This window comes from Vigna umbellata, chromosome 4, assembly GCF_029865625.1.
Source record: "Vigna umbellata cultivar VRB3 chromosome 4, Vumbellata_1.0, whole genome shotgun sequence".
NCBI lineage: Eukaryota > Viridiplantae > Streptophyta > Magnoliopsida > Fabales > Fabaceae > Vigna > Vigna umbellata.
Window position 1 is genome coordinate 30,610,780 of NC_142168.1, and position 288,358 is coordinate 30,899,137.

Genomic DNA, 288,358 nt, shown 5'->3' on the forward strand with positions numbered 1-288,358 from the left:
GTACAAAAGATGTATTTCAATATATGTTTGATTGTCTAAATATGGATTACTTATTATTTTGTGTAGGTTTGATTATGTAAATGTGGGGTAGACCAATACAAATTGCATTGGACTTTGTCAAGTACTTATTGATGAATATACTGACAGATATATCCTTCAATAATTATCGACGATCAACATTTGTCAGTAATTATTACTGACAACAAAGTTACTGACGGATTTATGACTGACTGTAAACTATCAAAAATTATCCATTACCAATGGATATTGATTATTCTCAACGGATTATTTCTGTTAGTCATTTTGATTTTTTTTGTAGTGTCATGATAAAACAACGTTAGCATACATCACAATTTAAAACTATGTTGTCACACTAAACATTAGATATAATTTATGTATAACATCCATGGTTGAAATTCAAAGTGCTAATAACAATGCTATTCAAATATTTTTATCTTAAAGTTTTCAATGATTCAATGAGAAACAAACCTGTAGTGACTAGAATTGATTGCATGAACAAGGTGAAAGTGATTATGAGGAGAATACAAAAAAGATAGAGACATTGAAAAAAGAGTGATCCTAGCCATCCCAATTTATGTGGGTGCATTGTTGAAACCCATACCCAATTATATACACATTTTGCTTCAGTCACCAAATCAAAATTTCACTTATATTGGAGCTTTCAATGAAATTTTCCAGAGAAATGGATTAGAGATAATCTCACGTCGATTAGAGATAAGGCCAATTCATAGTTTATAAGTGGGTGCAAACCTCATCTTACAAGTCGGTTTTGTGGGATTGAGTTAGGTTTAAAGTCTACTACTAACAGTCAATAATGATAATGAACGGAGCAAGTTTTCGAAGAAAAAATGAACAGAAAACAAAACTTGCTTTTATTGTTCTTAACTTTTGCGCCATATTATGATATAAATTATTTATCAAATTTTTTAACAATCTAAAATTAATCACTTGTAAATTTTTTTCCTTATCTAATCACTCGTAAGTTTTTTTTCTTATCTAATCACTTGTAAAATTCCAATTATATTTTACTTAATAGAGCTTGAATCCAAATTTACTTACAAAACAATAATATGTTAATTTGACGGCTTGTAATTGAAGAATTGTATAAATGAGGAGCCTAAAAAACCTATTATAAAAAGAAACTTCGTGGTAATGTTACATATGACAAAAACATGTTACTTGAAAGTGAAAGAAAGAAAAGACCATGCAAATGGATCAGAAATTTTCAAACTACTTTATAACCTCTTTTCAACATAAGTTTTTTTCTCAGAACATGACTTATGATTGATAAAAGAAAACTTAACCTTTAATGCATACATGTCCTAAGAGAAAATAAATTTTTGCTACTTTAAAAATTTGTATGTCAGAATGTTTCTATGATTCTCGCGTGTTGAATAGACTCAAGGAAAATAAACAATATGTATTTAATAAAGACATTTATATAAATTGATTAGAAACTTGATGTTAATTGATATTAAATCCTTTAGATAAGATAAGTTTTATTGTAAGAAAATTTACTGGGATTTTATTTATCAAGTCATTAATTTTTTTCATATGTAGTCGTCATCATAGAATAATATTCAATCTATATAAAAGAACGACAAATTATTGTTTGTTTCTCAGTTTCCAAGATATTAAAGAATAACTAATAAATACTACATGTAGTGGAATAACTAAGACTCTTGAAAATAGTTAGTTATATTTGAGAAAAAAAGAAATTTTTAAAACACAAAAAAATATGTATTATACTATAATAAAATAGGTATAAAGTTACAGTAAAATACGTATGATATTACAGTAAAATATATATGATGTTACAGTAAAACTTATATAATTTCATGATTTTTCATAAATTAAGTGAATAATAAAAAAATATATAAAGAAATACGCTAAAGATGTTTTTCTCTTTTATTTAAAAATTTTAAATTCCAAACCTTAAAATCATTTTAGTATAACATTATCAAAGTTAGTTTTAATAGCACATTACTCCATAAACGATAAAAATGTTGAAGGTCAATTATTAAGTGTGAACGCTAATTCCAGCATTTATTATTAGTGTTTGATTGGACCACTTCCATGGATTAGTACCGGCACCTTTGAAGGATCTAAATAAAAAGATATATATTATTAATTTTTGAAAAAAATAAATACAATTTTAAAAGCGAAATTCAGGAGCAGTTCCAAGTTTTTTGATTAAATCATACTTAACTCATTTATTTTAGATGTTTAAATATATTAGTGATAATGATTATGTTATTTTTATGTATATAATATTTATTTGTATAAAGGTTAAATCATCTCTAATATTTCTTTTATATTATATTATATATATGTTTGGATTTGCTTTTTAATTGGTACATTAAGTATATCAAGTTTTAGTTTAAAAAAAAAATTTACTAAAAAATATACTTTAAATCTAAAGATATTTTAATAATTTTAAAATTTAATTTAAAATAAAAAATAAAAAATAATTATTTATCGTGCGACTTTATTAATAGTGATTACCTTTTATTTTATTTTTATTTAAAAAATAATTATCTTTTAAAAAATATATAATAAAATATAATAATTATTAATACACGTAACAACAATCATTATCTTTTATTTTATTTTTTTTAAATTTAATTTTAAAATTATTAAAATATCTTTAGATTTAAAGTATGTTTTTTTAATAAAAATTATTTTTAACTAAAACTTGGTATCCAAAACACCTTTCATTCATTCTCTCTTTTCACATTTAGAGCTTTTTTTTTTCTTCTTCCAAACTTATATGACAAAGAAAAAAGTTAATGTCAATATCTACATTTTTTAATTATTTAATATTTAAAACTTCTTTCTCCTTTTACAATTTTCAATATCAATATTTATAATTTATAATTTTTATTTAATATTTTATATACAGTGAAAATTAGATTCTCCTATCGGAACTAAGAATTTAAAATTTTAAAGAAAATTAATTGATTTATTCTATGAAGAAAAAACAATAAAAAATTCAAAGTTTTATCTTTCTTTTTTTTATATTTTAAAATATCCTATCAAGACTCTTTTATATGTAATTGTTATATTATGGTGAAAACCATAAGGTGTGTTTTAATTTTAGTTTCTATTTTAAACTTTGTCAATGACGTCGTTTTTTTCAGATTTAGTAGTCCATTCCCAAACTTCAATTAATTTAAAAAATAAATAATTAAAAATTGACTATAATTTACTCTCTTTTTTTGTCAATAAAAATAATTACAGACTAACACATTGTACTTAAATTCTATAGTTTTATGATTACTTTGGTACTATGTTTTCAAAATTATTAAAACTTACATACTCAGAGATTAGATAACCACTTATAATTTTAGTGAAAGAATTAGGGATGACGAACCTATCTATTTTTTGTAGACCATTTTTTCAATAAAAGGGAATTTTGAAAAAAAAATCCAAATTAATAAAATTTTGCGGTGGCTCCAAGACCATCAACTTTTTCTTCCTTGTGTTATTTACCACCAAAATTTTAAAGATAAATCTAAATAATTTCTGATGTTTTTCTTACTTGCATACACTCCCCGTTAAATGCAGGAAAGTTAAACTAATTTAACCTTATTTAACGAAACCATTTCCAGAATACCTTTCATTTAATCAATATTTTAATTTTGGTGACTCTTTTAATTTTTGATGGTATCATCTAAAGTTTTAATTATTTTTTCTCTATTTTGATGGTATAATCTAAAAGACCTTCCAAATAATTGAGAATATTGTATTTTCAAAACCTACTTTTCATTCTTGACATTTTTTAGTTTTTATTTTGTAAATTTTATAATCAAATTAAGTAATATTAACTATTTCCAAATTAATTATACTTTTATTTGAATGAAGAGGAATTACAACAACATATTATTACGAAAGACATCCAAAAATATACACATACATGCATGCTTGGAATCAAATTTTGACATAATATAAAACAAAGCAGTGAAAGAAATGATAGAAAGAAGTAGATGAAGGAGCATAGATGATTAATAATGGAAGATCTTATGCCATGGAAGGTGAAGGCATACCTGGTCTAACATGTCTTGGTGGAGGTGAAAATAAAACATGTCTCGGTGTTGCTAAACTACGTGGAGGAGGTGGGCTTGGTTGAACACAACTTTCTCATCAAATCTACAAATTAAAACAACTTTTCATCATCTCAATATATTTCAACCAAATTTCATTACTACACTTACAAATCCTTTTATATTACACTATGCATTTATAACTATTATGCTAAATGAGGATGGGTGATCAAATAATAATATATAATTAATAGAATACTTTTATTACTTAATTTCTACTTTCATAAGTGTAAAGGAAAAAACTAATTCCCACCATCAAAATGTTTTTTAATTGACAAAAAAAATTAATATAAAATAATAATCAAATAGGATGCCTAAATTTAAATGATAACAGTAATATATTTATGATGTTTTTAAAAATTTTGTATATTTTTCAATATACATACACCACCTATTTTATTATTTTCAAAATAATCATATCAAAGATATCAAATACATATCGTATCGGTACATCATAAATGTCAATACACATATATTTCAACTAAATTTAATTATTACGCTTACACATCCTTTTATATTTCACTATGTATTTATATTTATTATGATAAGTGATGGTAGGCTTGGAAGGTTCAAATTCTTCTCTATGAAATTGAAATTATAATGTATAAATGAGTTAAGTATTGTTTTATTGATTTTATGAAACTGTGTTATATTTAAATTTCACTTCTAAAAATGTAAAAAGGAAAACTAATCTCCATGATAAAAATTGTTTTTTCTATCAACAAATATAATTCATATAAAATGATCACACAGGGTGCTATTGAATTCATATATAATAAGATATTTACATTATATTAGTTTAATGTATCAAAGGTATTTTTCGTAAAGTTTTGATGATTCGATGAGAGAGACAAACCTGCAGTGACTGGAATTGGTTGCATGAACAAGGTGAAAGTGAATATGAGGAGAATACAAAAAGAAAGAGACATAGAAAAAAGAGTGGTCCTAGCCATCCCAGTTTATGTGGGTTCATTGTTGAAACCCAAACCCAGTTAATATATATACACATTCTGCCTCAGTTACCAAAGCAAAATTTTGCTTCTATTGAGTTTACAATGAAATTTCCCATAGAAAAATGACGTCAATAATGATAATAATATGATAATAATGACAATAATGACAACACATCAACATAGTATTAGAAAAGTAAAACATACAAATGATACAAACATGTTGGTGATTGTTGTTTACAATTTTGCAAGATTTTATGTAAGAGCTTTAAATTAAAAATTTGAAAATGAAATGCAGAAAACTTGAAGAGATAACTACAGTTATATATGATCAACAATGTATTTATAAACAAAACCGTAGTGTGACATACTTGAATGTATTTATAAAAACTTCCTTATAACGTGATATGTATAAGGAAAGGGATTTGTTCATGTTTTTTTTTTTTTTGGTTTTAATACAATCTCATGTGATTTTAAGGAGATATTATGGACTTTGAATTTATTTTTTTTTCCTTTTTTTACATAGGTTGAGACAATCTAATTTCCTTATTAATTAAATTTTTTATGACCGATAAAAAAAGGAGCAAGTTTTGGTAGAAAAAATGAACAGAAAAAATAACTTGTTTTTGTTCTTATGATATGAATTATTTATCAAATTTTTTTAAGAATCTAAAATTAATTACTTGTAATTTTTTTTTGTTATCTAGTCACTTGTAAAATTCAAATTAGAGCTTGAATCCAAAATTACTTACAAAAAACGAATATATTAATTTGACAGCTTTTAATTGAAAAATTGTCTAAAAATGACGAAACTGAAAAAAACTATTATAGAAGGAAACTTTCTAGTAATGTTACGTACGACAAAAACGTGTTATTTGAAAGTGTGAAAGAAAGAAAAGACCTTGCCAATGGTTTAGACATTTTCAAGCCACGTTCTAACCTTAAATTAAACTCTTTTCAACATAGGTTTTTCAGCAACATGCTAGTAAAATCTATGCACAATGTTGTTGATTTTATTGCTGGTTTTAAACGTGTGTACTTAGATTTTGTTGATTTATCTAAATTTTTTCCTTTTCTTTTTCTTTTTCTATTGTAATATATACATATACATTTGGATTTTATCTTTGCATTGTGGATTTTTTGTTTTTATGTATGTGTAAAAAGAATTAACACTAAAAAAAATATAAGATTTTATTAGAAATTATTTTTTATATTATCAACGATTTTAACTCTTTGATAAATATATTTTTTGTAGTTACAAAAATTGTTAAAAAAATAGCATTGGTAAATAATTATGGATGATTTTTTTTATCAAAATATATATTCCTGATTCCTGATTAAAAAAAAAAAACCTCTTATGCATGACTGTTTTTGGAGAAGATAAATTTTTGCTATTAAGAATTTGTAAGTGAGAATGTTATTATGAATCTCACGTGCTGAATAGAATTGAGAAAAAGTAAACAATATATATTAAACTATTAACCCACTTTATTTAATAACACAACAAAAAGTTTTAATCCAAGATTAACTCCTCTCCCAACGCACCTCAAAATATAATACTCTTATAATCTGAATGTGATGCTGTTGAAAGCTAGAAATAATTTCAAATTCAAAGTCAAAAGTTGTTAGAATTTTCTATAAATTTATTACAATTATTTTTAATATTCTGTTTTGCTAAATATGTGTTACTATTATAATTTATTTTATGATAATTAAATTTATTAATAATGTGATTACTTGTCTACGAGTTTTGGAAACTCAATTCATTAACATGAAAATAATATAAATTTAATTTAACCACTAAATTTATAAGGGTAGACATCTACAATTAATAAAATATGTTTCACTGTTACTCATTATCAGATATGTTCTACGATTTTCATTAATATTCAGTACATCAGTGAGTATTTTTCAATACTTGAAACTCAAATTAATTATTTATTTTAATCTTCCAAAAGTGCTTTCCATTTTAGTATAAAAATATTAGTTTCATCTACTTAAATATATATGCTTATTTTTATTAGCTTCTATTTTTTATTTTGAATAAACGGTTGTTTTATTCCTAAAATTGTATATCAAAATCATATTATATCTAAAATTAAACTAATTCTTTATCTTTTACTTTAGTCCATAAATATATGTAACTATTATCATTGATCACTATAGTCATTAATTTAAATATACTAATTAATAAACTAAATATTAATTGTATCTAAAATAATTATTATTATATAAAAAATTATAGTTAGTGTGTAAATTAAATTTTAAATAAATTTCTAACATTAACTACTAAAATTTTAACAATAAAAAAATTAGTATCTAAATTAAGCATTAACATTATACACTAACAAATTTGGACACTTCCAAAAAAACCTTTCATTTAATCAAAATTTTATTTTTGTGGCCTTACTTAATTCCTGATGTAACCCACTTTTTTAATAAAATTCAAAATATATATAGAATAAATATATAGTGTCTTTCCTCCTTTGAATCTAACTTGCACATACATGTTTGGAATGAAACTTTGACATAATAATGTTATTTATATGATACATGTGAAAGAAATGATGAGAAAGAAAGTAGATGAAGAAGCATAAATGATTAATAATTAAAGATCATCCCATGTAAATTGGAGGTGGAGGTGGAGGTGAAGGTTTCAAAATAGGTGGTTTCACAATAGGTGGTTTGAATTGGACTGCCTGCGAAGGTGGAGGAGGTGCCTTTGGTTGAACACCCAACTTTCTCATCTTCAAATCTATAAATTTAAACAATTTCTCATCATCAACCAAATTTAATTACTACATTTAAATTATTTTATTTCACAATATACATTTCTAAAGATGGTAATTGTTTATAATTCCTGATCAGCAATAAACAGAATATTTTTTAATACAAGGATTTTTAAATTTATTATTTTAATACAAGGATTTTTTTAGTCTGCACGACCAAATGGTAGTTACAAATATAACATTCAATATTCCATAACCATAATTTCAAACCATGTTTCTACACTAAACATTACATATGCACTTTTTAATTTATTAAACGTATATGTGGTTGAAATTCAAAGTGATAATTGTTGGAAGTCCCACATCAACTAGCGATAAGGCCAAATTATAATATATAAGTGAGGTGTAAATCTCACTTTATAAGCCGGTTTTGTAGGATTGAGTTAGGCTTAAACCAACTTCTAACATGGTATGAAACCCATGGTTAGAATCTATTCTAACGAGTTCTAAGTGGACATTCTATTATTCTATTTCACCCGCTATCAAGCCGTTATCGGACCATCTTATAAACTACTTTTGTAAGGTTGAGTTAGGCTTAAACCCACTTCTAACAATAATCATTATATATTTCCTTCTGGAAAAAAAAAATGAGAGACATACCTGCTCTTAGTGGAGTTGATTGCACGAAGAAAGTGAAGGTGATTATGAGGAGAATACATAGAGATAAAGACAGAGAAGAAAGAGTGGTCCTGGCCATCCCCAGTTTGTCTGTGTTCAAAGCTGAAACCCAAACCCAATTTATATATACAACGTCTCCTTCACAGTCACCAAACCTAAATTTTGCTTTTCTTTCAACTTTTTCAACCAAATTTCCCATAGAAAACTTGGTCAATAATGATAATAAAGGGAACGCGTTTTGGTAGCAAAAATCAACAGAAAAAATAACTAGTTTTTGTTTTTAATTTTTGCATCATTATATTACAAACATGAACTATTTATCATATTTTTTTCAACAATCTAAAACTAATCACTAGTATTATTATTTTTTTCTATTATCTAATCACTTGTAAAATTCCAATTATATTTTACTTAATAGAGCTTGAATCCAAATTTACTTAAAAAAATTGAATATGTTAATTTGGCCGCTTCTAAGTGAAGAATGGTCTAAAATGACGAACCAGAAAAAGCTATTATAAAAGGAAACTTCGTGGTAATATTACATATATAGCCAGCTGTCTTTAGAGAAGAGAAATTTTTGCTGCTTTAAGAATGTGTAAGTCAGCATGTTAATATGACTCTCAAGTGTTGAATATAAGAAAAGTAAACAGTTTATATTATAAAAGCACATTTATACAAGTTGATTCCAAACTCGACACTAATTGGGATATATTAAATCCCTTAAATATTCATATTTCTTTTAGATCACTCAATATAAGCTTTAAAAAAAATTCATACGATTAATCGATCTAAGATTAAATTGGTATTGATTTTTTTTTTGTTAAAATATAATCCCCAAATTTTATAAGTTGTGTTTTATTGCGTTTTCTACCATTTATATTCGTTTGTTTGATTACGAGTACTTTTTAATTTTATAAGCTTAATTGTATTCCTTTCCTTAGATTTTTCAATCTTATTTTCTAATTCTTTTTGACAATTTTAATTCTTTAATTTTTAATTATTTATAATATTGGTTTATTTTATTTGTGACTTCTTTTACTAGACTGAAGACGATAAAAATTGCAAAATTGGGGATGGTAACTTTTTTAAAAGGTTTAACCTTTTTAGTTGTTTATATTTATGTGAGTTTTTTTCAATTTGATTCCAGTTTTTTTTTAAAAATTTGAATCAATTTGTTTTTGTTGAGGTTGAAGGTTGAAGTGTCAATTTTTTTAAACGTGGCATTCTCATACCTTTGTACGTGGAATATATTATTAAAAAGAAAATTCTGAAAATTGAAACCCAAGTTAGGGTTCATCGTCTTCCTCAGACATCGAGATTGAGATAATTGAGCTATTGTACGGTTTGAAGACTTCAAAGAACCACGAGTCTTCTTCGGAAAAGCGTGAAGCAGGTGTCAATCACCGCAACGCCACCGTATGTTGGTGGGTTTCAATTTATGGAAGTTTTCTCTTTTACTCTTCCTTTTTCTTGTATTTTTACCTTATCTTTCATTAGCATTTTATCGGAGAAAAAGAAAATGGAAGATGACTGGGGCTTGAATGAGTTTTCGCGTTTGGGATCGGGGTTGAAATTGGGTTTCCTGATTGTTGCGATTTTGGGTGTTCTCTTAAATCTTTTCTACAGTTTTGGGTCTCACGAATTGGGGGTTAGGGTTTGTAATTTGTTCTTGCAAATTGGGGTTTTTGATTTTGTTTAGGAATTCTTTTCTAGGTGTTCTATTCTTGTTTTCTCAAATTGCGTTTTGGGATCAGAGTTATGCTTCTTGTGTTCTTGATCTCGTAAGTTTCATTTGAGTTGATGATCGAGATTTTGGGATTATGGCTTTCAGGTTCTGTTTTGGAATTGGGTTCCTGTTTTGAGATAACAACAATTATTCCAGATGTTAAAGCACGATTTGGAGAAGCCAAGCGATGGCTCAAGACCGATTGGAATGTTAAGCACTAGGAAGAAAGAAGTTTGAGATGGATCGAGACCGGTGTTGCCAGGGGGAACAACGACATCAATTGGGGCAACCAAACCACCAGGGGGAAATGCTACGACTTGCAGTGTTGGGTGGTGTTTGAATGACGGTGAGGGAGGTTGATGAAGATGTTCGCGAATTGGTGGAGAAATCGAACTCGTGACGACGGCACAAGGTGGTCTAGGGTGACGACGAGGTTACGGCAAGGCGGCAGGGTGGCTGACGGTGGCCTAGGGTTGCCCATGGTGCTGACGGCGGCACAAACACATTCCTCTCAGCATGCCACGTTTACAAAAGTTGACACGTCAACCTCCAATTTCAACAAAAACTTAACCCCGTTAAGCCAAATTAATGGCAGGAACTCAATTGATTCAAATTAACACTTTTTAGGACTCAATTGGAGATTTTAAAAATACGGGGATCAAACTGAGAAAAATCCACATAAATAGGGCAACTAAAGGGGTTTAACTTTTTTAAAATCAAAGTTAAATAAAGTTCTAGATAAATAAACATTGAAGGTCAAAATTGCATAAAAAGAATTTCATGAGCCAAGGGTAATTAAAACATAATAGACTAGAGTGAAAAATTAGAGACTAAAATTGCAAATTTTATAAAATTTAGAGAGTAATCTTAGAATTAAGCCAATTTTATAGAACGAAATCGTACGTCAGATCTTTGAAAATTCCACATATTTTATTGATGAATTTTAGTAATCAGTTAAATTTTATTCAAATCTATAAAATAATGAATGAAATTCATTATGAAGGAGTAAAAGTTTGTGATTTTTCATAAATTAAGATAATAATAAAAAATTATATAAAGAAATACGCTAAAAATGTTTTTCTCTTTTATCTATAGGTTCGTTAAAGAAATTGACTAAACATTTTTAATAGAATCTCTTTTTTTAATCACATTTTTTTACTTAACAAATTTTAAATTCCAAACCTTAAAATCAGTTTTAGTATAACATTGTCAAAGCTAGTTTTAACTGCACAAAAAACATAAAAACAAAGGTAAGTGTGAACCCGAATTCCATCATTGGTTGTCTGTCTTTGAAATTCCTGTAATACTACCAATCATGGTGACAAAGGTGTCAATGCCAGCCTAATGACTGCATTATTGATTCTATATTTCTAAGAAGTCTTGTTCAAAGACACAACGAAAACATTGTTTCAGTAATGGTGATATTTCAATCGAATATATTCACAAAAATTAGTTTAAATACGATGGAAACTTCTTAAAAATTGGAAGGTTTTAATAGTAGTTTAGCAGGTGTCAATAGCAATACCTTTTTAAACTTCTTTATTGTCCTTTTAAAATAATAAATTATGCGGAATTCTAGATAAAATGATATATTTGTTTTCTTTTTTTTTTTAGAAAATTGAATAGAATTAATCCATTTTTTATTCAGTTGGATTTGTTTTGAATTTTAATACAAAACAATCGAAACTAAAAAAAAATTAAATACTTCGAAATTTATTTTTCTCGTAATTTACTTTTACCTTATCATACACTCTTGCTTTGTAAGAAACCTTGAAATATATGTCTTCTTAGATTAAAAATTGTGCATCTTTCGATACTTGCTTAGCAATAAGCAATAGAAGAAATAGGAACTATAAACGATTCTCTCTCTTTTATCTATTTTCATACTTTAATTTTAATTAATTAATTAATTACTTTTTAAAACGACAATTTTCTTTCATTTTACGTCAATAAATATATTTTTTACTCACTTTCTTATTTTTTTCACACATCTTTTTTTATTTTTCTTGCAACCGCGAATATAAAATAAAAGAAACCGAATACAAATATATTTCTGACCATCTTATACCATAAAAAATATTTTTCTTAATCTCTATTTTTAATCTGTTTTAGTTTGTATATAATGTTCAAACATTATTAAGTACACACGTATATATATAAAGCATTTCCAAGTATATGGAGGAAGCATGTATATTGTGTGGGCTTTTTCTTGGACAACCAATATGGCCTTACTATAGGGGATTTCTTACTGCACCCTATGTTTTTCTTCTTCCACCTCCTAATATTTCATAATACCCATTTGTCCTTGACTAGGATAAAAACCTAAATCAATTTTCCTTTTGAGAAGCCTCCTTGCACCTCCTTCCCATCTTCTCCCCTGCAACTCTATACTGCACAAAAACAATATTCCTAAAGTATATAAAGTATATAAAGCATTGAATCTAAATATTCCTAAAGTGACAATCTTTACATTTGAACGGTTTTCATAAAAGTAAATATATGTTTCATTCCTTATCATATAAATATTATAGTAGACATAAGACATTGATGTCCATAAAAACAGAATAGATGTCTTCTGATTTTATACTATACTTTTCACATATAAACAATTCACCGTATCATCATAAGCTTTGTTCAAGTGTTACTTTCAAGTTTGTGTTGGAATAAACTTAAATTTTAGGGATTCATTAAAATCTTATTTTATTAATTTTGAGTTTAGTAATATTTGATTTGATTTTGATAGAGATAAAATAGATATAGATAGTTTTGATTTTCCTATTATTTAGGATAGTATTATTTTATTTTATTAATATAAGATAGAGATAGATTAGGTAGATTTTATTTTAAGTTAGTTGATATTCTATTGTTAGTTTTTATTATTTGTACTTGATCCAAGTCTTATTTGTACTATTTAAAGGTTGCCAAGGTTCAATGAAAAATAACTCGAATGAATGGAAGAGTATTATTATTTATGTGGGTCACGTTTTTTTCCAACAGTTCGCTAGTATATAATGTGTTGTCCCATTTGGATTGTTTTGATCTTTAACTCGGACGCTCCATTCCTGTCACTTTTCTTCATTCCTATTCAACTTATTTCCATGCATATTTCATCTTTCACTCAGTAGAACATGTCACCATTGAAGACAAAAAAGCTTCATGTCCAGTCATCAAATTATAAGTTTGTTTTCTCTATTGTTGATCCTAACAACATTTCAAATTCCACGTAACATTTCAAGTGCATATAACAAAGGTAAAATTCTTCAATTCTAATTATCACAAGTTGATTTCTATAACCCACAAGCCCGTATTTTTTTCATAAGTTAACTTAAAATTTAAGACGACGTTATGTTATATTATGTTACCTTGTCTTAGTTCACGTCCTCTCCACATTTTGTTCAAGCCGAAAACAAGGTCACTTTTATTTTTATTATCCACACCACTTTGAAAAATATGTATTTAGTTTTGTATGGATGGGGATTGTAATTGTTTATGCATATAATTGAATATATAGGTGGGTAAATGAAATTTTATTTATATATATTTTCTTTTATTTTAAAGTAAGGATAGTGGGGTGGAAAATTTCCAATCATATTTTATTTCAAAGAGCTTGAATCCAAATTCACTTGAAGAAAAAAAAAATATGTTAATTTGACCACTCCTGTTTGAAGAATTGTGTAAATGGCGAATCTGAAAAAGCTATTATAAAACGAAAGTTCGAAGTAATGTTATTATAAAAGCTATCATCAGAAACCTGTTATTTGAAGGTATGAACGAAAGAAAAGACCATGCAAAATGGATTAGATATTTTGAAGCAAGTTATCTTTTCTGTTCATTTTTCTACCAAAACGTGTTCCCTTTATTATCTTTAATGACCTAGTTTTCTATAGGAAATTTCACTGAAAGCTCAAAAAGGTGGAAAATTTAGGGTTGGTGACTGTGAAACAGAAGTTGTATATTAATGGGGTTTGGGTTTCAGCATAGAACACATACAAACTGGGATGGCCAGGATCACTCTTTCTTCTATGTCTTTATCTTTTTTCATTCTTCTCATAATCACCTTCACTTTCTTCATGCAACCAATTCCAGTCACTGCAGGTTTGTCTCTCTCATTCAATCATCCAAAACTTTACAAAAAATATTCGAATAATAAATATAGACAATTCTTATAATATAGATAAAAATAAATATTAAGTCGATATTATAACATTAAATTAAATTTTAAGTTTATGTTTTAATAGTATAATATCATATTGAATGTGTAAAAGTATGTTTTCTAAAAATTGTGATGATATGAATTTGCAGCTAGGGGTCCCATGGCGAGTCCACCTCCTACACCCGATCATGGCGGGCCAATACACCCGGAAATAATTCCTGGAACATAGGAATTCCTGAAACATTACAACAAATCATAAGGGCTTCAAGTTTTCTTTTCTTCTCATTTTCTTTTACTGTATTAGGTTTTATGTTATAAATAACAATGTGTATGATCAAGAAAAGATTTATACTGGGTGGATGGACAATTATAGATTATAAGGAAATTAAAATCTTTTTATTATTGATTTTATTTTTACTGGAATTTAGCAATCAATTACCAAAAGTATGGTTAGAAATTGGATAATTATTCAAAATAATTTTGTGCATTCCATCTTTCAATATTTGAAAGAATTAAATATGAGTATGTATTTACTTTTTACCTTAATAAAAAATAAAAAATATATTAAAAGATTAGATATTATAATGATTATTGAAATACATAGCTATTATTTGAAAATAATTATAAAATAATTTTTTATTTACTATTATAATATTTTAATTACAATGTAATTGATGATAAATATTATTTACTGTAGACAGATTTTTATAAATAAAAGAATTATAATATGAGATCTTACAAAATAATTTAAGAGCAGTAATTTTTTTTTAAAAAAAATATTATAATATTTTTATAATATAAAGAAACTCTAATAAAAAATTAGAAAAACTCTATTCCATCCATATTTTAATAGGTTCTTACTTGATTGAGAGACATAATAAAGAATATGATCAATAAGGTTTATTAAACCACTTCAAAGCAATACAAACTTATATTTACTAGAGCAATATTTACATATAATTATATTATTATTATATACTTGAAGTTAGTATTATTTCAATGATAATATAGGTTTATGATTTATGTAAATCTTATAAATATAACTAGTATGACTTAAAGAAGACACACTTAATATTCATCCAATATATCTCTTACTCACATTGATAAATCCTATATTGATTTCAGTGTTAGCAGGGAATATCATATCTCCTTTCTGATCAATAAAGAATTTCATTCCAATCTATAAGAACTTTGAAGTTAGTGTTAACGTCTTGTCATTTATTCATAGATTATGTTTAAGATCTTCTTAAAAAAATTTGACATTCCAAAAGGGTAATAACACAATTTATAATTAATGCATATTAATTATACTTATTCGACCTTTGGATTAAATTTCTAATAAATGATAACGAAAACTAAAAGTGGTAGGTGTTCTTCCATATATAAGGCAACACACCACTATTATAGTAATAATAATGGAAGACATTCTCGCCTAAAGATAGAAAAGCAATAAGGTGCTTAGGCTTTTATATATGCACCCACAAATGTATATATGTATTTATTATTATTATATTGAGTTACCGAACGAATAACTTACTGACTTTAGCATCGAAAAACCTTTGACAGGTACACCTTCAAACGGTGGAATGAGAAAAAAGACCTAATAGGACAACTAGACGGCGCTTAAGGAGAAATTGTAAAGGTGTTTGAAATAACTCGACTTCAGATTCGAAACAACATTAATTCTCCACAAAAACTTCACGACCAAATCTACACTTAACCACTAGAGAAAGCAATTGTCACCCAAATAAAATCCCATGATCACCCATCAGAATCTAGTTTAAAGACGATGGAAATTTCTGAAAAGTTGGAGGGTTTTAATAGTAGTTTTGCAGGTGTAAACAGCAACGCTTCTCTAAACTTAGGTTAAAGGTAACAACCCAATAATGCCTATGCTGACAAAAACAAAAACCTGAGAACTAGTGACAGACAATTTGGAGAAGTTGCGGATTATCTCTTTTTCATTCGTTTACTTTTCGTCCTTCTAGGTTTATTTTAAACATGCAAAGAAAAATGAAACAGTAAATAAACAAAAAAGACAAGAGTTTACCAAATTAGTCTTATCATCATTAACTTTAACATTATTAGGGACAGAATTAAAATTAATAATATTATTACTATGTTAAAAAGATTAAAACGAAACTTATCTGGATTTATTTTTTCTTAGACCACGGTTATTACGAACAGAAAGAAATAACGTTTACTCATAAATATATGTTTGGAATCAAATGTGCTGCACTTTTTGCACTCAAATCCCAATATATATTTATTTATGGAACAAGAATAACATGAAAATTTTCTAGGTCATGGTAGCCCTAATTTATCTTGCAGGCCCTAGTGCTGGGTTTGGATATGGTGGCGGAGGTGGCGATGGCATTACACCCAGTTTCCTCATATTCAGATCTGCAAATTAAAACAACAAGATGATGTCAACGGTTCAAAACGTTTATCCAGAATGATCAAAACCCTACATTTTGATGATACGCAAATTCTTCAAAAAAATGATCAGCATATACGTAGGGGAAGAGATCGTGATGATATTCTTGTATGAATTTTCATGATTCATGACGTAGACTAACCTGAACCAACACTCAACTGCATAAACAAAGCAAAGGCTATCGTTAACAGAAGCAAACGTGCAAAGATTGATGAGAGACTGAAGATGTTAGCCATCTCTCACAACGTTGAAACTTGATATTATTCCACTGTTGCTTCAGATTCAGAAATTCAGAGAAATTTATAGAAAATTCTAATTTTTTTCTTTGATTTCATTCTATAAAAATTGATTTGGAAAATGTAACAGGGGATGACTCCAAAACTTTTGTCAAATGAAGACCAGGATTGATGAAGAAAAGGAAAATCAGAGCTCTTAATATTAGTTTCAGAAGTCAATAAATAAATGAGAAAAATAGCGTAGTCGTGACGTTAAAATGTATGAATTAGTAAGCATGAGGCCGTAATTAGTTTCTATTGATTTTTCCATAAAGATACAAATCTTCTTTGACAACGGTGTGATGAATTCACCGTTTAAAGGGTCCAACTATGTTAATTCCAGTTTAATTCAATTTTAAAAATCTCCTCTGCGGAAAGGCATCAACAATGCATCTTCAAATTCTTTAGGTTTTAATTTGTAAAATAGTTTAATAAATTGGACTTTTTTCTTCTTCTTTTCTTAGTTTAGTTATATGATCACCATAATTTATTAATTTTTTTAAAAAATTAAAACATTTGTCATGATTTTGCTATCAATGTTTTTTTTTTATAATTGAAGATTTATATTAAATAAAGTTTTTGGGATGTTTCATCTTTTACACAAGAAAAAAAGAAAAGAAAAAAAGAAGTAAAGTGTTTCGAACGTAGAGTTGAGGATCATCACAAAATAGTCCTTTACACTTTTCTTCAAATCAATTTATGTTATCTTGAAGACAATTAGTCAAATTCTTTCTAGATTCTCAATGTCCAGCCTCCAAACTGTAAGTGTGTACTTTTTAAATTCACCTCGACACTCAAGTCAGTACTTTAACTCAGATCAAAAATCACAGTAAAATCTTAAATTCACAATAAATATAATGATTTATCTTTTTACCTTTGACTTATATTTATAAGTTTTGTGGTGGGTTTATGATTAGTAAACTTGTAATCACGATCCAACATCTAATAAGTATGACTAAATAAACTTGATTAGAGGTTATACTTAAGATTGTTTAGAACTATGAATGATTCGATTTCTCTTGGTCGATCGTCCACTTAGACTGTACGTTTATACGGTAAATGAAGCATTGAATTTAAATATCCCTAAAGTCACAGTCTTTACATCTGACCGGTTATCATAAAAGTAAATATATGTTTCATTTATTATCATATAAATATTATAGTAGACAAAAGACAATGATGTCCAGAAAAAAACAGAATAGGTGTCTTCTGATTTCATCCTATACACACATAAACAATTCACGGTATCATCATAAGCTTTGTTCAAGTGTTACTTTAAAGTTCGCTAGTATATAATGTGTTGTTCCATTTGGATTGTTTTGATCTTTAACTCAGACGCTCCATTCCTGTCACTTTTCTTCATCCCTATTCAACTTATTTCCATGCATATTTCATCTTTCACTCAGTAGAACATGCCACCACCACCATTGAGGACAAAAAAGCTTCATGTCCAGTCATCAAATTATAAGTTTGTTTTCTCTATTGTTGATCCTAACAACATTTCAAACTCTACGTAATATATTTGCACAAGTTTCTAATAGTACATGTGGAAAAACATCCTTTTTCTCTTAATTGTTATTCGTCAAATTATATCTACAACAGATAGTTCTAAACTAAAATGTTTGAAAAAGGTTAGAAAGCATCTTTTGAACCATGATTGTCTTGGATCATATATCAATTATTTTGACCTAAAAGAGTCACATGTTGTTATGAAAAAGCTAACTAGATAACACATAAAACTTTTACATAGATCTATCTCATTATTCTCTTATTGATCCAAACAAAGTTATACCACTCTCTTTCTCTCCTTTTTGTATAGCTAGCTAAAAATATACTTTAAATACATAGATGGGCAAAAACACCTACCCAAATAAGAGAATTTATCTTTTGAGGTTTTATTGGTAATCGAATCCCATGTCTTAAGTTGTGTTAAGGTAAATATCTTTTCAGCATCCAACTTTCCTTTCCTAAAAAATATATTATTATTATTATGAGTTCATATGTTCCATATTACAATCCACATATAACAAGTCGCATAGTGACCTGATTCGCCATGCGAATCATCAAACAGAGAGCAACCCTCTTAATCCATTCGCACAGCGCACCCATTCGTTGTGCGAATGCCTTGGCAGAGAGCATCTCGCCAAGGTGACTCGCTATGCGAATCCATTCGCACAACGAGTCTGCATAATCTGTAGAACGAAATTCTGTAGAATTATGCAACTCAATCACAACTTACCAATTCTAAGCATTTTTCTCAACTTCTAATACCCCTAGATTGTTGTATAAACTTAATTAGACTTGACTAAGTGATTTTAAACCTTCCTAACATCAATCTAAGTTTATTATGAACCAAATTCTATTCCAAAACTACAAATCTCTCAACCTAGAGATCCAAATCCAATTCTACCACTTTTCACAGTTTCTTGAACCACTTAGGGACTCAAATAAGTCCCAAATGACTTGTCTAAGTTATCCCAATTGACCAATACCACTTCTAACCCCTAAGTCACAATTTCACTACTTCACTTCCTCAAAATTGACCCCAAATACTACCTAATGCACTTAACTTACTATAATAACCATTTTAAAAGATTTCACTCATATAACATACACAATTACAGTTTAGTTCATATCCAACATCAGTTCACAAACATCATTCCACAATTTCACAACTTACAATTCAGTACATATTAATTTCAACTACAAACAATTTAAAATATGACTCAAACAGTAAAGTACATAGAATCCAACATACACATTCTAGACCACTAATTTTAAAGAAAACAACTAACTTCCTTTACCTTGAACAAGATTTTGGACAGCTCTATCGAAACCCCGATCACTTACTTGCACCGTAAGGAATTTTTAGAAACACCTACAAATCACCAATTTGTGATAGAAAATAGCTCTTAGAACCTAAATTAAGCTGAAAAATGAAGAAGGAAAATGCGAGACACATGCAACAACACTACTTGCATGATCAAGAATCAAGAACAAGAGGATAAAGAGGACACACAACTTACCAGTGAGAATCACGAAATTGATCAGTCAAGATCGAAGTCTTTAACGCCAGGATCGCCTAGGCACCTCCTGATCGTCGAACAGATAACACAGAAGTGAGAGATGGTAGAGAGAAGTCAGAGAACTCTGAGGAATAATGTTCTAGAGAGATGAAGTATTCTTAGAATAATGAGACGTGTTTATAAAAATTCTATTTATATTATAAGATTATTTTAAAGTAAAATAATCTCTCATTATTTTAATACACCTATCTGCTCTAGTACTCTATTTTCTAGGTCCTTACAAATATTTTTTTTTATAATTTTTCAAAATTATTTTTTAACTTCATCTATTTATTAATATTTGTAGAATTAACAAATATTTTGATTGTCATAAATTGTTATTAATGTGTAATATTTTATAATTATTTTATTTTTATCTAATTGTTTTTGAAATTTATATCTTTATAATTTTTTTTAAATATTTGATATTGAAAAAAAAAAAACGAGAACATTATTTTTTATATTAAATATATGATAATATTATGTTTTATTTGTTATGTGTTATATTATAAAAATTAATTAAAAGATATGGAAACAATTATATGAACCGGGATACTTATTATCCGATGAAGATCAGAATAGATCTTATAATAAAATTAAATAATATTAAGTATTTACAAATTAAATAATTATACTTTTATTTGAATGAGGAAGAAGTACAATTTATCAACTGCAGGAAATGTATACACTAAATGATGAGAAAGAAAGTAGATGAAGGAGCATAGATGATTAATAATGGAAGATCTTATGCCATGGAAACTGGAGGTGGAGGTGAAGGAATAACTGGTTTAACATGTGTTGGTGGAGCTGAACTGGGTGGAGGAGGTGGGCTTGGTTGAACACCCAACTTTCTCATCTTCAAATCTACAAATTAAAACAACTTTTCATCATCTCAATATATTTCTCATCTCAATATAGTTCTCAGTTTTTATTAAAAAGAGTTAACACGATTTTTTTTTAAATGAATATTGATACGGTTTAGAGAATGATAATATAATAATATAAATGACACGTGATATTACAGTGTAAATTATATGATTTAATGATAGAGATAAACCTGCTTTAACTGGAATTGGTTGGATGAAGAAAGTGAAGGTGATTATGAGGAGAATACAGAAAGACAAAGACATAAAAGAAATAGTGGTTCTAGCCATCCTCAGTTTATGTGTGTTCAATGCAGAAACCTAAACTCAATTAATATATAGCTTCTGTTTCATAGTTACCAAACCAAAATTTTGCTTCTCTTTGAGCTTTCAATGAAATTTCCTACGGAAAAGTTGGTCAATATATAATGATAATAAAGGGAACACGTTTTGGTAAGAAAAATCAACAGAAAAAATAACTAGCTTTTAATTTTTGCATAATCATATTACAATATGAATTATTTATAAAACTGTCTTAAGAATTTAAAATTAATCACTTGTAATAATTTTTTCTCATCTAGTTTATATATATTTTTTATCACATACAAAATTCCAGTTACATTTTAGTTAAAAGAACTTGAATCCAAATTTATTAAAAAAAAAAATTGAAGATTTGTATAAATGAGGAACCTGGAAAAGCTACTATACAAGGAAACTTCGTGGTAATGTTGCATGTGACAAAAAACTATAATAGGTTATTTGAAATTGTGAACCAAAGAAAAGACCGTGCAAATGGGTTAGACGTTTTGAAACTACCTTCTAACCTTAACCTCGTATGCATAGTTGTATTTTGGAAAAGATAAAAATGTAAAGAAATACGTTAAAAAATGTTTTTCTTTTTATCTATAGTTTTTTTTTTGTTGAAAAAATTGACTGAATAACTTTAATAGATTCTGTTTTTTAATCATATTTTTATTTACAAATTTTTAAATTCCAAACCTTAAAATCGATTTAGTATAACAATAACAAATTTATTTTAATGGCACATTACTTTAAGCCATAAAAATGATTGAAGGTCATGTATTAAGTATGAACCCTAATTCTAGCGTGGATTGTTTGTGTTTGACTGGAATGCGTTGATGGATTAGTCTTGGCACCTTTGAAGGAACTAAAATAAAAAAGATAATAGTAACTTTTGAAAAAAAAATACAATTATTAGAAGGAGAATTCAAGAGGTTTTCCAATTTGATTAGAAGGGAAATTAGATTTTTGGTACTAGCAACGTATTATATAAATATTTTTATAATTAAAATTTATTATAAATAAATATTTTAAAGATATAAATTATATTTGTAATAAAAAAATGTAGGGTTAAATATGTTTTTAGTCCCTAAACTATTGGCCGTTTCTGGTTTTCGTCCCTCTTTCAAAGTAAGGTACGATTTGGTCCTCATTCTTTAGAAAAACGTTCGTTTTAGTCCTCAAAATTTTGTTTTTAGTCATCGTTTTAGTCCTCAAAACGTTCGTTTTTTCGACTAAAACGAACGTTTTTTAAAGATTGAGGACCAAATTGTACCTTACTTTGGAAGAGGGACGAAAACCAGAAACGGTCAATAGTTTAGGGACTAAAAACATATTTAACCCAAAAATGTAACGTATAAGTTATATTTTAATTTTATAATGAATAGTCTATACATCATTGAAGGCTATTTTATTTATTGACCATTTTTTTAAAAATATTGAAATTAAAGTAAAAATATAGATTTATAGATGTTTTTAATTCAAGTATATTGAGACAGCATAGTTAAAATCTATATTGTTTGTTTTAAACTTTACAATTTTGTCATGGTTTTATTTTTTAAAAAAGTGTTTTATAGAGTTGAAGGAAAAATATATATTTAAATTGTTATTAGTCTCGATTTCTAAGTAATGTATAATTATTAGATGTAACGGAACAAATTTTATTGTCAATGTCTGAGGTGAATGAAGGTTGATCCGTCAATGGTATGATAAAGAAATAAGGATTCGACTTAAAACTATTTTTTCATTCATTTTTTTAATAAAGGTTTGCCTTTTGAATCTCGATTAGTCTCCAATAGTAATAAATGTTTCAGACTCAAAGTTAATTGAGATAACATTTTTATAGTCAATCATCACATTTAAAATTAAAGAAAAAAATATATTCAAATTACTATTTATCTCAACTCTAAAATTATGTGAGACTTTGAATGTAAAAAACAATAGAAATAATATCATAATAAAATTTCATAAAAATATTTTTATGAAGGAAACATTATAAAAAATACTATCATTAAAAGTAGAGTTACATATAGAAAAAGAGAAAAGATGAAACTATTTTCAGATCAACTTAAAAAAGTTACTTTCTATCTTTATTTGTAGTTTTCTTTTAATTTAAGTATCTAATTAGAAACTAATATTTGGTCATTAAATAAATCAAAAGCAGGGTGAAAAATCCTAATAAGAATCCTAGAACTAAATATTTAAATGTTAAATTAAGAACAAATAAATTGATATTTTCAAAATATTTTCTATATCTTCATTTAAGTTCTTAATTTTAATTAATAATATGTTTTCAAATTTATAAAAAAAATCATAGCTAATTATGAGATTATCAATAGATAGCGCTTATTTAAGATAACGTTTTTTTAAATAAGCGTTATCTATAACTATTTAATATTATTTTTTAATTAATAATTTGAAATATATGAATAGATAGTGTTTCTTTAAAAAAACGCTATCTATGAAAACTAAATAGATAACGTTTTTTTAATTAAATTATCTATGGAGACAAATAGATAACGCTATGTATTATGATTAAAAAATTCCCCCCCCCCCTACTAGGACTACTCCTGCAATTTGACTCATCACTGCTTAGCGCTTCTCCTCTGTTTCATTTGCGCTGCTCCTCTCATTCATTAGTGCGTTAGGGATCTTCTCCTCCATTTCATCAGTGTGTTAGGGCTCCTTCTCCTCCGTTCATCAGTGCGTTAGGGCTCCTTCTCCTCCGTTTAATCAGTGCGTTAGGGCTCCTTCGACGGTTCTCCGTCAATTTGACGTGTACGTCTTTGTTCGCTCCTTCATTGCACTCTCATTTTCAACAGTGGCGCTTTGGACTGCGACATTAAGGTTTGACAAATTTTAGTTCCTTCTATTTGAATTATAGAACCCATAATCTCGTCCCAATTAGACTTATAAACTCATAATCTAACACATATTTGATAATTTGGAATTTGATGTCCTTACATACATCGACGTATTTGGTACAACAAAATGTTATAAAATCTGAGTTTCTTCATGAAGAGTTCTTCTATGTTATCTTAATTTGATATTTGGCACACCTCATATTACATAAGAGCATTATGCACCATGACTTGCATCAATATAAATTGGTCATTTTGTTCATCATTTGTCTTCACACGCGTCCAAGTTAAACCATTATCTAAATTATCTTTTGGTATTCATTCATATGATCTTTCCAAATCAAATAATTAAATTTGAAACTATGTTTGTAGAGGTAAACCTTCACAACTTGTTCCTCCAAAATTATTGTAGGATTTCACTACATCAAACTTCCTTGTCATTATGATAATGGTATTTTCCCAAACTTTGGTTATAAACACTTTAACTCCTAATGTAAAAGACAACTTCAAATCACCTCTTCCTTCCTTTGTGCCTATCATACATCATCCAAGATTTAATGGAAATTCATTCATGTTCTGTGTATATACCAATTAAAAAAAAATTAGAAAAGAATTAACACACGACGCTATATCAGGACACTTGCCTTGTGCAAATGCTTCCATAAACAAATCTAAAATAATTTAGGACCTTTTCTCTCCGTCTTTCTACCATATTATCATTATCTAGAGTCTTCTATTAAGCTTTCAAAAAATAAAAAATTTCAAAATAGCTACATTGTTTTAAAGTTCTTATTTGAAGTTTTAATTTTAAAGTTGTTCTTAAATTACAACAAAATCTATATCTACAGACCAACATAGTGAAAGAAACTAGATTAAGGTAGAAAGTTTGTTGAAATTAATATTTGTACAACATAATTTTAAACTTAAATAGATGACATGTTTAAGAATGATACTGTTGGAGTGATGCCCTGACTTGATGAAAAGAATGAGTCTAATGTTAATGGCATTTGAGTGAAGGTAATTGATTACTGATATTAGTGTACTGAGGTGAAAGGTTGTTTAAGAACGATACTGTCTTCCATTTAAATTTTCTACCACAATAATGAAATGCCCTACACTCTCAATAATAGGAATGGATGAGTGTCATGATCCAAAATTATTGGAAAGAAAAGGCACAGATAAAGATAATGATTGGTTGTGAATAAAGTTGAAAAAAAATGGTGCTGGTGGACGAGCCACTTAGCTAAAATATTATTGTGTTGGGATTTAAAATAACTAATAATGGTCCTACACACCGTCCAACGTTCCAAAAAAGTCGCCCAAAGCTACTCAATCGTCGAGCTCCATGGGAGAAATTATTAAACTTGCATCCAATGGTTTAATACATGATCTCAGCAGATTACATTTGGTGTCCAATATTAAGAAATGAGCTTTAAGTCTAACTCAATCCCATAAACCGGTTTGTAAGATGAGGTTTGCACCCCACTTATATATTATAAATTGACCTTATGACAACGGGTGGAAACATAAATGCCCACATAAAACTCGTTAGGATAGACTTTAACCATGATTCTAATATCATATTAGAAATGGACTTTAAGCCTAACTCAACCCTGACTTGAGATTTGCATCCTATTTATATATTATAAATTGATCTTATTTATCGTCGATCTGGGACTTCCAACATCCAACATCATTTCAGCGACGCTGATTCTAACTGTTCCTAAGTGTTCAACGGTCTATACATAGAGTTCAATGTTTTGGATCATTGAGAGAACTCAATGTGTAGTAAGCGTCCCAAGCTCCCAAAGTGATATCGTTCTCACAAGAGTTCTCTGACTTAACTTTTCTAAGTGTTTGATGGTACCGGTGTTATGAAGATTAACAAGTGTGCCTGGAAAATTTGTTTAAATAAACCATTTTTACCTTCTTTGTTAATACAAATTTAGTATACTAAACCAATATAGAAAATATTTCTTTATCAGCCAATTCCTCAAACAAAATTGAAAATTTTCATCCATTCCAAAACTGATCATAAAACAATGCATAACAAAGCACAATTTCACTCAAGTCAAACCAAATTTCTCATTCCGAATTCAACAATTTCAACAGATTATGGTATGCTTAAATTGAAAAAAAAAATAATTCTTATTTATATTATACTTTTTAATCGAACGAGGAGGAATTACAACATATTGTTATCAAAGGTAGGAAAAATATACACTAAATAGTGTGTTTCCTCTTTTGAATGTTTGGAATCAAAATTTTGACATAACAATGATATTTATATTATACATTAAACTCGATAATGTATAAAATAAAGCAGTGAAAGAAATGATAGAAAGAAAGTAGAGAAGGAACGTTAATAATGGAAGATCTTATGGTGGAGGTGAAGGAAAAGCTGGTCGAACATATATTGTTGGGCCTGAAGTGGGTGGAGGAGGTGGGCTTGGTTGAACACCCAACTTTCTCATCTTCAAATCTACAAATTAAAACAACTTTTCATCATCTCAATATATTTCAACCAGATTTAATTAATACATTTAGAAATCCTTTTATATTACACTATTCATTTATAGTTTTGGATGATTGAATGAGAGAAACAAACCTGCAGTGACTGGAATTGGTTGCATGAAGAAAGTGAAGGTGATTATGAGAATAATGAAAAAAGATAGAGACATAGAAGAAATAATGATCCTGGCCATCCCAGTTTGTGAGTGTTCAATGCTGAAACCCAAACCCCATTAATATATAACTTCTGCTTCACAGTCACCAACCCTAAATTTGTCATCTTTTTGAGCTTTCAGTGAAATTTCCAATAGAAAACTAGGTCAATAAAGATAATAAAGGGAGCACGTTTTGGTAGCACAAATGAACTTAAAAAATAACTTGCTTTTGTTTTTAACTTTTGCATCATAATATTATAATATGAACTATTTATCAACATTTTTTTAAGAATCTAATAAAATTAATCTCTTGTAAATTTAGAGACTCTAAAATTGCAACTTTTATAAAATGGAGACAGAACTTAGAAATAAGCCAATTTTGTATGACGAAATCGTACTTCAGATTTTTTAAAAATTTGACATATTTTGTTAATAAATTTCAATTATTAGTTAAAATTTATTCAAATCTATAAAATAATGAATGAAATTCATTATGAAAGTGTAAAACTTACACAATTTTATGATTTTTTCATAAATTAAGAGAATTCAAAAATTATATAAAGAAATACGCTCAAAATGGTTTTCAATTTTATCTATAGGTTTGTTCATAACTAGCTTTAGTATAAAAAAAATTGATTAAATATTTTTAGTAGAATTTCTTTTTTAATCACATTTTTTATTTACATATTTTAAATTTCAAACCTTAAAGTAAAACTCATTTGTGTTTGGAAAACAGAATATGCAATCTCAGAAAAGAAAAAAAGAAAATTCATTCAAATAGTCTCTTTCTCTTTCACCTTTTCATCCCTTCTCTTTTCAATATCTCACCCAAATATTAATTATCTTCTCTTCAAACAGGGGTTGACATTAGAGTCATCTGGAGAACTCTATAAGACTAACAGTTTGAAATTCCAAATAGAATAAATCCCCTCCTCCCCCATTTATAGAAATCTAATATACATTTTTGTGGCCTTGAATAAATTAAGATTCTTGTTACTTCAGCTTCTCTACAATAGTGTTGGATTTTAAGTTTTTCATAACATAATGTGTTATACTTTAATCATGACATCTTAAAACGAAGGTGTTACAACTCTCTTATGTTGCATTTATAATATTGAAATTTTGAATTTAATACGAACTTATAATAAAAATTGTTCAGTGAGAGATTTCACTAATAAAGTTTAGACTGATCGATAAGATATGATAGCTTCTTACATGTGGTGTGAATGAGTAGGAATTACAAATATATTATTTGGTGTGTTTTTACATTGAATTGGATCTTGAAACCCAACCTTGGTGAAATCTTTAGCATATATTTCATTAAATTAATTTAATTATTTTCTACCATTTTAGAATTATTTTATAATCAATAAAATTTCTAAGACATTGAGGATTTTATTAATAAATTTTAGACTTATCACTAAAACATTAGAGCTTGTTATATGTGGTATGAATGTTAGAGTAGAAGTTATATGTGGTATGAATGTTAGAGTAGAAATTAAAAATATATTATTCAGTTTTTTTTGTATTGAATAGGATCTCAAAACCCAATTTTGGTGAAGTATTTACTATATACTTCATTAAATCAATTTAATTGTTTTCTACAATTTTAGAATTTTTATAATCAATACTTTATGAGGTCACTTAGCCTTAATTAGTGAAAAAACATAATTTTTCTGAACAATACAAAGCTATGTGGGAAATAATATCTAGACTTATTTATATTATTACTTATATAATTTGATATACTTGTCAGTTTTGTAAGAACTATTATTTTTTACTTTCATTTTTGCTACCAACAACTACGATTTTTGTTATTATGTTTTATAAGCTTTTTAGGCATCTAATTGAAAAGGAAGGGACTACATTTTGGATCTATCAGAAATAAACAATACTAAAATCTTTTGCTCACTTCATTAGAAATTGTTTCGATTTGTGGGATCGAGATTCACAATTCTCTAAACTTGGTTTGTCCTATTCTTCACAAAGGTCATTATTTCTTCTACACTCTGATCAGTCGCGCTGCATAAGAGATTCTGATGTTAAAGTTAATACACAATAAATATATGAATCACCTACCTCATTATTTCAAACATGTATTTATAGTTTTCGAAATAAACTTCATATTAACGCAAGTCTAATTTAAGTCCAACAACTAATAATCTTGTTTTACTCTAAGTTGGAGATTAGTGGTACTTTTGTATCTCTTGGACCACAATTATGATCATAAGATCATATAATACAAAAATTATGCTCTATGGGAAGGATTAATTTAGGACTGAGACTTATGGGATAAATCTATTTTTATATGTTGCTTATAAATATTAGATCTATTTAATATGTAAATAAGTTTGTTTGTATTGTTTTGAGTAGGAGTAGAGTTGTATGTAGAATTTATGTATAAATATGTTTTTTGTATTATTTAGGTCAACATAAGTAATTAGATGCTTCACTTTTTAGTTTTTATCAGGAGTGATTTTATTTGTGTGACCTTTTTTTAAAAAAGAATTTAATATTTAAATGTTTTATATTCACAACTATGTAACTATTTGATATTTTTTACACCCATTTGAGGTATCTAGTGTCTTATTTATTTATTTATATATTAGTTATTATTGATAAAAAAAATTCTTACATGTAAATATGTTGTACGTTTAATGAAGATGTTGAATAAGAAGAGTTCATAATGAAGCTTGATTAAAATGGAAAAATTTGTTTCTCATCGGTTTGAAAAGATGCTTTTGTAATTGTTTCCACCACAGATCAAACATATATAGCAGGCAATTTTTTTAGTGTTGTATTACGAAGCTAGACACCATCACTCTTTTTTTTTTTAATCTTAATTGAAGTTATAATTAAAGTAATTCTTTTTATTATAAGCAACATGATTATATTAATAAAATGAAATCCATCTTACATTTACGCACCAAGCATTTGTGGTCCAAGAGATACAAAAGCAATAAGATATTTAGGGTACACTCCAATGCAGATTATCCCCCACAAAGAAGATAATAAATATATTAAACGTACATTAAATACTTTAACGCGTTTTGCATACAATATATAGGCCTAGTACAAAACCTAATACCGTAAACCTATATATAAGCGAAATGAGAACCAAAGCTTGATTAGTGATGAATCAACCACCGTATCTTAACATAATTTTCTTACTTAGTTTTCTGTGGGTTACAAAAATACTGGGTTACACAAATATCAATAACATCTGAATAACCTATATAAGGGATCGACACCACTTTTTACTCAAAACCTTAAGACAATGAGTTAATAGGTCTTTCACTTTTATATACTGCTCTACTTTCTCATTTCTATTCAATGTGTAATTTAGACTCATACTTAGATTCCCAACATTAAACAATATGAAAATTTAAATGGCTGGAAGAGGATGACGACGAGGATGCCGTGCAAAGAAAGAAAAAGTAATTGCTAGCTGAACAAGGAAAGATGCAAAATTAGAAGAAACTCTCATTCCAGACACATTCCAGTGTATTATTTTGAAGGCTAGATCCAAATTTGTATACCAGCCCTGTTCGTAATCACGCAATTTATATTCATATTAATTATAGTTATTCGAGCTTTCGGTGAAATTTTCAATAGATGATAATGACAACTACTAATGATGAAGTGGTAGGTGTTCTTCAGTATATAAGGCAACATAGGATTATTATAGTGATGATAATGGAATACGTTGTCGCCTAAAGATAGAAAACTGATAAGGTATTTAGACTTTTATATATGCACCACAAATGTATATTTCCATTGATTAAGCACTAACATAAAAAAGGTATGGGAAGAATAAAAAGAAAAAACTTCTAGGCACCCCTACATTCTACCTAAAATATCACTTATTGTTCAAATCTGTCACTACAAATTGACTTCAATAAAATATAGTAACAGTCAAAATATAATATTAGTAGAGTTGGGTAATTTGGCTCTATCACTATTATTCAAAAGGTTACTTTTTTTGAAAGGTATACAAATATATTTAAATTTAACTTAAATTATATAAAACCTATATGTCTCTTTGATGTTCACTACAAGATTAAAGACGACTTAACCAATTCGAATCGTGATTTTAACATTTTTAATAAATAAAAATATTTATGTTAATATCATAATATAGTTTATTTATTAAAATGATGTAGATTTTTAAAATACTACAAGTTTGGTTAGGACATATGAGGGAATATTTTTTTTGTGTTTTTCTTTTTATGAAAGTGGTGTAAGGAAACACGTTCGTAATTTGTACTTCGAGCCATAAATCTGTTTGGCTTTGGTAAAAATGTATACCCTGCAAGGTTATTGTTTTATGGTAGCTACGATCATATCCCTTGTAAGAAAACTCTCTTTCAACCATAGCGTGTATAGTATTCATAGAGCGCCATCCTTCTACACAAAAATTGTGTTCCCAAACACAACTTAATAAAATAACGAAAAAAAGATAATTATTCAACGGATTTGAAGTCAATTTAAATTATAAACTAATTTAGAATCAATAATAATAAATAATTAAAATCTTAATAACTAATGTTAGAGATTAATTTTGATTCTAATTTACATATCAATTATAAATTTTTACGTCTAATAAATATTGTTTTATATATAAATAATTTTTAATTTATAAAACTATTTCTAATTCAGTTAATATATTAATTATTTTTAGTCTTTAAAATGAATTATTATTTAATGATTTTCCTTTAACTAAGCATTTAAAAAGATTGTAACACCAAGATGCAGATTATCATATATATTAAAGGGTGCAACTACACAAACCAAACAGTTAAAAACTATGGTCAACAACGTACATATACCAGAAAACAATACAAAAGCAACAAAAGGTGCCTGAAACCTGGCTTATTGCAAAACACAGATAATCCCCACATACTAAACACCAGAAGAAGAAGAAGAATGACAGAACCCTCTGACCAAATACTGAGTTTGGTTTCACTAACAATAACAAGATATTCGCAGAAAATGAAATTTAAATGGTTGGAGGAGGAAAACGAGGAGGTCGAGTACGCCATGATGGATTACGCGCTGGTGAAGGAGGTGGACTTGGCATCACACCCAATTTTCTCACTTTCACATCTGCAAATCAAGATCACACCACGTTAATTATAAACTTTTCAAGATACCTAATATGCTTCTAACTGCAACAAAATGTACTTTTACTTTATCATCATCTACCAAACATTAATGACAGTACTGATAATGATCTTACAATTCTAAACACATGTTATTGATATGTGTTTGCGTATTTGAAAGAGGTAGGTACACAAACCTGCACTAACTGGAGTAAGCTGTGCAAAGAAAGAAAATGCCATTGCTAAGAGAACAAGGAAAGATACAAAATTAGAAGAAACTCTGATCCCAGCCATATTCCAGTGTACTTTGAAGGCTGAAACCAGATTTGTGTGATGCTTTGTTCGTAATCTCAGGCACTTTATAATGGGTTGAGCTTTCGGTGAAACTTCCAATATATGATATGAATGAGGAAGTGGTAGGTGTTCTTCACTATATTATGCAACATAATATTAATAATAATAATGGAAGAGATGCCACCACTTGTTTCTTAAGCTATAAAAAGCAATAAGGTATTTAGGCAATAACACAAAAAAGGACTTCTAGCCACCCCTATACGTATTACCTAAGACCAAATTTCATACTAAAAATTGATTGAGAAAATGTAACAGGGGATGACTCCAAGAATTTTGTCAAGTGAAGACCAGGATTGATGAAGAAAAAGAAAACCAGAGCTCTTAATATTACTTTTAGAAGTCAATAATCACCATAATTTATTAATTTAAAAAAAAATTAAAATATTTTGTCAAGATTTTGCTATCAATAACATTTTTTTTATAACAAAGAATTATATTAAATGAAGTTTTAGGGGTGTTTCAATTTGTATACAAGAAAAAAATAAAGAAAAAGAAAAGTGAAGCATTGAATCTAAACATCTCTAGAGTCACAATCTTTACATCTGACCACTTTCCACAAAAGTAAATATATATGTTTTATTCATTATCATAATTAAAATATTCTAGTAAACATAAGACAATGGTCTTCCTAAAGAAAGGTAGCTTCTGATTTCATCCTTTACTTTTCATATATAAATAATTCACTATAATGTGTTACTCTCAAGTTGCTAGTGTATAATGTGTTACCTTAGGTTGTTTTGATATTTAACTCAGACGATCCATTCCTGTTACTTTTCTTCATCCTGTTACCTTTCTTCCTCCCTATTCAATTTGTTTCCCTTGCATATTTCATCTTTCGTTCAGTAGAACATGCCACTAATGAGGACAAAAGCTCCATATCCAGTTGTCAAATTATAAGTTTGTTTCCTCTATTGTTGATTTTAGCATCATTTCAAACTCTGTATAGTATATGTGCACAAGTTTCTAATAAAACATATGAAAAACATCATTTCTCTATGAATTGTTATCAATCAAATTATATCCATAAAAGATAGTTCTAAACTGAAATGTTTGAAAAAGGTTAGGAAGCTTCTTTTGAACCATGTGTTTTGGATCACAAATTCATCTATTTGACCAAAAAGAGTTTCATGTTGTTCTGAAAAGGCTAATTAGATAACACTCATATAAAACTTTTACATAGAACTATCTCATACCTTAAGGCTTGTTGTTTTGAGTGGATTTGAAGATAATTTTTTTTGTCGTTTATTTGAGTAAATTTGGAAGTAAAATGAGAATGAATTTGGAAATAAATTTTTTTAATTTGTCACATCAATACAATTCTAATCATACTGATGTTTATATATGTAATGTTGTTCAATGTTATGATATTTTTCTCTTAAGTTGATTTCAGTATGCTCTCAGGGAGTAATTTAGAATTGAGACTCATGGTGTAAATATATTGTTATATGTTTCTTATAGATAATCTACCCAATATGTAAATAAGTTTGTTTGTATTGTTTTGAGTAGAAATAGATTTCAATGTAGAGTTTATGTATAAATATGTGTTTTTTTTTTGTATTATTTGGGACAATATAAGTCATTAACTGCTTCACTTTTTAGTTTTTGACGAGAGTGATTTTATTTATGTGACCTATTTATTTAATTTTTTTTTTGAGAAAAGAATATTTAATATTTAAATGTTTCATATTCATATCCTTCATGTATCTACTGATATTTTTTGTACACAGATTTAAGGTATCCTGATGTCTTATATAGTTATTTATATATTAGTTATTATTGATAAAAATGATTCTTACATGCAAAATATGTCGTAGGTTTAACGAAGATGCTGAATCGGTATGAAGAGTTCACAATAAAGCTTGATTACAATGGACATGTTTCTCATGGGTTTGAAAAGTTTCTTTTATAATTGTTTCCACCCTAGATCAAACATATTATATATAGCAGGCAAATATTTTAGTGTTCTATTACGAAATTAGACACCATCACTTTTTTTTTTATCTTAATTGAAGTTATAATTGTGATGATATGAATTTGCATATTTGAAAATGAAAAAATTGGGTGACATAGCAAGTCCACCTGCAAACCTCATTTTACAATCCGGTTTTGTGGGATTGAGTTAGGCTTAAAGTCCACTTCTAATATGGTATCAGAGCCATGGTTAAAGCCTATCCTAGCGAGTTCTATGTGGACATTCTATTCTTCTATTCCACCCACTATTGGGCCATTATCGGACCATCCATTTCTACCATTATGCATGAGATGTCTATACTTCAACGTGAAGGGGTGTGTTGGTAGTTGTTAGAAGTGGACTTTAAATCTAATTCAATCCAACAAAACCGACTTATAGGGTGAGGTTTGAACTCACTTATAAACTATGAATTGTCACTCGTCTTCATGGGTTATGTCTTCTCACTTCCTTTCTTCTCCTAATTAACTATTTTGTTTTCATTGAGAAAAACCTAAACTATCTTTGATACTAGTTATTACTATTGCATCTGTATGTTTCAGGATTAGTGTTGTTAGAAAGTCAATATCTTCACATATGCATGTACAACTCTAACAAGATCTTCATATGAAACTTCTTCTGTCAGAGCCTATAATATCAATATATTTTCTTTCCTTCTTGCTTTCCTTCTTTTTTGCATTCTTATTTTTTTGTTTTCTTGTTTATTTTTTCTTTTCTTGCTTTCTTTATTTTTTGTTTCATTGCTTTTTCCTTTCTTTCTTCCATTCTTGCGTTCTTTTTTTATTATACTCTCTTGCTTATTTTCTTTCATTCTTCTTTTGTTTCTTGTCCATAACAGCATCCCTTCCTGCTTTAATGATTTTTCATTTTCTATATTAGCTGATTCTTAACTCCTCTCTTAGTTTTTTTATTTCTTTATTTTCTTTCTTTCTTGCTTTTTTTCTTTCATTTTCTATCTTCTTTTGATTTCTTTTGTTCTTTACGGTTTCTTCTTATAAACCCTAAACCCCAAATCTTAAACTTCAAATCCTAAATCTCAAACCCCGAACCCCGAACCCCGAACTCTAAACCCTAACCCTAATTCCTTAACCCTTAACCATAAACCCTTAACCTTAAACCCTAAACCTTAAACCATACACCCTAAACCTTACACCTTCAACCATACACCCTAAACCCTAAATCCTTAACCCTTAACCCTTAACCCTAAACCCTTAATCTTAAATTCTAAACCCTAAATCCTAAACCCTAAACCACAAACCCTAAACCATAACCCTTAAACTCTAAACCCTAGGCCATAAACATAAACCCTACCCCATACATCCTAAACCCTTAACCCTAAACCATAAACCCTAACTCTTAAACCATAAATCCTAAACCCTAAACATATTATATATAGCAGACAATTTTTTGTGTTGTATTATGAAGCTAGACACCATCACTCTCTTTTTTTTTATCTTAATTGAAGTTATAATTAGTGTAATTCTTTTTATTATAAGGAACGTGATTATATTAATAAAATGAAATCCATCTTACATTTACGCACCAAGCATTTGTGGTCCAAGAGATACAAAAGCAATAAGATATTTAGGGTTTATCCACTCCAATATGAAGATTATCCCAAAAAGAAGATAATAAATATATTAAACGTACATTAAATACTTTAACGCGTTTTGCATTCAATATATATGCCTAGTACAAAACCTAATACTGTAAACCTATATATAAGCGAAATGAGAACCAAAGCTTGATTGATTCATCACGTTTTATAGTGATGAATAATCAAACAATATGAAAATTTAAATGGCTGGAGGAGATGATGATGACGATGCCGTGCAAAGAAAGAAAAAGTAATTGCTAGCTGAACAAGGAAAGATGCAAAATTAGAAGAAACTCTCATTCCAGACACATTCCAGTGTATTATTTTGAAGGCTAGATCCAAATTTGTATACCAGCTCTGTTCGTAATCACGCAATTTATAATGCATATTAATTATAGTTATTCGAGCTTTCGGTGAAATTTCCAATAGATGATAACGAAAACTACTAATGATGAAGTGGTTGGTGTTCTTCAGTATATAAGGCAACATAGGATTATTATAGTAATGATAATGGAATACGTTGTCGCCTAAATATAGAAAACTGATAAGGTATTTAGACTTTTATATATGCACCACAAATGTATATTTCCATTGATTAACCACTAACATAAAAGGTATGGGAAGAATAAAAAGAAAAAACTTCTTACATTCTACCTAAAATATCACTTATTGTTCAAATCTGTCACTACAAATTGACTTCAGAAAAATATAGAAACAGTCAAAATATAGTATTATTAGAGTTGGGTAATTTGGCGTTATCACTGTTATTCGTAAGGTTAATTTTTTTTAAAGGTAAAAAGTATAATTTTTTTCGATTAAATTTAACTTTTAAATTATATAAAACGTATATGTCTCTTTGATGTTCACTACAAGATTAAATACGACTTAACCAATTCGAATCGTGATTTTCGCATTTTTAATATATAAAAATATTTATGTTAATATCATATTATAGCAGTGTGTATTGTATTCATAGAGCTTGCATCCTTCTAAACAAAAATTGTGTTCCCAAACACAACTTCATAAAACAACGTAAAAAAAAGTTATTCAACGGATTTGAAGTGAATTTAAATTATAAACTAATTTAGAATCAATAATAATAAATAGTTAAAATCTTAATAACTGATGTTAGAAATTAATTTTTATTTTAATTTACATATCAATTAATTATTTTTATTTATAATAAATATTTTTTTATATATAAATAATTTTTAATTTATAAAACTATTGCTAATTCAGTTAATATATTAATTATTTTTAGTCTTTAAAATGAATTACTGTTTAATGATTTTCCTTTAACTAAGCATTTAAAAAGATTGTAACACCAATATGCAGATTATCATAATGTTATGGCCAAAAGTTGGATTTAATGACTCCAAAAATGAAGATGGGTTTTACTCGGTTTTTCGTCCAATTTTACATCTTTTGAATGATTTCGTTACGCTTCTCATTCTTCTATCTCTGAGTATTTCATATTATATTTTGATGCATATTTTGTTCTCCAAGCAGTCTCCCAAATAAATATGTTGGTGGTGTGATATATAGAGAAACCCTAATATCTTTTTCCCAACAAAGAAGATAATTATATATTAAAGGGGTGCAAGTACACAAACCAAACAGTAAAAAACTATGGTGAACAACGTAGATTAAGCAGAAAACAATAGAAAAGCAACAAAAGGTGCCTGAAACCTGGCTTATTACAAAACACGGACTAAACACCCAGAAGAAGAAGCATGTCAGAACCCTCTGACCAAATACTGAGTTTGGTTTCACTAACAATAACAATATATAAGCAGAAAATGAAAATTTAAATGGTTGGAGGAGCAAAAGATGGAATACTCGCAGGTGGAGGAGGTGATTTTGGCATCACACCCAATTTTCTCACTTTCGGATCTGCAAATCAGGATCACACCACGTTAATTATAAACTTTTCAAGATACCTAATATGCTTCTAACAGCAACAAAATGTACTTTTACTTTACGTGGTAAAAACTTTCATGCACTCATCGTCTACCAAACATTAATGACAGTGATAGTGATCTTACAATTCTAAACACATATTATTGATATGTGTTTGCATATTTGAAAGAGGTAGGTATACAAACCTGCACTAACTGGAGTAAGCTGTGCAAAGAAAGAAAATGCGGTTGCTAAGAGAACAAGGAAAGATACAAAATGAGAAGAAACAGTGATCCGAGCCATATTCCAATGTATTTTGAAGACTGAAACCAGATTTGTGTGATGCTTTGTTCGTAATCAGGCACTTTATAATGGGTTGAGCTTTCGGTGAATCTTCCAATACATGATATGAATGAGGAAGTGGTAGGTGTTCTTCACTATATTATGCAAGAGATGCCACCACTTGTGCCGTAAAGCTATAAAAAGCAATAAGGTATTTAGGCAATAACACAAAAAAGGAAATCTAGAGCCACCCTTATACATTGTACCTAAGACCAAATTTAAACCAATAACTTGGTAGTCTCGGAAACCCTCATATAACAACACGAATGACCGAGTAAATAACATAAAGGGAATATGCTATGGAGGAGACGTGGATTGCTTTCATGTGGAATTTATGGAATTAGAGAAATAATATCTTCTTTAGGAATGTCAAATTTGATTTAAAAGAAATTTTTAGTATGAGTGATCCAAATAAGAGTGTGTGAGCATCTTAATTGTTATTGTCAAATTATATCTACAAAAGATAGTTTTAAATTAAAATGTTTGAAAAAGGTTAAAAAGAAATCTTTTGAACCATGATTAGATCAAAGATTCATCTATATTTGACCAAAAAGAGTCACATGCTGTTATGAAAAGCCTAACTAGATAACACCCATATAAAACTTTTACATAGAACTATCTCATTGCTCTCTTATTGATGATTCAATCCAAATAAAGTTACACCACTCTATTTTTTCCCTTTTGGATAGCTAGCTAGATATATACTTTAAATACATAGATGAGCAAAAACATCAATCCGAATAAGAGAATTTAGCTTTTGAGTTTTTATTGGTAATTCAATCCCATGTCTTAAGTGTTGCTAAGGTAAATATCTTTTCAGCATCTTTCTTTTCTAAAAAATATATTATTCCTATGAGTTCATATGTACCATTGATTACAATCCACATACATTTCCTCACACTCCTTAATGTTGGAATTGATGTAATTCATTAAATTCTTATGCAATCCTACTTATGCTTATATATGTAATGTTGTTTAATGTTATGATATTTTTCTTCGTAATGCTAAATTGATTTGATAATTTCTTATTTGATTCTTGATTTTTAACTGAAAACATTTTCTAAATTTGTTTTGGATCAAAATAATCCAATATCTCTAAACAATAGCTTTAAAATTGTTAGTTGAACCAAACTCAAGGAAAAAAATTATATTTTGATATATAGTTTGAGAAATCATTTGTTTAAATATAACCTCAAATTTCATGATGTAGGGAGTTAATTTAGATTACCTTTTGAGATATAATATACGTTGCATAATATAAATCATATAAAGAATATTCAGATAATATATTAACGAGATAGGTCGTTAATTTCTTTATTAGTACGTAAAAAAAAATAGATATTTCATCATAATTTAAAAAGAGATATTTGAAATTTGTAAACTTGAATATATTTTTTTATAATTTCTTAAAAAAAATTTAATTCTATCCACTTTTTCTCATTAACTTTTGTAAAATTAGTAAATATTTTGGTTGTCATGAAATTATATTGGTGTATAATATTTTATAATTATTTCATTTTTTATCTTCATTATTATTTGATACTTTGATTTAAATATATACATTTATAATTTCCTTTTAAATATTTGATATTTAAATAATGAAATATATATTTTTATTATTATTAAATATTTAATAATGTTATTTTTTATATTTGTTATTTTTTTATAAAAATAATTAATTGATACTGAAGTAAAATATGAAAGATACACCTATTATTTAAAGGATAAATCTTATAATAACACTAAGTAATATCAAATATTTCCAATTTAAAAATTATACATTTAATTGAACGAGGAGGAATTATATTTTGACATAATAATTATACATTAAACTCGATAGTTTAAAATGAAGCAGTGAAAGAAATAATAGAAAGAAAGTAGAGAAGGAGCATAGATGATTAATAATTGAAGATCTTATGGCGGAGTGAAGGAAAAGCTGGTTGAACAATTATTGTTGAACACCCAACTTTCTAAGAAAATTTGCTTATTTCTAAGTTTTGTTTTTAAATTTTATAATTAAGCTTATAAAATTAAAAACCACTCGTAAGTTATGTTTTATTTCGTTTTGTACCATTTATATTCATTTGTTTAATTACGAGTGGTTTTTAATTTTACAATCTTAATTATAAAATTTAGAAACACAACTTAGAAATAAGCCAATTTTATATAACGAAATCGTACTTCGGATTTTTTAAAATTCCACATATTTTGCTAATAAATTTTAATTCTTAGTTAAACTTTATTCAAATCTATAAAATAATGAATGAAATTCATTATGAAGGAGTAAAACTTACACAAATTTTAAGATTTTTCATAAATTAAGAGAATAATAAAAAATTATATAAAGAAATACGCTAAAAATGGTTTCATCTTTTATCTATAGGTTTGTTAATAACTAGCTTTTGTTAAAAAAATGACTAAATATTTTTAATAGAATATTTTTAATCACTTTTTTTATTTACAAATTGTAAATTAATATAATTGACTAAATGCATTAATTTTACATATTATATATATATATATATATATATATATATATATATATATATTTTAATTTTGTTTCAGTTACAAAGAACATTCTATTTTCTGACAAAAGTGAAACAAGAACACATCACATCTTGAGAAAACCTTGGAGCAATCAATCAAACATTTAAAGGATCTCAAAATCTACAAGGTTTCAAAAAAGGAAGAAGAGTCAAGAGGGCTGCTGCGTTTTCATTTGTTAGATATGCACATGTTCTTGTATAAATTATGTAGTTGCCTTAGCTAGGTAGGCAAGGTTGTAAAAGAGTGTGTGTTGAGTCTCTCTTGTTTGTATTTTTGTGTATTAGAGTATGTTAGGATACAATTGAGAAATTCTTTGTATTCTTAACCTTTGTAATATAGTGAAATTCTTTCAACTCAGGTTGTTGGAGAAGGACTGAATGTAGACGTGAGAATTGAATCAGTATAAAATTATGGTGTTTTCTTGTTTAGTTTCTGCTTTTTCTTTTGTTGGTTAAAATCTTTGATAAACAAATTCCAAAAATTTAAGTTTTTTTTAAAGAATTTCAAAAACTAGTTTAAATCCAATTCACCTCTTTTGGATTGAAATATAGGAGTTTCAATTTTAACAATTATCTTCTTCATTAGTGAAGGAAGTAACAAATAAAAGAAACCAATATTTATAAATAATTAGAAATTAAAAAGTAAAAGTTCTGAAAAAAGAAATTAGGGAGAAAAAAGTAAAAATTGTAAAATCTAAGGAAAAGATTATAATTAAGCTTATAAAATTAAAAACCACTAGTAATTAAACAAATGAATATAAATGGTAGAAAACGAAATAAAACATAACTTAATGAAAATATGGGGTATTATATTTTAACAAAAAAAATTAATAAAAAGTTATATGTAATCCTAAATTGATTAATCATATGAAATTTTCTTAAGTGTATATTGAGTGATCTAATAAATATCAGAATATTTATGGGATTTAATATCAATAAGTGTTATATAAATGTCTTTTTTTAATATTTATTGTTTGATTCATATTAGCATTCTGACAACAAATTCTTAAAGTAGAAAAAATAGATTTTGTCCAAGGACAATAGGAGGTTAAGGTTAGAACGCGGCTTCAAAATATCTAATGCATTTTGCATGGTTTTTTCTTTCTTTCATACCTTCAAATAACAGGTTTCTGATGATAGCTTTTATAATAACATTACTTCGAACTTTCATTTTATAATAGCCTTTTCAGATTCGCCATTTACACAATTCTTCAAACAGGAGTGGTCAAATTAACATATTTATTTTTTCTTCAATTGAATTTGGATTCAAGCTCTTTGAAGTAAAATATAATTGGAAATTTTGCATGTCATAAAAAAAGTATGGATAGATAAGAATATAAATTACAAGAGATTAATTTTATTAGATTCTTAAAAAATATTGATAAATAATTCATATTATAATATGTGATGCAAATGTTAAAAGCAAAAGCAAGTTATTTTTTCTTTTCACTTTTGCTACCAAAACGTGTTCCCTTTATTATCTTTATTGACCTAGTTTTCTATGGGAAATTTCACTGAAAGCTCAAAAATATGCCAAATTTAGGTTTGGTGACTTTGAAGGAGAAGTTGTATATTAATGGGGTTTGGGTTTCAGCATTGAACACACAAACTGGGGATGACTCGGACTACTCTTTCTTCTCTGTCTTTATCTTTATTTATTCTCCTTATAGCCATCTTCACTTTCTTCATCCAACCAATTCCAGGAAGCACAGGTTTGTTTCTGTCATTCAATCATCCAAAACTTTACAAAAAATATTTGAATAATAAGTATAGACAATTCTTAAAATATAATAAAATTAAATATTAAGTTGATTTTATAAGATTAAATTAAATTTTAATTTTATTTTTTAATAGTATAACGTTGAATGTGTAAAATTATGTTTTCTAAAAATTGTGATGATATGAATTTGCAGATTATGGTGCCATGGCAAGTCCACCTCCTACACCCGATCCTGCCAAGGAAATAATTCTTGCAAGATGTAACACTCGGGCACTGACGAGGGCGGGGAGTGACGCCGGTGCAAGAGGCATGAAGTGCAAATGGCACAGACAAAGAACGGCTCCTGGCAGACTTTGAGTGGAAGGGACACATGGATGAATCGAACATACACCGGAATGAGAGGGATCTAGAGACTGTGTAGGTATGAGACTATACAGTTGAAGGATAGCTTAAAGGGATTGATTTGGCTACTCATATCACAAAATGCATTTGCTTTTCGGTAGCCTAACTCATAAGAACTCCATGGTTAAACATTACAACAAATCATTAGGGCTTCAAGTTTTCTTTTCTTCTCATTTTGTTTATCAACTTTTACTGTATTAGGTTTTATGTTATAAATAACAATGTGTGTGACCAAGAAAAGATTTACAGTGGGTGTGGAAGTTATCAACGATTATAGATTATAAGGAAATTAAAACCTTTTTATTATTGATGATATTTTTAGTGGGATTTTAGCAATCAATTACCAAAAGTATGGTTAGGAATTGGATAATTATTCATAATAATTTTGTGCATTCCATCTTTCAATAATTGAAAGAATTAAATATGAGCATGTTTACTTTTTATGTTAATAAAAAATAAAAAATATATTAAAAGATTAGATATTGTAATGATTATTGAAATACATAGTTATTGTTTGAAAACATTTATAAAATAATTTTTTTTATTTACTATTATAATATTTTAATTAGAATGTAATTGATGATAAATATTATTTACTGTAGGCAGATTTTTATAAATAAAAGAATTAACATAAAAGATAATACGAGAATCTAAAAAATAGTTTAAGAGTGTAATGTTTTTTTAAAAGAGAATATTATGATATTTTAATGATATAAAGAAATTCTAATTCAAAATTAGAAGAAACTCTATCGCAAACATTATTCAATAGATATATTAAAGAATATAGATTAAAAAATTTTATTAAAAACCTCTTCACTTTGGAGTGATACAAACTTTCATTTACTAAAGTAATATTTACGTATCATAAATTATTTCAATAATAATATAAGTCCACAGTTTATGTAATTTTATAAATACAATTAATATTTTTTTAAAGAAGACATCCAATATTTCATATTGACATTAATATATCCTAAACTTTTTCTACTAAAGAATTGAATTACTCCTTCCTGATCACCAAAGAATTTTATTTCAACCAACATATCTTGTTTAAGATCTTGGTAAAGGAGTTTGACATTCCAAAGCGGTAATCATGCAATTTATAATCCATACTAATTATACTTATTAGACCTTTCATTCTCTTAATATTTGAGAAGTTCCTTTTTAATGTAAAAGGAGAAATGTTGTAATTTCTTCCATTAATATAAATTTCTATTTTTAGTATTTTTTTATTTTTATTTTAGTTGTGTGTGCTTAAATGGTTTATGCGATATTCAACATAGATGTATTAAAAAACACTGTATAGAAAAAAACCGAATTGATAATTATTTATGGTTGTTACTACAATTTATTATCAATTGTCCCATTTTCTGCTCTTATTTTCTAAAGAGCTTATCTCCATTAAAAGAGCAATGGCAAATAAACAAGCATGAAAAGAAGGAAAAATATTTGAGGAGTAAATAAATAAAAAGTTTACAAAATCAATTAACAAAGAGTATTTTGTTATTTACCATCGACCGTTTCCTAAGTCAAATATATATATTTAAAGGTTCATAATTTAACATTTATTTATTATTAAGAAATCAAATTCATTCAGCAGGCAACTTGAGGTTTTTGTGTTTGTATTTTTGCTAGAAAGTAACTATCACTTCTCTTTATTAATAATTTTCTAGGAGAAATTTAATTGAAAGTTATTCAAGTAACATTGACTGACATTCATATATAAACTTCCATTACCATGATTCTATGAAGCAATGCTTCAACATTAATTTCGTTTCTGCTTTCAACATGGCTCAGACCAGTCTTTGTTCAAGATCTTTATCTTTTCTTGTTCTTCTAATCATTTTTCTTTCTTTCTCTGCAGTTCTTGTTCCAGTAACTACTGCAGGTAAGTGTATATCTGATTGAAACATACAAACATATACAAAGATATGCATGTGATAGAAATTTCAAAAACACAATCATTATTCTAGGTTTCGTGTTTGCTGAGGATATTTATATGTAAAAGTAAGGTTTGATGAATCTAGAAACATGTAGATGTTGAAGATTGTGACTATATGAAATTTCAGATCTGAAAATGAGAAAACTTGGTGACATGGCAAGTCCACCTCCTTCACCAAAGCTTGGCAAACCACAAATGCCTGGTAGTCAACCTTCTACTCCTCCATTCATGTTGCTTAATCCCTGACCTATTACAACAAATCATAAGGCCTATCAAGCTTTATTTGATTCTCATTTTGTCTTCGCAGCGCGCGCAATTATAGATTATATGGAAGTTAAAACTTGCTTTAATATAGTAATTTTTCATTACATCAAGGAATCTGTATAAGCTCTGTTGAATTTATAACAGGTTTTCTCTAGTTTATTATTCAGGATGAATTTGTACTTCGACGAAACTGTTTTATATAAGCATGATAAATTTTGTATAATATTCTTTCGATAAATTAAGATCCACAAAAGAATTACTGTATTCACTTTTTTTTATATGATCATAAATAAATTATGTTTACATAATAAAAGCAAACTTACTGTAAGATCCATAAAAAATATTTACCTTAATAGTAACAATTTTATTACTAGTAGTAATAAATTTTTTTGTGAATGGAAAATATGATAAGTTTATGTAAAAATAAAACGTGGAAAACTAAATAAGAAATTTTGGTAACTTAATTGATAGAAAATTGTGGTGATTTCAAGAACATGGGTTTAAACTCTTTCCTACCTTTTTATTAAAAAAAAATTAAAATATTGATAGTGGATAAAACACTCCATGTTTTAAGGCATTATTGAGGAATCCATTATGTAAGTGGTGATTAAGATATTAATATAATAAAATAGTACTAAAATAATAAATAATATTGAAAAATTCTTGAATAGTAAAATTTTTGGACTACAAATAGCCATGAGAGGGCAGGCTATTTTGGAAGAATCAAGTGAGAAACCTTGAGAAATAGAGAAGAAAGAGTTAGGAAGAAATTTTTAGTTGCAAGAAGAGTAGAGGCTCTAGAGGGTTTTCGGAGAAACAAATTCAGAGCAAGAGAAGTATGGAAAAGAGGTAGGGGAACTAACCTTTCTAAGCTTTTATATTATGATTTAGTATTGTTTTATTACTATTCATGTCTTGAAATTCTGTGTGAATACTATTAATGAAAAACATAGGTGCTTACTGTATATCTATCTATAATGAATATATGTGCTAACATTATATGTTGTTGTTTTGAATCTGTAAATAAGAAATTTGTTAAACTAGTTGAGGAACCTTTGGCTAAGAAAAGACTTGGTACTTAAGTTGTCCATTGTGACGCACCTCTCTTTCCTGGAAGTCTACTCGACAAATTTTTAACATAAATCTTGTTGAACAAATTATGTACTGTTAAATTATTGTGCAATATATCTCGTTGGAATGAAAATGTCTGATGAATTCATGTTATTGTGGTAGATATGGAATTATGAATTATAATTGTGATGGTAGGATAGAGGAATCTTAAAAATTGGAGTTGGTACATCCCTGATCATAGAGCAGCCTTGGTCAAATCCAGTAAGTTGTGACTAGTCATATGTACTGGCATTTATGGTGAGTTTGATTCGTCAAACATTTGATTCTTCTTCGGTGACCATTTATGGTGATATTTTAGTATTGTTAATTTATTTTGTGATGTATTCATTTTTTATGATTTCTGCGATGATTGGATTTTATTGGATTTGAATTTATGCATCTGAACATGAGATGAGTATTATGGGAAGATTTTGTAAGGGTATAATGTGAGTTGAGGAATATGAGCATGGTGTGAGTCTCGTGGAGAGATTCAGTAATGATGTGGTATTTGTGTACATGTTGATGTTGAGGGTCCTGTAGTTGGAGGTTATCCTGATACTCTAATAATCATTCAGTCTCAAGTAGAGAAGGATGAATTATGTGGTGAGAGGGGCAGAAGGTCCTGGTCTATGTGCCGGTTTTGGACATAGTGTTGAGGACTAACCTTGTGGATGGTATGGAGTATTTTGGAAATGTATTTGTAAGAGGAAGTAGAAGTCATCACAAGTGCATAACCTCCCGTGATCGCTCATCAACGTATCATCCGGATGAGTGTCTATTGGGTATTGTGGAATGAGTGTCCATTGGGTATTGTGGAATGAGTGTCTATTGAGTATTGTGGAACGAGTGTCTATTAAGTATTGTGGGATGAGTGTCTATTAGTAATTGTGGTACTGTGGGATGAGTATCTATGATGCGATTGTTGTATGATGGTATGAATATCTATGATGCGATTGTTGTATGATGGTATGAATATCTATGATGCGATTGTTGTATGATGGTATGAGGGTGTCTGACATAATTATTATATGAGGTTTGTTGAGTGTATCAAAGTAATGGATGAGTATCTATGATGCGATTGTTGTATGATGGTATAAGGGTGTCGGACATAATTATTATATGAGGTTTGTTGAGTGTATCAAAGTAATTATACATGTTTTATAAATGATTGGTTGCATGTTAGCTCACCCTACTTGTTTGTGTTTGTGTATGTGCGATGATCGTATAATTCGTTATACGGGAGCAGATGGAAGAAGGTCGTCTGATTCAGTGCCAATGAAGAAAGAGATAGAAGAATAAATTAGAAGAATTCGAGTTATATTTATGAATTTATAGTTGAAGTCTGAGTTTAAAACATAGTGTGAGATTAAGGAATCTTACCTTAAATGTAATGCTACAATATATTAATTATGAATTATCAAATGTGAGATTACAAGATATTACACTTATTAGAAAAGTAGAAAGACTCATGTATTAAGTAGTTAATTTTCATTTTATTTCAGAGCGGATCATAAAACCAACATAAAGTTTTGTTTTAATATAATCATGAAACTTGTCACTTTTTCAAATCAACCTTGAGGCTATATCAAACTTGTAAAAGTAACAATCGTTTATTTTATTTTATTTTAGTTAAAAGTGTCAAATTGATTCAAATTTAAATAAAAATTAAAATTTTATAATTCACATAAAGTAATTTCTTTTATAATTTTTTAAGATTTTTATAAATAAAATCTTTTTTTAAAATTTTTATAAATAAAATAAGAAAGGTACTGTCACTTTATTAAATATATAAAAAAGATCAATGTTATTCATTTGTAACTATGAAAAGAATAAATAAACATAAAGATCATAATTAAATATGTTTTTTAAAAAATATGTTAATTAAGTTTTAATTATTTATTTATTTTTTACGCTGAGTAGTTTCAAGAAAGATTTATTTTTTCATCATTTGAAAAATTTGATTCAGATTTTATTATTTATTTATATCTATATATACGTAAAAAGGGATTTTATTTTGTCTGCATAAAAGGATTTCATCTTTTGTTGTGTGTGTGTGTGTGTGTGTATATATATATATATATATATATATATATATATATATATATATCATTTTTACCTTTTAAATTAAAATAATTATATTTCTATTTTTACTTTTTAAATACTTTTATCTAAATTTAATTATTTTATAAATTAAAATAATTATTTTACCATTTTATCTTTTTAATAACTTTTTTCTAAATTCAAATAATTATTTATAATAAAAAAAACTATTTAATAATAAAAAGATATGGAGAGCATTTTTTTTATAATTATTTTTAATAAAATTTATTTAACAATTTAATAAATTTTTGTTAGAATAAAAAAGAAATACACATACTAGTAGTATTTGTTTCCACTAATATATAAAGGAGATTTTCTTTTTTGTGGGTACATACTCCTAACCTATATTATATTTTTGGTTGCATACTTCTCCTAACCAATATCTAAAGGAGAATTTTTTTTTTTGTTCGTACGTGCTTAACAATTTAATAATAAGAAAATTGTAAAAAGCAATAAAATTTAATTGTAAATATTAATTTGATTTAATTTGTTTTATATTAATTTTAAATTGAGCCAAGCAACTGGATTTGAAATTTATGTTTGGCCTAGATAACTATTTAATAAAGTTAATAAACTAAACAGTTAGACTGAATGATAGTATAATCCCACTGGAATTCATACTTAACCATAAATTATATATCATTGATCAAATGGATTTCTAGTTGAATTAGTCTAAGAACGGGTAAATTGGTCTAAGATTGAAAAAAATTATAAAAAATTGACTGAAAATGAGTTCATCACACTTCAGCAAAAAATTTAAGCATATTATTTTTTATTTTTTCTTCAAAAAATATTTAATATTTATAATTTTATTTTAAAAAATGATACTTTTTAAAGAATATTGTTGTATACAGTATATATTTTAATTTAAATAATTTAATATTTTTTATTTGTACACGTATTTTGAAAGGTAAAAACTTGTAAAATATAGCATTATATTAATTTTAGTGTTCTTAAATTATGATATTATATTTTTCTAATATTATTAACTTATGTATAAATTAATTTATGAAACATCTTTCATATAATTTGACGACACAGACACAGAAAGTCTTTGAAAACTACCATATAAAAATGACTTTTATTAAAGTATGGTAGTTCATCTGCCTTGCATTATAACGGATCGATATGGAGATGTGATACCAACGCATTGACGCATGAAATCATTGTATACATCTTAGATACAATAACTCATAAATTTGATATCTCATATCACGTTAAAAACTCATAACAGAGATAACTATTAATGTATTATTATGTTTATGGATATATGCATTGATATGTAAAATGAGAAAAGTACATAGAGTATCGGATTCTGATATATATAAAGCTTCATACTTGCATAACCTCAAAATCTCTTTTATTTCATACTATTTCAACTCAGTTATATCTCTTATTCTGCTAATATATTGTAATATATTGCAACTTGCAAAGATGAGGGCATGGATGCAGGAGGACGAGGTTGACTTCTATTAGGGTTGACTACGTATATATGGATTGCCAGTCTTGGGTGAAGGAGGTGGATTAATCTTAATACCCAATTTTCTCATCCTCAGATCTGCAAAATAAGCAAGATCAGTGAGTACTGTTGAATTACAAAAACATATGGAGTAATTAAATCATGTACTAACCTGCATTGACTGGAGTAATCTGTGCAATGAAAGTGAAGCTGATTATTAGCAGAAAAACAAAGGCTACTGATATTGAACGAACACTCCTAAATACATACATTATTTCTCACTGTATGTTAAGCTAAAACCAAACTCATACACCAGACTGCTTCATAGTAACCAAATTTATATAGGTCCCATAGAACAAATGGAGTCAATTTTCTTCATTTCTTCATTATACAAGAGAATGTGCTTGACTTTGAATGAGTCGTGTTTGACAGTCGTGTTTGTTTGTAGGAATTTGCTGGCAGAAAACAGAATTAATACAGAAACTCTTTATTTGACTTTTGGTTCCTGATATCCGATAAATATTTAACATGATAGCTTTAAATATTTACTTTGGAAATGGTCAAATGATGAAACTGTTCCTGATTTTTCCTGGCCACTCCAATGGCTCTTTAACAATAGGCTTCATGGAAAATATATAAGAGAACTGAGAAAGAGCAATTGGATTGCTGATACTAATAAATTCCAGTAACAATGAAGAATTTGAGCTTTTCTCTCAATTTTTTGTGAAATTCCTAGACAAAAATGACCTACAGACAGTAATAATGACAAGATAATGGCCAGCCAAGTTTGCAGAGGGATCTTGAATTCTTTATCATGGAGTTAATCATGGAATGACTATTAAAATTTGACCATAAATTTGAATTATCGGACTAAAAGAAAACTACAAAATGGGAAATTAAGTGGACATACCCTACAAAACGCGTAGTCATTTGACTAAAAGATGAAATATATTATTAAAATGAATTTAAAGACAGGGATTGAGACGGCACAGTCTGACTAAGTATCTGATTTATACTTGGTTGACTGTAAGGAGATGACATCAATGATGTGTTAGAAGAAAATAGTAGTGCAGTTTGAATACTTACTTATCCCACGATAAGTGACGAAATTGTACTATTTAAGTATCTTAACATTATAATAAATTTATGCTTTGTTTTTATCTCTATTTTTATGTGTGAGTGTGTTTTTGTTAGAAGAGATTATTTTATTTCTAAAATTAGTATTAGAGCCTAGGTTCTTATTAAGAAAGAAAGAAAAAGAGTTTAACATGTTGAACAAAATTAATATTGTGTCTTGACCAAAATTAATATTGTATGTAGCATCTTTGGATTAATTTAAATGATTCTTTTTCGTCTAAAGATTTTGTCGATGCATGTGTATGGTTGGTGATAAGTGTAAGAATTAATGATTTTTCATGTTTGTTAGAACTCGTTATTTACTTTTATATTATGTATTTTGTGTCTTTTTATGAAAAGTTTTATTATTTAAACATGTTATTTTAAGATAGATATAATTATCTTTTCGTTGAAGTTTTGTAGAGAATTGAAAGTTTGAGGAAGATGGGAGGAAATTCTCCAAACCTATCTCACTTATCCAATTAGAAGACTACAACCTTAGTCAATAAAGGTAATTGGTTCTGATAGAAAAAGTAACTTTTCTTCCAATGAGAAGCTATTTTTTTTATAATTGTTAAAAAATCGAGTCTTGGACAAAACAAGAAGTGTTTGGATTGTGGATTATGTGTTCCTTTTTAATCTTACGTTTTTTAAGAATATGAGTCTTGAACGGAACGAATCCAGTTAGGAACATGATAATAAGACTTAAGTTTTTCAATCTTAAGATTTTGGATTCTGTGTTCCTTTTTTATTTTACAAGAGTTTTATATATGTAGAAAATTGTCACCATTTTGAACTACAGTCAATTTTATTTTAGTATTTTTTGTAGTTCTCTATGTAGTTGTAAAGGCTTTCTCTTCATTGTAAAATCAGAGAAGATTGACTAATGGTCACAACTTTTTCATCTCATGTATTCTATACTTTTCTCTTTTCTCCCTGTCATAACTTGCTATTTGAGCTTTGACAATTGAGTAATAATATCTTGAAAGAAATTATTTGCTAGTTTCCCTAAACCTTCTATATTTTCAATTTCCGAAGCATACTATCCTTCATTATGTCTATATTTAAGTTTTATCTTCTATATGGTCACGGTAAATCATCTTATTCTTGACCAAGTGTTGAATATTTATTTGCTACTCTTTGTGCTTTGAGCTTATGGACACAATGAGTCCTTTTAATGTGAATTAATTCTACTGTCTACTGCTCTCAAAACGGGTTATTCCGTCTGATTCATGAGTTGGTCACTTAGTAAGTCATCTAAATCCAACTCATTTATTAACGAGTCAAAAGAATTTGATCTTACTCCGGTCCACCACGAGTTTGTGAATTAAACAAGTTGATTCATTGTGTTAATTAATTACAAGTTTCTTTTTTCAATTCCAAAAAAATAACAATTTTTTCTAATTCAAATTTAAATAAATTTCAGTTCAAAATGATGTTAAACTCCAGAGAGAAATATAAAAAAATACAAAGCAATCCAAGTGAGAATCGATTATCTCAAGTGATAATCGATTATTCTAAAGAATCTTGTCATTTGTGATTTTAATTGGGATAATCAATTATCCCAAGTAATAATCGATTATTAGTGTGTTTTTGAAATAATGGTTTACTTTGAATCCTTTTGTGCATATTGCTATTCTAACTATTGTACTATTACAAATGAAGTATTATATACAAAAGCTTTATTCTTGAACAATTCATTTAACATCAGTTTATTCTTGTCTTTAAACACTTCATCATCAAAATTCTTTTGACTTTAATTCAACTTCTTGCTAACACGATTGAGATTAGATTCGTGAACCAAGATTAGGCTCATGAAGAACGAAGGGAAGGAAGAAATTCCAATTGAAATTGGAGTTAGAGTTTATGGATAATACCTTGATGGAGTGAGGGATTTCGTTAGAGTGCTTCTACTGATAAAAGAGAATACTGACAATGCTTTGGTTCAATGATGGCAATGGGTTCGATAATGATGCGCTCATCAAAGTGATTCCTCAACAACGGCACAAGATGTAGTAGTGAAAGGGTCAAGTATACCGGATTGTGAGAGTGAAAGGGAGCTCGATGTCGATGAGGGTGCGAGCTATAAAAGTCGAGCTCGACAAAAGTGCGAGCTTTAGAACTCGAGCTCGGCTAGGGTGTGAACAGTGGAGGCGATACATAGTTTTTACGTCATGTGGTTGAAGGATACGAATGCGAGATGAACGAAGAATGACTGATGAGCGATGTGAGGGTTTCTTCTCTGTGAGAAGAATGGAGAACGAAGAATGAAGAGTTTGTTCTCTGTGAGTGAATGATTTTTAAGTTAGTGAGTTGTGAGGGTTTCTTCTTCTAAAGTGAGGGAGCGTGAGCAAGAAAAATTTCGAGCACAAGTAAGAAAAGTTCCAAGTCCATGAGTGTGGGAATAAGCCTTGTTTTTATATTTAATAATTAATTATTTTTAATAATTAACTATTTTTAAATTCATATATAAAATCAGTAGATAATTTTTTTACTTATATGCGGATCTTGTATCATTACTTACAAATATTCTCCTTCACATATGTTCTCACTCTAATGTGCCAAATATACATACGAAAAATCAGTAAAATGTATTTGTTTACATATTGTATACAAAAAAATTCATATATAACTCAATTTTACACATTGGTAAGTAAAATTTATATATAATATCTACGTTACTTAAAAATTCAAATTTGTATATAAATATTTATTGATAAGTAACATTAGTGTTAGAACTTGTTTATAAGAAATTAGGATTTAGAAACCTATGGTGTGTTATGTTAAAAATATATTTTGTGGGTTATTATTGCATTGAGTTGATTTCGTGAAATCTAATCCACTTAAGTTTTGTCCTGATAAGTTAACACTACTTTAATTTAATATTTTATATGCTTTGAAGTTAAAATCACCTTCTATGAAATTTGAATGAAACCATGTTTATATTCATTCTCTACTTCAATAAATATATACAGTTAACTAAATACACACAAATATGTTGAGAAATTTTGAATTACAACTTGAGTGCTAATATTGTTGTTAAGTATAAAGGAATGTAAGATTTAAGATGTGAAAGGATGTTAAATTTATATAATTTATATTTTACATTTACTTCTTGTCTATGACTATACTTCCGAAAAAATATTTTTTCTATTGCTTGATTTCCAACCGGTTACCCTAAATTTGTAAAAGTAACGTTCATTTATTTTATTTTATTATATACCCTTGCTTCCAATATATATATATATATATATATATATATATATATATATATATATATATATATATATAATTCACAAATTGTGATAAAATTTGACAGACTTAGATTTTCTTCTAGACATTAGAAAGTGTTTGAAAATTGTTTTATAAAATAACTTATATTAGATAATGGTAGTTCTCTTATTGTCTTGCAGCAGAGCAATTCACAGTGTGATTCTTTCTTATAAGAAGAATGTTAGATCAAGTCGTTTAGGATGCATTATAGGATTTTGGAAATGTTTTTCTCATTCACAAATATTTTAGAAAACTTTAAAAGTTCATAATTCCCAAACTACTAAATTAAGGATGTTTAACTATGAATCGTTTGTTACAATTACTAAAAAGTAAATGGATTATTGATATAGATAATCCTTATTCTTTCCTTTAACCTGTTGTAAACCTTGCATAACCTCAAACTCTTTTATTTCATGCTATTTCAACTCATTTATATCTCTTACTCTGCTAATATATTATAATGTATTGCAACTTGCGAAGATCATGAACAGTTAGGGCATGGATGGAGGATGACGAGGTTGACTATTAGGAGGTGATAGTGCAGGTTTCCGTGGCGTGTTAACAATGGGTGGAGGAGGAGGACTTATCATAGTACCCAATTTTCTCATTACCAGATCTGCAAATTAACCAAGATCACGGAATGTTAAACTGTTACAACAATTTATACATTTTGTATCTGAGGAAAATATATACCAACCTCCATTTACTGGAGTAAGCTGTGCAATGAAAGTGAAGCTGATTATCAGCAGATAAACAAAGGCTACTGATATTGAACAAACACTCCTTAATACATACATTATTTCTCACTGTATGTTAAGCTAAAACCAAATTCATACACCAGACTGCTTCATAGTCACCAAATTTATAGGAGATATAGAACCAATGGAATCAATTTTCTTCATTTCTTTATACAAGAGAATGGTTCCTGAGTTTGATTTTGAATGATAAAATATAAATCAAATTAATAATTGTGAAGTTATAGGAATTTGCTGGCAGAAAACAGAATAAAGAAACTCTTTTTATTTGACTTTTGGTTCCTGAGCCAATAAATATTTAACATGATAGCTTTAAATTTATTTACTTTGGAAATGGTCCAATGGTGAAACTGTTCCTGATTTCACCTCGAGGTTGCTCCAATGGCTCTTTTACAATTACACTTTTGGTTAACTAAAATGTTGTAGACTTTTTTATTTTTGCATTATCTTTGTAACAAGCTTGATTACCTTATTAGCAATTGTATTTTTTAAATGAACAATAGGCTTCATGGAAAATATATAAGAACTCAGAAACAGCAATTGGATTTCTGATACTAATAAATTGCAGTAACAATGAAGAACTTGAGCTTTTCTCTTTTTGTTATACAGTTTATTTCGCAATTTTTTTTGTGAAATTCCTCAAAAAAGTCACCTAAATTGTCAATCCAAGTTTTCAAATGGATCCTGAATTCCTTACTCATTTTAGTTTATCAAACTGAAAAAGAAAACTCCAAGATAGGAAATTAATTGGTAATGCCTACAAAATTTCGAATCATTTGACTAAAATTAAAATATATTATTAAAAAGAATTTAAAGACCCAGGGATTGTGAAGGCACGGTCTGACTAAGTCTCTGATTCTCAAAGGGGCTGATAAAAAAGTTCAAAAATAACAAAAAAAAACCTTGATTGTGGTGTAAGGAGGTGACATCAATGATGTGTTAGAAGAAAGTAATTGCGTAGTTTGACTAATTGGAAGCAAGTCTTAGAGTTTATAAAGGATTAACATGTTTCAACTGGTGTTGAGCCTCTGGTTAAAATAGAGTGGTAGTTCACTCTATATTCTTAAATTTTAGATGTGATTAGCATTCTAATCTAATTTTGGAAGACAAGGAAAATATCATGCTTAAAATAAACTTAAATTTTAGAAGGTTATAAATAATTTTTTTTGAGTCTTATTTATTATTTTATTAGTTTGAGTTTAGTAATATTTAGTTTGTTTTTGATAAACATAAAATAAGAATGAATAGTTTTGATTTTTAATTTATTTAGTACAACAGTATTATTTTATTTTATTGATATAAAATAATAATAAATTAAGTTAATATTATATTTTTATTTTTTATTTTTTTTACTTGATCTAAATTTTATTTATCTCTATTTAAAGATTTAAAATTCAATGAAAATTACGAAAATAAATTGAGAAGTCCTTTGATATCACATTTATATTCTACATAAAAGATTTAACAAAATCAGACTTATTCCGACATACGAAGAAGATTTTATTCTAAACAACTATAATCAAATAGAGAGTACTATAATTTTTATTATTAAATAGTTTAATAACCTTATAATAACAAAATTATAAAAATAAAAAATAAAAATTAATAACAATATTAATTTGATTTAATTCGTATATTCTAAATTAATTTTAAATAGAACCAAATCAAATTTGAAATTTATGTTTGATGAAACTATTTAGTAAAAGAAAAACTAAACTCTTGGACTAAGTCATAAAGACTTACGTAATCCCACTAAGATTAACATATAATTAAGATTTAATAACCTTGAAAATCTATATCATTAGACAAACTACTTTAATTATTATTACGTAGAAATCTTATATCCTTAAAATCTTATTCCGTGTCGAACGTATTGTACTTGTGGTTGAACTTGAAATGAGTGAATTCATATAGTGTTCATACAATTATAGTTAAAAAATAATTTCTATTGAATCAGTTCATAGTGTGTCAGCAAATGTTTTTTAAAATATATATATATAGGTAGAGAAGGGGTTTTCCCCGGTTTAAAAGAAAGTTGTATTGTTTTCATACATCATTTTTTTTGTTTAAGATATGGGAAATTGATTTATGTATTTTAAAATATTTATTTTCCCTTTAAATTAAACTATTGGTTATTAATTATTCTTTTAGAAAGGAATATATATAAAATATTTACCCGAGAACGAAAATATGTTGATTTTGATACCACAAGTTTTTATTCAATGTGGAAATTAGGAAAATCAAGGTTCCATACTTTTTTGTACAACTGAGATATTATGATGAGAGTTGATTTTTATAAATATTTGAATATTTGTATATATACATACCTGTTGACTATGATAATGTGTACCATTATCTATATCCGTGGAAATATATGTGTATATGTATTTATTTTTTCATTACAATGACAAAAGTTAATTTTTATTATTATTATTAAAATAAAAATAGTATTAGAATTTAAATGAAATATGTTTATAAAAAATAATTATAAAATAAATAATTTTACCATGTATAAATTTTATTATAAATAATCGAGTTTTAAAAAATTAACTGTAAATTTTAAAGGATAAAATAATAAAATGAGACATATTAATAAAATAAAATTGACAATAACACGTGTATAATGTAAAATGTTTAAAAAGTATAAATGTTCAAACAATTACATTTTTTAAGAGTTTGTTGTATCTAAATAATTTTTAAGTAATGAAATATTTTATATAAGATGACATTTATAATTACATATGTATTTAATTTTTTTTATGTGATTAATAAGCGGGTGAGTTTAAATAAGATTGTTTTCAATTAAATTTGTTTTAAAAGTGATATTTAACTCATTCAGCTCAGGATATGTGTATGTGTGAGAAGAAGGGTGTAGTTAGCAGATTATAATTTAGAATTTCTTTCATACTTTCACTGAAAAAGAGAGTTGAAGCATTAGTTGGTATCATTACTTTGGGTAAACTTTCATCTTGTTGTTGTTCTGGATTGCCTTATGCTCGCTAAATTACATAAAAATTGTGTGTTTTGTTTTCATTGAGAAAAACCTAAATTCTTTTTATAATATAAGTAGTTATTTTATTACTATTGGAATAAAATATAACTCTACTAATATCTTCACATGAATCTTCTTCTGTCAAAACCTGTAATATTAATATGTTTTCTTTCCATTTTGCTTTCATTCTTTTTTGCATTCTTATATTTTTGTTTTCTTGTTTATTTCTTCCTTTCTTGCTTTCTTTATTTTTGTTCATTGTTTTTTTCCTTTCTTTCTTTAACGGTTGCGTACTTTCTTATTATACTCTCTTGTTTATTTTCTTTCCTTCTTCTTTTGTTACTTGTTTATAAGTGCATCCCTTCCTGCTTTAATAATTTTTCATTTTCTTTATTAGCCGATTCTTGACTCCTTTCTTTTTTACTTTTTTGCGTTTCTTTATTTTCTTTCTTTCTCACTTTTTTCTTTCATTTTCTATCTTTTTTTTTATTTATTTTGCTCCTTATTATTTTTTTTAATAAATCATAAATCCTAAACCCTAAATCCTAACTCCTAAACTCCAAACCCAAAACCCCAAACCCTAAACCCTAAACCCAAACCCTAAACCCAAACCCCAAACTCCAAACCCTAAACCTCAAACCCTAACCCTAAACCCTAAACCATGATCCCATAAACCCTAAACCTTTAACTCTAAACCATAAACCCTAAACCCGAAACTCTAAACCTGAAACCTTAAACCTGAAACCCTAAATCCTAAACTCTAGACCCTAGACCCAAAATCTGAAATCCTAAACCCCAAACTCCAAACCTCAAATCCCAAACCCCAAACCCTACACCCTACACCCTACACCCTACACCCTACACCCTACACCCTACACCCTACACCCTACATCCTACACCCTACACCCTACATCCTACACCCTACACCCTACACCCAACACCTGATAATGCTAATTCTTACCATTATATAAGCATCATTTTAGTAGCAAAATAAACTCCTTTCTAACTTGTAACTTGTTGAATCCTCTTCTTTTGTCTTGTTTTCTAAATAAATGTGTTTTACGCTACATTGATGTATTATCATCATTAATCCCCTTATTTTGTAGCTAATATTATGCTTAGAAGAATCTCCACCAATGTATAGAGCTTAACCAGCCACAAAAGCAAGTAAAACAAAAAGAGAGAATTTTGGAATGCTGTGGCTGGGGTGCAGCTGGCGTGCAGTTGAGCGCCACCTCTCTGGACTGCTGCCGCTGGGGTGCAGCTGGCGTGCAGTTGAGCGGTCTGTTATTGGAACGCTGCCGCTGGGGTGCAGCTGGGGTGCAGCTGAGCGGTGACGCTGCTGATGTGTCAAAATGCCTATTTATTCAAGTTGTCTCGAAGCATTTGGGGTCTTTGGTTCTTTGGAGGTGCATCTCACTTAGAGGAGAGCTTGGAGGGCTGCTAAGGCTCGTGGGAACACTCCCTTCTTCCTCTTGGGTTCTTCATCTTCTTCCATGGCCATTTTGTAAGCTTAAAGGCTCTCCATGGAAATGGAGAGCCAAACCTATCTTGTTGGGGATAGATGTAGCCTCTAAATTCTTCTGTATTTGTTGAATGATTGATTATATATGTTTCTTTCTATCAATTGCTAGTATTCTTGTTTCCGATCTTAAAGCTTGCATGTAATAGGAATGTTCATGACTTGATTTTGGGGTTTCATGGATTATGGGGACGTAAGATGAAACCTTGAACTGAAATAAGAGTTCTTGTGGTCATTGATTCTAGGGATGGAAGATGATTCACATGTTGTCTTAAGATCCTAGCTCTTTAATGCGGGTTTTCTTGTTAGATTGTCCAAGGGATTGGAGTTTGATAAGGAAAACCTAGGCTCTTTCACCTAAGGGATTAGGGCTAGAGTGTTTTAGTGGATTGACTTTAGTAAATTGATAGAAAGGAGATGAAATTAGTTATACACAAGGGTGAATTGGTGAAAACTAACCTTAACAATGTCATTTCATACCATTTCTAGTCTTTTTCATTTCCAAGTGCCTTCAATACCAAAGTTCAACCTTGTAATTACTTGTGAATTTATCTTTTTGCACATATTCTTAAATGATGAGTTGTTCTTGAGTCAAGATGAGTTGTTAATCGCACAATTTTCTAGTATTACGAGTCTCTTGAGAAAATGATACATGGTCTTACCACGGTTTATTACTTAAACGATTCGGTACGCTTGTCGAAATCACCTAACACCCTACACCCTACACCCTAAACCCTTGTTAGAATTGATGGACTTTGTTTCTCAAAACCAAGATGGGGGTTGAATTGGTGCTTTATAAAAACTTGCATTTTTTAAATCTTTTTCGCAAATTATAGTGTTCTTGAAATCTTTGTTGTGTAGTAATCAAATATGTGTGCAATGAAAAAGCAAAGGCGAATGTAAAGAGATAAAGGAGAGAAAATCAAACACAGTTTTAATCATGGTTCGGCCTTAATGCCTACATCCAGTCACCCTTTCATTCAACCAGTAATTGAAGGATATTTCACTATAATGATTAAAGAATTACAACAAAGGTTTTACTGTGAATACACCCTCACAAAGTAAACACCTTTCCCACTCACACAATCAAATATAGAAACAATAACACTTGCAAACACAGCACCCCACAGTCTTGTTGCAGAATCCCCTCTTAAAGTCAAGAGCACACCACTCTTCTTCCTCACGCGCACGTCTAGGGAAACAACAAGTCAAAATTGCAAGTATTCTGTCTTGATCAATATAGATGCACCTTCAGTTGTGCTAAGCGATTAGTCAATGTTGTCCAGTACAATGTCTCTCAATAATCCTCAAGATCCTTCAAATACTTCGCGTTCTTGATTCTTGGACCTTTAAATAATATGTAAACACCTCACAGATCAAATTAATCATATATGAAAATGTAAGAATGATTGATTTCTAGAATTACAAACAATGTGCCAATATATAGTTTATATCAGTTATGACACAAAAAAATCGATTACCAAACTTATGTAATCGGTTACATTAAACAGATGTAATAGGATTACAACAAACTCAGCTCTTAATTGAATATACAATTAATGTAATCGATTTGTATTAAATGTTAGTCAAACATATTTAAAAATATGACTAATGTAGCATTTTGACTAAACCAGAAATAGTTTTCAAAAGATAACTAACTCAATTAAATACGCAAAAACATGTAATCGATTAAGCTTTAACACTTAGAAGAATTTTGAAAACTTTTCTTTCCAAAAACTCATCACAACACATTTGAAAAAGATATATGTAAACACACGAGTTTTAATCGATTAATGTAATCGATTCAAACTAATTGTTTTGCCACAATTCAAAATATAAGTTGTCTGATGACCTTAATTGATTGCTATAACATTTTAATTGATTATGTCATATATATTTGTTTTTGTGCATGTGGTTTTCTTAATACAGAATCATATAGTGATCATAAACAGATATAATCACATCATAAAACACAATAGTATGTTGTATCACTAGTATGTTCAACATATGCATTTATCATACATTATATGCATTTACAAATCCACATATGTAGTACCACAACATACAGAAACTATTTTCTATTGTGACTTGACAACATTCATGTGTTGTTACTTATTAATGTGTTGTCATCTTCCAAAACCAACATTACAGGGATTGGGTTCAACTAACACATGTGTTCCCCCTATCAACAAGCTCCCCCCTTTTTTTGATGATGCACAACCATGATTAATAAAACAACCATGATGTACACAGTACACAAACAAAAGAGGTTTCACGTAGTTTCAAACAGAGACATATAGACAAATATATGTCATACACATTTAACAATCTCATACAAGTTCAATTATTTCTCCACCTTTGGGAATTAACAAAAAAGGATTTATAACGCAAAATAATTGAAAACCCAGAGATATTAAATCATTCCAGAGATGCATCAGCATATGTAAACAAAAAAGTATGATGTTCCCCCTGTCAACAGTATTCACATAATTTTAATTTCTTTCCCTTTTTTAATATGTGAACAAATCATGTAACAGAATACAAAACTCCCCCTATCATTATGCATATCATATTTCAATATCAAATTTGCATGATAGAGATATTACAGAGTATGTATTATCAGATACAGTTTCAAGCAATGTATCAAAAACTATGACAGATATCAGAGTAATGCAGATATAGCTTGAAGCTAACATAGACATGTGTAATCATTTATAATCTCAATTTGTTTCACATCGGATTATAAGCAATGAAATTTATGATGAATTTACACATATAAGATCATAAAGAATGATTCATAGTAAATGATTTGGTAATGAGAAATTTCAAACCAAACTTTGTGAAACACAATCGATTTTATCTCTCCTGTAATCGATTCAAATAAGCAGAGTATTGATGATTTTCCTTTCCAGCTCAATGTACAGTCAACAATCCTCCATAATCTCTTCATCTCAGTTAGATCAAACGTTAATTCATATGCAATATAACTGAGAAATATTCATTATCACGGTTTAAGTATGTATATGCAATGTAATGATGTAACAATGAACAATTCAATTGCAATCATACAGCAAATCAAATCATATACTAATGTTATTTAATACTACTGTGATCCAGAATTCCTAGTTCATTCCTTATTGTATAAAATCTCCTTTATTCAGAGGTTTTGTAAAAATGGCAGCTCATTGATGCAAGGTATCCACATACTCAATTTTGATCTCGCCCTTAAGGATGTGATCTCTTATGAAGTGGTGCCTTATTTCAATATACTTAGTCTTGGAATGAAGTACATGATTCTTAGTTAAATTTATAGAACTTGTATTATCACACTTCAGAGGAATATGATATAGGGATATACCATAGTCTTCTAGTTGACTTTTGATCTAGAGAGACTGAGCACAACAGCTCCCAGCTGCAATGTACTCGGCTTCTGTGGTGGACAATGCCACACAAGCCTGTTTCTTTGAATGCCAAGACACTAGAGAGCAACCTAAGAGATTACATGTGCCACTAGTCTTTTCCTGTCTAATTTACAACCACCAAAGTCCGAATCACTATATCCTTCTAGAAAAACATTTGTACCACTAGGGTACCATAGTCAAAGATTTTTGGTTCCCTTTAGATACTTTAAAATTCTTTTCACAGTAGTTAGATGTGATTCTTTTGGTTGTGATTGAAATCTATCACAGAGACAAACACTATACATAATCTCAAGTCTGCTAGTAGTTAGGTATAACAGAGATCTGATCATACCTCTATAAAGCTTTTGATCCACAGAGATACCTTTTTCATCTTGATCAAGATAGCAATTTATTATCATTGGTGTGGTAGCCTCCTTGCGTTCAAGCATTTTGTACTTCTTCAACATATCTGTGCAATACTTGGATTGATAAATAAAAATGTCACTGTCATCTTGTTTCACTTGAAATCCTAGAAAATAGGTGAGTTCACCCATCATGGACATCTCAAACTCATCCTGCATACTCTTAGAAAATTCTTTGCATAATAGAGGATTAGTAGAGCCAAAGATAATATCATCTACATATATTTGTACAAAGAGTTTATCCTTCCCAGAGTTTTTAATAAAAACGGTTGAATCTACTTTACCCCTTATGAATCCCTTCTTGATTAAAAACTCATTCAATCTTTCGTACCATGATCTAGGTGTTTGCTTTAGTCCATACAAAGCTTTTCTTAATTTGAATACATGGTCAGGAAATTCAAAGTCTTGGAATCCAGGGGATTGTTCAACGAAGACGTCTTCCATGATGTAACAATTTAGAAAGGCAATAGCTAGAAGAATTCTTATAGCTTCCAATCTGGCCATTGTAGCATAGGCCTCGTCGTAATTGATTCCCTCTTCTTGACTATAGCCATTTGCAACCAATCTAGCCTTATTCTTGATGATTTCACTAGAGTCATCCATTTTATTTCGAAACACCCATTTTGTGCCCATCACCTGTTGAGTTTTTACCCTTAGAATAAGTTCCCACACATTGTTCCTTTTAAACTGATTTAACTCTTCTTGCATTTCCATCATCCAGTTTTTGTCAGCAAGAGCAACATCAATAATCTTAGGCTCAATCTTTGATACATATGCAACGTTCATGCAGAATTGATTAAGCTGTCGTCGAGTAGAAACTCTTCTTGTGATGTCTCCAATTATGTTGCTGGTAAAAACATTTCTAGGTGGTTTCCATTCTTTCACAGTTTCAACTCTAGGAGGATCAACAGTGACCTCTAGAGTTTCATCCTCCTGAATTTCTTTAATTTCCTCTTTTTCACCTGCAGAATCACCTGCATCTACACACTTTCTAGGATTCAATCGATTAGTAGTAGTATCAATGTATTCATCGAATGGAACATGCACAGATTCCTCAACACACAGTTATTTTGTTATACACTCTATAACCCTTACTTGAAAGAGAATATCCAATAAAGATAGCCTCGTCGGCTTTAGAATCAAATTTGCCTAAATTCTCTTTACCCTTATTAAGAACAAAACACTTACTACCAAAGATTCTCATATGTGTGATATTTGGCTTCCTTCCCTTGAACAGCTCGTAGGGAGTGAGTTTTAGCATAGATCTTATTACAGTTTGGTTGAGTACATAGCATGTTGTGCTTACTGCATCACCCAGAAATACTTTTTGCAAGTCTCTCTCATTAAGCATGGTTCTTGCAAGCTCTTCCAATGCTTTATTCTTCCTTTCAACAACCTCATTTTGTTGAGAGGTTCTGGATGCAGAGAAGTTACGAGAAATCCTCATTTTTGCACAGTAGTCATCAAACACCTCATTCTGAAATTTCTTGCCATTATCACTCCTTTCTTATATGGTTAACAATTGTTACACTCTCAACTCATAATTGTAATTTTTATTTAATAATAATAAATAAATATTTTTAAATGATATCAATATATGAATTTAAGTATATAATTAATATATTTAAATTAATAAAATATGAATTATTTAATCCGCAATTATATATATATATAATAAAATTATTTGGTTATTTTTAAAAAAGACTTCACATAACACATTGATAACTTTGAACAAATAAAAAATAGTAAGAGAAGATAGAAAACCTTAAATGAAAGGAAGAAATAAAATATCGAAAAATATAGTGGAATATAACTCTTTCAATATATAGTTATTGTGTCATTATATTTATAAATTTAAATATTTTACTGATATATCCTTAAATTTTAAAAATTCTTGCCACAGTCTATTTATAGGGGGAAATTGAGAGTTAACATTTTAAAAAAATATACATTTTTATTACTCACTTTACTTCAATGTTACTTAATTCCTACACAAATATGTCATGATTTTTTATTTAATTAATAACACTTTTATATTGTTTCTCGACTCACATTGCTTAATATCATCAATATTTTTCTTCAAATTTCTTTCAAAATCAATTTATCTTTGAGATGATTGAATTTTCTCCAATACAGTTTGGGACAAACTATCTTTAATGCTTTTGGGGGACCAGTTTTGGGCCAAGACAAAAATAAGAGCAGTCCAACTTCTTTCTCTTCCGATGATGAGTAACCAACAAGTTCTGAAGAGTTCAATCTGTCCTTGCGTCCATTCATCTTGATTTTGTAACGTTCCTTTCATAACACCACCAACATTGCTGACCCTACCTCCATTGCAATGTACCTCGTCTTGTTTCGACATCTTTTTTGGTTGTATGTACATATTTAAGTATTGTCTTTTTCTAGAAATATTTTTACTCATTATTTTTTTTGTCACCTAAAAATGTTTGATAATCAATTTTAAATGTTTAAGTGATAATTACTTAGTTTATTATTTAAAATAAAATAGTATTCTTTTAGTCTTTAGTTTATTTTATTTTAAAAATTATTCTCTTTGTATACACTTTTTTTCTCTTATTGGTTCAACTAGTTTGATATTTATCAAATTCAATCAAAATACCCCATTTTGATTTTTATATAATTACTTTTTTTAAAAGTTTGACAAAAAAAAAAGAAATTATGTCCAATGTTCAATGAAGATAAAGATGAAACACAAGTTTTATATATAAAATGAATAAAAACATAATTAAATATAAATTTTTAGTTTAAAAATGAGAATGTGTATGGTTATTGAGGGTTCCATTATTGTTATCCTTTTGGTTAGGGAATTGACTTAACAAGTCAATGAAGTTGTAAAAGACAAGTGAGTCTACCTCTAACATTAATATTTTTTGTTACATGTTTGATGTGCATGCATGTGAATGTATACATGGAATGCCCTTTCATGAAGGTTATAATTCATTTGATGGTGGGACATGTCATGCACGAGATGTAATTTGTCGTATTTTATAAACATATATATTTATTTAAATAGTTATAAAAAAAAAGTAAATTTTTATATTTAAAAAATAGTGTGAAATAAATATAAAAATTTGTGTGTCAAAATATATTTTTGTTTTTCCCCTTACACAAAGGTACAAACATTAATTCAAAGCCAAACTCATACCAAATAAATACAACTTTCATCTAACTTGCAAATTTAAAATCTATAAATTCTTTAGGGGAATTCTTTTTATGCATATGTTAAATGGTAGAAAGAGGTATAAAAAATACCAAATTAGTTTAATGGGTCCAGCTAATCCAATAAAATGCTACAAAATGGTGCAAGAAAAACAAATACTAGCTCTGCCCACCAATGTCCTAAAGTGTTTGCTTTTTACAAAGGCAATGATCATATTAGAAGTTGCACATTACGGAAATTACTCATGTTTTTTTTAAGTTTAATGTTTATTACAAAAAACTTTTAAATATTAGAGTTGTTTATGTCTATTAGAATCGATTTAATCAAAATGCAGAAGATTAAATTTTCTTAAAAAGTATAAATTATTTTTAATTTTTTTAAATAATTTTTATGATATTGTCAGAAAATAGTGTCAACGGTAAACTAATTGTTTAAAATAAACAAAATTAAAAAAATGTAAAATTAATTTTAAATATTTATATTAAACAACGTTAATTAAAATAAATAAAATAACGCTAAAAATACTAAAAAGATAAATAAACTAGTATGGATTTAAGAAATATTAAAATAAATTATATTGGTATAATTTACAAACAATAATCACATTTTGTTAACTCCAATTTACAGAAAAACTTATTAACGTCACCTGGGAAAATTAATAAACTTATAAAATCATTATCTCATAAAATTATAAAATATAAAATTATAAGTAATATGTGAGAATAATTAAAGAAGATAACCCGATAACATATATCAGTCATATAATCAAGTTAACAAATAAATTAAAATGCATACACTAAATTAAAAAATATGAATTTTTTAATATTTCATATAGAATATAAAAAACATAATTAATACAAATACAATTGAAAGTATTTAAATTTATCAACTTTAAACTTATTTAAACCTTAAAAATACATCAATCATATAAGAAGAATATGAGTGGTAACTAATATGGTTCAAAGAAACACAAGAAGATATACTTTGTTCCAAGTTCTTTTATATTTCTTTTATATTCAATATGGTTAGTTATATTAGTATTGGTCTCGTTCTTAGACTAAATAACCGAATATATCTTAAGTGTTTGTACCTATTAGAACTAATATTTGTGGCGCATCGACTACTTTGTAGCCATCATCAAGGTATGATTAAACATTTGTTCTACTAAGGTAAATGATCCATTGGCCCAAGCCCAAACCCATCAAAGTAAGAACCTACAAACATTATAAATAATATTATAAATAACACAATTATCGATGTATTTTATTTACGTTTTCATTAATTACACATTTATTACTGTATTGATATAGAAGTTAACTTGAGCGTCGAAGTGTCTTCTGCAGACAAAATCTCTATCCATATTATTGAGGACTAGTATTGAGAAGGAGGATGAGTACTTTAGAAATTGAAGGTTGGAGATGTTTGTGGAGTTGTTAAAGTCTTTGTAAGGTACGTTCTCACTTGACTAGAACAATTGGCACCCACCGAGAGGAGAATGCAAGGTTGAAAAGAGGGTCGAGGCCGAAGTCACTCCTGTAAGGAAAAGTATAAGGAAGTTGTTGATAACGTTGTCTTAGTGTAGAAAACACCCTACCCTATCCCTATTTGTGGAAATGAAGAAGAGAGTGAGTACAACCACAATTCTAAGACGCACCACTCCTTGGCAGTAGTAGGGAACTGCCGGTATTTCCTAGCAGTGAAAGATTCTTACTATGGATCGGTATTATGGTAGCATCGACCTAGATGAGCATGTGGTCATCTACACAACTCAAGTTAGTTTGTACTCAATTAACAATGCAATCATGTGCAAAGCCTTCCCTACCACTCTCAAAGGGGCACCTGGAATGGTTTACCCGCCTTCCCCTATTTCATTGACTGCTTCGGCACGCTGATGTCGTCCTTCACCACCTAGTTAGCCACAAGCCGCCATAATCAAACTTCTCTCACACTCCTCAACATTAGGCAAGAGAAAGGAGAATCCTTGAGAACTTTTTTTGAAAGGTTTAGCAAAGTGGTCTTAAGAAGAAATAAGGGAGTATCACAACAAGATAAGAGCTAACACCATGCCAACTGAGAAGAAAGGAATTAAACGAGACTTAACTCAAAAATTGTGTTCTTGACAGAGAGAACCTGGGTCCACTCAATTCTCTCGTTATATCCTGCTCAAGAACACTCCCAAGTCCCGAGTGTTGGGGGAAGCATTACATGTAGACCTTTATGTTAATTTCCTGTTACACACCAACAATTTGATAAAAATACAATAAGAGTTTCTTTGTGTTTTTGTGAGTTTTGTTATCTAATTGAGTTATGAATTGTGAGAGTTATCATGTATTACACAAGTCTTCGTGGAAAGAAAAATATTTATTACTTGCTAGTGCACATTCTCGAAGCTGAAGACATTAATCATTATTCTTTTCTAGAGTTCAAAATGAATAGGGATAACTAACTCTCTTATTTACGGGTTGGACGTTATGTATCTTGACTCTTTATGATTTTTACTATTTAATATTTTTTTCTCATCACTTTGTGTTCTATTTTTTATCTTAATTTCATTATTATTGATTGCATATTTGTTAATATCTGATTATTGAAAGATAGTTTGAGAATCCTAATTAGGATAAAACAACTAATAGATTTCACATCTAAATGCATATGGGTATTAATTAGTCATTCAAAACATTCTAATTTAATGGAAAATTTCGGTAAAAAAAATATAAAATATTAAAGCTTTTATTATTAAGATTTTGACTTGTCACTAAGAAATTAAACTTTATTAACTCGTGGTGTTAATGCCACAGTAGAAGAATTAGAAACATATTTATTATTGTTTTTACATTGAATTGGATGGAATGGTAACTATATTAAAATTATTACCCTATATTTTATTTAATCAATTTAATTGCTTTCTATAAATTAAATTTATTTCATTCAAAAATCATTACTTTTCATTTCAAGTTTTTTTTGTCTAAATCATTAAAAAAAAATCACAATTTCACTTAATCAACATCTCTTCAAAAATTATATTTGAACTTTCCATTTATTATTTGCATAATTCAGTTTACATCTCAAAATCTCTTTTATATATAATATTAATTATGATAGAAAATATTTAAAAAATACCAATTTTAATAAAAAAATCATTACTTTGATAGACACTGTAAGACACATCTCAAATATCTCTTTTATATATATAATATAAATTATGATAAGAAAAAGTATTGAAAAGAAGTACCAATTTTAATAAAAAAAAAAATAACCATACCCTTGATTCGTTATCTTAGAAAATCCCAACCATTTTTTAATGCAAACACGACAAAACAAATATTTAAAGCGTTACGTACATTTTATCGATCCCATCTCCCGTTTTCCCAGTACGATGAACGTGTTGATGAACATGTTGCTGTCTTCTATTCAATTGTCTCTCACTTCAAGAGTAAAAAAGTACAAATTCTACGTTGTTCTCCTTTTAGTTATATACACTTCCTTTTATTTCTTTTATTTAAAATAATCTACTTATTTTATTTTCCTTCCTTTACTAAAGAATAAATAATTTTTTAACACATTTAAATTTTTTATTTAATATTATTTTTATTTATTTTTTATTCTCTATTTTTAAAAAAAATACAAAATTTTACATTTTAATAACTATTTATATGTCAAATAAATATAAAAAGTGTTTCATAATTTTTTATTAAAACAGTCTTATCTCCTTTTGCAATGTAAGTATTCCCATCGACGACACTACACAACCTCTTTCTGTGCATGTATTGTATGCAAGTTGTGAATTGAATTCTGAGTCAAATCTTAGTGTTATTTCTGAATAAAAAAAGACTAATAAAAAATATTAATTATATGTATTCCAAGCGATGACTTTTTCTCCTCATATGGAACAAAAGGTGATAACATAGAATAATTTTGTGAAACTATGAATAATTGAATATCATTCCAATGCTCCAAATAACTCTATTTGCAGTTGAAATGGTTTGATATAATAAGTAATAATAATATGTTACGTGGAGAAGTTGATGAAATCCTTGGTCCCTCGTGATAGGGTATACCCACCAACTGCTAAAGCCAAAAAATATATATAATGCAAATCCTTCACTTTCAACCCACTTGCTTCTCTAATTTTATTTTTTTAATACTATATAGTACGGATTTGAACAAATGATTAGCGAGTAAAAAATCTAAAATATTTGTTACATTACCATCAATTAAAAATTTAAATCACTAGAGGTCACCATGTGTCAAAAATGTTGTTAATTTGCACGATCAATACATGTTTTTTACAAACAAAAAAAATGTTTATTTTAATTTTCGGATTTATTTACATTCTTTTAATTAGTTCATGGCTTTTGTTTTGTATAAAATATTAATGGTGGTGAGTGTTTAAGTAAGTTCCTACCCTTCTAATAATTCACAATTGTTTACTCACCAAGTCCACATCAATATATATATATATATATATATATATATATATATATATATATATATATATAATATTTATTTATATATTGACTTTTAAAGCAAAATGTCTAGGATGCCAATTGATGATTACAAAGTTTTTATTTTTTTCATTAGAGATGAATTTTAAAGGAACACAAATCTAATAAATTGACTACTCAACAAGGATAATAACAATAATAATTTGAGGTCATTTTATAGTTTATGTTTGAAATAAAGTAAAAAATAAAAACTCTTCCCGCATATAGTTTGAAGTTTAAAATGATTTTGGGATAAAAATTATTTAATAAATCTAAAATTTGACCAAATTTAAATGATTCAGTGTGGTGTATTATTAACTTTTAAAAGATTAAAAAAAGTTGGAAAAAATTAATTTCAAAATAAACATGATATTTTGATTAATAGGTTTCGTATAAAAGATTATTTAAAAGATTCAATAAGTTCACTTCATCGACATTTTGAAAACGAAAATAAGAAATTAAAACTATTAGACAAATTAAACTTGTAAAATCCTATATCCTACTAGTAATTAAGATTAATTACTAGTTGATAGATAAAGATTCTTTCATGCGATTTTCTTTACTCTTCTTTTCAAACACAAAAAATATACATAATCAACACAAAATCACGAGTTTAATAAAAAGATATACATAAGATTCTTCCTTGAATATGTGCAAATCATCTAATTGATTTTATGACAACATTGTCTCATAATTTTTCGCATATCATTATTCACATATGTTTTATTGTCTTCTTTCTTTAACTCGGTGCTCCTTTAAAGCTCAATACTTTCAACTATTTATAACATGGTAGAGCCATTAATAGTACAATAAAGTATAAGGTTGCGTTTGGTATAGCTATTTTACATTCACATGTCATCCTTAATATATTTAGTTTGAGTTTGATATCCACTTTAAGTAATCGTTGACACCATTAGACTCATTTTACAAGTAGTTAGTGCATGACATCTTTATTAATTATTATTTTATATAACTCATTTCTAATATTTAAACGGAGAAACTCGTAATATCATATTTTTTTTTCTCTTTTTTGACTTCCAAGTTACATTCTTACTAACATTCAATGCATATACAGATGTAACGACTCTTTGCTTTAGTTTCTTTATTTTCTCTCTCTATCCACTTCTAGCTCAAATCTGAGTCACTCGTTTTCTGACTTCAGATAAACTTCTTTTGATGCCAAACCAAATGCTTCAACTTATTTCAGCAGTGAGCACATCATGTATGTAATATTTCAAGAGTAAAAAAACAAAAACAAAAATTCTGATTAAATTAAATTTATTATGAAATAAAATTACAATTCGGAATGTAAAAGGATTCATCCACAGGGAGAATTTGTTACTAAAGTTCAAATTTTGTTTTTACACTGCAATGGTCTTTTAGTCTTATAGCATGTTGCAACAATACTCCAAGAAGTAGTAGACTTACTTATGCCCTGCCCAAAAGACAAAAATAAAATTAAAATACAATAAAAAGCCAAAACAGGTGATGGAAATTAATTTAACTTGGGGTTATTGGAGAAGTTTTGAAGTTTAATTTTATTTTATTTTATTTCCTCATTAATTAATAACATATCAGAAAGCACACAAACTGAGATCTCGTTCATCAAGAAATCAACTTGGAAATTTAACACGAATCCAAGACAAACATGAACAAATTAACCAAACAAATACAAAGTCGACATCACAAACATGACAAACCTCGTACTAAATACAAATATCCTAGTTGAACCATGTGGTTGCGTGATGCTAAGCATCAAGATGTATGTCTGTAATTTTGTGCAGAAGGAACAAATGTTGTGTGGTGGATCACATGATGGAGCAAGAAGGATCAGGGCAAGAATCATAATATACTACTTGGGGAGGGCAATAAGGGGGAGGGCCATATGGGGGATAGCAATAAGGTTGATAGGGCACATAGCATTTGTGACAGGTGCACCCTTTAGGGCATGATGGAGGACTCTTATCAGAACAACAACCATTGCAGTTTGAGGTGTGGCAGTTGAAGCATAAGTCACAGTCCCCATCGCACTTGGGGTTCTCACAGTTAACACAAACGACGCAACAATCGCCATTGCAGCAGCTGCTTTTGCAGTTAAGGCAGAACATGATATCAACGTCACACTTACCGTGACAACTGGAACTGTGGCACTTTTTGCACAGAGCAGCATGCAACATCTTCTTCAGCTTCTCTTCCTTTTCCTTTCTCTTCTTCTCCTCCTCCTCCTCTTTCTTCTTCTTCTCCTCATCCTTCTTTTTCTTCTCTTCCTCCACCTTTTTCAGATCCTCCACCGTCACAATCACCACCGAGGAGAACTTCTTCTTCAGCTGGTTCACCAAGCAAACCATGTCCACGTTTAGGCCGCTCACCGCCACGCGGTCATTGTCGTCGCCGTCCAGGGCCACCGTAGTCACACCTGAGAGGTTTAAGATGCATACTGGATTTGAATCTAGATTTTTGGACAGTCACATGACCTAAGATATGATCATGTGTCTATGGTTTCTACCATGGAGTTGACATTTCAAATTTACACAAAATAATTCATCATATTAATTACATGTTATATGTGTAAAATGGATAAACATCATGATAATTTTATTAAACCGTATAATAATTTAAGAACATCTCCAATCCATGAATTTTAAACTTGAAAAAGATTGATAATTTGAAAAGAATTTTTTTTTTAAAACATTTGGTGTGAAATAAAATAATCTTAAATTTAAAATCATAAAATTATATTTATATTAAAGTGTAAAGAAAAACAATATAAAAATATTTTTCTATGGCTCTCCTATTAAAATAAAATTTTCGAAACCATCTTAAGAATAATTTTATATATAATGAGACAAAAAATTATGATAAAACTTCAGTGTTATTTTAGAGATAATTTATTGTTATTTTGTTGTTTTTATGTCACTCCATCGGAATTCATTTTATAATTCGTATACATGAGCTTAGTTTGTAGTTTTCTAGGAGTTGTTCATTTTTAAAAACTCATCTCCTAAAATTTTGTACAAACATATGTATCGGTATAGATTAAGATGAGTTTGTTTAATTTTCAGTAGAAAACATTACAAAAATTAGCTAACTAACAAACTGTTTGCTTTCTTCATATAACACACTGAACTCTAAGAACTTCCGTTTCATTCTAAGATTAGAACCGAGTTTCCATAAACATATGAAAAGTTAATAAAAGTTATCAAATAAAACTCTAACTGTAATTACACAGCTTGGTTTCATATGGATAATATGAGTATTTTTATGACTCGTTCTCTGAAAGAAACTTCTTTCAATATGAAGCGTAACAGGGATTGGCGTGTGATGTTCACCTGGTACCTGTGCCGCAATTCTCAGGGCTTTGTTTCTGCATTTGTCACAGTCCATTTGCAGCTTGACAACTATTTTTTGCTGTATTTATATTACACGTGTTATTGCGTAAAAGTTCTTGAGAAATCATCAAAAAGAGAAAAGAAAGGGACAGAAAAGCAAAACTGAAAACATTGGTTCATACCTTCATGTTTGCTAAATTGAATGAAAAGGCAACTTCTCGCTCTTGTAATCAGAAACAAATCAAAGGGGTGTCTTGCTGTTTGTCTTGTGCTTTGGAACTGAGCGGTACAATGGTTTATATAACAACGATAATAATAATATGAGGAAGAGATTATAAAATAAGTTTTTCAACGAAAAAAATTTACAGAATATGCAAGTCTTCATTGACTTGAACGAATTATCTGGCTGGCTGAGAATGACATGTTAGCTACTTGGTTAGCTTGGAATTAGTCCACCAAAAATCACATTCACACTCCTCAACATGGTTTTATTTTTATATCTAATAATCAAGTTATGTTCTTTAATGTCTTAATTCCATGTTCAAGCTTGACTTACTACCTTGTTAGTTACTTTTCTATATATGGTTCAAATTCTTTAATTGTTACTTTTTGTACACGTTAAAGTTTAGAGTTTAAGATTCTGCATCATAGTTAACTCTTTCGATTCAGACTTTTGGTTTATGGTCAAACTGCTATCTTGTGGTTTATAGATTCACTGCGAGATAAATCAGTGAATTTTCTTTAAATAAATAAGATGACATATATTATGATGTTCTTATAGTAAAACTCAGACAATATCATACATAGTATATCGATTTTTCTAACAATCGATGTAGTATATGATTCATTTTAGAACACGAACAACATATCTATTCATTTGTACTATATTTCGTCTTCTCTTGTGTTGCACTGTTTTCATTCTTCGTCCAACACCAATGCCTGGAGTCACCGTTGGTTGCTGCAGCAACAACCACAAAAAACACCCAATTGTCACCTCCGGCACAAGGCTAGTACAAAGTTGTCACCTTCCCCGTTACAAGGCGATTGCGACCACCACGCCGTCCTACGCCAAATGAAAGTCATCTATGTTAATATTTCATTTTATTATTTTAATATTTGTAATAAATATGTTAAATTTGATCGAATTTATAAATTAAATTTGGAAAAGTTTAGTAACGTTAAATTTTGTTGAGTTTAACTATATAGTTTAAATTTTATTAAGTTTAATTATAGATTAAATTTAATTAATTTTATAGCTTAAATTTGAACCATGTTCTCGTAAAAGAAGCTTGTAGTACTTTTCATGATTTGATTATTGATGTAAAATGTTTTCACTTATTATATTGATGTTATTTACATTTATACAACTTGTAAACAGACGTGAGAAACATTGGAAATCAAAAGGAGATGAATCACTGAATATCCCTCTTTTGATATTATTGATTAAGAAAGTGAAATATATATGAAAAAGACAGAAGTGTTAAAAAGGAAAAGTATCTAATCATTTTTTCTAACTTCCATTTTTTATTTTAACGATTTTTTATCTATCATTTTCGTCCCTTGACAAACAGAACATAACTTTGGAATTAACATTCAATATGGGTCTTGATAAGAGAAAAGTGTCACTATTAGAAGTCTTAGTAAGGAGATAGACCGATTGAAGCTAGGATGATATGTGTTTGACTACAAATTCAGTTATAAAAACTTTGATTTTAAATGAAGAACAGTGAGAAGAACAACATTGGCTTTGTTTACAGTGAGAAGAGATTTTATTTAAGTAATTATAGCAGTCATGACTCTAGGTCAAGCCATAATACGTGATCTAGACAATGAATGTTGCTTTTATTTTTATTTATTCATTTATTTATTTATTTATTGCATATCGTGTATTGTCTCTTAAATATACAAAAGGAAAACGTTTGTAATGTGTTTCATGTTTGAAGATGTCCAATATGTATCACAGTAACATTTGATGTTTACGTTGTTCCATGGATAAAATATAAACCGAGATCTATTGTTAACCGTGGTGGATTTGAAACTGACTGATAATTTTGGAAGGATCATAATAATATATACAAAATTTATATATTTCATCATTGTTATTAATATTAAAAAAAATTAATATTGAAATCTCTTTAGATATTTTATTAGAAAAATAATAATTTTGGAGTTGTATTTAATGTATATTTTAAATAAGATCTTTTAATTTCGTCTTGACTTATTAGATATTTTAATAAAGTTTCTTAGATTACATTTTACGGAACTAAGAACAGGTGAATAAGTTGAATTTGTATTATTTTCATATTTATGTGTAACTTTTCTTTTATAAAAATTTAAAAAATAAACTACTATAATTAAAGTAAGTTATAAAAAAATAAATAATTATTTTTTTCTTTTATGTTCATAAAAAAATACTACACAAAAAGACTCATAAAAAAACAAAGCAAATGAGAAAAATTAACTTTCTTTTTTTTCTTTAGAAACAAAAAGAACATATTAAAATAGGAAACGAACACAAACACTAAGTAACTCAAAAATAAGGAAAAACAAAATAAAAAAATATGTTGATACTTTTTTTTAACTATATTGAATTTTGTGTTTTATTATTTATTCATTAAATAACATGTTTTATAAATAATACACAAAATTTAAAAAGTTTGGGTGAGGGCACCGCACATTGATCTAAAAACTCTTAAAGCTTTGTAGTGATGATAGAAGGGTTGATGCATCATTTCACACAACTTCTTGACAAAAAGTATATTTGGTGTTATTATTTTTGCATACTAAAGACTCCCAACAAATGATATGTATAGAGATGAATCTTCAAATTCTTGAGTGGTTTCACTAGTAAGTTTTACTTCTGAATAGTTTTAATTGGTTTTGCTTTGCCCTTTTTTATTTAGCAAAAAAAGATCTTTATGAATTTGTTTTTAATTAAGAATATCGTCTCAAGTGTTAGATTCTGATGCAAGAAAGAAAGCTGAGATTACCAATATGTTGTAAGAAAAATTACTTAAGAAGTTCTTGAATAAGAGTCTCTATAAGCTTTGAAGAGGCACTAGTTATTAGAATACGATATGTAGAATACCGACATTAATAACATTCATGCGAGTAGGAACAAGCAGATATACTGTGGTTTGGCAATTTTTAATGAACTGTCTGCTTGAGAATGACATCTTAGCTAATCTGTTAGGCTTTTTTGGAATTTCACCACCATGAAAACACATTCAAACAACCTACGCCCATCATTTTATTTTTATGTCTAATCCAATATCAATTTCTTTTTAATCCCATGATCAACTTCGTCTTAATTGCTTTCCAATCGTTGATATTATTTATAAATCTTTAATTTATAATAACATTTGTTTATTTTGACCCGGAAGTAAGCAAGTCTACTATCGTGTAAGGAGATGTGAGATATATATATATATATGTATATATATATCTTGTAGTTTGGCTTGTTATGTTTACTTTTAAATATCGAACAGAATCGATAGTACTAAGCCATAAAAACAATGAATATAAAAGAATTAAACATCCTGATCACATATAAAACTTTCAATTCGTAATTAAATTCTTAACAATAATATAACATGAATTCTAATCGGTGAGTAACACAAACAAATTAAATAAAGGGATGGACTAATAGTTTATTGAAAAAATGGTGTGTTTGCGAATTAATATTTTTCTTATGTTTGAAAGAGTTGGGTTGTGATGAAAAAACCACTGGGATTACCTGCACTTCACATGGATTCTTGTCTTCAAAATGCTGTGGAAAAACGTGTTCTTAATTTTTTTGTCCTTTAGAAGCCAACAGCGACCGTGCGTAGTCAGTTTATGAATCATTCTAGTACTTTTCTTTTCTGAATTGAGAGGAAAATATTAATTTAGCACGTTTAGTTGTCATTAATGCAAGAACTATGACAGATCCACAATTTGACTGAAGAGTGGTAAAAAGCTTAGACATATGTACAATGTTCAATAATTATATCAAAAGGTTGGTACTTTGTTGAATAATGATTTGTTGAAAGATGAAGTTCCTACTCGTTTTTTGGTATGAAAGGGTACATGTGTATACAATAGGCGTACTGTAACCTATTTGTATGTTGAGTTGAAAGAGAAGAAGTTGGTGTTAGAAATTTACGTGAGTTGGAAGTTTTACATAGATTCAAAATAAGTAAAATAACTAACATATATATAAATAAAAAAAATATATGAACTTATTCTTTTAAGACTTTTATATAAAAGGAATGTTCTCTTTTATATAAGTCTTTTCATATCACATTGGTACCAAATCTTTTTAGAATCTCTTTTACAAAAACTTCACTATAATATCAGAACTGATAGTTCATCCCGTTAATGATTCGGAAGAGTGTAATATCACTAAGACACTTGAATAAAAATGAGTAAGTGAACAATGCATCAAAGAACTTCAACAAGCGACTTTAAGATTGTAAGAACAATTATAAGTCAAGAAGGATACGAGAGTTGATTGGAAGTGCAAGACAAAAAGTTATGACTTGAAATGAATGATGAGTTTAGTATGGAGTGGGTGTAAAAATATTTTGATCTCTCAAAAAGGAGCTTAACTTATGGACAATAAAAGATGAGTCAACCATAAAGACAATAAAAAATTCAATTAGGAACAAGTTAGCTAAGATTAAGAAGAAGTCCGTCAAAACAAAGAATAAATCGGTCACCGAGAATGAAGAGAACAAGTCAATCACAACGATAGCAAAGTCAACCATAAAGAAAATGAAGAACTCGATCAATCATGAAAAGAGCAAGCAAGATGTGAGAAGAGTTTTTACAGGTGAGAAGTGTTGGGATAAACTTAAATTTTAGGATTCATTAAAATCTTATTTTATTAGTTTTGAATTTAGTAATATTTGGTTTGATTTTGATAGAGATAAAATAGATATAGGTAGTTTTGATTTTCCTTTTATTTAGGAGAGTATAATTTTATTTTATTGATATAAGATAGAGATAGATTAAATAGATTTTATTTTAAGTTAGTTGATATTCTATTGTTAGTTTTTATTATTTGTACTTGGCCCAAGGCTCTATTTGCACCTATTTAAAGGTTGGCAAGGTTCAATAAAAAGCAATCGGAGTAAATTGAAAAGTATTATTTGTGTGGATCACATTTTTTCCAACAAGAAGTTTGAATATAGAAGAATCAAGATGATGAATAAAAAAAACATTTAAGTTTATGAGAAGATTTTGTTAGATAATCTTAAATATGATTAGTTATATTTAGTGTTTGGAGATCGGAAAAGTCAAGACTGATTCTTTGTATTAATTATATCTAGTAATAAAGTTTATTAATTATGTTTTAATAATATTTGTGTTTAAACATTGAAGTTTTAGAGGTCATGAGAAATAAATATGAATAACTGATATATTTTTTAAAAATGTGTGACATACGCTTAAAAAATGTATGAGAGCAAATAATAATATTAGAGAGTATTCTCAAAAAGACTTCTTGTCAACCAATACCGAGAATGTGTAACAAATAGAGAATGTGTTAAGGTAAGTTTTAAGAATAAGAAGTGTTCACATAAGATCCTATTTATTATGACTTGGTAACAATTTTGTTCTGGTTCTTAGTGTTGTCAATGCATTATGATTGTTGGAATACCAAAAAACCGTACTCTGGTTCTGGTTGCTTTCAAAACTAATATCCATCATGGTGGTTGGAATACCAAATCTTATTATGCTACTTTTATACATTATAACATTAATAAATATTGTTTACTTATTTAATTCTTTTGAGGAATTATTTTCTTATTTTAATTATAATTTCTCTTTTCGATGTTAATTTTCAAATAATACAAAATTTCAGAAAAATAAAAGTATTATTTTCTTTATTTGATAAGTAAATTAAAATATGGAAGACATTGGCCACATGAGAAGGAAGATATTTATTATTTATTATTTCTTTTGCATTTGATATTTGTTTTTATGTTCATTTCCTTTTTCTTTTCTTTTCTTTTCAAAATGTCAAATTTACTCACGAAGAAAATTAAAAAAAATAATACAAAAAAGAGAGTTTTTGTAAGGTGTGAGACAAGGAAGGGAAGACATTAGGTTTAGTGAAGTAGAAAACTATTTGTAGGTCAAAAGAATATAAGGAGTCTAGGTATATAAAGAACATAAAATTATTTAATGAATCTTTGCTAAATGAGGAGTTTAGGTGTAAAGAACGTAAATGTATCATTTTTTTTACTTTAATTAAAATTTACTATTACAAATAATTTGTCAAATAAATTTTTAGGTAACATAAATGGAGGAATTTTTGGTAATTAACTCAATGCTAAGAACTTTGTGGCATGGAAGCCTTTAAACTAAAAAAATTATCAAAAGTTCTAAAGGGAAAAAAAAACATGTAATTGGCAAATCAATATATGAATTTGTAGACCAAATTGCAATAAATAGACTTTTAGACCAAATTTCAATCTCTAATTAAACACAATTGAGGGAAAGCTTGGAAGTTCACCATAAGAGCTCCAAGAGAGAAATGTAACGATTTTGTTCCGAAACAGAGTAAGCGAAAGATATCTAAAGGGGTCAGAGGTGAGGGTGAAACAGTAATTCAAAAATTTTAAATGGTGAACTTAGATAACAGAACCCAAAGGAAAGAATATTCAACCCAAAATTTAGGCCCAACATGTAGCAGCCCAAGTCCAGTTAACATTAAAGATAAAGAAAAAGACAGAATTATAATTTACTAAATAAATAAATAAAAATAAAATAATGCGCCGCATTTTGAAACAAACTACAAAGGCTAAGATGGAAAAAAACATAGAATTACATATTTATGTGAATATCTAATTATGTCAGAAAAAATTATTTGATTTAATTTAATTTTTAAAAGTCATTAAATTGTCATTATGTTGACGACATTTTGATCATGATTTCATTTTGATCATGACTACACCTCTAAATTGATAACTACACCTTGCATTGTTTCTTTAGAATGATCAAATGTAAAAGATTAGTTAATCTTTAAAATAATGTTAAGTGAACTTACAATAAAAACTAATTTTATGTTTTTTATGATCATAATAATTAATTATGTTAAGATTAATTAATCATTTCAAATTGGACTAGATATGGATCTCACTTATTTCGAATATAATCGATTTTTTTTCATATAATAATTGATTGTTGATCAAAATTTGTTTTATTAATTTATTGAATAATCAAGTATGTCAATTAGTCTAAAATGATTGACCTAGTAAATAAGTCTGGTTATTATAGGGTCACAGTGAATGATTAATTGTGTTGTTTCAAAATGTTTTACACATATGAAAAGATTAAACGTGATTATAACTAAATATAATTGATTATATTAGTAAATAATTACAGATTTTTCAAACTTTTTTTAAAAGGTAAGCATTCTAAAAGATCACTTTTCTTTTTAATACTTAGAAAAGTTAAGTTGCTTGTTCTGATGAAAAGAATTATCTTTGGCATTCGGATAAATAATCATTGTTTAAAATCATCATCAAATAATGTTGAGTGTTGTAGTTTTCCTGTTGTAACTCTAGAGGAATATTTGTCATTCCAGGTAATACTTTCTCTTATTTCTGCATTTTTCTATGTTATATTACCTTACTATGGTGTAATTATAAGTATTTGGATATTTTTAATACCGTATTTTAATAAGAAGTTTTTTTAAGAAAATTATAAATTCTTTTATATTAGTTACACAATTACTCTTGTAATTAAATAGTTTAAAAATATACTGAAATATTTCAACTAAAGTATTTTGTATCAAATTGGATATATACATTTCTTAAAATACTAACTTTACCATCTTCATTAAAAAAATTTAAGAAATTACGTATAGAAAATGACATTTTAGAAACGACACTAATTTAAAATTAGTAAAATTTGACTATTTTAATATTAAAATGTTTTAATATAAATAGTTTTGTTATGAATATGTTTCATTATTTTAAAATACATCATCTCTTTATAAATCACTTTTTTAAGAATTTTTTGAATTTTTTCTAGAAATTTTCTTTCCTTGTTCATTTGTTTTAAGATCAGACTGCCTAAATGATTCTTGAGGCAAAATCTTCTACTTCATTTTATCAGTTTTTTCAAAAGAGTAAATTGGTTTTTGCTGTTTTCCTTAATTGTATATTTTTTTCATGCATGTGAGCTACTATGGTTTGCATGTGACATCTCAGTCTTCTGTAAGACTCTTTTATGATCAGTGGTCCTAATAATATACCTTGGTCATGTTTATGTGGTTTGTGAGAGCATATAAAGTTCCTTGAGTTGTTGGAGATATCTTATCCTTAGAGTTGTTTGATCGTCTAACATGTAAGGGAAGCTAACTACCACATTTTAAAGATGTTGATGCTTTGAGAATGAGTTGCATGTTTGTTTTGTCTAGAATTGGTTAATTCATCGATGATGGTATTGAACTTCTGAAATCTATTGTGTTGTACTTGCTTGTATGTGTGGTTTGTTTTGTCTGAATTGATGTTGAGCTGAGGAATTAAGTATCTAGTTATTTGAACAAGTTGGTATGAATTATGACACTGAACCCTGATTTCAAATCAAGTAGTAAGTCAGGAGTATCAATATGATCATCTGAATAGGTCCTTAGTTCTCCAAATCATAATTTTCAGTATGCAAGTTTCTGATATGGTGTTGAGTGGTGGTTGTATGGTGTTGAGTACAACTTGTTGTGCAAATTTGTAAGCATTTGTGCTCCAAACCGTTGAGCTCCAGCTTTCACAACTGAGTGGTCATTTTTGCGAATGGTCTAACGTTGAGCGGTGACAGAATACCGCTGAGCGTCAGTTTCCACAACAAATTTGTAACGTTTTTTCATCTTAATTCGTCGAGCAACAAGTTGGTCTGGATGAGCAAGACAATTTGTGAGAGTTATAGGTGCTTCCTTTTGCAAAGGGTTTTGTGCTGAGTGTTAGTCTGAGCGTTAGTGTAAATTTATGTGATTTTATGATTCTTTAATTTGTTTGAAGTGATTTACCATGGTTATTATGAATTGTGATGTTTCATTAAGATAAAATATGTATGATATTTATGTATAATACTATGATGATGAATTTGTTATTGATTATGTGTTTAGTATGTATTTGATGTAATTTCATAAATCTAGTGAAAAGATTACATGATAAGTTCTCATAGTGTAAATATTTATGTGAAATGTTATAATATTTTTGTCTCATTTTGTAAATTATCATTTGTTTCATACTATTATGGGATGTTACAATATTTTTATGAAAAAAAGTCATTTCAGTTATGAAAAAAGAAAGTCATTTCAGCAACTAATTCACCATCTCGTTTGTGATTTATGCAATATTTTTTTTACCCTCTAAAGCTATATTATGTATCCAGTCCTGAAATGGCTAGTGATTTATATTTAAGCTCTTCCGGAAGACTCTAAAATAAATAAAAAATAAAGCATACTTTTCAACTTCTGATAAATTTTTAATAGTTTTCCAAAAAGTGGAATTAAGTAGAATTTATTTTAGTCACTAATATATAATAGTATTGAAATTATAATGTGTATCTAGTCCTAGAATTTGTTAGTGATTTATATTTAAACTTGTCCCTAAAAAATTCAAAATAAATAAAAATAATGCATACTTTGCTTAAAAAAGGAAGTTTGATCGACATTGTTTAAGTTACAAAAATAACAATATTTTAAAGTTAACTCATGAAATTATATAAAACAATAACTATTTTATAAAATAAGTTAGTTCAACACCAAATTATAGTTGATACTTCGCTTTCTTCACATCATCAACAAACATATATTATTATTTTTTTCTCAGGAGTTTCCATCTGTACAACAAGGAGTAATACATACCATTTCACTTCTTTCAAGGTTTAGACAGCACACACAATTTAACCAACACACTCATAAATGTGCATCATCATTTCTTCTCTTCAACCTTGATCTACCACCACCAACCAAGAACAAGTAATGTTAATTATAATGGAAATATTAGTCCAAATTAAAGAAATATATATATATATTAGCTCAACTAAGAACATGACCTTTTTCTTTTTCTATGATAATAGATGAAGATGGATCATATTAACATAGTAATACATTTTTTTTTGTTTTAACTAAGAATATATATATATATATATATATATATATATATATATATATATATATATATATATTCTGAGTGATGGGCAAAAATTAATTTTTGAGAGACTGAAATTTTATTTGAAAAACTTACTTGGTGTTCTTTTGCGTACACATCAACTCCAGAAGGAAACAGAAAAAACTCATAATTTGCGTAACAGTTCTACAGAAGTGCTTCCTTTAACTTGTTGCATGGAAGCTTCAAAAGCTCAAGTTTGATGGAGCTAGCAAGAGCTGAACATCATCCTCACGGATCTTCTTGAGGAAGCAAATTTCGCCATTGTTCAAGTGCGCAACATGTTCAGCCAAACTAAGCATATGCTTCACATAAGCATCTCTCAACCTTTTCCAGATATTTATGGATAAGCTACTGATCTTTGGTTGATGAAGTTTAGGTATGACTTCAACCATCTTCACCTTTGGCCTCAACATACCAACATTCATCTCAACACTATCACTTACCTCTCTGCTGCTATCAAGCTTATGGTATGCTCCTTTTCTTCTGTACTTCTTCGTCCTTCCACACACAGGAACAAAATCAACTATCTCCATCTTCTACAGCTCGTGTGCTGTGTCCAAGAGAGAGAGAATGGACAAGAGCCTCGGAGAAACAAAAAGGTGATCGATGCAAAATATGCATGGTTATATATTGCATAAACCAAAGGTAATAAATGTAAAAGTAACAGATGGTAGAAACTATTTTTCTTTCTTAAAAATACAAGAATTTTGGAGAATATCTATTCGTGTTAAAAGTAATTTTTACTGAAGTGTGGTAGGAATCATGTTTTTCCAATATTTTGAAAACCAGATTAAATAATAGTTTATGTTGTTTCACTGTTTTGTTGCTGTTATTAGGTAGTTAATAATAATCTATTTTTTTATCTCAACTATTTAGTTAGTTAAAGATGTTTCTAATACAGTATTAAAATTTACTTCTTTAACCTAGCAAAAGGAGAAAGATTAAGTCTGTCTTAATAAAGTTTATTATTTATCAAATTTATTATTTCACTTGTATCATATCACTATTAATGTTTAGTCCTGCATTGTTTGATATGTATATATATTACTGTAAAAAAGTACGTTAAAAATCTCATTTATTAAAGATAAAATATAGTTACATATGTATACTTCATTTTACAAATATTATTTAAATAAATACAAACTTCATCTTATAAATCAATTTTATAAGATCGAGTTAAACTTAACTTTTTATTCTTAAAAAATGTTTAGAAAAAAAGTTAATATTTTCCAACTGTCTGGAGCATATGATTGAAGGTCGGTGCAGTGAAGACCTGAAGTTACTGAGAGGTGTGTGGTGAGAGGGATGGAGACATGGGAAAGAGGATGGAGCAGAAGAGAACAGTGATGTTTGTGGTGAAGTACATAAAAACATGTGTAAGTGTAAGAACCTTCTGTCAAAGCAAGAACAGATGATTGGCTTTAATTAATGATCATGAACTGCATTGCACCCTCTACCAAAGGACTCTCTCTGTCGAATTCAATTCAAATTTAAAGCCACCTAACATGTGGAGGTGGTGGTTGGCTTCCCTTCACAAAATAATTACTGCTACTTCTATATTTTATCTAATTTTCATCAATTTATTGTGCATGGTTAATGTTCCATTTTGCTAGTAGGTTTCATCATATACTTTTATATACATTTTTAGTCTTTTCCTTTTTTCGTTTTTATATTGTTCTCTTATTTATGCATCTCAAAATATCTCCTTTTCATAGATATATGGAGAGTTTTATGATATTTTTTTTGTGAAATTATTTGAAAGATTTAAATATTAAAACTTAATAACAATTTTATAGAATGTATGTTTTTCAATATTTTAGTTAATGAAGCAGAGTGCTTAAGGTTTTGTTTGATAAAAGGTAAGTAATAAGTTAGAGTGCTCAAGTTTTAATTATTTGCACCATAACACCTAATTTGTATTTGATGTTAAGAATGATATTGGAATACAACAAATCAAAAGAAAGTCTAAAATTGTCATTACAAAAATAATGATCCAATTTTTTGTCTTAAATAATTGTTAATTTCGACAAATCTCATGACCATTTATTGAGAACAACAAGCCTATATGTAACTTATTTATTTTAAATTTATGAAGTTGTTTGTATTAAACCATCTAAGAAGAAGAACACTAAAAAAGATTATAATAAATAAAGAGTCAAAACACAATAAAATATAAAATATGACATTACCTTTAATTTTAAATTTTAAAATAATAAACTTTTATCCATTTATACTGATGTGTTATTCAACTTGGGGATTTTTAGAAGGTTTTAAAAAATTGTCTAAACCTTTAAGAGCAATACTTTAATTAGTTACAAAGGATCATTATTTATAGTGAATAACTATGACATTAGAGACTATCAACTATAATATTATTTATTGAATTAATTGAGAGAAGAGGCAATAAAATAACATTCCAGAAAGCCCATAATCATATAATTATAATTTATCTTAATAATATTTATTTTACCTTAATTGATTTAGGTTTAAACTTTTATCTCCACTCGAAAATTGAGATAAGAAGATCTTGTTCCTTTTCCAAGAAAAATAAATCTTCATTTATTTCTAAAATTAAAGCATGTAAACTAACTAAATTGACTCACATTATCGAATCCATGTGAACCTTACCAAACGAACAATCAATTTATCAATTATTGCCTTTTTTTCTTACTATTGCCTTCAAACTATATTAATTCATTCTATCAAGGTTTGATCAACCACATTTACATTTCAAATATGCCATTTATTTCAAATAACAAATAATGTAATGGATATCATTATCATATAACAATGTATACACATATATTTCAATATATAGAAAATCTCAGTTTTTTTCCAGGTACAATAATAATAAATTTAATTTGAATATCTAAACCCTCATTCATAAACTCTCATGTTATGTGCACTCTAACATGTTTACAATTTTTTTTTTCATGGATTTTCATTCATTTAATAATGTCATTCAATCATATATGAGTAAAATCAAATTAATCTTAATTATAGAATGCCCTTATACCAAATTCCTCGATTTGAATATGTCTGAATTTGATTACAACTTTGTGATTTGGGTTAAAGATTCTTCTGTTGCATAATTAATTAAACTTTATTGTTATTAATTGGGAGTGTCCCATTTACCTATTTTGTGGTAACAATTTTCCTTAACAAATTGAACATTGTTTGGGAAGTTTTGGTTGTCCAACTTTTTCAAAATTCACACTCTTTTCAATTGAGTTGTTGTCCAACTTCTTATCTACTCTTTGCGTCCTCATCAATAGTTAGTTGTTTTCTCTTTTAACTTTGAAAAATAATTAAAAATATATATATAATATTAGCTTGAAGAAAAAGAGTGGTTAGGAAACATGTTCTTCCTTACTTCCAATATTCCTCTTATATATGTTCATTGGTGCCACATATCATTTAATAAAATTTTAATTTTTTTTAGGGTTCTATAATGTATTATATTTTCAAATTTAATTTTTGCTTCTCTTTTATCACTTGTTCTTATGAAAAAAATTCTTTAGACTTTTTTAAAAAAAAAACTGGTTCTACAAATCACTGTTAATATTGTTTATATCATGTTCAATAATCTCGTTTAAGTATCGACCGTTTAAAAGTTAAAGTTTAAGACAATTTAAATCATTTTTTCTCTTTTCACATTTTACAATGTCATTTAAAAATAAAACCGTGACGGAGTTTCATGCTCCAAACAGACTTAAAAACATAACAAACACATTTTTTATTGATTATAAAATTGATGTCAATTTTTAAAAATTATAGTAAAATATATTAACAACATTTTATATTATATTTTTATGTTTAAAAGTTCAATTTTCATTAAGCTACAAGAGTAATTTTCAATAAAATTATTAGAGAATAGGACGAGTTCATAGGTCCAAAATAATGGGCTGATTTGAGTTATTAACTGGAAAGATCAAATTGGTGAAGAAAGTAAAAAAGTCCCTGCTAATAAAAAGAAGTAAAACAGTCATTGTTATTTATATTCTCTCTTATTTTATTATATTTTTCATTTGTATTTAAAAAAAGGAAATACAATTTTGGAAATATCAAAATTCAAATTCCTTTTGAAAAGAATTAAAATTTGTAAGACTTTTGAAAACTTAAAAAAAAAAATCTAAGGGTGTTACTCCCTCCACCACCACAACTTGCTTCCTCCACCACCCCATTCCCCTTTTACCCTTTTTTTATTTTTTCATTCCTATTTTATCCTTATTAAAATTTTAGGGTTAATATTATTTAAAATTTCACGTGGACATTCATTCTCTTTATCATTTTTCCTTCTTTCTCTTTATTATTTTTCTCAGGTTGTCTCTTATGTTCCACTACTCTTGGGTTGTTTCTCATGTTCCACTTCTTTTTCTCTTTTATAGAATTGTGACGTGAGAGTGTGGTGGACTTTGTGTTTAATAAGATTGAAAGTGGGGAAAGCAATTCATCTTCAGTCGTGAATGTGGTGGTGCTTCAAGGTGCTGGTTCAAAGGCGTGAGAGGTTCATATGCGGGTGCGTAATAAAACCTTAAAATATAAACAGTATAATCTATAAACGGATGTGAGCATCGATGTCAACATCCGTTTAAGGGGAAACGGATGTCAACATCCGTTTTAATAATACTGGATCAACTTAACTTTTAATTAAAAACCCTAATTCCCATTTCCGTCACCCACCCTTACACCCCCTCCCTCTTCTCCTTCTCTTTCTCATTTTCATTTGCGTCACTCACCCTCTCATTCACTTATATAAAAAATAATTGTTTCGGCATTCACCCAATATGAAAAACCCCTTGGAACTTCAGTATGGGATAGTTCTCAACTTCAACATGAGTCAAGCTCAGAGCCATAAAAAGAACATAAAGTTGCTAAGCAAACCGATAAGATCAATCAAATAATCTACACTGCAGAGTTCAGATGATTTTATTATCTTATAAATGTTAAAGTCTGCTAAAAACCAAATATTAGTAAATATGTTACCTTACGTAGAATTTCAGCCTATAACTTGTGTAATAGAATACCTGAAACATGTTATGAAGTTTATCGAAATTCCGTGTTTTAATAAATATCAGTTGGGCACACTTCCTACAAGATTCTGGATGGCATGGGAAATATTCTTTAACAAAAATCAGAGTACAGTGAGTAATATCAATACCCATAAATGAACAATTGTACATAGGAAACATTAAGAGTCTGTATGGATAAACTTTTCCATAACACTTTTATAGGGAAATCTAAAAAGGAAAAATAACATACATTTGTTATAAACTAAAATTAATTTGTAAAAGAAATTACATTAATTTTTCTAAAAAAATAATTTTCAACTCATGCATAAAACTAATTTGATTTTATAGAGAGATCTATTCATTTTCTTAAATGTATTTCTAGTAAAGTTTATTCACATACACTTTCAGCTAATGGAAGTGATTGTAAGGTTTGTTTTGTTCTGAAGTTATTGATAAGCCTTAGTTAATCCTTAATTAATCTTAGATTATGAAATTGGAACTGTGGTGTTGTTTTTAGGCTCACATGAATTCAACAATAGCTGTTTATACAGAATAGAAGCCACATCTGTAATGTCAATGTTGAATTACCAGAAACTGTTTTGGGACCTTTCAACATTAAAATTTACCTCCTTTTTAGATTCTCAGCTCTCTTAAAATATTGATAATCTCAAACAAATTCCAAGCAGTAATTCCTATTGAAAACTAGTCAAAGCTTGCAGATTGATGGAACAGAGTGCAAATCTTGGCTCGTTGCAGGTTTAAATAAACTTTTATTTTGTTTGTAAAAGTAGAAATATGGTTATACATGTAAAGGGTTTTGTGTATAAAATCAAATCAGATATAATATAATACTATAGCAGGTTCAGATTTTGGGATGCATAAACAATTTGCAATCTCCTAATCACAGGTCTCCATAGCACCGTATCAGCCACCAAAATTTGGAAAATTGTTTTATTATCAGTTTTTATAAGAGAATGCATTAACATGTTATCATTTCTGAATTTGAATCCTTTCTATATTCTTTTATAGTATCAAAAGATATTCTTTTATCAAAATAATTCAACACAAATAAGTCATAAATAAATTTATATATAAGATTAAGATATCTTAAAGATAATAGATTTATAGATTTTTTTATATATATATATTTTGATCTCATGTATATGTTAATAAATAAATTTCTAATAATGTAACACAATTCAATGAATAAAAAAACGAGGCAAGAAAGCAATCAAGTAGCCTTGTTTTGTGTTGACCATGTTACTCTCTCCTATAGTTGCTCCCTTGGGTTGTGTTCTTCTGAAGCAGCCCCCTCGTGCGTGAGGGGAAGCCAACTTAAAAGGACAACAAGTCAAGAAAATGAATTAGCATTGCAGGTTGCGTTTATGACCAGCCAATTCAAGCTGTAACTATGCAAGGTATGCACAAGTACCAATGCATCATCACCATGTGCATGTGCTTCTTCAATTCCCTCTCAACCAAGGTAAAATATACACAAAAGCAATGTCAAGGGTATATTATATATATGCAGACAAATCTAATACCCTTTAAGGTTCTTCTGCTACGTGTTCAGTTCAGTTTTTTTTTTACATGTTAAGGTGTTTGTTTGATTTTAAGGTTTGCCACAGAAGATAGAGAAATGTTCTAAACTTTAGCGCAATGTGACAGAAAATAAGGAGTAAACTTGTGTCTTAAATATTAAGAGGAGACTTGGACCAAAGAAACTAATCCAAAATGCCTTTGGTAACCACAAAATGTGCTTACTCTAAACCTTGGTAGAGAAAACATTGTTATTTTAGTGGGTTTTTCTTTGAGCTCAAATGGTCAAACAAAAAAATGTAATTAGATCAAGTTCACCCAATTATGTCTCTATCACACTTGGTTTGTTTCACATACCATTATTGCAAGAAATATTAAACAAACGAATACTTTATTTTGGACAATTATATCAAAGTTGACTTTAGATTTGTATTATGAATGGTTTAAATATAATGTGAATTAGTCCATTACAAACTAAACACTTAAATAACTAACTCTCCTTCTAACATGAAGAATTAGTGTAGTTATTAAGCATTTTTGCATTTAAATTACATGTTTAATGTGTAATGTATGTGAAAGCTTTTTAATCATAGTATTAGGGAAAAGAGTCTTGACAGATAAAAAGAACGCTGAATCCAATGAAATAAAATAATGATGCAAGGGAATACCATGGCAAACTGGAATTTCAGATTTGAAAATGAAAATGAAGCAGCTCAACTCAACCCCGAATGTGAGCCGAAAGTTGAATTGAAGTGATCTCAAGTCACTTTAGTTCTTTGAATCTTTGGCTGATTTTTATTTGTTTTTCTTTTCTGCTTTTGATCTTTGAAACTTCCAATGGAATGAATACATTGGCAAAAGCTGGAAGGTACAAAATTACAGCTCCAAACAAGGTGTAATAGAAAAGGATTCTACTTGCCAATGAGGTATCATATATGGATTGCTTTTCACTCATAAAGTTACATTCCAAAGAAAATAAAGAAGGAATAAGTCCACTTGCACCAACCTATAAGGATATCACTCCCACCACCTCTGTTCCTCCTCTGTTACCACTCTGCCCAAAACAGAGCAAAACAGAGGATCCACTTCATCACTCCGAATGGATCCTCCACCTCTCTCTGCCGCAACCATCATCACTACCACCACTCTTAAAAATCATCCTGATTCGATAGAGTCTTCTTCTCCACGTTCCCGCAATGCAGAAACATGGAGTGATGAGAATTTACCGGCCGTTCCTGGGGCCAAGCTGCGCCTTATGTGCAGCTATGGTGGCCACATCATGCCACGCCCCCATGACAAGACTCTCTGCTATGTTGGCGGTGACACGAGGATTGTGGTGGTGGACCGCCACTCTTCGTTGAAAGATCTGTGTGCACGGCTTTCCCGAACCATTCTCCATGGAAGACCCTTCACACTCAAGTACCAGCTTCCCAATGAAGACCTTGATAACCTCATCACTGTCACCACTGATGAAGATCTTGACAACATGGTGGAAGAGTATGATCGAATTACGGCGAAAGGCACGGCTTCTTCACGGCTCAGGGTGTTCCTGTTCTTCACCAAACCTGAGGCCTCAGTTTCAATGGGGTCACTACTTGATGATGTGAAGTCAGAGACATGGTTTGTTGATGCACTCAACAACTCTGGAATGTTAAACAGAGTAGTTTCTGATTCTGCTGCAGGGGATTCTTTTGTGAACCTTGATGTTGGTGGTGGTGGTGTTAGTGCTAGTGGCTCAAGCAACAACTTAGAGGCTTTGCCTGATACTAGCAATAACAAGGCCAAAATCTTGCCTGATGTGGTGCAATCAAGTCCTGGTTCACCTATGATGGAGAACAGCTCCTCTTCTTCTCCTTCTTTCTCTCCTTCTTTGGCAAATCTGCCTCCCATTCGGGTACGTGTCGATGATAACAGTAGTAGGCTTCAACAAGAGAACAAGGTTGCGGGGCTGGCGGAGGAGCAGTTGGTTCAGATGACAATTGCAAGCGGGGTGAAGCAAGATGATGGGTTGGTGAGTGTGGTTTCTTCTGCAGTGGCTGCTGCACCTGCAATTCCTGCAGCTGTGACTATGCCATCTGTTGGGGTGGTTACTGCCAGTGATAATGTGATGAACAGAGTTGTTTCTGAGGACGAGAGATCTGATCTCGGATTTCGGAAGCCCCCTTTACCATTGCAGCTTGTGCAGCCAAGGACTAGTGGTGGTTTGAATTTGCCTTCTCCTGATTCAGTTGCAAGGTGTGTGATTTCTGTCATACTACCATATTACCCTTCTTTGATTTTTTTTAATTTCTGTCTTGGTTTGCTTTTGTTATTGTTAATATAGTGGTTTTAATTTTAAGGAAGAATCACACACTTAAAAGTTTTAATTTTGGTGATGGGGATGTGTTCTGAAAGTTCTCTTTTTGGTTAACATTTTCAGTGATAGCAGTATTGCATCTGCAAATTCTTTCTCCAAGACTGTTTACTATCAAGACCAAGTCCAAGCTGCACAACTAGACAACAAACTAGTTGCTTTACCAAATGGCAAGAGTGAAATATCTGATCAGGTGATTCAGGTCCATGGACAACAAGTTCATGATTCTGGCTACACATTACCCCCACAATTAGATCAAAATAGGCAACTTCAGCAGCAAAAGCCCTTAGTCCATGCCAGCTCTCACTACATCCACCACCCTGCAGCCACAGGGCAAATACCAGTTTCATCATACTACCAAGTTTATGCCCCACCACCACAACAACAACAACTTCACCCTCCAATTGGTCAGCAACAGTACCCAGTTTATGTGATGCCTGTTGGACCCACACAAGTAACACAACCATACAACATGGCCTTGCAGCCCAACATGGGTGACCCAAATGTGTTAATCTCAGGCAGAACCCTAATGCCACAAAGTGCTGTTACCTCAGCAGCATACAAGGATGGTACTCCACCTATCTATCCCACCAAATCAGTTAGCCCTACTATACCTGAGGTGACTCCAAGTGTTTACAAGGCTCCTCCTCCTGTGGCCTCAAACCCTGCATATGCTCCAATACCTCCCAACCAATTTCAGCCACAGTATGTGGGGTTGTCTCAGTTCCATCATCCACCACAGTCCATTGTTGTGGCTTCCTCTAGTTCTACTACTAATTATGGTTATGAATATGGTGGCCATGTGCAAGACCAAGCATACTACACCCAACAACAAACCACTACTGCTCCATTGCTTCCTCAGTACCAATCCATGACCCCAGCTGCAGCAGCTGCAGCGCTGAAAGATGCTTCAAAACAGTTTCCTGCAGACACCATTCAGCAGCAAAATAGAGCATCACAGCCAGTATGAATCAGAAGTGGAAAAAAAATGAATGAATTGAGGCATATTGGAGAGGGGTGGGGCGTGAGGTAACTGAACTTTACTTTCATTTTTTAACAATGAACATATGGACCCTACTTTCTACACAAAAATAAGCACTAAACCATAGGTTATTTCTTTTAAATGAATGACATGTAAAACCATATTTTGCAAACCTAGCTTTTCTGATCATCACAGTTACTCAGTTGAATAATGCAAGTTGCTGCCATTAGCTTTCCCGAGGGACTTCTTTTTTATTGTTTTTCTATCCAAACGTTATCATATTGTTTAGACTTGGAGTCACTTGACAGTCACGTTTCCTTTTGTTTGCTTCTGATTATAACAAAACCAACATCAGATTTCATGAAATACTCATCAATTTGACATGTGTGAGGTTCTGGTGATCTGATAAAAAGAGGCTTATAAAATGAATTTGATTTAGCCAAAATGAAAATGACTCGATTTAACAGCACTTGTTCCTCAATAGATGCTTACGGCTGGTGAATCATTGATGTGATATCAAAATACTGTAATTTAACGTAATCATTGGAATGACTTCTACCAAACTTGGAAACTATTTGAAGTATGAATCATGTTTAAAACTTCAAAGTTATAGCTATTGACGATTTTGTGATAGTGAAAAACTATATCTGAAACGTGATACGAAACACGGTCTTTGTCTTTATCGCAAAATTTCTCTCAGAACTGACAAGATATATACAAAAAAAATATCACTTTGTAATAGGCATATAAACATAAAGGAGAATCTATGAACATGCAACGTGCAAAATCTATGACTATTGGGATGTTTCCAGGAAGATAATGGAAAACCAGTTAGTTCTGGAAAACCTATATAAAATATTAAAACAATATATTCAATTCAAAATCTTAGAACAATGTTTTTATTTTGTGAACATTTTCATTTTTACTGAATACTAATCACACTTGGATTCTTAGTACTAAAAGCCATAACTCACAGTTTTTCCTGACATCTTTGAAGCTTGAAAGCAGAAGCTTAGATAGAACATTGATGGTAGATATACCATGTTGATTGCCATTTGATTCCTAAGATTCATTCTTGATCTTTTTTCATTTCAAAATTATTACTGTCACGGTTGAATATACTTGCTAAGATTCCATTACTATAACAATAATTAGACAGAAAATTATATAATAAAAAGGTGACAGTGGTAATATATACTGACAATAATAATAAGTTGAGGTATTAATAATGGTGACATTAAAAATGATAACAGCAAGATTAGTCAACTCTAGCAGTGATATTAATATGATATTGGCAATGATTGATCTTTAACATTTTATGGAACTAAGGTGAAATGATAAATAAGATATTTTTATATGCAAATATTTTGAAATTTCAATATATATTACATAAAGAAAACAAACACAAAATTTATTAATGTGTGGTTTATTACATTATACACATAATATAGTTTGAACACATTTTAGCATCTTTGAAAAAATGTCATAGTTTCGAATTAAATATTACATTTTTTTTCTTTATTAATAGACTAAAGTTTACGATTAAGTAGTATTTTAGTATTATGTTTTATAAATAAAACCATTTTATATAATTTTAAATTATAATTAGGTCTATTTTAACCTCTTCCACTTTTTATAGATCAACAACATTTAAAATGTTAGGTCTGGATAATAATGATTATAGTTTTCTAATAACATAATCAACATTCATCCAATCCAAATAAAGAAGAGATTTTTTCTTCAAAAACTTATAATTATTCCATGTTTAGTTTGGAAATACCATAATGGATATAAAAAATATTCAAACATTCAAAAAGTACAAATTTAAAAATACATACTCATCATCATAATTTAAAACTATAACAAACATTATGTTTTACTAATACAAAGTATTAATGAATAAATATGGTGACATAAAACTTATTTATGAGTTAAAGTGTTATTCAATTAGATTGGCCCATAACCCAAAATAATAAAAATATTATGTTTTACCAATGCAAACATGCCAATAAATTTAGTAATATAAAACTTGCACGTGGATTAAAATCTTATTCAATTAGACTCCTAACCAAATGTTATATTTTATTTATGTAAACCTGTTTCATTAAATTAATATATATAGTAACATAAAACTTGTAGGCTAAAATCTTACTTAATTAAACTCGCATAACTAAATGATAACTATTATGTTTTAGATGTAAACATATTTTAATCAATGAATCTAGTGACATAAATGTTGCATAAATCTTACTCAATTATACTCATATAACCAAATGATAAAATTATTATGTTTTATCAATGTAAACATGTTTTGATGAATATGAATCTAACATAAAACTTGTATTTGAACTAAAATTTTACTCAATTAAACTCATATAATCAAATGATAAAACTATTATATTATATTCCTTTGTGTGGACAATTTGACAAATATATTTCAATATTTCATCCTAATTAATCATAGATGTAAGAAAACTTATGTGGATAAAATTTATTAGGTGACATATAATTAATTACAATTAATGTTAATTAATGTTTATTACTTGGTTATAAAAATATCAATCAATCAATTAATTATAAATATTGTCACTACTCTCTAATATATTAAAAATTATCCCCATTCCAAACATTTAAAATAAATATTTACACCAATATTATTTATACTGCAATATCAAAATAAATAATAATAATAATATTTATATGTGTAAATTAGATATATAACACATAACTTATATTAACCCCTATCGTACAGTCAAGTAACAGGTTTAAAGACAATCAAACGAACACACCATAATTCAAATAAAATGCACTATTTAACCATCACACCAAAATATATTTCACTTTAAAATATGGATATAAAACAAAATTATATACTCTTTATTATTTCAACACAACAAAATAAAAAGTATATTTTGATTCATCTTCAACCTCAAAATAATTAGCATATCCATTATCTAAAATGTGTCAATGTTATGAGACCTTTTGAATACATAAGAGAGTCCCCACCTCACCAAAGGCAATACATTTCCCAAGGTCAACAATGTCATTACAAACATTAAACACAAAGGAAATCACAAATAAAAAAAAATAATAACTTCAACAAATTCAAAACAAAGATATGATACCAAAACATAAAGCAGAAAAAAGAAGTAAAAATTAACATTTAATCATTGCCACCATCACAAAAATTCTTTATTGTGCTTTTCAGTATCAAACTCTCACCCTCATAAACTCTTATATGATAGTATAGTATAAATGAAAACAAATTTGATGACAAAATACATAATACTTGTGAAATTTATAGAACTCTGCCCATTACAAAATAACTGTTAAATTGTTATAAATTGGAGTTACATTGATAAACTACAAATAGGATTGTGAATTGAACCCTAAAAATCATAATTATTGAAATTTTACAAAATTAGATTACTAATTCAGGCTCCATTTAATGTTTAACTTTCTAGTTATGATAATTTATGTTTCTTTGCCGTACAAGACTTCAAACCCTACTCTCATCTCTTACACGGCTAAACAAGCTCTTATAGCTCATAATAACAAATGGTTACTCTTTCTTGTTTTCTTCACGTAGTTAGTTCCGTTTAGCATAAGAAACTAGGAACAAAATCTGCAAGACAAACCAATCACTTGGGATAAGAAAACGAAAACATAAATAACAGATAAAACAAATAAATAAAAAAACGTGTTTCTGTTCACAGAACATTAAAAGAGAAAAATGCTTCTTAATCACATTGCCGCCGGATTCTGTTGGGTCGACCCGCAACAACCCGACCGGAACCACGAAACCCGACTCACTTCCTATCGTTTCCATCGCCGGCGGGTGACGTCGCCGAGTGCGGCGTTCCATGGCGTGCGAATGGAGAAGAATGGCCACCAACGGCGATCGATATGCACTGCCGACGAGCTTCACCGGGTCGTGGTTTCGAACTCCGATTGGAAGCTCGCTCTGTGGCGCTACCTTCCTTCTCCAGAGGTTCCCCTCTTCTCAAGTTCTCAAATTTTTGCTTTCTGTGAATACCCTTTTGGCAATGCACTGATGTATAGCTTCCGGGTATTGAATTCCCTCGTTTTTATCGAAAAACATGGGAACAAAGGCTCAATGCTACTCATTTTTGGCAAATTTTACGTTAGTTTCTCAAGATTTAAAGGTGGTGGTATTGAAAGATATAAGCTTTTGTATGTGTTTTGCAGGCACCGTTGAGGAATCACCCGCTTTTGTTGTTGTCAGGGGTTGCTACCAATGCAATTGGCTATGATCTCTCTCCTGAGGTAACCTTGTTTCCATTAAAAAATCATAGAACTGTGTTGGGAATGATAGAGATTTTAAAAAAGGGTCCGTCGCGACTCAACCGTATCACATCCTCGACTGGGGCCACATTTGTCCTCTATTTCTCACAATGACAAATATTGCGGCGAAATCGCAACCCTGCCTGGAAATTTAAAACCTTTGAAATGATTGACGCAGGTTCTGCACCGATTAAACATTACTTTCATAGTTTCATGATTTCATTTTGTTAAGATTTTTTTAGAAGTTCATCTTGTTGGTTTTTTGTCTGTAAATTTAAATCTGATGTTTGATTATTTGTGACAGTAATCCCTGAAAATTTGGTTTTTAACTTTCTAATGGTAGATTCATGTAGCTGGCATCAGGAATAAGACTTTGTTGTTGGGGTGACGGTTATTAGTGACAGTATTTTGTTCTAGTCTAGGATAATGTTAAAGGATATCTGTGATGAGTATATGTTGTTCATGTTCAGTCTTCATTTGCTCGGTACATGTCGGCACAAGGTTTTGATACGTGGATTCTTGAGGTTCGGGGTGTTGGGTTGAGCACTATTGGAGATAGCTTGGAGGAAAATGAGGAATGCCTAAAGAATTTGTCTGAGATTGATTCTGCTATTAGTGATGAAATTGGTAAAAACAGTGCTTCTCCAGCAAGATTAATGGGACTTGAGAACCTTGGCTCTCCCGAAGTTACAACTAAATTTGAGGAAATGAGGTTAACAAGGAGTTTCATGGACATTTTTACAAGGATATCTGAAAAGCTTGCAGGCTTTCTGAATCCGGGTTAGTGAAGGAATCATATTAATAGGAACCTGTCATTTTTAACATTGTATGATTACATCAACCGTTAATACGAAAATTCCTATTTTTCAGATTCGTTGGAGGGAGGAAAGGACTCTGCACTTGTTGGTCAAATCAAGGATTTCAATCGGAGACTTCGAGCTATTATTGAAGGTCAACAGTTGGTCCCAGCACAGATTTTAGAACTGCAAGACCGATTTTCTGCCACACTAGAAGAGTTTCAGAAACAGATTCAGTTGATTATTAAGTATGATTGGGACTTTGACCATTATCTGGAAGAGGATGTACCTGCAGCGGTGAGGTGACATTCCTTGGTGATGTTTTACTTTTAATTTGGCAAGAGTTCTACTTTTATCTCTTTCTTTACTTCTGTGGTGTACTTTTATTTGTTTGTTCCACTAATATTAGCTTAAAAAATTGGATGATCTCAATAAATTTGTTTTTTTAATTTCTGGTTTAATACATTCAACCATTAGATGGAGTACATAAGAGCTCAATGCCAGCCAAGGGATGGAAAATTGCTTGCAATTGGTCACTCAATGGGGGGTATATTGTTGTATGCAAGGCTTTCACGTTGCTGTAAGTCCCATGGATCTGCTTCTGTTTTATTTCTTCTGCAAGTAATGTAATTATGGGGCTCTGTTTTCATTCACGATTTATTTGATAGATATATGAAAAATCCATATTTGCTTGTTTTGTGGTGCAAGTTTGTTCACACAAAATTTATCAAGGTTGCTTTGTGCATTTCACTTTCTATTTTAATTTGATAGTATATAAAAGTTTAGCAATAAAAGCATGCAAAAAGGTAGCAACAACCTTAATTTTACTTCGACTTCACTGCAAGAAAGAATCACTCTATTCTAGAATTTTCATAAGTCAAATGCAGAACTCTTCTTTAATGTATGGATTAAATAATCCTTTTGTAATGGTAGTGGCAGTCAAGTGCTTGCAATTACAGCATTTAATTCAGTCTGTATCATTTGAAGGAAATTATGAACCATATTGATCTTGAGCATCTTTGACTTTGTCCATTCCTTTTTAATTGAGTGACATATTTGGAACTTAATTATTGTACACATCACTATTTATTAACAAACAAAATAAATTTTAGTTGTTTTACCACTACCATTGTGTACTTAATATATAAATATCTATAGCTATGCACATGATATTCCCTCTTTTATCTTGTGATAAATTTTATGGACAGGTTGAGATCTTGTGTGGAAGGAACATTGTTGTGAATAGTGATTTGTAAAGGAACCTGTTTGCAAATTATTTCTGCGAATCAATGTGTTGATCAATATTTATTTTTTCTTTTTCCAACATAAATTATGTTAGGTTTTGAAGGAAAGGATTCTGGCTTGGCATCTGTTGTTACTTTGGCATCATCACTTGACTATACCCCTTCAAAATCATCTCTCAAGTTGCTTTTACCCCTGGCAAGTGTTTAAGGAAACTGATTGTGTGGTGACAAATTTTATTTGTTTTGATCCGTGCCAGTAATATGTACCTAAGCTAAAGATACAGAAAAACTAAGATGACCATGCCTTCTTTTGCAGGCAGAACCTGCTCAGGCTTTGAACATTCCTGCTATTCCAGTTGGGCCATTGATGGCCACTGTTTATCCCCTTGCAAGCTACCCTCCGTATGTTTTATCTTGGCTGAATTCTCAGATTTCAGCTCAAGATATGATGGATCAAAAACTGTTTGAGAAGCTTGTTTTGAACAACTTCTGTAAGTTCCATTTATTTTTCATCAGGCATTGTTTCTCAACTTTTTGTACTGAGTCCTTTCAACTACATTATGCACTTTAGCAAAAGAATTCCTTATGAAACTATACACAGTACATTGTTACATGTCTTATCAAAATTAAATTAAGAGATGAAACATCCCCTGTATCTTATTGTAATTCTTCAATGTGCATACTAATCTGTGCAACAGTCATCTCTATAATTTTTTGAATGCTACAGTTAATTGATTTGTGAAGCTACAGCCCTATCTGGATCTTGTACTTACCTAGTTTCATCTCTATCAAGCTAAATGCTATTATTAAGATGTTCCACGTTGTGATAATTGTTAGATCTTTCAGACTTTACTTTGGGTTTTCTGCAAGTTCTTAAATTGTGAGATCTATGATGCTGTTGCAAACTTTTTCTCTTACAAAATTTGTATTGTTCTCTTATTGACAGGTACCATACCTTCCAAGATTCTGTTGCAGTTATCATCAGTTTTCCAAGAAGGTGGTCTACGTGACAGGAGTGGAACATTCTTCTACAAGGACCATCTCTGCAAAATTGATGTTCCTGTCTTAGCCGTCGCTGGTGACCAAGACTTGATCTGTCCTCCCGAAGCTGTATATGGTATTAAAACCAAACCATGAGAAAAAAAATAAAAATCTATGAGCATACTATTTAACACACTTTTCCACACATTCTCTTATTAGTTGAAATTCATCTTAGTCTCACTAAACATTTGGGTCACATTTCTCAATTGTTTGGCTTTATTCCCAAACTAGTGAGACCCACATGAATTCAACCAGTAAGAAAGAGTGAGTTAGAAAAAAGATTGTTAGAGAGTGTGTTGTTTGTTAGTACTCATCATCATCATCATCATTATCATCATCTTTTAAAGATTTAGCTTTCTTTATCCAAAGAAAAATATTTTAGCTTTTGTGATGATGAATATAACTTGTAATGATAAATGTGAATCAGAAACGGTGAAGCTTATTCCTGAAGATTTGATTACATACAAAGTCTTTGGGGAGCTTGATGGTCCACACTATGCCCACTATGACTTAGTGGGTGGTCGTCTGGTATGATTATTTTATTGAAAAGGAGTTACAGGCACACATAATTGAATCAACTTTAGATTTTTCAATATGGATTTGTTAACTGTCATTGTACTCCATGCTGCAGGCTGCAGATGAACTGTATCCATGTATAACTGAATTTCTCAGTCAACATGACATCGTTTAGACCATTGGCTCTCTTGGCTCATTCTTTTATACATGAAGAACACTAGATGGAAATTCTCATATACACCCTACAAGATCATGCCCTGTATATATATATATATATATATGCACGATCTGTGGTAATACTTCCTGTGTATAGTTAAAGACAATGCATATAGTCAAAGACACTGTACATATGTAGTTCTAAATAAAGCACATAAGGTGAAAGTACATGTTTGAAATCAGGGTGCTAAGAAAGTAGGTAATAGGAATCAAGTGCTTAGTTTAATCAAATTACAAAGTTACAAACTATTCTAGCGATTATTTTTTAAAGCTTTTAATAAAAGAAGTCATTTTGGTATTAAAATAATCTTGTGATCACTTTTTAGATATTTTTGTTTTAAAAGTTGAAGTTGATTTTTGTTTGTTCACAACAAAAAATGTTTTTTTTTTAAAGTTTATCTTATGGAAGCCTTCATAAAATAGTTTCTGATTTTAATCAGGTTATAACAGCTTAAAACAAACACATGAAAAGCTTTAAAAAAAAGTAACTTTTTTTTGAAAAAGTGAGTCCTTCATTAAAAAAAAAGGAGCCTTTTATCAAATAGATCCTTAAGTAGCTATGAATTTTGTTATCTTGACAATTACTTTTCTCTCCAACTACCATCCTTTTCACTTCTTGTGAAGTTTGTAATATAAAAATCCTTTTTTTATGCTTTGGGCAAACACCATAAGAAATTACAACTTTTCTTAATCTTGATAGCTAGTTTTATCATCAGTGTCATCTCAGCAAAACACATTATAAGCAAATGCAGTTTTCTTTTTCTCGAAGGTATTTTTACATCGGATAAGATCCATCATATTTACATAGTGAAAGACCAAAAGGTAATTTTTACTTGCAGTACCAATCATTTGTAGTCATACGTTTTAGCCCAAATAGTATCAATGAATTTTCATCTTTCACAGTGGAGACCAACAGGAAAAGGTATTGCAGCTTTAACAATGCATTACACTTCCTGCTAAAGTACGTTTGGAACTCTACCCTACAATCAATCATAAGAGTAGAAGACAATCAGAAAAGGAAATTCCATAACAAACTTCAGAAGAATGTGAATAACATACAAAAGATGTGTCGGTGAGAGAAATCACATCTAAAAGAATAAACTCAAGATTTAGAAGATCTGAGTTGTTCGAAAAGAGATATCAAAAAATTGTTTTAATTTTGGGTCTTAGACATACATATTTGGCAATATCTTTTTTTCTTTGTTTAGAAATAATTTTGCTTCCAAAAGATTATATAAAGAGGTATGAATTCTATTAATACAAAAGTTACTATTAACAGATAGCTAACTGAACTGAGAGCCCAAAAAATATTAACAACCATGGCCAGCTAACTGTAATAAAGCTACAAATAACTTTAATAAATATTTTCTAAATTTATATTGAAAATGTAGTATTTATTTAATATACTTTTCTAATAAGTAAAGGATAAAAAGAAGTAAAGTACACATAACACATGTATAATAAATCTAATGTACACTACACATACATAGGTATTGCTAAACTCTACACTTGGAAGATTAAGACATGCTACTGATAAAGAAATTAAAAGAAATGTTACTAATGCACTTTCATCGTCATTTTTAATTGATTTTCATGATATTTTAATTAGATTACAAGAATAAGAGCAAGTGAATTTGCTATGAAATTTATATTTGGTTTTTGAGAAAAATGTATTTATATTATACTTTCGGTCCCATTTTGTTTTAAACTGTGATTCTAATACGATGAAATCAAGTTTTCAGTAACAAGCAGACATTTCACCAAGTTAGTAATTTGTGGGGATGTTTTGCGATGTTTATTTTGGATGTTAACTAGAGACATTTTTTAAACATTTGTGGTGCAAGCTTAACACAGCAAAATCTCAGAGACAACCCAATCAAGCATTTATTTAGAAACAACCAGATCCAAGAATCATTCTGCACAACAACCTATGAACTTGCATTCACCATCTCTGCAAACCCACTCCAGCGCAAGTCTTCAAAACTAAAAGAAATTAGTACTCACCCGAACATACCCCATTCTTAATATTAAGACAAAGATTGACAAGTATAAGAAATTAAAGCACATTTTTTCTTAATTTTTTTAAAAGGGCTAATTTTTGTAACGGAAGTTAAGTTATGCTTACCTTCAATCAAATTCTGAACAAAATGGTTTTAAACTTACTCTGATGTAAGCAATCAACCCAATTTAAAAAGGAGCATTGTTTTGAGCTCATGAGGGTTTCTTAATGAAGGTTAGGACCAGACAACATGGAATTGCACAGTACAAAAAGGAAGAGTAAGTGGTCATTTATGAACTTCTTGTTTACCTGGCAGCATTCAAATTTCATACCCTTATGAATAATAAGCAAAAAGCACTGTTCAGTTATGAGGCCATTAACAAATATAACACTTGCAAGAATAAACTGTGGACTCCTCACTATGGAAGCCAAAAGTTTTATAATATATGATGATTGGTTGTGCTGCATATAAAAACTATACATCAATTTAAGGGTAAAAAACATGAGGATAGTGCCACTTAGGGTCGAACCACAACTTCTTGCTTACAAACTGGACAGAAGTTTTTATGCACAAGCCACTGTTTTATACACTGAAAGTGATAGCTGTGATCACACTTCAATTTCCCCAACTCATCACCTGCTTCATACTCCTCCTGATCACACAAACAAAACACATTAACATAATGTTCAATTATTTAAAAATTAAAAATACCAGTTTTTTTTAGAACAGAAGCATATAGTTTTATACATTTTATGGTGTTCTTATTTAATCAGAGTTGAAATTTAATTTTGATCATTCACATAAACTAAAGTAAAAAACCAATTGTAATTAGAAAACAACACAACACATTATATGATATTTATATTTTAGCTACTTTACAAATTTTACTCATTTTAATCCTACACAGTTAATAAAATTATGCAGTTTTCATACTATATATTAAGAGAGTAAAACCATCTTTTACTAAGTATGAAAGCTAAAACTAAGATGTCTATATGAACTAAAACAAAACTAGGTATTTGTAAGAGTAACATATTTAACTCGACTTCCTGCAATGCTTATAAAGCAAATGATAATAATGTAACTTTACAAGCTCACCTGACAGACACTGCACTTTTTGTCTTCTTGATGCTTTGATGCATCATTTGAACTTGGAAGTTTAACTTTTCTTATGTTGTGTCCCATCTCATCTTCTTTGAGTCCAGTGCTGACATGACCTATTCTCTCACCCAGCTCAAGCAATTGCTGTTGCACAGACAGAATTTGTTTACAATAAACAGTGAAAATGTATGCACAGAGAGACAAAATCCTTTACAAAATGAAAACAATAGAAACCTTAGTAACTAGAGAAAGGAACTCTGACCTCGTATGACATGTTATCAACATCAAGTCTCCAGTCTCTAAATTGGTCGTGCGAGTTAAAGCGACCCCCCATTATTATTCTTCTTCCTCGGATTATCATTATCTTCAAAGTTCCAATAACAATCAAGATATACAATATATCACTTCCTGAATACAATAATAACTAAACCAAGCATTCATATCTTATATTTGTGACGCTATGTTTCTATACACAAGTTTGTTCTTGTTAATAAATCAAACCCTTCAATAACAAGCCTTAGTAATTTGTTTACACATGTAACCCCAACACAGGAAAAAAAAAACAGCATAACAAAACATAATTCAAAATTGTGAGAAAGCAGGTAGCACTAAAATTAAAATGACATACTTTAAAATTTAAACATGAAAAAGTGCTGTTTGTAATTTCATTCCAATTTTTAAAAAACAAGAAGATCCCCTTTTTAACTCTTCTTACTACATATGGAATTTTGTTTCGATTTCAATAGAAATAAACAAATTATAAGAGCTGTCACCTCAAAGGTGAAAACTGATGTGATAAAAACCTAATAATAGGTACCTAGTCAAGACATCAGAAAAGGTTAAATCTTCAATATACCAAAATAGGAAGTTTTCATCCAAGAGGGAGTGCATTTACCCTTGTTTGTCGACTATGAAGAACCCTTTTTACCTCATTTGCAATATCAAACGCTTGTTCTCTCTGGTGCCTTTTCACTGCACCCACCTTTCTGTTTTCCAACTATGATGCCTTAGGTACATAAAAAACAATGGGCTTGGGCTCTTTTTCTTCCCTTGTATTTAAAGATTAGTGCCTTTTTTAAAAAAAATTCATTTCAATTTAAATTTTATATAAAAGCAAAATAATATTTTTCCATTTTTAAAATATTTTATAAAAAAAGAAAAGAAATTAGGCACAAAATGTATAAAAGTCTAGAAAAAATAGAGTCAAAATCTCAAAGCAATGCAATATTTTCCACTGGCTGTACAAATACCATCATTCTATCTACAAATTTGCAGAAACTTAATCATTATATAATGGTGTCACATGCTATTAAATATTTTTCTTATTTAACCTGGATAACGAAGATATATTAACCTAAATTATAATGATTTCATTATTGATTAAGTTTATTATTGCTTTTACTTTTTTATCTTCTTATTTGCCTTGGCCCTCATAAAAATTTCCTAACTTCATTCATGAGACTTGGCAAATACTCTCTTATTATCCAATTTTTAATATAGACATATTTCTAAATTTAAATATACCTATTAAATACTCTCTCTTTTTCTTTTATCTATTTTCTTATCATATCATATTGTTTAACAGCATATACTGCAAGAACATGTAACTCACTTTGATCACATTCCTACATTTGAAACAAGAATGTTGCAATACCACAATACATGGAAGACTCAGAAGTTATGATCATCAAATTCAATGACAGATCATATACCAATTAAGCAATAGTTCTTATATAGAAAATCCAAAATTTGCTCCAAGTGTCTATGTATAAAACATGCTCTGTAATCCATTAAAGTTCACAACATGAATACATAAACATCAAATAATTTATGCACTGATAGTATAAAGAGCTTTTCCACTATCATGCTGTAAGAAAATCCCATTTGTTAAGTTTATGGTCTTGCATAAGCGAATTACTCAGAAGACATCTCTACCACCGTTTCTGAGAGATTGACAGTGAAAAGGTTTACACTTTCCATACAAAAAGGTTAAACATTTAAACTTATAATGAAAGGGTATAAGAACAAAAACCAACCTCAGGAAGACCATCAGGAGAAGGATGTGGAACGTGGCGATAGAATCTAGCAGTTCCAAAAGGGTCTAACCCAGTACGTGCTGTGAAGATATCAGATTCATCATCCAGAAAAGAGAAATTTTCTGGCTTTACAATGCGCCTTCCAAAGTAAGATGAACGCTGCCATGATATTTATGAAGCAGAGTTAGACCATGTCAGAGCAAGTAGAGACCAAAACAATGACGAAACTTAACTAACCCAGATGGATCAAAAGTCTCAACTTCATTGTGTGTTGTACAATAGGATAAAACAAACAACTAAGAATGTTAGTGATGATAATGAGTGTTCTCTTTCACTTTATGTCTTCAAGGGGTCCACGAGAAAGCAATCAAGAACTCCACCATGTGTTTGTGACTTGACTAGGAAATGGGATGCGTACACGCATTGAAGATGCTGGTAGCTATTTATACATAGTTCTGCATCTCGTAAGCCATCTTTTTAATCTTTGTCCTAATTACTAAGCTAGAGAGTAGATGATGTCTTATATGCTTTTCCTTGCATGCTTCTAAGACTATTAAGATCAAGTGGGAAACTGTCATGTCATTGTAAGAATTTGTGTGCATGCTTCTAATTCATATCTATCTATGCACCGACAAACTACTATGCTAAATTTATTAATTATTTTTAAAAATCATAAGTAATTATTTTACTGAGTTGATATGTAAACTACAATAACCCTTCATGTCTTGTATACTAAAACTAATGCCTTCTAATAGTACAAATATTTATTCAAACTAAAAAAGGAACAGTCAGTACAAATATAACATCTTTAAATTTTTAAAAGAATACCTAATAAAATATATGAAACACTTAATAATTATTAGCTTTTAATATAAAAAACAATTTTAGAATTTTTGACAGTTAATTTAGTCAAATCATTGATGTCGTATTTCTTGTATAGTATATATTTTTCAATTATTTTATATCTCAGTTTGTTTTAGTTAGAAAAGAAACACCCTTTTCATGAACATTACATCATAATCAATCAATCAACTAAACAAGGCAAACCAAAATGATTGATGATCTTAACACGCCCTAAGGATCAATTTTCTCCAAGTTAGTAACATGACAAACACATCCAACCACAAAAACTAGTTCATCATACCATAAGAGGCGTTGTCATGCTCAGAATTTTTCACATATAGAACAAATTAAAAATCAACTTACACAGTGAGTTTATTAACTTTTACGCTACTTGTAGTCATAAATTTCACATCAGTTGAAAGTGCAAAATTTCATTGGTAACACAAAAATTAAAGGTCTAAATGATTGAAGAGGAAAGAAAGACCATTGTGAAAAATTGAGAACAGTATTGTACCTCCCTCTCCACCACATCAAGTTTTCCTCTTGCAGAAACATCCTTCCTAGCCACAACACAGTCCACAGATGCAGCAGCAGCAGCAGCATCTGTTGAGAACCCAATACCGGGACCACACCAAACATCCTGAAAATCCACACATGTTCCACCAGAAACATCATCAACAACCCCATCACATGTCTTGTTACTGTTACTGTTACCGTTCCTCTTGTGCTTTTTCTTCCTGTTCCTCTTTCCTTCCCAATCCGCCGAGGACCGGATCACCGTGGGCACAGAAACCTTCTGTGATGCTCTGACAGTGCAACCGAGTCCTCTGAAGCTTGCAGTAGAGAATTTTTTGCTGTTTTTGGTGCTGTTTTGGTCTCTGACATGTGTGGCTTCATTAGAGGTGGAGAATGAAGATAAGAGAGAGGAGATGGTGAATTTGGTGTGAGATGATTGAATTGTAGAAGGGATTTGAGGGTTTGGATCAGTTTCTGAAATGGGGCATCCGAATTGGTTTCTTGGTCTTCTCCATTTCATGTGTTCAGTCACAACAGGCATGGTTTAGAGAGAAAGGGAGAGAAATAAATGGTGTTAAGAGACTTTGAAAAAGGACTGAAACATAATCTTGAAACTGGTCTTGGAAGCAAAGGAACTGTCTAGTTATGTGGAACTCAGAGAATGTGGATTTATATTTTCCATGGTGAGAGGACATTAAATAATAGAAGAATGGTAAATTTTTATCAAACAGAAACATTTGAGAGGACAGTTAAACTGCAACTTGACAAAGTAAACCTTCAATTTCATCTATAAAGTATTATTATCTTGTACACTGTCCTTAAAATAAAAATAACATATTTTCAGTATTAAAAATCATGTTAAGTAGCTCTTGAACTGTTACATATGTTAATACAATCAAGAGGGTTACTCGGTAAAGATACTTAAGAGGGTGAGATTTCCAACTAATTATTCATGCATCTTATTAACAGAGACAGCATATAACAGAAGGATAGGATGTGGATTGATTAGTTTTGAGATAATGTTTTTCTTTTTGATTTATATAATTGTGCGAGTTACTTTCCTTAATGTTGTTGTTTGTTAGGTGGGACCAGGTTTGTCTTGTTGTTGGAATTGTGGGCATATGCTCTTATTGAAAAGGGGTGTGTGAGGCCATGGAATCTGACTACTTTTGCTTCTTTTTGTGCATTTTAAGCCAAACTGATACAACACATCAGAGCTAAAGTTGGAAAACCCTTCTTCTCTGATTGTTCTTGGAGTGTAGTGTTTTGGCTTGTGGCTTCAATTAGAATGGAAAAGATGTAAAGGGGGCACAAGAGACCAATGGATCATATCTTATGCCATAAAAACATTAAATAATTAGATGACACTGCAGAAAGTTAGATTTCAGAAAAAGGGTCCCATTCTGAAATCACAGGGTTAAAATCATGAATGTTTTTTGGATGTAGTGTGTCACACCCTTCGTTTTACTTGCACAGAATCATAAATGGTTTGTTATCATGTGTTGTGGGGTGCCTTAGATTTTGACCCAAGAAAAAATGTCTTGTCTTTCATGTAAAGCAACCTTGCTAGCTGTAACTTCCATGCATTCATTTTCGTGAAATTATGAATTATTTTTGCATACATATATTCTACCAAAAGTGATATGTGGATGATGGAGAGAAGAAGGCAACAAAGAAAAAGAGAATAAGTGAAATTTACTACAAAAATATTCTCCTAACTATTTCAACTCATTTCACTGTTTGTCATTCCCAATGTGAATGGGTCATGTTATATGCACTTATATTATTAATTATATAAACTTGTCTTCACTTACACTCTATGAGAATAGATATATTCTATGTATAAAGTGAATTCAAATATTCTATGTATAAATTTTTAAATTATGTCTTTTAAAATTTTAAAAAATGTCTGGAGGAAATCAAGTTAGCATTGTAATGCAACGATATAGATAAAATACAAAATAATGTGTTTAATTAAACACAAAAATTGTTAAGAAGTAAAATATATTTAAATACTCTTAATAAAATATTATATTTTTCGCTGTCTATAATATTTTTCAAGATTTTAAAAATGGAGAAGGACAAAAACCATTATTTTAGGTATGCATGACCTCTGAGGTTACATATGACTTTAAAAGTGATAGGTATATATATTGTATAAAAGTGCTTATGCTTGGAAAATGACCCTTGACCCGTTACGAAAGGTTTGTGTGTTAATTCTCTACACATTAAGGTTATTACCATTACCAAATATATGTCTATATATCTTTTCAAATCATGTGAAGTGTATGAAATGTAGTGTGGCTATAAACAACATTCAATTGTGCAAAACTATAGAATAATGGAAGAAATTTAGGTCAATTTAAAAAGTTCTAATTAAATTTAAAAAATAAGTAATTTAAAATTTTATTGTATTTAGGTCAATTGTCTTAGAAAATATCACTTTAAAAGGAAGAAATTGTGTTTCCAAACACAAATTTGAATTAAATAATTATAACTTATGTTTCAAAATATAATTTCTTATATTGATGTATTTTTTTTTTGTTAGAGTGATATCAAAACGTAACTTTTATTTTATTTTTTAAATGTGGAAAAAACGTATAAACATAATTCTTTTTTATTTTATGGAAATTTTGTTTTCGTGTACATTTTTTTTTTTTGCTTACAATATTATTTTTAATGTGAAACTCTTCCACGAACATATATTAGTAGAAATTTGTTGGTTGAATTGGATTATAAAAACAATATGTAAAATTGAATAATAAACTTGAAAATCACGAGTAAAAATCACATAAACTCTTGACGAAAGAGAATTAAAACTTGTTATAATTATGGAAACTTTCAATGATAAGCCTCCAAATTCTGTGATAATAACACATAGCACCATCATCTTTGTGGTTTATTTAGGATATAATATTCACATATTTAAAATAAATAAACATGTATAAGGAAGAAAATATTTTTCAAAACATGATTTTCTAATTATTTTATAAACATTTCTTCATTTTTAAATTGTGTTACCTACCTATACACCTATTTTTTTTTTAAAATACCTATTTTTATTAATTCAATACCATTTGAGTAAAAGAAAAAAGAAAAAAAAAAGAAACTAGAGTGAAAAACTTAATGTTGCTATGTGAAGATCTTTTTAATTAAAGGCTTGCATATTATCATTAATAATTTGGTGAGATGGTTCGTTGGATAAGAAATCGAACTAACTTCTAAAATAATAACATTTATTTTCCTCTTTCAAAATATGAAACTAATATTCTTCAACAAAATATCATTCTTTTGAATAATTAACATAACATTTTTGATAAATTTTATTGTCGTTTTTGAATTTATAGTAATAAAGAAAGGAAAACCGAAACTAAGTTTTACACAAATTATATTAATGTTCTTATTAAATCAAAGAAACCCGACAAATTCTACAAATATTTTTTGGCCTTCAAGTTGAAATGTTCCTAGATCTATTGTTCAAAAATAATAGGGAGTATATATAAATCGAGATGATCTCGGATCGGATGATTGATATGCTTTCAAGTGTACATAATACACTTAGAGTTATGATGATTTTTTTGTGTGCGTATAATGATATTGGACAAATTTTTAGGTATATAACATATGTGTTATATATATCCTTTAGTCATCATCAGCTCTTTTGAAAAATGACAATTTAGAATGTGAAAAAATATAATAATATTAAAAAGTTCAAATAATTGAATGACAAATACAAAAGTAAATCAAGAATTAAGATGCTTATTCAACAAATACATGTGTTCTTTGTAGAGAGTTAGAGAAGTGAAGGGCATGAGTTTATACAAAGTATAAAAATGGTGATTTTCGTGTAAAGATATTCAAAAAGAAATAAAATGACATGTTATATTAAAATATATACAATGTAGTAAACATGTCAAATGGATTTCTCATAAAAAAAACCTCATAAAGGAAATATTAAAACATTTACCTATTATATTATTTTTTATCATAATAAACTCTTTGAATATTTTCTATTCACTCATGAAATCTCAATCTCAATCGAATCAAAGAAGTGTCAAATAATTTTAAAAATATAATTTTCATCTTAATTATTTGATACTTCATTGATTGAGTAAGATAGATCTTCAAACATAACAAAAAAAGTAAAATTCTTAAACCCAGAAGATAAATCTATAGAAGAAGTTACAATTCCTAATTCTCATTTTGGGTGTCTTTTTATATTTTGTTGAAACACAAACTAACATACCACAAACTAACAATTCCTAACTCTCATATCTGAAAGATTAAAAAATTCACCTATTATATTAATTTTTATCACTATAAACTCTTTGAATATTTTATATCCACTCATGAAATCTCAATCTCAATCAAATCAAGGAAGTACCAAATAACTTTAGAAATATAATTTTCATCTTAATTATTTGATACTTCATTGACTGATTAAGATAGATCTTCAGACATAATAAAAAAAGTAAAATTGTTAAACCTATCAGAGAAATCTATAAAAGAGGCTACAATTCCTAACTCTCACTTTGAGTGTCTTGTTATGTTTTGTTGAATCATAAACTAACATATATATACAGATTGAAAGTGAAGATCAATCTAATTATTATAAACGTGTCCCACGTAAGCCTGTTCTATATAAACCTATCCCACATAAACCTGTTCTATATAAACCTATCCCACATAAACCTGTACTGTATGAACATTTTTCAAGTAATTTTTTACATAGATTAAAAAGTAGTTTAGTTTGTCATGTAATTTGTATAAAATTTCTTTTAAATCTTTATTGTTTTATACAATTTTTTTGTATTGAATATATTTAGTTATTGACGAATTTCTAAGTAAATTTTATATTTAGTATCATTATTTATAAATTATTTATATTTATTCACACATGTACACATTATAAATTAATTTTAAATTATTTAACACTATTTTACATAGTGTAAATCCTTGTTTTGGAGAACAAACTAAAATATGCAATGAAAAAAAAATTCTATAACATTATTAAAAAAATTTAACTTTTTTTACGAACGAATTAACTTGAATTTATGAGACAAATCAAGAAAAATGACATGTAAATCCTGTTCAAGTTAACTCTTTGGGACTCCATTCCAACAAATAAGTATTACAAACTTATTTAATTACTAATTCCTCAATTTTTATGTAATAATAGTTATATAATATATTTAATACATATACAATTGAAAAAACAGGTTATTTTAAAAATGTAAAATATACATATAAAAAGGATTTTTTTTTTGTTAATTTTACATTTTAAAAAAGAGAGAGAGTATTATTTAATATTTATATAAATAATACAATAAATAAATGCATAAATTAAATACTTTTATATTAAAATTAAACTTTTCATTCTTAAAAATATTTATAATAAGAAAGTATTTAATGTACTTATTTAAATTTTTTTAAAAATTAAATTTATGCATTTATTAGTATCATGTATATATTTATAATGTGAAGACTAGTGAAAATATTTATAGAAACGTTTATGTATTCGTTTTCTTATAAAGTTTACATTAATAAATTCAGTGCATAATATGTATTATATTTAATAAATATAATAAAGTACACTATATAATGTTTATATAATTATTAATAAAAAATAAATATATTCATTAAATATTTATATTAAATATGTAATTATAATATGTGAAAGTATTTAATTATGTATTTATAACTTTTACAGGTTAATATATGCATTTATTAGAAGTTTGTGTGTATTTATTCTTTGATGACTATATTTATTAAAATTATGTATTTATCCGGGTTTTAAGAATGATAAATTTAATTTACATATAAAAGCATTTATGTATTTATTTAATGTTATATAAATATTAAAAGCCTAAGTGATGATATATATAGAATCATTGTGATATTTAATTTGGAAAAAAAAATATTCACATTATATTTAAGAAAGATGAAAATGTAAGTGATAAGATTTATGATTAATCGTTAGGTTAATTAATAAAATTAAATGATTAAATTGGATTCTTATAACTTAAAATTGTAAAAAAGTTATCACAAAAAGAAATATATTTTTCTGACAAGATTTATACATATATTTATCATATTACAAGTGTATATATAGGATGAAATGGATTATATCTTCTTAATTTCATATTAATTTTTAATAATTAATATTTAATATTTACTAATAATTATCCCCCACTTTCAATTCTCATTATAAATCATTATTTTTTTCGGGTTGTTGGAAAAATTTTAAGTTCCATTTTGATTCTTCAATTAGTTTTTATTTATATTGAACTAGCTATGTTTTATGTCTATATTAATCAATTAAAAAAAACTTGAAACAACCAATTAAGTTAGTTTCAGTTTTTAATTTAATTAGTTAACTTAATAAAATCAATATTAATTGATTTTTGAATTATATTTTTTATTCATATAACCATGAATTTGAACCAAATTAACAAATGGTATGATTTTTTTTATTATTATCATTCCTCAACCAAAAACTTCATTTACTTTCTTGTACCTACTTTAGTTTTTTTATAGACAACACTTGTGTTTGATGACATAAAGCATTCTTTTATCAAATATCTTTTACTTAGTGTTTCGGTAGATATTTTTGGGACCGAGAGACTAACCTGCTGACGTGTCTGGGCCGCTCGCTCGCTTCCAAACTCCTGCTATTGGCCGATCGGTGTTGGCACAAACCGATCGGTCTCCTTCTTGACGAGGGAGGATGTCCGACGCCCAAGTTAGGCGTGTGATTTGAAGAGCCTCGGCTCTTGGTTGAATATTTAGTGAATGATTATCACTATTGAGTATTTGAGAGTAACGTAGAGTAAATAATGCGTAAGTGGAACGTACCTGGCTTTTGGCCCTGGCTTTGTATTTATAATTTATCTCATGGATCCTGAGCTGATATAAGCCCAATAAAATATAAACAGAATAAGATATAAACAGATTACCTGAATATCCGGTTGGTTGTTTGTAACCACTCGGTTAATATTTTATACTATACATTATGCCCCCCAAGTCCGAGTTAAGCGGTTGGCTTTAGCCGTGGTTAACTATAAGACTGATGAGTTTGAGGGAGGTTGTGTTGGCGGAATTGAAAGCGTTTTACCGCTCGACTTTCAACATTAACCGAGCGGGATTTACCGCTCGTCCTTCAATAGGAACCGAGAGGAATTTACCTCTCGGTCTTCTACGTTAACCGAGAGGGCTTTACCTCTCGACCCTCGACATTAACCGAGCGGGATTTACCGCTCGTCCTTCAACATGAACCGAGAGGGATTTACCTCTCGGCCTTCGACTTTAACCGAGCGGGATTTACCGCTCGTCCTTCAACATGAACCGAGAGGAATTTACCTCTCGGTCTTCAACATTATCCGAGAGGGATTGGCCGCTCGTCTTTCAACATTAACCGAGCGGGATTTACAGCTCGTCGATCGACGCTCGACGATCGACACTAACCGAGCTGGATTTACAGCTCGTCTTTCAACAGGAACCGAGAGGAGTTTACCTCTCGGTCTTCGACATTAACCGAGAGGGCTTTACCTCTCGACCTTCTATTTTAACCGAGAGGGATTTACCTCTCGACCTTCGACTTTAATCGAGAGGGTTTTACCTCTCGACCTTCGACTTTAACCGAGAGGGGTTTACCTCTTGACCTTCGACATTAACCGAGAGGGATTTACCTCTCGACCTTCCACATTTACCGAGAGGGGTTTACCTCTCGACCTTCGACATTAACCGAGAGGGATTTACCTCTCGACCTTCGAATTTAACCGAGAGGGGTTTACCTCTCGACCTTCGACTTTAACCGAGAGGGGTTTACCTCTCGACCTTCAACATTAACCGAGAGGGGTTTACCTCTCGACCTTCGACATTAACCGAGAGGGATTTACCTCTCGACCTTCGACATTAACCGAGAGGGATTTACCTCTCGACCTTCAACATTAACCGAGAGGGATTTACCTCTCGACCTTCCACATTTACCGAGAGGGGTTTACCTCTCGACCTTCGACATTAACCGAGAGGGATTTACCTCTCGACCTTCCACATTAACCGAGAGGGATTTACCTCTCGACCTTCAACATCAACCGAGAGGGATTTACCTCTCGACCTTCGACTTTAACCGAGAGGGGTTTACCTCTCGACCTTCGACTTTAACCGAGAGGGGTTTACCTCTCGACCTTCGACTTTAACCGAGAGGGATTTACCTCTGCTTTGAGCTAGGAGTGTTGCCTAGTGAACGGGATTTACCGTTCGTCGTTGAGAGGGCTTTACCTCTCTCCCGAGGGGAATTTACCGCTCGGTCTTCGACCTAGGAGTGCTTCCTAGAGAACGGGCTTTACCGTTCGCTCGGTCTTTGACCTAGGAGTGCTTCCTAGGGAACGGGCTTTACCGTTCGGCTTTGAGAGGGCTTTACCTCTGTTTTGAGCTAGGATTGTTTCCTAGTGAACGGGATTTACCGTTCGTCTTTGAGAGGACTTTACCTCTCTCTCGAGGGGGATTTACCGCTCGGTCTTCGACCTAGGGGGGGGAGGGGGGGGGGAGGTTAGTGCTTCCTAGGGAACGGGCTTTACCGTTCGGCTTTGAGAGGGTTTTACCTCTGTTTTGAGCTAGGATTGTTTCCTAGTGAACGGGATTTACCGTTCGTCTTTGAGAGGGTTTTACCTCTGCTTTGAGCTAGGAGTGCTTCCTAGTGAACGGGCTTTACCGTTCGGCTTTGAGAGGGCTTTACCTCTCTCCCGAGAGGGATTTACCGCTCGGTCTTCGACCTAGGAGTGCTTCCTAGGGAACGGGCTTTACCGTTCGGCTTTGAGAGGGTTTTACCTCTGTTTTGAGCTAGGATTGTTTCCTAGTGAACGGGATTTACCGTTCGTCCTTCAACATGAACCGAGAGGGATTTACCTCTCGGCCTTCAACTTTAACTGAGCGGGATTTACCGCTCGTCCTTCAACATGAACCGAGAGGGATTTACCTCTCGGCCTTCGACTTTAACCGAGCGGGATTTACTGCTCGTCCTTCAACATGAACCGAGAGGGATTTACCTCTCGGCCTTCGACTTTAACCGAGCGGGATTTACCGCTCGTCCTTCAACATGAACCGAGAGGGATTTACCTCTCGACCTTTGACATTAACCGAGCGGGATTTACCGCTCGTCCTTCAACATGAACTGAGAGGGATTTACCGCTCGGTCTTCGACCTAGGAATGCTTCCTAGGGAACGGGCTTTACCGTTCGGCTTCGAGAGGGTTTTACCTCTGCTTTGAGCTAGGAGTGTTTCCTAGTGAACGTGATTTACCGTTCGTCTTTGAGAGGGCTTTACCTCTCTCCCGAGAGGGATTTACCGCTCGGTCTTTGACCTAGGAGTGCTTCCTAGGGAACGGGCTTTACCGTTCGGCTTTGAGAGGGCTTTACCTCTCTGTTTTGAGCTAGGAGTGCTTCCTAGTGAACGGGCTTTACCGTTCGGCTTCGAGAGGGCTTTACCTCTCTCTCCGAGAGGGATTTACCGCTCGGTCTTTGACCTAGGAGTGCTTCCTAGGGAACGGGCTTTACCGTTCGGCTTTGAGAGGGCTTTACCTCTCTCCCGAGAGGGATTTACCGCTCGGTCTTGGACTTGATCGTTAATTATGAACTTTCCTGACGAAATTGGCAATCAGTGTTTGCAATAGGAGACTTCCCCTTCGTTAATTGAATTCCATGATACTTTAAGAATGAAGTCCGTTTATGACTAGATCCTAGTCTGCACTTGCATAGTTGATGGCGTGGATTTTGATATATATTTCTTCAAGATGTGTATTGCTAAATTCTCATGATGATATATATTATGGTATATAACCGTATAATAAATGATTCGTTACCAGATATTATGAATTGCACCGAATAAATAACATAGATAATAAACAAGGTATCAAAACCGTTTCGAGATTTTATAATATTGTTGTTGATAGTTATCTCTAACACAATAATTTATTTGACTATTTGAATCACCAGAAAATGTTTCGGTTATAATAATTAGATAACTATATTTATAGTTATGTACTATATTATATATCATATATCATATAATATATTATGGATTATACTATATATTTAACATAAAAATAGTTGTTATAGTATCTATTATCAATTAGATATTTTATGAAATATTCATATTTCAAAAAATACTTATCTTGTTGACGACGTCTCACGTAGAGATGATGATTCATCTACTGTAGTTTTTACTTTGTCGAAAGTTTCTCGTGTTGATCCGAAATAGTGATGTCGAGACCGAACGCTCGTCTTGGTTTCTTGTGGTTTCTAATCATCTTTTTGGTGCTTTGTTGTTCCTCCATGCTCCTCGTGGTCATCATTGGGTTTGACGCTCGGCCCCACGGTGGGCGCCAAAATGTTTCGGTAGATATTTTTGGGACCGAGAGACTAACCTGCTGACGTGTCTGGGCCGCTCGCTCGCTTCCAAACTCCTGCTATTGGCCGATCGGTGTTGGCACAAACCGATCGGTCTCCTTCTTGACGAGGGAGGATGTCCGACGCCCAAGTTAGGCGTGTGATTTGAAGAGCCTCGGCTCTTGGTTGAATATTTAGTGAATGATTATCACTATTGAGTATTTGAGAGTAACGTAGAGTAAATAATGCGTAAGTGGAACGTACCTGGCTTTTGGCCCTGGCTTTGTATTTATAATTTATCTCATGGATCCTGAGCTGATATAAACCCAATAAAATATAAACAGAATAAGATATAAACAGATTACCTGAATATCCGGTTGGTTGTTTGTAACCACTCGGTTAATATTTTATACTATACACTTAGTAATAAATAATTCATGATATGCAAAATTAATCTTTGTATCTGGGGTCCATCATACTATCCTATTGTCACTTCTGCTATTAATCTTGACCAAAACTTTCTTATAGTTGTTTCCTTCACATACCTACATATTCTCAAGAACTTTCTTCATGAATTCAATGCTTCGATCAAATTCAATATCTTCATGTTAAATATAATTAGCTCCATTAGAAATTACAAGTGAACGCACAACATTAATGTTAAATAACATTTTATACGTTTAAATTCTATGTTTAAAAGATGACTTCTTAATAAGAATTGGGATTATGAAGATGGTATCTTTTTGCTGTAAAAATTATGGTTAATATGTTTTTTTTGATTCTTAACTTTCATTAAAAATTGAAATTAGTCTTTGTTCAAAATTTTAGACTAATTTAGTTCCTCATCTTTAAAACTACATAAATTTAGTCATTTAACCAAATTTTGTTAAATTTATTTGAGGTTTTTAAATGTGTTTCTCAACTAATATTGAAGAAAAAAATGTATCAAATAATATAAACAACTCAAATACTATCATAGAATACGTTTGAAATGTCAAATAAATTTATAAACATTTGGTTAAAAAAATTAAATTCACACATTTCTAAAAACTAAATTAGGTCAAAATTTTGAAAAAAAATTAATTATAATTTTTACTAAAAATTAAGAAATTAAAAACATATTTAACTCTAAAAATTAATCAAGTGCTAATTTTGGATAGAAACCACTAGTTAATTTTAGTAATTTACTTAATACCAACATAATCTTATTTATTAAAGAAAGGATTCTTACATTATCATGACAAAAAGTTGAAACCAATAAATTTACAGGTAGGTTTAAATAGATTAGAATCATTCCTTTTTATAAATCTTACATTACGATTAGGTTGCTAGTTATTTTGGAAAAAATATAAGTGAATATAGTAAGAAAACTCTAAAATATTTTTATTAAACTCAATAGCAACAAAGATATGATAAGTTCCTTAGAAACAAGAGAGACAAGTGTGTCCAAAGTTAGACTCTACCTGCATGACCTATTATAAGTTTTTCTATTCTTTAATGTATGCTAATTGTAAGAGCCTGAAAATGTAAGGTTACTGGGTCCTACAGCCTGGTCCAAGAAGCTAAGGGCACTAGGACCTCAGAAGAGGCCTCATTTTTTCTAGCTCTGAGTTCATTTTCCAGTTCCCCTTTCTCTCTCTAAACTCATCTCCATTTTCTCCTTCTTGCTCTGCCTTCTCTTTACCCTTGCACTCATTTGAACCGTTGAAATTTCAAATAGGTGGTGTTCTTTCGCTCACGGAGTTGAGAGCTTCCCTTCTATCCGATTAGATTTCTATTTGGACGGGTAAGTCAGTTTCTCCACTTTTTCTTGAACTTAGGGCATGCAACTTTACTGGTTGCATGGTGCTCCTTTTGATTCTCTGTCTATTCTAGCTCTAAGAGTTGTTTCCATCATCATTTAGGTGGTTGTAGGACACTATTTGGGTTTTCTCTGTGAAGGCACGATTAGGGCACTCTAGTTGATTATACTACTCAACTTCAAGATAAGGGGAGCTAATTATTTTTGTATGAATTTATTTTATAAAAATATATGCATATGAATGTTGAACTGGTGTGTTCTTGTGAAACTGTTTTATGACTTTTATTGTATTGGGTGTTATAACTGAAAGTGTGTTGTGCATGTTGTGATGTGATGAATTTAATCTGTTTTGAAAGAGTTTGTTGGCTGAAATTGATCTTGTTGGAAGGTCTGGAGTAAGGGTTCTGTAATAACATGTATATGGGTATTAAATAGATGTACAAGTACTGTTTGAGGTTACTGTGAGAGGAAGTGAAAATATTAAAATTAGGCATTTCAGATTTAGAGCATAAGAGAACATGGTAGATAATTTAAATAAATTAATTGTTAATTATTGAGAGCCTTTCTTTGTTGGTAGGATAGAGGAACCTTAAAAACCTGAGTTGGCACATCCCTGATCATAGAGCAGCCCTGGCCTGGTCCAGTCAGTTGTGACTAGTCATATATGCTGGCGTCGAAGGTGAGTTTGATGCGTTCAGACATCTGGGTCCTCTCCGGTAACCAATTGGGGTAAAAAAAGATCTCTACTAGGATGAAAATAAAATAAAACAAGTTGATTGTAGATGCATAAAGTTATCATGTGTTAATTTCTAGTCAATTATAATTTTAGGAAATCAATCACTATGTGTTTGGAATTTAAAGTAAAGATCCATATATATATATATATATATATATATATATAATAAAGTAAGGATAGTTGTTTCTTATATTGAAATGTGAGTGTTAATCAATAATTATATTACTTGTTGGTATGTATAAATTGATGCATTTTATGAGCTGTTATGGGTTAGTTGGAGTTGTTTGGTTCTTGGTATTGATTAACTTAGATTCAATTGTGGAGATGTTATTTTTATAATTTGTGAGTGGTGAGTAATGTATATTGTTGAGATTGTGTATATGTTGATTCTGGCAGAAAGTATATGATTACAAAGTGATGAAAGTATGATCCAAGTTGTAAATCAAGTTCCATCTGTGTAGGATCTCTTGGTGAGATCCTTAGTGTAGAATGATTGCATGGTAGCTCAGTCTTAGGGGTTTTCTTGACGCTCCAATGGTATTTCATTCTCAAGTAGAGAGGATTGATCCATGTGGTGAGGAGTAGCAGGAGGTCCTAGTCTTGGAGGCTTCCAGTATGCTCCAGGGCGCGGAACGGATTAACCTCGTGAGTGTGGTAGGGTGGAACTCATTGGCAACAGCTTTGCAAAGCAGTAGAGGCCACCACGAATGCATAACCTGCCGTAGCTCGGCAATCATTCTGGTCCGGATGAGTCGGTCTATAAAACAATGAGTCTTGTGATGTCAATGTATCATGTTTTAGTGGCTTTTACATGTCATGTGTGATTGAATAACATGATTTTTATATCTAGCTCACCCTTGCTTGTTTGTATTGTTTGTGTATGTTTCTTCTTGCGATGATCATCCATTTAGATGGGAGCAGATGGCGAGGAGGTTCCATTGGAGACAGCTTTGGATGTTGAGGACAATGCTGCCGCCTAGTCTCCGGTGGTGTTATTAGTTATCCTGAAATTTTGGATACAATTTTTCTTTCCAACTTATATTTAGATCTCTTTGGAGTTTAAGTTTAAATTCTGAAACTATTTTGAGAATGACTGTAATCCTATTTACTCTCAACTGCTTTCCTATATTACGCATGATGACGTCCTTATTATATGTATGTTTTCTATATAATTGGGATGTCACAGTAATTTAATTCAAGTTTTTATGACTTTATGGAGAGAGTTATAAGCATTAGCTTAATATTAGAAAATTGAATTAAGTGTTGCTTATTCTTTTAAATTGACTTTTGATAAAATTTATATTTATTTACACACTATAATTTGTTTTTATCTTTAATCAATTTAAGATCTATAACATGTTTCAACACTGAAAAATAACCAAAATAAAAGCTATGGTTCAAGATAACACAACAAACCAAAACTTGGACTATCTCTTCTTAACATATCAATGTTAACAAATAAATTATATCAAATTATCTTTTATCGTATTGGTCTTAGAATAATCATTTAATACATAAAGAAGACTTCAATGTGTCTTTATATATGGAGGAGAGGGGTAGGGACGAGAGAAAAAAACCATTAAAAACAAAGAATCAATAAAGTATTTCTTAAAAAAAAAATTAAAAGCAATCCAAATTGTTGATAGTATGAAAGTACCGCAATATTTTTTAATTAAAAGATTATAATTATAAACTAGTTTTGGGTGTCAATATATCAATACTCATTATTAAACGGGTTAAAAGAATAAAATATTGCATGCAATTTATAAATCTAATATATTTTTATTTCACAATTGTTCATCTAACTTGTTTAAAAAAATCTCTCAACCGTGACACTTTATTTCAGTTGGCTACTTTACGCAGATGCTATTATAAGTATTTTTGTATATAATTAAAAATGTTATATAATGTGCCAATAAACATAAAACATTGTTTGACTAATAAGTTTTAATAAATATTTGTTTAGCCTGTTGGAATAAAAGAATTTTCAAAACGACTCTACATTAATATTTGATTATCATTCAGTTTTTTTTTTCTAACGAACTTGTCTTGACTTTAATTTTTTTGAAAGAAAATTATTTTATATTTCATCTTTAAATATTTATGGTTATATCAAATAGTCTCTATATAATATATATATATATATATATATATATATATATTATCATAATAGTTAATGATAATATAATGAGTCATCATAAATAATAATTACAATACTAAATTGGTAAGATTAATTATAATATATAAATATTACACTAATGAACGTAGGTTTTGGATTATTTCATAACGAAGAAACTTAATGAAACTTCTTGAATTGTGCTCTTTAGTATGCTATTGAGCCGGTAGAAACAAAACTACATATATAACATTGCTTTATGTTGAAACAATGAATTGAAATATTTTTTAGTGAAAATTACTGTAATTATGACGAATGTCAACTTTCTTTCTTATATATAAGTTTATGAATCTTTCATGTGAGTTCTACACTTTTAATTATTTAATTTCTTATCTTAGAATCTAATTCAACCAAATAATTTCTCCTAATCAAATCGAGCGACAATCTAACATTGAAAATAATACTGTGAGCAAAACTAAAAAAAATTGTGTAAGAAAATATAATTTTCATATAAAAAGTAATCATATTGGAAAGTGAAAAACAACTTTTAGAAAAAGTATAAAGATGACGATTTTCATGGAGAGATGTTAAAGAAGAAGAAGAAATAAAATGAAATGTCACATTAAAATATATAGCATGTATTAGTAAATATTTCTGGTGTAAAAGAACAATCAAAGCAGGAAGATTTAAAAAGTTCACCTATTATAATAAAATTTATCACAAGAAGCTCTTTGAATACTTTCTATTTACCTATGAAATCTCAATCTCAATCAAATCAAGGAAGTACCAAATAACTTTAGAAAAACAAAATTCTATCATAATTATTTGATACTTCATTGAATGATTAAGATAGATTTTCAGGCATAATTAACAAAAGATAGAAATCTTAAACCTAATAGACAAGATTGTGAAAGAGGTTGTAATTCCTATTTCTCACTTTTTGTTATGTTTTGCTGAACCACAAACAAATATATATATATATATATATATATATATATATATATATATATATATATATATATATATATATATAGGTTGAAGGTATAGATCAATCCACTTATAATTGTAACGGGTTTCAGATGAGCCTGTTCTACATAAACCTATCCCATATAAACATCTCTAAAATAAATATATATATATATATATATATATATATATATATATATATATATATATATATATATATATGATTTTTACATGCTTAATTTTTGTTTTCACAATATGCTTTATTTACTTGAAATAAATAGTAAACTATTTAAAAAAATCATTAACTATATATCATTATTTTACTTATTGTAAATCTTTACTTTTTAATTAGAAATTTGAATTGGAAAATTTGATATAACATTATTCAAAAAGAAAAATTCAAGTTTACCTGCATTTATATGAGACAAATGAAAGAAAATGACGTATAAATTTTATACGAGTCAACTCTTGGCATGTTCATCACTTCCAATAGCTAATTGTTATAAACTTATCTAACTAATAATTCCTGAATATTTAAGTAAAATAATTATTACATATTATTTTTAATACGTATATGATATTATCTGCCTTATTTTATAATATTTTTTAAGGTTTTTATTCTAAGAAATATTTTTAATATGAATTTTTAAGTGAGTTACTTGTTGAATATCTTTCAACTATTTATTTATTTTAATGTATACTCATATGTTATTACATTTTATCTTTGTCATCATCAATATTTTTTTCTATATTAATTAAATTAATATTATAATTGAAAAATATGTTATTTTAAAATGCAAAAAAAATACATATAAAAAGAAAAAAAGCTCGTTAAACAATTTAAATTAAAAAAAAAACAGAGAGAGTATTATTTAATGTTTATATAAATAATATATTGAATACTTTTTATATTAAGATTAAACTTATCATTCTAAAAAATATTTATAATAAGAAAGTATTTAATGTATTTATTTATGTTTTTTAAGTTTATGTATTTATTAGTATCATGTATGTATTTATAATATGAAGATATTTACTGAATATATTTATTGAAACGTGAACGTATCCGTTTTTTTTATAAAGTCTTAATTAATAAATTTAGTGCATAATATATTAATTATATTATATTTAATAAATATAATAAATGATACTGTTTAATGTTTATATAAATACAAATACAATAAATACATTCATTAATATTTGTATTAATATGTATTTATAATATGAAAGTATTTAATTATGTATTTATGTATATTTTTACATAATAATGTGTGCGTTATTTATTAGATGTTTGTGTGTTTTTATTCTTTGATGAACATAAATTATAATCATGTATTTATGTGGGTTTTAAGAATGATAAATTTAATTTATACAATTTAATTAAAATTGAGATTATGTTTTGGATTATCAACTACTTATAATAGTAAATGTGGAATGGTAATATGGATAATAAATTTTACTATTTGCAAAAGTATATTATATATATATATATATATATATATATATATATATATATATATATATTATTTATTTATTATAATTAAGTTTTATTTTAATTGAAATTCATTCAACCACTAAAAGGTGTAACATAAAACATCCTTGATTTTTAATTGGATTTATATTTTATTTTAATTGAATCATCATTCACCAAGAAAGTGAATAAGTGTTGTAATTGAAAAATAATTTATCTTTAATCGTATTTATTTTGGCAGGATTTAGAACTTTAATCCAAAACATTTAAAGTTGTTTGCTCCATCATCCAGTTACGATGTCTTCTCTCTTCTTCTTGTCCAAGCCGCGGGGAAAGGTGTCTACAAAAGATACTCCGACGCTCAAATTAGTTATTAGAGTTCAAAGTTAGTCCAAGTTACCTGTCCTCACAAATATTTATAAATTATAATAAATTTACCGTTAGGTCAGACTCATTAATCACCAATGAATGACAATATTAATTGACGATAAATGAAAATTATTTTCATTAACTCCCCGATAGTTATTACTATTGATTACCATAACGACTGTTTTTACCGATTAGTTCATTGACCTGAAAAATATCATCGGTCGACCGACTTTTCTGCACTTTTATCGTTCGGTCGGTTTTGAACCTATAATAACATTATAATAAAAGGAGAATAAAGCAGAATAAGGAGGTGCAGGGCGAAGAGCTCGAACAAATATGACTTAACATAATATTAAATATATTTTAAATGAAGTGTTTTGGGAAGAGGAAGTCATTCTAGCAATGAAAAAGAGTAAGAGTGTTAGTTTCCCGAAGAAAGGGAGTGCAGAAAAGAGCGGAGAGCAACATGGTGTAAATATTGGGTGTGTAAAAAGAGAAAAACAAGGCTCAAAAATATTATAAAGGGGACTTGAGAAACCCAATTTTTCAAGTGAATGAAAAGTTAAAAAAAAAACCAGAATCACTAATACACAATCACCTTTTAGTTAAAAAAAATAGAATTAATAAAACAACAAATTAAAAGATAACATGCTATAAACTTCTCAAATATTTCAAATAGTAGGAAAAAAAACGCCTACGGTCATTAAAATTAATAAATTGTTAAATGGTTCTTGAATTTTATTAATTTCAACGTAGAAGAAAGTTCCTTGGATTTGGTACCATTAACCATCAAGGTTGTGGATTTTGCTTGAATTGGCAACGTAGGAGGAACCTCTTTGGAACACTGACAAAAACATGAATGCGATCTTTCTCAGAAGCCTGTCCTCCCACGCGCGCCGTCTTCGTCTTTCTCCCACCGCTTCCCTATTCCCTCTTACCGCTCCCACTTCCTTCTCTTCTCGCTCCAATGCTTCTGACAAACCCCACTCCCTCGTTGAAGACATTAGCAACGAAGGTAACACCCATCTTCGCACTTTCATACTTCTCTTCCTCAATTTCTGCTCTCTCTTTCTTCTTAATTACTTGGGTGCCTTTGACGTGTTTGATGTAATGCTTCTTTGAACACTCACGCCAATCAATCTTATTCTTTATTATTAGATGTTAATTTATTTGTGTTGCGAATTTATAATACGAATTCATAAAAAAATCATCTATTAGATATGATTAAATAGCTTATGTTTTGTTTGAGACAAAAAAGAAAGCACGGATGACAGTAAATTTTCTTCTATTTGATTGGAGAGAAAGTAGAAGGAGAAAAAGAAAGTAAAATTGGAATTGACTTCTAGAAATAAAATTAAAAAATCTCCTTTCACTTTCTTTTTAGTTCAAATTCTTATTTTCTTCCATCTTCCTACTATCGAACTAAAAGGGTTATGGGAAAGTAATTTATATAAAAGTTAACCATTTTTATCATAATATGACATATTTTAATTATTTAGCAATGTAAATGTTTATATATAATTTTTCTTATTATTATGTGAAATTCATGGGAGTTTTTTTACTAAATTTCCGAGGACGATATAAGTTTATTTACACAAGGTTGTTAAAATAATTTGTTAGATAGCATGGTGGTAACATTTGGTGTTATGAAATAAGGTTTAATGGAAATGCCAACTGATTGAAAGAGCCAGTTTGTATTTTAATCTTTGGTTTCAGATTTTGATCTTTTGAGTCTTTGCTAAAAAGAATTTTATTTTTTGTATTTGGGTTGAAGAGTTGAAGAGGCGTGTCGCAAAACTTCAAGAGGGTGATGCTGAGGCTATTCCTTCTGTGTTTGAAGCTATACTGCAGAGGTCTTTAGTGGGGAAGCCTATAGAAGCTGACGAGGAGTTGATGAAGGAAATTCTAGGGAAACGGACATTGTCGGAAGATGAAGAGGAGGAGTTTGATTCTGATTGGGAGGAGGAAATAGATGACCCTGAAAATGAAGATGAAGAAGATATTGATCTTGGTTTTAAAGGAAGGAGAGAAATTGATGAAGGAAAGAATAAGAGATGATACAAGTCTGCAACTGCGGACCGGCAGTCAAGATTTCAAATCAACCTTAAATTGCTTGTTTGTGTTGTATAACAGACATCCGGAGATGCCTTTGGGCTGCTGCTGTTAAGCTATTTGGTGCTTGCTTTTAATTCTTTGAATGTAGTGGTTTTTACCTTGAGGTAATCTTTTGTCATGATTAGAAATTTTAGAATTTTGTATTCAATCTGAACTGAGAAATCAAATTAAATCATACATTAATACAGGAGAATACTTACTAGCTACTGTAAATGTTGTTCTCTAACCATATTTAGTGTTTCACTTCGGTAATATGCAATGCATGTAATGTAATGTAAATTAGTCAAGTAAAACTCTAATCCAAATTTGATTGGAAAACAAAACCTACTATGTTTATGGTCCTACAATATATGCTTCTTTACGCGTGTCCCTGTATTCCATACCCTTTTGTGTTGGAGATTTTTTCTTCCTGTTAAATAGCAATGTTGTTTTCAGATTATGGTTAGTCATTTTCAGCCAACAAATGGCATTGCGTTGTATATAATTCAATTCCATCACCAGATATTTAAAAGGGAAAGTAAAATGTTCATTAAACATGCGGTGAAGATTCTATTGACAAGATGCCAAACATTCTTTAGAAGAGTTTAGTGTCTATATCGCATCAATTTGTCTTCAGAAGTTTCAAATCTAAAATTATAAACTCAAAGCAACTAGAGTTTTCCTTGTATGTCCCTTGCAACTGTCCCAAAGCACTTTGTTGAAATGAATGAAAATTCCATCACAGTCTACAGAGCGGCAACTGTAACCTAAATAACAACATAAAAGTGCCTAGATCGTGGAGTGATGGTTGACCAGAAATTATATCACATGCCACCCCAATTGATTGCTGCACTATTGTTTAACAGGGCAATGTGCAGATTTTGTCATGTAAGCACATGCTTATGCTCATAATTCAACGTATTCATATCTTCATCTCACTACTTAATCTATTTAAGATCAATACTAGTTCTTTCATGGGAAGTTCAGATGATCCTCCAGCTGAAAATTCTTGAACTTCTCCATTGATTTCAATCATGCTACAACCCGGGATTTTCTTTTCTATATCTCTTTCTTTCATAAAATTCCTAATTCTTTTGGCAGCACCAAATCTGCCAGCTTTGGCATATATATCACACAAGTTAACATAGAAAGCATGATTATGGGGTTCCAAGTCTATCAAATGAAGAGCTACTTTTTCTCCTAATTCTACATTCCCATGCATCTGACAACCTCCAAGTAATGCACCCCAGACATAAACATCCGGCTTCATCGGCATGCTTCTTATGAGAATCTCCGACTCTTGAAACAGCCTGGCTCGACTAAGAATATCAACCATGCAAGCATAGTGATAAACTTGCGGTTCAATTGAGTAAACACGTTTCATTGCCTCAAAGCACCAACGACCTTGTTCTACCAAACCAGAATGAGCACAAGCTGACAATAATCCAACAAATGTCACATGGTTTGGCTTTGCTCCAGCTCTTTCCATCTCTAAAAAGCAATCAAAAGCCTTCCAACCTAATCCATGCATAGCAAACACCGAAATCATCACTGTCCATGCTGAAGTATCCTTCTCAGGCATCTCTTTGAACATTTCAAACGCTTTCTGCACATCCCCACACTTGCCAAACATATTGACAAGTGCTGTTCCAATTACCACATCATACTCTATGCCGTTTCTTTTCAGATAACCATGCACCCATTTCCCATGATCTATGGCACCAATTTGAGAACAAGCTGAAAGGACACTAGCTATTGTAATCTTATCAGGTTTAACCATATCATCGCCCAAAAGCTGCATTTCATGGAAAAGCTCGAGTGACTCCTTTGCCCTCCCTCCCTGAGCCAATCCTGTAATAATGGAATTCCAAGTTATGATATTTCTCCCCTTCATCTTCCTAAATAAGTCCATTGCCATGTCAAGTTCTCCATTTCTCAAACACCCAATAACCATTGAGTTCCAAGAGACGACATCTGTAAGCAACATTTCATCAAACACGTTGCTGGCATTGTTCAACATCCCACAAGCCATGTACAAGCTGATCAAAGAATTGCCAACAAAAACATCCTTCAAAAATCCAAACTTTATCACTTGGGCATGAATAACTTTGCCAGTAGCACCATCCTGCCACCTAGTGCAACCCTTTAAAAGGAATGGGAACGTGAGACAATCGGGCACAATCTCTTTGTAAAATATTTGTTTATACTGCATCAAGGCCTTGCAATAATGAGTGTCATCACCTCCCTCCATGCTTGTATATGCTCTGATCATGATGTTGTAGACACGAAGATCAGGGTTCTGGATCATATGAAAAACATTGGTGGCATACCTGAAAGAACCATAATTCGAAAAGGAGCAAAAATATAGGAGTCGGGTAACTAGATAATATTGGTCACTATTGTGTAAAGTTGGGGACTTTAGAATCTGGGTATGAATTTTTTTGAGCTCTCTCAGGTTCTTGCATTGTTCAATCAATCTAGAGAGTGTGTTCTTGAGGGTTAGGCTTAGGGACTCCACTGTTTGGAACTCAAGAAGGCTAGCCATCATCATCCACCAAAAAAAGTAAAACTCGCTGCATTAATGATGGATGAACCGAAATTGAACCAGTTGAATAAACATTTTCCTTTTGGAATCATTCACTTTTAAGGTTAGACAGTGTATCTAACTTCACTCCAATCACAAATATAATCAATTTATTATATTATGATTATTTAAAAAATTATATCAATGACAATCCTTTATCAAATGTTTCATGTAAATTTTTTATCCTAAAAAATCAAAAAATTCATTGAATTTTTTCTTGTTAGATTCTTTAACATGTCAGAAAAGATTAATTGGTTAGTTTTCTTAAATTGAAGTCTCAAGTTTCTAAGTCACGCCCTTATGTAAAATAACTAAAAGCATTTCTGGAAACATGTTGAAAATACAAAATCCAGGTTTTTGATTATAGAAACTATAATACATGCACTCATGACTACTGCGTTTAACAATCTTTGGGGTAATATTCAAATTAGATGATAAACAAAAGATGTTGGAAGAAAAACATAATGATTTAGGGGACTTGTGAAAGAGAGGTATGAACCTAAGGAAGCTTATGAACAGCTTAAAAAGTTTGATTCCTTGACGGTTAGGGAGAGATGATTAATAACTAATGGAGACTAAAGCACAACATGTTTTTTAGTTAGAATAAAGTAAGTAATTCTAGTGGTTTAAAAGAGAGTCAAAGATGAATTTTCAAACAAATTTATGATTGATTATGCATCAATTACTCTAGATTCTGTTTCTAAAGTTCTATATGATTACTATATTTTGGGTGTTTCCTCTAGGCCTTTTCTGAACACTTAAAAGTATGTTTATGTTTAAAATCTTCTTTGCAACACTTTGGTTTTGGAACATTCGTCTTACTTGTTCGGTTTTTGTTAAAAGCTGATGAAAAAAGAGCTTAGATAAGTATGGTTAAAGGATCCATTAACACCCTTCAAATAGCTTTTATTACAAATTTGTTTACACTTATCAAATAGCTTTTATACGAAAGGTGTAACATAAAAGATATCGGGGTAACCAGAATCCAATTTAATGGTACCGAAAGTAAGAAACTTGAATTCTGATGCTGAAATTGTGGTTGTGTACAGTGAAGGTAGATCTGATAGGGGAAGATGCCTTGCTTTGATTTCAAGCCTCTTCTTTCTGCTGCCTTTCTTGTGTGATCTACATTATTCCACTTTAAATAAAGTGCTGTAGAGATAAACGAATAAATTGTGTTGCAGACAAGTGTTCCTGCTAATGCATTATAAAAGCTTTCTGCCTAAAGAATTCTGGTTTGCAGATTATTATCAGAAAGGAATGAAAAACATTGGATACCTATTGTTTTGAACTAATAACTTACAATAACTGTGATTATCTCAGCCGTGAGAGAATCTTGAATTTGAAGAAGCATCTTTGGCTACCAATATTATTTTATGACAAAAAAACAGAAAACCAAAGAAACAAGGAACAAAGGGGTTATATATGTATATATCTATATATTCTCATTAAGAAAGAACTGCAGCGTGTTCCAAAGGTTTTCCTGAGAAGATTTTCATGCAAATGTTCACAGTTCACAATCCTTCACAAGGATTGCAGGGTTTCATCAGCATTCAGCAAAAATTTGATGGCATATGGGTCCCACATACAGTGATATGGGGTGCAAACTAGCCCTTGAAGAGAAAAAAGAAAGAGTTACATTCTTCCACTGGAGGAGGAGGAGGCAGAGGAGTGAACATGTTGATACAACAAGACATGCCAAACCTTGCAATTGTTCAAGTTTGGGATCTTTTCAGCAACAAGATCACAAAACCAAAGAGAAATTTATTGAATTTATTTGTAGCAGTTGTTTGCTTTGTATCTGTTGCCCTTTGGCCTGTGTGTCATGTTTCATCAAGCAACCATGCAGAATCTGTCACCAAGCATTGAGGTGTGCCTGGCAATGGTCATGTTATGGATCAAAGAATAAGGTATGTGCAGATTATTCTTCATTTTCTGACATTGATTCTGATGTCACGTCTGGTAAGGTTAAGCCAAGTAGTGTTTCTGAAGACAGAAGACAGAGTTTATCAATTGTTAAGTGAGTATGTTGCAGTGCAGTTTAATCAAAGCACAATCTGAAGCCTAGGAAAAGTAAAAAAAGTGTCTTTTGTTCCTCTTATGTTAGAAGGCATGCCTATTTTCTTCAAGTTCAGGTGTAAGAACAAATCTCACGTTATCAGAAAAGGAACTGTGCATTCAAAGTATAAATCACTCTTGGTTAATATTATGGACTTTGTTTTTATTGATAGAGAAATTAACTTTTGTTGAGTGATTTCAAAAATTAAAAATTTTGTCAAGAATGGGATTCGAACCCATGCCCTTTCGGACCAGTACCTGAAACTGGCGCCTTAGACCAACTCGGCCATCTTGACCTCTGTTGATGAATTATGTAAACCATAGAATTTAAATATACGATTGAGAAAGAATAATTATATTCATTAAAAATGTAATCCCAAACCATTCCTTTATAGAACAAGTATCTAAATTACTTCTTTGTGTATTAATAATTCGTAATTATTAATATGTTAGTCTTGATTAGTGAAGATTTTGGAGAAATTGGTAGGTTAATTTAGAATTAACATTACAATAAATTCTATTAATTTAGCATGGGTTTAACAATCAATATAGTGTTTTTTTTTTAAATTTTGTCATTGACACAGAAATCCTTATTTTCCTTGAACTAAAGTTGATTTAAAACATATTGGACCTTTGCATATTTTAGAAGAGGCATATTGAAGATAGGATCAACATGATATAGTAGTCAAATATATTCTTTAGATATTTTTTAAGATAATAAACTTTGAATCTAGAAATTCATAAAATAGAAAATCTTTCACACTATAGTCTGATATCAGTGTACTAATACACTGTATAAGATTATCTAGTCAAAAAATTTGATTGTTGGAAACTTAAATTTTTGTAGATTTGGTGTCAATGATTTATGAATCAGTTTATATAAAAGATTACATGCTATTTCAGGTTAAAAAATTTAAAATGATTAGTTTCTAGATCTTCTTAAATTTTGATCCATTTCCTTGTTTGTATTCAATGTATAACTCATTATTTCTAACAGAAACAACAATAGGAGAAAAAGATACACTTTGAGGTCATGAGATCAAAGTTCATATTCAAAATCCATTGCAGAACTTCTCAGCTTACATTTGCAAGTAAAACAGTCAGCAAACTTACCATACTAATAATCATAGTCCTTAGCAACAAGCTGCGATGTGAAATATAAGAAACTAAGACTACAATAGCCACTGAAGTTCACTCTTCCAGATATCTATGCATGAAGTTGATAGCAGCAAAACAAGATCTCTAGGCACCACATCCAGCACCACATCCTGCACCACATGCAGCTCCATAAGGCTCTTGATCTGCTGCAGAACTTTTCTCCTTGGAAACACCATCTGCACAAGAAAAGATGATGGCTGGAATAATGCAAAAGGTAACCAAAATCATCAACCAGATTGCATAGCCATTACCATAGAAACCAATATTTGCATCCACAATTTTCACCTCTCTCAATTCTCTCACCATTTGTTCCCACTTTGCTGAATAATTTTCACTTTCACCAGAGAATAGGCCTTGTTTTTTTTTTCAGAAGTGGACATATATGCTTGTTATATAAGCTATATATAAATAAAAAATACAAATATCTTTGTGTGCTGTTGAAGACGTTTTCAAATTTTTCATTACCCTAGAAAAATATTATTTTGCTGAGTGGCTGTTTCTATATAGTACTACTACCAACACTTTTTAGACTAGAAATTATATAAAATAACATTATTAGAGATTCCACTTATTGTTCAGTGGAGGACGAAGACCAATAAAGCATGGTTGTTGATTCTTTAGGAAAATGCAAAATGCAAACTTTTCAAAGCAGATTTTATCCTAAAATTCTACTGCTGCTGTACGGCACATGAATGTGTTGGTTTGCAGTTGCTTAATCAATATTATGCTCCATGTGTTATGTTTCCAATTCTTCATCAGCAAGCACCATTGTAATTAACATCATTTGCTCAATTACAATTCAGAATGGTGCTCCCACTACTGGATTAGAGAGGCTGAAAGCCTATATGCTTGGCCCTTTCTGATAGCAAATCCTCCACATCATCTGTTGTAGGCTATACCTATAACTACACTATCTTTTCTTATATTCTGATACTGATATTTTTCAGATAACTGTATCAGAAATTAAGCAATACTACAGTTACTGCTAACTCTACGAGGTTTTAAGTCCAAGAAACATGTACATTATTTGATAGCTCAACTTTTTTCCAGTTAAAATAAACTAAATGTTCAAAATTGCTTAATCATGACTACAGCTTTTGAAGTTGTATGAGTCGGACATTTTACTTTATTAGACTTTAAAAACCTTATGTTAATTTTACAAAACAACAGTGGATCCTTGATTCCTTTTCATGAAAACTACAGTAACAAATAAAATGAAAAAGGATTATCGAATAACGTTTACAAAGTTCAGTACTGATGCATTGATATGCAATCTTATAACAACTGGTTCAGAGGTTTACTCTATAGTTGGAGATATGTTCTAGTTAATCCTAAGAAAACACTTGAATAAGAATGAGAGAAAGAAACTTTTATTCACAAAAACATGTTATACATAGAATTCTCAATATGTAGAATTTAGAAAACAAAATAATAGAAAACAGTTAAACAGTTAAACTTAAACACTTAGTACATGTCTTAGACGTCTTTTTAAACTTATATTAGGAAATATTTGTGTTAGGGACTAAAATGTGAAATAAGTTCTGTATTGGATAAAAATGAGAAATTAAGTAACATATAAAGTACAGAAGACTCATGATCTCAATGTATTAAAGTTTTGGGTTAGAAAAAGTATCATTCTTTTGTATAAATTAGATTGAGATCTTATCGATGTTATATCTTTTTCCTAAATCTTTCTCTGGCAAAAGACTCATCAATTTGAGATGGTCTTCTATACTCACCATACAGATAATATGAGAGTCCATCATTACAGGACAAATACAAATAAGAGGCAAATTTAGGTTTTGAAGTAATAAACCAAAAGAAGAAACTTAAAATCTGTGGTACTCTAGCCACTGACATTACTCTTATTGCATAAATAGAGATAAGAAGACTAAGTTTTGAGGCTTTTGGAAGATGTTTAATTTTTATTGGAAGCATTGTAGGTAGTCATAATGTTAGTGGAATTCTTGTAATCTAGGGGCTATCTGTTTCCCACCTTATAAGTGGGTCATAGACTACTGCACCACCACATCAGACGCATTATATATGCTTCACGTGACAAGCACAATTGTAATGTCACGTACTTGTATATGGAAGTCAACCTATACCTGGTGGGAAACTCATCTTGGATTATTCTTCAACTCTATTTAATTACCATGGAAAAGCCTGATTTGAAACAATTAATTAGTAATCTCATCACCAGCACCCGTTATTTCGAATTTGGTATCCTATTATAGTTTTCAATCAAAAAAATTAAAAAAATATTTGAGACCCTTTTATTATGTGTTTTCTTTTCATAAATAAGTTTTAGATCTCTAATTATAGATCCAATTCAAAGAAAATTTTTAATGGAGAAAACAAAAAATTGATTATACAGTACAAACTTAAAACTTATTTAAGGCTAATTTTGTCCCTGTAATTTCATCGAGTCTTCAATTTCTCCATAATTCAAGAGAGCTGATAATTGTTTACCTAAAAATGGTGAATTGGGCAGAAATAAGACAGAGATAGAAAAGAACAAGAGAAAAGGTGAAAAAAGGGATAGATATATAATAAGTATATGTAGAAAAAGAAGAAAAAACTGAATGATATAGAAAAAAAGGTGTGGAGATGGTTATAATTTTTCTACAATACAAAGATAACATGAGTTTCTGATATGATTATACATTTTCACTAAGAGTTGTGATAATGACTTCTAAGGGAGTGGATTGAAGTTAAAGGAAGAGAGCAATAAGGAAAGGAGCAAGAAAAGAAAAGATGGACGAAAAACGAAGTGACAGATGTGATCATTGATGAAAAAAAGGAGACAGAAAAAGAAAATGGAATAGAAATGAGATGAAAGAAAAGTAGAAGTGTATGATATATGTTTCCTTTCACCAAACGAGTAGCAGACAAAGTGTTCTGGAGTCTGACCTCAGCTTCTCTTTATATCCGAATGCTAACACAAGAGAACTTTGAGGAACCTAAAAGGTGGAGAATATTGAAAGAGAACGTTGTTCACATACCACACCACACGCACGATATATTGTTTAGTGAAGAAAAGTATAACAATTAGATTTTATTGAAAAGTATATCACACACAATCCATGTAAAACACCATTGAATAACACAATCGGACATGTATGAAAAATAAAATTATTACATTGTATGGCTTTTTTGGGGAGAAACTTAAACATATTATGTATGTTTTTCTGGTGATAACCATTGTATCTCTCATAGCAGCTATTTATGTAATGCACAATATATATATATATTTTGAAGTTGGGATGAGTGTAAGTGTAACAGTTTATTGGGTTTTCTTTGGCTTCACTGGTCCTCTGGGAATTCTGTTGAGGTAGTTCTTCTTAAAACTCCTGTAGTTTTTTCTGAGAAAGATTACCATATCGCTCACCCAATTGTTGATTTCTTCCTCATATCGTTCATACACAATTGGCAGCGTGTGCACGCACAGGAAACCTTGTCATCAATGAACACCAACAAGAAACCAGACATCTTAGTACAAACTTCAGTATAAAATCACATATAAAAAATAGGGTTAAGTTACTCACATTCACATATGCTCCATATTAAGGAGATGGTTAAGTTATTCCTTTAATTCTTTAATCATGTAATTACATTTTAATTATTCAGAGAGTTTTCTTTATTACTTGCTACTGACTGCATAAAACTGCTATAACATCATAATTTACGACAGTAAGTTGAGTAATTTAACCTAAAAAGATGAAGAATGCTTACCAATATATAGCAGATTGACAAAGCTGAAGTAGCTTCCAATCACTGAGAAAATATAGAGGGACACAATGTTCTGAAAATGTTTTGAGAAGTGAAATGTCAGGTTTACGTATTCGTTAATTAAGAAATCCACTTTCAGTTTAGTGAAATAAAATGAATATTGGTTGTTACCAGAAGAAAGATTGGCAGGTCTATTCCACATGAAATATGGAGGAGCATTGGTAGTAACTGGTTGAATCTTCTGTGGAGAATGTAAGCAAGACTTTGGAAGAAAGATTCTTGTAAAATAATGTCTGGAATCTGGGGAGGTTTCCTGAAGATATATTTATCAAAGGGAATAATATCATAATGTCATAGAAGAACGTGTATGCCTATATCATCTTGTAGATCTATATTCATAGTCACTGTTACATTTGATGTTAAGTAAAAATAGGTACCATTTGAATATATCTGCAGCTGTGGACCATATGAATAGCACAAGCATGGTGGTGATGGAAATGTGACAAAGGAGAGTCACGAAATTGTATTCAACAATCTCAAATAGAAACCATATCACTGTCATCCCTCCCAAAAGCGCAGCTGATAAATTTCTGTCCCTCCATAACAGCATATCTGCCACTGCAAGTTCCCCAATTATCAGAATCAGTTCATGGATTATCATGTTATTATATATAGTTCTATAAACCTGTTTTACAGTTTGTAGAGCTGCTCTAGTTCATTCATATAAGAAAACTATGAACATGAATTTAATGTGGTACCTTTTCCTCCTCCAAGAACTTGATGTATCGGTTTTTCATGTCCAAAGAGCTTTACTCGTGCTCTGATAATTTCATTATCAGAATCAGATGATGTATCGTTCGCCATAGTTTTTTCTTCACTGATATTTTGTCATGACTCTACCATTTATATTAAACATTCTACCATATTTATTTTCATGCAAAAGGAGAAGAGATTCTATGCTGATCACTAAAGTAAGGAATGACTTGGAGTTAACTTAGCATATTTGCATTCCTGCTAACACTCTAAAGTATCTAATTCCCCGAATCTAGATGAGTCTTCTTTCAGCAACAAACTCTGGACTTTTATGCAACCCTATTATAAAAATGGAGCAAGCTATAATAAAGTTCATTTTTTTTTTATGTAAAGTTAAATATTTAGGTTTATAGTATTGTTTTTATGATGATTTGTCCTAAATGATGTATACGTTGAATAACTCAAATGTTTTCTTTCAATGGTTTTGCAAACTTCTTTATCCATTAAAATATTTTTTTTAATTTATTATTATATTCATCACATCATTTATAAACTCTCATAAAAAAAATTTCTTCAAATTCTTTTACTCATCACTTCGGATCCCTTAATCCAAATAATTCCCGTATGAACCTTAAGATTTTGCTATATGAAAGTATTAAAAGTATCATCTTTTCATGTTAGTAAAAAAAAAGGGTACTCAATTATGGATTAAGAGTGCGAAGAGATTGGTAAGGTCGGTACTAAATTAAAATTTATAGGAAATAAAAATAAGTAAAATTAAATATAAAATGTAAAATTGTCCAGGAGCTAAAAGTAAATTTAATAAAAGATGATGAAACAAAATCACGAGTGGTAAATTAATGTCATTAATGTCATAAAATGGATTATTTTAAGAAAATAACTGAAAAGTTACTAGCAATATCTAAAAGTTTATGTTACTTACCTCGTAGTGGTAAATTAGCGTCACACACGAGTTCGATTTCAAAATCACGAACATTGACTTTTTAGGGCTGACTTTTCAAGACTAATTCTAAGTTAACGTAAACCTACCTAACATTAATGGATTTTTATTTTAAAATTTAATTAATTTAGCATAGTTTAAATCGATTCTAAATCAAATTTTTTTAATATTAATTTAATTTTTGTCTATTTGGTAGACACTAATGATATTAATTTTTTTAAAAAAAATTCTCGTATAATATCTTTATGTTCAAAAAAGTAAAATACTAATGAACAAAATAAAAAAATAAAAAATTATGGTGGACAAAGGAGATAAGGGTGCATGAAATGGAGAAGTCGTTCCCAACAAACTTTTCGATGATGTTGTTGGGCTGCTCTCAAACCCACACGAATTACATGTGACAGATTGCATTCTAGCTCGTTTTTCATTTCCAAGTGTCAAATATATTCAAAATGTTTATTTTGAATTCCTTATCATTATTTTTATATCATTAACTTTGAATTCGATTTTGTAGAGTATTATTTACTTATTATAAATAACAAAAATAGTGTTATTAATACACACAATAATCTTATGTTATTTATGAATCAAAATTAAAAACAATTTAAATATTTTTTTTGAAACATTTTTTAATTATGACATAATTTTATATTTCAAAACAAACAATATTTAAGAATTTAGGATGAGAATAGGAAAGTTGGTATGGTACATAGATTAATTATTTCACCATAACAAAAGATTTTAAATTAAAATCCTTAACATATGATTACATTAAACATTTTTAATTATTATTATTATTATTATTAATAGCCACAATACTAGCAAAATGATATTTTAAAGTGGGGTACGTTGCATGTGTCATTTGTTTGATGCCCCTTCAATTATTTTGTAACAGCCAAGCCAAAAAAACATGGTCCACTTATAAATTTTATCGTCATCTACAAGAGCCATGGTCTCATACATAAGTACTATACACTGAACGAGGAACATAAAACTAATCTCCAACATTAGAAGAACTTATACGTAAGAAAATTAGTAGTGTTCTTCCAATCTACATTATACATAAAAATATTATAATTTCAAATTTTATAACTAGTTTTGGACAATAATTTATATATATTTTTATATATTTATTCATCTTTATACCTTTTCTTATCTCAAGAGTTTCACACTTTAAATTTTTCCATGATTACAATAATTTCTTTTTTCATATATGTTAACATATAAATGGAACTGAGTTTAATTTATATAAAAAAATTGATATAAATTTTAATTATAAAATTTAAAATAATAAACTTATAATTTCTTTTATATAATACTCGTCTTTATCACTTCTAACGTAAAGTTAAATTCATATTTAAATTACGGTTTCGAAAACAATAAAAACATCACATTCTAACATGAGTGTCTCCAAATTTGTTTCTTGAAACTAGACTTCAACTACATATTGCATTGTGGTCCCTTAAGAACCTCTTCTATGTCTCTGTCACTTCTTTAATAGTATTATCTGTGTTTCACTTTATCACAATGCAATAGAGCTTTCCAATTGACTTGCAAGATGCAAAATTCAACTCAAACTTAAAAAACGAAAAAAAGACGTGGAAACTATCAAACAATATGATATTTTTAGATTTAATTGAATTAGATTTTTTTTAATGTATACAATTAAAAAATTTATGATACAGAAAGTTATTTAAAATTTAAGTAATAACTGAGCGACACATTTTTACATTCACTTTACAGATAATATAAAAATAAAATAATCATAAAATACAAATTTTTATTTTAAGAAAAAAAAGTCAAAAATAAAAAAAATGAATTGAAAAAATATATATGCCAAAAAATAATTTCATGTTCTTAAATTTTATCTCATGCCGACAAATTTTACCTTCATTATATTAATTTTTCATATTCTGATTTTTTATTTATTTAAAATCTTGCACAAATTAAGAAAAAAAAATAGATATTGAAACCTGACAGAGTATCTCTATATAAGGTAGATGGACAGAGGAAGATTTTAAAAGTATCCTTAGAAGGATCGTGTTTGGTGTGAAAAGAGTAATAATGATGGCGAAGATAGCTGAAGCAAAAGTGGTGACCACAGATGTTTTCCAAAAAGGAAGTATCCAATGGAAGAATTTCAATATTGACACAAAGTCTCCTTCTTCACCTCCAAAACCATTGCTGATATTTACACCAACTGTGCCTGGTGCTTACACAGTAATAGTTTTCTACCATGGTTTCTGCATTCCACCAAGCTACTACTGTGACCTCCTATCCCACATAGTTTCACATGGATTCATAGTTGTTGCTCCTCAGCTGGTATGTACACTTTCTATCAAATGAATGTAATGTCTGTAAAAATATGTTACTCTTTTTTATAATGGATTCTCTGACACAAATTTTCCTTGTACCATTCTAGTTCTGCAGTTTGCCTTTGCTTGAATGCGATGAAATAAAGGTTGCAGGAAAAGTGGTGGATTGGCTGGTGAAGGGGCTTCAACCTTTGCTTCCTGAGAACGTTGAAGCGAAATTGGAGAAAGTGGTTCTATCAGGTCACAGTAAGGGTGGACAAACTGCATTTTCTGTGGCACTAGGATATGTTAAAACGATGCTGAAGTTTTCTGCACTGATAGGCATAGACCCTGTGGGAGGATTATCTCTGTGTAAGGCTAGCAAAACATCTCCTAAAATTCTGACAGGGGTGCCACGCTCATTGAATTTGAAGGTTCCCGTTGCTGTAATAGGCACTGGACTGGGACCAGAAAAGGCTAATGTTCTTTTTCCACCATGTGCTCCTGAAGGGGAGAACCACGTGGACTATTTCAACGAGTGCAAACCCCCTTGTGCAAATTTTGTTGCAGCAGATTATGGACACATGGACATGTTGGACGATGAAACACCTGGGATAATTGGGACCGTGCTGTCAAAGTGTTTGTGCAAGAATGGGAAGGGTCCTAAGAAGTGTATGAGAAAGACTGTGGGAGGATTGGTTGTGGCCTTCTTGAGGGCACAGTTGGATCAACACTTCCAGGATTTTGAGGCTATTTTACACAATCCTTGTCTTGCTCCTGCTAGACTCAATGATGTCAAGTACATACCAGCATGAAAACAACATTTGCTTTAGCTGTTTCTCCCTTTCTATGTTCTATTATATGTTTCTTTATGTGAAAGGTCTTCCTAAGATGTTTCAAAAATACAGTACTTTAAAAACTAGAACAAATCACTCCATTGCTGAGACTCCATTGCCTCCTTATTCACTCATAGGAAGTTCTTCATTTAAACACCCACAGAAGCTTCCTTAATGGCATGAAAACTGCTCATAGAAATGCAGCAACAGAAACCATGTATTGCATCTGACATGAAAATCTTCCAAAAGGTAAAAGTGTGGGTCTTCCATTGATAGTGAAAGTCGAAAATCGTACCTGCAACAAAAACAAACCACTCTAAACCACAAAGTCAATGCGATGGATCAGATATCCATATACATATATCATGTTATTCTTCCTAATTCACAAGTTTCATATTCCTCTTCCAACTTGCTACACCATATCTAATGTACGATAAGAAATCCTTATAAACTGAAATAACTCTTGCTTCCTAAATTTGTCCTTATGGGCTATCCAATACTACTAAGTATTTAATGGGTTCCTAAAGTAGTTATTATTCTTTTATATATATTTAATCAAATTCTAAAACAATGATATTTAAAATAATACAAAATAAAATAAAAGATAAAAGTAAGAACTTTAAATAAATAGATAGATATGAATTAGAATATTATTAAAAAATATAATAAAAAATGTGAATTTATATAAAGGATTAGTGCATATAAAAAATAAATGAAACGAAATAAATAAATAGAACTAGTATATAACTAAAAATAAATTAAATGAAAAAGATAAATAGAAATAAAATGTAACTAAAAATAAATTAAATAAGATCAGTGTATAATTATGGATAATTTAAATGAAATAAATAAAATGCAATCAAAGATAAATTAAATTAAATAAATAGGTATGAGTGTGTAACTAGAAATAAATTAAATGAACTCAATAACACACACTAACACACTAATTAATTTGTTTAATTATTATTATTTTTATTTGTTTTGTTTTCTTCATATATAATTCTTTTTTGTTACTATTGTCATTTTACTTCTTAAACTATACTTGATTTAATTTTTAATGTTTACACTACGTCTACATAAAATATGAAACATTAGTAAAAGTTTAAATTTTTTAATTATTATATTTAAAGTAAGGATAAAATATAGTTTACTAAGAATTAAAATATTAAATTTATTGTTCGTTTCTCTTAGGTTTAATAATTTTTTTTTCTAAAAAAATTCAAATAAATCTCTACTTATAGTTTTGTTTCAATTAAATTTTAATTTATAAAAAATTAACTTAATTAAATCATTTCCATGAATACCTTCAACGAAATTTAATCTGTCACGTTAATCAAATCTTACACTAATTCTCACAAACTTTACTTCCAAATTTTTCCTCAATTACTCTCTCAAATTCATTCAAGTGAACAAAACCTAAATGATTTAATCAAAATCGATTTGTAGAGTGAGGTTTACACCCACTTATAAACTATAAATTATTTTTATCTAATCCACGTGAGACTTCTAACAATTTCATATATATCCCACTTCCCGATTCATAATCTCTTCAAACCAAACTTTCTCACCACAACCACAAATCCTTCTTAAATCTTTCCACCATCTACATTTTCACTAAACACCCTTTCTTTCATCCACTTTCTTATACAAGAAATCATGTGATTAGATTTCCACTTAAATGCATCCAAAATGAGAAAAGGGACACAATATCTTCTGTTCTGTGTCAGTTTCCAACCCACCTCCCATATATGAAACTTATCCAACTTTTGTATATGCAACAATAATGGCTAAAGCAATCGTTCAACCCACCAAAAAAAAGGTGACTCTTTAATATTCCAAAGAGCAACGGTCCAACCACCCAAAAAACAAAGCTTTAAAAATTATTAAAAAGATAAAATTTCTAGAGATTAATCAAAAACACGATGCTGGTTATGAAAATTACATACCAGATTAACGATGATTTATTTTAGGTTTCCAAACTCACCAATGACGACGACAATACCTAAACCTATTAAATGATTTTTTTTTTCAATACTCGTCTAATAACAATATTTATATTATAATTAATATAAATGTTTGATTGTTGATAATTTATCTTTAGATAAAATTATTAGTATTATTTTTAAGTGATACTATTTTACAAAATAAAATTAAAATATATTTTTTAAATTTAATTTTATTAAGTGACTAAATAATGAAATATCATAAAAAAAGTAGTATAGAAAAAATAAATAATATCATAAAAATATTAAATAACAAAAAACTGACATCAGAAGCAAACTTGCTTTTTGTGTGGAATTGATAAACTCAATTGCAAAATAAGTAAACTCGTATCAAATCACGAGTTTAGAAGCGTGTGTGCGAGTTTGATAGAAATTTTGCTTAAATCAAATTGCAGGCATATGAACTCCCAATATTAGGATTTTTGTGTTTAATCTCATTCTTCTTCTTAACTTTGTCGCGCATGACCTTCTCACGTTACCTAGTCACAAAATACATTAATGGTTTTGACGTTATTATTCTCGATCTCCGTTAATCGTTGTCATAGTCGTGGCCATTATCGTCCAAGGTTGTTGTTACTCACTATTGCTCATCGTGGCACGCTTTCGCTTGTCGTGGGTCGCATATGCCGCGATTGTGTTTGTCGTGGTCACAGGCACTATTTCGCAGTGAAAATCATTGCTGCTGTTTGGTTGCTTTTTAATTTAACAATCCTCTGGTCTCGCCTCCTTTGTTTTTAATTTTCGAATTGGTTTTAATTGTTGTACTTTTTTTTTTTATTTGTAGTGGAAAATTAGATTATTAGGTATTCTTCATAGACATTTTTACATTTCAATTTATCTTTTACGATATTTATATGAACTCTGTGTGAACATAAAAAAGTTAGATAATTTTGTAAATTTTATTTTAATTAAAATGTTATTTATATAATTTTTTATGCAAAGTAAATTTTTATAAGTTTACGAGTCAAGTTTATTGTGTTTTCAGAAGTTCACGTAAACTTTCGATTTGACAATTTTATCTGAATAAATATAAATAAGAAAGTTCTTTATTATATTATGATAGATATTTGGTATTAGTTTAACTTTTACATAATATATAATAAATGATTGATAATTGATTAATAGTTATATCAACATGTAATAGTAATATAAATATAAATAAAAAATAAAATAACTTTCATACATATGTATTAAACTATAAGAAAAATTGATATTACCGACAATCAAAATCTGTCAATAATGTGTAAAATCTGGAATGAAAGATGGAGAAGTAGGAGAAGAAGAAGCTCCATGTGCAAATGAGAAAGAAATGCGAGAGAGATAATATATAAACATTGTCTCGCAGACAGAGAGAAAAATAGGCGAAAAAAATTCTCATTTGTTTTACCGATAGATTTTATCAACGAATTTTTGTTGATAAGTGAAATTTACATTATCGACGAATTTTACCGACAAAAAAAATCAACTGATAAATGAAAAAATGAGCGAAAAATTCTCACTCTTTTTACCAATGAATTTTTCGTCAATAAGTGAAATATATATTACCAACTAATATATTTCTGTTATAAAATTTCATCGATATTTCAAAATTTTTTGTAGTAAATATAAATAAAAAAAATAAAATCTAAAATAAATGTATAAAAAAATAAAATAATGTTCATGCATATGACAATAAAATAAATATAAATGAAAAAAATTTAAAAATGTTAAATTCCTTAAAAACTAATTTTTAGAATACTTATCAACAAAATAAAATGAGTATTAAAATAAATTTCTTAATATTTTTTTCTTATACTATAATTAGACCTACTTCTCACTTTGATTTACCTATAAAATGAATAACCCACTTATTTTAAAAGTCGATTTTAAATAAGACATGGAATAATTACATTTGTTTTAACTTACAAAAAATTGTTTCAAAATATAATATCATTACGGTACAAATAGTGTGCATTTAAAATAATTATCCATTCATTATAATGAATTTAAAATTTATTTATTCCTGTGAATAAGAATAACTATCCACTTACGTGAAAACCTTTAAATATCTCTTCTCTTCCACATAACATCATCTTAAAAACTTTACTAAATAAGTCACTAGTGTTTAACACCATTGGGAAATTTTGAACCAATTATTGCAAGTGGTTCTAACTGGTTAAATTTTTAAACTTTAGATAACGAAACTTTCAATACATTTTATACTCATGATATAAATAGGATGGTTGATATTTTAGCAGATAATTATACGGCTTTATTTTTTTTAGACTAATAATTAAATACTATATATTTAAGATGAGAAAACGAGAAATAATTTCTCAGTAATAATATCAAAATCTTTAAATTTCGGAAGGTAAAATAAATTTTCTCTCACAAGTTCAATCTTGACAAGCCATTAAGCTATTTGAACTAATACTTTAGGAGAAAAATATTTAAGAAAATAAAACTTCATTATATCAAACTGTTTGAACTGTCCACATTATACGTCTTTTCAATAATTGTGTAATGCCATTAAATCAAAAGGATAAGGTTGCCAAAAGTGGTCCAAAATATATTTTCTTTATCTGGTCTGATCCTACTTTAAATTAATGGGCCATTTATAACTAGTTTAAAAATCATAAAAACATGTAATTCTATTAATGGAAAAGCCAGATAATATTCAACATATATACAAGCTGACCTAAAACGTAGTAAAAACCTAAAATCAGAGTTATACTCTTATGCAAAGGTTAATAACTTATGTTTATATTTCAAAATTCATTAATCGTTTATTACCATATAAACATTTATAAAAAAAATTAAATGAATAAAAAATATGAAAATCATCCGAAATCCATAATAAAAATTATCCTTAACGAAATATAAGTAAATTATATAAAAGATATAAATAAATATACAAAAATAAAATATTAAATTATTTATATTATTTGTTATTAATAAAAGTCAAAAGTTAACTATCACCATAGTAATTTTCTCGTAAATTTTGATTGCATGCTTACATTAATGCAAACATTCATGTTAATTTTTATTTTTTTTGAAATTTAAAAGAAAAATTCACTTCTTAATTCAAAAAATCATAATAAATTAAAATAAAATTACTCTTTAATAAAAGCTCTTTTGAAAACCCTCTTTCCAATGCAAGGATACTATAAAACTTAAACAACCATATAAGTCCAATACAAATAAAAGTCTATACTCTTAAAAAAATAGAAACATTACTCGCATGTTCACTTTGAATTTATCTAAAACTGGAATTTCATGAAGCTAAATCATTAATCTTGTTGATGAATAATTTCTACAATATACGTAAGCTTTTATTTTTATATTATAATGGAGTATGAAATTAGTAAAACATTCCTTTTTAGTAAAAATTAAAAGAAATGAATTGATTATAATTTACCCTTTTCTCTTCTTCTTTTTCCTTATTTTAATAGAGAAATAATTTTATTGGATGAAATAAGAGAGAATAGTAACATATGAGAGGACAATGGTTTGTTTGATGAATTTATATATATATATATATATATATATATATATATATATATATATATATATATATATATATATATATATGGATAATGATACTTTGACAACATTTTAACATTATTAATGTGTCATTCTGTGATTGGTCTATGTTGGTGTTTATGATTATTATTATTGATTGTGGAGTAATTTTGGACCAATAACAGAATAACACACGTTAAAATGTTGTCAAAGTATCATTATCCTATATATATATATATTAGGTAGATGCATACATAGAAGTGAAGTTGAGTATTCTTAGAAGCAAAGTGTTTGGTGTGAGAAAAATGATGATGGCTGAGGGAGCTGTTCCAGCAATGGAAACGACAGAAGTTTTTGAAAAAGGAGATATCCAATGGAAGCAATTGAAAGTTGATGCATCCACTGCTTCTTCTTCTTCCTCTTCCTCACCTCCAAAACCATTGCTGATATATACACCAACTGTGCCTGGTGCATACCCTGTAATATTATTCTGCCATGGCTTTTTCATTCCCAATACCTTCTACTCTCACCTCCTAACTCACATAGTTTCACATGGATTCATACTTGTAGCTCCTCAGCTGGTACATCTACTCTCAACGCTTTCTAATTTCTCTTTTCATTATATACATTGCACCATTAATATTTCTATACAATCTCGTTTCACAGCAAAACCAAAAAAAGAAAGTTATGTTTATTGATCCAATTATTGTTAACTTTTATTTCAAACAAGGTGTCAGGGATCGAATGAAAAACAAATATACATGAGAAACACTTCTCTACTAATATTCTTATCTTCTATAAATTTGTAATGTTTTTTTTTTCGTGAGAAATATAATTTGAATGTTTATATATGCTGCTCGTTTATAATAATTGGAAATTATTATTAATTAATAGATATGGTTAGTTTTCAAATGTAAATCTAAGTCTAGTATAAAATGAAAAAGTTGAAGATCACTTAAGATAAAAAATGTAAATTAATTTGTAATTTTTTTTATGTTTTTAATTTATTTTAGAAAACTATTTTAGGATATTAAGAATCATAATTTCTCACATATTAACATATATAATAATATACTAATTTTCATCATTTATAGATTCAATGATAATGTGTTTTTTAATATCATTATTTTCTAATTTTTTTTCAATTTATCACTTTGTCTTTCTTTTTTTTTTCTCACCCTTTCTTGATAGTCATCAAAGAACCCTATAACCTTAGATAGAATTCTAATTCTTTTTATAAACTAATATCATCAAGTTGATTTTATTTTATTTTTTTATATAACTTTCTATAATAACCAATAAATCTTTATATTTTATTAAATCTCATACAGATCTATCATAATATTTTAAATAAATTGCATAATAAAATTAATTTGTCAATTAATTTAAAAAAAAATCATAAATTCATCGTTTTAATATTTTAAATTATGAGATAATTTTTTTATATGAATTAGACAAGTCCTATTAATATCGTATCACTTTAATTAATTTTCTGTGTGATAGAGCAATCAGATATGAAGCTCTAGAAGAGAAATTTGAGGTGAACAATTTTTTATTCCTTTTGGGTTTCTCTAACAGTTTTTACATTTATGGCTTCTTAGTTTTGCAAAGGGTTGCCAATGCTTGAACCCAGTGAAGTAAAATCTGCAGGAAAAGTTGTAGATTGGCTAGCTGAGGGGCTTCAACCTTTGCTACCAGAGAAGGTTGAAGCCAACTTGGAGAAATTGGTAGTATCAGGTCATAGTAAGGGTGGAAAGACAGCATTTTGTGTTGCACTTGGTTATTCAAAAACCAAGCTAAAATTTTCAGCACTGGTGGGCATAGACCCTGTGGCTGGAATATCTAAGTCTTGTGAAACAAATCCTCATATTCTGAAGGGAGTGCCAGGATCCTTCAATTTGAACATGCCTGTTGCTGTGATTGGTTCTGGGCTGGGTCCAAAGAAGAGTAATTGTTGCACTCCACCTTGTGCTCCTGATGGGATGAACCATAAGGAGTTTTTCAAGGAGTGCAAACCACCTTGTGCAAATTTCGTGGTGGCAAGGTATGGTCACATGGACATGTTGGACGATGAAACAGCAGGAGTAATTGGGACATTATTGTCAAAATGTGCGTGCAAGAATGGATCAGGTCCTAGGGATTTGATGAGAAGAACCATTGGAGGCTTGGTTGTGGCCTTCTTGAGGGCACAATTACATGACCACTGGAAGGATTTTGATGCTATTTTAGGGAATCCTAACCTTGCTCCAACTCAATTGGACAACATGGTATACATTCCATCATCATAGTTGTTAGGATTACATGACTTTGATCCCACATCGAACAGAAATATATATATATATATATAGATAGTGTTTGTCTGATTCAAGGAGTTATCCTAAATCACGTTTGTAACAATTGAGCGCATTTACATATTATTGGAAACGCGCTTTTCGCAGGTGTCTTTACAATTTGAATTTTATATATACTTGGCAATGTTACTTGGTAAAAAACATTACTACTCTTTCATTTGATCATAAAAATAAGGCATTTCAAATTACTTTATTAACTTCTTGCGTTCGTGAATATATTGACAAGTGCTTCTGATATTTTTATGTCAGGAAATGTATTTAGTGTTTTCTTTTGGTAATAAGAGGACAGAAGAAGAAATAAAGCAGCGTTTGGATAAACATTTCAAGATTTTAAGGAAGTTAATGCGTATAAGGAAGGATTTAGCTACTTTAAGTTTGTTTAATAAGGTAATATTTGGATTATCGTTTGTTTATTGTGATTTGACTTATTTTTAAATGTCGTATAATTAATATTATTAATTTATTCATTTTAAATTTAAATAAATATTACTTAGTCAAAATAAAATGTAAATGATACCATAAAGGATTATCTAGTAATTTCTCCTTGACAACAACTTGTTTTATCTGTTGTACACATTTGAAGAAGCCAAAGCCCAGTATGCCAAATAGGCTGGACAAACATGGGCTTAAAACGCCTGTAAAATGGGCCTGGTAATAAGATCTTCTGTATAAACTGAATTTTTTTCCATCATCTTGATAATTTCTAATTGCACCTCGTAATTTTCAAAACACATGAAATATGTATAGAAACAAGCTTTTTTTATAATAAAATTCTTTCCAGAAAGAGCTCTTTCTCCTAATCTTCTTCCTACGCAGCAGATAATGAAGGTACAGTGACAATGGTGCAATAATGATGATGGTAACAGTTACAATGGTGGTGGTGGTGTATTATCCTGTCTATTCTATAACATAATAATTATATTTAGAATTATAATAAATATTAAGCTTTTAAAATATATATGTATCATAATTTATATCTGTTTATATATATTTAAAATTTAAATTTAAACTTAATAATATGATTTCAATTTTAAAAATACATATTGATTTTTAGTTTTACTTATATTTTTTTTTTCATAACTTTTTTAAAGTAGATAAAAATTGCAAAGCGACTTGATAGACTTGGATTTGATCGAAAAATTTGATCTCATTTAAAACAATAAATTTAAATAATTATACGAAAAAAAGTATAATTTAACCAGAGAATCGATAAATAAATTATTTAAATTTTAAATTAGTTGCGCATGATGAATTGACCGTCTAATTTAACTATTGATTTCGAGATAATATTAATTTAAATAATAAATGGCTTAATCACCGTCATTAATTTGATATTGAATTTTTGATCTATAGAAATGTGGTATAAAGTAGTTTTTATATTAATATAGTATTTCTTAAACATTTCAACATGTGTGTGTTATAAACATTTGAATTTTGAGGGGATGGAATTGAGAAATATTTTATTATCTTGGGATACTCCTTAATTTAGAAAAGCAGGTTCAGTAGCATGCCTAATTAATCCCTCTTCCATGCATCATCATACATTACTAGCTCTCTTTTTTCTAGTAAATTTCCCTGGCCCACAAAATCACCTTATCAATTATTTAACAATATTTAAATTTATTTTTTTAATTATGACTTTGATTTTCTTAATAGGTTTATTAACTATTGCTGGAAAAGAACATAATTATAGAAACCTAATTAGTCCTTTGAATTTAATATTGTCACACCTGTACTTCTCTGTATTAGTGTTCTCACTTGTTTTAACTTAGAGTATTTTCTAAACCAATATTCTTATCTGAGGTAATTTTTTCACAAGTTTATCACGCTTCGTTCTACAACAGTTTCACCATAAACTAATAATAAAAAGTAACACTAACATATTTATATTCATTTGTATAATGTTCAATTTTTTTCATTATATTTAATGTGAAACTTACACTCAAAATCTTATAACAAATTAATAAATGCTTCAGACAAGAGTAAAGATGCAAGATTACTGATAGATCTATGGTAATAACTAACAGTCATTCTTTGTAAAGTACAGAAGAATTAGCCTTGATTTTCTCGCCAAAGATAAAGAAGACAGTGAAATGAAAAGAGAAGGAACATGAATCTTGAGAAAAGGTAAAGTAGGATGGTGGTGTTGGTGCTTCATACAATAGTGAAATAAGCTTTTTGTGCAGATTGATATGTGAGCTTATCATTAATCGTTGTTCTGCACTCTGTAGGCCAAAATCGACTGATGTAAGCAATGATAAATCATCAATGATCATCTGAGCAGCATGAAGATTAAAAGTTGAAGGTACCATAATTTTAAGGCCCCACACGTTGCATCATCATCACAGCCACTTTAATTGTTCAATAAAAATACAACCCCCCTTTAATTTTGACTTAGAATGGACCAAAATAAACCAGTAAATTCAATGATTATGTGCGTGAATTCACGCCAATTTGATCTCTCTTTTGCTTTTCCCATATGAATTATTGAACAACAACTGAGCTGATGATTATTATTGCTTGGCGTGCTTAAAGTATATATAGTGTACAACCAACATAATCAAATGTAAAACTATGAACCAATTTGCAGATAAGTTGATTGTAGAAATGCATAGCATACCAAATGCATTCAGAAATAGTAACATTTGTCAATTACACTTGAGATTTACCATTTAAAATGAACAAACTCATACATCTTTCTTTAGTTTATTTTCATTAGTGTTGTGTTTTTCTAGTAATCTTCTCTTAAATCTTGTGGGATGTGCTTAATTTGCCTTCCACACACAACAGATCAATGAACATTATAGCAGATCTGAACAAAAAATGGAACTTTCAAAAGATTAGGTGTCTACAAAAACAAAAACTGCACCTTCTAATCTGAATATGACATGTCTTCCACTAGGTAGTTTTTCACTTTTCAATTGACAATTTCACATTCAAAATAGCAAATCTAATGATCCTCACTTATTTTTTCCCATTTCTCATAGTAAAATCTTGTAACAGTGATATGTGTAATAAAATACTGAACACTTGACAAGAATATGATGAGTCTTAATCATTATGATCAGAGGGATTTCCCATTTCCATTAGACGACAATTAAGAAATGGTTATTAATTACTGCCTTTTACAACACACCGATTAATCTTACAGTGATCAAAATTCAAACCCTTTTGCATCAATGAAACCACAGAGATTACTCTCTATTGGCAGCACTCTATTCCTTGTAATCCATTGCACTATGCAGCACCCTCCTTTATCATGATGGCTACTGATTGTGAAGTTCATGTCACTAATTTCCCAGTGCGTGTTATGATCATCATAAGAGAGCATGTGGCTTTATAATAAAAGAAGCACACATGGGTGTAAACAAATACTCACCACATCAACATCACCGAAAGGTACCACGGCCGAAATGGTGGGTCAGAGACATTCATGCATGCTAGTAGAAATTTTGGAAACACAAGTGAAAACAACAGAACATTTTTCTGTTGTAATATGTAATTTAAGTATGTGTTAAGAAATCTAAGTTTAAATCTTACATTGAATAGATAGAAAATTAAATATCATATAAGAAAAAAAAACTATAAATTTATTGTCTTAAATTATTTTAGTTTGGAAGTAATCTTATCACTTATATATATATATATATATATATATATATATAATATATATATATATATTATAGTAAGTCTCAATTAATTACTTATAAAATTGTTCTGTCACATTCAATAGTCTTGTGTAATTTAACAATTAAGATCAAACATAATTTAAATATTCTTTTCTTTTTTTATTTTCTAAAATGTAGATAAAATCGTGAAAATGAATAATACTTTTGACTATGTCACTGGACTTACTTAGGATTAAAACAAATGTTGATTTTGGGAGAATTAATTTCTTTTCTTATGATTACTTATTACTGGACATTAATTTTCTTTTATCTATGCCACTGGAAATTCCCTTTAGGCTGAAATCAGCAATCTAGCTTTTTGACTGAAAAATAATTTCACCACATGTTTTGGAATCATCTTTCTTTCTTTCATTCTGTCCTTTTACTCCAATTTTCTGAGAGATTGAAATTTTGCACCACTAACAGTAGGAAATAATTGCATCTCAATTTGGCTATAGTTTCAGTCTGATCTGTTAAATCGGTTTGACCACCAAGTTCCACCGAAAGGTACTAAAATGTTAATTATAACATGCAAAATTTCAACCCTGAACTATATGACCAAACCATCTAAGATATAAAATAGCCATATAATCTTGACTTTCAGACACTAAGAAGAAGAAAAAATTATAACATCAATAAACTACAAGAAGAAAAACTGTGCAGATTACATCCGAAAGTACTCAGTTTCGTTAAATATTTAAAAAGCGATTTGTAACATTTTACAGTAATATTTACTGTTACCTGAAATCATTAAGCAGTAATTTGGATGCTAATAAATCTCTGGAATGAAGTAATTTTACCTTTAAATAGTGGAAAGTTTAAAGTGGTGAAATAAGGGACAAACCTAGCTATTCACTCTCCTTCAGTCTTATTTTACTTTAGCTTTTCGGTAAGCTCTTAGTATAAATAGGGACTAAACTCAACCGAAAATGCACCATCACAGAAGCAATTAACACATATTCCTCTCTCATTCTCACTCAAAACACAACCCTTTTTCATCCTAATTGAGGTGAAAATGAAGACAGCACACATTGCTTTGTGCACTTTGGTGGTGCTGCTTGTGGCTGAAGTTCAAGTGTCAATGGCAGTAACATGCAGCCCAGTACAGCTGAGTTCATGTGTGAGTGCAATAACCTCTTCAACTCCTCCATCAAACCTATGCTGCTCCAAGATCAAGGAACAGAAACCATGCCTTTGCCAATACCTCAAGAACCCCAATCTGAAGAGGTTTGTGGACTCACCTAATGCAAGGAAAGTTGCTAGCACTTGTGGAACTCCCTTCCCAAGGTGCTAAGTGTTAAATCTGAAGAGGGTTTCTCTGCCTGATTATGCATGATCTTCATCATGATCTCCAAGTGTTCTGGCAAGAGACTAGAGAGTGAAAGAAAATATATATATATTTGTGGTATCATCGTATATGGTGTGGTTTAACGTCTCTATGTTTTCATGTTAGTAAAAATGTACTAGTCCTAATGGATATGTGATGCTTTGCTTTCATGTCATTCCATTTCAGTTCCTTGGTGTGGTCTCATCTTACGTAACGTTAGCTGTTGCAAAAGACTGTATTTATAATTCAAAGAATGATCTCATTATGTGTCCTTCTTAACTCTCCTTTCACTTTCTCTCTCTCACTCAATTTGTCACTGACATTGCTTATTATGACAGAATTTAACATAAATGCCAAGCCATAAAAACAAATGGAGAAAACAGATAACAAAAATGTTATTTGGTTGCACCATTAGTTGCCTTAACTATGATGAGTATCCATGATTGTCGAAATGCCATAATATCAAACACTTTTTGTCACATTCTCTTGTATTATTTTCTCTTCCTCTATCTAGCACTCTCATCTGAGTTGGGAAACAAAGTTTCTGTACATGCGAATTGTTCCCGTAGAAAAAATCTTAATCATGTATTAAACATAGACAATCAAGGTTTGTCATTCACGAAAGTGAAAACAGTTTTGGCTTATATGCCCACTAACATGACACACTGATATATAATACTCAGTATGAACGTTAAAGGCTATTTAAAGGCTAGTGAAATATAAATCAGAGACCTGCAGATCATATATGAGTATTATATATAGATAACTTTCTCAACATATATATGTGAGTAATTTTCATCAGACATGATAAAAATTAATGGCTATTTTAAAATTACATAGCCACTATCAGCATTAATATTTTAGTCTAAACTATCTGCACAAGATTTTTAGGTGAAGATTTGCCATTTACAGTAATGTGTATACATGTCAAGAGTCTTTCCTCTCTCACTTTTGACTCTAACAGGAATCTAGATATGGTGATGGAAATTATGTTAGGGCCTGGCAAGTGTATGAGAGGAAGAGATACAGGAGGGTGATGAGGGGCGAGGACGGACGCCCCAACATGGACGAACGTTCAGAGCAAGGGGCGAGGACGAGCGAGGACGAGCAGAATGTGGACGAACGTCCTAACATGGACGAGAGGACGAGCGTCCCTGCGAGGGGCGAGGACGAGCGTCCATAATGAATAGCTGGCCAGCTGATGGATAGGCAGATTATTACTGTAATTAAGACAGTAATAAATAGAGTTAATAAGGACAGATTTATTCTTTCCAGATAATTACATTAAATAGGCAATTAAGTTTAATTATAATAAATTGGCAATTATGATTATTCCTTACCTTTTCTGGAAGGCGTAATTAGTATTAATTAGGAGAGGCACCTAGGGTTAGGGCATGCTTTTGATTATTGGAATATTGTAAGAGAGGTTATGCTCTCGTGTGGCTGAAGGAGAACCTGCTCCCAGTCATTGGTTTTGTTCGTTATTTCCCGAATCTCATTAATAAAGAGGTTTTATTCACTTGTGTACTGTTCCGTTCATTGTGTGAAGCAAGGTTACGTGGTCAGGCACGTAACAAATTGGTCCGACCTGCCGGATCATATTCAAGGAAGGAGAGCGTGATGGAGGGGAAAATGACTGCCATGGACGGGAGGATAGAGACCCTAGAAATCTCCATGGGCGGGCTGGAATCAGCGGTCCAGGAACTAGTAAGGATACTAGGCGAGCGAGGTCGACGGGAGGAGGGACACCTGGATAGTAGCCAGGGGTCAGTACATGGAAGAAGGAATGACGAGGATGAGAGAGCTGGAGGAGGACTAGGAGGGGGATACCGGGAAGAACAACCTTATTGGAGGAAGAAGGTTGAATTGCCCGTATTCGAAGGCAGCGAACCTATGAACTGGATTTATAGGGCGGACAAATTCTTCGAACTCCAAGGGGTGCCCGAGGACGAGAAGTTGCGGCTGGCGTACATCAGCATGGAAGGAATAGCAGGACACTGGTTCAGGTTTTGGAGGGAGAAGGCCAGCAACCGGACATGGGCCGGGTTAAAGGAGGCATTAGTGGTGCGGTTTGGAGGCCGAAATCAAGGAACGGTTTTTGAGAGACTGGCAGCATGTAGACAGACGGGTCCCGTGGGAGACTACATCCAAGAATTCGAGGTGTTGGTGAGTCAAGCAGAACAAATACCCGAGGCACAGTTATTGGGGTATTTCATGGCCGGCCTACAAGAGGGGATTCGTAACCAACTCAGGTTGCTAGATCCGAAGGACTTTATGGATGTCATGAGACTAGCCAGGGACGTAGAGGCGTTCCAAACAGGGACGCGGGGAAGTGGAGGAATCAGCAACAAAGGGCAGTCGTGGGGAAAGACGAGCGGGTCCGTGGCAAGGGTGGACCCTAGCCGCAACAACCAGAACCGAACGAACGCTGAAGGAGGCCCCAGGAGGGGGAATGAGCGTACGTTCTCTAACGCTCAAGGCAGGAACGTACGGGATTTACCGTACGCAGAGTACGTCAAGCGCAGGGAGGAGGGGAAGTGTTTCCGATGCGATGGACCGTTCGGTCCAGGCCACCGATGCCCAGAAAGAGGGCTTAGGACGCTGATCTTGGCCGAAGAAGAGGAACCAGGAGGGGAAGAGGAGGAAGAGGTAGAATGCGAACAACTGGAGCTGTCTGCTTTCTCAGCCGGAGGGCTCACCCAGCCCCAAACGATGAAGCTGCACGGCCAGATAGGGACGCAGCAGGTTCTGATCCTAATTGACAGTGGCGCCAGCCACAACTTCATAAGCAGGGAGCTGGTAGAAGACCTAGCCTTACCCGTGGTGGATACACCATCCTACCGGGTGAGTTTGGGGGATGGGCGGAGGAAGGAGACGCGAGGATGTTGTGAGTCAGTAACGGTCCAGGTAGGAGATGTGGTGATTAACGAACGTTTTCACTTGTTCGACTTGGGCGGAGTGGATGTGATATTGGGGGTCGAATGGTTGGCTAAGCTGGGCGAGGTAGTCATTAACTGGAGGCAGCTAACCATGGCGTACGTACAAGCAGGGAGCAGGGTGATATCAAGGGAGATCCAACGCTAACTAGGAGGTTGGTAGAACCGTCAGCCTTGCTTAAAATGACGGAAGTTGAGATATGGTCATTGGTGTGGGAGCTTGGGGAGACCGAGAAGGAGAAGGGACCCAAACCGTACGTTCCGGAAAAAGAAACGTTCGGTCCAGAACTGACTCCGGCGCAGACGCTCGACATGCAGCGAATCCTGGAGCGATACGCGGAAGTGTTTCACGAGCCGGAGGGACTACCCCCTGATAGAGGAATGGTTCATCGAATTCCCTTGAAGGAAGGCACGGACCCCGTAAACGTAAGGCCATACAGATATCCCCATGTAATGAAGGGGGAGATTGAGAAACAGGTGGCGGAAATGCTGGCGGCAGGCGTCATAAGGTCAAGCACCAGCCCATATTCAAGCCCTGTAATTTTGGTGAAAAAGAAGGATGGCAGCTGGCGGTTTTGCGTGGACTACAGGGCCCTCAACCGAGCCACCGTGCCTGACAAATTCCCTATTCCCTTGATAGAGGAGTTGTTGGACGAACTGAGGGGAGCCAAGTACTTTTCGAAGGTGGATTTAAAGTCAGGCTATCATCAAATACGAATGGGAGCCGGTGACATAGAGAAGACTGCTTTCCGGACGCACCAGGGCCACTACGAATTCATGGTAATGCCGTTCGGCCTCACCAACGCGCCAGCCACTTTTCAGAGTGCCATGAACCAACTATTACAGCCTTACCTGAGGAAGTTCGTACTAGTATTTTTTGATGATATACTGGTGTATAGCCGCACTTGGGACGAGCATTTGGAACAGGTGGCGACGGTGCTAAGGGAACTGGTGACACACAGCTGGGTCGCCAACCGGAAGAAGTGCGAGTTCGGCAGGACTCAAATAGGGTATCTAGGCCATCGGATATCAGAGAAGGGGGTGGAGATGGACGAGGACAAGGTGCGGGCAGTGTTGGAGTGGGAGAAACCGAAGACAGTAAAGGCCTTGAGGGGTTTCCTAGGGCTGACCGGCTACTACAGGAGGTTCGTTAAGGACTATGGGAAGATTGCCCGGCCTTTGACCGACCTCCTCAAGAAAGGGCAGTTCGCATGGACGGAACAAGCAGAGGGCGCCATGCTTAAGTTGAAGAAGGCCATAACGACAGCACCAGTATTGATTCTTCCGGATTTTAATCAGCCGTTCCACATTGAGTGTGACGCATCCGGGAGGGGGATAGGAGCGGTACTCATGCAAGGGAAGCAGCCCATAGCCTTCTTTAGCAAAGCGCTGTCGGAGGGAACGTTAGGGAAGTCCATCTATGAGAAGGAACTCATGGCGCTGGTTTTGGCCATACAACATTGGAGGCCGTACCTACTGGGGCAACGGTTTGTGGTTCACACGGATCAGAGGAGTTTGAAGTACCTTTTGGAGCAACGCATTACCACACAAAATCAGCAGAATTGGCTGGCCAAGCTCCTGGGATACGACTTTGAGATCGTGTACAAATCCGGGGTGACCAACAAGGTGGCTGACGCCCTATCACGCAAGGATGAGGATGAGCTGCGGGATGAGAAGGAGTTAAGGGTGGTGGTTCGGCCATATTGGCAAGATTTCAGAGAGATTTTGGAAGAAGTTGAGGCGGATGAGGAGCTACGGAAGGTGATTGAGGACTTAAAGAAGGACCCCAACTCCCACCCCTCGTACACGCTGGAGAACGAGCGTTTGCACTATAAAGGGAGGCTCGTTCTGTCCGCTCGTTCGGCCTGGGTGCCCAAGCTGATAGCAGAATTTCATTCTACTCATACAGGAGGCCATTCAGGGGTTTACCGCGTACCGCAAGGTGGCACAATCACTTTACTGGGTGGGAATGAAGAAAGCAGTGACCGACTTCGTGGCCCACTGTCTAGTTTGTCAGCAGCATAAATATCTAACCTCATCTCCGCAAGGACTGCTGCAGCCGTTACCCATTCCCAACGCCATCTGGGAGGAGATAAGTATGGATTTTATTGTCAAACTACCCAAGTCAAGAGGATATGATGCTGTCTTAGTGGTGGTGGATCGGCTCAGCAAGTACGGACACTTCATACCCCTAAAACACCCATATTCCGCTCGCACTATAGCCGAAATCTTCGTGAAAGAGGTTGTCCGCTTACATGGGGTACCACTCTCGATCGTAAGTGACAGGGATCCACTGTTCTTAAGTAACTTTTGGAAGGAGCTGTTCAAGTTACAAGGCACTCGACTGAAGATGAGCACAGCCTATCATCCGGAGACGGATGGACAGACGGAGGTTCTCAACAGGGTCCTGGAAGGGTATCTGAGATGTTTCTGTTCAGAGCAGCCCAAGGGCTGGAGCACTGTGATACCATGGGCGGAATATTGGTACAACACCAGCTATCAGGAATCAGCCAAATGTACGCCCTTCGAAACGGTCTACGGGAGACCGCCACCCTCCCTGCATAGGTTCGTCCCAGGAGAGACCTTAGTGGAGTCCGTCAGTCAGGAATTACAGACGAGAGATGAAGCCCTCCGCCAGCTAAAGTTCCATCTCGCCAGGGCGCAGGAGTTGATGGTAAGGCAGGCAGATAAGACAAGAAGACCGTCCCAAGTAAGAGTGGGAGATTGGGTCTATCTGAAGATTAGACCTCACCGTCAAACGACAAATGTCGTCCATGGTGCAGTCTAAATTGGCCGCTCGCTACTTTGGTCCTTTTCTTGGTCATTCAGCAGGTAGGAGCAGTCGCATTTAAGCTGCAATTACCAGAGACCGCCCGAATACATCCCGTGTTCCATGTGTCCCAATTAAAGAAGGCAGTAGGGGACCACCCGGTCGAGCCAGAGTTACCCAAAGATTTGGAGGTGGAAGAACCGTCTCCACGACCGGCCAGAGTGTTGGATAACAGGCAAGTACACCAGGGGGAGGACGCACGGCAGGAAGTCTTGGTCGAATGGGAAGGGGGAGGACCTGACGAGGCTACATGGGAAGATGCCCTTACCATCCACGACCAATATCCTGACTTCAACCTTGGGGACAAGGTTGATCTTCAGGGGGTGGGTAATGTTAGGGCCTGGCAAGTGTATGAGAGGAAGAGATACAGGAGGGTGATGAGGGGCGAGGACGGACGCCCCAACATGGACGAACGTTCAGAGCAAGGGGCGAGGACGAGCGAGGACGAGCAGAATGTGGACGAACGTCCTAACATGGACGAGAGGACGAGCGTCCCTGCGAGGGGCGAGGACGAGTGTCCATAATGAATAGCTGGCCAGCTGATGGATAGGCAGATTATTACTGTAATTAAGACAGTAATAAATAGAGTTAATAAGGACAGATTTATTCTTTCCAGATAATTACATTAAATAGGCAATTAAGTTTAATTATAATAAATTGGCAATTATGATTATTCCTTACCTTTTCTGGAAGGCGTAATTAGTATTAATTAGGAGAGGCACCTAGGGTTAGGGCATGCTTTTGATTATTGGAATATTGTAAGAGAGGTTATGCTCTCGTGTGGCTGAAGGAGAACCTGCTCCCAGTCATTGGTTTTGTTCGTTATTTCCCGAATCTCATTAATAAAGAGGTTTTATTCACTTGTGTACTGTTCCGTTCATTGTGTGAAGCAAGGTTACGTGGTCAGGCACGTAACAAATTATCTTTGTGTAGTTCCTCTTTTTGGTTATAATGATATTTCTTTTCTTGTGTTCTTCTGATAGAATGTGGAAGGAAATACTAACCTAGTTGGAATTACCATGGTTCTCCCTTGCCTGCCTTCTTTCAATTAAAAATAAAATGTCAAAAGTCAAATCATCTCACCTTTATAATTAACATATATATATTTATCTTCATTATCGTATTTGATTTTAAAAGTGAAATATTTCTCATGTCAAGATAATATTTTAGATTATGTGGAATACTTCCTAGAACAAAAAACTCATGTTAGCTGTTATAGAAATTTCTTAATGCAACATAGATTTCAGAAAATTCATTTTAGAATGAATTAGAAGTAGCCTACGAAATAAATTGGGTTTGAGAAGTTGGGCTTTAGGCTTAAAATATCGGGCCCAATCTTGGTGGGTCATACTGGTTTCAGTCTCTGAATCAACCCATAACCTGTCTCTTTCTTGCAGCGTTGGTCTCTGAATCATGTGTGTGACTGTCACCTAAAGGTACAATTCCATACATAAAATACAAAAGTAAGCGAAGTACACACATTGACAACATGCTTCTTGTATATGATGGGAATCCAAATGAATGGATCAGTTTATTGGAACAAAGAACATAGTCCAAAACAATAATTTTGAATTGAGAAATGCGCCAAAATCAATTAGCATTTACAAGACTTTTTTAATGGTACCGTAATATACAAACATGAAATCTATCACAAATTAAGCAAGTTTGTAATGGGATTCCAGCCCATTAACCATGGCCTCTTGTCGGATGGAAGCACGAAGTTCAGTTCAAACATTTCCTTTGACATGTTCCCTCCTGTTCGAAATCCCACAAGCTTTGCAACTATTTCAGCACTCTCCTGTACATGGATAGGATCATGAGGATCAGTCCAGAGTTTGCAGATAAATTGCATCCTCTTCTGCTTCCCATCAAGAGGAACATCCCATTTCATATATAACACTTCCCTCTCCTCCAACGACAAACGTGATGTCAGTCTCTTGGCCAGAAATTCCCTTTCTCGTTTCAAAGCTCTCATACTGCATAATACAAAAATATATATCATTGAAAAACTTTAATTCATAATGGTTAGCGTAAGTGTTCATATATAAAGACAGTTTAAACTGCATATAATGTATGTTCATTATGAGTAAACTGATGAGAACCTTGATGACAATGAGATAGTGGTATGTTCATCCCCAGCATGAGGAGCTGGGCTTGCATTCCCATGTTCTGCTAGTTGTTGTTGCAACCATGTCAAACGCCTTAGTTCTACTTCCATGTATATTTGATCAGCTGGATCTCCCTTGAATAACAAATAGAACTGGGTCCTATGGATGATGGAGACATAACATAGATCCCATAATTCAAGGATCAGCTGTCGTTGCTCTTTAAATGTTATCTGCCACGGGACCTGGGGTTCCTCCTGTTCACATGGGTATTCTTCGTTGTCTATGTTGTGACCATTTGCTTCGTTTGCTTCAAGTTCAAGCACCTTGATATCCAAATAAAAAAACATCAAATACATTAAAATGAAGAATGTGCAATGGCTTCAAAGTATGAAGATTTTTTATCTACAAATATCCAAAATAAAAGAACATGAGTCTAAAGCTATTGGAAATTCATTAAAATGAAAAGTATGCAATGTATTGGAAGATACTTTATCATCCAGAAAACATACCTGGCAAACAAGTAACTGCTTTTGGTACTGCAGTTTCGCCACACGTTCTTTCAATTCTGTCACATATGCTCTTATACTTCTTACATTCTCCTCTGCTGCATTCTGAAACATTTTCTGCATTTTCTTCACGTTAACCGAACTAGAACGTCGATAAACGGGAGTATTTTCCTTCGATGAAACATCTCCAGCTTCTTCACTCTTTGTTGGAGTCTCCTTCTCAGACTCAGGCATATCAATTGAAATAATATCATCATTCTCGGGAGCTTTATTTTCAACATCCGGTTCCAAAACTTGCTGTGTAATAGATAATGGTGAGCAGGGAGATCTTAGGAAATTTTGGCGATTGGCAGCATTGCTTGAAGACAAAGGAAGCAACTTTTTCCTCCTGTGTTCCTTTTTATGCTTAGGGGAGGCTTCATTGGGTGAATGTTGAAAGTTATTCGGGAGAGACATCACCAACTTGTCTATGGACCTCTGAACATTTTCAAGCTGCTGTTCCAGATTTGCAATGGTGCTGCCTTGTGAATGAAGCCGGGTAATCTCCTCCTTGAGATTAGCACTGACACTCTTGTTGACAGAAACCATGCAACCAACTTCAACCTCCTTTGGTGTTGTTGACCTGACAGAACGCATTTCCCTTATTTCTGCTTGCAGTTTTGCAATTGTCTCAGCTGCATCTTGGTTACCTAATCTATGACATGCCACTTCCTTTTGTAATACTTCCAAGGCTCTATTGGCTTCTTCACCTAGCTGCTCTTGGAGATGCTCAAGCTTGCGAATTTCATGCATAAGGGTAAAAGGAGCAGTAGACGACTGCCTCAAGGACTGTCTTAATGCTGATCTTCTTACGTTCTCACATCCTGGATCTGGTTTAAAAGATGATAGTGCACCGGTGAATGAGAGGCACTTCTTGACTGGGAGATGTGGTGATTCAACTGGGTTGGAGACCTGAATTGCAAAATGATCTTAAAGTCAGTTGAAATCAATCATTACAAAGATAAAGGGGTAGATAAAAAAGAGAAATATACCTTTGGGTCATCCTGAAGCTTTCTGCGTAATTCATCCACCTGAGTTTGTGCAAGATCTCTCTGGCGTTTCAGCTCTTCAATTTCCATTTCCATCTGGAAAAAATCAGGTAACAATATTCAGTACATGTTATGATACTTGTTCCTCCTAATGATCAGTTTTCATTTTCCTATTTACCTGTTGAATTTTCCAATCCTTTTCATTTGAAGGATCGGGAGTGCGCAACACTGCCTCCAGCCTTGCAACTTCCTTTTGTAAATGTTTAACAAGTTGTTTGTCTGATACAACCTATTGATAGAAAACTGTCAAATTTGCGTCTTCTTATTTGGAAAACCAATAAATGATTATCAGGTAACTGAACATATCGTTACCATGTTAACTTGGGCGCTATTTGTTACTTCCTTTGCCCGGGTAGCAAACAAGAGAGTGTTTCGTGATTGTTCCACATGGCTCAGTGCAGGACTTAAAGTACAAATAATGGCAGTGCGAGCATTCCCACCAAGGGAATGTTGCAATATACGTGTAAGCTTTGAATTCCTATAAGGTATATGTCCACTTCTTTTTCCAACACTGCATATGATGATACGAATACAAGTAGTTAGAAGAGGGTGAAAGTAGTACTCAATTCTAATAGCTCTACTAGACAATATTGTCCATTATAACAACTAAATTCACTTCTGTAAAACAGCGTCGATTCTGACCTGAGCTTCCTTATAACAGTTGTAAGAGTCATCAAGCTGAGGTTAATATGGCAGCCTTCTTTCAGCCTAGTGCCATCTGCATGTGTCTGTGAAGCCCTCTCACTTCCAGCAAGATCAACAAAGTTCTGCAATCACAGACATGAATTATTCAACAAGAACTAATTCATCCAATTAAAAGTAAGCGGGAAACCTCAAATTACCAAGGTTGCGACAAAAGATTTCACACAATCTGTATTTTCACGAAGGGTACTTTGAATTGTCTGCAATATACACCAAAAGGAAGAAAAATATGATATTCATATTAATTACGAGAGGGAAAGGAAAATAGGATGATCTTCTGAATTTCAGCAAATAATTGTACTACTGTCACTGACCAATCTTATTATCTGGTGAGACCGCGAGCTGTTATCATTTAGAGCAGTTTCGCCAACCTGCCTTTGAGCTGCCAATTAAAAGAACTTTAATAAACTAAATTGTTTTAATGCGCAATAGGTATATAACATCATACAAGCATGGAAGTTCCCTACCTTCACAAATGGAGATCAAATGTCTCAAATGCTTGTCATCTTTTACTGTCTCTTCCACTAGTTTCTCAACCATAGTACCTTTCTACATTACATGAAGAATATATCGTTAAGAAGGAAAGAAATGAAAAAGCATGCTACTGAATTGCTTTCTCATTAGAAAAGAAAAGAAAAAACTTCAAAATATCTTCAAAGATAAGGCAGAATATTAAAATATAAAAATTTTAAAATTCATGATCAGGAAGTCCCCAAATTGTGAGTTTCTAAACCATAGTACCTTTCTACATTACATGAAGAATATATCGTTAAGAAGGAAAGAAATGAAAAAGCATGCTACTGAATTGCTTTCTCATTAGAAAAGAAAAGAAAAAACTTCAAAATATCTTCAAAGATAAGGCAGAATATTAAAATATGAAAATTTTAAAATTCATGATCAGGAAGTCCCCAAATTGTGAGCTTCCTAGTATTAGAGAAAACACTAAATTGGAATCTTACCTCAGGATCATCAAGAAGCTTCAAACTGCGACCAGATTCTGAATTTAACAAGTCCCTTACATTCTCATTGTATATCTCTAGTCCAGATATTTTTATAGTGAAATCCCTTTCAGGAGACTGTAATAATGCCAATTGAAATATCTTAGTCACGCAGTTCACCAAACTTCAAAATTGTAATAGTTTATTACATATATTAAACTAAAACTCAGACAAAATATTCTCTTCATGGCAACAAGAATTCAATTCTATAACTGAAAAGAATGTGAACTACAATGAAACCTTGAAGAAACTTACGTTCAAGATATGTTTGTAGATATCATTGACAGCCCTCTCTGTTATGCCTCTCATTGTATATGTTTTTCCACTGCTAGTTTGTCCATAAGCAAAAACTGTAGCTGCAGAAAATAAGCATGCAATGGTTATGTAATTCGTTCTCCAGCAGATAATGGACGTTTAGACAGAAAAAAACAAACATCTGAAATGCAGTACCGTTAATGCCTGTTAGTGCAGATAATGCCACATTCTTTACTTCTTCGTATACTGCTTCTGTTACTGAAGCAGGACCAAAAACTTTATCTGCAGGGTAAAAAGCTAGGTCAACAAATATTAAAAAGTTTAAGATATTAAATTAAGAATTGGATAAAAGAAACTGTTAATAACTAATCATAGCAAAACAAGGTGAGTAATTTCATTTGATACCAAAAGTAAATGAGATAGGTTGGGCAGCCCGTTCTTGTGCAGGTGGTTTATACACAATAGTATAATCATTGATGCAGTCCCATGCCACCTGATCTTTGGCTAATTGCTCCCTTTTGTTCAAAGGTCTTAACCTTACTGTGACCACAATCTTCTCTTCCTTAGCTCTTGACCCTCCTGGAGTTGATACCGGAGTCCTAACTATCTTCGAAACTGGTGTTCCTGGGGTTTTCAAAGTCATTTTCTACAAAAAGTAGTGAGAAAATCATCAACAATCAAAAATAGGGAAAATTTAGTTAATAGATCAGTTCATATTCAGGGTTAGTTCATAAGTTCTTGTTCAATTTTCAAACATTGAATTGATGTTATATCAAATGAGATCTCTCCTAATGTGACTTGAATCGTGCTAAAGAAATATCAAACAAGAGAGTTTCACCTAAAGAACATTTGAGTTGAAGATTTTTTAACAAAAAGAAAATGAGACTGAAGTTGTATAGATTCACTATAGAATACTTTAACGGGAAAAGATTAAGTTTAGCAAAGGATGAAATGAAATTTAATTTTAATACACCAAACACAGAAAAGGGAAAGATTACATTGCATGTTTTAAATTTTATTACATCAACCACTGATTTTAAGCATTAAACTGAGTAAAGGAGTAAAACAGGGAAGTAAGCAAGTAAACAAAGAAGCACATTAATAATAGATTCCAATCCTCAAATGGAAAATGCAAAATCAACTCATCAGAGAGTTCAACAAGAAATCGCGAAATAAAAGGAAACGGAAGCATAAACTCACATCAACCCTAGTTGAGTAATTTCTTCAACTCAGATTTAGAAGAAGGAGAGAAAAGCGAAGCTGGTGAGAGTTGAGTTCAATTGGAAGAGCAATGGCTGTGTGTGGCAATTGTGATGATTCAAATGATAGATAGCGCATTGGTGTGTGTGCACGACGCCACCATTTCATTTGAATTCGGGAACTCTTCCAACGGCTAGTTTTCTTTTCTTTTTTAATTAAATAATATCTATTACACTATAGTTTTAATTAATTGTTATTAATTTAATTCTGAGTTATTCCAACGTTTTCATTCGCCAGATAATAATCATTGACGGACACTCAAGCAGTGGGACCTGTTTTGAAAACTAACGTTTTCTGTTTTGTTTGCTTCTGAGATGTTTTATTTTTTTACTTGCTTTTATCAAATTAAAAATTTTTTTCCGACAAAAAATGTCAAAAAGAATAAAGGGTTTTTCTTTGATTTTTGTATTTTAGTCTTTTTAATATTTTGGAGAATTTTATCTTAAAACTTATCTACAAAGATATTGGTAAGTGTTTATATTTATAAACTTTATTTCAAATAATACTGATTTTGAAAAGATAACTTTGATTAAAATTAAGTTTAAGTAAAATGGTGTATGCACAGAAACTTGTATTTTAATAATAAGATTTGTAAATACAATTTTCAACTAAATACAAGAGGTGCTTTGCTTTCCTTCTACTAAACTTACTTCTAAAGATAAATAATCAAACACTTTAACAAATTTTAAATTAGATGTGGTTTTTAGTTTTGGAGTGTTCATGAAATTCAAACATGATAAAATAAAATTTGGAATATTGCTATTGAAAATATTAAGCATGATAAATGGATAAATTTATTATATTTTATATTTTATAAATTTATTTAATTATTATTATCTAAATTATTTGTATAATTTGTTGAAAAATTATATATTTATGTATTATTTTAAGATAAATAATTTAATCTTGCAAACTTAGTATATTTTTAATTTATAAAAAAATTATTATGAATTGTGTAAAATTGTAAGTTTTTTAAAATTTATCATGGAATTTTATATAACTTAGTAAACAATATGTAATGAATATATAAAAAATATATAATTTTAACAATTATATAACTATATTTTACTATAAAAAATCATATAGATTATACCATTATATATTTTATTATTGATTTTGGTGTTATTTTTCAATTAGGGTTAAAAATACATTATTTAACTATATTATTACGACAGTATTTCAATTAATAACTAATAAAAATTTATTTGAAAATGTGGAACCCAGGTTGAAAATAGAAAGAAAAAAAAACTGAAGCATAATTATGTAACTGGGAAAGAATAATTAATATGATTATAGAGTGTTATAAATTAAATTTAAATTCAAAATTTTCTATTTAAATTAAAAATAGAGTTCCCAAATTATATCTTCATCTTTTTCAATTTTGACAAATTCTTACATAGATAATAAGAATATAACTATTGTGTTTTTCTTCAAAGAATATACACATAATAAAATTTTAATCTATATTTATATATATAAAGAGATTTTTCTTTTTGATATTTATTTATTTTTTATTTTTATCCTGTAAGTTATTGTTTTATTTAAATTAAACTGGTTTTTTAAATTTAATTATTTTTTAAAATTAAATAAATAAAAATAATTTACTAAATAAATAAAAATCACTTATGAAATAAATAAAAGTTGTCTATAATTAAATCGTAAAATTTATTTATATTTATTTTAATAATTATAATTTCATTATTTTTGTTATCATTATAAGTATGAGTTTTTACTATAATTATATATAATTGTATATAGTTTTTAATATTTAGTTGATAAATATGCAATTGTCATTTGATATTTTATTTTAATATTTAAATAATTATATTTTTTTACATTGAATAAAAGGTTTTAGTTATTGGTAACTAACAAAAGTATAATTATTCTGAGGATGATACAACATGTCAGATAAGAACTAAACATTATTATGCTTAACTGAGATTATTATTTTAATCTTCCAAAATAGTCAAGTTTTTTTTTTCATGTTATAGTTTATGCAATGGGAACTTAAAAGAAAGTGGGAAGGTTAAACTTCACTATTACCACTTATTATTGAGTAAACAGTTTTAGTTTTATTTCAGATGTAATTTGTAAATATCAACAAATCATTATGTAAAGTTATGAATATAAATTTAGATGTACCTACCTAGTTAAAAAAATAAATAAATATATTTACTAACTCTTAATAATTATACTTGTATCACTATTATCTATTTTCATAATAATTTATGCATTGCTCCATCAAAATATATACTTGATTTAACACCATCCTGATAGGTATGATATTATAGACACTCTCATTATTTTTTTTATTAATTAAAGTTGAAAATATAGGTCAATATTACACACAAAATTCAAAAATGATAAAGGAGAAAAACAAATATAGTAAAATTTGAATCTTTTTCAGTAGAATTTCTAAACGAATCAATCCTATCATGTCTAAAAGTAAGCTTACTTATTAAAACATCATTTTCCTTACTAATAAAGGATTACTCATACCTAAAAGTCCTTAACTTTTTAAGGTAAATATACCAAGAAATATCTCTAACTTAACTAAGGGGTATAAAGTATATTAATTCATGGTTAAGACAAGTATAGTAATTCAAAGAACAGAAAAAATTCTTTGGTTTCACGTCAGAGGCACCCAAAATCGACTTTGATATATATGAGTGTAGGGAGATTCAACACACATAAATCTTCACACGGGTAAGATATTGTTCGCTTGCTTTTGATACTATACTCCAAAAGATTTATGTGGAACTTTGTTTGTATATTAACAATCATCCCCTCAAACAAAAGACTATGGTTCTCCACTTCCCCTACAACAAGAGTCTTTTCTTGTATGTTTATATGAAGTCAATCTTGTATGTTTTTATCTTTATTAATTTAGGAACCACTTAAAAAATTATTTCTTACTTCAATTTTGAAAGTAAAAATAGTAATGTTTATATGAAAATTATATATAAATATAAAAGTCCATTATAATAATTATACACTCAAAATCAATTTTGAAAACAAGTTTCCAAACAACATTTATATGAAAATCACATTCATATTTTATGTTGTTCAAACAAAATCACTTTTAAATCACTTTCATTCAAAATCAATTTTACAAATTCACATCAATTAAAATTAATCAATTCGTCCAATTCATATCCAAACACACCCTAAAACATACCTAGAACATACTTCAATAATCGAATAATCATGTTTGAAAAGAGGCAAAGAAAAATGAATAGTTGCACAAGGGAAGAAACTAAAAGATAACCACCAAAAAACTAAAAGGGAAGAAACTTTAGTTCAGATAAAAAGGAGAAATGAAGAACAATAGACCCTTGGCCAAGACAAACATGATAGGAATCCTATTGAGACAAGAGAACTATAAATAAAAATAAATAAATCTAGACACAACCAATCGAATGTTCAGTGCAGGTCCAATACTATTGGTTTAAACAGTCAATATGAAAAGATCGCACAAGTGGTTAAGTTAAATTTTCAAAAAGAAAAGCCAATCATTTATGATTTTGCAGCATCACCAATCAATGCATTGAGTTTCCCAACACATCTTTGAATTCTCAGACATGAAAACTGAACAATATTTCATTGGGTGGGACCATTGACGCTCAACGTGCCTATTTCACACACTCCATGTTTTACAATTTTGCCCTAAAAGAGTCATATCAGATTTGGTAACGGGTGACATGTTATCTTCTTTTATTAGAAAACCTTCAGAGCAAAAAGCACTATTTCTCCCCCAATTAATTCTAACCAAACATGCCACTCATACTGCCAACAACACAATTCATACTTGTCTAAATACTACAACTTTGATAGAGCTTATGATTAACATCTCAAGAATACAACACTTCTTTTAAAATGGTAAACTATTGTACAGCCCATGTAACAAGGTGTTCACCAGATACACTTACTTGGATCCACAACAGTACCTTGTCATGCAGAAATTACATATTCCATCAATTCTTTTCTAAATCACAACATAACATAACTACCAGTATATATTTAGACTGAAAACTCAATCGTTATTTTAGCTCAAAAGTCTGGGATCATCTAGCTTAATCTCACATATTCTTCCGTGAAAACCTTTTTTGTTGCATGTTGTGCTTTATCTCCCATCCATGAGAATTTTACACTTATGTGACAGTTTTTCTCCACACAAAACCCCTTTTCTTTCTTTTATTTTAACTTTATCCATCTCTTCTTTCTTTTTCTTTTTTTTTTTTCACTTTAGCAATCTCTATTTCACTCTTGACTTGAGACCAGCTCATCTTTTGTGCTGCTTAAGCTTGTGTAACAGGAAGAGGAATCCACATTAGAAGTGCCAAACATCAGTCTCTATTGATGGATGGACCATACCAAGTTTGAATTGAGCAATGAACACAGAAATTTAAGGCTAACAGCTTTAGCCATCAGAAGGTAATGACATGTCATCTCATTTGGTTCACCTGTGGTATGTGCCATGTGATTTGAAGAACTGATAATCTGGGTGATTCACTTGAAGCTGCCGTAACCAGTTATCTGCGTCCTGCAAGAGAGAATTTGCTAGTTGACTCTCTCTAACTCCATTTTGTGTCCATATAGACCCCTTTAACTTGTAGGAAGCCATTGCAAAAGTTGGTAAGGAAATCTTTGGTACACCATCCACGTGATTTGGATAAACCAAAATTGGACCCTGGGTACCTCCATTTCCTGCACAAATCAAAAGAAAATTAATACACATTGAAGGTAAAGTTATAAAACTCTAATTACCTTTACCTTTTTTGTAATAAAGCATTACTTGCATGAAAAAGTTTATAAAATCAATCACCAAGTGAAGTAATCTATTACTAGAATAATTTTTCAGAGAGGCATGCTTCTAACAAATTATTCCTTATCAAAGATGAAAGATGAGGAAATGCACTAATGCAGAACATTTGCACTAAATGCACTAATGTAGTTCTTCCCTTTGTTCCTTTTCTTCCTGCTCTCACATTCCTCATAGTCTTAAACTTATTTGATTCCTTGTATGCTTAATGTGTTTGTCTTAATATATGTGACTTTTGATTATTACTTTTGAATTAGCCTTTAATTTTGAAATCTTTAGCATTTATAATCTACATCTAAACTTTTAGACATGCTGCTATGTGCCAGTGTTTGGGATTGAAAAACTCTTTAGATGCGTATTTCATATTTGATTCTCTAAAGGAATATTTTGTTTTCATAATCTTACGTTCTTGAGATTTTGTAAACAGGTAAAGAAGAAATAAGTTTAATATGAAAGTACATCTAATAACAATGAGGCCAAATGTTGACGAATCTTGGCATTAAAATGCATGAGTAAATCTAACAATGACATGTACATTAGATAGCTGCATTACAATAAGTAAGAACTACAATGCCACTGCAGATCAAACATAAGGTTAAAGTTCCATGATTACCTGTCAAGGGTGTATGCAGTGTATGGTATGTAAGAAAGCATGCATCTAAATCTTTTAATGTTGGACCAGTGGGTATTCGATATATAGGATACCTGAAAGATGCATAAAAAATGTTAGATAGTAGAAAATGCAGCAATAGTTACTAAAGCAAAAAAATCAAGTTGTTCTCACCATGCTACAGACATCCAACTAACTGGCAATAAATCACAACTTCTCAGTGACTTGAGGCTAGGATAGTGCCGTGCAAGATCAAGTATCTGTCCAAATAAAATAAAAAACATATAAGATGGATTGTTTAAATTAACAGCAAAAAAGCCACACATTAATAGAAACCAGTACTAACCTTGTCAGTCAATGGTTCACGACTATAAGGAGGATCGTGATCAAAATACTCAAAAAGAAGATCTTGAGAATTCCCAGTTTCACTATCATCGCTAGAAAATCCCTCTTGCATTCTATTGCGCTTATCATGTACAGATAGCCTGCTCATTTGAATCGAAACGTCACCTTTATGATATTGACCATTTCCTTGCGCTACAAAAAGTTCAGTCCTTTTTCCAAATTCACTGTCACTGCTTCCATCACTGCTTGAATCTCTGTAATAATCACCATCGCTGTCTTCACTGGTGTACCTGATGACAAAAAAAAAAGGAGACATGGTATGGTTACACACAAAAGCGCAGTAGTGCATTCTTCAGAAAAACATACAATAAGACATGAAGCAATGTATTGTTGGCATACTATTGACAACATACAGGAATCAGTCGCCAGAAATAAAGAAAGAATCCAAGTTAAAAAGAAGTTCCTAATAATTGAGATGAGAAATTGTTAATACCTTGACTTAGTATTTGACTTCCTGTCTGATTGACCATATAGCTGAATAGCCGACAAATAAGGAACATAGTATTGGACAACAGATTGTCTTTGATCAAGTACCAGAGGGACTCCTGCTCCATATACACTCCACTCCTTAAACGATTCCCAGAGATCATTTAGGGCAAAGTAAGATTGATACTCTACATCACAAGTCTTCCAACCTCTCATTGTTGTCTACACCCACAACATAACAAAACCAAGTCCAGAGTAAGTAAGCTGAGTGAAAAAGGAGTGAAATTCATCAATCTTATGCCTAAAGCTGGTAAAATATTTCTGCAAGATTTAGCATTCCATCAACTGTAAGTTAGATACGAACAGAAAAAAAGACCAAAAAACATGTGTTTGATTAGCTGTTAAGGTTGAATCATCCAAGATTACATTTATATACATCAGCCAACATGATAACGTTCACATATTTCACATATTTCGTTCATTCTGACAAACTGACTCTTGGTCCAGAATTGATATTCTGAATCAACTTTTGCATTCGATTAAAAATCTACAGAGTTTTACTACTAACTTGTTTTGAGAATAAAAACACTCAAACATAAATCAGTTTACTTCAAACTCAATTTTAACCAAAATCAATTTGGCAATTTCACACTCAAAAATAAACTAAGTGGATATTGTTGTACTCTCCAAGTCCAGTAAAGTAAAAATCATCACTCAGAAGATAACTCAACTCCATAATTGCATAAAGGAAAAGACGCATAATGGACAAGATGAGATCAACCTTAGCTAAATATTGAGCTGGGACTAAAGGAGTTGTGGACCCCAGAAACCGATCAATGTTGCTAGCAGACTCTACAGAAGAGCAAGAAGATGGTTTGCTCAACAAGTATGAAGACTCGTTGGGATTCCCATTCTCAGAAGCAATAAGTTCCCTCTCTGAAATTGAATCAGCACTCTCAGTTTCACCACCCCTCTCTCTTTGTACCAGTTTACGCTGATTCTGGTTCTTCCTTGCCTTCACCGGAATGTAAAAGTGATCATCACCACGAACACCTCCAAATTGCAAAGCCGTCCCCAACATTTTCCACCACTCTCAACAAAGTAACTTTTCAAAAAAACAAAAAAAAAATAAGGGAAATATTGTATTATCAAGAAAAGAAGAAGAATACCAGACCCAGACTGAAAAAAGACTAGTCTTTTTTTATTTTTCCAATGAAGGACCAAAAAACCAAAGAAAATTCAGAAGCCGGTCAATACTCTGAGTTTCTTTCTAGACTCTACACACACACAGACAGATGCTTTGAGCAAAAAGAGGATCAATACATGGGAACAGTGGTTATTTTCTGGGAGTTTCTCAGCAACCAAACACCAATAAGGAATAAAAAGATAACAATAATGAAGTTCTGATGAGAATCTGAAGATGACAGAAACCCAGAAGAGAGTTGGCGTGAAGAAAAAGAGGATCAAAGAATGTGCGAAAGGGAAGAGAGGGAGGGTACCTTGATTGATTGGATGAGAGAAAGTAGAATGAATTTGAAGGAATATATGCGTGAAGTAATGAACAGAGACAGAGAGAGGGAGAAGAAAAGTTTCTTCTTGAACCACAGTGGAACAGAGAAGAATGGGCTTATAGAAACTTGGTGCCACCATGAGGGAGAATATCATGTGCTGAATTTGGTGGGGTTAGGAGCATGATTATTGTGGAAAATACATATTAATAAAAACACTTTGATAAACATAGGAATTAGTTGAGAAATTGGTAGATATGATATCCTAGTATGCAACTGTTAGCATTTGGTTTGTATAGTAACTAAATAGGTTTCTTTCTTTTTTTCATCTTTTGTCTATTAGTAATACTTTCTTTTAATTGTTTAAATAAATAGCATATATATTTATAAAATAATGGTAAATAAAGTCTTAAGTCCTCTTAATTTTGAATTTTATTATTTTTATTTATTAGACATTTAATTTTTTGTATTTTTTAATTAAATTTTTGTTGTTTAATTTTCCATTAATTAAGTAATGTGATTATTATTTTAATCTATTATATTATTTTTTTCTTTAGGTGTTAAAAAAGTGAAAATTTCTAATTAATAAAATAATATTATGATCTGACTTTTACAATAATAAATAATAATTATTTTATCTATTAAAAAATTAAACAGGATTAAAAAGTATAAAAATTTAATAGAAACTAATTGAGAATACACAAATTTATAATAGATTTAAAATTTAATTAAATCCAAAAATAATGTATATTTTTATTCAATTATAAGTTATTGCATGTAATAAATTATTTTTTATTTAATCAAGAATAAAATAAACACAGAAAGATCTAAAATTAGAAATTTTTTTATATAATCAATAAATTTGAAATAAATAAGTTATTGTTTCTAAAATTGTTAACATCTATTAATTTTATTAATTTTATTAATTTTTCTGTGCATATGGGTATTTTTATAATTTTTTAGTTTTTCAATAATTTGAAAACTTTGTAATATTTTAATATTTGTATTTTATAAAAAATCAAAAGGGAAAAACAAGAAAAAAAAAGGCCAAATGTTTGAGACTAAAATTCTCATCCTTGTTTCATTCATGCAATGTGATCAACCAGGATTGAATGCAGAAACAAAATGAATGACATGTATACAAGAATTCATATTTGAACTGTGATTGGTTGAAATTATGTTCTATTTCTGAGTAAAATTAATTGGTTTTAAAATCAAATTTGACAAAGCAAAAACCAAGTCACTTATTTAGGACACTTTTGTATTGTTGTAATATGTTTTTATTGTTTTGAAATGTTATTCTTAAAAGTATATTAGTATTTGATTTGGTATAGTGTTGTTTAAATTATTGGTAGTTTTTTATTTAATATAACACATAATTTAGAACAAATAAGTGATTTATTTATATAACACATTTTGTATTTCTTTTTTGAAATACTATTTTGTTTTCCTAATCAAATATAATATATTGATAATATCATTTTACAAATTTGATAAAACCAATGAAATTGATTATTTTATTGATATGTATCACGACCGAAAGGAGTAACATTTTATAGTATTTGAATACCATTGTTTAAAAATTATTTTATCTTTGAAAAGTTTTTTATTAAATAAAATACACAGTTTAAAATGTGTTAAAAACATATTTCTCCTAGAAATGCACAAGATATTCATTTTCTGTTATTAAACAAATATTAACATTGATCTAAATATGAAAATAAACCAAAAAATTAATATTCGTGAAATATATTGAAAGAATTAAAAGATTTTACAAGAACATTTAATGAATAAGGTTTTGGTTGGGTTGGTCAGGAAAAGCAATGCAATTGACACGTGCAGAGGATGAGTAGGTGGGACACGTGCGAAATATACATCTCTTCATGCCTGCCACTCACTTTTACAGTAAACCTCCATTTGTTGTTTTACATTGTCAGTTATTTCAACCACAATTATTACAAAATCTCTATTTTAAATCATATTTATTATGACTTTAACAACAAAAATCTACTGCTAAATGCATAAAACTGACAATCAGAAATAGTTTTACATGATTTCGATATAAATATTATAATAATTAATCTCAAAATTATTAGTGATTAACTTAAACACTAATTTATTTAGTAAATTAAAATATAATTTATAAACTAATTATAATTATTTATTTATAATTATTATTATTTTAAAAATTAATAAATTTTAGTTTATAAATTAGTATTTAAATTAATTATTATTATAAATTCACCGATTTACTTTTGATACCATCCAAAAGACCTTCTCCCAGTGGAGGTATATATAAATTCATGTTCCTCTCTTGTTTTATCCTATGTGAGACTTTATTTGTATCCAATACTTTTACCGTAAAATTGAAAACTATTTAATAGAGCTGTCAAAACGGGTCACCCGGCTCGACCCGGCCCGGCTCACCACGGGTTGGCCACTTAGTGAGTCAATCCAACCCGGCTCATTTATTAGTGAGCCAGAAAAATTCGAACTCGATCCGACCCACCACGGGTTGGTGGGTAAACCGGTTGGCTCATTGACTCACTTAATTACAATTTTTTTTAAATAAAAAAATTACAAACTTTTTATAATTCAAATCTAAACAAATTTCACTCCTAAGGTGTTTAATTAATTTTGAAAATAAGGAACTTAAATAATTTTTTATAGCAAAAAATAATAATAAATATTTTTTTATAAAATTAAAATTAATTTAATAAAATAAAATTAGGTAGGTGGGTTGGTGGACCAATCCGGTCCACCACGGGTTCAACCCACATGAGCCGGGTTTAAATAAACCGTGTTGAAATCTGACCCGCATAAAAAAAATACAATTTTTTCAAACTCAATCGAGTTCAAACCTATTGTGTGCTGGATTGGCCCGCGAGTTATGACCCTGACCCATTTTGACAGCTCTACCCATTTTGACAGCTCTAGTATTTAAAGATTATTTTTATATTCTCTAGTAATTATAGTGTATTAGTGTATTATTGTTATACATAAAAAAGTATTAAATCAGTAACATTATAATATTATATTGTGAATATGAGTGATGTCTAAATTTTTACTTTTTAACTAAGCAAAGCTCCCTACCTCCAAAAGTTAAAATGTATTTATTATCGTGATATTTTATATTGAAAGTACAATTGCTACTTTGAGTCTTGATTATGCTTGTTAAATCACATTCACATCACTCAATTTTTAAAATTTTTAAAAAGAATGAATCACTAAAATTTTAAAAAGAATGAATGCAAAGACAAGTTCTAAAAAAATTTAGACGAGGGAGTTTAAAATAGATTACCAATGTATTATTTTAAAATGTTGAGATATTATAAAATTAATTTATTATCTATTTATATAAAAATTTTATCTTTTTAAGTTTTGTTTTCTTTAATTTCTTTACAGTACCTCATAAATACATTCATATTTTTTTAGTTTTAATTTTAAATTTTTTTAAAATAATTAAGTTTATGTCAAAATTAATCGATCAAATTTTCTGTCAAAATAAGTATTTTTTTTTACTAAGAAACTTGTCATTTTTGTATTATTTTATGTGAGATTTAAATTATTATTAAATGTGTCATCTAATTGATAAAAAATAAGTTTTTAATTATGTGAAGATCTAAAAACTAATAGAAATAATAGTGATTTTTTACGAGTTTTATTATTTAAAAAACTCATTATTTTTTAGAAATTACTTTTGTAAAGTTTTTTGTTTCTTTATTTATTTGTTTCGATTTATCATTTTATCGAGCTATTCTTATATATTCAATCAAATTCTTCATTTGAGTAAGTGAATTTTATGTCTCTTTCTTAGGTTTGTATGTTTCTCTTTTACATGTAATTTTTCTTTTATTGCATTTGTCTTATGATTTATCAATGAGAATCTTTATTCATCAGTAATCATGGTCTAATCATTGTTATGATGTTTCTATGTGTAGATAGAACATCTAGTGGGACTGAAGGAGTCTTGATATTTTAGAGCAGTTAGAGTTGTTATATCATGTAATAAGGGAATCTAATTTTTACTCTTATATGTTTGTTCTACGGTGAATTTTGGTGTGGGTACTAAATTATTGCTTTTAGTTTATATGTTTAATAGTTGTAGATAGTGAAATTAAATGTTTTAATTCAATTACATGCTTATAATGGTTTGAGATTGTGAGCTTTCTATATATATATATATATATATATATATATATATATATATATATATATGTATGTATGTATGTATCGATGAATGTGGTTTAAAGATTGAATTAGTATAATTGTAATTTTTGGCTTGGATTATGTTTGTTAATCTGAAATTGGTGTGTTTATGATTTGTATGAAGCTTAAGAGTGAGATTTGGTATGATTAAAACTATCATTTTGCAAAGATTTTGTTATCTGTATTATGTAGAGTCGCTGAGTGAGGTTGTCCATCACAAAGTTAGAGAACTCACTCAATTGATGGTTATTGGGTAAGTGTATTCTCGCTAAGCGGCACAAAGTATATGAACTTATTGGCTTTGTGGTTGCTAGGCAAGAGTATTATCGCTGAGCGATGTCCAAGACAAAGAACTCACTGACTTGATTGTCGTTGGGTGTCATCTATAATTGTTAGACGAAATTCTTCAAATTAAATCTTGGTAGCTTCACGGGTGCTCTCGCTGGGCATGGAAGACTAGCATTAAGCGAAAATAATTGGAATTTTCTAAAGAGTTTTAATCATTAGGCAAGTCATGAACTAGTTAAGCAAGGTTGAGTTGTTTTAATGAGATCTTTATAGGATTTTAAGAATGTTTAGTTGTTAATTAATATTTTAAGAATGTTTATCTATTTGTATGGAAATGTATGAGTTTTGATAATGTTATATGCTCAAATCCAAGGAGGATATTAGGCATATACTTCTTTAAGATATGTATTGAAGTATGGATTCGGGAACGAAGATTATCTTGATACTCTGCTAATTATTCAGACTCATCTAGAAAAGAATGAGTTAGGTGGTAAGAGTAATAGGAAGTCCTAATATAAGAACAATTTCATGGTTCTTATGATGGGGGGAGTACTAATATTGTGTGTGGTAGAGCAGTAGGGCCACCATAGATGTAAAATCTCTAAGAATCTAACATTGATACATATTATCTAGATAATTTAGTCTAGAAAAGTCTTTTGATGCATGGCATGTGATGTGATATCTATTTAAACTGTATAATACTACTTTATGATAAAATTTGTGTATGATGTTTGTTTTTATAAATTAGCTTATCATCTTGTGTTTTGTTGGTTTTTGTTGTATGTATTTTCTTTCTTTACAATGAATAACATATGAGGAAATACATGTTGATCTAGCTTATTAAGGAAATGTCGAAATGAATTGATTTCTTTTAGTTCAATAGGTTATTGACTTGCTGTTTTGGTCCAATATATTATTGGTATTGTTAATAATGAGTCAATTCAGGTTGATCTGTTACCAAAAAAAAATATTACAGACTAGAAAATTAGCTTGTAAATTTTTTTTTAGTTTTTAGTTTTTAATATATATTAAAATTATATCTAATCATATAAATAATTTTTAAAATTTTAATTTATTAATTAATATTTTTAATTGAATAAATTAAAATTATCACATATACATAATAAATTACTTTATTATAATTAATAAATTAGAATTTAATTTATAAGTGTTAATTTATATTCTTGGAAAAATATAATATATAAAATGTTAATATTTTAAATTGTTTTTACTTTAAGAAAAAAATGAATCATCAATTAATTCATTTCATCTCATCTTTTAATCGATAATTTGACATGTTAGATAAAGTGAATTAAAATTGTTGGATTAAAATTTTTAACCCGTTGTAGAAGCTAGTAATTGGCATGAACCGTGACACAGTTTACCCTCTTATTTCATTGCTATAATTGTGTTAGTTTAAATAAGACTGTTTCTTATAAAGAAAAAATTTCGCATTAAAAAATGTTATTGTAATTATATTTGTGAGAAAAAAAAATTGAACTAAAAGTGGAAAAGAACATCCTCATCATTGAAAGCATGGAAACTTAATAGTGTCGATTACGAATTGGTCCACATCGTTTCAGCCATGAATATGATATATCATTCCATACACGGTGTCTATTCATTGCATTAAATCACTTACAAGAATGGGTCCTATGAACTGCAAAAGTTAAATGAAAACCCACGATCTCACAAACTTCTAAAATTCAATAATTCACACATTTTTATTTTTAAATAATATATTTAGAAACAAGTGTAAATACGAGGATAATTATGAAAATTACTTGTTGTCTTATTTTATTTATGAGGATAATTATTTGGCATTAATCTCAAGATTTTTTATACATCACACATTTCACTAAAAAAGAGATTGATCAAGAGAATATTAGTCACTTAAAACGTGAATTTACCATTATAAGACATAGTTTGATAGGTCAATGAGCTCTTATTAAGTTCTTCAAAATAGATTATGAAAATTTTTGTATTTTATTTTATTAAAGAAAACTTATATATAAATATTTATATGGAAAGTACTTAATTAATTTGCACATTTAGCATAAGATAATGATACTTTGACAATATTTTAACACCATTCATTTTGTGATTGGTCCATAGTGTTTATGATTATTATTATTAATTCTGGAGTAAGTTTAGATCAATCATATAAGGCTTAATACCTCTTTTTGTCCCTCTTTATAAGGGAAATGTTCAATTTCGTCCTACCTTCTTCAAAAAGTTCAATGTGGTCCCACGTTGTGAAAAAAGTGTCCAATTTAATCCTTTTTGGTCACGGCGTTAAATATTTAACGATCCTGCTGACAGCGTGGACTGTGTGCAACGTGGCTTTTTACCTTCGTAACGTGGCAGTTACAGTGTTTTTCATTAACTGAGAACGTGGCAGTGGGCAGTGATTAAAATTGTGAGTGTTAGGGTTTGGTTTGGGTAATTCGAAATCGCGATTTGGGGATAAGCATTTTGAAATCGCGATTTCACCTTCAAGATCTCTTTACCAAGAAAGTCTGCAAATGAGTTGCAATAGTGTTACAACGACTCCCAGTTCAGAAAAGTCTGAAGGAACGAAATTATTTTATGAGGGTTGTTTGGTAGAGGGTAAGGATCGCTTCCAAGGTGTTGCTTCTTCGAAATTCAATTCAAAAGCTGGACAGTTATCAAGAACGCATGTCCCCTCTTGTTGTAAATCCCTTCACATGAAGTTCCCCAAGAATTTCAACCTTCCATCCAAGGAAGAGTTACTAAAAAAGTTTAGTGTAGTTGGTTCGGTAGATTCCTCTAAAACAAGAGTCTTTTTTCTACTGTGGCTTGGCTCAGGTGTGCTTTTTACAAGAAGTGTTGCAGTTGCTGCATATAAATATGCCAAAAGGAAGGCCTTGTTTGGTATGGCTAAAGTCCAATTTTGGCTTGACCCTTTTGAGCCCAAAAGAAGAGGGTTCCAGCGTTCTGCTCACGTGCCCTTACTAAAATCATGTCTGAAAAAATCCAATACATCGAGAAAGGAAAGCCGAAAGAAAGAACGCAGAGTAAGATTTGAGTGCTGTGCTCATGTGCCCCCATAAGCTAGTAAACAAACAGGACCGCCACTGAAATCATGTCTGAAAAATTCCAGTACCATTGATCTCAACAGTCAAAGTATGTTTGTCTCAAAATGCTTATCCCCAAATCACGATTTCGAATTACCCAAACCAAACCCTAACACTCACAATTTTAATCACTGCCCATTGCCACGTTCTCAGTTAATGAAAAACACTGTCACTGCCACGTTACGAAGGTAAAAAGCCACGTTGCACACATCAGTCCACGCTGTCAGCAGGATCGTTAAATATTTAACGCCGTGACCAAAAAGGATTAAATTGGACACTTTTTTCACAACATGGGACCACATTGAACTTTTTGAAAAAGGTAGGACGAAATTGAACATTTCCCTTATAAAGAGGGACAAAAAAAAGTATTAAGCCATCATATAATAACACGTACATGATATTAAAATATTGTCAAAGTATTATTATCTTTTACCATATGTTTGTTAGTATATGTTTGTTAGTGGGTTTCTTTCATGCGAATTTTCTAAGCAAATCCAACTATTAAGATTATGTGTCGTATTGTTTTTCTGAGAATTTTTATGAATATTGTAAGTTTGTGTTATTGTTGTTTTTGACAGCTTCGAGGTATTTCTAGTAGCTTCATATATAAATTTAGGATGTTGTAAGCATTGAGTGGCATTGAGTGAAACTGAAAAAGAAAGAAGTGGACCCTTGATTTCCATATAAACCTAATCTCTCAATTCAATTACACAAGACTGACCCACTGCTTTTCAAACAACTCGTACACTCTTTCCTGGATTTTATTAGATATACTTACAATTATTCTGAGAATTTCCATTAAAGGTTTATTTAATCAAATATTTTAATTAAAATACGTTGATTTAATATAAACATTTAAGACCTGAGTTTTAAATAAGATTCTGAATTTTAAGAAAAAATATATTTTATATTTTAGAAAAATATATATTATAAAAGTTTAATAGAAATAAACAATCAATGTTTAAGTTATTTTATTTTTAACACTCAATTATAAATAATTTAGTTTTTTTCTTTTTTATTTTTAAAAACTTGTTCCTACTTATTCAGTAAACATACTAAAGAATATGACCTTAAGTTTTATTATAATGAAGCAACTCAAATATATTTATATTAGGACAATATTTACATATTATATGTTGTATAATCATGTTATTATTAACTATACTATTATTATATATTTAAAGTAAGTATTATTTCAATGGAAACATAAATCTATATCTCATGATCCCATAAATATAACTATTGTTTTTAAAAAAATACCCACTTAATAATTACTTATACATATTCATAAATATCATAATTTTCTTAATTACTTAGGATTAGTAAGTAAATTTTTCTTTTTGAGCAACAAACAGATCAATTTTAATTAACAAAACTTTCAAACTATCACTGGTTATAATAAAATAAAAAACAATGTATTCATGTATCTTTATTGTGACAAGTTATTTTCTGACAATTTTTAATGAATTATCTTGATCAAATTAAATTTTTAATTTTCTTAATTATCTTGAAATATTTAGATTTCCTTAATTGAGATTAAGCATGACATATAGGATATTTATAAAGATGACAAAAACAATTGATTGAACAGGGAAGACTCATTTTCCCAGAATATGTAAGGCATAGCCCACAAATATATTTTGATATGATAAAGAAAAGATATGGGTGAGAAAATATAGATGGTATGTCTGAATGGAAGGAAATAATGTGTGGCTGAGAAGAATGAAAAAGGTGGGTCCAAGGCTTGTGTCAATGTAGGTTTGTCACAAAAATTTAAGAAAGGACAATTATATAAAGGAAGGGTTACATTGCATATGGTGAAATTGGGATGAGACATGTGACTATCCTTATTCAGATTATCAAATGAATGGGCCCTCATTGGGGTTTGGTTTGGTTTGGGGTTCTTAAACTTTAGTGTGTCCATGTCTTGCTAAGGATATAATGACAACATTTACCAGTATACATATGCCACCACATGCCATTTTATCAGCACATTCACAATGTTGCTAATTCTTAACCCTAAGGAGATCATACTTTTCTCAAATTTAAAATTAAATTTTCTTATCATCACCATTTTATAATATGAATGTTAAATTTATCATATAAAATTTAATTTTTGGATGTCTAGTCTAGCATAAACACTAATGTCTAGTCTAGCATGTCTGCGTTGTTGAAATTAAAGGAACCATGCTTTTGGAAGAAAGGATGCAAAAGAATAGACAAGATTTTTCAGAAGAACAAATGATATTCTTTATATAAATGGTGTGACTACACAGTTAAATAACCAACAAAGAAAAAGAAAAAGAGAACAGTGAGAAGAAAACAACATTCCTATTGTGGGATACAAATAAACAATTGTGAAAGTGAAACAATGATCTAAAGTGAATCTCAAAAGCAGGTTTCTGAAGTTACTGTCTAACTGATAATCACTGGTAGTGTGTGTGAATGAAGACTACGTCATCTGGTTGAATCCCCATTTTCCTTTACTTATGCCTTCCAAGGTCTCTAGCACCTGTTTCATGGATGGTCTGAACTCCTTGGGACACTGCACACACTGAAATGCTAACTCTGCCACTGCTGATATCATTTCCAAAATGTTATCGTCAGAACCACAGGAAAAGCTTTCATCAACTATCTCGTTTAATTCATTGTTCAAAATTTTTCTCTTTGCAAACTGTGCCAGAGTCTCATTATCTGTGCCTGCAACTAAACTTGGGTGGATAGATGATATGAGTTCAAACAAGACCACTCCAAAACTATATACATCACTTTTGTTACTGACCCTTCCAGATATATAGTAGTCAGGATCTATATAAGCACGAGTTCCTACTGGAATAGTTGTAACATGAGTAACATGATCTGGAAGAGACCGTGAGAATCCAAAATCAGCAACTTTAACAGTAAAATTTTCATCCAACAGAATGTTACTCCCTTTCACATCACGGTGGATGACACTTGAGTCATGAAGAAATACCAATGCAGTTGCAGTTTCAATGGCAATATTCAATCTAGTTTGCCATGGTAGTTTATCACCGGAAGACTCATGAAGATGTTTGGAAAGTGTGCCATTGGAGATGTACTCATACACTAGCATGTGTTTCTTGCAATGGCGAGAAGTGCGGCCATAGAGTGAGACCAGATTTTGGTGGTGCAAGAGACCTAAGATATCAGATTCTTTCATGAATTGCTTAATGGTCTCTTCTGTCTCATTCTCGTCATGGAAACATTTTATTGCAACCTCTAGTCCATCTTTAAGTTTTCCTATTACAATGGAATGCCATCAGAACAAAGATAAATCTATTGGTGTGAAATATTTTTGTATGTGTAACAAATAAAGGAGGATATATGCATGATTTTAATAATTATGCACGGTCAATGTAAAAGGTGTTTACATGGTCAATTAATCAGAAATAACCATTGACACAAATGTTAACATGTTCATTATTGAAGCCAATAAACTTATTATACATGGTGATTTCTGATTAGATGACAATATAAAACTGTTTTACACTGTGCATAATCTAACTTCTATATGCATATTTCTTACAGAGAACCATGATTTAAATTATGAGGACTAATTAGTCTCTCACCATAGTATACGCTGCCATACCCTCCCTTACCAAGGCAGGTGCCAAAATTGTTAGTAGCTTCTTCAAGTTCAGCATGGTGGAAGATTTTCAAAGCTGAAATGTACGGATTATAAGACCGTATTAAAACCTTTTATCCTCAGTCTGTAAACACTAAAACATATAGAAGCCAGAAAACCATGAGAGAGGAAAAGGGATATAATATGGTTTAGATATTGTACCTTTAGTTGAGCGAGAGGTTGTTACATATCTCCCTTGCTTCATTTCATTGAGAATCTCTAGCACCTGTTCCATGTTTGGCCTCGATTCTTGTGGACATTTCATACAGAGAACTGCAAGCTCAGCTGTAGCAGTCATCAACTGCTTGATGTTAAGGTTTGATTGGAACCCAAGTCTCGGATCAAACAGCTCCACCAAAGTTTTGTTTTCAATTTTTCTGCTTAAAAGGGTATTAAGATTATCCTCCTCATTCATAATATGGAATATTGAAAGCTTTGATGATAGAAGCTCACACAACACCACTCCAAAGCTATAAACATCAATTTTCACACTAAGCTGGCCTTTTGTCAAATACTCTGGGTCTATATAACCACTTGAACCTACTCTATCACTAGTAACATGGGTGGTGTCAACAGGAACTCCATCTGGAAGTTTGCATGATAAATGAAGGTTACCAAGTTTAGCAGAAAAGTTCACATCTAGGAGAATATTGCTGGATTTCACATTACGGTGGATGATGCCGTAATAGTGAAGATAGGCCAATGCATTTGCAATATCAATGGCTATATCCAATCGTTTAAGCCAGGGTAGTGCAATGTTTTCGTCCTTTTCACCTCGAAAATGTGCAGCAAGATTTCCACTGGATAGGTATTCATGCACGAGCAGAGGTTCCTCACGATGAGAAGTACATCCGTAAATTGACACAATATTTTTGTGAGGTAAGTAATTTAGGATAACAGTTTCATTGATAAACTGTTGCAATATGTAGCGCCTGTCTTCTGTAAAGCGCTGGATTGTAATCTCACGTCCATCCTCAAGTGTTCCTAAAACAATTGATATAAATAAACATAAGAAAATGTTTTGAGCAAAATCATGAGGTATAGTCTTTTAACTTCTTTTCATGTTAATCAAAATTGAAGTTATACATTGATACTTGGTTCCGGTCACAGCAAATTATCCAAAATCCCTCTATATAGAAGCAGTCTCTTACCGTAGTACTGACTGATAAAGCCTTTCTTTCTTTCTCCACTACCAAGATGACGAGATTGATCAAAATTATTTGTGGCCTTTTCAATTTCCTTGTAGGGAATGATTGGCCACTTCAAGTTACTGCGCTTTTGAAATGTGTCAGAAGATGTGCTAGGGAAGCAGCACTGAAAGAGATCCCACCTAAATCTCATGAGGTAATTACCACAAGTTGCAGGGTCGTTGGGATGCTGATGGTGACTGAGGTAAAAGGTGACTAATTAGAAATCAAAATTTCTCTGCATGTTAAACTCTATATCGTCTAATTCCTTTTCTAATAGGATCAAAGAATTAGAAGTTAATGGAGTAAGATGAACCGGACAAGACCACTATATGCAATAAAACATTTTCTGTGTTTAACATAGTTGCATACTTATGACTTGGGTTTAAGATACCTGATCAATCTATAACAACCTTGTACTAATTGATCAGGTTAGTGATAATACCTTAATTTGAATGGTATCCAAAATTATTCCTTGTAAACACTAATAAAAAGAGAATTAGATAAATACGAGTTTTCCTATAGATACTATTCTCATGTACAGATGGTTTTTATGCATATCTTTATGTGCTGAGATTATACTTTTGGTTGAATGAGATGAACAACATCATTTACACAAAAGAATTCATCACAATCAAGAATATTATATGTAAAACAGAGACTAGGTTTCTTACCTAGTGTAGAACAAACAATCCCAAGAAAGACAAGGTGCTCCCAACAGTGTTGGAGAATAAATTGTATACCCCTTTCAAAGAATTATCTGTTACTGACAAAGTAATCTAGAAAAAGAAATTCTCCAAGGTAATAAGGCCCTTCTTGAATGAGTGTTGTTCGATGAAGTTGAGAACTTTGGAGTCAAGAGTATTGGAAAGTGAAGTTTTAATCGGTATTGAGGTTCAGTTAAAGATCAACAAAAGGGGGCATTGGAAAGGAATGAACAGAGAAGCTGCAGAAAAAGCAAGGAAGGAAACAGGAGCTGCAACACAACACTTCAGATTTTTTATATGAACATTCATTTATTAAGGATGACTTTGCTACAACAGTGTTGTTTTGACTGAAGTATTTGTCGGTTTTATATTATATAATTATAGTTTTGAACTACCATTTTAGTAAAGTGTTTTTATTATAATTTTTGTTCACAAAAAATAAAATCTTATTTAAAAAACTCAATTCAAAATTCAATTGTATTCATAATACTATGAAAGAAAAAAAAATTGGTTATAAAAGCAATCCTTTTGTCATAAACGATAAGATTTTATATTTTATTAGATAAATTTTACTTATAATTTTATAGTTTTAAATAACTTTTAATTAGTAAAATGAGCAAAGAAAAATGTTTTCAAAAATATATTGTTAGCTGTTATCCGTTATCCATTAGTACGCGTCAAGGAAAAAGACAAAATTTTAATAAAATATTATTTTTCAATTGCCAAAAACAAAATTCTTTGTACCTTTGTATCAAAATAAAACTCAGAAAAATCTATCTTTTGATATAAATTTAAAATCTATCACACATAAGGATTGATTTTACATCTTTTTAAAATCAATCCTTAACAAATGATTTTCTAGCTCTCTTGGACCTTGTCTCAACCTATGAAAGTGTATGTGAAACACTAATGAATAAGCATGAATTTGTCTTTGCACTTTTTGTTTTTCTTTCATCTGGGTTTTAATCCGAGTTATGGTGAGATTGTCTTCTGTAAAGCGCGTGATTGTAATCTCACGTCCATCCTCAAGTGTTCCTAAAACAATTGATATAAATAATCACAAGAAAATGTTTTGAGCAAAATCATGAGGTATAGTCTTTTAACTGTTTTTCATGTTAATCAAAATTGAAGTTATACATTGATACTTGTTCCGGTCACAGAAAATTGTCCAAAATCCCTCTATATAGAAGCTTATGGCACAGTCTCTTACCGTAGTACTGACTGATAAAGCCTTTCTTTCTTTCTCCACTTCCAAGATGACGAGATTATCAAAATTATTTGTTGCCTTTTCAATTTCCTTGTAGGGAAAGATTGGCCACTTCAAGTTTTTGCGCTTTTGAAATGTGTCAGAAGATGTGCTAGGGAAGCAGCACTCAAAGAGATCCCACCTAAATCTCATGAGGTAATTACCACGAGTTGCAGGGTCGTTGGGATGCTGATGGTGACTGAGGTAAAAGGTGACTAATTAGAAATAAAAATGTCTCTGCATGTTAAACTCTACATAGTCTAATTCCTGTTCAAATAAGATCAAAGAATTGGAAGTTAATGGAATGAGATGAAAAATGTGAGCATCAGCTAAAATAAAAGGGATTGTTCCTATTAGAAAATCCAAGCAAGTTTCAAGCATGCATAAAGTCCACATTATATAAAGAAGAAGAATTATAAATATAATTTTTTAAGGTTTTGGATAAAAAATAACGTCAGATCTCTCAAATGGGTTTGCTAAAAACTTATTGGTGTTAAATTCCCTCAAAAGACTAAATGATAAGTGTGAAAAAGAGTTGTTTTTATACAATAAGCTCAATCTTGTAATTATTCATGTTGTTCCTCATTGAAAAGTTGTAATAGGTAGTAGATTGTTATGTAAAATATTGTACAGGAAATGGTGTATTATTTAGACTCTGTCAGCCAATTTTCGCAAAGCGAAAGCCAAAATTCGCACTGACAGAAGAAGGAAATTCGCATAACGCACCAATACCTGTGCGCTGAGCGAATAACATCACTAAACAGTAACTTTTCTGCATATGTTCCTTCCCAATATTTTTGGCAGAAACTACACTAATTTTCTGAAGAATGTACTAATTGAACTACATGGTTAGTGATAATACCTGAATTTGAATGCTATTTATGTCAAGTATTGTCCGTTTTAGAGTGTAAAAATGTCTTTAAAAGTCATCTCAATAGAGTGTAAAAATGTCTTTAAAAGTCATCTCAATGGAAGGAAGAAGAAATATTTAAATTGTTTTAGTCTCGATGTGGGAGTGTGATAGTATCCAAAATTTATTCCTTGTAAACACTAATAAACAGAGAATTCGATAAATACCAGTTTTCCTATACATACTATTCTCATGTACAGATGGTTTTTATTCATATCTTTTGTGCTGAGATTATACTTTTGGTTGAATGAGATGAACAACGTCATTTACACAAAAGAATTCATCACAATCAAGAATATTATATGTAAAACAGTGTTGGAGAATAAATTGTATACCCCTTCAAAAAAATGATCTGCTACTGAGGTACTGATTCAGGTAGAGTGGCTCAGAAAGTCTCAACTTAGCCACTAACAAGTAATCTAGAAAAAGAAATTCCCCAAGGTAATAAGGCCCTTCTTAATGAGCGTTGTTCTATGAAGTTGAGAACTTTAGCATCAAGAGTAATGGAAGTGAAGTTTTAATCGGTATTGAGGTTCAGTTAAAGATCAACAAAAAGGGGGCATTGGAAAGGAATGAACAGATAAGCTGCAGAAAAAGCAAGGAAGGAAACAGGAACTGCAACACAACACCTTCAGATTTTTTACATGAACTTCCATTTATTAAGGATGACTTTGCTACAACAGTGTTTTGTTGACTGAAGTATTTGTTGGTTTTATATTATATAACTTTTAAAAAAAAAATTGAACTACCATTTTAATAATAAAGTATTTTAATTATAATTTTTGTTCACAAAAATTAAAATCTTAAATAAAAAAAACTCAATTCAATTGTATTCATAATACTATGAAAGAAAAGAAAAAACTGGTTATATAAATTTTTAAAGCATTCTTTTTGTCATTAACGATAATGAAGTTTGATTTTATATTTATTAGATAAACTTTACTTATAATTTTATAGTTTTAATTAATAAAACGAGCAAAGAAAAATGTTTCAAAAATATATTGTTAGCTGATATCCGTTATCCATTAGTACCGCGTCAAGGAAAAAGACAAATTTTCTAATAAAATATCATTTTCAATTGACAAAAACAAAATCCTTTGCACCATTGTATCAAAATAAAACTCAGAAAAATCTATCTTTTGATATAAATTTTAATGGTGATAGTTATTTTTCCTGCCAACAACAAATGTGCATGAAGAATATGGCTCTGAACAAATGAAGGAAAAGATGATTGAAAGTGTAATATATATGGGATTGGGAATATATACATGTTGAAACTACAGTAAACATTGAACATGAATTCAATGAGACGAGGATACATGTTCAATGTGGCTCAAAAGAAGTAATCAAGCTAGAGAATACACACCCTGAATCAAAAGCTTCTTTTCAACCTACTATTTTGCATGCACATCATTTGCAAGATGCATGGCTAACCTCAAATTACTACACTAAAGCAAAAAAACTCCATATCTATTCAACCAAAATCCAATTACTAGACCAAAAACCAAAAGAATGGTTTGGAAGAATCAGGCTTGTTGGCAGAAGGAACAAAGACTATGTTATCTGGTTGAATCCCCATGTTCCTTTGCTAATGCCCTCAAGTGTCTCCAGCACCTGTTTCATGGAAGGTCTGAGTACCTTGGGACACTGCACACACTGAAATGCTAACTCTGCCACTGCTGTTATCATTTCCATCATGTTTCTGTCAACACCAAACCAAAAGCTTGGATCCACTACCGCGTTTAATTCCTTGTTTAATATTTTTCTCTTCGCAAACTGTGCAAGAGTAAAATCTGTTCCCTCAACTAAACTTGGAGAGTTGGAAGATATAAGTTCAAACAAGACCACCCCAAAACTATAGACATCACTTTTGTCACAGACCCTTCCAGATTCATAGTAGTCAGGATCTATGTAAGCACGAGTTCCTACTGGGATAGTGGAAACGTGCGTGGCATAATCTGGGAGATACCGTGAGAATCCAAAATCTGCAACTTTAACAGTAAAATTTTCGTCCAACAGAATGTTACTCCCTTTCACATCTCGGTGGATGATACCTGAGTCATGCAGATATACCAGTGCAGTTGCAGTTTCGATGGCAATGTTCAATCTAGTATGCCATGGTAGTTTATCACAGGAAGAGTCATGCAGATGTTTAGAAAGAGTGCCATTGGAGATGTATTCATACACTAGCATGTGTTTGTTGCTATGGCGAGAAGTGCGACCATAAAGTAAAACCAGATTTTTATGCTGCAACCAAACCAAGACCTCAGTTTCTTTCATGAATTGCTCAATGATCTTTTCCGTCTCACTCTCTTCATGGAAACATTTTATTGCCACCTCTCTTCCATCCTTAAGTTTTCCTAATACAATGGCACACTATCAGCAAAAAATACAGATATATATCTATGCATATTACTTGCAGGGACACTGATTTAAAATATGTGGACTGATTAGGATCTCACCATAGTACACGGTGCCATAGCCTCCCTTTCCAAGGCAAGTATCAAAATTGTTTGTAGCTTCTTCGAGTTCACCATGGTGGAAGATTTTCAAAGCTGAGATGTATGGATTATCACACATGAATAAAAGCTTTTATCCTCAGTCTGTCGACACCAAAAACACACAGAAGCTAGAAAAGCATGAGTAATGAAACAGGACCAAAACTGACTTTATTATACCTTTTGTTGCGTTTGTTTCCTGTCTCCCTTGCTTTATACCTTTCAGAATCTCTAGCACCTGTTCCATGCTTGGCCTTAATTCTTGTGGACATTGCATGCACAACAGTGCAAGCTCAGCTGTAGCAGTCATCATCCTCTTGATCTTATGGTTAGATTGGAAGCCAAGTCTTGGATCCAACAGTTCCACCACAGCTTGCTTTTCAATTTTTGTTCTTAAAAGTGTAGCGAGATCGTCCTCCTCATTCAGAACCCAGGATTTTGCCACCTTTGATGATAGAAGCTCACACAGCACCACCCCAAAGCTATAAACATCATTTTTTACACTAAGCTGGCCTTTTGTCAAATAATCTGGGTCGATGTAACCACATGTTCCAATTATATCATTAGTAACATGGGCTGCATAGACAGGAACTCCATCTGGAAGTTTGCATGATAAATGAAGGTTTGCAAGTTTAGCAGAAAAGTTCACATCTAGGAGAATATTGCTGGACTTCACATTGCGGTGGATGATGCCATTACAGTGAAGATAGTCCAATGCATTTGCAATATCAATGGCTACGTCAAATCGTGTCAGCCAAGGTAATGTGGTGTTTTCGTCTTCAGTTTTAAGATGAGCAGCAAGGTTTCCATTGGATAAGTATTCATGGACTAGCATAGATTCTTCGTGATGAGAAGCACATCCATAAATTGACACAATGTTTTTGTGAGGCAAGTAATTTAGGATACTAGTTTCATTGATAAACTGTTGCAATATGTGGTGCTTGTCTTCGTTGAAGCACTGGATTGTAATCTCACGCCCATCTGCAAGTTTTCCTAAAACAAGGGAAACGAACAGAAGAAACTTCAGTGCAAATTTTCATTATTTGTATTACCAAGCTGAACTCCAAATTTGATTTGAGAACCACGCCAAAATGACTTGAGCAATTGTATCTAAGTTCTCTCCTTTTTGTATTTACGTTGTTCATGTAAATGGCCATAGCTTAGTCACTTACCGTAATATTCAGTGGCAAAGCCTCTTTTCCCAAGACAATGAGACTGATCGAAGTTATCTGTGACTTTTGCAAGTTTCTTGTAGGGCAAGATTTTCCATTTACTCTGCTTTTGAAATGTGTCAGAAGTGCTACTGAAGCAGCCCTCAAAGAGATTACACCTCATTCTCATAAGGCAATCAATAAACTTCATTGGGACGCTGAATGTGAGTGAGGAAAAAGCAGGTTCATCAGAATTGCAAATTACTTTGTACATTGAATTCTATAAAGTCTAATTTGTGTTCTACTAGGTATGGGAAGAAAACATATTTAAGTCAATGACTTAAACTAGGTGTGGGGGAAAAATTCTTGGTAACTAAAAGACAAATTAACAAGACCATAATTAGGGGGACTAACAACACACTTAATCCATCAGAAAACACAAGCAGAACATTCAAATAAACACATTGATGAAGAAAAGGTTTATTGGCTGAAAAAAACATGCTTTAAAGTGCTAATATACTTAATCCACAAAAAACACGAACAGGGCATTCTAATAAACTCATTGGTCATTAATACCTGAACTAAAACATGCATTAAACTGCTTATCTTCATCAAAGCGCAGAGTTGTAATTTCATAACTATGGTCAAGTTTGCCATAAGAGGAGTATTTTTTTTCACACACACCATAGGAAGAAAATAAATTTACCTATACCTATTTTTGTGGCCAAGGAGAACATCTATCATGTAATCAGAAAACAATCACTGCAGGCAAATTTTCATTCCAAGTCATGTTTAAATCAAATATACTTAGTTACTCATTTAGTCCATATATCTGCACAATCTTTAGGTTTGAGTCCCTACAGTAGGAAACTGCTTGTTACTAGGTAAACATTATGTAGAAAACAGAAGATAACTTTGATTTCCCTATGCCTAATACTCTCATGTTTAAGTGGTTTTTTTTGTAGATTCTTGAGTTGACTTTGAAAAGTATCATCTGTGCAAAAGAATTCATCACAATTATGGAGTATGCAGTACCAAAACAAGGTTTTTTAGTTCTTACCAATTGTAACACAAACAAGTTCAAGAAAGCGAAGGTGCCCTCAACAGTTTTTGGATTGTTGAATGAATTAAACTTTTCCAAGAGTGCTCTGCCATTGAGATGAAGTGATGCAGTCAGCAGCACAGCATGCAAAGCAACCTTAGTGACATGCAAAGTCTCTGAGAGGAAAATATAAGCTTAAACGAACAGCAGTGAAAATGGAAGATGTGTACAGAGATGGAAAAAAGGAAGGAAGAAGGAAACTGCAGAACACGAATGGGTCTTCAGAAAGCATGGAAAAGTCTCTGAAATGTCTATTTTCTTATGATAAGATATTTTGATTACATTACCTTCAGGTCTGGAAAATGATAATTTTGGTATTTTGATTAAATAAAAAATTAATTAAAATCATTTAATTTTGGTATTTTATTTAATTTTTTATTAAAATAATTTTCGTTCAATTGATTATTTACAATACTTTTTATTTTAGTCCAAATATTCTATGGTTTGATCTTTATTATTAATGACATGATGATGTGATCATTATTTTTATTTTTTATTTAATTTATTAGTAAAATTGTTCATTGTATTTTAATATTCTCTAACTCGTTGATTGTTGATTTTCTGGCATGTATACTATTATTATCAACGGTCTTAAAAGTAAAAGTATTGCATACGTGAATTTAATATAATATTAAAGATTACATTAATTTTATACTACTAAACATAAAATAAATGATAAAATATAAAGTGAGATTAAATAAGAAAAAATAACATTAAACAAAATTATATTTTTGGTATTTTTGAAATGAGAAAAATAAAAATATATATGATATGAATATTATTAGGATTAGATTTCACTACCTCTCTCTCTCTTCGTTAAGTTCAAGAATAATTATTGTTTTGTTTTTCATTGTTATCAATCTTTATTATAAAAGTTATACTCCTATCTCTTAAAACAAACTTATGTACGTCTCTTTAGATTACAATTTATTATTAATTCAATAAAATAAACTCACATTGAGTTAAAAGATTTAAAAATGATTAATAAATCATTCTTCGTTCTTCTCAAACAAATGATTTATCAATTGTATTATCTGATATCAAGAACTTATTTCAACATTTTACAACTTCAACTAATTTAGAGTTAATTTAGTTACAATAAACAATAATTTAAAGACTAAACATGTAAAATAATAATATAATATTATATATAAATATAATAAAAAAATATACAAGAGAGTTTGGTGAGTATATCTAACTCAACAAAAAAATAATTAACTACTCATAAAATTGAATAATATAAAATCTACACAAAAAGATGAAAAATAATTGAAGGTGGAAATTATGGGTTGTATCGTAGCCTTCCTATATGGTTTTCTTCTCTTTTCTTTCTTGTCTTATTCACTTCATATATAATATTTGAAATCAAAAAGAAAATATTTCATAAGTGATTCGTCAAATCAAAAAGAAATTAGTTTGATTAAGTAAAGGACCATGTTGGCTTGACTAACTTAACTTTTTCAATATTTCTTTATTTCTGAACTCTTACTTCATTAAATTTTGCTAAAAAGAGTTTTAAAATATTAGATGTATCAATAAAAAAAATATGATCAATCCCTCTTTTTCTATAGTTGTAGAAACTAAAAAGAACTATGAAATCATCTTACAGTGTTTAAAAGAAATTAAACAAGGGAATATCATATTTAATAAATTAAGCTTAAGATAATCGATTTTAATTTTTTTCTTAAAGAACAAGTTCATCACGAGTTAGAAGATATTAAAAAAAAGAATTGACCAATAAATTAGAAATGAAAATCGATTACGTCATTCTATTAACAATAAAATCAAATGGTAAATATTTAGACAAAAGAAATATTTAAGATATTCAATACAACAAAATTTATAATAAAATCTCAAATAAAATATCTAATTTTATGAAAAATTTAAGTCTTAAATATTATATACAAATATAGATATAGACTATATATTAATTTTTTTAACAATTTTTTTTTGTAATAAATTATGTATTATTATTTTATTGATCTTTAAAATAAACCAATTACGAACTAAAAAAAGTTATTAAAAAAACATTTTCATGTAGATATCACTCTACATATAAACGATAAAAGTATTTAAGATCTTCATCATATACAATTTTAAAAGAATAAGTTGTATATTCATGGCCAAATAATGTTATATTTGAATTTGATTAATTTAAAGGTTAAAATTTTTAATTCTAAAATTTTGATATGAAATTAAAATTTAACTTATTAAACTTTATAAATCAATAAATGTAATTTCTTAATTTAATTACATTAATTTCTTTTACGTTTTAAACATATTTTAAGATAACGTTTGAATTCTTTTATCTAGTTTTCACAAGTTTTATTTTAAATGTTAGAATATAACTTGTTTTAGTAGGTCTGAAAAAAAGTTATAAACCTAAAAAAAAATTATTTTGCATTCATTTTAAAAGTTTGAATATTAAAATATATTAAAATTTGAGACACAAGCAAACTATAATTTTACATTCAAATTTAACAACTAAAAGTATATTTAATCTTTAATTTAAATAATTAAAATCATTTTCAGTTTTTAATTTTTTTTAACTTAACTAATAAAAAATCAATGAAACTTGTATCATGTTGAATTTAAATAACTCAAATAATTCAGTTTACTTATATTTCAGTTTATTTATATTTCTAATCGTGAATCAAGTTTATCTCAAAGCTCAAGAATAAAAGATAAAGCATAGTAAGCCCACCAGAAAGAAAACAAGGACTGAGCTGTAAGACACAATAAAGTTATTACTATTATTTATGTTAGTATTTCGTATTAATAATTTAATAAATGTACTGAAAGAAGGTTTATGTTACCCGCCCACAGAATGATTAATTAATTAAATACCATTGACTGCAAATTGCAAAGTTTTGATAGTTTCTCTTAATATTTTATAAAATCCGATTTTTAAAAAAAAATTAAATTTTAAATTTTTTATTATTTTGGTTTCAAAAGTTAGGAACAACTAAAATTTAAATTATTAAAATTGTGTAAAAAAATCAAGAATCAAATTTATATAATTAAATGTTAAGATGCTAAAATTTTTGGAAAAAAATAGTGGCAAAAACTATATCTAAGCCTATTTTACTATAAATTATGAATATATTTGCTATTATTAGTGTGCCTCTTTCATGTGACAGAAACGAGACATCCCCATGAAATGAATACAAAAACTTCCACTTGGCTAAAAAGCCATGAACAGATGCAATGCAGGAACCTTATAATATGAAAGGAACGTGCCAGCCACGCGTTTCTCAATTTAATATTCTTCAACATGCTTTTAATATTCATATCTCTAACATTTTTCTGACCCCAAAAGGAGTTCAAAGTTAAAAAATATCCATTGAACTTCGTGGAAACAATCATCATTCACCAAATTTTTAGTACAATTTCAGCTGTATTTCATCTCAAGTTGAAACTTGGGCGTCAAGTCCAAGACTCTTATGAAATGTAATGCATCAAACCACCCTCTTATGCAGAGGAAATTCTATTAGAAATAGCTTACTGAGGTAAAAAAATAATTGGTATATGCATAAAGCTACGTATATGAAGTAGAAAAAGTGTTAGATTCTTTTCCCACTGACACATGAGCACACCTTATATAATATTTTCTAAATGAAGAGTTTGACTCTTAGAAAATTTTCTTTGACTGGTTCATCACATAAGAAAATCTATGGCTATATATATATACAACTATCATCATCTCATTCATAACCAGTTCCTTAGCTTTACGTTTCTTAGTCCTCTAAGTCATGTCAAAACCCTATTACTCCCTCTTTGCAGTGTTCATCATTCTGGTGACATGTCATGCTCAGACTGATAGTAACACATCAACAGTATGTGCTCCTTCTAACTGTGGTAACATCTCCATCGGTTACCCTTTTTGGAAGAAGTCCGACACCAACGTTGGAGAGTTTTGTGGCTACCCTGAGTTTGGTCTTGAATGCTCGGACGACCATGCCATCATTAAATTTCCAACTGACACATACCAAGTCGCAGATATAAACTATGATGTTCGTTCAATTACACTTCTTGACATAGATGTTTTGGACCAACCATGTCCTAGGGCACGACACAATGTTTCCCTACAAAACCTTCCTTTGTCTTTCAGCTCTCTAGATTTGAATCTGAGTTTCTATTTCAACTGCAGCTCTTATCCTGCATCTGTTGAGCACATAAAGTGCATGCAGCAACATGATAAGAATCAGTCTTATGTGTTTCTGGCTGGGGATGAAGTTGAAAATGGATACGGTTGGGTAAGGCAGTGCGATGAGCATGTTGTGGTGACAGTGAAGCAAGAAGAGATCGATGGTACTAATTTGATCACTGGTTTTGGTGATGCCATGAAGAAAGGGTTTGTGCTTGATTGGGTGAGTGCTAAGGATTGTGCAGCGTGTGAGGATTCTGATGGCTATTGCAGATACAATCATACCACCAAGCAATCAAGTTGCTTATGCAGAGATGGCAGAACTGTTGCCAAAAGTTGCAAAAAAGGTACACTTTAAGCTTCTTGAAACAAATTGCACATTCTTTTATTCGTCAAATTTACACGAAAATCTGCTTGCTTAATAGATTTAAAACAATATTATACTTACAACTTGTTGGTTATATTGCGTGGATGCTTTATCTGATATATTTTTGATTGTGTTAATTTAGTGTAACGTTGAATACGTATGCAAATTGTGCTTCTACTACTTCATATGTTTAAAATGTTTCATGATTTTATATTTTCTTCTGGTTACTCGGCCCATCTTATTGTAACTTTAGTCGACCACAGATTGAGTATAAAATTTGTGAATTCAAAATGATATTATAATGGAAAAAGTCAGTGTTTGTAGGGTAAATAAAAGAGTCCTTTTTCCAGTAATTCTCATTCCCTTTGTCATCACTACTCCAAGAGTGTTCCTCAGCAACTCTTTCATGTCAACCCTCACCATTGCCACCTTAACAATATTTCTCTTTCTCTGTTACTTCTTTCTCTTTCTTTTTCTTTCCTTTCATTTCATTTATTAACAAATATGATTTACAACAACAAAGTAATGCTAAGATTCAAAGATACCACCATTGACTATGATACATATATCTGCAATTACGTGATGATATTTTATTTTCTTTAATTTATGTGACAATTCTGTTGTTATATATATATATGAAGTTTGAGATATTTGATGAAATATCTGTGAAAAGCATAAGAACCAACACAGTGAGAAAAAATTACTGTTTTAGTTTTTAATAGCTCGCAAAACAATTCTCCTTAATTAACGTCTGTTGTAAAACTACGTAAATAAGTCCAAAGTAATCAACATAAACAAAGTTCTACACAACAATAATCGTTTATTTTAAATTAGTATACTTTTTTTTATATTGTTATTCAACTCAAGAAGATTGCAGATTTTTATAATTAATAATTATTCTAAAGATAGTTCTATTATTGATTGTATAATTTTTTTTAATGACATTATGAGACCATTACACAAAAAAATGTTTACATATTTTTTAAAATTATAATATTAATTATTCCAACAAGGAATTGATATTTGGGGTATATTCTAACCTTTGAATTTGAGTTGAAAACTGACTCCAAACCGACTAAACATTTTTGCCCCGTCGACATTATTAAAATTAGTTATGATATTTAAAATATGGTACATAATTTATCGTGTTATTTAAAAATTATCAGCCAAGAAAATTGTTTAATTTGATTTATTAATTGAGTGATAAATTATTTTTAAATTGACTTGTTTATCATCAATAGTTAAACCCTGTATTATAAATTACTAATCTTATAGCTAGTAAGAAAATGGACCTGATTAGGTATATGGGTTGGGAACATGGAACTATATTTGGGCTTGGGCTCAATAGTTTTCAGAACTATTGGGCTGTCCATCTACTATGGCCGACTAGTTTGAATTCATAAGCCATTGATATTCCATAATTACAACTTGCAATGTAAAATACTATAAAAAAAGTTTTTAATTTTTGTGGTTTGACTAGACTGAGGACAACCATATCTTAAAATCAGAACTATAGAATAATTATTTAGTTTAAAGATTTTGGTTCTTCCTCTGACATAGTAATAGAAATTGTGTAGACATAAACCCTGCTATATTTTAATCTCCTTTACCTAACTCTGTATTAATATTTCGAAAATCCTTTCTAGAATAAAAACATGTTCTTTCAGAAGAGCATACTATGAACATAAATTAAATAAACTCTTAACATCAAAAGGAAAAAGGTAGAAAAGTAGAGAGACTCATTCGCTTATAACATTATCCCAAATGGTTTTCTTTTAATAAAGGGGAAAGATTAAAATATTTAAAAGGGGTAGGTAGAGTGTTTTAGTCTTAACTTTAATTAATGTAATATTTTTTACAACAGTTTTCCAGCAAAGCACAGATTATTATTTGTTCTGGTCCGTTCAACCTTTTATAGAGCAATTTTTCTTCCCACCTTCGTTGCATATAACTTGTAGCACAATTTCTATTTTAAGATTTTCTAACCTTTGATAATGATTTTAATAATATAGATTATCAAAGGCAAAACTGTATATCTAGATAGATACACAAACCATTTTACAGACATGGATCCATTGTTTTATTCTGATCTTGTACTTTTCTTCTAGTTTATCATTCCCCTGTGTGAAGTTAGTCTTATTCATTGAATAAAGTTCATAAACAAAAAAAAAAATCTAATCATGACATCACTTACGTGAGAAAGAAACCGCATCCAGTGAATAAATCATACTGGTTAACATGTTTACACAATCAAAATTTAAGGCTTGGAGTGTTTTCTTTTAATGTTTTACCGACTTGTCAACACCATTTTTATGGAAGACACCATGCTAGTTATACGTCATTTAGTTTGACTAAGATATATAGACTGTTGTTGTGTAGTTGATCATTAAACAAGGCCTCTGACATTGTTCTCCGGCAAATTAAGGCCCCTCTCAGATTTCTGTCATGCCTCTTTCTTTTGTTCCACTTTCTTCTTCTCTCATAAACACCCTTTTCTTCTTCTCGCTCTTATTCCCAACTTATGCATCTAGTGATGCTGAACAGTACGCAGCATGTGAGCCTTTTAGCTGTGGGAAATTCAACAATATTAGGTACCCATTTTGGAGTAAGGACCAGCCAGGCTACTGTGGCCATCCAAAGTTCAAGCTTGATTGCCAACAAGACAACGCGACAATTGACATCATGTCACAGACATTCCAAGTCATTCACATGAATAACAAATCCAAGGTTTTGACGATTGCAAGGTTGGATTTATTGGCCGACCCTTGTACTAAAGATTATGTGAATGTGAAGTTGGATCCTGAGTTCTTTATCTACACTTCTAACGATGATGAGTACACTTTGTTATATGACTGCGGTTCTCATGGATATACGTCTGGTAGTGTGAATATTGGAGGAGCAATAGCATTTAATTGCCCCATTGGTGGTCAAAATGCATTTTTTGTGAAGAATACCGAAGTGGTTAATCTCATTAGTCTGGGGTGCAAGAACAGCATCAATGTTTCTGTTCTAAGAGAAGCTGTGAAGAGTGATTCGGTTGTGGGAAATGTTTTAGCAAGTGGATTTGAGGTTGGATGGAGTGGTGTGAACGAAGATGAATGTGATGGTTGCACAAAAATTAGTGGGAGATGTGGATACAATTCATCTACGAGTGGATTTATCTGTCTCTGCCCAAATCAGCAATCAGATGCTGAGATTTGCAAACAAATCATAGCAAGGTCTCCAGAACCAACACCCAGAGTAACACCAGCAAAATCACAGTCACCCCCTTACTCTCAAACATTTCCAGAACAGTCTCCAGAGTCTCCACGTGCTCCGAGTATGTTTTCTTCCATCTTTTGTTTAGATTAAGTTCTCCAACTGTATAATCTTATTCTTTTGAATGGTGGCATTCAACTTTTTCTGAGCATCCAAATACCTTGCATGCTTGTTTAGATACAAGTTGAGAAGTTAAATTCGCGTTTAGGATGTGAAAGACAGCAGAGTTATAAATACCATAGCTTCTTAATAAGCGTAATAAAATCATATCTGAAAGGTGGAATCAAACAGTTATTCATCCTCTCTGGTTTAGGTAGCTAGTTTCACATTCTAAACATGGAATGGATCTGCTAATTTGGTTTGCGTGTTAGGAATAGTTGTTTGGTCAGAATAGTTCCCTTTGATTTTTTTCCTTCATTCTGTTCAAAACTTTTATAATATAGATCGAACTATTGAAGACTGCGTTATGAGATAACGTGTCAAATTTTATAATGCCATATTTCGGTTCCCTAAGGGCGTGTTTGCCTGTTGTTGACTTTTATATAATAACAAAGTGATAATAACGAGTATAGGTTTTTAAAAGTCTGCATATAACAATATGGTAATTTTGGTGATTAGATGCTACAATACAACAATGAATTGTCATTGAAAGATGACAGCAGCAACAGTTACCTAACATCAGTATAGCTCACTACCTTTTTTATTATAATTTTGCAATGGAAGCACTTCTTCAAGGTGATTCCCTTGATTCCAAATACCCCTCTTTTCTCTGTTCTCATTCTCAATTTCCTTGAATTGCTAGAGTCTTGATTATGAATATAAGGTCCAATCTAGGTCAATGGTCATAGACCTTTACTGAGTATAAAGGTTTAGACTTTAGAGATGGGTCGAGAAAGAACTTAAAAGAGCTTTGCTTTTTGTTTAAAGAATAAAGATGATGTTTCCATTATAAAGAACAACCACATCCTTTCACACGTTGTTGGATACATTTTGATTTATAGAAATAAGCAAAATTAGAATGGCTGGTTTATCGTAGAAGTCACTAACCACAAGTTTAAAACGGTAGGTATTTGGGAAAAATAAGACATCTCAGTAAATAGAGTAGGCCCGGGACTAGAAAATTACAATTTAGCGAATTTGTAAAGAAAATAAATTAATTTCGGCAACATATTTTTGAAGATACGATGTGTTGTGTCCATCAGTAACAGTAACAACACATGTTTCTGCAACATGTAACTCTTCCCTACATGACCAAATGACCATAATGTATTCTATACCTATATCTACCCCCACCTTGCTTACATCCACAGTGACTCTCTTCTTGTTAACTTTGCCACAATGCCCCTTTCAATACTTCATGCGTAACCTCTCATACAACCCTGGAATCAAAGACAGTGGAAAACACCTACATGGGGGTGTTTCTCTTAATCCCAGTGGTGGATTCTTTCTGTGAAGAGTGAGTTGAAAATTAAGGGTTTTGAGCTTTGAGGTTGACTATGAAAAGCGAAGCAGCACGATCGTCTCAAGTTGAGGAAATGCTCTGTTCTCGCTCTCATTTTCCTAGAATTGCTCTTCAATAGGCTGAGATTTGAGAGATTGGTCGAGAAATGACTTCTTAACGTAAAAAGTTTCCATCATCTGAAAGAACCATTCCCTTTCACATGCATCACACTGCTTATGAATAAAAAATATGAGAAATGGCGGAGGATTTCTAATAGTCGTCTTGAGAGAGGGTGGGTCACAACTTTAATTAAATGTTAACAGATTTGGGAAAATTGGACGGCTGGAAAATAAGACAGGCCTACAACAAGATAATCATACCTAAATATTTACTACAGATGAATCTCTGTAGAATAATCTAATTTCCAAACTTTTGTTAGAACTGAAGTAACAAACAGAAATGACGCGTGGCTGATGTGTAATTCATACTCTTTGGAACGACAGAACATATTAACTTGGTAGTATACTGATATACAGAGAAATCTAATTAAAAAAATTGACTAAAAATTATTTCAATAAGCATTGACCTACAAGGGAGAAAACAAAAGTAACTAACAGAGCTTATTCCCTAATTCTTTCAATTTGGGAAAGAGGGAGACTGGGTCGTGTTTGGGGAATGTTGAAATGTAAATGGTTTGGGAGTGAAGAAAGTAAGAGGAAAGAAGGAGGTAGGTTCGTGGGAGAAGTGAGAAGAACTGCTTCCATAGCTTTCTTTTATGAGAGAGAGGGTTATGAGGGAACTGAGAAGAAGTGTGAGAATGGATCATAAACATACTCACTTCCACACCACTCCCCTTGCCTTCGCACTCACCGTCTCTTGCTTCCTCTGCATCGCTTTGCCATATTCCCACTCTCAACCATCTCCACCGTCACCGCCACCTCCACCTCCACCGCCCCAACTTTGTTCTCATCAGTTATATTGGTGCAACATAAGAGTCTCCGCCATCTTCGATCCTCCCTGGGAAAAGATTCCGCCCTCTCAATGTAACGGCGCCGACCCATCATCCCTGCTCAGCTGCCATAGTGGCTATGGATCTCAAAATTTCACAGTGAAGGATATCGACAATACCACTCACACCATGAAAGTGATGCCAAGAGCCCCTGTCAACCAAGTCTGTTCTTCTCAATTTTTTGACGGCTACCAGAACTTCGATTACGACAACTTCAAGGCTCTGCTCCCGTATAACGCACCACTGCATAAAATCATTATATTTGAACATTGTCCTACAATCCCAAAGTTCCCTTCAAAACGAAACTTTACGTGCGGGGATGTTCTGTATTATTTTGAAGAGGGGTACACGGAAAAGGAGATGCTCGACAGATACCCACCGCTTAAGGATTGCAAGGGGGAAACTTTTGACGTGCCAGCTGCCCGTCCTCTGGATCATTACAAGGATACTGATGACGGTGCTGGAGTTCTGGAAGAAGCTCTCAATGATGCGTTTGAGGTCTACTATAGTATTCCTGATGGTTGCACAAGATGCAGTGAAAGTGACGAAAGTTGCTCTGGTTATGATGAACATGTAGTTTCATGCAACTACTATTGCCTAAATGAACAGTGTTCTCCCGAAAAAAGTAAGTCTTCTCTCTGTTTTTTCAATTTTCCCTCGTCGCTTCTCATGTCTTACATATCAATGCCACAAAATCCTCTTTTTAGGTACCCACTTCCCATCCTCGCTCTGTAATCTATTACTATCGTTTATTCAGCACACATTTTTCATTCGACAATTACGACAAAATTAGTACAACAAAAACTGCAATTCGACCAACCCACTCTTACTCTCATCCTCAAATTTTCAATCTCCACCACCCACTCACCGATCATCACTTCCTTTTTATTTTTAAAAAAAATTCCTTTTTTTCTTCACAAATTATCATCTTTCTTTTACAATGACTTATATCCTTCCTCCCCGGTTTCTTTCCCCTCCAACTCCCATGAAGCAGGGCTTTTGCATTCTTCGTATATCAATTGTTCTCACTCGGCTTCATCATCCCAAAAACAAAAACAGAGTGGAATTACATCAATTTCGATTGGATTCTTCTTTATCAGTATTCTGGGACACTTACGAAAATAATTTCAAAGAGTTATGTTTAATTAAACATTATAAGAAAGAGTATTTTACATACATAATTATAAATTTTGACTGACAAGATTCTATCTAGAAGTGTTTGTTTAGAAGATAAAAAATATTTGATGCATCATAGCAATAGCCAGTTGGTTTATGTAGTAGTATGTTTCTAATTACGCTCAAGTTAAGTTTTGGATTTTAAAGAGCTTGATGATTTTTTTAATAAAAGAAGTACTTGGATAAACAAAAACAAAACACGTGTTGCTCCATAGATATGAATTAATAATAAACCGTACTGGTAAAGATTGAAGTTAGCCACTGTAATCATGATGAAAATAATTATTAATAATTCAAATTTACTGAATAGTATACGGAGGTTTCGATGAGAACTAAGTTGTTGACCTGATGAGCATGAGAAAAACAAGTGTTACTGACTGCACCTTTTCCAAGTCATGCTGAGATGTGGTTCCTTCTTCACACCTTCATTTCCATCCTTCAGCTTTGACTCGGTCAATAACCAAATTAAAATCATCTCTCTATTTTCTCTCCACCTATTTATTACTTTCTTTCTCCATTCTCATTTTTTCCTCCTTTTCCCATACGCGTCAATTCAATCACCTCTCTCAATATGTATCAACTTTGACTTTTAGTACCATTTTCCTGAAATTTTCCTTTTTAACCATTGAATAATCTTATCAAGCAGTTTCTCTATGAATTACAATCCCTTGGCTTTATTTGTATGCCTAAATTTGTTTTTAACTGTAATTCTGATTGTTCGTGTATCTAAAAAATTGTTTGCCGAATAATATTATAAATATATAATTATTAAGAAAAGACATGAAAAATAGAATAAATCAAGACAAAATTTCCTGTATATCCTTTTAAGAGGGACAAAGTTTGATCTATTATGAAATTATTATTTACATTTAACTCACAGTCTAAGCATAAATGATGTATATCTGTCTTGTTTTTTTGGCTGTAAAACACTTGACAGTCACATTAGCTATTTTTTGTGGTCTAAAATATTTGGGACCCGTCCTTAACATCATACACGACAACAAAGTATGATCCATCCTTTTTCCACTTTTCCTTCTTTTACTTTGATTTTACGGATGCATGTGCATGTAACCCCAATCATTCAGAAGAGGAACACTTTTTCATTAATAATATACTTTCTAATTTAGTAGCTCATCTCGGACAAGTGATCATTTAAAAATTAAATCAACAATGATATTTTGACGATTTTTATTTCATATATAGCTATTTGGCACATTTATTACAATAATAATTTCATAATATAATATTTAAAAATTATTTATTAACTTAGATATCTATATTGTTATAATTAGTTATGAAGAAATTCTATATTCGTCAAAGAAAAACCTTTATTGAAATTAAACAGCATCGTAAGTGATATATATATATATATATTAAGGGTATAATTGTGATTTTAGTTTTGAGAGAGTTGTTGATTGCATTTGTGAGTAAATGTAGATCTTTTCCTTCTTTTGCGGTCCAACACGTCTTTCACCATCGTGGACATCATTTTCTTCTTTATTCTACTTTTGAGATTTTTAAAGAATATATCAAAATTGCGAAGCAGACTTTGATTTCTCCACCTGTTCTTATTTTTCCTAAAATATGGTTCCTCAAACAAAATCATCCACTATTTTTATTTTCCCACTTGTATTAACGAAACATTAGTCAATTTTAAAATATTACTCTTTAGTCCTTTCATAGCCTTTAGTCATGACCTTGCAATATTTGCATACATGACTATATATCTAAATTCTTATCTATTCAATGGAGCTATATACATACGGTTGCATTCAGATACAACATCAATATCTATGTAGATAGAACAACTACCTTATTATGCATTCCACTGTTATGGAATTATGAATGATTATATATATATATATATATATATATATATATATGTATGTATGTATATATATATATATATATATATATATATATGTATGTATGTATATATATATATGTATGTATGTATTGTCTGTAGATTTATTTATCGACCTGCAGTGTCATAGTGATGTCACCATTACTGGGGATGATGTGGTTTTGATCCTCAGTGATATTCCATTTGTGTTGATGCTTATTATATAACTACAAAAAATGAAGCCTGCAATCTTCCATGGGAAAGTACTTCACCTACTTTCCTTTGTGGGCGTTCAACTTTTGACTAGTAATAATGTGGTATGGACAAGCCCACAATGAAATTACAAAAACATCCTCAATAAGTTCGCAAAACTGCTAGTCACTTGTTTAGGAAAGTAAATATAAGGTGATCACCAACTTCCTTGTGTTTGTAAACGAGCCAATAACTGGTTATCTGTTACTTGAACCTTTGTTTTGTTTTCATCTATATTTTCAAGTTTCAATCATAAACCCCATTATAAAATAGTAGCATGTTTTTGTGTAAGAATTTCCACACTACACACCTACCAACGACTTTGAAGTTTCTTCTAAATGTCAGCCTTACATTCCACACTAATACTCTTCTCTCCTCTCCTCTTCCTTCTTTTCAAATTCCCAGAACCAAATGATCCTTCCAATCTCCTTCCGTTACATTAAGCCTCAACTATGTATCATTACCACAATCTTCTTCTTTGCCACCACTGTTCTATCTTCTAATCCAAAATTTAAGGCCTGCACACCTAAAAGTTGTGGAAATGGCCCGTCCATTAAGTACCCTTTCTGGATTTCTTATGAACAGGAATCATTTTGTGGCTATCCCCACTTTGAGATCACTTGCATGGATAAAAATCCAATTCTCAGAACTCCTACTTACGATTTTCTGGTGAAAGATATCTCTTATTCTAACTCCTCATTTACTGTGGCCAACATGGCTGCCTATGAGGACAATTGTCCTGTTCCTTTATATAATTACAGCTTTGATCAAACTCCCTTTACCTACAGTTCAGAAAATTGGAATCTCTCTTTCTTCTACAACTGTACCACAGAACCCATAGATTACCCCACTTACCAAGTAGATTGTGCTAAAAATGCTTCACTTTATTCTTTTGCGGTTTTTCATAAGGAGGCACTACAGAACAAAAACTATTCCTTGGATGAGTGTCAGCTTATGGTTAATGCGCCATTTATCATGAATGCTTCTGTTAATTTCACTGGCTTATTGAGAATGAATTACATCGAGATTTTGAAGATGGGGTTTCTTTTGAATTGGACTGCACTTGATTGCAAGTACTGTGAGAAAAGTGGTGGACGTTGTGGATTTGATGGCAATCAGTTTCTCTGTTTCTGCAAGGATAAGTCCTACTTAAGAAGTTGTGGTAGTGGTAATAATATATTTTGAAATATNGCCGTCGCCGCCCTTAAAGCCCTCTTCCGCCCTAGAAACCCTAGAAGAAAAAGGAAACTTATTCTGGACCCATTGATCGGTGTAAATCAAAGTTTAATCGGTGGAAAAGGTTTCTAACGGTGAAAACAAGGTTTTAATCGGTGGAATCGAATGGAAATGGTGAAAAGGAGAAGAAACCCTAACAGAGGGTTTAGATCTATGAATGTTTGAGGGCAGAAGGCTTACCGTGACGATGAACGGCGACTTGCGGCAAGGGATGAACGCGGCTTGCGGCAAGGGTTGAACGACGGCTTGCGGCGTGCCCTGAGGTTGGGGTTTGGTGGAGAAGAGAAACTAGAGGCGAGAGGGCGAGAGGGCGAGAGGCGAGAGGGCGAGAGGGGAAAGGGCGAGAGGGCGAGAGGGCGAGAGGGCGATAGGCGAGAAGCGAGAGGCGAGAGGCGAGAGGCGAGAGGGGAGAGGGCGAGAGGGCGAGAGGGGAGAGGGCGAGAGGGGAGAGGGCGAGAGGGGAGAGGGCGAGAGGGAAGAGGGAAGAGGGTGAGAGGGTGAGAGGCAGAGGGCGAGAGTGCAGAGTGCCAGAGAGAAATTCGTTTTTTAACCTAGGGTATTGCCTCGGTTAAATTTAAACCGGTGCCTAATTTCAGAGTATTACCTCGGTCAAATTTAAACCGGTGCCTAAAGCCTTTCAGTCACAGGAAATTACCTCGGTTCGCCTTTTACTCGAGACAGTAAAGTTTATAGGCATCGGTTAATATACAACCGATGCATATAACTACACAATATTTACGAAAATACCATCGCGTTTTTATATGCTTCGGTTTTAGTAAAACCGAGGTATATATAACGTGTTAAAAAAGGCTTTTTTTACTAGTGTTACTTCGATGTGTAGTACTTTTCATGATTTGATTATTGATGTAAAATGTATTCACTTATTATATTGATGTTATTTACATTTATACAACTTGTAAACAGACGTGAGAAACATTGGAAATCAAAAGGAGATGAATCACTGAATATCCCTCTTTTGATTTTATTGATTAAGAAAGTGAAATATATTTGAAAAAGACAGAAGTGTTAAAAAGGAAAAGTATCTAATCATTTTTTCTAACTTCCATTTTTTATTTTAACGATTTTTTATCTATCATTTTCGTCCCTTGACAAACAGAACATAACTTTGGAATTAACATTCAATATGGGTCTTGATAAGAGAAAAGTGTCACTATTAGAAGTCTTAGTAAGGAGATAGACCGATTGAAGCTAGGATGATATGTGTTTGACTACAAATTCAGTTATAAAAACTTTGATTTTAAATGAAGAACAGTGAGAAGAACAACATTGGCTTTGTTTACAGTGAGAAGAGATTTTATTTAAGTAATTATAGCAGTCATGACTCTAAGTCAAGCTATAATCTAGACAATGAATGTTGCTTTCATTTTTATTTATTCATTTATTTATTTATTTATTTATTGCATATCGTGTATTGTCTCTTAAATATACAAAAGGAAAACGTTTGTAATGTGTTTCATGTTTGAAGATGTCCAATATGTATCACAGTAGCATTTGATGTTTACGTTGTTCCATGGATAAAATATAAACCGAGATCTATTGTTAACCGTGGTGGATTTGAAGAGTACTCTGATAATTTTGGAAGGATCATAATAATATATACAATATTTATATATTTCATCATTGTTATTAATATTAAAAAAAATTAATATTGAAATCTCTTTAGATATTTTATTAGAAAAATAATAATTTTGGAGTTGTGTGTAATGTATATTTTAAATAAGATCTTTTAATTTCGTCTTGACTTATTAGATATTTTAATAACGTTTCTTAGATTACATTTTACGGAACTAAGAACAGGTGAATAAGTTGAACTTGTGTTATTTTCATATTTATGTGTAACTTTTCTTTTATCAAAATTTAAAAAATAAACTACTATAATTAAAGTAAGTTATAAAAAAATACATAATTATTTTTTTTCTTTTATGTTCATAAAAAAATACCACACAAAAAGACTCATAAAAAACAAAGCAAATGAGAAAAATTAACTTTCTTTTTTTTCTTTAGAAACAAAAAAAACATATTAAAATAGGAAACGAACACAAACACTAAGTAACTCAAAAATAAGGAAAAACAAAATAAAAAAATATGTTGATAACTTTTTTTTTACTATATTGAATTTTGTGTTTTATTATTTATTCATTAAGAATATCGTCTCAAGTGTTAGATTCTGATGCAAGAAAGAAAGCTGAGATTACCAATATGTTGTAAGAAAAATTACTTAAGAAGTTTTTGAATAAGAGTCTCAATAAGCTTTGAAGAGGCACTAGTTATTAGAATACAATATGTAGAATACCGACACTAATAACATTTATGCGAGTAGGAACAAACAGATATACTGTGGTTTGGCAATTTTTAATGAACTGTCTGCTTGAGAATGACATCTTAGCTAATCTGTTAGGCTTTTTTGGAATTTCACCACCATGAAAACACATTCAAACAACCTACGCCCATCATTTTATTTTTATGTCTAATCCAATATCAAATTCTTTTTAATCCCATGATCAACTTCGTCTTAATTGCTTTCCAATCGTTGATATTATTTATAAATCTTTAATTTATAATAACATTTGTTTATTTTGACCCGGAAGTAAGCAGGTCTACTATCGTGTAAGGAGATGTGATATATATATATGTATATGTATATATATATCTTGTAGTTTGGCTTGTTATGTTTACTTTTAAATATCGAAGAGAATCGATAGTACTAAGCCATAAAAACAATGAATATAAAAGAATTAAACATCCTGATCACATATCAAACTTATTCGTAATTAAATTCTTAACAATAATATAACATGAATTCTAATCGGTGAGTAACACAAACAAATTAAATAAAGGGATGGACTAATAGTTTATTGAAAAAATGGTGTGTTTGCGAATTAATATTTTTCTTATGTTTGAAAGAGTTGGGTTGTGATGAAAAAACCACTGGGATTACCTACACTTCACATGGATTCTTGTCTTCAAAATGCTGTGAAAAAACGTGTTCTTAATTTTTTTGTCCTTTAGAAGCCAACAGCGACCGTGCGTAGTCAGTTTATGAATCATTCTAGTACTTTTCTTTTCTGAGTTGAGAGGAAAATATTAATTTAGCACGTTTAGTTGTCATTAATGCAAGAACTATGACAGATCCACAATTTGACTGAAGAGTGGTAAAAAGCTTAGACATATGTACAATGTTCAATAATTATATCAAAAGGTTGGTACTTTGTTGAATAATGATTTGTTGAAAGATGAAGTTCCTACTCGTTTTTTGGTATGAAAGGGTACATGTGTATACTATAGGCGTACTGTAACCTATTTGTATGTTGAGTTGAAAGAGAAGAAGTTGGTGTTAGAAATTTACGTGAGTTGGAAGTTTTACATAGATTCAAAATAAGTAAAATAACTAACATATATATAAATAAAAAAAATATATGAACTTATTCTTTTAAGACTTTTATATAAAAGGAATGTTCTCTTTTATATAAGTCTTTTCATATCACATTGGTACCAAATCTTTTTAGAATCTCTTTTACAAAAACTTCACTATAATATCAGAACTGATAGTTCATCCCGTTAATGATTCGGAAGAGTGTAATATCACTAAGACACTTGAATAAAAATGAGTAAGTGAACAATGCATCAAAGAACTTCAACAAGCGACTTTAAGATTGTAAGAACAATTATAAGTCAAGAAGGATACGAGAGTTGATTGGAAGTGCAAGACAAAAAGTTATGACTTGAAATGAATGATGAGTTTAGTATGGAGTGGGTGTAAAAATATTTTGATCTCTCAAAAAGGAGCTTAACTTATGGACAATAAAAGATGAGTCAACCATAAAGACAATAAAAAATTCAATTAGGAACAAGTTAGCTAAGATTAAGAAGAAGTCCGTCAAAACAAAGAATAAATCGGTCACCGAGAATGAAGAGAACAAGTCAATCACAACGATAGCAAAGTCAACCATAAAGAAAATGAAGAACTCGATCAATCATGAAAAGAGCAAGCAAGATGTGAGAAGAGTTTTTACAGGTGAGAAGTGTTGGGATAAACTTAAATTTTAGGATTCATTAAAATCTTATTTTATTAGTTTTGAATTTAGTAATATTTGGTTTGATTTTGATAGAGATAAAATAGATATAGGTAGTTTTGATTTTCCTTTTATTTAGGAGAGTATAATTTTATTTTATTGATATAAGATAGAGATAGATTAAATAGATTTTATTTTAAGTTAGTTGATATTCTATTGTTAGTTTTTATTATTTGTACTTGGCCCAAGGCTCTATTTGCACCTATTTAAAGGTTGGCAAGGTTCAATAAAAAGCAATCGGAGTAAATTGAAAAGTATTATTTGTGTGGATCACATTTTTTCCAACAAGAAGTTTGAATATAGAAGAATCAAGATGATGAATAAAAAAAACATTTAAGTTTATGAGAAGATTTTGTTAGATAATCTTAAATATGATTAGTTATATTTAGTGTTTGGAGATCGGAAAAGTCAAGACTGATTCTTTGTATTAATTATATCTAGTAATAAAGTTTATTAATTATGTTTTAATAATATTTGTGTTTAAACATTGAAGTTTTAGAGGTCATGAGAAATAAATATGAATAACTGATATATTTTTTAAAAATGTGTGACATACGCTTAAAAAATGTATGAGAGCAAATAATAATATTAGAGAGTATTCTCAAAAAGACTTCTTGTCAACCAATACCGAGAATGTGTAACAAATAGAGAATGTGTTAAGGTAAGTTTTAAGAATAAGAAGTGTTCACATAAGATCCTATTTATTATGACTTGGTAACAATTTTGTTCTGGTTCTTAGTGTTGTCAATGCATTATGATTGTTGGAATACCAAAAAACCGTACTCTGGTTCTGGTTGCTTTCAAAACTAATATCCATCATGGTGGTTGGAATACCAAATCTTATTATGCTACTTTTATACATTATAACATTAATAAATATTGTTTACTTATTTAATTCTTTTGAGGAATTATTTTCTTATTTTAATTATAATTTCTCTTTTCGATGTTAATTTTCAAATAATACAAAATTTCAGAAAAATAAAAGTATTATTTTCTTTATTTGATAAGTAAATTAAAATATGGAAGACATTGGCCACATGAGAAGGAAGATATTTATTATTTATTATTTCTTTTGCATTTGATATTTGTTTTTATGTTCATTTCCTTTTTCTTTTCTTTTCTTTTCAAAATGTCAAATTTACTCACGAAGAAAATTAAAAAAAATAATACAAAAAAGAGAGTTTTTGTAAGGTGTGAGACAAGGAAGGGAAGACATTAGGTTTAGTGAAGTAGAAAACTATTTGTAGGTCAAAAGAATATAAGGAGTCTAGGTATATAAAGAACATAAAATTATTTAATGAATCTTTGCTAAATGAGGAGTTTAGGTGTAAAGAACGTAAATGTATCATTTTTTTTACTTTAATTAAAATTTACTATTACAAATAATTTGTCAAATAAATTTTTAGGTAACATAAATGGAGGAATTTTTGGTAATTAACTCAATGCTAAGAACTTTGTGGCATGGAAGCCTTTAAACTAAAAAAATTATCAAAAGTTCTAAAGGGAAAAAAACATGTAATTGGCAAATCAATATATGAATTTGTAGACCAAATTGCAATAAATAGACTTTTAGACCAAATTTCAATCTCTAATTAAACACAATTGAGGGAAAGCTTGGAAGTTCACCATAAGAGCTCCAAGAGAGAAATGTAACGATTTTGTTCCGAAACAGAGTAAGCGAAAGATATCTAAAGGGGTCAGAGGTGAGGGTGAAACAGTAATTCAAAAATTTTAAATGGTGAACTTAGATAACAGAACCCAAAGGAAAGAATATTCAATCCAAAATTTAGGCCCAACATGTAGCAGCCCAAGTCCAGTTAACATCAAAGATAAAGAAAAAGACAGAATTTTAATTTACTAAATAAATAAAAATAAAAATAATGCGCCGCATTTTGAAACAAACTACAAAGGCTAAGATGGAAAAAAACAGAATTACATATCTATGTGAATATCTAATTATGTTAGAAAAAATTATTTGATTTAATTTAATTTTTAAAAGTCATTAAATTGTCATTATGTTGACGACATTTTGATCATGATTTCATTTTGATCATGACTACACCTCTAAATTGATAACTACACCTTGCATTGTTTCTTTAGAATGATCAAATGTAAAAGATTAGTTAATCTTTAAAATAATGTTAAGTGAACTTACAATAAAAACTAATTTCATGTTTTTTATGATCATAATAATTAATTATGTTAAGATTAATTAATCATTTCAAATTGGACTAGATATGGATCTCACTTATTTCGAATATAATCGATTTTTTTCATATAATAATTTATTGTTGATCAAAATTTGTTTTATTAATTTATTGAATAATCAAATATGTCAATTAGTCTAAAATGATTGACCTAGTAAATAAGTCTGGTTATTATAGGGTCACAGTGAATGATTAATTGTGTTGTTTCAAAATGTTTTACACATATGAAAAGATTAAACGTGATTATAACTAAATATAATTGATTATATTAGTAAATAATTACAGATTTTTCAAACTTTTTTTAAAAGGTAAGCATTCTAAAAGATCACTTTTCTTTTTAATACTTAGAAAAGTTAAGTTGCTTGTTCTGATGAAAAGAATTATCTTTGGCATTCGGATAAATAATCATTGTTTAAAATCATCATCAAATAATGTTGAGTGTTGTAGTTTTCCTGTTGTAACTCTAGAGGAATATTTGTCATTCCAGGTAATACTTTCTCTTATTTCTGCATTTTTCTATGTTATATTACCTTACTATGGTGTAATTATAAGTATTTGGATATTTTTAATACCGTATTTTAATAAGAAGTTTTTTTAAGAAAATTATAAATTCGTTTATATTAGTTACACAGTTACTCTTGTAATTAAATAGTTTAAAAATATACTGAAATATTTCAACTAAAGTATTTTGTATCAAATTGGATATATACATTTCTTAAAATACTAACTTTACCATTTTCATTAAAAAAAGTTTAAGAAATTACATTTGTAACGACGTATAGAAAATTGACATTTTAGAAATGACACTTATTTAAAATTAGTAAAATTTGACTATTTTAATATTAAAATATTTTAATATAAATAGTTTTGTTATGAATATGTTTCATTATTTTGAAATACATCATCTCTTTATAAATCACTTTTTTAAGAATTTTCTGAATTTTTTCTAGAAATTTTCTTTCCTTGTTCATTTGTTTTAAGATCAGACTGCTTAAGTGATTTTTGAGGCAAAATCTTCTACTTCATTTTATCAGTTTTTTCAAAAGAGTAAATTGGTTTCTGCTGTTTTCCTTAATTGTATATTTTTCCATGCATGTGAGCTACTATGGTTTGCATGTGATATCTCAGTCTTCTATAAGACTCTTTTGTGATCAGTGGTCCTAATAATATACCTTGGTCATGTTTATGTGGTTTGTAGGAGCATATAAAGTTCCTTGAGTTGTTGGAGATATCTTAGGATCCTTAGAGTTGTTTGATCGTCTAACATGTAAGGGAAGCTAACTACCACATTTTAAAGATGTTGATGCTTTGAGAATATGAGTTGCGTGTTTGTTTTGTCTAGAATTGGTTAATTCATCGATGATGGTGTTGAACTTCTGAAATCTATTGTGTTATACTTGCTTGTATGTGTGGTTTGTTTTGTCTGAATTGATGTTGAGCTGAGGAATTAAGTATCTGGTTATTTGAACAAGTTGGTATGAATTATGATACTGAACCCTGATTTCAAATCAAGTACTAAGTCAGGAGTATCAATATGATCATCTGAATAGGTCCTTAGTTCTCCAAATCATAATTTTCAGTATGCAAGTTTCTGATATGGTGTTGAGTGGTGCTTGTATGGTGTTGAGCACAACTTGTTATGCAAATTTGTAAGCATTTGTGCTCCAAACCGTTGAGCTCCAACTTTCACAACTGAGTGGTCATTTTTGCGAATGGTCTGATGTTGAACGGTGACAGAATACCGCTGAGCGTTAGTTTCCACAACAAATTTGTAACGTTTTTTCATCTTAATTCGTCAAGCAACAGGTTGGTTTGGATGAGCAAGACAATTTGTGAGAGTTATGGGTGCTTCCTATTGCAAAGGGTTTTGTGCTTAGTGTCAGTCTCAGCGTCAGTGTAAATTTATGTGATTTTATGATTTAATTTGTTTGAAGTGATTTACTATGGTTATTATGAATTGTGACGTTTCATTAAAATAACATGATTGTAAATATGTATGATATTTATGTATAATATTATGATGATGAATTTGTTATTGATTATGTGTTAAGTATGTATTTGATGTAATTTTATAAATCTTGTGAAAAGATTATATGATGAGTTCTCATAGTGTAAATATTTATGTGAAATGTTATAATATTGTCTCATTTTGTAAATTATCATTTGTTTCATACTATCATGGGATGTTACAATATTTTTATGAAAAAAAGTCATTTCAGTTATGAAACAAAAGAGTATTTCAGCAACTAATTCACCATCTCGTTTGTGATTTATGCAATATTTTTTACCCTCTAAAGCTATATTATGTATCCAGTCCTGAAATGGCTAGTGATTTATATTTAAGCTCTTCCGGAAGACTCTAAAATAAATAAAAAATAATGCATACTTTTCAACTTCTGATAAATTTTTAATCGTTTTCCAAAAAGTCGAATTAAGTAGAATTTCTTTTAGTCACTAATATATAATAGTATTGAAATTATAATGTGTATCTAGTTCTAGAATTTGTTAGTGATTTATATTTAAACTTGTCCCTAAAAAATTCAAAATAAATAAAAATAATGCATACTTTGCTTAAAAAAAGGAAGTTTGATCGACATTGTTTAAGTTACAAAAATAACAATATTTTAAAGTTAACTCATGAAATTATATAAAACAATAACTATTTTATAAAATAAGTTAGTTCAACACCAAATTATAGTTGATACTTCGCTTTCTTCACATCATCAACAAACATATATTATTATTTTTTTCTCAGGAGTTTCCATCTGTACAACAAGGAGTAATACATACCATTTCACTTCTTTCAAGGTTTAGACAGCACACACAATTTAACCAACACACTCATAAATGTGCATCATCATTTCTTCTCTTCAACCTTGATCTACCCACCACCAACCAAGAACAAGAAAACATATGTAATGTTAATTATAATGGAAATATTAGTCCAAATTAAAGAAATATATATATATATATTAGCTCAACATAAGAACATGACCTTTTTCTTTTTCTATGATAATAGATGAAGATGGATCATATTAACATAGTAATACATTTTTTTTGTTTTAACTAAGAATATATATATATATATATATATATATATATATATATATATATATATATATATATATATTCTGAGTGATAGGCAAAAATTAATTTTTGAGAGACTGAAATTTTATTTGAAAAACTTACTTGGTGTTCTTTTGCGTACACATCAACTCCAGAAGGAAACAGAAAAAACTCATAATTTGCATAACAGTTCTACAGAAGTGTGCTTCCTTTAACTTGTTGCATGGAAGCTTCAAAAGCTCAAGTTTGATGGAGCTAGCAAGAGCTGAACATCATCCTCACGGATCTTCTTGAGGAAGCAAATTTCGCCATTGTTCAAGTGCGCAACATGTTCAGCCAAACTAAGCATATGCTTCACATAAGCATCTCTCAACCTTTTCCAGATATTTATGGATAAGCTACTGATCTTTGGTTGATGAAGTTTAGGTATGACTTCAACCATCTTCACCTTTGGCCTTAACATACCAACATTCATCTCAACACTATCACTTACCTCTCTGCTGCTATCAAGCTTATGGTATGCTCCTTTTCTTCTGTACTTCTTCGTCCTTCCACACACAGGAACAAAATCAACTATCTCCATCTTCTACAGCTCGTGTGCTGTGTCCAAGAGAGAGAGAATGGACAAGAGCCTCGGAGAAACAAAAAGGTGATCGATGCAAAATATGCATGGTTATATATTGCATAAACCAAAGGTAATAAATGTAAAAGTAACAGATGGTAGAAACTATTTTTCTTTCTTAAAAATACAAGAATTTTGGAGAATATCTATTCGTGTTAAAAGTAATTTTTACTGAAGTGTGGTAGGAATCATGTTTTTCCAATATTTTGAAAACCAGATTAAATAATAGTTTATGTTGTTTCACTGTTTTGTTGCTGTTATTAGGTAGTTAATAATAATCTATTTTTTTATCTCAACTATTTAGTTAGTTAAAGATGTTTCTAATACAGTATTAAAATTTACTTCTTTAACCTAGCAAAAGGAGAAAGATTAAGTCTGTCTTAATAAAGTTTATTATTTATTAAATTTATTATTTCACTTGTATCATATCACTATTAATGTTTAGTCCTGCATTGTTTGATATGTATATATATTACTGTAAAAAAGTACGTTAAAAATCTCATTTATTAAAGATAAAATCAAGTTACATGAACGTATACTTCATTTTACAAGTATTATTTAAATAAATACAAACTTCATCTTATAGATCAATTTGATAAGATCGAGTTAAACTTAACTTTTTATTCTTAAAAAATGTTTAGAAAAAAAGTTAATATTTTTCAACTGTCTGGAGCATATGATTGAAGGTCGGTGCAGTGAAGACCTGAAGTTACTGAGAGGTGTGTGGTGAGAGGGATGGAGACATGGGAAAGAGGAATGGAGCAGAAGAGAACAGTGATGTTTGTGGTGAAGTACATAAAAACATGTGTAAGTGTAAGAACCTTCTGTCAAAGCAAGAACAGATGATTGGCTTTAATTAATGATCATGAACTGCATTGCACCCTCTACCAAAGGACTCTCTCTGTCTAATTCAATTCAAATTTAAAGCCACCTAACATGTGGAGGTGGTGGTTGGCTTCCCTTCACAAAATAATTACTGCTACTTCTATATTTTATCTAATTTTCATCAATTTATTGTGCATGGTTAATGTTCCATTTTGCTAGTAGGTTTCATCATATACTTTTATATACATTTTTAGTCTTTTCCTTTTTCAGTTTTTATATTGTTCTCTTATTTATGCATCTCAAAATATCTCCTTTTCATAGATATATGGAGAGTTTTATGATATTTTTTTATGTGAAATTATTTGAAAGATTTAAATATTAAAACTTAATAACAATTTTATAGAATGTATGTTTTTCAATATTTTAGTTAATGAAGCAGAGTGCTTAAGGTTTTGTTTGATAAAGGTAAGTAATAAGTTAGAGTGCTCAAGTTTTAATTATTTGCACCATAACACCTAATTTGTATTTGATGTTAAGAATGATATTGGAATACAACAAATCAAAAGAAAGTCTAAAATTGTCATTACAAAAATAATGATCCAATTTTTTGTCTTAAATAGTTGTTAATTTCGACAAATCTCAAGACCATTTATTGAGAACAACAAGCCTATATGTAACTTATTTATTTTAAATTTATGAAGTTGTTTGTATTAAACCATCTAAGAAGAAGAACACTAAAAAATATTATAATAAATAAAGAGTCAAAACACAATAAAATATAAAATATGACATTACCTTTAATTTAAAATTTTAAAATAATAAACTTTTATCCATTTATACTGATGTGTTATTCAACTTGGGGATTTTTAAAAGGTTTTAAAAAATTGTCTAAACCTTTAAGAGAAATACTTTAATTAGTTACAAAGGATACATTATTTATAGTGAATAACTGATGACATTAGAGACTATATATCAACTATAATATTATTTATTGAATTAATTGAGAGAAGAGGCAATAAAATAGCAATCCAGAAAGCCCATATATAATCATATAATTATAATTTATCTTAATAATATTTATTTTACCTTAATTGATTTAGGTTTAAACTTTTATCTCCACTCGAAAATTGAGATAAGAAGATCTTGTTCCTTTTCCAAGAAAAATAAATCTTCATTTATTTCTAAAATTAAAGCATGTAAACTAACTAAATTGACTCACATTATCGAATCCATGTGAACCTTACCAAACGAACAATCAATTTATCAATTATTGCCTTTTTTTCTTACTATTGCCTTCAAACTATATTAATTCATTCTATCAAGGTTTGATCAACCACATTTACATTTCAAATATGCCATTTATTTCAAATAACAAATAATGTAATGGATATCATTATCATATAACAATGTATACACATATATTTCAATATATAGAAAATCTCAGTTTTTTCCAGGTACAATGATAATAAATTTAATTTGAATATCTAAACTCATTCAAAAACTTTAATGTTATGTGCACTCTAACATATTTACAATTTTTTTTTTCATGGATTTTTATTCATCTAATAATGTCATCCAATCATATATGAGTAAAATCAAATTAATCTTAATTATAGAATGCCCTTATACCAAATTCCTCGATTTGAATATGTCTGAATTTGATTACAACTTTGTGATTTGGTTAAAGATTCTTCTGTTGCATAATTAATTAAAGTTTATTGTTATTAATTGGGAGTGACCCATCTACCTATTTTGTGGTAACAATTTTCCTTAACAAATTGATCGTTGTTTGGGAAGTTTTGGTTGTCCAACTTTCTCAAAATTCACACTCTTTTCAATTGAGTTGTTGTCCAACTTCTTATCTACTCTTTGCGTCCTCATCAATAGTTAGTTGTTTTCTCTTTTAACTTTGAAAAATAATTAAAAATATATATATAATATTAGCTTGAAGAAAAAGAGTGGTTAGGAAACATGTTCTTCCTTACTTCCAATATTCCTTTTATATATGTTCATTGGTGCCACATATCATTTAATAAAATTTTAATTTTTTTTAGGGTTCTATAATGTATTATATTTTCAAATTTAATTTTTGCTTCTCTTTTATCACTTGTTCTTATGAAAAAAATTCTTTAGACTTTTTAAAAAAAAAAACTGGTTCTACAAATCACTGTTAATATTGTTTATATCATGTTCAATAATCTCGTTTAAGTATCGACCGTTTAAAAGTTAAAGTTTAAGACAATTTAAATCATTTTTTCTCTTTTCACATTTTACAATGTCATTTAAAAATAAAACCGTGACGGAGTTTCATGCTCCAAACAGACTTAAAAACATAACAAACACATTTTTTATTGATTATAAAATTGATGTCAATTTTTAAAAATTATAGTAAAATATATTAATAACATTTTATATTACACTTTTATGTTTAAAAGTTCAATTTTCATTAAGCTACAAGAGTAATTTTCAATAAAATTATTAGAGAATAGGACGAGTTCATAGGTCCAAAATAATGGGCTGATTTGAGTTATTAACTGGAAAGATCAAATTGGTGAAGAAAGTAAAAAAGTCCCTGCTAATAAAAAGAAGTAAAACAGTCATTGTTATTTATATTCTCTCTTATTTTATTATATTTTTCATTTGTATTTAAAAAAAGGAAATACAATTTTGGAAATATCAAAATTCAAATTCCTTTTGAAAAGAATTAAAATTTGTAAGACTTTTGAAAACTTAAAAACAAAAACTACAAATAAAAATAAAAAAGGTAATTAACAATGTTTTTGTAGCAAATAAGCCCACTTTACAAGGGGCTAGCCCGAGGAAACATTAAGAGTCTGTATGGATAAACTTTTCCATAACACTTTTATAGGGAAATCTAAAAAGGAAAAATAACATACATTTGTTATAAACTAAAATTAATTTGTAAAAAAAATTACATTAATTTTTCTAAAAAAATAATTTTCAACTCATGCATAAAACTAATTTGATTTTATAGAGAGATCTATTCATTTTCTTAAATGTACTTCTAGTAAAGTTATTGATAAGCCTTAGTTAATGGAAGTGATTGTAAGGTTTGCTTTGTTCTGAAGTTATTGATAAGCCTTAGTTAATCCTTAATTAATCTTAGATTATGAAATTGGAACTGTGGTGTTGTTTTTAGGCTCACATGAATTCAACAATAGCTGTTTATACAGAATAGAAGCCACATCTGTAATGTCAATGTTGAATTAGCAGATACTGTTTTGGGACCTTTCAACATTAAAATTTACCTCCTTTTTAGATTCTCAGCTCTCTTAAAATATTGATAATCTCAAACAAATTCCAAGCAGTAATTCCTATTGAAAACTAGTCAAAGCTTGCATATCGATGGAACAGAGTGCAAATCTTGGCTCGTTGCAGGTTTAAATAAACTTTTAGGTTTAAACCATCGTTTGATACTCGTATTCGTGTGTCAATCTTAAGTGGATTATCATGTTTTTTCAATCTTATTCGGATCTTTAAACTTGTTAAAATGAGCTAATTAAGCTCTCTCCATTAACTTATCCGTAAGTAAAAGTAAAAATATGGTTATACATTCAAAGGGTTTTGTGTATAAAATCAAATCAGATATAATATAATACTATAGCAGGTTCAGATTTTGGGATGCTTAAACAATTTGCAATCTCCTAATCACAGGTCTCCATAGCACCGTATCAGCCACCAAAATTTGGAAAATTGTTTTATTATCAGTTTTATAAGAGAATGCATTAACATGTTATCATTTCTGAACCCTTTCTATATTCTTTTATAGTATCAAAAGATATTCTTTTATCAAAATAATTCAACACAAATAAGTCATAAATAAATTTATATATAAGATTAAGATATCTTAAAGATAATATATTTATAGATTTTATATATATACATACATATATATATATATATATATATATATATATATATATATATATTGATCTCATTTATATGTTAATAAATAAATTTCTAATAATGTAACACAATTCAATGAATAAAAAAACGAGGCAAGAAAGCAATCAAGTAGCCTTGTTTTGTGTTGACCATGTTACTCTCTCCTATAGTTGCTCCCTTGGGTTGTGTTCTTCTGAAGCAGCCCCCTCGTGCGTGAGGGGAAGCCAACTTAAAAGGACAACAAGTCAAGAAAATGAATTAGCATTGCAGGTTGCGTTTATGACCAGCCAATTCAAGCTGTAACTATGCAAGGTATGCACAAGTACCAATGCATCATCACCATGTGCATGTGCTTCTTCAATTCCCTCTCAACCAAGGTAAAATATACACAAAAGCAATGTCAAGGGTATATTATATATATGCAGACAAATCTAATACCCTTTAAGGTTCTTCTGCTACGTGTTCAGTTCAGTTTTTTTTTTACATGTTAAGGTGTTTGTTTGATTTTAAGGTTTGCCACAGAAGATAGAGAAATGTTCTAAACTTTAGCGCAATGTGACAGAAAATAAGGAGTAAACTTGTGTCTTAAATATTAAGAGGAGACTTGGACCAAAGAAACGAATCCAAAATGCCTTTGGTAACCACAAAATGTGCTTACTCTAAAACTTGGTAGAGAAAACATTGTTATTTTAGTGGGTTTTTCTTTGAGCTCAAATGGTCAAACAAAAAAATGTAATTAGATCAAGTTCACCCAATTATGTCTCTATCACACTTGGTTTGTTTCACATACCATTATTGCAAGAAATATTAAACAAACGAATACTTTATTTTGGACAATTATATCAAAGTTGACTTTAGATTTGTATTATGAATGGTTTAAATATTATGTGAATTAGTCCATTACAAACTAAACACTTAAATAACTAACTCTCCTTCTAACATGAAGAATTAGTGTAGTTATTAAGCATTTTTGCATTTAAATTACATGTTTAATGTGTGATGTATGTGAAAGCTTTTTAATCATAGTATTAGGGAAAAGAGTCTTGACAGATAAAAAGAACGCTGAATCCAATGAAATAAAATAATGATGCAAGGGGAATGCCATGGCAAACTGGAATTTCAGATTTGAAAATGAAAATGAAGCAGCTCAACTCAACCCCGAATGTGAGCCAAAAGTTGAATTGAAGTGATCTCAAGTCACTTTAGTTCTTTGAATCTTTGGCTGATTTTTATTTGTTTTTCTTTTTCTGCTTTTGATCTTTGAAACTTCCAATGGAATGAATACATTGGCAAAAGCTGGAAGGTACAAAATTACAGCTCCAAACAAGGTGTAATAGAAAAGGATTCTACTTGCCAATGAGGTATCATATATGGATTGCTTTTCACTCATAAAGTTACATTCCAAAGAAAATAAAGAAGGAATAAGTCCACTTGCACCAACCTATAAGGATATCACTCCCACCACCTCTGTTCCTCCTCTGTTACCACTCTGCCCAAAACAGAGCAAAACAGAGGATCCACTTCATCACTCCGAATGGATCCTCCACCTCTCTCTGCCGCAACCATCATCACTACCACCACTCTTAAAAATCATCCTGATTCGATAGAGTCTTCTTCTCCACGTTCCCGCAATGCAGAAACATGGAGTGATGAGAATTTACCGGCCGTTCCTGGGGCCAAGCTGCGCCTTATGTGCAGCTATGGTGGCCACATCATGCCACGCCCCCATGACAAGACTCTCTGCTATGTTGGCGGTGACACGAGGATTGTGGTGGTGGACCGCCACTCTTCGTTGAAAGATCTGTGTGCACGGCTTTCCCGAACCATTCTCCATGGAAGACCCTTCACACTCAAGTACCAGCTTCCCAATGAAGACCTTGATAACCTCATCACTGTCACCACTGATGAAGATCTTGACAACATGGTGGAAGAGTATGATCGAATTACGGCGAAAGGCACGGCTTCTTCACGGCTCAGGGTGTTCCTGTTCTTCACCAAACCTGAGGCCTCAGTTTCAATGGGGTCACTACTTGATGATGTGAAGTCAGAGACATGGTTTGTTGATGCACTCAACAACTCTGGAATGTTAAACAGAGTAGTTTCTGATTCTGCTGCAGGGGATTCTTTTGTGAACCTTGATGTTGGTGGTGGTGGTGTTAGTGCTAGTGGCTCAAGCAACAACTTAGAGGCTTTGCCTGATACTAGCAATAACAAGGCCAAAATCTTGCCTGATGTGGTGCAATCAAGTCCTGGTTCACCTATGATGGAGAACAGCTCCTCTTCTTCTCCTTCTTTCTCTCCTTCTTTGGCAAATCTGCCTCCCATTCGGGTACGTGTCGATGATAACAGTAGTAGGCTTCAACAAGAGAACAAGGTTGCGGGGCTGGCGGAGGAGCAGTTGGTTCAGATGACAATTGCAAGCGGGGTGAAGCAAGATGATGGGTTGGTGAGTGTGGTTTCTTCTGCAGTGGCTGCTGCACCTGCAATTCCTGCAGCTGTGACTATGCCATCTGTTGGGGTGGTTACTGCCAGTGATAATGTGATGAACAGAGTTGTTTCTGAGGACGAGAGATCTGATCTCGGATTTCGGAAGCCCCCTTTACCATTGCAGCTTGTGCAGCCAAGGACTAGTGGTGGTTTGAATTTGCCTTCTCCTGATTCAGTTGCAAGGTGTGTGATTTCTGTCATACTACCATATTACCCTTCTTTGATTTTTTTTAATTTCTGTCTTGGTTTGCTTTTGTTATTGTTAATATAGTGGTTTTAATTTTAAGGAAGAATCACACACTTAAAAGTTTTAATTTTGGTGATGGGGATGTGTTCTGAAAGTTCTCTTTTTGGTTAACATTTTCAGTGATAGCAGTATTGCATCTGCAAATTCTTTCTCCAAGACTGTTTACTATCAAGACCAAGTCCAAGCTGCACAACTAGACAACAAACTAGTTGCTTTACCAAATGGCAAGAGTGAAATATCTGATCAGGTGATTCAGGTCCATGGACAACAAGTTCATGATTCTGGCTACACATTACCCCCACAATTAGATCAAAATAGGCAACTTCAGCAGCAAAAGCCCTTAGTCCATGCCAGCTCTCACTACATCCACCACCCTGCAGCCACAGGGCAAATACCAGTTTCATCATACTACCAAGTTTATGCCCCACCACCACAACAACAACAACTTCACCCTCCAATTGGTCAGCAACAGTACCCAGTTTATGTGATGCCTGTTGGACCCACACAAGTAACACAACCATACAACATGGCCTTGCAGCCCAACATGGGTGACCCAAATGTGTTAATCTCAGGCAGAACCCTAATGCCACAAAGTGCTGTTACCTCAGCAGCATACAAGGATGGTACTCCACCTATCTATCCCACCAAATCAGTTAGCCCTACTATACCTGAGGTGACTCCAAGTGTTTACAAGGCTCCTCCTCCTGTGGCCTCAAACCCTGCATATGCTCCAATACCTCCCAACCAATTTCAGCCACAGTATGTGGGGTTGTCTCAGTTCCATCATCCACCACAGTCCATTGTTGTGGCTTCCTCTAGTTCTACTACTAATTATGGTTATGAATATGGTGGCCATGTGCAAGACCAAGCATACTACACCCAACAACAAACCACTACTGCTCCATTGCTTCCTCAGTACCAATCCATGACCCCAGCTGCAGCAGCTGCAGCGCTGAAAGATGCTTCAAAACAGTTTCCTGCAGACACCATTCAGCAGCAAAATAGAGCATCACAGCCAGTATGAATCAGAAGTGGAAAAAAATGAATGAATTGAGGCATATTGGAGAGGGGTGGGGCGTGAGGTAACTGAACTTTACTTTCATTTTTTAACAATGAACATATGGACCCTACTTTCTACACAAAAATAAGCACTAAACCATAGGTTATTTCTTTTAAATGAATGACATGTAAAACCATATTTTGCAAACCTAGCTTTTCTGATCATCACAGTTACTCAGTTGAATAATGCAAGTTGCTGCCATTAGCTTTCCCGAGGGACTTCTTTTTTATTGTTTTTCTATCCAAACGTTATCATATTGTTTAGACTTGGAGTCACTTGACAGTCACGTTTCCTTTTGTTTGCTTCTGATTATAACAAAACCAACATCAGATTTCATGAAATACTCATCAATTTGACATGTGTGAGGTTCTGGTGATCTGATAAAAAGAGGCTTATAAAATGAATTTGATTTAGCCAAAATGAAAATGACTCGATTTAACAGCACTTGTTCCTCAATAGATGCTTACGGCTGGTGAATCATTGATGTGATATCAAAATACTGTAATTTAACGTAATCATTGGAATGACTTCTACCAAACTTGGAAACTATTTGAAGTATGAATCATGTTTAAAACTTCAAAGTTATAGCTATTGACGATTTTGTGATAGTGAAAAACTATATCTGAAACGTGATACGAAACACGGTCTTTGTCTTTATCGCAAAATTTCTCTCAGAACTGACAAGATATATACAAAAAAAATATCACTTTGTAATAGGCATATAAACATAAAGGAGAATCTATGAACATGCAACGTGCAAAATCTATGACTATTGGGATGTTTCCAGGAAGATAATGGAAAACCAGTTAGTTCTGGAAAACCTATATAAAATATTAAAACAATATATTCAATTCAAAATCTTAGAACAATGTTTTTATTTTGTGAACATTTTCATTTTTACTGAATACTAATCACACTTGGATTCTTAGTACTAAAAGCCATAACTCACAGTTTTTCCTGACATCTTTGAAGCTTGAAAGCAGAAGCTTAGATAGAACATTGATGGTAGATATACCATGTTGATTGCCATTTGATTCCTAAGATTCATTCTTGATCTTTTTTCATTTCAAAATTATTACTGTCACGGTTGAATATACTTGCTAAGATTCCATTACTATAACAATAATTAGACAGAAAATTATATAATAAAAAGGTGACAGTGGTAATATATACTGACAATAATAATAAGTTGAGGTATTAATAATGGTGACATTAAAAATGATAACAGCAAGATTAGTCAACTCTAGCAGTGATATTAATATGATATTGGCAATGATTGATCTTTAACATTTTATGGAACTAAGGTGAAATGATAAATAAGATATTTTTATATGCAAATATTTTGAAATTTCAATATATATTACATAAAGAAAACAAACACAAAATTTATTAATGTGTGGTTTATTACATTATACACATAATATAGTTTGAACACATTTTAGCATCTTTGAAAAAATGTCATAGTTTCGAATTAAATATTACATTTTTTTTCTTTATTAATAGACTAAAGTTTACGATTAAGTAGTATTTTAGTATTATGTTTTATAAATAAAACCATTTTATATAATTTTAAATTATAATTAGGTCTATTTTAACCTCTTCCACTTTTTATAGATCAACAACATTTAAAATGTTAGGTCTGGATAATAATGATTATAGTTTTCTAATAACATAATCAACATTCATCCAATCCAAATAAAGAAGAGATTTTTTCTTCAAAAACTTATAATTATTCCATGTTTAGTTTGGAAATACCATAATGGATATAAAAAATATTCAAACATTCAAAAAGTACAAATTTAAAAATACATACTCATCATCAATTTAAAACTATAACAAACATTATGTTTTACTAATACAAAGTATTAATGAATAAATATGGTGACATAAAACTTATTTATGAGTTAAAGTGTTATTCAATTAGATTGGCCCATAACCCAAAATAATAAAAATATTATGTTTTACCAATGCAAACATGCCAATAAATTTAGTAATATAAAACTTGCACGTGGATTAAAATCTTATTCAATTAGACTCCTAACCAAATGTTATATTTTATTTATGTAAACCTGTTTCATTAAATTAATATATATAGTAACATAAAACTTGTAGGCTAAAATCTTACTTAATTAAACTCGCATAACTAAATGATAACTATTATGTTTTAGATGTAAACATATTTTAATCAATGAATCTAGTGACATAAATGTTGCATAAATCTTACTCAATTATACTCATATAACCAAATGATAAAATTATTATGTTTTATCAATGTAAACATGTTTTGATGAATATGAATCTAACATAAAACTTGTATTTGAACTAAAATTTTACTCAATTAAACTCATATAATCAAATGATAAAACTATTATATTATATTCCTTTGTGTGGACAATTTGACAAATATATTTCAATATTTCATCCTAATTAATCATATAGATGTAAGAAAACTTATGTGGATAAAATTTATTAGGTGACATATAATTAATTACAATTAATGTTAATTAATGTTTATTACTTGGTTATAAAAATATCAATCAATCAATTAATTATAAATATTGTCACTACTCTCTAATATATTAAAAATTATCCCCATTCCAAACATTTAAAATAAATATTTACACCAATATTATTTATACTGCAATATCAAAATAAATAATAATAATAATATTTATATGTGTAAATTAGATATATAACACATAACTTATATTAACCCCTATCGTACAGTCAAGTAACAGGTTTAAAGACAATCAAACGAACACACCATAATTCAAATAAAATGCACTATTTAACCATCACACCAAAATATATTTCACTTTAAAATATGGATATAAAACAAAATTATATACTCTTTATTATTTCAACACAACAAAATAAAAAGTATATTTTGATTCATCTTCAACCTCAAAATAATTAGCATATCCATTATCTAAAATGTGTCAATGTTATGAGACCTTTTGAATACATAAGAGTAACGCACAAAGGTGAGTCCCCACCTCACCAAAGGCAATACATTTCCCAAGGTCAACAATGTCATTACAAACATTAAACACAAAGGAAATCACAAATAAAAAAAAAATTAATAACTTCAACAAATTCAAAACAAAGATATGATACCAAAACATAAAGCAGAAAAAAGAAGTAAAAATTAACATTTAATCATTGCCACCATCACAAAAATTCTTTATTGTGCTTTTCAGTATCAAACTCTCACCCTCATAAACTCTTATATGATAGTATAGTATAAATGAAAACAAATTTGATGACAAAATACATAATACTTGTGAAATTTATAGAACTCTGCCCATTACAAAATAACTGTTAAATTGTTATAAATTGGAGTTACATTGATAAACTACAAATAGGATTGTGAATTGAACCCTAAAAATCATAATTATTGAAATTTTACAAAATTAGATTACTAATTCAGGCTCCATTTAATGTTTAACTTTCTAGTTATGATAATTTATGTTTCTTTGCCGTACAAGACTTCAAACCCTACTCTCATCTCTTACACGGCTAAACAAGCTCTTATAGCTCATAATAACAAATGGTTACTCTTTCTTGTTTTCTTCACGTAGTTAGTTCCGTTTAGCATAAGAAACTAGGAACAAAATCTGCAAGACAAACCAATCACTTGGGATAAGAAAACGAAAACATAAATAACAGATAAAACAAATAAATAAAAAAACGTGTTTCTGTTCACAGAACATTAAAAGAGAAAAATGCTTCTTAATCACATTGCCGCCGGATTCTGTTGGGTCGACCCGCAACAACCCGACCGGAACCACGAAACCCGACTCACTTCCTATCGTTTCCATCGCCGGCGGGTGACGTCGCCGAGTGCGGCGTTCCATGGCGTGCGAATGGAGAAGAATGGCCACCAACGGCGATCGATATGCACTGCCGACGAGCTTCACCGGGTCGTGGTTTCGAACTCCGATTGGAAGCTCGCTCTGTGGCGCTACCTTCCTTCTCCAGAGGTTCCCCTCTTCTCAAGTTCTCAAATTTTTGCTTTCTGTGAATACCCTTTTGGCAATGCACTGATGTATAGCTTCCGGGTATTGAATTCCCTCGTTTTTATCGAAAAACATGGGAACAAAGGCTCAATGCTACTCATTTTTGGCAAATTTTACGTTAGTTTCTCAAGATTTAAAGGTGGTGGTATTGAAAGATATAAGCTTTTGTATGTGTTTTGCAGGCACCGTTGAGGAATCACCCGCTTTTGTTGTTGTCAGGGGTTGCTACCAATGCAATTGGCTATGATCTCTCTCCTGAGGTAACCTTGTTTCCATTAAAAAATCATAGAACTGTGTTGGGAATGATAGAGATTTTAAAAAAGGGTCCGTCGCGACTCAACCGTATCACATCCTCGACTGGGGCCACATTTGTCCTCTATTTCTCACAATGACAAATATTGCGGCGAAATCGCAACCCTGCCTGGAAATTTAAAACCTTTGAAATGATTGACGCAGGTTCTGCACCGATTAAACATTACTTTCATAGTTTCATGATTTCATTTTGTTAAGATTTTTTTAGAAGTTCATCTTGTTGGTTTTTTGTCTGTAAATTTAAATCTGATGTTTGATTATTTGTGACAGTAATCCCTGAAAATTTGGTTTTTAACTTTCTAATGGTAGATTCATGTAGCTGGCATCAGGAATAAGACTTTGTTGTTGGGGTGACGGTTATTAGTGACAGTATTTTGTTCTAGTCTAGGATAATGTTAAAGGATATCTGTGATGAGTATATGTTGTTCATGTTCAGTCTTCATTTGCTCGGTACATGTCGGCACAAGGTTTTGATACGTGGATTCTTGAGGTTCGGGGTGTTGGGTTGAGCACTATTGGAGATAGCTTGGAGGAAAATGAGGAATGCCTAAAGAATTTGTCTGAGATTGATTCTGCTATTAGTGATGAAATTGGTAAAAACAGTGCTTCTCCAGCAAGATTAATGGGACTTGAGAACCTTGGCTCTCCCGAAGTTACAACTAAATTTGAGGAAATGAGGTTAACAAGGAGTTTCATGGACATTTTTACAAGGATATCTGAAAAGCTTGCAGGCTTTCTGAATCCGGGTTAGTGAAGGAATCATATTAATAGGAACCTGTCATTTTTAACATTGTATGATTACATCAACCGTTAATACGAAAATTCCTATTTTCAGATTCGTTGGAGGGAGGAAAGGACTCTGCACTTGTTGGTCAAATCAAGGATTTCAATCGGAGACTTCGAGCTATTATTGAAGGTCAACAGTTGTCCCAGCACAGATTTTAGAACTGCAAGACCGATTTTCTGCCACACTAGAAGAGTTTCAGAAACAGATTCAGTTGATTATTAAGTATGATTGGGACTTTGACCATTATCTGGAAGAGGATGTACCTGCAGCGGTGAGGTGACATTCCTTGGTGATGTTTTACTTTTAATTTGGCAAGAGTTCTACTTTTATCTCTTTCTTTACTTCTGTGGTGTACTTTTATTTGTTTGTTCCACTAATATTAGCTTAAAAAATTGGATGATCTCAATAAATTTGTTTTTTAATTTCTGGTTTAATACATTCAACCATTAGATGGAGTACATAAGAGCTCAATGCCAGCCAAGGGATGGAAAATTGCTTGCAATTGGTCACTCAATGGGGGTATATTGTTGTATGCAAGGCTTTCACGTTGCTGTAAGTCCCATGGATCTGCTTCTGTTTTATTTCTTCTGCAAGTAATGTAATTATGGGGCTCTGTTTTCATTCACGATTTTTGATAGATATATGAAAAATCCATATTTGCTTGTTTTGTGGTGCAAGTTTGTTCACACACAAATTTATCAAGGTTGCTTTGTGCATTTCACTTTCTATTTTAATTTGATAGTATATAAAAGTTTAGCAATAAAAGCATGCAAAAAGGTAGCAACAACCTTAATTTTACTTCGACTTCACTGCAAGAAAGAATCACTCTATTCTAGAATTTTCATAAGTCAAATGCAGAACTCTTCTTTAATGTATGGATTAAATAATCCTTTTGTAATGGTAGTGGCAGTCAAGTGCTTGCAATTACAGCATTTAATTCAGTCTGTATCATTTGAAGGAAATTATGAACCATATTGATCTTGAGCATCTTTGACTTTGTCCATTCCTTTTTAATTGAGTGACATATTTGGAACTTAATTATTGTACACATCACTATTTATTAACAAACAAAATAAAATTTTAGTTGTTTTACCACTACCATTGTGTACTTAATATATAAATATCTATAGCTATGCACATGATATTCCCTCTTTTATCTTGTGATAAATTTTATGGACAGGTTGAGATCTTGTGTGGAAGGAACATTGTTGTGAATAGTGATTTGTAAAGGAACCTGTTTGCAAATTATTTCTGCGAATCAATGTGTTGATCAATATTTTTTTTTCTTTTTCCAACATAAATTATGTTAGGTTTTGAAGGAAAGGATTCTGGCTTGGCATCTGTTGTTACTTTGGCATCATCACTTGACTATACCCCTTCAAAATCATCTCTCAAGTTGCTTTTACCCCTGGCAAGTGTTTAAGGAAACTGATTGTGTGGTGACAAATTTTATTTGTTTTGATCCGTGCCAGTAATATGTACCTAAGCTAAAGATACAGAAAAACTAAGATGACCATGCCTTCTTTTGCAGGCAGAACCTGCTCAGGCTTTGAACATTCCTGCTATTCCAGTTGGGCCATTGATGGCCACTGTTTATCCCCTTGCAAGCTACCCTCCGTATGTTTTATCTTGGCTGAATTCTCAGATTTCAGCTCAAGATATGATGGATCAAAAACTGTTTGAGAAGCTTGTTTTGAACAACTTCTGTAAGTTCCATTTATTTTTCATCAGGCATTGTTTCTCAACTTTTTGTACTGAGTCCTTTCAACTACATTATGCACTTTAGCAAAAGAATTCCTTATGAAACTATACACAGTACATTGTTACATGTCTTATCAAAATTAAATTAAGAGATGAAACATCCCCTGTATCTTATTGTAATTCTTCAATGTGCATACTAATCTGTGCAACAGTCATCTCTATAATTTTTTGAATGCTACAGTTAATTGATTTGTGAAGCTACAGCCCTATCTGGATCTTGTACTTACCTAGTTTCATCTCTATCAAGCTAAATGCTATTATTAAGATGTTCCACGTTGTGATAATTGTTTAGATCTTTCAGACTTTACTTTGGGTTTTCTGCAAGTTCTTAAATTGTGAGATCTATGATGCTGTTGCAAACTTTTTCTCTTACAAAATTTGTATTGTTCTCTTATTGACAGGTACCATACCTTCCAAGATTCTGTTGCAGTTATCATCAGTTTTCCAAGAAGGTGGTCTACGTGACAGGAGTGGAACATTCTTCTACAAGGACCATCTCTGCAAAATTGATGTTCCTGTCTTAGCCGTCGCTGGTGACCAAGACTTGATCTGTCCTCCCGAAGCTGTATATGGTATTAAAACCAAACCATGAGAAAAAAAATAAAAATCTATGAGCATACTATTTAACACACTTTTCCACACATTCTCTTATTAGTTGAAATTCATCTTAGTCTCACTAAACATTTGGGTCACATTTCTCAATTGTTTGGCTTTATTCCCAAACTAGTGAGACCCACATGAATTCAACCAGTAAGAAAGAGTGAGTTAGAAAAAAGATTGTTAGAGAGTGTGTTGTTTGTTAGTACTCATCATCATCATCATCATTATCATCATCTTTTAAAGATTTAGCTTTCTTTATCCAAAGAAAAATATTTTAGCTTTTGTGATGATGAATAAACTTGTAATGATAAATGTGAATCAGAAACGGTGAAGCTTATTCCTGAAGATTTGATTACATACAAAGTCTTTGGGGAGCTTGATGGTCCACACTATGCCACTATGACTTAGTGGGTGGTCGTCTGGTATGATTATTTTATTGAAAAGGAGTTACAGGCACACATAATTGAATCAACTTTAGATTTTCAATATGGATTTGTTAACTGTCATTGTACTCCATGCTGCAGGCTGCAGATGAACTGTATCCATGTATAACTGAATTTCTCAGTCAACATGACATCGTTTAGACCATTGGCTCTCTTGGCTCATTCTTTTATACATGAAGAACACTAGATGGAAATTCTCATATACACCCTACAAGATCATGCCCTGTATATATATATATATATATATATATATATATATATATATATATATATATATATATATATATATATATATATATATATATGCACGATCTGTGGTAATACTTCCTGTGTATAGTTAAAGACAATGCATATAGTCAAAGACACTGTACATATGTAGTTCTAAATAAAGCACATAAGGTGAAAGTACATGTTTGAAATCAGGGTGCTAAGAAAGTAGGTAATAGGAATCAAGTGCTTAGTTTAATCAAATTACAAAGTTACAAACTATTCTAGCGATTATTTTTTAAAGCTTTTAATAAAAGAAGTCATTTTGGTATTAAAATAATCTTGTGATCACTTTTTAGATATTTTTGTTTTAAAAGTTGAAGTTGATTTTTGTTTGTTCACAACAAAAATTGTTTTTTTTTTAAGTTTATCTTATGGAAGCCTTCATAAAATAGTTTCTGATTTTAATCAGGTTATAACAGCTTAAAACAAACACATGAAAAGCTTTAAAAAAAGTAACTTTTTTTTGAAAAAGTGAGTCCTTCATTAAAAAAAAAGGAGCCTTTTATCAAATAGATCCTTAAGTAGCTATGAATTTTGTTATCTTGACAATTACTTTTCTCTCCAACTACCATCCTTTTCACTTCTTGTGAAGTTTGTAATATAAAAATCCTTTTTTATGCTTTGGGCAAACACCATAAGAAATTACAACTTTTCTTAATCTTGATAGCTAGTTTTATCATCAGTGTCATCTCAGCAAAACACATTATAAGCAAATGCAGTTTTCTTTTTCTCGAAGGTATTTTTACATCGGATAAGATCCATCATTTTACATAGTGAAAGACCAAAAGGTAATTTTTACTTGCAGTACCAATCATTTGTAGTCATACGTTTTAGCCCAAATAGTATCAATGAATTTTCATCTTTCACAGTGGAGACCAACAGGAAAAGGTATTGCAGCTTTAACAATGCATTACACTTCCTGCTAAAGTACGTTTGGAACTCTACCCTACAATCAATCATAAGAGTAGAAGACAATCAGAAAAGGAAATTCCATAACAAACTTCAGAAGAATGTGAATAACATACAAAAGATGTGTCGGTGAGAGAAATCACATCTAAAAGAATAAACTCAAGATTTAGAAGATCTGAGTTGTTCGAAAAGAGATATCAAAAAATTGTTTTAATTTTGGGTCTTAGACATACATATTTGGCAATATCTTTTTTCTTTGTTTAGAAATAATTTTGCTTCCAAAAGATTATATAAAGAGGTATGAATTCTATTAATACAAAAGTTACTATTAACAGATAGCTAACTGAACTGAGAGCCCAAAAAATATTAACAACCATGGCCAGCTAACTGTAATAAAGCTACAAATAACTTTAATAAATATTTTCTAAATTTATATTGAAAATGTAGTATTTATTTAATATACTTTTCTAATAAGTAAAGGATAAAAAGAAGTAAAGTACACATAACACATGTATAATAAATCTAATGTACACTACACATACATAGGTATTGCTAAACTCTACACTTGGAAGATTAAGACATGCTACTGATAAAGAAATTAAAAGAAATGTTACTAATGCACTTTCATCGTCATTTTTAATTGATTTTCATGATATTTTAATTAGATTACAAGAATAAGAGCAAGTGAATTTGCTATGAAATTTATATTTGGTTTTTGAGAAAAATGTATTTATATTATACTTTCGGTCCCATTTTGTTTTAAACTGTGATTCTAATACGATGAAATCAAGTTTTCAGTAACAAGCAGACATTTCACCAAGTTAGTAATTTGTGGGGATGTTTTGCGATGTTTATTTTGGATGTTAACTAGAGACATTTTTTAAACATTTGTGGTGCAAGCTTAACACAGCAAAATCTCAGAGACAACCCAATCAAGCATTTATTTAGAAACAACCAGATCCAAGAATCATTCTGCACAACAACCTATGAACTTGCATTCACCATCTCTGCAAACCCACTCCAGCGCAAGTCTTCAAAACTAAAAGAAATTAGTACTCACCCGAACATACCCCATTCTTAATATTAAGACAAAGATTGACAAGTATAAGAAATTAAAGCACATTTTTTCTTAATTTTTTTAAAAGGGCTAATTTTTGTAACGGAAGTTAAGTTATGCTTACCTTCAATCAAATTCTGAACAAAATGGTTTTAAACTTACTCTGATGTAAGCAATCAACCCAATTTAAAAAGGAGCATTGTTTTGAGCTCATGAGGGTTTCTTAATGAAGGTTAGGACCAGACAACATGGAATTGCACAGTACAAAAAGGAAGAGTAAGTGGTCATTTATGAACTTCTTGTTTACCTGGCAGCATTCAAATTTCATACCCTTATGAATAATAAGCAAAAAGCACTGTTCAGTTATGAGGCCATTAACAAATATAACACTTGCAAGAATAAACTGTGGACTCCTCACTATGGAAGCCAAAAGTTTTATAATATATGATGATTGGTTGTGCTGCATATAAAAACTATACATCAATTTAAGGGTAAAAAACATGAGGATAGTGCCACTTAGGGTCGAACCACAACTCTTGCTTACAAACTGGACAGAAGTTTTTATGCACAAGCCACTGTTTTATACACTGAAAGTGATAGCTGTGATCACACTTCAATTTCCCCAACTCATCACCTGCTTCATACTCCTCCTGATCACACAAACAAAAACACATTAACATAATGTTCAATATTTAAAAAATTAAAAATACCAGTTTTTTTTAGAACAGAAGCATATAGTTTTATACATTTTATGGTGTTCTTATTTAATCAGAGTTGAAATTTAATTTTGATCATTCACATAAACTAAAGTAAAAAACCAATTGTAATTAGAAAACAACACAACACATTATATGATATTTATATTTTAGCTACTTTACAAATTTTACTCATTTTAATCCTACACAGTTAATAAAATTATGCAGTTTTCATACTATATATTAAGAGAGTAAAACCATCTTTTACTAAGTATGAAAGCTAAAACTAAGATGTCTATATGAACTAAAACAAAACTAGGTATTTGTAAGAGTAACATATTTAACTCGACTTCCTGCAATGCTTATAAAGCAAATGATAATAATGTAACTTTACAAGCTCACCTGACAGACACTGCACTTTTTGTCTTCTTGATGCTTTGATGCATCATTTGAACTTGGAAGTTTAACTTTTCTTATGTTGTGTCCCATCTCATCTTCTTTGAGTCCAGTGCTGACATGACCTATTCTCTCACCCAGCTCAAGCAATTGCTGTTGCACAGACAGAATTTGTTTACAATAAACAGTGAAAATGTATGCACAGAGAGACAAAATCCTTTACAAAATGAAAACAATAGAAACCTTAGTAACTAGAGAAAGGAACTCTGACCTCGTATGACATGTTATCAACATCAAGTCTCCAGTCTCTAAATTGGTCGTGCGAGTTAAAGCGACCCCCCATTATTATTCTTCTTCCTCGGATTATCATTATCTTCAAAGTTCCAATAACAATCAAGATATACAATATATCACTTCCTGAATACAATAATAACTAAACCAAGCATTCATATCTTATATTTGTGACGCTATGTTTCTATACACAAGTTTGTTCTTGTTAATAAATCAAACCCTTCAATAACAAGCCTTAGTAATTTGTTTACACATGTAACCCCAACACAGGAAAAAAAAAACAGCATAACAAAACATAATTCAAAATTGTGAGAAAGCAGGTAGCACTAAAATTAAAATGACATACTTTAAAATTTAAACATGAAAAAGTGCTGTTTGTAATTTCATTCCAATTTTTAAAAAACAAGAAGATCCCCTTTTTAACTCTTCTTACTACATATGGAATTTTGTTTCGATTTCAATAGAAATAAACAAATTATAAGAGCTGTCACCTCAAAGGTGAAAACTGATGTGATAAAAACCTAATAATAGGTACCTAGTCAAGACATCAGAAAAGGTTAAATCTTCAATATACCAAAATAGGAAGTTTTCATCCAAGAGGGAGTGCATTTACCCTTGTTTGTCGACTATGAAGAACCCTTTTTACCTCATTTGCAATATCAAACGCTTGTTCTCTCTGGTGCCTTTTCACTGCACCCACCTTTCTGTTTTCCAACTATGATGCCTTAGGTACATAAAAAACAATGGGCTTGGGCTCTTTTTCTTCCCTTGTATTTAAAGATTAGTGCCTTTTTTAAAAAAAATTCATTTCAATTTAAATTTTATATAAAAGCAAAATAATATTTTTCCATTTTTAAAATATTTTATAAAAAAAGAAAAGAAATTAGGCACAAAATGTATAAAAGTCTAGAAAAAATAGAGTCAAAATCTCAAAGCAATGCAATATTTTCCACTGGCTGTACAAATACCATCATTCTATCTACAAATTTGCAGAAACTTAATCATTATATAATGGTGTCACATGCTATTAAATATTTTTCTTATTTAACCTGGATAACGAAGATATATTAACCTAAATTATAATGATTTCATTATTGATTAAGTTTATTATTGCTTTTACTTTTTTATCTTCTTATTTGCCTTGGCCCTCATAAAAATTTCCTAACTTCATTCATGAGACTTGGCAAATACTCTCTTATTATCCAATTTTTAATATAGACATATTTCTAAATTTAAATATACCTATTAAATACTCTCTCTTTTTCTTTTATCTATTTTCTTATCATATCATATTGTTTAACAGCATATACTGCAAGAACATGTAACTCACTTTGATCACATTCCTACATTTGAAACAAGAATGTTGCAATACCACAATACATGGAAGACTCAGAAGTTATGATCATCAAATTCAATGACAGATCATATACCAATTAAGCAATAGTTCTTATATAGAAAATCCAAAATTTGCTCCAAGTGTCTATGTATAAAACATGCTCTGTAATCCATTAAAGTTCACAACATGAATACATAAACATCAAATAATTTATGCACTGATAGTATAAAGAGCTTTTCCACTATCATGCTGTAAGAAAATCCCATTTGTTAAGTTTATGGTCTTGCATAAGCGAATTACTCAGAAGACATCTCTACCACCGTTTCTGAGAGATTGACAGTGAAAAGGTTTACACTTTCCATACAAAAAGGTTAAACATTTAAACTTATAATGAAAGGGTATAAGAACAAAAACCAACCTCAGGAAGACCATCAGGAGAAGGATGTGGAACGTGGCGATAGAATCTAGCAGTTCCAAAAGGGTCTAACCCAGTACGTGCTGTGAAGATATCAGATTCATCATCCAGAAAAGAGAAATTTTCTGGCTTTACAATGCGCCTTCCAAAGTAAGATGAACGCTGCCATGATATTTATGAAGCAGAGTTAGACCATGTCAGAGCAAGTAGAGACCAAAACAATGACGAAACTTAACTAACCCAGATGGATCAAAAGTCTCAACTTCATTGTGTGTTGTACAATAGGATAAAACAAACAACTAAGAATGTTAGTGATGATAATGAGTGTTCTCTTTCACTTTATGTCTTCAAGGGGTCCACGAGAAAGCAATCAAGAACTCCACCATGTGTTTGTGACTTGACTAGGAAATGGGATGCGTACACGCATTGAAGATGCTGGTAGCTATTTATACATAGTTCTGCATCTCGTAAGCCATCTTTTTAATCTTTGTCCTAATTACTAAGCTAGAGAGTAGATGATGTCTTATATGCTTTTCCTTGCATGCTTCTAAGACTATTAAGATCAAGTGGGAAACTGTCATGTCATTGTAAGAATTTGTGTGCATGCTTCTAATTCATATCTATCTATGCACCGACAAACTACTATGCTAAATTTATTAATTATTTTTAAAAATCATAAGTAATTATTTTACTGAGTTGATATGTAAACTACAATAACCCTTCATGTCTTGTATACTAAAACTAATGCCTTCTAATAGTACAAATATTTATTCAAACTAAAAAAGGAACAGTCAGTACAAATATAACATCTTTAAATTTTTAAAAGAATACCTAATAAAATATATGAAACACTTAATAATTATTAGCTTTTAATATAAAAAACAATTTTAGAATTTTTGACAGTTAATTTAGTCAAATCATTGATGTCGTATTTCTTGTATAGTATATATTTTTCAATTATTTTATATCTCAGTTTGTTTTAGTTAGAAAAGAAACACCCTTTTCATGAACATTACATCATAATCAATCAATCAACTAAACAAGGCAAACCAAAATGATTGATGATCTTAACACGCCCTAAGGATCAATTTTCTCCAAGTTAGTAACATGACAAACACATCCAACCACAAAAACTAGTTCATCATACCATAAGAGGCGTTGTCATGCTCAGAATTTTTCACATATAGAACAAATTAAAAATCAACTTACACAGTGAGTTTATTAACTTTTACGCTACTTGTAGTCATAAATTTCACATCAGTTGAAAGTGCAAAATTTCATTGGTAACACAAAAATTAAAGGTCTAAATGATTGAAGAGGAAAGAAAGACCATTGTGAAAAATTGAGAACAGTATTGTACCTCCCTCTCCACCACATCAAGTTTTCCTCTTGCAGAAACATCCTTCCTAGCCACAACACAGTCCACAGATGCAGCAGCAGCAGCAGCATCTGTTGAGAACCCAATACCGGGACCACACCAAACATCCTGAAAATCCACACATGTTCCACCAGAAACATCATCAACAACCCCATCACATGTCTTGTTACTGTTACTGTTACCGTTCCTCTTGTGCTTTTTCTTCCTGTTCCTCTTTCCTTCCCAATCCGCCGAGGACCGGATCACCGTGGGCACAGAAACCTTCTGTGATGCTCTGACAGTGCAACCGAGTCCTCTGAAGCTTGCAGTAGAGAATTTTTTGCTGTTTTTGGTGCTGTTTTGGTCTCTGACATGTGTGGCTTCATTAGAGGTGGAGAATGAAGATAAGAGAGAGGAGATGGTGAATTTGGTGTGAGATGATTGAATTGTAGAAGGGATTTGAGGGTTTGGATCAGTTTCTGAAATGGGGCATCCGAATTGGTTTCTTGGTCTTCTCCATTTCATGTGTTCAGTCACAACAGGCATGGTTTAGAGAGAAAGGGAGAGAAATAAATGGTGTTAAGAGACTTTGAAAAAGGACTGAAACATAATCTTGAAACTGGTCTTGGAAGCAAAGGAACTGTCTAGTTATGTGGAACTCAGAGAATGTGGATTTATATTTTCCATGGTGAGAGGACATTAAATAATAGAAGAATGGTAAATTTTTATCAAACAGAAACATTTGAGAGGACAGTTAAACTGCAACTTGACAAAGTAAACCTTCAATTTCATCTATAAAGTATTATTATCTTGTACACTGTCCTTAAAATAAAAATAACATATTTTCAGTATTAAAAATCATGTTAAGTAGCTCTTGAACTGTTACATATGTTAATACAATCAAGAGGGTTACTCGGTAAAGATACTTAAGAGGGTGAGATTTCCAACTAATTATTCATGCATCTTATTAACAGAGACAGCATATAACAGAAGGATAGGATGTGGATTGATTAGTTTTGAGATAATGTTTTTCTTTTTGATTTATATAATTGTGCGAGTTACTTTCCTTAATGTTGTTGTTTGTTAGGTGGGACCAGGTTTGTCTTGTTGTTGGAATTGTGGGCATATGCTCTTATTGAAAAGGGGTGTGTGAGGCCATGGAATCTGACTACTTTTGCTTCTTTTTGTGCATTTTAAGCCAAACTGATACAACACATCAGAGCTAAAGTTGGAAAACCCTTCTTCTCTGATTGTTCTTGGAGTGTAGTGTTTTGGCTTGTGGCTTCAATTAGAATGGAAAAGATGTAAAGGGGGCACAAGAGACCAATGGATCATATCTTATGCCATAAAAACATTAAATAATTAGATGACACTGCAGAAAGTTAGATTTCAGAAAAAGGGTCCCATTCTGAAATCACAGGGTTAAAATCATGAATGTTTTTTGGATGTAGTGTGTCACACCCTTCGTTTTACTTGCACAGAATCATAAATGGTTTGTTATCATGTGTTGTGGGGTGCCTTAGATTTTGACCCAAGAAAAAATGTCTTGTCTTTCATGTAAAGCAACCTTGCTAGCTGTAACTTCCATGCATTCATTTTCGTGAAATTATGAATTATTTTTGCATACATATATTCTACCAAAAGTGATATGTGGATGATGGAGAGAAGAAGGCAACAAAGAAAAAGAGAATAAGTGAAATTTACTACAAAAATATTCTCCTAACTATTTCAACTCATTTCACTGTTTGTCATTCCCAATGTGAATGGGTCATGTTATATGCACTTATATTATTAATTATATAAACTTGTCTTCACTTACACTCTATGAGAATAGATATATTCTATGTATAAAGTGAATTCAAATATTCTATGTATAAATTTTTAAATTATGTCTTTTAAAATTTTAAAAAATGTCTGGAGGAAATCAAGTTAGCATTGTAATGCAACTATATAGATAAAATACAAAATAATGTGTTTAATTAAACACAAAAATTGTTAAGAAGTAAAATATATTTAAATACTCTTAATAAAATATTATATTTTTCGCTGTCTATAATATTTTTCAAGATTTTAAAAATGGAGAAGGACAAAAATCCATTATTTTAGGTATGCATGACCTCTGAGGTTACATATGACTTTAAAAGTGATAGGTATATATATTGTATAAAAGTGCTTATGCTTGGAAAATGACCCTTGACCCGTTACGAAAGGTTTGTGTGTTAATTCTCTACACATTAAGGTTATTACCATTACCAAATATATGTCTATATATCTTTTCAAATCATGTGAAGTGTATGAAATGTAGTGTGGCTATAAACAACATTCAATTGTGCAAAACTATAGAATAATGGAAGAAATTTAGGTCAATTTAAAAAGTTCTAATTAAATTTAAAAAATAAGTAATTTAAAATTTTTATTGTATTTAGGTCAATTGTCTTAGAAAATATCACTTTAAAAGGAAGAAATTGTGTTTCCAAACACAAATTTGAATTAAATAATTATAACTTATGTTTCAAAATATAATTTCTTATATTGATGTATTTTTTTTTTTGTTAGAGTGATATCAAAACGTAATTTTTATTTTATTTTTTAAATGTGGAAAAAACGTATAAACATAATTCTTTTTTATTTTATGGAAATTTTGTTTTCATGTACATTTTTTTTTTGCTTACAATATTATTTTTAATGTGAAACTCTTCCACGAACATATATTAGTAGAAATTTGTTGGTTGAATTGGATTATAAAAACAATATGTAAAATTGAATAATAAACTTGAAAATCACGAGTAAAAATCACATAAACTCTTGACGAAAGAGAATTAAAACTTGTTATAATTATGGAAACTTTCAATGATAAGCCTCCAAATTCTGTGATAATAACACATAGCACCATCATCTTTGTGGTTTATTTAGGATATAATATTCCACATATTTAAAATAAATAAACATGTATAAGGAAGAAAATATTTTTCAAAACATGATTTTCTAATTATTTTATAAACATTTCTTCATTTTTAAATTGTGTTACCTACCTATACACCTATTTTTTTTTAAAATACCTATTTTTATTAATTCAATACCATTTGAGTAAAAGAAAAAAGAAAAAAAAAGAAACTAGAGTGAAAAACTTAATGTTGCTATGTGAATATCTTTTTAATTAAAGGCTTGCATATTATCATTAATAATTTGGTGAGATGGTTCGTTGGATAAGACATAGAACTAACTTCTAAAATAATAACATTTATTTTCCTCTTTCAAAATATGAAACTAATATTCTTCAACAAAATATCATTCTTTTGAATAATTAACATAACATTTTTGATAAATTTTATTGTCGTTTTTGAATTTATAGTAATGAAGAAAGGAAAACCGAAACTAAGTTTTACACAAATTATATTAATGTTCTTATTAAATCAAAGAAACCCGACAAATTCTACAAGTAATTTTTAGTATATATAAATCGAGATGATCTCGGATCGGATGATTGATATGCTTTCAAGTGTACATAATACACTTAGAGTTATGATGATTTTTTTGTGTGCGTATAATGATATTGGACAAATTTTTAGGTATATAACATATGTGTTATATATATCCTTTAGTCATCATCAAAGCTCTTTAAAAAATGACAATTTAGAATGCGAAAAAAATATAATAATATTAAAAAGTTCAAATAATTGAATGACAAATACAAAAGTAAATCAAGAATTAAGATGCTTATTCAACAAAGACATGTGTTCTTTGTAGAGAGTTGGAGAAGTGAAGGGCATGAGTTTATACAAAGTATAAAAATGGTGATTTTCATGTAAAGATATTCAAAAAGAAATAAAATGACATGTTATATTAAAATATATACAATGTACTAGTAAACATGTCAAATGGACTTCTCATAAAAAAACTTCATAAAGGAAATATTAAAACATTCACCTATTATATTAATTTTTATCACAATAAACTCTTTGAATATTTTCTGTTCACTCATGAAATCTCAATCTCAATCGAATCAAATAAGTGTCAAATAATTTTAGAAATATAATTTTCATCTTAATTATTTGATGCTTCATTGACTGACTAAGATAGATCTTCAAACATAACAAAAAAAAATAAAATTCTTAAACCCAAAAGATAAATCTATAAAAGAAGTTACAATTGCTAACTCTCATTTTGGGTGTCTTGTTATATTTTGTTGAAACACAAACTAACATACCACGAAGTAACAATTCCTAACTCTCATATATGAAAGATTAAAAAATTCACCTATTATATTAATTTTTATCACTATAAACTTTTTGAATATTTTATATCTACTCATGAAATCTCAATCTCAATCAAATCAAGAACCACTCATGAAATCTCAATCTCAATCAAATCAAGGAAGTACCAAATAACTTTAGAAATATAATTTTCATCTTAATTATTTGATACTTCATTGACTGATTAAGATAGATCTTCAGACATAATAAAAAAAGTAAAATTGTTAAACCTATCAGAGAAATCTATAAAAGAGGCTACAATTCCTAACTCTCACTTTGAGTGTCTTGTTATGTTTTGTTGAATCATAAACTAACATATATATACAGATTGAAAGTGAAGATCAATCTAATTATTATAAGCGTGTCCCACGTAAACCTGTTCTATATAAACCTATCCCAGATAAACCTGTTCTATATAAACCTATCCCACATAAACCTGTACTATATGAACATTTTTCAAGTAATTTTTTACATAGATAAAAAAGTAGTTTAGTTTGTCATATAATTTGTATAAAATTTCTTTTAAATCTTTATTGTTTTATACAATTTTTTTGTATTGAATATATTTAGTTATTGACGAATTTCTAAGTAAATTTTATATTTAGTATCATTAATTATAAATTATTTATATTTATTCGCACATGTACACATTATAAATTAATTTTAAATTTTTTAACACTATTTTACATAGTGTAAATCCTTGTTTTGGAGAACTAACTAAAATATGCAATGAAAAAAAAATTCTATAACATTATTAAAAAAAATTAACTTTTTTTTATGTGCGAATTAACTTGAATTTATGAGACAAATCAAGAAAAATGACATGTAAATCTTGTTCAAGTTAACTCTTGGGGACTCCATTCCGACAAATAAGTATTACAAACTTATTTAATTAATAATTCCTCAATTTTTATGTAATAATAATTATATAATATATTTAATACATATACAATTGAAAAAACAGGTTATTTTAAAAATGTAAAATATACATATAAAAAGGATTTTTTTTTTGTTAATTTTACATTTAAAAAAAGAGAGAGAGTATTATTTAATATTTATATAAATAATACAATAAATAAATGCATAAATTAAATACTTTTATATTAAAATTAAACTTATCATTCTTAAAAATATTTATAATAAGAAAGTATTTAATGTACTTATTTAAATTTTTTTTAAATTAAATTTATGCATTTATTAGTATCATGTATATATTTATAATGTGAAGACTAGTGAAAATATTTATAGAAACGTTTATGTATTCGTTTTCTCATAAAGTTTACATTAATAAATTCAGTGCATAATATGCATTATATTTAATAAATATAATAAAGTACACTATATAATGTTTATATAATTATTAATAAAAAATAAATATATTCATTAAATATTTATATTAAATATGTAATTATAATATGTGAAAGTATTTAATTATGTATTTATAACTTTTACAGGTTAATATATGCATTTATTAGAAGTTTGTGTGTATTTATTCTTTGATGACTATATTTATTAAAATTATGTATTTATCCGGGTTTTAAGAATGATAAATTTAATTTACATATAAAAGCATTTATGTATTTATTTAATGTTATATAAATATTAAAAGCCTAAGTGATGATATATATAGAATCATTGTGATATTTAATTTGGAAAAAAAAAATATTCACATTATATTTAAGAAAGATGAAAATGTAAGTGATAAGATTTATGATTAATCGTTAGGTTAATTAATAAAATTAAATGATTAAATTGGATTCTTATAACTTAAAATTGTAAAAAAGTTATCACAAAAAGAAATATATTTTTCTGACAAGATTTATACATATATTTATCATATTACAAGTGTATATATAGGATGAAATGGATTATATCTTCTTAATTTCATATTAATTTTTAATAATTAATATTTAATATTTACTAATAATTATCCCCCACTTTCAATTCTCATTATAAATCATTATTTTTTTCGGGTTGTTGGAAAATTTTTAAGTTCCATTTTGATTCTTCAATTAGTTTTTATTTATTTGAACTAGCTATGTTTTATGTCTATATTAATCAATTAAAAAAAACTTGAAACAACCAATTAAGTTAGTTTCAGTTTTTAATTTAATTAGTTAACTTAATAAAATCAATATTAATTGATTTTTGAATTATATTTTTTATTCATATAACCATGAATTTGAACCAAATTAACAAATGGTATGATTTTTTTTATTATTATCATTCCTCAACCAAAAACTTCATTTACTTTCTTGTACCTACTTTAGTTTTTTTATAGACAACACTTGTGTTTGATGACATAAAGCATTCTTTTATCAAATATCTTTTACTTAGTAATAATTCATGATATGCAAAATTAATCTTTGTATCTGGGGTCCATCATACTATCCTATTGTCACTTCTGCTATTAATCTTGACCAAAACTTTCTTATAGTTGTTTCCTTCACATACCTACATATTCTCAAGAACTTTCTTCATGAATTCAATGCTTCGATCAAATTCAATATCTTCATGTTAAATATAATTAGCTCCATTAGAAATTACAAGTGAACGGACAACATTAATGTTAAATAACATTTTATACGTTTAAATTCTATGTTTAAAAGATGACTTCTTAATAAGAATAGGAAGTATGAAGATGGTATCTTTTTGCAGTAAAAATTACGGATAATATGTTTTTGGTTTTTTAACTTTCATTAAAAATTGAAATTAGTCTTTGTTCAAAACTTTAGACTAATTTAGTTCCTCATTTTTAAAACTGCATAAATTTAGTCATTTAACCAAATTTTGTTAAATTTATTTGAGGTTTTAAATGTGTTTCTCAACTAATATTGAAGAAAAAATGTATCAAATAATATAAACAACTCAAATACTACCATAGAATACGTTTGAAATGTCAAATAAATTTATAAAAATTTGGTTAAAAAAATTAAATTCACACATTTCTAAAAACTAAATTAGGTCAAAATTTTGAAGAAAAATTAATTATAATTTTTACTAAAAATTAAGAAATTAAAAACATATTTAACTCTAAAAATTAATCAAGTGCTAATTTTGGATAGAAACCACTAGTTAATTTTAGTAATTTACTTAATACCAACATAATCTTATCTATTAAAGAAAGAATTCTTACATTATCATGACAAAAAGTTGAAATCAATAAATTTACGGGTAGGTTTAAATAGATTAGAATCATTCCTTTTTATAAATCTTACATTACAATTAGGTTGCTGGTTCATTTTGGAAAAAATCTAAGTGAATATAGTAAGAAAACTCTAAAATATTTTTATTAAACTCAATAGCAGCAAAGATATGATAAGTTCCCTTAGAAACAAGAGAGACAAGTGTGTCCAAAGTTAGACTCTACCTGCATGACCTATTATAAGTTTTTCTATTCTTTAATGTATGCTAATTCAATTCAAGTTTTTATGACTTTATGGAGAGAGTTATAAGCATTAGCTTAGTATTAGAAAATTGAATTTAAGCGTTGCTTATTCTTTTAAATTGACTTTTGATAAAATTTATATTTATTTACACACTATAATTTGTTTTTATCTTTAACCAATTTAAGATCTATAACATGTTTCAACACTGAAAAATAACCAAAATAAAAGCTATGGTTCAAGATAACACAACAAACCAAAACTTGGACTATCTCTTCTTAACATATCAATGTTAACAAATAAATTATATCAAATTATCTTTTATCGTATTGGTCTTAGAATAATCATTTAATACATAAAGAAGATTTCAATGTGTTTTTATATGGAGGAGAGGGGTAGGGACGAGAGAAAAAAACCACTAAAAACAAAGAATCAATAAAGTATTTCTTAAAAAAAATTAAAAGCAATCCAAATTATTGATAGTATGAAAGTACCGCAATATTTTTTAATTAAAAGATTATAATTATAAAGTAGTTTTGGGTGTCAATATATCAATACTCATTATTAAACGGGTTAAAAGATTAAAATATTGCATGCAATTTATAAATCTAATATATTTTTATTTCACAATTGTTCATCTAACTTATTTTAAAAAAATCTCTCAATCGTGACACTTTATTTAGTTGGCTACTTTACGCAGATGCTATTATAAGTATTTTTGTATATAATTAAAAATGTTATATAATGTGCCAATAAACATAAAACATTGTTTGACTAATAAGTTTTAATAAATATTTGTTTAGCCTGTTGGAATAAAAGAATTTTCAAAACGACTCTACATTAATATTTGATTATCATTCAGTTTTTTTTTTCTAACGAACGTGTCTTGACTTTAATTTCTCTTAAAGAAAATTATTTTATATTTCATCTTTAAATATTTATGGTTATATCAAATAGTGTCAGACCTCGGAAAAACGCACCCAAACCCTCCTGTCAGAGCCATTTAAAACGCACCCAAAACCCTCTGCGCGGACGCCAGGTGTCAATCAACGAAGTTTCAAAAATCAGATAGTGGAAGACAGGTGTCAGCAGGAGAGCGGACGTCCGTTCGGACGTGGGAAACAAAAGTGATTTTCTGAAAACTCGTACCCACTCTCTTCTGCATGCACCTTCTCCTTTCCAAACTCTGATCTTCCATTTCTCCTTCTTCTCTTTAGAAACTCTCCCTTCTCTCTACCAAAACTCACATTTTCTCTACTCCGATCACTGTTTAGGCACCGTGGAAGCATTCCCGGCGTCCCAAGCTTCTTCTTGAACCGAACAAGTTTCAAGTTTGAGCGGGTAAGTGTATCTGTCCTTGGTCGTTCGTCTTTTGTTACATGCAAACCAAGTTTTGGTTTCATGCGAGAGTGTAGTCTAAGTTACGTTGGTTTCTTGCTGTTTGGTTAGTTTGGAGAATTATTGATCGTTGAGGGTAGAAAGTTTGTAGTCGAACGAACCAAGAACCTACATTTAGGACGTTCAATCACGTATCCAGGTAAGGGAAGCTTATTAATTTAATTTGTATGTTTTACTGTGCTGCATGGACGTTCCTTGAGTTGCACGTGAAGCATGATTTTTGTGATATTTGATTATTTGATATATGATAATTATTATGAGCTGATGTATGAGAAATATGAAATGTACTATGGTATGAAATTATGAAGTTATATGCTGAGAAATGAGTTTGAATGTAAATAAATTCTGAATATGAACTTTCCATATGATAATGTACGTTCGTCATTGAATGGTCCTTGACCGTTCGGTTTTCTAGTGAGGTTGGAATTGTAGTGAATGCTTTCATTTGGGAAGGATTCTAGTTGAGGACGAATGTCTGCACTTCAGAATACTGTGTATGAGCGTTCGGCCAAACACAGTGGGTATTACCGTTCAGTTATAAATCTAAGTATATATGTAATTGTATATTCTATTGTTCGTAACCACTATTTCAATATTATTGTACTATATTTATCAAAGCTTTTCATGCTAAGTTATCGGTGCTCGGTCCTACACTAAGCACTCGTTCCATTTCCTTAAGTTAATTATTAATATGAGCGTTCGTTTAAGCCTCTAGGATCCGCTCTCTAGAGTGCTCTGTCGTTGACTGACATGTCGATTCCTTGATACTACCCTCAATTAAACACAGGTGTTCGGTTTTCTGCATGTGAATCACTCTAAGTACCAGTTTTTGAATGCCCTAAAATATCCTTATTCATTGGTTTCACCCTAGAGTCCAAGTCCTTGGTTTAGTCTCTTTATGTTCTGAGTGAGTTCTCAAGAGTCAGTTCATCTAATTGACTCAACGTTGAAATGGACGTTCGTCCCACTTGTCCTTGGAATATATTACTGTACTCGCTATCTTTTTTTAGAATCCGATGTTAACCCTTGGTCTTAAACCATTCTTAACTTTGAAGATCCCCCGGTCTCGCTCTATGTGTCGGCCCAGTTTTAAGTTCGGGTTGAACGTTCGTCATTTTAACGTTTGTTGGAACCTTTGTACGAGATAGCTCACCGAGATATTTTTTTATGAAAGATTTAGAAAATGTGATTTGGAAATGTTGTGGATTATGGACGAGCGTTCCAGGGAGGAACGACTCATATATGAATGTTGGAAATTGTAAAGTATGACTGTGGGTATGCTAAGCTGGCTGTTCATCCTGATGTTCCGTGAGTACTCGTCTTCACGTAGAGGAGGGTAGGTCATGTGTGGGAACGACAGGAGGTCCTAGTCCTTAGGGGTACTTTGGACAGATAGGGCTAACCTTGGGTGGCAACTGTTGAGAGTATCCCAGTTACTACATCACCCGGGTGCACGAACGCCTGTAGCTACACAGATTTCATACAGTCCGGATGGTCAGTCTAGTGATAGGTTTTGTAATGATACTTATATTGAATTGCTCTTGTGTGTTTGAATGTTTAACTATTATGTCGATGCATGAATTAAATTACATAAGCTTACCCTTTGTTTTCCTGTGTTGTCTCGTCTCTGTACGTCTGTCTTGTTGTTGCAATGATCATCCGTGTGGATGTGAGCAGAAGGAGACGCGCTGTTGGAGGATGCCCTGGAAGAAGAGCATTTGATAGAAGTGGAAGTGAAGGTCGAGCCATAGGAGCGTTCGGCTAGTGTTTAGTAGTTTAGTTGTGAGGTGATCGTTCGGTCACCTCCTTTCTTTTGATCTATGTGACCGTTCGGTATTTGTACTTTTGTAAACCGTTCGGTCATGTTTTCTTTTATTTGGAACAAATTTAAGTTTGTAACTTGTGTAAGGCCGTTCGGCCCTAACCGTTCGTTGTTTAGCTAAGACTGAACTGACTTATTGTTAATAGTAATCAATTCCATTATATGGTTTCATTTCTGTATTTTTGGGATGTTACAATATATATATATACATATATATATATATATATATATATATATATATATATATATATATATTATTTTTTTAAAATATCACATATTTTTATCAAACGGCATATCAAATCAGCGTTACAATAGATAAAATACAAAATGTGTTTTATTAAAGTCCTAAGGGTCAATGTACTTGCCCAATTTCTTTAATTGAGAACATTACGTAGTGTTTATATTGAAAGGAAATGTACATTTAATTATGTTAAGAGTGCAGTTTTTTTTAAATGTTGTAATTTTACATTCAATTTACAATAATAAGTGAGTTTTTAAAAATTTATGTATCTATATCAATTGTGTTTGGAAGCACGATTTCTAAATGAAAAAAAAATGTGTTTTCTAGTTAAATAATGATAAATTATGCTTTACAATATGATTTTTTTTCATATTTTTTTGGTAACAGTAATATTAAAACATGACTTTTATTTTATTTTTTTAATGTGTGAGAAAAGACATAGACACAGTTTATTTTATTTTATGGAAATTGTGTTTCCATACATAATTTTCTTTCTTTTTTAGTTTTGCAAGAATATTATTTTTAAGTGAGACTCTTGTAGGATCATATTAGTAGAAATTTTTTGGTTGAATTGGGTTCTAAGGACAACATGCAATAATTGAACTATTAAATCACATAAACTCTTAGGTTGAAGAAAGAAAATTGAAACCTATGGTTATGATAACTCAATAATAAGTCTCCAAACTTCATGATACAAAGAACACTTACACTTTTATGATTTCTTTTAGGATATGATACGTACACATTTAAAATAGATAAATTTCAAATTCTATAGCTGCTCTTTCTTCATATAAATGTTGTTAATTAAAAAACAGAAGAAAAAAATGAAAATATAAGGAAGATGTGCATCCAAAACATGACTTTCATTAAAACCGTTTCAATTTATGGAATGGAAGTTGATAGGCAATTTATTTCTTTTTTGTTAAACTTTTTTCTTCTTTTAAACATTCATAACAACACAAATCATGTATTTATAGGATTAATCATGGATGTATGAATAATATTTATCTCAAGTATATAAAACAAGTATATAAAACATAATAGTTAATGTAATATAATGAGTCATCATAAATAATAATTACAATACTAAATTGTTAAGATTAATTATAATATATAAATATTACACTAATGAACATAGGTTTAGACTATTTCATAATGAAGAAACTTAATGAAACTTCTTGAATTGTGCTCTCTAGTATGCTATTGAGCCGGTAGAAACAAAACTACATATATAACATTGCTTTATGTTGAAACAATGAATTGAAAGATTTTTTAGTGAGAATTACCGTAATTATACAAGTGTCAACTTTCTTTCTTATATATGAGTTTATGAATCTTTCATGTGAGTTCCACACTTTTAATTATTTAATTTCTTATCTTAGAATCTAATTCAACCAAATAATTTCTCCTAATCAAATCGAGCGACAATCTAACATTGAAAATAATACTAAGAGCAAAACTAAAAGAGTTGTGTAAGAAAACAAAATTTTCATATAAAAAGTAATCATATTGGAAAGTGAAAAACAACTTTTAAAAAAAGTATAAAAATGACGATTTTCATGGAGAGATGTTAAAGAAGAAGAAGAAATAAAATGAAATGTCACATTAAAATATATAACATGTATTAGTAAATATTTCTAGTGTAAAAGAACAATCAAAGCGGGAGGATTTAAAAAGTTCACATATTATAATAAAATTTATCACAAGAAGCTCTTTGAATACTTTCTATTTACCTATGAAATCTCAATCTCAATCAAATCAAGGAAGTACCAAATAACTTTAGAAAAACAAAATTCTATCATAATTATTTGATACTTCATTGAATGATTAAGATAGATTTTCAGGCATAATTAACAAAAGATAGAAATCTTAAACCTAATAGACAAGATTGTGAAAGAGGTTGTAATTCCTATTTCTCACTTTTTGTTATGTTTTGCTGAACTACAAACAAATATATATATATATATAGGTTGAAAGTATAGATCAATCCACTTATCATTGTAATGGGTTTCACATAAACCTGTTCTACATAAACCTATCCCATATAAACCTCTTATATATATATATATATATATATATATATATATATATATATGATTTTTACATGCTTAATTTTTTTTTTTTTCACAATATGCTTTATTTACTTACTTGCAATAAATAATAAACGACTTAAAAAAAATCATTAACTATATATCATTATTTTACTTATTGTAAATCTTTACTTTTTAATTAGAAATTTGAATTGGAAAATTTGATATAACATTATTCAAAAAGAAAAATTCAAGTTTACCTGCATTTATATGAGACAAATGAAAGAAAATGACGTATAAATATTATACGAGTCAACTCTTGTTGAATATCTTTCAACTATTTATTTATTTTAATGTATATTCATATGTTATTACATTTTATCTTTGTCATCATCAATATTTTTTTTCTATATTAATTAAATTAATATTATAATTGAAAAAATATGTTATATTAAAATGCAAAAAAATACATATAAAAAGAAAAAAAGTTCGTTAAACAATTTAAATTAAAAAAAAACAGAGAGAGTATTATTTAATGTTTATATAAATAATACAATAGATATATGCATAAATTGAATACTTTTTATATTAAGATTAAACTTATCATTCTAAACAATATTTATAATAAGAAAGTATTTAATGTATTTATTTATGTTTTTTAAACTTATGTATTTATTAGTATCATGTATGTATTTATAATATGAAGATATTTACTGAATATATTTATTGAAACGTGAACGTATCCGTTTTTTTTTATAAAGTCTTAATTAATAAATTTAGTGCATAATATATTAATTATATATTATATTTAATAAATATAATAAATGATACTATTTAATGTTTATATAAATACAAATACAATAAATATATTCATTAATATTTGTATTAATATGTATTTATAATATGAAAGTATTTAATTATGTATTTATGTACATTTTTTACATAATAATGTGTGCGTTATTTATTAGATGTTTGTGTGTTTTTATTCTTTGATGAACATAAATTATAATCATGTATTTATGTGGGTTTTAAGAATGATAAATTTAATTTATACAATTTAATTAAAATTGAGATTATGTTTTGGATTATCAACTACTTATCAATAGTAAATGTGGAATGGTAATATGGATAATAAATTTTACTATTTGCAAAAGTATATTATATATATATATATATATATTATTTATTATAATTAAGTTTTATTTTAATTGAAATTCATTCAACCACTGAAAGGTGTAACATAAAACATCCTTGATTTTTAATTGGATTTATATTTTATTTTAATTGAATCATCATTCACCAAGAAAGTGAATAAGTGTTGTAATTGAAAAATAATTTATCTTTAATCGTATTTATTTTGGCAGGATTTAGAACCTTAATCCAAAACATTTAAAGTTGTTTGCTCCATCATCCAGTTACGATGTCTTCTCTCTTCTTCTTGTCCAAGCCGCGGGGAAAGGTGTTTACAAAAGATACTCCGACGCTCAAATTAGTTATTAGAGTTCAAAGTTAGTCCAAGTTACCTGTCCTCACAAATATTTATAAATTATAATAAATTTACCGTTAGGTCAGACTCATTAATCACCAATGAATGACAATATTAATTGACAATAAATGAAAATTATTTTCATTAACTCCCCAATAATTATTACTATTGATTACCATAACGACTGTTTTTACCGATTGGTTCATTGACCTGAAAAATATCATCGGTCGGCCGACTTTTCTACACTTTTATCGTTCGGTCCGTTTTGAGCCTATAATAACAGTATAATAAAAGGAGAATAAAGCAGAATAAGGAGGTGCAGGGCGAAGAGCTCGAACAAATATGACTTAACATAATATTAAATATATTTTAAATGAAGTGTTTTGGGAAGAGGAAGTCATTCTAGCAATGAAAAAGAGTAAGAGTGTTAGTTTCCCGAAGAAAGGGAGTGCAGAAAAGAGCGGAGAGCAACATGGTGTAAATATTGGGTGTGTAAAAAGAGAAAAACAAGGCTCAAAAATATTATAAAGGGGACTTGAGAAACCCAATTTTTCAAGTGAATGAAAAGTTAAAAAAAAAACCAGAATCACTAATACACAATCACCTTTTAGTTAAAAAAAATAGAATTAATAAAACAACAAATTAAAAGATAACATGCTATAAACTTCTCAAATATTTCAAATAGTAGGAAAAAAAACGCCTACGGTCATTAAAATTAATAAATTGTTAAATGGTTCTTGAATTTTATTAATTTCAACGTAGAAGAAAGTTCCTTGGATTTGGTACCATTAACCATCAAGGTTGTGGATTTTGCTTGAATTGGCAACGTAGGAGGAACCTCTTTGGAACACTGACAAAAACATGAATGCGATCTTTCTCAGAAGCCTGTCCTCCCACGCGCGCCGTCTTCGTCTTTCTCCCACCGCTTCCCTATTCCCTCTTACCGCTCCCACTTCCTTCTCTTCTCGCTCCAATGCTTCTGACAAACCCCACTCCCTCGTTGAAGACATTAGCAACGAAGGTAACACCCATCTTCGCACTTTCATACTTCTCTTCCTCAATTTCTGCTCTCTCTTTCTTCTTAATTACTTGGGTGCCTTTGACGTGTTTGATGTAATGCTTCTTTGAACACTCACGCCAATCAATCTTATTCTTTATTATTAGATGTTAATTTATTTGTGTTGCGAATTTATAATACGAATTCATAAAAAAATCATCTATTAGATATGATTAAATAGCTTATGTTTTGTTTGAGACAAAAAAGAAAGCACGGATGACAGTAAATTTTCTTCTATTTGATTGGAGAGAAAGTAGAAGGAGAAAAAGAAAGTAAAATTGGAATTGACTTCTAGAAATAAAATTAAAAAATCTCCTTTCACTTTCTTTTTAGTTCAAATTCTTATTTTCTTCCATCTTCCTACTGTCGAACTAAAAGGGTTATGGGAAAGTAATTTATATAAAAGTTAACCATTTTTATCATAATATGACAAATTTTAATTATTTAGCAATGTAAATGTTTATATATAATTTTTCTTATTATTATGTGAAATTCATGGGAGTTTTTTTACTAAATTTCCGAGGACTATATAAGTTTATTTATACAAGGGTGTTAAAATAATTTGTTAGATAGCATGGTGGTAACATTTGGTGTTATGAAATAAGGTTTAATGGAAATGCCAACTGATTGAAAGAGCCAGTTTGTATTTTAATCTTTGGTTTCAGATTTTGATCTTTTGAGTCTTTGCTAAAAAGAATTTTATTTTTTGTATTTGGGTTGAAGAGTTGAAGAGGCGTGTCGCAAAACTTCAAGAGGGTGATGCTGAGGCTATTCCTTCTGTGTTTGAAGCTATACTGCAGAGGTCTTTAGTGGGGAAGCCTATAGAAGCTGACGAGGAGTTGATGAAGGAAATTCTAGGGAAACGGACATTGTCGGAAGATGAAGAGGAGGAGTTTGATTCTGATTGGGAGGAGGAAATAGATGACCCTGAAAATGAAGAAGATATTGATCTTGGTTTTAAAGGAAGGAGAGAAATTGATGAAGGAAAGAATAAGAGATGATACAAGTCTGCAACTGCGGACCGGCAGTCAAGATTTCAAATCAACCTTAAATTGCTTGTTTGTGTTGTATAACAGACATCCGGAGATGCCTTTGGGCTGCTGCTGTTAAGCTATTTGGTGCTTGCTTTTAATTCTTTGAATGTAGTGGTTTTTACCTTGTGGTAATCTTTTGTCATGATTAGAAATTTTAGAATTTTGTATTCAATCTGAACTGAGAAATCAAATTAAATCATACATTAATACAGGAGAATACTTACTAGGTACTGTAAATGTTGTTCTCTAACCATATTTAGTGTTTCACTTCGGTAATATGCAATGCACGTAATGTAATGTAAATTAGTCAAGTAAAACTCTAATCCAAATTTGATTGGAAAACAACACCTACTATGTTTATGGTCCTACAATAAATGCTTCTTTACGCGTGTCCCTGTATTCCATACCCTTTTGTGTTGGAGATTTTTTCTTCCTGTTAAATAGCAATGTTGTTTTCAGATTATGGTTAGTCATTTTCTGCCAACAAATGGCATTGCGTTGTATATAATTCAATTCCATCACCAGATATTTAAATGGGAAAGTAAAATGTTCATTAAACATGCGGTGAAGATTCTATTGACAAGATGCCAAACATTCTTTAGAAGAGTTTAGTGTCTATATCGCATCAATTTGTCTTCAGAAGTTTCAAATCTAAAATTATAAACTCAAAGCAACTAGAGTTTTCCTTGTATGCCCCTTGCAACTGTCCCAAAGCACTTTGTTGAAATGAATGAAAATTCCATCAGTCTACAGAGCGGCAACTGTAACCTAAATAACAACATAAAAGTGCCTAGATCGTGGAGTGATGGTTGACCAGATATTATATCACATGCCACCGCAATTGATTGCTGCACTATTGTTTAACAGGGCAATGTGCAGATTTTGTCATGTAAGCACATGCTTATGCTCATAATTCAACGTATTCATATATTCATCTCACTACTTAATCTATTTAAGATCAATACTAGTTCTTTCATGGGAAGTTCAGATGATCCTCCAGCTGAAAATTCTTGAACTTCTCCATTGATTTCAATCATGCTACAACCCGGGATTTTCTTTTCTATATCTCTTTCTTTCATAAAATTCCTAATTCTTTTGGCAGCACCAAATCTGCCAGCTTTGGCATATATATCACACAAGTTAACATAGAAAGCATGATTATGGGGTTCCAAGTCTATCAAATGAAGAGCTACTTTTTCTCCTAATTCTACATTCCCATGCATCTGACAACCTCCAAGTAATGCACCCCAGACATAAACATCCGGCTTCATCGGCATGCTTCTTATGAGAATCTCCGACTCTTGAAACAGCCTGGCTCGACTAAGAATATCAACCATGCAAGCATAGTGATAAACTTGCGGTTCAATTGAGTAAACACGTTTCATTGCCTCAAAGCACCAACGACCTTGTTCTACCAAACCAGAATGAGCACAAGCTGACAATAATCCAACAAATGTCACATGGTTTGGCTTTGCTCCAGCTCTTTCCATCTCTAAAAAGCAATCAAAAGCCTTCCAACCTAATCCATGCATAGCAAACACCGAAATCATCACTGTCCATGCTGAAGTATCCTTCTCAGGCATCTCTTTGAAGATTTCAAACGCTTTCTGCACATCCCCACACTTGCCAAACATATTGACAAGTGCTGTTCCAATTACCACATCATACTCTATGCCGTTTCTTTTCAGATAACCATGCACCCATTTCCCATGATCTATTGCACCAAGTTGAGAACAAGCTGAAAGGACACTAGCTATTGTAATCTTATCAGGTTTAACCATATCATCGCCCAAAAGCTGCATTTCATGGAAAAGCTCAAGTGACTCCTTTGCCCTCCCTCCCTGAGCCAATCCTGTAATAATGGAATTCCAAGTTATGATATTTCTCCCCTTCATCTTCCTAAATAAGTCCATTGCCATGTCAAGTTCTCCATTTCTCAAACACCCAATAACCATTGAGTTCCAAGAGACGACATCTGTAAGCAACATTTCATCAAACACGTTGCTGGCATTGTTCAACATCCCACAAGCCATGTACAAGCTGATCAAAGAATTGCCAACAAAAACATCCTTCAAAAATCCAAACTTTATCACTTGGGCATGAATAACTTTGCCAGTAGCACCATCCTGCCACCTAGTGCAACCCTTTAAAAGGAATGGGAACGTGAGACAATTGGGCACAATCTCTTTGGAAAATATTTGTTTATACTGCATCAAGGCCTTGCAATAATGAGTGTCATCACCTCCCTCCATGCTTGTATATGCTCTGATCATGATGTTGTAGACACGAAGATCAGGGTTCTGGATCATATGAAAAACATTGGTGGCATACCTGAAAGAACCATAATTCGAAAAGGAGCAAAAATATAGGAGTCGGGTAACTAGATAATATTGGTCACTATTGTGTAAAGTTGGGGACTTTAGAATCTGGGTATGAATTTTTTTGAGCTCTCTCAGGTTCTTGCATTGTTCAATCAATCTAGAGAGTGTGTTCTTGAGGGTTAGGCTTAGGGACTCCACTGTTTGGAACTCAAGAAGACTAGCCATCATCATCCACCAAAAAAAGTAAAACTCGCTGCATTAATGATGGATGAACCGAAATTGAACCAGTTGAATAAACATTTTCCTTTTGGAATCATTCACTTTTAAGGTTAGACAGTGTATCTAACTTCACTCCAATCACAAATATAATCAATTTATTATATTACGATTATTTAAAAAATTATATCAATGACAATCCTTTATCAAATGTTTCATGTAAATTTTTTATACTAAAAAATCAAAAAATTCATTGAATTTTTTCTTGTTAGATTCTTTAACATGTCAGAAAAGATTAATTGGTTAGTTTTCTTAAATTGAAGTCTCAAGTTTCTAAGTCATGCCCTTATGTAAAATAACTAAAAGCATTTCTGGAAACATGTTGAAAATACAAAATCCAGGTTTTTGATTATAGAAACTATAATAAGTGTTTGAAAATCAAATACTTTATATAATACATGCACTCATGACTACTGCGTTTAACAATCTTTGGGGTAATATTCAAATTAGATGATAAACAAAAGAAGTTGGAAGAAAAACATAATGATTTAGGGGACTTGTGAAAGAGAGGTATGAACCTAAGGAAGCTTATGAACAGCTTAAAAAGTTTGATTCCTTGACGGTTAGGGAGCGATGATTAATAACTAATGGAGACTAAAGCACAACATGTTTTTTAGTTAGAATAAAGTGAGTAATTCTAGTGGTTTAAAAGAGAGTCAAAGATGAATTTTCAAACAAATTTATGATTGATTATGCATCATTTACTCTAGATTCTGTTTCTAAAGTTCTATATGATTACTATATTTTGGGTGTTTCCTCTAGGCCTTTTCTGAACACTTAAAAGTATGTTTATGTTTAAAATCTTCTTTGCAACACTTTGGTTTTGGAACATTCGTCTTACTTGTTCGGTTTTTGTTAAAAGCTGATGAAAAAAGAGCTTAGATAAGTATGGTTAAAGGATCCATTAACACCCTTCAAATAGCTTTTATTACAAATTTGTTTACACTTATCAAATAGCTTTTATACGAAAGGTGTAACATAAAAGATATCGGGGTAACCAGAATCCAATTTAATGGTACCGAAAGTAAGAAACTTGAATTCTGATGCTGAAATTGTGGTTGTGTACAGTGAAGGTAGATCTGATAGGGGAAGATGCCTTGCTTTGATTTCAAGCCTCTTCTTTCTGCTGCCTTTCTTGTGTGATCTACATTATTCCACTTTAAATAAAGTGCTGTAGAGATAAACGAATAAATTGTGTTGCAGACAAGTGTTCCTGCTAATGCATTATAAAAGCTTTCTGCCTAAAGAATTCTGGTTTGCAGATTATTATCAGAAAGGAATGAAAAACATTGGATACCTATTGTTTTGAACTAATAACTTACAATAACTGTGATTATCTCAGCCGTGAGAGAATCTTGAATTTGAAGAAGCATCTTTGGCTACCAATATTATTTTATGACAAAAAAACAGAAAACCAAAGAAACAAGGAACAAAGGGGTTATATATGTATATATCTATATATTCTCATTAAGAAAGAACTGCAGCGTGTTCCAAAGGTTTTCCTGAGAAGATTTTCATGCAAATGTTCACAGTTCACAATCCTTCACAAGGATTGCAGGGTTTCATCAGCATTCAGCAAAAAATTGATGGCATATGGGTCCCACATACAGTGATATGGGGTGCAAACTAGCCCTTGAAGAGAAAAAAGAAAGAGTTACATTCTTCCATTGGAGGAGGAGGAGGCAGAGGAGTGAACATGTTGATACAACAAGACATGCCAAACCTTGCAATTGTTCAAGTTTGGGATCTTTTCAGCAACAAGATCACAAAACCAAAGAGAAATTTATTGAATTTATTTGTAGCAGTTGTTTGCTTTGTATCTGTTGCCCTTTGGCCTGTGTGTCATGTTTCATCAAACAACCATGCAGAATCTGTCACCAAGCATTGAGGTGTGCCTGGCAATGGTCATGTTATGGATCAAAGAATAAGGTATGTGCAGATTATTCTTCATTTTCTGACATTGATTCTGATGTCACGTCTGGTAAGGTTAAGCCAAGTAGTGTTTCTGAAGACAGAAGACAGAGTTCATCAATTGTTAAGTGAGTATGTTGCAGTGCAGTTTAATCAAAGCACAATCTGAAGCCTAGGAAAAGTAAAAAAAGTGTCTTTTGTTCCTCTTATGTTAGAAGGCATGCCTACTTACATGATTTTTTCTTCAAGTTCAGGTGTAAGAACAAATCTCACGTTATCAGAAAAGGAACTGTGCATTCAAAGTATAAATCACTTTTGGTTAATATTATGGACTTTGTTTTTATTGATAGAAAAATTAACTTTAGTTGAGTGATTTCAAAAATTAAAAGTTTTGTCAAGAATGGGATTCGAACCCATGCCCTTTCGGACCAGTACCTGAAACTGGCGCCTTAGACCAACTCGGCCATCTTGACCTTAGTTGATGGATTATGTAAACCATAGAATTTAAATATATGATTGAGAAAGAATAATTATATTCATTAAAAATGTAATCCCAAACCATTCCTTTATAGAACAAGTATCTAAATTACTTCTTTGTGTATTAATAATCCGTAATTATTAATATGTTAGTCTTGATTAGTGAAGATTTTGGAGAAATTGGTAGGTTAATTTAGAATTAACATTACAATAAATTCTATTAATTTAGCATGGGTTTAACAATCAATATAGTGTTTTTTTTTTAAATTTATGTCATTGACACAGAAATCCTTATTTTCCTTGAACTAAAGTTGATTTAGAAACATATTGGACCTTTGCATATTTTAGAAGAGGCATATTGAAGATAGGATCAACATGATATAGTAGTCAAATATATTCTTTAGATATTTTTTAAGATAATAAACTTTGAATCTAGAAATTCATCAAATAGAAAATCTTTCACACTATAGTCTGATATCAGTGTACTAATACACTGTATAAGATTATCTAGTCAAAAAATTTGATTGTTGGAAACTTAAATTTTTGTAGATTTGGTGTCAATGATTTATGAATCAGTTTATATAAAAGATTACATGCTATTTCAGGTTAAAAAATTTAAAATGATTAGTTTTCTAGATCTTCTTTTTGATCCATTTCCTTGTTTGTATTCAATGTATAACTCATTATTTCTAACAGAAACAACAATAGGAGAAAAAGATACACTTTGAGGTCATGAGATCAAAGTTCATATTCAAAATCCATTGCAGAACTTCTCAGCTTACATTTGCAAGTAAAACAGTCAGCAAACTTACCATACTAATAATCATAGTCCTTAGCAACAAGCTGCGATGTGAAATATAAGAAACTAAGACTACAATAGCCACTGAAGTTCACTCTTCCAGATATCTATGCATGAAGTTGATAGCAGCAAAACAATCTCTAGGCACCACATCCAGCACCACATCCTGCACCACATGCAGCTCCATAAGGCTCTTGATCTGCTGCAGAACTTTTCTCCTTGGAAACACCATCTGCACAAGAAAAGATGATGGCTGGAATAATGCAAAAGGTAACCAAAATCATCAACCAGATTGCATAGCCATTACCATAGAAACCAATATTTGCATCCACAATTTTCACCTCTCTCAATTCTCTCACCATTTGTTCCCACTTTGCTGAATAATTTTCACTTTCACCAGAGAATAGGCCTTGTTTTTTTTTTCAGAAGTGGACATATATGCTTGTTATATAAGCTATATATAAATAAAAAATACAAATATCTTTGTGTGCTGTTGAAGACGTTTTCAAATTTTTCATTACCCTAGAAAAATATTATTTTGCTGAGTGGCTGTTTCTATATAGTACTACTACCAACACTTTTTAGACTAGAAATTATATAAAAGAACATTATTAGAGATTCCACTTATTGTTCAGTGGAGGACGAAGACCAATAAAGCATGGTTGTTGATTCTTTAGGGAAATGCAAAATGCAAACTTTTCAAAGCAGATTTTATCCTAAAATTCTACTGCTGCTGTACGGCACATGAATGTGTTGGTTTGCAGTTGCTTAATCAGTATTATGCTCCATGTGTTATGTTTCCAATTCTTCATCAGCAAGCACCATTGTAATTAACATCATTTGCTCAATTACAATTCAGAATGGTGCTCCCACTACTGGATTAGAGAGGCTGAAAGCCTATATGCTTGGCCCTTTCTGATAGCAAATCCTCCACATCATCTGTTGTAGGCTATACCTATAACTACACTATCTTTTCTTATATTCTGATACTGATATTTTTCAGATAACTGTATCAGAAATTAAGCAATACTACAGTTACTGCTAACTCTACGAGGTTTTAAGTCCAAGAAACATTTACATTATTTGATAGCTCAACTTTTTTCCAGTTAAAATAAACTAAATGTTCAAAATTGCTTAATCATGACTACAGCTTTTGAAGTTGTATGAGTCGGACATTTTACTTTATTAGACTTTAAAAACCTTATGTTAATTTTACAAAACAACAGTGGATCCTTGATTCCTTTTCATGAAAACTACAGTAACAAATAAAATGAAAAAGGATTATCGAATAACGTTTACAAAGTTCAGTACTGATGCATTGATATGCAATCTTATAACAACTGGTTCAGATGTTTACTCTATAGTTGGAGATATGTTCTAGTTAATCCTAAGAAAACACTTGAATAAGAATGAGAGAAAGAAACTTTTATTCACAAAAACATGTTATACATAGAATTCTCAATATGTAGAATTTAGAAAACAAAATAATAGAAAACAGTTAAACAGTTAAACTTAAACACTTAATACATGTCTTAGACGTCTTTTTAAACTTATATTAGGAAATATTTGTGTTAGGGACTAAAATGTGAATATAAGTTCTATATTGGATAAAAATGAAAAATTAAGTAACATATAAAGTACAGAAGACTCATGATCTCAAAGTATTAAAGTTTTGGGTTAGAAAAAGTATCATTCTTTTGTATAAATTAGATTGAGATCTTATCGATGTTATATCTTTTTCCTAAATCTTTCTCTGGCAAAAGACTCATCAATTTGAGATGGTCTTCTATACTCACCATACAGATAATATGAGAGTCCATCATTACAGGACAAATACAAATAAGAGGCAAATTTAGGTTTTGAAGTAAAAAACCAAAAGAAGAAACTTAAAATCTGTGGTACTCTAGCCACTGACATTACTCTTATTGCATAAATAGAGATAAGAAGACTAAGTTTTGAGGCTTTTGGAAGATGTTTAATTTTTATTGGACGCATTGTAGGTAGTCATAATGTTAGTGGAATTCTTGTAATCTAGGGGCTATCTGTTTCCCACCTTATAAGTGGGTCATAGACTACTGCACCACCACATCAGACGCATTATATATGCTTCATGTGACAAGCACAATTGTAATGTCACGTACTTGTATATGGAAGTCAACCTATACCTGGTGGGAAACTCATCTTGGATTATTCTTCAACTCTATTTGATTACCATGGAAAAGCCTGATTTGAAACAATTAATTAGTAATCTCATCACCAGCACCCGTTATTTCGAACTTGGTATCCTATTATAGTTTTCAATTAAAAAAATTAAAAAAATTAAAAAAATATTTGAGACCCTTTTATTCTATGTTTTCTTTTCATAAATAAGTTTTAGATCTCTAATTATAGATCCAATTCAAAGAAAAATTTTAATGGAGAAAACAAAAAATTGATTATACAGTACAAACTTAAAACTTATTTAAGGCTAATTTTGTCCCTATAATTTCATCGAGTCTTCAATTTCTCCATAATTCAAGAGAGCTGATAATTGTTTACCTAAAAATGGTGAATTGGGCAGAAATAAGACAGAGATAGAAAAGAACAAGAGAAAAGGTGAAAAAAGGGATAGATATATAATAAGTATATGTAGAAAAAGAAGAAAAAACTGAATGATATAGAAAAAAAGGTGTGGAGATGGTTATAATTTTTCTACAATACAAAGGTAACATGAGTTTCTGATATGATTATACATTTTCACTAAGAGTTGTGATAATGACTTCTAAGGGAGTGGATTGAAGTTAAAGGAAGAGAGTAATAAGGAAAGGAGCAAGAAAAGAAAAGATGGACGAAAAACGAAGTGACAGATGTGATCATTGATGAAAAAAAGGAGACAGAAAAAGAAAATGGAATAGAAATGAGATGAAAGAAAAGTAGAAGTGTATGATATATGTTTCCTTTCACCAAACGAGTAGCAGACAAAGTGTTCTGGAGTCTGACCTCAGCTTCTCTTTATATCCGAATGCTAACACAAGAGAACTTTGAGGAACCTAAAAGGTGGAGAATATTGAAAGAGAACGTTGTTCACATACCACACCACACGCACGATATATTGTTTAGTGAAGAAAAGTATAACAATTAGATTTTATTGAAAAGTATATCACACACAATCCATGTAAAACACCATTGAATAACACAATTGGACATGTATGAAAAATAAAATTATTACATTGTATGGCTTTTTTGGGGAGAAACTTAAACATATTATGTATGTTTTTCTGGTGATAACCATTGTATCTCTCATAGCAGCTATTTATGTAATGCACAATATATATATATATATATTTTGAAGTTGGGATGAGTGTAAGTGTAACAGTTTATTGGGTTTTCTTTGGCTTCACTGGTCCTCTGGGAATTCTGTTGAGGTAGTTCTTCTTAAAACTCCTGTAGTTTTTTCTGAGAAAGATTATCATATCGCTCACCCAATTGTTGATTTCTTCCTCATATCGTTCATACACAATTGGCAGCGTGTGCACGCACAGGAAACCTTGTCATCAATGAACACCAACAAGAAACCAGACATCTTAGTACAAACTTCAGTATAAAATCACATATAAAAAATAGGGTTAAGTTACTCACATTCACATATGCTCCATATTAAGGAGATGGTTAAGTTATTCCTTTAATTCTTTAATCATGTAATTACATTTTAATTATTCAGAGAGTTTTCTTTATTACTTGCTACTGACTGCATAAAACTGCTATAACATCATAATTTACGACAGTAAGTTGAGTAATTTAACCTAAAAAGATGAAGAATGCTTACCAATATATAGCAGATTGACAAAGCTGAAGTAGCTTCCAATCACTGAGAAAATATAGAGGGACACAATGTTCTGAAAATGTTTTGAGAAGTGAAATGTCAGGTTTACGTATTCGTTAATTAAGAAATCCACTTTCAGTTTAGTGAAATAAAATGAATATTGGTTGTTACCAGAAGAAAGATTGGCAGGTCTATTCCACATGAAATATGGAGGAGCATTGGTAGTAACTGGTTGAATCTTCTGTGGAGAATGTAAGCAAGACTTTGGAAGAAAGATTCTTGTAAAATAATGTCTGGAATCTGGGGAGGTTTCCTGAAGATATATTTATCAAAGGGAATAATATCATAATGTCATAGAAGAACGTGTATGCCTATATCATCTTGTAGATCTATATTCATAGTCACTGTTACATTTGATGTTAAGTAAAAATAGGTACCATTTGAATATATCTGCAGCTGTGGACCATATGAATAGCACAAGCATGGTGGTGATGGAAATGTGACAAAGGAGAGTCACGAAATTGTATTCAACAATCTCAAATAGAAACCATATCACTGTCATCCCTCCCAAAAGCGCAGCTGATAAATTTCTGTCCCTCCATAACAGCATATCTGCCACTGCAAGTTCCCCAATTATCAGAATCAGTTCATGGATTATCATGTTATTATATATAGTTCTATAAACCTGTTTTACAGTTTGTAGAGCTGCTCTAGTTCATTCATATAAGAAAACTATGAACATGAATTTAATGTGGTACCTTTTCCTCCTCCAAGAACTTGATGTATCGGTTTTTCATGTCCAAAGAGCTTTACTCGTGCTCTGATAATTTCATTATCAGAATCAGATGATGTATCGTTCGCCATAGTTTTTTCTTCACTGATATTTTGTCATGACTCTACCATTTATATTAAACATTCTACCATATTTATTTTCATGCAAAAGGAGAAGAGATTCTATGCTGATCACTAAAGTAAGGAATGACTTGGAGTTAACTTAGCATATTTGCATTCCTGCTAACACTCTAAAGTATCTAATTCCCCGAATCTAGATGAGTCTTCTTTCAGCAACAAACTCTGGACTTTTATGCAACCCTATTATAAAAATGGAGCAAGCTATAATAAAGTTCATTTTTTTTATGTAAAGTTAAATATTTAGGTTTATAGTATTGTTTTTATGATGATTTGTCCTAAATGATGTATACGTTGAATAACTCAAATGTTTTCTTTCAATGGTTTTGCAAACTTCTTTATCCATTAAAATATTTTTTTTAATTTATTATTATATTCATCACATCATTTATAAACTCTCATAAAAAAAATTTCTTCAAATTCTTTTACTCATCACTTCGGATCCCTTAATCCAAATAATTCCCGTATGAACCTTAAGATTTTGCTATATGAAAGTATTAAAAGTATCATCTTTTCATGTTAGTAAAAAAAAAGGGTACTCAATTATGGATTAAGAGTGCGAAGAGATTGGTAAGGTCGGTACTAAATTAAAATTTATAGGAAATAAAAATAAGTAAAATTAAATATAAAATGTAAAATTGTCCAGGAGCTAAAAGTAAATTTAATAAAAGATGATGAAACAAAATCACGAGTGGTAAATTAATGTCATTAATGTCATAAAATGGATTATTTTAAGAAAATAACTGAAAAGTTACTAGCAATATCTAAAAGTTTATGTTACTTACCTCGTAGTGGTAAATTAGCGTCACACACGAGTTCGATTTCAAAATCACGAACATTGACTTTTTAGGGCTGACTTTTCAAGACTAATTCTAAGTTAACGTAAACCTACCTAACATTAATGGATTTTTATTTTAAAATTTAATTAATTTAGCATAGTTTAAATCGATTCTAAATCAAATTTTTTTAATATTAATTTAATTTTTGTCTATTTGGTAGACACTAATGATATTAATTTTTTTAAAAAAAATTCTCGTATAATATCTTTATGTTCAAAAAAGTAAAATACTAATGAACAAAATAAAAAAATAAAAAATTATGGTGGACAAAGGAGATAAGGGTGCATGAAATGGAGAAGTCGTTCCCAACAAACTCTTCGATGATGTTGTTGGGCTGCTCTCAAAACCCACACGAATTACATGTGACAGATTGCATTCTAGCTCGTTTTTCATTTCCAAGTGTCAAATATATTCAAAATGTTTATTTTGAATTCCTTATCATTATTTTTATATCATTAACTTTGAATTCAATTTTGTAGAGTATTATTTACTTATTATAAATAAAAAAAATAGTGTTATTAATACACACAATAATCTTATATTATTTATGAATCAAAATTAAAAACAATTTAAATATTTTTTTTAAACATTTTTTATTTATGACATAATTTTATATTTCAAAACAAACAATATTTAAGAATTTAGGATGAGAATAGGAAAGTTGGTATGGTACATAGATTAATTATTTCACCATAACAAAAGATTTAAAATTAAAATCCTTAACATATGCTTACATTAAACATTTTTAATTATTATTATTATTAATAGCCACAATACTAGCAAAATGATATTTTAAAGTGGGGTACGTTGCATGTGTCATTTGTTTGATGCCCCTTCAATTATTTTGTAACAGCCAAGCCAAAAAAACATGGTCCACTTATAAATTTTATCGTCATCTACAAGAGCCATGGTCTCATACATAAGTACTATACACTGAACGAGGAACATAAAACTAATCTCCAACATTAGAAGAACTTATACGTAAGAAAATTAGTAGTGTTCTTCCAATCTACATTATACATAAAAATATTATAATTTCAAATTTTATAACTAGTTTTGGACAATAATTTATATATATTTTTATATATTTATTCATCTTTATACCTTTTCTTATCTCAAGATTTTTCACACTTTAAATTTTTCATGATTACAATAATTTCTTTTTTCATATATGTTAACATATAAATGGAACTGAGTTTAATTTATATAAAAAAATTGATATAAATTTTAATTATAAAATTTAAAATAATAAACTTATAATTTCTTTTATATAATACTCGTCTTTATCACTTCTAACGTAAAGTTAAATTCATATTTAAATTACGGTTTCGAAAACAATAAAAACATCACATTCTAACATGAGTGTCTCCAAATTTGTTTCTTGAAACTAGACTTCAACTACATATTGCATTGTGGTCCCTTAAGAACCTCTTCTATGTCTCTGTCACTTCTTTAATAGTATTATCTGTGTTTCACTTTATCACAATGCAATAGAGCTTTCCAATTGACTTGCAAGATGCAAAATTCAACTCAAACTTAAAAAACGAAAAAAAGACGTGGAAACTATCAAACAATATGATATTTTTAGATTTAATTGAATTAGATTTTTTTTTAATGTATACAATTAAAAAATTTATGATACAGAAAGTTATTTAAAATTTAAGTAATAACTGAGCGACACATTTTTACATTCACTTTACAGATAATATAAAAATAAAATAATCATAAAATACAAATTTTTATTTTAAGAAAAAAAAGTCAAAAATAAAAAAAATGAATTGAAAAAATATATATGCCAAAAATATAATTTCATGTTCTTAAATTTTATCTCATGCCGACAAATTTTACCTTCATTATATTAATTTTTCATATTCTGATTTTTTATTTATTTAAAATCTTGCACAAATTAAGAAAAAAAAATAGATATTGAAACCTGACAGAGTATCTCTATATAAGGTAGATGGACAGAGGAAGATTTTAAAAGTATCCTTAGAAGGATCGTGTTTGGTGTGAAAAGAGTAATAATGATGGCGAAGATAGCTGAAGCAAAAGTGGTGACCACAGATGTTTTCCAAAAAGGAAGTATCCAATGGAAGAATTTCAATATTGACACAAAGTCTCCTTCTTCACCTCCAAAACCATTGCTGATATTTACACCAACTGTGCCTGGTGCTTACACTGTAATAGTTTTCTACCATGGTTTCTGTATTCCACCAAGCTACTACTGTGACCTCCTATCCCACATAGTTTCACATGGATTCATAGTTGTTGCTCCTCAGCTGGTATGTACACTTTCTATCAAATGAATGTAATGTCTGTAAAAATATGTTACTCTTTTTTATAATGGATTCTCTGACACAAATTTTCCTTGTACCATTCTAGTTCTGCAGTTTGCCTTTGCTTGAATGCGATGAAATAAAGGTTGCAGGAAAAGTGGTGGATTGGCTGGTGAAGGGGCTTCAACCTTTGCTTCCTGAGAACGTTGAAGCGAAATTGGAGAAAGTGGTTCTATCAGGTCACAGTAAGGGTGGACAAACTGCATTTTCTGTGGCACTAGGATATGTTAAAACGATGCTGAAGTTTTCTGCACTGATAGGCATAGACCCTGTGGGAGGATTATCTCAGTGTAAGGCTAGCAAAACATCTCCTAAAATTCTGACAGGGGTGCCACGCTCATTGAATTTGAAGGTTCCCGTTGCTGTAATAGGCACTGGACTGGGATCAGAAAAGGCTAATGTTCTTTTTCCACCATGTGCTCCTGAAGGGGAGAACCACGTGGACTATTTCAACGAGTGCAAACCCCCTTGTGCAAATTTTGTTGCAGCAGATTATGGACACATGGACATGTTGGACGATGAAACACCTGGGATAATTGGGACCGTGCTGTCAAAGTGTTTGTGCAAGAATGGGAAGGGTCCTAAGAAGTGTATGAGAAAGACTGTGGGAGGATTGGTTGTGGCCTTCTTGAGGGCACAGTTGGATGAACACTTCCAGGATTTTGAGGCTATTTTACACAATCCTTGTCTTGCTCCTGCTAGACTCAATGATGTCAAGTACATACCAGCATGAAAACAACATTTGCTTTAGCTGTTTCTCCCTTTCTATGTTCTATTATATGTTTGTTTATGTGAAAGGTCTTCCTAAGATGTTTCAAATATATGTTAAATACAGTACTTTATTAAAAAACTAGAACAAAGCACTCCATTGCTGAGACTCCATTGCCTCCTTATTCACTCATAGGAAGTTCTTCATTTAAACACCCACAGAAGCTTCCTTAATGGCATGAAAACTGCTCATAGAAATGCAGCAACAGAAACCATGTATTGCATCTAACATGAAAATCTTCCAAAAGGTAAAAGTGTGGGTCTTCCATTGATAGTGAAAGTCGAAAATCGTACCTGCAACAAAAACAAACCACTCTAAACCACAAAGTCAATGCGATGGATCAGATATCCATATACATATATCATGTTATTCTTCCTAATTCACAAGTTTCATATTCCTCTTCCAACTTGCTACACCATCTAATGTACGATAATAAATCCTTATAAACTGAAATAACTCTTGCTTCCTAAATTTGTCCTTATGGGCTATCCAATACTCTACTAAGTATTTAATGGGTTCCTAAAGTAGTTATTGTAAGGACTTGGATTTGAGTCAGCAAAAAGGGGATGACAAGTGGCAAAGGATGAGAGGTTGAGTACTTTAAAATAAAATTACATTAGTTTGGAAACAGTGGGTTTTAACTCATTCCTCTTGTCTGAGAAACCATTCCCCTTCCAGCAAGCTCTCTCCTCCTCCTACATCTTCTCCCTTTCCATCCTTCACACTGAACCATTAAAATCTTGATTAGGTGCTGCCCCAACGATCACAAAGTAGCGGGTGTTGCTCTTAGTCGGTCAATTTTCCCAAATCTGAACCGGTAAGAAAACCCCCTTTCTCATGTGCCCTAGGGTTGTAAGCATGTGATTGAACTTGGTGCATGCAACCCATTTCGTTTTCTTCCATAATCTAGCTTCTATTTGGTGCTAAGATTCGTTTTCTATCATCAATTGATGATTTATAGGTGATTCTAACCTTTTGAAAGTGCAAGCAAGTGGTCTAGGGTTTCTACTTGAGCTTGGTTGTCTACACTAGAGGTAAGGGGAGCTAGTTCTCTTTTTGATTTTACTGTATGACGTGATTACATAATGATTTTCAAATTGGTATGTTGTTGGAAGCATAATTTTGAATTTTGCTAACTTGAAATGCATGTATGAAAGTGTGAGTGCTACGTGAATGTGGTGATTGATGGATGTGAACTGTTTGGGATGATTTTGAGTGATGAATTATGTATGTTGGAACTGTTTTGGTGTGTAAAATTTGTTATGGTGTTGATAGGAAGGAAAATCAAGTGTCTTAGGGTCACTTTTTGGTCATTTTAGAGGAAGTGAGGTAGGGATTTTGAGTAAATGAAGGCTGCAGTGTTCCTGGACTGTTTGGGCAGCCTAGACAAGTCCATTGTGACTTGTTAGAAGCATAACAGTAGTTGAAAACAGGTTCCAAGTAGTGGAATCGAATTTGGGTCCCTAAGTTGTTGAAATTAGTGTTTTGGATGCTGAAAGTGAACTTTAATCACTTAAAAATGGTGGTAGAAATGTTTAGAATCATTTGGATAAGTTTAATTAAGTCTAAAATGAGAATTAAGAGTCTAAGAAGTTGGGAAAAGTGGTTAGAAATGGTTAAGGGAGGTTCTGTTACCATTCTGCAGAGTTCTGAGAATTCTGCAGAATTAAATTCTGCAGAACGCGCAAACTGAGCGTTCGTCCATGGCGGAGCTGAACGCTCGGCCATGCATGTGCTGAGTGACGTTCGGTCAAATGTTGGTTGGATGAACGTTCGGTCTTAGGAGATGATAGTAATAGCGTTCGTCCATGGGAATGTGTTAGTGATTAGCGTTCGTCCTTGTCTGGGGACGTTCGGTCAAAGGTTGGAGTGATTAGCGTTCGTCCTTGTCTGGGGACGTTCGGTCAAAGGTTGGTGTGATTAGCGTTCGTCCTTGTCTGGGGACGTTCGGTCAAAGGTTGGTGTGATTAGCGTTCGTCCTTGTCTGGGGACGTTCGGTCAAATGTTGGGGGATTAGCGTTCGTCCTTGAGCCGGTGTTAGTAATCAGTTAGCGTTCGGTCATGATGAGGCTTGATATTGAAGCGTTCGTCCTAGTTATAACAGCGTTCGTCCAAATTGGGTTCGTCCAAGTGCTTTTGGCGTTCGTCCAAATAGGGATCGTCCAAGATGTTAGGACGTTCGTCCAACAGGGTCCGTCCAAGGACTTTTGGGCGCTCGTCCAAGCAGTTCGTCCAAGCGGTTAGGACGTTCGTCCAAACAGGGTCCGTCCAAGGACTTTTGGGCGCTCGTCCAAGTAGTTCGTCCAATGGTGTTAGGACGTTCGTCCAAACAGTGTCCGCCCAAGGGCTTTTGGACGCTCGTCCAAACAGTGTTCGTCCAGTGATATTTTCTTTTGTGCTTTCTCTCATTCCAGTAAGCTTTGTTAATTAAATATTTCGGTTACAATTTATGAATGCATCTTCATGTGATCCAGATTGGTTGAAAGTGTATGATTATAAGTGGTTTATGATGTACATTGTTGATTCAAAAGGAATATTATGAGATTTAAAATGGTCGGATTAAATCGGAAATTTAGATCTCTCGGTGAGATCAGTTAGTGTATTGAATGAATGTAAGAGGCTTCCATATGGGGGGTTATCCCTAACACTCCAACGGTCTTTCATTCTCACTTAGAGAGGATCGACGCGTGTGGTGGGAGTAGTGGGAGGTCCTAGGGTAGACGCTATCACTGGAGGTCTATTCCGCGGTAACGGATTAGCCTTGTGTATGGTCGGGTGGAACCCCTCGGCAATGGCTTTGCAAAGCAGTAGAGGCCATCACAAGTGCACAACCCGCCCCAGCTCTACATACATTCTATGTCCGGACGTGTCTAGAGTCTTAACATGATAGGATACTTGTCTTGATGAGTGTTATTAAATAAATGCTTATGTTTATGATGACTTATGTGTATGGATATTCTGGTAAATGCTAGATTGGTTGAAAATGAATTGTATGATTGTTTGAGATCTAGCTCACCCTTGCATTTGTGTGTGTTGCATGTGTTTGATTTCCCTCTTGCGATGATCATCCAATCCTTTGGATGTGAGCAGTAGGTGATGATGTACCCTTGGAGCAAGCGTTGGAGAATGAGGAAGACCCAGCTCCTAGTGCTTAGGATTTCTTCTAGCTATGATGTTCAATAGCTTTTTATTTTGAAAAACTTCTAGCCTTCATTTTAGCATGATCTGTATTTTGGAGAATTATGAGCTTGTACTTATATTTTAAAGTTTTCCAGTCAGACTTGGATAACTGTACTCCTAATTCCATCTATTGCGTACTCCTAACTGTTTCTATTATTATAATTGATGCATTCTACGTATATACTTTGTTATATATTTTGGGATGTCACATTTATGGTATCAGAGCAGTTTTTATCCTTAAAGAACCTGTAGGGTGTGTGCATCCTTTGTTTGTGCTTATGTGCCTTAATTGTACGGAAGCATTCTAAATTCTTGAGTAAGACTAATTGTTTTACTCTCTGCTCTTAAACAGAATATGGCACCTAGGCTTCCTCCTCCTCCCCCACAGGCCGATCCGTCTGACTCTAATCAGATGCTGAATGAGGTGCTGCAAGCATTACAGCAACAGAATGCTAATTTGGTGCAACAGAATACCATTGCACTACAAAACCTGGAAGCTGCTAGGATGTCGGCTGAGAATGCTAGAGTGGCATCTGAGAACACTCAAAGACAGCTCATTGAAGTGTTGACTAGCGGCAGGGCCACTCCAGGTGCTTCTTCCTCTGCTACTCCTGCCCAGGAGTGGAGTCTGGAGAGTTTTCTCCAACATCATCCAGCCCGATTCACTGGGAAATGTAGCCCTGATGAAGCAGACCATTGGTTTAGGGACATGGAGAGAATCTATGAGGCTAAGGGGTGTCCTGATGAGAGGAAGCTGGCCTACACTCAATATCTGTTGACCGGGGAAGCTGGCCACTGGTGGAGCAGTACACGGTTGATCTTGGAGGGAGCTAGAACCCCTGTCACATGGGACTTATTTAAGAGGAAGTTCTATAGGGAATACTTCCCTGACACTCTTAGATATGCTAAGGAAGTGGAGTTTTTGGAGCTAGTGCAGGGGAATATGTCGGTATCTGAGTATACTGACCGCTTCAAACATCTTCTTAGATTTAACACCATGACAGTGGATGAAGAGTGGCAATGCCGCAAGTTTGAAAACGGGTTGCGTGGCGACATCAAGCTCTTGGTGAGAGGTCATCGTCTGAGGGAGTTTCCAGCTCTTGTGGAGATGGCTAGGGATATGGAGAAGACAAAGAAAGAAGCTGAGGGATACTCGAGCCGTCAGGCCCAGCCCCTGAGGGTTGGGGGACCAGCCATGTCTAGAGGCGGGTCCAGTTCCAGGAAGACACCATACTCCAGATCTTCTTCTTCTCGTAGTTCTGGAGGATCTTCTCAGCCTTCCGTTCAGCCGAGCCAGTCCTCATCTCAGAGTGGCGTGAGATGCTATGGATGTGGCGGTTCGCACTACTTGTCTTCATGTCCCCAGAGGACTAATTTTCGGAGGTGCAACCGATGCCACAAGGAGGGCCACTATGAGCGTGATTGCCCTATGGGAAGGAGAGCTACTTCCCAGCCACAGCATGCAGGGAGATCTCAGCACAGAGGTGGCATCAGACCTCAGGCCACTGGACGTGTTTATGCACTGACAGGGACAGAAGCAGCTAGCTCAGGTGATTTGATTTTCGGTACATGTGTATTGGGTGGTAGATCTTGCATGGTGTTGTTTGACTCTGGAGCGACACACTCATTTGTGTCTGAGACTTGTGCTAGAGAGTTGGGGTTACCAGTGAGAGAGCTACAGTATGACTTGACTGTATCTACTCCTACTTCTGGGATAGTGAAGACATCTACAGTTTGTGTTAGATGTTCAGTAGTGGTTGAGGGGCGTCAGTACAAGGTAAACTTGATATGTTTGCCTTTGCAGGGTTTGGATGTCATCCTAGGGATGGATTGGCTGTCTGTCAATCGTATTCTCATTGATTGTGGAGAGAAGAAGCTAGTATTTCCCAATGAGGAGGATTACACACCTCTGACTCTTGGTGTGTTGAGGCAAGACCTAATAGAAGGTGCATGTTGTTTCCTGATACTATCACACATGGAAGTAAAGCAAGGAGATGCTGACGTAGACCTCTCGGTAGTCAGTGAATTTCTTGATGTGTTTCCTGAGGAGATTCCTGGCTTACCTCCTCCAAGAGAGGTAGAGTTTTCTATAGACCTTGTATCTGGAGCAGGGCCTATCTCTATAGCCCCATATCGCATGGCGCCAGCCGAATTGGCCGAATTGAAAAAGCAGATTGAAGAGTTGTTGGAGAAACAGTTCATCCGGCCTAGTGTTTCTCCTTGGGGTGCGCCGGTATTACTGGTAAAGAAGAAGGATGGCAGTTCGAGATTGTGTGTGGATTACAGGCAACTTAACAAATTAACCATCAAGAATAAGTACCCTTTGCCTAGAATTGATGATCTGATGGACCAGCTACATGGGGCAGTTGTGTTTTCCAAGATTGATCTACGGTCCGGCTATCACCAAATATTAGTTAAGGCTGATGATGTTCAGAAGACAGCCTTTAGATCCAGATATGGCCATTACGAGTATGTGGTCATGCCCTTTGGTGTGACTAATGCCCCTGCCATATTCATGGATTACATGAATAGGATTTTTCGACCTTTCCTAGATAAATTCGTTGTCGTCTTCATAGATGACATTCTAATATATTCTAAGAGTGAAGAAGAACACGCCGATCATCTTAGAACAGTGCTGAGGATATTGAGAGAAAGAAAGTTGTATGCCAAGCTCTCAAAATGTGAGTTCTGGATGAGAGAAGTGCAGTTCCTTGGTCATATTATATCAGCTGATGGGATTTCTGTAGATCCGGCCAAGGTTCAAGCCGTGTTGCAATGGGAAAGACCAAAGTCAGTCACTGAGGTCAGAAGCTTTGTTGGGTTAGCAGGCTACTACCGTCGCTTCATTGAAGATTTCTCTAAGATTGTAGCCCCTTTGACACAGCTAACTAGGAAAGACACTCCATTTGCATGGACAGACCGTTGTGAGGCTAGCTTTCAGGAGTTGAAGCAGAGATTGACTAGCGCTCCAGTATTGGCCATTCCTGACACAGGTAAACCTTTTGAGGTTTTCTGTGATGCTTCCTATCAGGGATTAGGATGTGTCTTGATGCAAGAAAGAAGAGTTGTTGCATATGCCTCAAGACAACTAAAGATTCATGAGAGAAACTACCCTACACATGACCTGGAATTAGCTGCAGTGGTGTTTGCTCTCAAGATATGGAGACATTATTTGTATGGAGCTCAATTTCAGGTGTTCAGTGATCACAAGAGCCTGAAGTATCTCTTTGATCAGAAGGAGCTTAATATGAGACAGAGAAGGTGGATGGAATTCTTGAAGGATTACGATTTTGACCTTCTTTATCATCCCGGGAAGGCAAATGTAGTTGCTGATGCCTTAAGCAGAAAGTCAGTACATGTTTCTGCATTGATGGTTAAAGAGTTGGAGCTAGTTGAGAGCTTCAGTGATTTAAAGCTGGATGTAGAATTTGAACCTGATGGCATTAGATGTTGCAAATTGGTTATATCAAGTAGTATCTTTGAAAGAATTAAGGAGGGACAACTAGTAGACCCCGAGCTTCAGAAGTCAAGGGCTTTAATTGGTAAAGAACAAGGAAAAGATTTTAACACTGGGACAGACGGTCTTCTACGATTCAGAGGAAGAACATGTATACCAAATGATGGAGAGCTGAAAAGAGTGATTTTAGAAGAAGGACATCGCAGTCGTTTTAGCATGCATCCCGGCATGACTAAAATGTACCAGGACCTCAAGGAGTCATTTTGGTGGTCAGGAATGAAAAGTGATATAGCTAAATTTGTTTCCTCTTGCCTTACCTGTCAGAAGGCTAAGATAGAACACCAGAGGCCAGGTGGTATGTTACAACAACCTGAGGTTCCTGAGTGGAAATGGGACAGCATTGCCATGGATTTCGTAACCCATTTGCCACACACTGTCAGAAAGCATGATGCCATCTGGGTAATAGTTGATAGATTGACCAAGAGTGCCCACTTCTTAGCAATTAATTTGAAGATGTCTATGCAGAAGTTAGCTCAGTTGTACATCAAGGAAATAGTTAGATTGCATGGTGTGCCTTCCAGCATCATATCGGACAGAGACCCCCGCTTCACTTCGCGTTTCTGGCAGACTTTACAGAATGAGATGGGCAGTAAACTCCAGATGAGTTCTGCTTACCATCCTCAGACTGATGGTCAGTCAGAACGGACTATACAGTCATTGGAGGATTTGCTTAGGACGTGTGTACTTGATCATCTGGGAGTCTGGGATGAAGTGCTACCATTGGTGGAGTTCACATATAATAACAGCTTTCAAACCAGTATTGGAATGGCACCGTTCGAAGCTCTGTATGGGAGGCGCTGCAGGACACCTTTATGCTGGTTCCAGGATGGGGAGTTTGTGTTGGCTGGGCCAGAAATAGTGCAACAAACGACTGAGAAAGTGAGAGTAATTCAAGAGAGAATGAGAGCCTCACAGAGTAGGCAGAAATCATATGCTGACAGGAGACGCAGGCCTTTGGAGTTCGAGGCCGATGACCATGTGTTTATTCGTGTGACACCTACTACTGGAGTAGGGAGGGCTATCCGTGCTAAGAAGCTTTCTCCCAGATACCTTGGGCCATATCAGATTACTAGACGCATCGGACCAGTCGCATATGAGATAGCTATGCCGCCCCAGCTAGCTAATCTCCATCCAGTCTTTCATGTTTCTCAGCTTCGGAAGTATGTCCCCGACCCTTCTCATGTGTTGGAAGCTGACACTGTACGAGTCAAGGAAGATCTCTCTATAGAGATGCAACCGGTCAAAGTAGATGAGAGGCTATCCAAACGACCAGATGGGAAAGCTACCAGACTGATCAAAGTCATTTGGGACAGTAGAACCGGCGATTCTACCTGGGAGAAAGAGGAAGAGATGAAGAAGTCATATCCTCACTTGTTTTCTGGTAAGTCCTAATTTTCGAGGACGAAAATTCTTGTTGTTGGGGAGAATGTAAGGACTTGGATTTGAGTCAGCAAAAAGGGGATGACAAGTGGCAAAGGATGAGAGGTTGAGTACTTTAAAATAAAATTACATTAGTTTGGAAACAGTGGGTTTTAACTCATTCCTCTTGTCTGAGAAACCATTCCCCTTCCAGCAAGCTCTCTCCTCCTCCTACATCTTCTCCCTTTCCATCCTTCACACTGAACCATTAAAATCTTGATTAGGTGCTGCCCCAACGATCACAAAGTAGCGGGTGTTGCTCTTAGTCGGTCAATTTTCCCAAATCTGAACCGGTAAGAAAACCCCCTTTCTCATGTGCCCTAGGGTTGTAAGCATGTGATTGAACTTGGTGCATGCAACCCATTTCGTTTTCTTCCATAATCTAGCTTCTATTTGGTGCTAAGATTCGTTTTCTATCATCAATTGATGATTTATAGGTGATTCTAACCTTTTGAAAGTGCAAGCAAGTGGTCTAGGGTTTCTACTTGAGCTTGGTTGTCTACACTAGAGGTAAGGGGAGCTAGTTCTCTTTTTGATTTTACTGTATGACGTGATTACATAATGATTTTCAAATTGGTATGTTGTTGGAAGCATAATTTTGAATTTTGCTAACTTGAAATGCATGTATGAAAGTGTGAGTGCTACGTGAATGTGGTGATTGATGGATGTGAACTGTTTGGGATGATTTTGAGTGATGAATTATGTATGTTGGAACTGTTTTGGTGTGTAAAATTTGTTATGGTGTTGATAGGAAGGAAAATCAAGTGTCTTAGGGTCACTTTTTGGTCATTTTAGAGGAAGTGAGGTAGGGATTTTGAGTAAATGAAGGCTGCAGTGTTCCTGGACTGTTTGGGCAGCCTAGACAAGTCCATTGTGACTTGTTAGAAGCATAACAGTAGTTGAAAACAGGTTCCAAGTAGTGGAATCGAATTTGGGTCCCTAAGTTGTTGAAATTAGTGTTTTGGATGCTGAAAGTGAACTTTAATCACTTAAAAATGGTGGTAGAAATGTTTAGAATCATTTGGATAAGTTTAATTAAGTCTAAAATGAGAATTAAGAGTCTAAGAAGTTGGGAAAAGTGGTTAGAAATGGTTAAGGGAGGTTCTGTTACCATTCTGCAGAGTTCTGAGAATTCTGCAGAATTAAATTCTGCAGAACGCGCAAACTGAGCGTTCGTCCATGGCGGAGCTGAACGCTCGGCCATGCATGTGCTGAGTGACGTTCGGTCAAATGTTGGTTGGATGAACGTTCGGTCTTAGGAGATGATAGTAATAGCGTTCGTCCATGGGAATGTGTTAGTGATTAGCGTTCGTCCTTGTCTGGGGACGTTCGGTCAAAGGTTGGAGTGATTAGCGTTCGTCCTTGTCTGGGGACGTTCGGTCAAAGGTTGGTGTGATTAGCGTTCGTCCTTGTCTGGGGACGTTCGGTCAAAGGTTGGTGTGATTAGCGTTCGTCCTTGTCTGGGGACGTTCGGTCAAATGTTGGGGGATTAGCGTTCGTCCTTGAGCCGGTGTTAGTAATCAGTTAGCGTTCGGTCATGATGAGGCTTGATATTGAAGCGTTCGTCCTAGTTATAACAGCGTTCGTCCAAATTGGGTTCGTCCAAGTGCTTTTGGCGTTCGTCCAAATAGGGATCGTCCAAGATGTTAGGACGTTCGTCCAACAGGGTCCGTCCAAGGACTTTTGGGCGCTCGTCCAAGCAGTTCGTCCAAGCGGTTAGGACGTTCGTCCAAACAGGGTCCGTCCAAGGACTTTTGGGCGCTCGTCCAAGTAGTTCGTCCAATGGTGTTAGGACGTTCGTCCAAACAGTGTCCGCCCAAGGGCTTTTGGACGCTCGTCCAAACAGTGTTCGTCCAGTGATATTTTCTTTTGTGCTTTCTCTCATTCCAGTAAGCTTTGTTAATTAAATATTTCGGTTACAATTTATGAATGCATCTTCATGTGATCCAGATTGGTTGAAAGTGTATGATTATAAGTGGTTTATGATGTACATTGTTGATTCAAAAGGAATATTATGAGATTTAAAATGGTCGGATTAAATCGGAAATTTAGATCTCTCGGTGAGATCAGTTAGTGTATTGAATGAATGTAAGAGGCTTCCATATGGGGGGTTATCCCTAACACTCCAACGGTCTTTCATTCTCACTTAGAGAGGATCGACGCGTGTGGTGGGAGTAGTGGGAGGTCCTAGGGTAGACGCTATCACTGGAGGTCTATTCCGCGGTAACGGATTAGCCTTGTGTATGGTCGGGTGGAACCCCTCGGCAATGGCTTTGCAAAGCAGTAGAGGCCATCACAAGTGCACAACCCGCCCCAGCTCTACATACATTCTATGTCCGGACGTGTCTAGAGTCTTAACATGATAGGATACTTGTCTTGATGAGTGTTATTAAATAAATGCTTATGTTTATGATGACTTATGTGTATGGATATTCTGGTAAATGCTAGATTGGTTGAAAATGAATTGTATGATTGTTTGAGATCTAGCTCACCCTTGCATTTGTGTGTGTTGCATGTGTTTGATTTCCCTCTTGCGATGATCATCCAATCCTTTGGATGTGAGCAGTAGGTGATGATGTACCCTTGGAGCAAGCGTTGGAGAATGAGGAAGACCCAGCTCCTAGTGCTTAGGATTTCTTCTAGCTATGATGTTCAATAGCTTTTTATTTTGAAAAACTTCTAGCCTTCATTTTAGCATGATCTGTATTTTGGAGAATTATGAGCTTGTACTTATATTTTAAAGTTTTCCAGTCAGACTTGGATAACTGTACTCCTAATTCCATCTATTGCGTACTCCTAACTGTTTCTATTATTATAATTGATGCATTCTACGTATATACTTTGTTATATATTTTGGGATGTCACAGTTATTATTCTTTTATATATATTTAATCAAATTCTAAAACAATGATATTTAAAATAATACAAAATAAAATAAAATAGTAGATAAAAGTAAGAACTTTAAATAAATAGATAGATATGAATTACAATATTATTAAAAAATATAATAAAAAATGTGAATTTATATAAAGGATTAGTACATATAAAAAATAAATGAAATGAAATAAATAAATAGAACTAGTATAAAACTAAAAATAAATTAAATGAAAAAAATAAATAGAAATAAAATGTAACTAAAAATAAATTAAATAAGATCAGTGTATAATTATGGATAATTTAAATGAAATAAATAAAATGCAATCAAAGATAAATTAAATTAAATAAATAGGTATGAGTGTGTAACTAGAAATAAATTAAATGAACTCAATAACACACACTAACACACTAATTAATTTGTTTAATTATTATTATTTTTATTTGTTTTGTTTTCTTCATATATAATTCTTTTTTGTTACTATTGTCATTTTACTTCTTAAACTATACTTGATTTAATTTTTAATGTTTACACTACGTCTACATAAAATATGAAACATTAGTAAAAATTTAAATTTTTTAATTATTATATTTAAAGTAAGGATAAAATATAGTTTACTAAGAATTAAAATATTAAATTTATTGTTCGTTTCTCTTAGGTTTAATAATTTTTTTTTTCTAAAAAAATTCAAATAAATCTCTACTTGTAGTTTTCTTTCAATTAAATTTTAATTTATAAAAAATTAACTTAATTAAATCATTTCCATGAATACCTTCAACGAAATTTAATTAATCAAATCTTACACTGATTCTCACTTTACTTCCAAATTTTTCCTCAATTACTCTCTTAAATTCATTCAAGTGAACAAAACCTAAATGATCTAATCAAAATCGATTGTAGAGTGAGGTTTACACCCACTTATAAACTATAAATTATCCTTATCTAATCGACGTGAGACTTCTAACAATTTCATATATATCCCACTTTCCGATTCATAATCTCTTCAAACCAAACTTTCTCACCACAACCACAAATCCTTCTTAAATCTTTCCACCATCTACATTTTCACTAAACACCCTTTCTTTCATCCACTTTCTTATACAAGAAATCATGTGATTAGATTTCCACTTAAATGCATCCAAAATGAGAAAAGGGACACAATATCTTCTGTTCTGTGTGAGTTTCCAACCCACCTCCCATATATGAAACTTATCCAACTTTTGTGTATGCAACAATAATGGCTAAAGCAATCGTTCAACCCACCAAAAAAAAGGTGACTCTTTAATATTCCAAAGAGCAACGGTCCAACCACCCAAAAAACGAAGCTTTAAAAATTATTAAAAAGATAAAATTTCTAGAGATTAATCAAAAACACGATGCTGGTTATGAAAATTACATACCAGATTAACGATGATTTATTTTAGGTTTCCAAACTCACCAATGACGACGACAATACCCAAACCTATTAAATGAATTTTTTTTTCAATACTTGTCTAATAACAATATTTATATTATAATTAATATAAATGTTTGATTGTTGATAATTTATCTTAAGATAAAATTATTAGTATTATTTTTAAGTGATACTATTTTACAAAATAAAATTAAAATATATTTTTTAAATTTAATTTTATTAAGTGACTAAATAATGAAATATCATAAAAAAAAGTAGTATAGAAAAAATAAATAATATCATAAAAATATTAAATAACAAAAAACTGACATCAGAAGCAAACTTGCTTTTTGTGTGGAATTGATAAACTCAATTGCAAAATAAGTAAACTCGTATCAAATCACGAGTTTAGAAGCGTGTGTGCGAGTTTGATAGAAATTTTGCTTAAATCAAATTGCAGGCATATGAACTCCCAATATTAGGATTTTTGTGTTTAATCTCATTC

General features: G+C 30.8%; 20 protein-coding genes, 9 long non-coding RNA genes, 2 other non-coding genes and 4 pseudogenes across 32 annotated transcripts; 15 read left to right on the top strand and 20 right to left on the bottom strand.

Moving 5' to 3' along the window:
- Window positions 1-14,143: 14,143 nt before the first annotated feature.
- On the top strand, window positions 14,144-14,771 carry LOC148199859 (uncharacterized). The gene is made up of 2 exons (XR_015785587.1): window positions 14,144-14,302; window positions 14,510-14,771. It is a non-coding gene; the product is annotated as an uncharacterized LOC148199859 (long non-coding RNA).
- A 5,979-nt stretch (window positions 14,772-20,750) lies between these two features.
- LOC148199860 (uncharacterized) lies at window positions 20,751-21,361 on the bottom strand. Its single transcript, XR_015785663.1, has 2 exons — window positions 21,195-21,361; window positions 20,751-21,001 (listed from the first exon to the last, which is right to left on the bottom strand). It is a non-coding gene; the product is annotated as an uncharacterized LOC148199860 (long non-coding RNA).
- A 10,202-nt stretch (window positions 21,362-31,563) lies between these two features.
- LOC148199861 (uncharacterized) lies at window positions 31,564-32,551 on the bottom strand. Its single transcript, XR_015786380.1, has 2 exons — window positions 32,127-32,551; window positions 31,564-31,933 (listed from the first exon to the last, which is right to left on the bottom strand). It is a non-coding gene; the product is annotated as an uncharacterized LOC148199861 (long non-coding RNA).
- Window positions 32,552-37,477: 4,926 nt separating this feature from the next.
- LOC148199862 (uncharacterized) lies at window positions 37,478-38,275 on the bottom strand. The gene is made up of 2 exons (XR_015785534.1): window positions 37,955-38,275; window positions 37,478-37,742 (listed from the first exon to the last, which is right to left on the bottom strand). It is a non-coding gene; the product is annotated as an uncharacterized LOC148199862 (long non-coding RNA).
- An 11,148-nt stretch (window positions 38,276-49,423) lies between these two features.
- On the bottom strand, window positions 49,424-50,016 carry LOC148199863 (uncharacterized). Its single transcript, XR_015785512.1, has 2 exons — window positions 49,806-50,016; window positions 49,424-49,732 (listed from the first exon to the last, which is right to left on the bottom strand). It is a non-coding gene; the product is annotated as an uncharacterized LOC148199863 (long non-coding RNA).
- Window positions 50,017-72,020: 22,004 nt separating this feature from the next.
- Window positions 72,021-74,444, bottom strand: LOC124826049 (heavy metal-associated isoprenylated plant protein 47-like). 2 transcript variants are annotated; one of them, XM_088114519.1, is made up of 4 exons: window positions 74,291-74,444; window positions 74,109-74,187; window positions 72,908-73,195; window positions 72,021-72,214 (listed from the first exon to the last, which is right to left on the bottom strand). In XM_088114519.1, the coding sequence occupies exons 1-4, from the start codon at window positions 74,294-74,296 to the stop codon at window positions 72,204-72,206; spliced, it is 384 nt and encodes a 127-aa protein (XP_087970645.1). In that variant the 5' UTR covers window positions 74,297-74,444; the 3' UTR covers window positions 72,021-72,203. The 2 variants fall into 2 exon arrangements, with proteins under 2 accessions (XP_087970645.1, XP_087970643.1); XM_088114517.1 differs by lacking the exon at window positions 72,021-72,214 and having other exon boundaries at window positions 72,360-73,195.
- Window positions 74,445-91,665: 17,221 nt separating this feature from the next.
- LOC124849090 (uncharacterized) lies at window positions 91,666-94,447 on the top strand. Its single transcript, XM_047326950.2, has 2 exons — window positions 91,666-93,057; window positions 93,242-94,447. Exons 1-2 carry the CDS (start codon window positions 91,922-91,924, stop codon window positions 94,143-94,145), a joined length of 2,040 nt encoding a protein of 679 aa, XP_047182906.2. The 5' UTR covers window positions 91,666-91,921; the 3' UTR covers window positions 94,146-94,447.
- A 3,271-nt stretch (window positions 94,448-97,718) lies between these two features.
- On the top strand, window positions 97,719-102,583 carry LOC124849092 (uncharacterized). Its single transcript, XM_088111691.1, has 10 exons — window positions 97,719-98,148; window positions 98,367-98,444; window positions 98,933-99,242; window positions 99,333-99,556; window positions 99,737-99,839; window positions 100,599-100,703; window positions 100,824-100,994; window positions 101,450-101,620; window positions 101,972-102,072; window positions 102,176-102,583. Exons 1-10 carry the CDS (start codon window positions 97,891-97,893, stop codon window positions 102,233-102,235), a joined length of 1,581 nt encoding a protein of 526 aa, XP_087967817.1. The 5' UTR covers window positions 97,719-97,890; the 3' UTR covers window positions 102,236-102,583.
- A 1,948-nt stretch (window positions 102,584-104,531) lies between these two features.
- Window positions 104,532-109,441, bottom strand: LOC148199864 (uncharacterized). Its single transcript, XM_088113658.1, has 5 exons — window positions 108,771-109,441; window positions 107,414-107,572; window positions 105,640-105,741; window positions 105,375-105,521; window positions 104,532-104,928 (listed from the first exon to the last, which is right to left on the bottom strand). The coding sequence occupies exons 1-5, from the start codon at window positions 109,311-109,313 to the stop codon at window positions 104,794-104,796; spliced, it is 1,086 nt and encodes a 361-aa protein (XP_087969784.1). The 5' UTR covers window positions 109,314-109,441; the 3' UTR covers window positions 104,532-104,793.
- Window positions 109,442-127,288: 17,847 nt separating this feature from the next.
- LOC124821272 (uncharacterized) lies at window positions 127,289-128,937 on the top strand. The gene is made up of 2 exons (XM_047293137.2): window positions 127,289-127,631; window positions 128,391-128,937. Exons 1-2 carry the CDS (start codon window positions 127,472-127,474, stop codon window positions 128,672-128,674), a joined length of 444 nt encoding a protein of 147 aa, XP_047149093.1. The 5' UTR covers window positions 127,289-127,471; the 3' UTR covers window positions 128,675-128,937.
- Window positions 128,938-129,235: 298 nt separating this feature from the next.
- On the bottom strand, window positions 129,236-131,424 carry LOC148199865 (pentatricopeptide repeat-containing protein At5g66520 pseudogene; annotated as a pseudogene).
- Window positions 131,425-133,567: 2,143 nt separating this feature from the next.
- On the bottom strand, window positions 133,568-133,648 carry TRNAL-CAG (transfer RNA leucine (anticodon CAG)). The gene has a single exon. It is a non-coding gene; the product is annotated as a tRNA-Leu (tRNA).
- Window positions 133,649-134,383: 735 nt separating this feature from the next.
- LOC148199866 (uncharacterized) lies at window positions 134,384-135,986 on the bottom strand. The gene is made up of 2 exons (XR_015785680.1): window positions 134,762-135,986; window positions 134,384-134,686 (listed from the first exon to the last, which is right to left on the bottom strand). It is a non-coding gene; the product is annotated as an uncharacterized LOC148199866 (long non-coding RNA).
- Window positions 135,987-137,583: 1,597 nt separating this feature from the next.
- LOC124831167 (reticulon-like protein B9) lies at window positions 137,584-139,133 on the bottom strand. The gene is made up of 5 exons (XM_047305075.2): window positions 139,001-139,133; window positions 138,680-138,860; window positions 138,414-138,555; window positions 138,246-138,315; window positions 137,584-137,966 (listed from the first exon to the last, which is right to left on the bottom strand). Exons 1-5 carry the CDS (start codon window positions 139,104-139,106, stop codon window positions 137,797-137,799), a joined length of 669 nt encoding a protein of 222 aa, XP_047161031.2. The 5' UTR covers window positions 139,107-139,133; the 3' UTR covers window positions 137,584-137,796.
- Window positions 139,134-141,994: 2,861 nt separating this feature from the next.
- LOC124831168 (chlorophyllase-1-like) lies at window positions 141,995-143,179 on the top strand. The gene is made up of 2 exons (XM_047305076.2): window positions 141,995-142,278; window positions 142,379-143,179. The coding sequence occupies exons 1-2, from the start codon at window positions 142,021-142,023 to the stop codon at window positions 143,063-143,065; spliced, it is 945 nt and encodes a 314-aa protein (XP_047161032.2). The 5' UTR covers window positions 141,995-142,020; the 3' UTR covers window positions 143,066-143,179.
- A 5,692-nt stretch (window positions 143,180-148,871) lies between these two features.
- LOC148199867 (chlorophyllase-1-like) lies at window positions 148,872-151,040 on the top strand. The gene is made up of 2 exons (XM_088114305.1): window positions 148,872-149,171; window positions 150,192-151,040. The coding sequence occupies exons 1-2, from the start codon at window positions 148,896-148,898 to the stop codon at window positions 150,876-150,878; spliced, it is 963 nt and encodes a 320-aa protein (XP_087970431.1). The 5' UTR covers window positions 148,872-148,895; the 3' UTR covers window positions 150,879-151,040.
- A 4,494-nt stretch (window positions 151,041-155,534) lies between these two features.
- On the top strand, window positions 155,535-156,207 carry LOC148199868 (non-specific lipid-transfer protein 2 pseudogene; annotated as a pseudogene).
- A 4,763-nt stretch (window positions 156,208-160,970) lies between these two features.
- LOC148199869 (uncharacterized) lies at window positions 160,971-162,226 on the top strand. Its single transcript, XM_088112790.1, has 2 exons — window positions 160,971-161,582; window positions 161,702-162,226. The coding sequence occupies exons 1-2, from the start codon at window positions 160,971-160,973 to the stop codon at window positions 162,224-162,226; spliced, it is 1,137 nt and encodes a 378-aa protein (XP_087968916.1).
- A 957-nt stretch (window positions 162,227-163,183) lies between these two features.
- On the bottom strand, window positions 163,184-168,695 carry LOC148199870 (kinesin-like protein NACK1). Its single transcript, XM_088113738.1, has 15 exons — window positions 168,560-168,695; window positions 167,765-168,005; window positions 167,555-167,641; window positions 167,360-167,460; window positions 167,066-167,182; window positions 166,574-166,655; window positions 166,421-166,488; window positions 166,247-166,306; window positions 166,047-166,171; window positions 165,717-165,915; window positions 165,523-165,633; window positions 165,348-165,440; window positions 164,320-165,267; window positions 163,805-164,133; window positions 163,184-163,678 (listed from the first exon to the last, which is right to left on the bottom strand). Exons 2-15 carry the CDS (start codon window positions 168,000-168,002, stop codon window positions 163,351-163,353), a joined length of 2,886 nt encoding a protein of 961 aa, XP_087969864.1. The 5' UTR covers window positions 168,003-168,005; window positions 168,560-168,695; the 3' UTR covers window positions 163,184-163,350.
- A 3,708-nt stretch (window positions 168,696-172,403) lies between these two features.
- On the bottom strand, window positions 172,404-176,539 carry LOC124824352 (uncharacterized). Its single transcript, XM_047296781.2, has 7 exons — window positions 176,382-176,539; window positions 175,664-175,987; window positions 174,890-175,104; window positions 174,398-174,686; window positions 174,226-174,311; window positions 174,055-174,146; window positions 172,404-173,326 (listed from the first exon to the last, which is right to left on the bottom strand). The coding sequence occupies exons 2-7, from the start codon at window positions 175,961-175,963 to the stop codon at window positions 173,079-173,081; spliced, it is 1,230 nt and encodes a 409-aa protein (XP_047152737.2). The 5' UTR covers window positions 175,964-175,987; window positions 176,382-176,539; the 3' UTR covers window positions 172,404-173,078.
- A 9,671-nt stretch (window positions 176,540-186,210) lies between these two features.
- On the bottom strand, window positions 186,211-189,830 carry LOC124841694 (uncharacterized). The gene is made up of 5 exons (XM_088111479.1): window positions 189,493-189,830; window positions 188,783-189,018; window positions 187,794-188,615; window positions 187,576-187,668; window positions 186,211-187,246 (listed from the first exon to the last, which is right to left on the bottom strand). Exons 2-5 carry the CDS (start codon window positions 188,970-188,972, stop codon window positions 186,438-186,440), a joined length of 1,914 nt encoding a protein of 637 aa, XP_087967605.1. The 5' UTR covers window positions 188,973-189,018; window positions 189,493-189,830; the 3' UTR covers window positions 186,211-186,437.
- Window positions 189,831-192,897: 3,067 nt separating this feature from the next.
- LOC124841696 (uncharacterized) lies at window positions 192,898-196,676 on the bottom strand. Its single transcript, XM_047318017.2, has 5 exons — window positions 196,391-196,676; window positions 195,352-195,548; window positions 194,360-195,172; window positions 194,144-194,236; window positions 192,898-194,041 (listed from the first exon to the last, which is right to left on the bottom strand). The coding sequence occupies exons 2-5, from the start codon at window positions 195,539-195,541 to the stop codon at window positions 193,236-193,238; spliced, it is 1,902 nt and encodes a 633-aa protein (XP_047173973.1). The 5' UTR covers window positions 195,542-195,548; window positions 196,391-196,676; the 3' UTR covers window positions 192,898-193,235.
- Window positions 196,677-200,184: 3,508 nt separating this feature from the next.
- LOC148199871 (LEAF RUST 10 DISEASE-RESISTANCE LOCUS RECEPTOR-LIKE PROTEIN KINASE-like 1.2) lies at window positions 200,185-200,937 on the top strand. Its single transcript, XM_088112792.1, has one exon. It carries the CDS (start codon window positions 200,185-200,187, stop codon window positions 200,935-200,937), a length of 753 nt encoding a protein of 250 aa, XP_087968918.1.
- Window positions 200,938-202,999: 2,062 nt separating this feature from the next.
- On the top strand, window positions 203,000-207,310 carry LOC148199872 (LEAF RUST 10 DISEASE-RESISTANCE LOCUS RECEPTOR-LIKE PROTEIN KINASE-like 2.1). The gene has a single exon (XM_088113580.1). It carries the CDS (start codon window positions 203,392-203,394, stop codon window positions 204,295-204,297), a length of 906 nt encoding a protein of 301 aa, XP_087969706.1. The 5' UTR covers window positions 203,000-203,391; the 3' UTR covers window positions 204,298-207,310.
- A 12,872-nt stretch (window positions 207,311-220,182) lies between these two features.
- On the bottom strand, window positions 220,183-221,492 carry LOC148199873 (uncharacterized). Its single transcript, XR_015785559.1, has 2 exons — window positions 220,652-221,492; window positions 220,183-220,343 (listed from the first exon to the last, which is right to left on the bottom strand). It is a non-coding gene; the product is annotated as an uncharacterized LOC148199873 (long non-coding RNA).
- Window positions 221,493-227,007: 5,515 nt separating this feature from the next.
- On the top strand, window positions 227,008-229,940 carry LOC148199874 (uncharacterized). Its single transcript, XM_088111392.1, has 2 exons — window positions 227,008-228,551; window positions 228,736-229,940. The coding sequence occupies exons 1-2, from the start codon at window positions 227,416-227,418 to the stop codon at window positions 229,637-229,639; spliced, it is 2,040 nt and encodes a 679-aa protein (XP_087967518.1). The 5' UTR covers window positions 227,008-227,415; the 3' UTR covers window positions 229,640-229,940.
- A 3,235-nt stretch (window positions 229,941-233,175) lies between these two features.
- Window positions 233,176-238,019, top strand: LOC148199875 (uncharacterized; annotated as a pseudogene).
- Window positions 238,020-240,087: 2,068 nt separating this feature from the next.
- On the bottom strand, window positions 240,088-245,000 carry LOC124849091 (uncharacterized). Its single transcript, XM_047326951.2, has 5 exons — window positions 244,327-245,000; window positions 242,970-243,128; window positions 241,196-241,297; window positions 240,931-241,077; window positions 240,088-240,483 (listed from the first exon to the last, which is right to left on the bottom strand). The coding sequence occupies exons 1-5, from the start codon at window positions 244,867-244,869 to the stop codon at window positions 240,319-240,321; spliced, it is 1,116 nt and encodes a 371-aa protein (XP_047182907.2). The 5' UTR covers window positions 244,870-245,000; the 3' UTR covers window positions 240,088-240,318.
- Window positions 245,001-259,591: 14,591 nt separating this feature from the next.
- On the top strand, window positions 259,592-261,276 carry LOC148199876 (uncharacterized). The gene is made up of 2 exons (XM_088114245.1): window positions 259,592-259,960; window positions 260,720-261,276. The coding sequence occupies exons 1-2, from the start codon at window positions 259,801-259,803 to the stop codon at window positions 260,995-260,997; spliced, it is 438 nt and encodes a 145-aa protein (XP_087970371.1). The 5' UTR covers window positions 259,592-259,800; the 3' UTR covers window positions 260,998-261,276.
- Window positions 261,277-261,571: 295 nt separating this feature from the next.
- LOC124821271 (pentatricopeptide repeat-containing protein At5g66520 pseudogene) lies at window positions 261,572-263,619 on the bottom strand (annotated as a pseudogene).
- Window positions 263,620-264,890: 1,271 nt separating this feature from the next.
- On the bottom strand, window positions 264,891-266,965 carry LOC148199877 (uncharacterized). The gene is made up of 2 exons (XR_015785789.1): window positions 266,828-266,965; window positions 264,891-265,632 (listed from the first exon to the last, which is right to left on the bottom strand). It is a non-coding gene; the product is annotated as an uncharacterized LOC148199877 (long non-coding RNA).
- LOC148199878 (uncharacterized) lies at window positions 265,420-267,306 on the top strand. Its single transcript, XR_015785790.1, has 2 exons — window positions 265,420-265,556; window positions 266,712-267,306. It is a non-coding gene; the product is annotated as an uncharacterized LOC148199878 (long non-coding RNA).
- On the bottom strand, window positions 265,931-266,011 carry TRNAL-CAG (transfer RNA leucine (anticodon CAG)). Its single transcript has one exon. It is a non-coding gene; the product is annotated as a tRNA-Leu (tRNA).
- Window positions 267,307-269,918: 2,612 nt separating the features above from the next.
- Window positions 269,919-271,507, bottom strand: LOC148199880 (reticulon-like protein B9). Its single transcript, XM_088114349.1, has 5 exons — window positions 271,375-271,507; window positions 271,054-271,234; window positions 270,788-270,929; window positions 270,620-270,689; window positions 269,919-270,340 (listed from the first exon to the last, which is right to left on the bottom strand). The coding sequence occupies exons 1-5, from the start codon at window positions 271,478-271,480 to the stop codon at window positions 270,171-270,173; spliced, it is 669 nt and encodes a 222-aa protein (XP_087970475.1). The 5' UTR covers window positions 271,481-271,507; the 3' UTR covers window positions 269,919-270,170.
- Window positions 271,508-274,359: 2,852 nt separating this feature from the next.
- On the top strand, window positions 274,360-275,577 carry LOC148199881 (chlorophyllase-1-like). Its single transcript, XM_088114309.1, has 2 exons — window positions 274,360-274,646; window positions 274,747-275,577. The coding sequence occupies exons 1-2, from the start codon at window positions 274,389-274,391 to the stop codon at window positions 275,431-275,433; spliced, it is 945 nt and encodes a 314-aa protein (XP_087970435.1). The 5' UTR covers window positions 274,360-274,388; the 3' UTR covers window positions 275,434-275,577.
- The last annotated feature ends 12,781 nt before the right edge of the window (window positions 275,578-288,358 follow it).

Coding starts and splice junctions, on each gene's coding strand:
- LOC124826049 (XM_088114517.1), bottom strand. Junction 73,196..74,108: donor AATTGCGGCACAGGTACCAG/GTGAACATCACA, acceptor TAAACCTCTCAG/GTGTGACTACGGTGGCCCTG.
- LOC124849090 (XM_047326950.2), top strand. CDS start 91,922: ATGGATCCTCCACCTCTCTCTGCCGCAACCATCATCACTACCACCACT. Junction 93,058..93,241: donor TCTCCTGATTCAGTTGCAAG/GTGTGTGATTTC, acceptor TAACATTTTCAG/TGATAGCAGTATTGCATCTG.
- LOC124849092 (XM_088111691.1), top strand. CDS start 97,891: ATGCTTCTTAATCACATTGCCGCCGGATTCTGTTGGGTCGACCCGCAA. Junction 98,149..98,366: donor GCTACCTTCCTTCTCCAGAG/GTTCCCCTCTTC, acceptor TGTGTTTTGCAG/GCACCGTTGAGGAATCACCC. Junction 100,704..100,823: donor GTTGCTTTTACCCCTGGCAA/GTGTTTAAGGAA, acceptor TTTTGCAGGCAG/AACCTGCTCAGGCTTTGAAC.
- LOC148199864 (XM_088113658.1), bottom strand. CDS start 109,313: ATGCCTGTTGTGACTGAACACATGAAATGGAGAAGACCAAGAAACCAA. Junction 105,742..107,413: donor CTCCTGATGGTCTTCCTGAG/GTTGGTTTTTGT, acceptor GGAACTTTGAAG/ATAATGATAATCCGAGGAAG. Junction 105,522..105,639: donor TTGATAACATGTCATACGAG/GTCAGAGTTCCT, acceptor TCTGTGCAACAG/CAATTGCTTGAGCTGGGTGA.
- LOC124821272 (XM_047293137.2), top strand. CDS start 127,472: ATGAATGCGATCTTTCTCAGAAGCCTGTCCTCCCACGCGCGCCGTCTT. Junction 127,632..128,390: donor TGAAGACATTAGCAACGAAG/GTAACACCCATC, acceptor TTTGGGTTGAAG/AGTTGAAGAGGCGTGTCGCA.
- LOC124831167 (XM_047305075.2), bottom strand. CDS start 139,106: ATGGCGAACGATACATCATCTGATTCTGATAATGAAATTATCAGAGCA. Junction 138,556..138,679: donor GCTGCAGATATATTCAAATG/GTACCTATTTTT, acceptor ATATATCTTCAG/GAAACCTCCCCAGATTCCAG. Junction 138,316..138,413: donor ACCTGCCAATCTTTCTTCTG/GTAACAACCAAT, acceptor AAACATTTTCAG/AACATTGTGTCCCTCTATAT.
- LOC124831168 (XM_047305076.2), top strand. CDS start 142,021: ATGATGGCGAAGATAGCTGAAGCAAAAGTGGTGACCACAGATGTTTTC. Junction 142,279..142,378: donor TAGTTGTTGCTCCTCAGCTG/GTATGTACACTT, acceptor GTACCATTCTAG/TTCTGCAGTTTGCCTTTGCT.
- LOC148199867 (XM_088114305.1), top strand. CDS start 148,896: ATGATGATGGCTGAGGGAGCTGTTCCAGCAATGGAAACGACAGAAGTT. Junction 149,172..150,191: donor TACTTGTAGCTCCTCAGCTG/GTACATCTACTC, acceptor ATGGCTTCTTAG/TTTTGCAAAGGGTTGCCAAT.
- LOC148199869 (XM_088112790.1), top strand. CDS start 160,971: ATGGATTTTATTGTCAAACTACCCAAGTCAAGAGGATATGATGCTGTC. Junction 161,583..161,701: donor AGACAAGAAGACCGTCCCAA/GTAAGAGTGGGA, acceptor TTGGTCATTCAG/CAGGTAGGAGCAGTCGCATT.
- LOC148199870 (XM_088113738.1), bottom strand. CDS start 168,002: ATGACTTTGAAAACCCCAGGAACACCAGTTTCGAAGATAGTTAGGACT. Junction 167,642..167,764: donor ACCTATCTCATTTACTTTTG/GTATCAAATGAA, acceptor TTTACCCTGCAG/ATAAAGTTTTTGGTCCTGCT. Junction 165,916..166,046: donor ACTGTTATAAGGAAGCTCAG/GTCAGAATCGAC, acceptor CATCATATGCAG/TGTTGGAAAAAGAAGTGGAC.
- LOC124824352 (XM_047296781.2), bottom strand. CDS start 175,963: ATGTTGGGGACGGCTTTGCAATTTGGAGGTGTTCGTGGTGATGATCAC. Junction 174,312..174,397: donor GTGAACCATTGACTGACAAG/GTTAGTACTGGT, acceptor TTATTTGGACAG/ATACTTGATCTTGCACGGCA. Junction 174,147..174,225: donor AGTTGGATGTCTGTAGCATG/GTGAGAACAACT, acceptor TGCATCTTTCAG/GTATCCTATATATCGAATAC.
- LOC124841694 (XM_088111479.1), bottom strand. CDS start 188,972: ATGAGATTTAGGTGGGATCTCTTTCAGTGCTGCTTCCCTAGCACATCT. Junction 187,669..187,793: donor AACCTCTCGCTCAACTAAAG/GTACAATATCTA, acceptor CGTACATTTCAG/CTTTGAAAATCTTCCACCAT. Junction 187,247..187,575: donor GTATGGCAGCGTATACTATG/GTGAGAGACTAA, acceptor CCATTGTAATAG/GAAAACTTAAAGATGGACTA.
- LOC124841696 (XM_047318017.2), bottom strand. CDS start 195,541: ATGAAGTTTATTGATTGCCTTATGAGAATGAGGTGTAATCTCTTTGAG. Junction 195,173..195,351: donor CTTTGCCACTGAATATTACG/GTAAGTGACTAA, acceptor CCCTTGTTTTAG/GAAAACTTGCAGATGGGCGT. Junction 194,237..194,359: donor GGAAACAAACGCAACAAAAG/GTATAATAAAGT, acceptor CATACATCTCAG/CTTTGAAAATCTTCCACCAT.
- LOC148199871 (XM_088112792.1), top strand. CDS start 200,185: ATGTCAAAACCCTATTACTCCCTCTTTGCAGTGTTCATCATTCTGGTG.
- LOC148199872 (XM_088113580.1), top strand. CDS start 203,392: ATGCCTCTTTCTTTTGTTCCACTTTCTTCTTCTCTCATAAACACCCTT.
- LOC148199874 (XM_088111392.1), top strand. CDS start 227,416: ATGGATCCTCCACCTCTCTCTGCCGCAACCATCATCACTACCACCACT. Junction 228,552..228,735: donor TCTCCTGATTCAGTTGCAAG/GTGTGTGATTTC, acceptor TAACATTTTCAG/TGATAGCAGTATTGCATCTG.
- LOC124849091 (XM_047326951.2), bottom strand. CDS start 244,869: ATGCCTGTTGTGACTGAACACATGAAATGGAGAAGACCAAGAAACCAA. Junction 241,298..242,969: donor CTCCTGATGGTCTTCCTGAG/GTTGGTTTTTGT, acceptor GGAACTTTGAAG/ATAATGATAATCCGAGGAAG. Junction 241,078..241,195: donor TTGATAACATGTCATACGAG/GTCAGAGTTCCT, acceptor TCTGTGCAACAG/CAATTGCTTGAGCTGGGTGA.
- LOC148199876 (XM_088114245.1), top strand. CDS start 259,801: ATGAATGCGATCTTTCTCAGAAGCCTGTCCTCCCACGCGCGCCGTCTT. Junction 259,961..260,719: donor TGAAGACATTAGCAACGAAG/GTAACACCCATC, acceptor TTTGGGTTGAAG/AGTTGAAGAGGCGTGTCGCA.
- LOC148199880 (XM_088114349.1), bottom strand. CDS start 271,480: ATGGCGAACGATACATCATCTGATTCTGATAATGAAATTATCAGAGCA. Junction 270,930..271,053: donor GCTGCAGATATATTCAAATG/GTACCTATTTTT, acceptor ATATATCTTCAG/GAAACCTCCCCAGATTCCAG. Junction 270,690..270,787: donor ACCTGCCAATCTTTCTTCTG/GTAACAACCAAT, acceptor AAACATTTTCAG/AACATTGTGTCCCTCTATAT.
- LOC148199881 (XM_088114309.1), top strand. CDS start 274,389: ATGATGGCGAAGATAGCTGAAGCAAAAGTGGTGACCACAGATGTTTTC. Junction 274,647..274,746: donor TAGTTGTTGCTCCTCAGCTG/GTATGTACACTT, acceptor GTACCATTCTAG/TTCTGCAGTTTGCCTTTGCT.